The sequence below is a fragment of the Argiope bruennichi genome, chromosome X2 (genome assembly GCF_947563725.1).
Source record: "Argiope bruennichi chromosome X2, qqArgBrue1.1, whole genome shotgun sequence".
NCBI classification, from domain to species: domain Eukaryota; kingdom Metazoa; phylum Arthropoda; class Arachnida; order Araneae; family Araneidae; genus Argiope; species Argiope bruennichi.
The window spans coordinates 128650795-128939152 of record NC_079163.1 but is presented as its reverse complement, the minus strand read 5'-3'; the positions used below and the strand labels follow the sequence as shown (position 1 = coordinate 128939152).

Genomic DNA, 288358 nt, shown 5'->3' with positions numbered 1-288358 from the left:
TTTAAATATCCCTGCATTTTCTCTATATGCAATTGGAGATTGCAACTGCATCTTGAGGAAACACTAAGTTCCTTGTACATTGGTCTACAATTATTGTACATTGAAACATATTTGCATTTTCATTTCTTGAAATTAGAATAGAAACGATTCAGGGTAACATGATGCATGTCAATTGCACCTCACCATCTTAATTTTGGAAAATATTTATCATCTTTTTAAAAGGAATGTGGCATCATAGCATAGCTCAAGATAATGTGCAGTTCAACATTATCTAATACAGACAAGTATATGACACTATTTTAGATGGATTTCGAATATTAAAGAGTAAATAAGTGTCTGAAAATGCTGTAGATTAATAAAACTGAATGGAGGTTACAATATGGATTTGATCATGTTACACATGAATTATGAATATTCTACATAAAATCTCAGCCCATTTTTGCAGTTGTTTATTTTTTTCAAAAGCTACAAATGCGATTGTTGTCATTGCATTATATAAGCTCTTTTACATGGTTCTCATTTTCAGCAATAATTTTTTGAAGTTAGCCAATATTCATAATTTATTAAATTTCGAAAATGATGATACTAATAGTATTAAAGGATATAATTTTAAATAATGATGAATACTGAATTTATAAAAAACTCAATGTAAATAAATTTTCGATTTTATGAACAAAAAAAAATTAAATTCTTCAGGATAGAAAATATTATTTATTTAGTTCAAACCTCATATCTAATTTTGCATATAATCTCATTTTTCAAATTTAACTCTTCTCCTTCTCTGATCTAAAATTGTATCGTCTCTTTATCACGTATTCATATGATAATTTACCATACATAATAAGGTTAAAGCAAATATGGCAAATAAATTTATATAGTTGCTTCATCGCTTATGATGTCTTAATGCCAACAACTTACAATTGTTTCATTGTTTCGGCGTTGATTTTCTTCGATATGCCTTTGCCCAATCTTAGTATGATTACAAACATATAAAAGTTGTTGCATCGTCAACAGAATGGTTTTTTTCGTAAAAGTAAAATAATAATATTTAAATGAAGCACATTACCAACAATGGAGTTTGAACATATGTTCTCAAGCTTAAAAGACCAGTGCTAATTAAGAAGTTACCTTGGCTCATCGTGAGGTGAAGAAACGGAAAATTTCTGTTGAAAATTATGGAAATAAAAAAACAAATGGAAGTAGAATTTGTAAAAAACAAACAAACAATGAGGATAAAATTTTGGGCGGCTCTGTCATTTAAACGATGAGCGTTGTAACTCCTCCTTCCTCTTTCCTATGTAATGAGCAAAAACTACTCAACATTCATTTTCGTTATTACGGAAAAATTAACAGAAAGAGAGAGAGAAAGTGCAACCCACACAAAGAATATTTCTGTTATATTATTACTGAGACATATGAAAGGTAATCTAAACAGAATGCTCAACTAAACAGCGAAGACTGGATTCCCTGTCTCGGACTTATACATCCATACCATAACAGGAATGAAGTAACCATTTTTTTCCAACTCGCATGAAAATTAAGGGAATAAGAAATTGTGAGCGATACCACCAGGGAGGATTGAACTCACGACTCCTTGTTTATGAGACCAGTGCTCTACCCACTGGGCTATAGTGGCTGGAGGCGCGATTAACCTAAGGAATATTTCTATTATATTATTATTGAGACGTACAAAAAGTAATGGAAATAGCTGGTTGGTTGGAGTTTTATGGCGCAAGAGCCATATCTGGCCAGACTGCGCCAAGCAAAATGTAAAGTAGGCTTTATTAATCATTAAAAATACTTAAAGCACAAAACCATGATAAAAGTTTCATAAAACATGAAGATAAAACACAAATACATAACATTTATAAATGTTAAAAAAAAAAAAAAAAAACATCATTTTGAAAAATAAGTAAAAAGGAAACGAATGATGGAAAGTGGTAAAAATTTTTAAAGTGATAAGGCAAATGTAATTTGTGAAAACATTAAATGTGATTTAAAAAGTCTGTGGCTCTCAGAAAGTTAAAAATATTTGGGTGGTATTTCACACCCACCAAGTCCTTCAAAATTACTGATGATGTATGAAAATATTGGAGACGATGCGAATTAAAAGTAGGGCATTCAATCAAGATGTGTTTTACACTAAAATTGACATGGCATGTCGGGCAATTTGGTGCCCTTTCGCCAACAATAAGGTACCTGTGCGTGAAACGTGTATGTCCTATACGGAGGCGAGTCAACCTGACATCCACCCCACGTACAAGAAGGAAGGGCCACGGGCCAATGTTATTTTTCACTTCATGCAGTGTGTTATGGATCTGAAGATCCCATTTACTTTGCCAGGTAGAATAGATGTGATTATTGAAAGACCTCCTAATATCATTATAGGGAAGTCCTTGGTTCAAAAGCAGATTTTGCAGCAGAATCTGCCATTTCATTTTCATAAATGGCCGACACGATTCGGAACCCAACAAAAAATGATTTGGAAATCCACATTTTGAAAGAGGCGCAAAAGGGATAAAATTCGTATTGCTATTGGATGCATGCGGTCATAATAGTGGGAAAGTGTTTCCAACGCACTCATGCTATCGGTATAAATTATAAATTTTCGCTGTGGCAAACATGAGATTTTCTGTAGAGCGCAGAATATAGCAAGCAACACAGCAGTAAATATTGAGCAACAATTATGAACCCGATGGCTCACTGTATCAGATGGAAATATTATGCCATAATCAACATGACCATCTGATTTCGAGGCATCCGTGAAAATTGGATCAAAAGAGGAATACAGATGGCAATGATAGAAAAAAAGCTGTTTGAAGACAACAGGTGCAGTTGGGGATTTATCAAAGCCTTTGAATGGATTTACAAAAGAGAATTTCGGGGTATCCCAAGGTGAAAAAATAAAAGAGTCAACAGTTTTAACACTAACAGTATTGAGGTCCGAGTTACTTATAAGCTTTTTGACTCTCTCACAGAATGGTAGAATGTGAGAGGGACGTGCATTATACAGTCTACCGAGACTACTCGGGAATGTCATTTGTCTTAAGAGGTGTTTCAAAATAAATTCTGTTTTGAAATAATATAAAGCAGAAATTTTCTGGCGTCTTAAATAAAGGGGTAACTGGTGACAAATACATAAAGGCTTTCATTAGGAGAAATACGGAAATCACCGGAGCAGATCCTTAAAGCAGAATGGTGTACAGTATCCAGCCGTCGTAAAACAGATGATCGAGCTGAACCATATACCATACACCCGTAGTCAATAGTAGAAGCATAAGTAAACATAAAGGGAGTAAAAATCCATGGGTAACTCGGGATTGAGACACCCGTACTCACCTATAGTAGGTGAGCCCCTGAGGGGGTAGTGGAAATAGAATATTCAACTTATTAGCGTAGACTGAACTGATATGAAAGAATGACTATATGGATAGTCACTTCTTCTTTCATATCATAACAAGAATTTCCCTCAATATTATGAAAAGCAAGAGTAACAGAAACATAGTGCGCAGCCACTAGTGAGGATTAATCTGGTGACCCCCGGATTACGAGACTAATGCTCTAGCCACTGTTATTGAGGAAGAAAACTATTTTATTATTTTTCAAACAAATCAAAAGTAAACGAAGTAGAACTTCCTCTTACCTGCAAGGAGTATTTTTGAACTCTTTTTCAAATGAACAGTGCTCTAACTTCTAAACTATTGTGCTCGTGGTGGATAGAAGAAACTACAAAAACATTTGCCTCTGAACATCATGCAAATCTATAAAACATGATGTAAATATATTTTTGAACGTTAATCTATTATCACAAAATACTCGATGTTATTTCCACGTTGCTTGATATTCTGAATGTCGTTCAATCATATGAAGATGATTCAACAAAGTTTTGGGCCATTTTGAGCTCTTAAAATATGCAGTTACAGAAAAAGAAAGTTAATCTTTATCTTCTTTTAGGTTTTGACTGTGGTTTACTAAAGGAATGCCTTTTTGTAGGAATTAGCAAGTGAATATTTCGACTGAATGTTACGTAAATAATGACAGAATCTACAATCGAATAATAAACTGTAAATGAAATAACATTCAGGTTGATTATAAATGAATATCACAAATTTGCAGAAACAAAACAAAATACAGCCTTGCTGTTCATCGGAAATTAAAAAGCTTACATTCAATAAGTGTTTAATGGAGTCCCTTCAGAAAAAATGCATAGGATATCGAAGCCGGATTGTAACACCTCCAACATTTTTTTTTTTCTGCATGCTATGTGTAAAGTTTTGAAAGGATGCAAATATGCACGTAAGGCAATATTTGATTTTTTTTTTCAGTGGTTCACATCAAACAGCAGGTATTTGTTTCACCGTTGTGACATAGTTGCAGGTTTACTTATTACTGTAATTTGTAATTCCCGACTAACAACAAAGTTGTTTTGCTTTCTTTTAATTGCCTGGAACAGTAGGGATATACATTTATAAATTCTTTGTATAATTAAGTGAAAACATGCAAATGATACAATCGAATGATAAATTAAACCATTCTAAGCACAAAATGATTAAATTAGAAGTAATGATCGCTAAGCTCGTACAGTTCTTTTTCTAAATCAATAATTATAATATAAATTAATCATTATGGCTATGTATGTATATTCTACCTCTCCTCCTAAATGACTAAGTCGATTTCAAACGAACTTTGCTCACTTATTTATTAAGACAAGAGAAAAATATTTTCATTTTTTAAGTGAAAAATGTTAATTTAATATTCAGTTAAGTAGAAATTAACCGAAAATTTACCGTTTTTCTAAAGAAAACTCGAAACAAAAAATATTTTATTACCATCTAAAAAGTCAGAATTATTTTTCAATCAGAATATTCTTTCAATGATACCAGTTTCAATTTTTCACAATATTTGCTTCAATTTTTAAATAATTTTAAAAATAATTTAAACGTAAGAAATTTTTCCTTTTCAAAGATTCATTTATGTGCAATTTTTCTTAATTCTTTAGACAATTTAATTCAGATGATTTTGAAATAAGGGAATTTGTATGCAAGTATTCTTTTACAGTACAATGTTAAGGTCTTGAACTAAATCACTATCACTATTTCTACTACTATTTTTTAAACATTTCTTTTATTTATCACTATTTCCTTTTATTTAATCACTATCGCTATTTCTATCACTACTTTTTAAAAATTTCTTTTATTTCAATACATATGTCTTTAAAAAGTTTGTTATTACGCTTTATATAGAAGGATTTTAATTTCGAGTGATGCTGGGTAGGGATGTAAAAATCTTGTAAGGTTCTTTAACAGTGCTATTTTCAGTACATTCTACTTAGTTAAATGAAAAAAGGAAGATGTCGATTAGATAGATGCCAAAAGAAATATAAAATATGAAAGTTCTTTTCATTCAAATAAAAAAAAAATATGTTACTCTGTCAGCTAATGTTTAATCATGTAAGAGGTAGCGCTTAAATGTGAATACTTTTCCCAGTTAAAAACTTCTTCAATTAAATAGTGCGAAGCATATAAAGTGCTTTTTTTTTGTAGAATTTTACTGCTATTGTTTCAATTACGAAAACTGACAAGTAAAAAAATCAGTTGAATCTGAAAGAATTCCAAGATTCTTTTTCATGTAAAAACACTATCATATGGAAAATGACTTTTATTTAATTAAGGACTTTTATGCAACTTTAAGAATCAGTGCTTAGTTATGAAGAAAGAAAAAAAAATCTTCAAAGAAAGCTCACTAGAGTTTGAAAATTCTTAGTTTTGTTGAAAAATTTTCTTTTGCCATTCATTTTTGTTTTTTAAAGTCATTTTTTAAAGACTTAAATGCGAGTCAATTTTTCTAATCTTTTGTACAGTCATTCAAAAGATATACAAATAAACGGTATAGATTAAAAAATGTATTTAGATTTTCAAATGCATTTTGTCAGGAATTGCATAAGATTATTTTCTAAAACTGTCTAGTTTTGTTTAAAGATTAGCAATGATATGTCGTTTTTTAATATTTTGTAACATCAACTTGTCCACTTTGAATACGAGTATGAAAAGTCGAATGAATAAGAAGGTTCCCCAGTGGCCTATTGTGTGGTGTTAGAACTCACGAATATTCCAGCAGCCTTGAAGAGCCGGACCAATCAATGATGAATGAGTTCGTTGCATGGATTTATTTTGCAGGGGGTCTAAGTGTGTTCACGATGAATTGCGACAAGTCTTACCCGTATAAGAGTCGTTGACTCGTTGCTATGTACGTACGTTCCACATCCCGTACTAAGCAAATGAGCAGAATTCAACTAAGTTTTGCGCAGTTATTATTTAAGACAAGAGCAGGAATACCTCTAAGTGTTAATTGAATGAATTTGAAATCAATCGAGGTTTTGCCACTTTTTCGCCGTAACCTTGGAAGTAAATTATCACCAAGAAATATTTTCATATCATCATAATATGCAAAATTTTAGTGTTTTAACTATACCAATTTCATTTCCCTGCACATTTTTAGTTTTTATTAAGTTTTCACATTTTATAATTGAATAGATGCAGAGGCGATTTTGAAATAAGGCAATTTATACTTATTCCATTGCTATTACTGGTGAGATTTTGAATTCAACTACTGTTGTTTTGTGATATTTCATTTTATTCTTTGAGATATTTATTTGTTATATTATCAGTTTCTATAAAATATTTATTTTTTACCAGTTTCTAAAAAAAAAAATTGTGCAATACTTGTAACAAATTATTTTCATTATTGAAATTTGCGGCCTTGTTGAAAAATGAAAATACAATGAAATGAATGATACAATGAAAATACAAAGGAAGAAGTATAACCAGGAAAACTTCAGTAGAATTTAGAAGAGCCCCCCCCCCCAAATCATTTTTAAACAGGCAGTTAACCCTTATGTCGGTAAGAATTATTGAGCCGGTTTATTCATATGGAAAAAATTACCTATTGGCGGTTTTGAAATTGTCTGATGTAAAATTGATATTCCCATTTTATTAAAAAAGATTACAATTTTATGCATTATAATATTTTAAACAACAGTAGTTTTCAAAATAAAAATATTAGGTATAAAAGTAATTCAATTCTCAGCAATGTCCATATGTTTTTCAGTGAAAGTGAATGCAATAGCTGGCTTTATACCACAGGTAAGATATAAATATATGAGCTATATTGAAAAAACTTTGGTACATTATTTTTAATTGCTTGAAACATACATTATTTTTAATCCAAACTTTCCAAAATTTTATGTTTTAGGGTGAAATACGGAGTAAATTTCTATTATTTAATTAAATGCTCCTTATTTCATTAAATGTTACTATTTTGAATTGTTGATTCATAGCTGAACAGATTTTAATTACGTTCTTTCAATTTTACATATCTTTATTTCAGCAACTTCTAAAATAGAGACACTTTTAGAAACATAAAGTATTTTATTTGACATTTAAAGTAAATATAAATATTCATATTGGTGATTCTAAAACCATTTCTGTCTTATTAAACAAGAGATAAGCGACATTAAAAAATCCTTAGTAACAATTTCTTTCGAACTCATGAAAAATAATTTATTTCTAAGGCAAGCTTTTCGAAACCCTTGCTTTAAGTTAAGTACATGCAAATTCAGTCAGAAAAAAAAATATTGCTACTACTTATTATAAACTGACTGAAAATATTCACAAATCTTCGAAGAATTATTTTTTAATGTATTACTTAAATGAACTTTTATGCAACATCTTATCAGCGTAAGTTCTGATAAAAAGTTGCGTTATTTTGCGAATATTTTCAGCTGCTCTTTCATTTTGCGATCAATCAGCTTTTCTGCATAAATTGTACTGTTGAATCATCGCTCTGGGATCCTTAATGTTTTGTATAATAATTCGCTATAGAATTGAAGCAGAGAAGACTTTGAGCTGAATATAACTTTCGCTTTTTTTAGTTGTGTCATTTTTCTCCTGTTTAACATATTTATACTTATTGCTTACAGTGAGTGATGGATTTTGGAATCGATTAAGATTTTATGAATGTTAATAGGTGAAAAAAAAAAACAATTTTAAATTGAATTTCCATGCGCTTAATATTATTGTCGATCGGCTTTTGTAGTTATACCACTTTTACTGAAATTATTATTCAGCAATCAATATTGGTGCTTCAAATAACTCACTGTCGTTACATGAAAACATGCAGTTCATCAACTTTTCACTTTAAAAAATCGTAACTTCTCCAATAACTCTTGGAAATCCATAATACAAAAAGAAGATTTGGATGCTGTTATGAGGATTAATTAATGCAGTTGTTTTATTTTCAATTTAATTCAATTTCCTGCAAAACAAAATATAAAAGTATCAACAGATTTCATTATTTAATTTAAGTTTGTCTCTTGGTCAATTTTAAAAATTTATTTTTTTGAATTAACTGGATAGAATTATTAATTGTTCTTTTAAAGAAATGTTTCGTTATATGTTTGAAAGTAAGCTTTTCAATTTTAACGCTTTGCAACGCTCTTTGGGTTCAGGCCGTTCAAAATTGCAACATCAGTCCCAAAATAGCCCTAGTGTTGCTTTACAACGGGACGTTAGTTTAAGTAAACCAAACCAATCATCTTAGGCTTCCAATAACGGGCTTTTCTAGCTGGGAAAAATGAATTAATAGAGACAAACAACGAAGTGTATTATACTTAAATGAAGGGAAAAAATGTAAGATCAATATTTCACACTAACAAGCACCATAAATCGGGCAAATTCAATTTATCTTTTATCCAGATTGTATTTTCAGTTGATGAAAATGAAAAATGACTATTAACTATTTATACCATATCTGCTTTATGTAATTGAACCATAAATAACACCATATAAATAACTTTATCGGTGACTGTTTTGACTCATATATATGCTACAACCGAAGAAAAAATTCTGATTATTGTGATAGCAGCCGATTATTATTAATATTAACAAATGTTAATAATAATCAGATAATTGATTAATTGTATAGACCTGGCATCTTTGCATTTATTATAGCTCAGGTTTCATATACTTTGAGCCAGAAAAAGGAAATAATTTCTATTTTCAAAGATGTACAAATAACTTTTCCACAAATTCAATGGTATAAATAAAATTAAACGCATTTGATAAAAATGCATGCACATGCTCATTCAAGGCACAAAATCTGATCAAATGGAGAAATTATAAAATAAAATAAGAAATGTGAAAGAAATCAGCAATAGAAATATATGTCCCAATAAGATAAATATTTAAGATCACCCAAGAATGGGAAGAACGTATTGTACTTTTAATTAGCCACGTTTTTCATGGTTCATGCTTTGATTAAAATTTATACGAAAAGTGTGTTTTGCAGCGCATTTGAACTGCCACCTTTTTTCATACATTTTGTGTCTTTGTGAACATAGTAAAAATTTTACATTCCGTCTTAAATTGGAGGAAGGGTTACTTTTTGAAATCTTAAAATCTATATAAATCAACGAGTGATTACAAACCACTTAATGAAGGAAAATTTGGCGGGAAAAAAAGTAAATCTTAACTAATCTTCCAAATGGTAAAAAGCGAAGTGAAATCATTTACGATTTAACTCTATGAGTATATATGTTGCAATGTTTAATGGCTATCTATTACGAACATTACTTTAAATTGCTTCAATTTAAAAGTTAAAGATAAGATGGTTACATATAAATGACTTCTTTTAGTTGTGAATCAAAACCCAGATTTCCATAAGGAGATAAATGAAAGCAAACTCACCCAAAACCTTTTTAACTATCTTTCTATACGTTTGGGGCTATCTGTGTTCATTCAAGGGAATAAATTCCAAGAAGAATTTCTTCTACAATATAAGTTCTGTTTATGACAAGTTTTAAGCACGGTGGCTGCTATGGAACTAGTAAATTAATTAAATGCCTTTGGGAAGCGGCGCCACCAAATAAGAAGAATATTATTAAATTCTAATGCATCTGTTGTCACTTGTTGCTTCGGGGATATGAGCACTTTTGCTAAAAAAAGAAGTTCACTGAAATGAATTTAGAACTCAGTAGGGAACGGACGTAATTAAAAATAATTAATTATTTAAGCAGTCTCTTTTGATTGCTATTAAGAGGCGCTTTTTTTTTCCTTTTTTGATCAGTCTGAAATATATTTATTGTATGTGCATCATTTCTAAAAATAAGTATAAGCCGTTTTGTTTTATTTCTTCAATGAAGATAATTTTCAGATGATCTATGTCATCTAATTGCAAATGAACCGCAGCGATGTTAGTTCAGTCGGTAGTAAATGATATTTGCACGGATGAGAATATATTCATAGTGTGTGCTAGTTTGGAATTATTTATAATACGTAAACCAAGTTTTTTTTTTCTCACTTAATCTCTTTAGAACGTTTTATGCAAATGTAATGTCATTTAATCGCAGATGTCCAATTTAGGAAAACATTTTTGTTGCATAATAAATTGGTATGATGTTACATGTAGGCAGCAAAACATAAAACTGTTATTACTTAGTTGTCTATATTACATCTTATTTCTCCAATGGGTCTATTAAATATATTTTATGGAAATATATATCATCAATAAAATCAGATATGATGTATTTGGTGAACATATTCCATGAATAAAAATAGCATTTTTTGTGAAAATAAGAATTTTTAGAAAAAAGGAAAATCATAATAAAATGTTGCATATAATTCAGTAAAATTTTTTGTTTCCTCAGTTGCTTTGTCAAAAACGTTTCATAAGAATATGTGTTACATATAACCCCAGATGTAGTGCACCTGAACGAGCATCTCTGCTAATAATAAAGATGATAAATATGTGTGTGTGTTGGCACTCTTCAATCCAGCTCGTTTGACGTGTAGCTACCAAATTTGGCATGCCTTGGAAGGAGGAAATGTGCATCTCAAAACGATTTTCCTTTTTAAATTTTAATGAATTAAAATTTAAGTTGAAGTTTGGCTGTTTATTTCAATAACTTTTGAAAATATTATTGTACAAAAATGAGTTTATACCGTTTTAAAATTAAAAAAAAACCTTTTTAATGATACCAGTCGATAAAGTAGTCGTGCAATTTTTTTCTGAATTTGGCATTAAAATTGTTTTGGAAAATTTTCAATAATACATTGTTTCCCTGAAATTCAAACTGTTTTCATTGTTTCAAGAAATATTTAATCTCCTGGTTTTCGTACATTGTTGTAAACTGAGGAAGAAAGTTCCTGCTTAATATCTCTGTAATTTACAAAACGAATCAAAAAACGAAGTTATAATACCGTCAAATTTAGAAGAAAAATAAACACGATATTTTCTTTTTTATTAGTGCTACGATGTTATGGGCTGACTCCATTATAAAAGCTCATGTACACAACTTAAGCAAGACAATTCAAATAACACAGCTTTAATGAGTTCAGCGAAATCATTGGCATGAAGTTGTAACGATACGATTTATCAAAAATTAAATGCAAACCTATATTCTTGACTAGTCAACTGGTCACTAGAGGGGATTGTTATTCCTTAAAAAGAAACATTTAGTGCAAAGATAAAAAATTTCAATAAAAATAGAAAATTAATATTTTAATTTGCCTTTATTTCCCTTATATTTTATTCTTTTTCTCAGCTGATATCTTAAACATAGTTGAAGGAAATATACATCCCCTATCAAGTATATGAGGGTATATTTATCGAATATATTTAATGGATGAAAAGCTTTTTATGTTAAGAATAGAAAATTGCAGCAAGATGTAAAAATGCTATTATTTGGTTGCCTGAATTTCAACAAATTTTTTTACTTTCTGAACTTTCATTAAACAAGTTCAGTATGAATATTTTTTTTACATTTAAAAGCATATATAGGTCATTTGATGAACATATTCTGTTCTGTTCAAATTCTGTTTATTAAAGATTCATTTTCTCTAAAAACAAAATCAATAAAATCTCAATATTTTATTTCTTTACATTTCTTTCTAAAAATCAGAATGTGTGTTTTCTTTTAAAATATTTCTGTTGTCTTGAATTTTCAGATTATTTTAATCTCCAAACATCAATTGATGAAAAAATGCATTTACATTAAGATTCATTTATGTCCTCTTAACCGCTTAGTTGTATATGTCAAAGTAATCTCTTTTTCTCTTTGCCATTTAGCAAAAATAATTCGGGGTTGTAATATTATCTCTGGAAATCTCATCCTTTCATGAAATCCCAGAGATTTTCCCTGTAACGATAGTTTTGATTTTAAAAAGTGAAGAAGATCTTTTTGTACTCAGAAATTTCAGGAAACAAAGAGAGGTTGTTGAAATGGTTTTAGAAGCAGGTTTTACGCAAAAGTCTGTTATGTTGCTCTTAGCCTTTATTGCGATTATACTAGCTATATTTGATTTATTTCTGTTTCTTAAAATGCTTTGCTCTTTGAGAATAAGCTACCAAACGATTAGAAAGCATTAAAGAGCAAGAATTTCTTTCACGTACATTTCTTTAACTCTCTAAAATGTTCCTAATAATAGATTAAAATTTAAAGCTTCACATTATAAAGCCATTATCGCAATTTTGTGATGAAATTAATATTCACAAACAATAAATATTGCTAGGCAGGCATAGTTAATCTGTAAAAAAGATGCATGAATATATTTTACGACAAATAGCATTCAATTCTTTTCTCTTCGTTTGAAAATTTATACGATTTTCATAGTTTTTTCAGTTTTTGTATAAACCAATGAAAGGCTTAATATAATAAGTATTTTAGCTATTCCAAAATTGATATTTACTTCATTTATTCCTTATCTTATTGCAAATACTTGGTCTTGGTCTTGGTCTACCCCACAATGAGCCATCTATCCGAAAAGGTGTAAGACCTTGAAGGTCAATCACGGGGATAACTTATTAAAAGGCTCGCAGTCATCGCCAGAATAGGGTGGTAAATAAGGGTATACATTATAGTTCATTTGACTAAAATAAAATATTTAAATTAAATAGTTAGCAAATCAATTCTGGGTTCAGGAGATTAAGCTGAAAAGTACATATAAAAAGCAGTAACACGCATAAGCATAAAAAGGATATCACAATGTCCAAAGGATGGAAGATATAGTAGACATAGACATATAGCAATATCAAATAATGTACCAATATCTAAATTTATGCCATTATATAAAGTGAAAAATAGGTAAATGGCATTAATAAAGGGAAAATACAAAGCAGATCTAGAATGATAAACCCATAAAAAAATATTACTAGAAGGTAAATCAACGTACAGTTTTTAATAGCATAAAAAACAAACAACTCGAAGCTGTGCCAGAATAATTACATCAATAAAGAATCGATAAAAACACAAGACTGCATTGCAAATGCTGTACTAGAAAAAAATTTCTTTCACGTATATATATTGAAACTGTCAAAATTTCAAGCTGGATATTTGATCCAATCTCTTCGTTCTAGATCTCCTTGTGTTCTTAAAACATATTTTTGCCATTCAATATGTCTGTCTGTCTGAGATTTAGTAATTTAGTATCCATAAAATGTTGAACAACAAAGGAAGGCACAAGTGGACTAGATAATTACAAAATGTAAAAAACTGGATCAATAAAATTTGGCTCACAAGTTCAGCATTTAAAACATCCATTTTTTTATCAAATTTTGAACAAGTTTGAAAATTTATATGATTTTCATTATTTTTTTCATATAAACCGTTTAAATCTAACAAGATTTTTAGCTTTTTGAAAGCATCAGAGCCTTTAAAACCCCCGTCTTGGATTGTATTTTCGCATGCATGCAAGCGAAATAGTCAATGAAATTCATTATATGATAGTCCCGTGTCAAATTTTGATTTCAGTCGGTTGGGAAAAAGGGTTCAAAATGCATATTTAGGTGAGAGATTGATGAAAAGGAGAGAAAAACCTCTCTTTTGTAACTATTATTAACAATGCTATGCAGGACATTTGCAGCCTTACTCAAAATCCACGATTTCATCCTGATTGGAGAGAAGGCCAGTATGTAATCACCTCGGTAGACAGTCATTTGTCTTATTATACCTTTTCATTTGCCATGATTGGATATTTCTCACGAGGGAAAACAAGAACAGGCATCATCCTGTTTAGTCGAAATTGACTTGAAATCTCATAGTATAATAGTCATATTCAACTTTAAAATGAGAAACCCATTTTCCATTCTCATCATTCGGATTCCTGTTTTAAAAATGTGTTTGATATTTTTCCAATCCGAACTCGAAGAATTAGGATAATTTATAATCAATTACTAGTCATTAAAATAAGAGAATGTGGATTAAAATATCTGGTCTAGGGTTTAGTGGAAGGCTTTAAGAGGCATCATTTTTATCTGATTTTGAATTTTGCTATTATTGTTGCTAATAGTGAGAAATTCTTCAAGGTATTATATTAAACTTTGAATAGGAATGCGTCTATGTATATTAATAAAGAATCGAATGGATTACAAAATTAAAATTTAAATGAATTTATTTTTTTTACTCAAATAACCTTTTTTAGGTTTTCTCATTTTATTAAGAGAATAAAGATTCTTATATTTGTTTAAATAACCCATGTCACATTTTGTGTTTTCCTTTTGATTAATATAACATTTTTATAAGCATTAATATAGTAAAATTATTCCTTATTTTTATTTAATTTGTTGTTAAGAGATATAGTACATAACAATAGAACCTAACACTTTTCTGTAGCATAGTTATATTTTTTCGAGATTTCCAGAAGAAATATTTGCAGCTTAAACTGAGTAACAAATTCATTCTAATGATAATTGAACTGTTTATTTTGAAAGTGGGGCAAGTCCATTTTTGAAAAAAATGGGGATAATGGCAGTTATAGATAAAACTTGTTATGATCTTTTTATGCGTAAAAAATTTATAGTAAAAAAAAATTAGATTCTAGTATTTTTGAGATGGAAGTTTTAGCTCTTAACAATATTGAAAATTTGTTTATTTTGAATGTGGTGCAAGTCCATTTTAGATTGAAATTATATTTGACCGAATATATTACGGCAAAATTTAGCTCCGGTTGCTCTATGGTGAAGGAAATGTGGCCTGTTTGACCTCATGTCTGAAATCTAGGGTGTTTCTATTTATCTATTTTTGATATTGAAAATCGATGGTTGTACAATATTTCATAAATAATAAAAAGTATATCTTAATTTTGTGTGTTGATAATAATATGTTTACTTCGATCACCGATTATTCAGTCCAGTGACAATGAAATAAATATCATCGATCACAGATTTTTATTGTCAGGATATTCATTTCTACCGAATGATCGGGATTTTGGAGTGGAACTATGCAGTAATTATTCAATCCAGAAACCAGTTCCTTGCATATTCCCCAGGATTACTATAAAGTGATACAAAATTGCCAAAAACATAATAAATTTTTAGTACATGAAATTAAACGTGGAAATTTAATTTCAATCCAAGAAAAGAAAAGAGGTTTTGAAAAGAAAGAAAAATACCGATGGAGAAACCGTGAATTGATTAACTGTATGTTGGATCAGATTTATAAGAAGTGTACCATACAAAATGTTCAACAAAACTTCGATAGAAGGAGATTTTGAATTTAAAATTATCGATTTGTCAATACATCGAGGAAGGTAAATAATTCCAAGTAATTTCAGAAATATAAAATTCTTTTATGCATGAAAAACGGAGATTTATTACATCTGAAAAATACAAGGATATAATGGATTTATTACCATACCATCCCGTCCATCATAAACATTTTAAAATGTTAAATCCTGAATAAAATTCAATTTCATTATACCAGGGTATAAACTGAAAATGTATGATTTCATTGAAATTCTTAATAAAACTGAATTGTTTTTGTTATGTTATATTTTCTACAAAAGTTTTCTTTGTTTTGTTTCACTTTTTATCAAATGATTAAATATTTATAAAAATTTGAATAGTATTTTGTTTTTATTATTAAGAAAAGGCTAATGCAACTGAAATATTTCCCAATTAAATGTACGTTTACAATAATTTATTAATTTTGAAAGTGAAGCTAGTTATAATAAAACTCTCATTTTTTTAATCAGCATTTTAAACACTATTGGATTACAAACTAACATTCTCTGGTACCACAAAATATAAAAAAATATATTTATTAATACTTACCAATATTTTTAAATTTATTGAAGCACTAACCTTTAAGTATCTCGCAATAACAAAAAATAGATTTGCCGCATTTTCAAAATAAACGGCTGAATTAATATATGAACCACTTGAGGTGTTAAAGCTGATACATGTTGTTGTTACACACTTTTTGCATTTACAATTTGCAATGTATACATTTTTTGGGGGCCAGTTTGTTCGAGCAGTTACTTTTACCTTTATCTTTGCTTATAATAATGATAAAGGTGCGTTTCCGTTTGCATTTGTGTGTGTGTCTAAAGGCCAGAGCAACCAAACTTGGCACATGCATACTTTGGTGGAAGAGAATGTATACCTGGGAGAGAGTCTTTGAAATTTTAATTAATTAAAAATAAGTGAAAGTTTGAAGTTTTTTTAATAACTTCCGAAAATATTACAGAAGAAAAGTGATTTTTACATCTTCTTAAATTTTAAAAAATTATCTTTCCAATGATTCTAATGTTTTGATATGTATAACAAAATTTTATTTTTAATGAATTATAAAAATAAATTAACCATATTTTCTAAGAATTTATTTTGTACAAACTCAAAATAAATTCTAACCTGCACGAGCTCGTTACGTGTGCGTGGAAAACATTGTCTTTTATTAACATGCCATCACTGCTGACAAAAGTTCAAATTAAAAGTTTAAATTCTCATTGCAAACTATACCTAAAAGAATGTGATATAAAGCACGTTCTTGTATGAAGTGAGATAAATATTAAATGTGATATTTTCTAAAAAATAAATGCTAGAAACTGTGATTTTTCAAAATATCTATATTATTAATTAAATAATTCAGTCTTATTTAAGGCGCACATAGTTTAATGTATACAGGATTTTCACTCTAAGCAGGGTCCAATATATAATTCTGAAACTTTAGTAATAGACATGTACATCTAATAAAAATGGTCTAAATTAAACAATTAATTATTTTTATGTAATTCAAAGCAATAAATAAATTTATAAATTACGAATTTTAAATTTGTTTTAGAGATCTTCTGTTTTGTGAGCTATATTTAAACAAATTTTCTTGAGAACTAAAACTAATTCAGTTATATATATATATATATATATATTCAGTTCTATAAAAATGCCGATTTTTTTCCCACCTTTTCATCTACCGTCTTGCACGTCAATCAACGTTCGGAGTTTCCCCAAGGCTGATTAACCTAAAATAATGAAATTTTTTTATTGTTTTAAAATAATGATAATCAGGACCTTGCCATTTGGTCAGGTTTGATTGCGGAAGATTGCAAGGTTAGATTTTCTATATTATTTTACTGAATATGATTCAAGAGATCGAAGTATTATATATAATTTAGGTTTCATAATTGTTTTCAGAAGTACATTTATTGATTGAAATTTAATAAAATATTAGCTCATTTAAACCCTTTAGCGGGTAAAAATAACAAATAAATTTTATGATGAACCAGTGAAATTTTTATTGAATATTTCTTTCAAATATTGCATACCTTATAAAATTTATTATACAATGCACATAAGACTTCAATGCTAAAGGCTTCGATTTTCTGTATTCATATTTTTTTTTTAAATTAGTTTGATTTCAGCAAAAAGGTTTTGTATTTATTGAAATTAAATCACATTTCAGTTTAATATTCAAATTTTTCGACATCTGACAGGAGATTAGAGAGATACATAATACAATGAATGGAATATGTAAGGCTTCTGTAATAGTACGAGTTATATGACTATCAAAATTTGAAAGTTAAAAATATTTTTCTGAAATTGCTGTGAAAAGATATAAATATTTAATTGAAAATCTTAGTGAGCAATAATCCTTACTTACTGATATTATGAAAATATAATTAGATATTATATAGAGACTAGGCAAATATTCGAAGAATTAACATGTGTGCTCATGAAATTTTCAAAAGAAATTGCTGTAATTTAAACTAAGTAATAAATTAATTCTAACATTATTTAATATATGAAGAAACTTGAGTTAATAAAATTGATATATAGTATTTTTGCACATTTGTTGTGTATACATTGTTTTGAACACCATGTTAATTTGTTGTCATATAATATTAATTATAATAAGGTTAACAAATATTTGGAGAACTAACACTCCTCCTTAGCATAAGTAAATGCTCGCGAGATTTCCACAAGAAACAGGCGGAATTAATATTAATAAAAAATTATCTCTACAGTAATTAATGTATGAATAAAAATGGAATATTAAATTCATCTAACTTATCATTGTGCATTTTCGATATATATATTTTATAGCGAATGCATAAATTTTTGTTTATTTCTTCGTGTAATTATTTAAAAAATGAATATATTATATAAAGAATTTTAATCAGAGGAAAATGTTATAAAATAAAAGAAAATCGACGTTTTGAGGTTGAAAATTGAACTTACATTGAAATAAAATGAAAGAAAATGCATTAATAGAAAATAACGGAAAGTATTTAAAATGAATAATAGTTTCACAGAATCACCAATATTTACATTTCAAGACATTAGATTCAATCCATATGGGCAATTCTTTTACAAGTAATAATTGAAGTTTTTTTCATTAAGTTAACAAGTAGCTTCCTAAAGTTTATTCTGAGAGTTGAATAATAAATCCTTGCTCATTGGACTGATTAACATCGCAATCATTAATGGCAGCCGTGAATAATAATTCTGAGCAATGTAATGATGATGTGCACTTCTTCAATCTCACTTCCATTGCTTAGAAACATCGCCTTTATATGGGTACATTTTAATTTCTGACACGAAACCAGTTATTGCATGGATATGCACCAGCAAGGATATGCAATTTGCTGCATATTCATATAAATTCAGTACTTTTTACACCAGTGAAAAATTTTCACATATAATGCACATATTCTGAAAAATATGGACTAAAAGATATGCTTAACTTCGGAAGAAATAAAGATTATATGAAAACGTTCAACTAATTTTTTATAATGTATCAAAATGGATATGCATTTTTTTCCAGTATAAAAAATGTTTAGATAAATAGGAATTAAAGAAAAGGAAACAAGAATTTTTAAAACTAAACACAAGCCAAACGATAAAGGAGTTTCAATCGAGTTTAACTGAAAATGAGTGATTTGAATAATTATAATCTATCGATTTATCTGAAGAAGAGTATAAAATATTTCATTTAAGGTTTCGAAATTCCCAGTTCTCAAATTGATCGCATTACTCGAAAGTGTAGAGACGCAAAATATTCGAAAGTTGGAGTTTTAAGAAAATAACTGAAGGAAGGAAAACTTGAATGTTTGAATGAATCATTTGCGCTACAAACATTTTGAACCCAATGGCAATAGAAATGAACAATTTGATGAATTATAATTGATTTATTTAGCTGTTGAAGAGTAGAAAATATTTTAATTAGGGGCTACAAAATTTAGTTCCCGAAGGGATGGAATTTTTCAAAATTAGGAGACGCATGACTTTCAAAAGGCAGAGTTTCACCAATAGATCTCACAGAAATGAAGCTTGAATATTTGTTTTTCCGATGAGTCTATCGGAATATAAACATAATAAAAAGACCAGTTTATCCCTTTCAGTTTGTTGCTTTCAACTGTTAAACTAGCTGCACCGTGCTTTTTATCCATTGACATTCAACTTATTCTTTTCATATTTGTGAAGATGAAAATTAAGAATTGATTTTGCTATTGCTTAAAATGCTACAGTGTTAAAATCTTGTACGTATGTGTGTTCTTGATATCATTCATATTTTTAATATTTTTAGAAACCTAAGTATCGGGCAATAGAATTATTTAATAAAATTTAGAATCGGTAATATTGATATGAGAAAAATGAATTTAAGATTCCCTATTTTTTATAATAATGAATTAGAAATTATAGAAAGAGAAATGAGAAGTTAAAAGAGAAGTTATTAAAAGTAGAAAATGATTAAAATTATCTCCACTTTTCGCATACTAATAAGAGTGTGTTTTAAAAACTGATTTTGTTATATTTATTTCTTGTCCATAATGTACTAATAATTTCTTATGAATGATTTATCGAGTAAGAAGCTTCTACGCGCATAAATTGTAGCTATTTTTTCGTGATACGAATATATCCAACTTTTCTATTACATACTCTATGAGCTAAATGTCTCCGTGTGATACCACACAAATTTCTTACATACTTTACAACTTTATGCCGTTAGATTAAACTACGCCTTAAGCAGTGCGTTTCCTTTAAACAGAGCCTCAAAACTTCATTTCTATACGGAACTCAAGTCTCTAAACATCAGATATAGGTTTAGTTTTACTATACCTTGTCTATTCTGAAAGTTTTTCGGAATTTTTTCGAACCACCTGTATATATGGATTAACAATGACATTTTATGCTAAACTTCCGTTGTTGAACAATTCTCCTAAAAGCACTGATAACTGTTAGTCATTATTAAATTGCTACATTTGCATCAATGATGAAGAATATTTAGATTTGTCATCTAACTCATAAAATCATTTGCAGAGTAAAATAGAACGAAGAGGAAAAGAAGAAATCTTTTTCTAAATTTATTTTATTTCTCGGTAGCCATTTAATGTTTCAGATCATATTCTTTACGAAGCTTTTATCGTTTCAAAAACGTTCAAAGAAATAAAAAAGCAAAATTTAAATAAAGGGGAAAAAAGGGAGCATCTCTCGAAATTATATCTTGAAATTTCATATAAAAGAAAGAGTAACGTGTAATGATAGTCTTTTATTCTCTGGAACAACCTTTCTCCTTTAGTTGCAGCAATTCTAAATCTACAAAGAAAAGGTAGGGAGGGACCCTTTCAGTTTTTAATAGCTAAGGAGGAAATTCAAATATCTTTTAGAAATGAACTGTAATTCATTATTTGTTTCATTATATTTTTATTTGAGTATAAAATAAGTGAGATTTTTAAAAAAAATTTTTATTAAAGTATAAAATCATTGGTAATTCAGAAGAATAGTCGTTTATAATCAACGCAATAGGAATATTTTTTGTGATTTTTAATAATTTATTTTCACATTGAAATATAATTTATCAATGAACGAAAGTTAAGTTTGTCGTTAGAACTGATAGAATGATTAGTAAAAAAAAATCAAAAGCAACAAAATAATTCTTTTGAAATTGTTTTAATTCAAAATCAAGTATTTGTTCAAATTTAGTACAATAATTATTTGTACTCCTCTTATTGAGCAAGAATTTTAATTTTTTTTAAACATTGAGTTTTAAAGTCAAAGCATTTGAAATATGTTTTCGTGTTTTGTAATAAAGTATTTCTTTTATATAATAATAAACCAATAACCGCAGTTGACTTTGTCATCAGAAATTTTTTTTTGGATAAAAACTGAAAGATGCTAATTATTTTTTCAAGATTTTATAATCTCTATCAATTCAAAGTATTCGCTATAATTTGATCAATTATTGTGTTTATTCCTCTAACTGAGCATTATTTTTTTAATAACTGAGATAATTGAACAAATAAATTGTTTCGTATGAATTCGTTCAAAAATTGCATAATAAATAAATAAATAAAAGTAAAAATATGGTGTAATAAAATTCCCTTGTAGGCAATCTATAGACTTAAAACTGCATATTTTTCTCTCTAAAATGTTTATAAAATTAATGCGTAACTTTCATGTATAAATGAAAATAATATGAGACATATATATCTTCATATTAGCATTCAATTATGAATTTATTTTATGAAAACCACCAAATTTATTCAAACAAGGTTGCGTAAAAAGCATTTTTTGAAGCACACAAAAATTGTAATATTAATTTTAAAGTTAATATTTTTTATGTTAAGTAGCATGCTTATTATTTAAGTAGTTTCTGAGTCTTTTACGTATAAATAAAACAATGGTTTCATTTTTCGACAAATTCGCTTTTGATATTTCCTAATCAGAATGTATCATGTGATATATATTTCAATGAATAATAATTAGATAATGCATTCCATGCAAGGAAAAAAATCTCTACTATGTAGAGGTTTTAGTCCTTTAATAAGTATCTTCCTTTAAAACTTCTGATGAATATAAATTAAGTTTTTTTTTTTATTTTCAAATCAATTCTATACTACTTCGTCACATTCCAAGCACCTGCATGTATATAAAACGCTAACATGTGTGACACAGAAAGCATTCTTTTACCCACTGTAAATATCATGTAAACAAATCGAAATTCGAACGTTTCAGACTGCTTCGTTGAACATTTTTACACCTGATTCAACACGCTAATTAATGGGACTTCAAAATATTAGAAAGGCTCTGGAGAGGGCTTGCGGGGTCACCAGAAGCTCCATTGTAACAAAGGAAACATGATGTCAAAGAAATAAAAAAATAGTAGTCGAACAGAAGTTTTAATAACATCAATTTCAATTTTGTATAATGTTTCTTTATTTTTACTATTTTTTTAATTTAATTTAAAACACAATCTGTTACAATGTTTTCAATCTAAGGAGGAAATTCAAACTTCTTCATCAAACATTCAGTTACGAGTTTTCGTCAATTTAGAATTAAGTAAAGAAAAATTATTTTCATTCGATATTAATTCCGAAATATATTTTCATGTCCTCTTTTATTTAGTAGTAAATAAAATATTTAATTTCCATCCTTAAGAATTTTTAGCAGATTAATTCAATTAAATTCATATTTTTAACTGTATGAAACGAGAAATCGAAATTAAGAAAAAAAAATCCATCTGGCTGAACAATCTGATGATCGAAGATTGCTTGTAGACTTATATTTGCATTACGTGCATCCTTGTCTTTTGTGAAATAATTTGAATATTTCTATAATTAATTATAATCATAGCTTGCCAATAATTTTTCATCTTACAAAAGTTTTAATAAATAAATTTAAATATTAATAAATTAACAAAAAAATTATTTTTTTATTCCTATATTCCCTGCATTCACTTATACTGATTTATTTAATTGCAGCCTACAGTTGCAGAATAAAATAATAGAGAAACCCCGAGATACATTAATAACGATGCAACGGAGATAATTTAACTTCCATTTGAAGAAGTCTTAAAAGATATCTGCTTTAACATTTTAATAAAAATAATTCATATTTTCTCATTGCTGAAGTATAACTCCCGTATATTCTTCACATTTTTCTTTAGAATCTAATGAAGTTAGAAAACATTTCCTTATTTCGCTTGATTTTTTCATATGCAAAACGGAAACATTTTTTCATTAATAAGTTTTAAAAAGAAAATAATAACTTTTATATTTAAAGTAATTTTTAAACGTATAATAAATTACACAACATTTTTTTTAAAAAATGGAACTTGGCTCAAATGTTTTCAAATTAATTTTTTGTCTGCCGTTATTAATTTCTTAGAGTATTTCTTAAATGCCTTTTTAAATACTGGCATGGTTTCCTTTTTAATTTGGTAATTATTTTATTTGCTTTCATTGAAAACAAATAACTCTAAAGCAAAAAATAAGGTCATATTTAATTTACTTTTCATCTCAAAATCTTTCTTCTTCATCTTTTTTTTTAAATATTAAAATTTTAAAAAATTATTATATAATAAATATTCATAACTGATAGAATAACGGAAGAAATTGGTGAAACATTAAATCATAAAAAAAAAGTAACACTTAAGGAAAAGACAAATATCTTCAAAAGCATAACCGATACGATGAAGCCTTTACGTGTCAGAATGCAGTCGATACAAGTCAAGTCCCAATCTAGATATGAAGATTTGGTTTCCGACGAAGTACAATTTACCTGATTTTTAAATTAATTTCATTATCAATTACTTTTGCATACTGCCATTTTATTTATGAAACCAATATGACGCAAGATATCATATATGGTATAGATGATATATACTACATATGATATCTTGGTATGTTACGAGCGCCTTTGGCTAAAAACTGGTTTTAGCTTTAATCATACTAGAGCTATGACTTGCTTTTAGAACTCTAAAGTCAGAATTAATTGCGTGCAAAACCAATGTATGTTTTTGTATATGGCAACTATGCGAAGCAAGCAACTAACTATATATATATATATATATATATATATATATATATGGCATGCAAATAGAATTGTAGATTAGAGAGAAAATGGAGTCAAATTAACAACGAGTGTGGATTATTTCACATTATGAATCCCCATCTTTGGATCTTATTAGCGGAGAAACGACTGAATGAAATGAAATTCAAGTAGAGTCTCAACATTGTGGTGACCCGGACGTGAACGCTAAAAATACGGTACGTCTGTTTTTATTTGCAATAACAATTTAGTGAAATAAAAATGGAGATGTTCGTTAAGAAGCGAATACCTATTAGATCCAACTTTATGAAAACGTATAATGCTCTGATTGAAAGATTAAAGGTCTATGAACCTCAGGAAAAAGAAATTAAATCACTTTTCGGCTATTTGGAACGAATTTTTTCGGATTTGGCCAAATTAGAAAATGAAATATGTAGTTTTCTTCTGGAAAATCCGGATCCCGAAAAGTATGGGGATGAATATATGAAAATCGAGGAATGTAGCACAAAAATGATTGATGCGAAAATAAATGTGGACATATATTTGACTAAACTTTCTGACGCTGAAAGGAAAAGCGTTGGTTCTGTTTCTCCTAGAATTAAACGAAAACTTAAGTTACCTAAAATAGAACTCGTTAAATGTAACGGTGAAATTAAGAATTCGCTGGCTTTCTGTCAATTTAAACGTATTCATGATGATAATGAATTAGAAAATGAAGACAAATTTCAATATTTGATCCAATGTGTAAGTGAAGGATCTAGAGCACGTGGAATTATAGTTATCCTCCAACAAATGCGAATTATTGAAGGCAATAGAAAGTTTAAAATCTTGTTTTCTGAAAGGATGAGTTACTTATTGAGTACTTTTTTTTTGAGCTACTAAAATTAGTTATAATAAATGCTTCAGAAGCTAAAAGTAAATTAAGCACGTCGCAAATTTATGATAAATTAGAAACTTGCTTAAGAGCTCTAGAATCAATTGGATTAACATCAGACAAGTATTCAGCAAAGATTTTCCCCCCCTCGTGGAATCCTTCATATCTGAAGATATTTTCAGAGTATGGTTACGTAATTCTATTGTAATAGCAAATCATGACTCGGACAGCAGTGCTTTTACAGAAAAACTGAAAAACTTATTACTCTTTCGGAAAACGGAAATAGAAGGTGAAGAAAGAATTCGCTTAGTGAAAACAGGATTTGCACGGTGTATAATGAGCGAAGGTGTATAATGAGAGGAAAGAAAGAGTGTTAATACTGATTCTGTGGCTACAACTACAGATTTGTTTTCAGGTGGTATAGAAAAAAGAAAACATACTACCATCTGCGTTTTTTGTGAAAAACTCATGAAAGCAAAGAATGCTATTATGCTAAAAAATTTGATTTAGAAAAAAAAAAAAAAGATTTTGAAAAATAAAAAAAATGCTGCTTCACTTGTTTAAAGCCTGGCCATACATCAAGAATTTGCAAGTCAAATGTACAGTGCCTGCTTTGTAATAAGAGGCATTGGACTTTGATATGTCCAGAACTGCCAACAAACAAACCAAAAGTCAAAACACCTGAGGTGGAAAGAATCAACTTATCCAATCAGTGTGCTGCTGAAGGAATTCCCCTTCAAACATTGCAAGTTAATATTAAAGCAGAAAGCAAAACACGCAGAGTACGAGCTCTTATTGACAGTGGTTCGCAGCGATCATACTTATTAAAGAAAACAATTAAAGAAATAAATCTGAGACCCATTGAAGTTAAAAATATCATACATTCGGTATTTGGGTGGATTTACGTTAGAAAAACAAGATCATGGACTATATGAAATAACCCTTCAGAATTTGAATACAGGATTTACGTACGATATGCAAGTCCTAGATCAACAAATTATATGCGGAAAAATACGTCGGATCCAAAAAGTAAATTGGGAAAGGGAGTTAAAGAAAAAGAATATAATACTCTCTGATCAAGGCAAAGATTGTCCTGACATTGAATTGCTGATAGGGGCTGATTTTTGCGGACAGTTATTCTCAGGAAATATATATGCTCTGAAATGTGGATTAGTAGTATACGAAACCAAATTTGGCTGGCTGATCATGGGTAAAGTTTTTGGAGAAAAAGGAGAAAATACTTCCGCTCATCTGGTGACTTCAATGCTAATACAAAATAGCTCTATCGCTGATCTTTGGAAATTAGAAACTTTAGGTATTATGGATCCAGTTGAAACTAAATCTAGAAAAGAAGCGCAATGGATCATTTTATGAAAACAGTGGATAGGGATGAAAATGGCAGATACATAGTTAAGCTACCTTGGATAGAAGCAAAAGAAATTATACAAGACAATAGATCCACAGCTGAACAACGTTGTATCCGTACTTCACAAAAGTTAAAAGATGAAAAGAAATATGCAGAATATGAGGCTGTTTTTGAAGAATGGCTTGAAGAAAATATTATGGATAAAGTGCCCAAAATGGAGGAAGGAAATCCAAGTTATTATTTGCCGCACAGAAGTGTTTTTAAGAAAAACTCATCAACCAAAGTACGTCCAGTGTTTGACGCTTCTTGTCGAGTTAAGAAAGTTCCGTCCTTAAATGACTGTCTGGAAAAGGGACCAAATTTAATAGAGCAAATTCCACCCATTTTAAGAAAATTCAGACAAAATCACATTGGGGTAATTTCTGATATTAAAAAAGCCTTTTTCAAATCTCAATTGCAAAAGAGGATCAAGATGTTTTGCGATTTCTTTGGTGGGAAGATTACGAAACAAGAAAATTTGAGATACTTGGTCACCGCCGTCTTGTTTTTGGCTTCACTTGTAGTCCTTTCCTCTTGGCAGCGGTTTTACTTAATCATCTAAAGGAAACTAAAGAGTGCTTTCCTGAAACCTCCGAAATATTGAATTCCTTTTATGTAGATAACTGTGTGACATCCGTGCGCAATGCAGATGATCTTACCCGATTCCTCCAAGAAGCAAAGCTGTTGCTTTCCAAGGCTTGTTTTGATCTACGAGGTTGGGATTATACAAGGGACCCAAGTCGGGACGAGCCAACCGCTCCAACTTCAGTACTTGGACTGTTATGGAATAAAAATGAAGATTTCCTTTTCTGTGATATACAAAAGGCTGAATTTAATTTCGATGTTTGCAGTAAAAGAAATATTCTGTCAATGACTCAAAAGATTTTTATGTCCTGTGACAATATGTTTAAAACTCTTAGTGAAAAATATTTGGAAAAGAAACTTAGGATTAGATACAATTCTACCAGATGACATTCAGAAAAAATTCAAAACTTTGATTGTTGATTTGAAACTGCTGTCTCAAGTTAAGATCTCTAGATGTGTAAAGATCAATGGCTGCACAGAAGGACTAAGTCTTCATACCTTTTGTGATGCCAGCAAAGTTGCATACAGTACTGTCGTAATACCTTGGGAGAAGAAGTCAAAATATATTTTATAGAGGCAAAAAGTAGAGTAGCACCTTTAAAGGTTATTAAAATACCTCGTCTAGAATTATTGACATGCTGCATTGGAGCTAGGTTAACTTCAGACATTAAGAAATCTATGTCTTTGAGAGACGTACCTACTTTTTATTGGAAAGATTCTTCTGTTGCTCTTTATTGGATACAAAAAGATCATTGGGGTACGTTCGTGAATAACAGAGTAGAAGAAATAAGAAGTCTTTCTTCAAAGGATGCTTGGAAGCATCTCCCAGGGATTTTTAAAATCGAGATGGTGGGAGGGTCCACAGTGGTTGAAACTTCCAGAAGAAGAATGGCCAGCGACAAACTCTGAATACAATTTTAAAGAGGTTTTCCAAGAAAGGAAAAAGAGGGTCATAACATTGGTCAACTCTAAATACCTGAATAAATCCTGGTATTTGTACAAGTTCTCAAGATATTCAAAAATTGTGCGAATGATAATCATGGATGCTACGATTTGTGCAAAATTGCCGAAATCCAATTAACAAGATGAAAGATCTTTTAACTGTTGCAGAACTAGATGCCGCCGAAAGAAAGGTGATACAAATCGTGCAACAAGAAACCTTTAATAACGAAGATGCAAGATCAAAACTTAAATCGCTCTGTTTTTAGTGATTCTGATGGATTAATTAGATTGAAAACTAAAATTACTAGACGAGATGATGAAGAAAATTTTAGATACCTTCTAGTATTGCCTTGTGAGCACCCATTAGTGGAGAGATTGATTTTCGAACATCATTTGATCTCTTCCCATGCTGGAGTTCAAGTTGTCCTAACAGATATCTGTCAGAAATTTTGGATTCTGCGAGGCCGAAAAACTGTCCAGAAAGTGCTCTCAGGGTGTATAAGATGCAAAAGATATACGAGCAAGAAAATTGAACCAATTCCCGCGCCACTGCCGGAAGACCGTGTGCGGGAAGCCTTGATATTCGAAGTGATTGGAGTGGATTTAGCAGGGCCGCGTCTTACTTGCGCTGTATATAGGGCCATTCATTTGGAATTAATACAGAGTCTTTCAACTAATGGATTCCTTTTAGGTTTTAGAAGATTCGTCGCAAGACGAGGGTGAGGATTATTTTACATTACGAACCCACATCTTTGAAACTTATTAGCGGAGAAACGACTGACTGAAAAGAAATGAAATTCAGGTAGAGTCTGAACATGGTATATATATATATACTAAATATGGTATTAATAAATATATCAATTTTCAAACAAGAAATAACAAATAATCTGTTATTGTTCAAAACACATCTTATTCAAAATATTTGTAAATAAATATAATTTAAAATGTTTTTTAGTATTTACAATATATAAAAATACAAATACTCTTAGAAAAACTATAAATAATATGTATTTGAAATAGCGTCAGAAAATTCTGAAAAAAAATATTTGAATTTCTCTGAAAATTTCTTAGTCACAGACATGTATTTCATAAAGAGTTTACTTAAATAACAGACTAATGTAATGTTTATTTAACCAACTAAAAATTATTATCGAGGCAGGTTACATTTCCTAACTTCAATGTGATGGACAAACACACAAAAAGGAATATTTCACTAGATATGACTATAGTTACTGTAGCTTCTCAACACAGGTAATTAACCATTAACAGAGAGATTTAAAATTAAAGTTCACACTTCTAAAATATTGAATCAAAAGGAGTTCCAGAATAAGAATAAAATATTATGCAAATAAATATATAATTTATTCAAAGAATGAATTTAAAGAAATATGTATTTGTGTAACGGAGAAAAAATAAAATGAATAATGAATAATTATTGTGTATGTATATTAATAATTATAATTCAAGAACTACAAGAATAAAATGAAACCTTTTCAAGTGAATTTAATACTCAATTACGTTAGTCATCTAAAAAAATGTTGTCACTTCGTTTTTCCTTATTCCAAGTGTGCTGTAATTCCCAAAATTATATTGGCTTTCTACATGTGGTGCCTATTATGCAGGCCTGATAATGATAATGATTCCATTAAATATTTAAAAAAACCCATTTATGCATCGATATAGAACTTCATTCAATAATAACGGTTATGAAGTTTGAAAAGAAAGAAGCTGTAGTTTGAAGAGCTTATAGATATAAGATACAAGCTCATCAAGGTAAGATAGAATCGTGTTATATAAATACATGCTAAGGTAAATATGATTATGTAGGTGTTTCTGCATAATAACCGGAGATAATTAATAATCACTTGAAATGACATTTCCCGTAATATTCACACATATATATAATAGCCGATTAAATTATTACAATTGCAGTTAACGCCGCACACTAGCGCTCAGGAGTTTTGATAAAAGAAGCCTGAGATAATGAGACAAAAACCGAATTGCGTCGATATTAATAAATGAATCTGTGTAGTATACCCACAAATGCTTATGTAGCAAATCCTAAGATTATTTTTTAAATATTTCCGTTGCTCTCAGAATGATATTTTTCGAGTTTTATTTTTTTTTTGCACAGAAAGTCAAGATTGTTAGAATGTTCTTCTTTCTCGAAGAAAAATGACATATCTTAGCTTTGTTAGCGGAATAGAAAAAATATTTCGCATAAGTTTTACTTAATAATGATCAGAAATGATATTTGCATTTCAACTGAAAAATCAATAGGAATTACTGAATTTCGTATTTCTCCCCAAAGTTGTTTGAGTTGATATATGTCTGCATTTGTGATAAAAAAAAAACTCTCAGTTAGATGAAAAATGACACTTCAAATCCCTGTATTTTTTCACTTTTCAATTGTAAGGAATTTCAATTCATTTCTTGTAAATAAATATTATTTGAAAAAATAAACAAAATGGAAATGCTCATTTTGTATAAAATGAATAATATAAAAAGTGCCGACCCAATTTCTAATTCCTAAACCATTATTTAAGATTCCTAAATTTTTAAACAGCCTCCCAAGCTTTCTTGTCATCTTTGATAAATATTCTTGACACTCTAACAGTAAAAATTAAGGTTCGCGTTTATTTTAACGGCCCCCGAATTTATTTGGCAATTTTCAAATTACTCCAAGATCTCTATCCTCCACTATACATAAGATGCCAATAATTTGCTAAGATGGCTGCATCTTCTCTGAATGACATGGCAATTTTCAGATTGCCAAGATTACCAACACCCAGCTGCCTCTTGTCATTTGGTCATTTTCTCCTTCGATTACTTTTCGTGCATCTGAAAAATAATGTAAGAGAAATATTCTGTGTCTAATCACGCTCGTGGCGTGAGCCATCATAGCTCAGTGGTTAGACCGCTGGTCTCGTAAACCAGGGGTCGTGAATTCAATCCTCACTGGTGGCTGCAGATTGTAATTCGTTCTTTTTTCTTTTTCTGAATGTTGAAAAGAAATGTTTCGTTTGTTCTTGTTATGGCAAAAACGAAAAACTGAAGGTTTTGGGGATTCTATTTTAAAATCAGGGCCAGGAGTTCAGTCTTCGCTTCTAAGTTGAACGTTCTGTATCGATTGCTTTTCGTCTGTCTGAATAACAATATAATAGAAATATTCTGTGCCAAAGTAGCATCATAGCTCAATGATTAGTGTAGTTGTTTCGAAAACCAGGGGTCGTGCGCCCAATTTTCTATATTGGATATGCATTCTGTTTCGCTCTTTTTTAATGTTGAAAAGAAACTTTTACTCGTTTCCTGTCATGACAAGGAACAGAAAGCGAAATTTATAGAGTTCTTCATTTTAAACCATGCTCCAATATTTCAGTCCTCGTTATTATGTTGAACCTTCTGTTAAGTTTACTTTTCATCTTTCTGAATAATGATACAACAGAAACATTTACTTTTTTCTGCATATTCTTTACCCCTATGATTCAGTGGTAGAACATTGGTCTCGCAAACCAGGAGTCATGAGATCAATTATTGCTGGTGGCCATGTTTTACCTTTTGTTGTTTTTTTATCTTTAATATTGAAAAGAAATGTTCATTGTCTTCCTCTTATGACAAGGAAAAATATGTGAAGGTTTCGTCTGATTTCATTTTGACGAAGGTTTGCATTTTTTCCGATTTATTGACGTGACCGAAAATATATACAAATAACAAAATAAAAACAGTACTATACTTCTGCGATCAAAACTGACCAAATGACAAAGATTTGAATTTCATTATTGTAGGCCAATCAACGATTTTCCCTACGAAACGCGGTGAGATGATAAATTTTCTCGATGTGCCCTTTGAAGTGGTCTAAAATAAGGATATTCAAAACTGCATATTCATTTTAATCTCAAATGCGTAATCCTTTTTCTATTGAAAAAGTAATTTGTGACAATAATATTTTACTAAATATTACTTGGATAAGGAGACTGTTTAAACACCTATCAACTAATTGACTGAAACAACATAAAATATAATCCTGTACCACATTTAGAGCATTTTTCCAACAGCAAATATACGCCTACTCTCTAACGGCTATCAGCAACTAGGCTGCAGTTAAAATAGACCTATTGTATAGTACTGCATAGAATATGAAAATAATGAATCTAGATTGTAAGAAAACAACAACCAAAAAAAAAAAACATAGTAGTATTTTCTCAGAGAGTAACCAAATAAAATTATTCACTGAAAAACTGTGCATAATAATTCTTGCATCATTTTAACAGAATTTGAAAATGATAAATATGAGCATGCTATAAAAATAATGTCAAAGAAGACTATCTAATCAGTGTAGTCTTAGAATTTTTCCTTCTTGGTTTATTAATACCGTATTAATATGACAAGAAACTTCCATTATTTATAATCTTGGTTAATGGGGCAATAATCCGGTAAAATGCCGAAACCCATTCCGAAGTAAACCTTGTCTTGGCGCTTATCTTAGGAATAAGTCCTTTTACCGAATGCTATCTTCCCATCTATGATTGATTTACCTGATCTCTTAGCATTCTCATGAAAACCCATTAATACTGGTCTCTTTCCAGTAATCATTCTATTAGGCTCAGATGTGGAAGTATAATCAAAGAAAAAGAAACAGTCATTACAGGACCCTATCCTTTGTTTTATTAGCTAAAGAATTCTTGATGCGGATTTATTTTTCTCTGAATTAGCTCTCGAAGTGTCAGAGTTAGTGTTGCCAATAACTTCGGGTATCCAAAAAGAAAGTGATGAGTGTTTGCATTTATCTTATATCAAATATAGTAATACAGTTTTTCCCCGAAAAAAAAAAGGGGAAACACTTTATGCTTTTCAGGGCATTGCTGATAAACTAAGCTGATTTTTTGGCCAGGAAATAAAAACAATTATAGAGATATTTTACTTTCATCTATAGATTATCTCGAGGATACAAGGAGGGATTCTTTTTAATGATTATTAAATATAGACGGAAAGATTTATTTAACCCTATACTTCTCGATTTTTTTTTATTTTTCTATTTCAATAAAATGAATTTTTATAAATAAATGTAAAAAATATAGAAAAAAATTAAATAGAAATTTTCAATTAAAATTATGTTAATTGAAAATCCAGTATTAATATTCAAGATGTAAATATTTTAATCCATTATTTAGATACGATATCTGAAGATAGGTCCAAATACTTCTGAGGGAACGTGGTGGCCTAGTAGTAAGGTCTCACCTTCAGAGCCGGATTGTTTCAGTTTCCACCGTGTCAGGATTTGGTGCACGTTAGATCCATTGGGGCCAAATGACTTCTCGCCGGTGTGGTACGGCTCTGGTGTCGTCCTCGTCATCTAACCGTGGTTCCAAATGACGAGGGCCATCCTAAAATAGCTCTAGTGTTGCTTTAAAATGGGAAGTTAATATAACCAAACTGAACTGAACCAAACGCTTCTGAAACGAAGTGAAATGTTATTTGTATGTATTCTTATCATAATGTAACGTAGTGTCTGCACTAAAAACAAACTATTTTCATCCTGTATATTTCTCTGGGGACGCACTTGGAGAGGTAATTATTAAAACATGAATTAAAAGATAAAATGCTTATTCTAGAGTTTTCAAATAAAGAGTTACCCGTTCAAGGAAAAGACAGACGACGAATATCCAATAACTGAAAAGAAATCTTAAATCTTTCTTAAAGATGACAAGCAAAATACATTTAATAGAAACAGGATTCAGGAAAAAAATAATCTGATTAAAAAATAAAAGCCGTAGATAAAAAAATAACTCAAGATTAAATCAAAATTTAAGCTAATTAATCTTAAATTAAATATAATTTTAATAATAAGCATTAATGAAGCAATAAAGACTAAATTTAAGGAAAATTGGAAGTAAGTAGTTAATGAATGAGCTCATTTTGATGCATTAAAAATGTCGGAATTTTATGAAGAGTTATTTAAGCCTCAGTTATCCCTCTTCTCTTGGTATATCTCCCACTTTAATTAAACGAATATTACATTTTGCCCTCCTCCTCTGTAATTAAAATCACTCCAGCTAAAGTGTTATTGAATAAACCCCACAATGTGTATATTAATGATCTTTACTTAAATTAACAAAAGGCCATTGATATGACACTGTATCAGCTCTTCCCCATCAACCTGAACTCAGAGAATAACGTAAACTTCATTATTCTTTGCAAGTGAATTACTCCATATTTAAACTAAAAAGTATTTTAAGAAACAAATTGAAAGGAAATATTTCTTTAATCCATGCTTCAAGAAGTTTTTGTATTCAATTACTCATGCCGAAAGCTTGTTTGTGGAATGTAATAAAGATAATTCTTATAAGAGTGCCCTTTAACACCTGCTTACGGCCAAACTACACATGACGCATGCAAATTTATGCACCTTGCGTTTGAAAGCTGCTTGAAGTGAAGAATGCTGAAGAGGTACAGCAATATGAGCTTATAATTAAATTAGAGCAGGCGATCGTTTTCTCTGTTAGGTAGAATTAAAGCGTGTGGAGACTTACTGATTTAATAGCGGAATTTGCTATGTTGAGGCCTGTAGTTTCTTAGTTTCTGACTTTGTAAATGGATTAGGAAATGCGAGGTTCCATTACATAGTGGAAAATTCTGAAGTTTAATTTTGTGTATTGAGGCTATTATGAATTGCTTTCATTGTAGGGAGAATTATTATAAAGTAAATGAAACATTGTATCTGAAAACAAATACAATATAGACAGAAATGTTCAAATGAAGCTTCAGGATTGTAAAGGGCTTACTAGTAGTCCAAATGATACGAAACAATAATATTTTAAATAAAGTGTCATCATCATTAATTAAATGAGACAGAACAATATAAAAATTTAAAAATAAAAATAATATAATTAAAAAATAAGAGACCTATGGTTTTGCTGGTAAATCTGATCATTTAAGAAATCCCTTCAACTAGATATCACAAAGAATGAGACCAGGCTTGCAGAGAGTCTAAGTAGACATCAATGATGGGTATGAAATTATGTCTTATGAAATATGTGACGTAAAACTATTTTTAAGTATTTTCCAAGTCCTATCAGTTATATGTGTTAAAACTTATCAATAATAGAATATCACAACAGTAGGATTGGTGTTGCATAAAGTTAATTTTTTTTAGAATAAAAAACGATATATTATAAATACAAAGGACGTGTAATCATCTTAAAGAAGAAAAAAACAGTTGATATTTTATGGAAGTATTATTTTTCTAAAACACCTTTCGAAAGAACCTGACTTACATTTATTTTTAACGAAAAAAATACCCAGACTTATAATAGCTAAAAGATTCTGCTGAACATTTTTTTTATTACCAAATTTCTTTTTAAAAAACATCCTACTCAGACCCAAAATAAAATCTATCGTAACTCCCTTTCCTGCACCTAAGTTCTACAAATTGTCTGCTCTGTGTATTCGAGTTGAAATCGGAGATTGTAATTGCATTTAATCGTTCACTTTTGAAGATTTTAATGCTTCGATGAGTTACCATTCATTGCAAAAGTACAATTTATTTATTTAGAAATTTAAAGGAACTAATTTTTTTTTTCATTCTCATTCGACGTTCGTTTGTTCAAACATTCATTGTTAACTAAGTGAAGTAGAAAGGGTAAATAATAAATTTCACTTTGCAGAAGAATAAGTATTGAATTTTTTTTTCTTGAAATCTTAGAGATAGTTGACAGTGTAGGGTGATTTATCTTTGAGAAAAAAAATGTCTCGGAAGATAAACTATTTGTTTATGCTTGAGAGAAGAATTTCTCTCGATGCTTCTTGTAAAACACCGTAATAATAGTTTATTTCCTTAATAGTTTTTATTATGATTCTTCCGTCAGCTGTTATTGCGTTTGATATCTCGTTAAGCAGTTCACTGCTCCGTTAAATAAAAATATACATTCGTGATTTCAATGAATCTTTGCAATTGTCATTTTTTTTTGTCTCCTTTTCAGTTTCAAATTTTTCCTTAGTAACGAAGAATGGATTTGATACTGAAATTTTTTTTGTGTGATTTAGAGAAATGGTTTAGTTTTTTTTCCCTTCTAATGATCTTTGTCAGATGTAGGAAACATTAATAATCTGCATTGTGAATAACAATGAAGGAGATTCTGCAATCAGCGCAAAATCAAATGCATCTAATTTTGTAGCAAATTACAAAAAAAAAAATCATGCTGTATTCATTTCAATTCAGAATAATTATTGCTTTACAGATTTTCTGCTTTGTTTTATTAAGAAATTCAAGGTGTGCTTTAAATGTACATATACATTCCGGACTTCAATGAATCTCTTAGGAATCATTTCTGATTTTAGTTTCCATTTCAGTGCTCAATTTTTTCTGATCAATAAATATTGAATTTTTTTATATTTAATTTATAATTTTATAAATGATTTCGCGAAGAGATTTTAATTTTTTTGCTAATGACTGTTTGCGAAATGTATTGAATGGAGAAAATTCAGTCGCGTTACTGGTGATATCCAAATTCAATTTTTGGAAGCAAAACTTACAATGAAATGAAAATATTATCGAAATAACGCTTTAGTCAGTAGAAGATAATGAAATGTGATACGAAAATATGTTGGAAAAAAATATGCGGATAGCAAAGAGCAAAAATCTCCTTAAGATAAAAGGAAGTTGAGATAATGTTTTATGAATTCATTTTTATATCGGTAAAAGCAACTTAAGATATTTGCACAGAACAAGCAAATATATTCATATATTATAATTCAAAGGTGAAAAAGATTCATTTTCCCGAACAGCAGCTTTTAAAGTTTACCTGACTGATTAGCTGTCTAATGATTGAAAGTTAAACAATTTTCTGATGTAGATGAGAATCTTGTCTAGCTTTATAAATGATTGAAAAGACAAATGCAACTTACAATTAAAAAACATGAGATCCTTTCTTCCAGAGTAACTACTGTAGTTTCTATAAAGAGTCGATTAGCATGTGAGGATTAATTCCTGAGATACGATTAAGACTCAAGTACAAGGAAACCAAATATATTTTGGAAGTTTTTTTTTTTTTCAAATTTGACACAGAACTATCATTGGAGTTGCATAATCACACACATTTTCGCTTCCGAGTTATCGCATTTGCATGCTTGTGAAAAAAAAAAAAAAAAAAAAACCGGAATCGAGGGATATGGTTTGAAATTTGGCAGGGATCTGCACTTGAAATGTGTAACAGATCTCTTAATAGATTTCGCTCAAAAATCGATCAAAAAAACTTCTAATTTGAAACTCAAAGCGTGCTTGAGTTATCGTGATGCAAAAACATAGCTCCTCAAACTGTGTTTTTCGGACACAAGGAGTCTGAAACGTGGAAATTCATCAACATCTTAACGATTAAAATATTTTTCTCTAGAATATGTGTATGAGGACATAAAACTGTCACGTTTTAATGGAGCCAGCTCATATTAATGTTATAGTCACATGACAAGCTGGACTACACTTTTAAAATGTAAACAAGCTACAAATATATTCTTTTTCTGTAATGATGACCTTTCTTTCCTACTGCAAAAGATTCATATGAATTAGAACTCCATTAGTGATATAAAATGCACAAAAGATGCAAAGAGGTTTTCGTTCATTTTTTTATGTTGTATCTATATCTCTTTTTTGCTACCTTTTAGTCACAAAAGATGCCATAAAATACCCACAAGATCCGAAGAGAATTCCGTTGTTACTTTTTATGGCATATCAATTCTGCGGCTTGTGGTATATTATTTTATCCATGATTTAAAATCAATCGTCATTTTGAATTTATAATATTCAAAAATACTTAATTTTTTATCCTTGGGGGAAAATATGTGAATGTGAACATGAATGAAACAAGAAAAAAGCATTTATGAATCTCATTTTTAGAGATTAGCTTCGGGAAGTTCTTTTCTTTTGGTTATACATAATCAGTAGAATGAGTGGTTTTGGCTTATAAAAAGTAAGATCGAAAGTGTTAATTCGCCACTCTGTTTAGTTTAGTACCTTTTTGTAAATAAAACTAAATAAGTAATGAAAGAAATATATAAATGAAAAAGGAGTTTAAATTCATATAAATGACAATAAATTTCATTTGAATAGTAGGAAAAGTGCCTCTCCTTTACAGACAGTTGCTATTATTTTAAAAAATATTTTGCTCCAAATTGCACGACTTTCCAATTTTCATAAATGTTTTTTAAGAATGTAAAAATAAGTGAAAGAAATAAGGAAAGATATTAAAAAATTAAGCTTATTTTTTAAATTAATATTTGTAGACTAAAATTATAGGCAAATTATTTATTCAAAATTTCGTTTCTAGGTAAATAATTTTACGGAAAATTACGGATAATTTTACGGAAGCAAGTTAGTTCTTCAAGTCAAAAATTTGGCAAGTATAGAAATTTATTAGATGATTATTAACTTATTCCTGCTGAATTTAAGGATTAAAAATTAGAATGATGTAAACAAGAACTATTTCTTAGCGTAAGATTAAAAATGGATGTTAAGGAAAAGAAATTATCCAATTGTTTTGAATTCCGATAAAGTCCAAATGAGATACTTTTTTTCTGTCTCAAAGATAGAAATCATTTCGAACAAAATAAGGTAGTTTTATTAATCAATTGTTACATAAATTTTAAATAATTTTACAAGTAAAAATAGCAGTGTATTCGAATATAAATAGAAATTATTGGGGAATTTAAGGTATTGAAAACGGCCATATAAGCAAAAGAACCTGCCATTCATTTTATCCATATTATATTGAATCGGCGTAGACAATCGTCGAAATACTTTCTTCCCAATAAATGTAATCAATTTATAAACAGTTTATTTAATTTTATTATTAAATAATTAATTTAATAATTAAAAATTTATTAAATAATTCAAAATTTATTAATAATTAAAATTTTATTAATTGATATTAAATAATTCAAAATTTATTAATTAATATTAAATAATTCAAAATTTATTAATTAATATTAAATAATTCGAAATTTATTAATAATTAAAACTTATATTGGCAAACTATAACTTTTTGTAAGATGCGAAAATAAAATTGGATATTTAAGCAAAGGAAGTGAACTAATGCTTCTCCCATATTATTTTAAATTCAGATGAATGTTGGTAAAGGTATTTTTTGTTTCCAAGCAATACATTAATTAATTCTTTATAAGGCCATTTTATTAATAGAATAATTAATAAACCAAAATTAATTAATAAAGGAAATAGAAATAAACTAGGAATTATTGAGCGATAAAATATCAAAAAAGTGCATTTCAGCAAATGACTTTGCCAAATACTTTTATAGTACTATTTTAAATTCCAATAACATTGGATTTTTTCAAGCAATAGAAACGATAGTCTTTTTCATATTGAGAATTATTTTTTTTAAAAAAATGTTAGAAATGCAAATAAAAATCCTGAGTTACTTAGAATTATAAAAATCATGAATTATTTAAATGCTCGTTTTTAACCCTTTGGTTAAAAATGAACATTTAAGTAAAAAATGCTGCCAAATACGCAGCAGATATTATTTAAAGTTGGAATAAACACTCAACGACACACTATTCTTTCTCAACAAATAAAATCACAATCATGCAATTTTATTAAACAGTTACAGAATATTATGCGCTGAAGGGCTAAAACTGGACATTTCAGCAAAATAATTTACCAAGTACTTCTATTTACTTCTTTAAATTCGGATGAGTTTCCTTTCCGAGCAATAAAATTTAATTTGTTCTTATTTCAAGTGACTGAGATCTTTCGAAGCGTTACGATGCTTTGTTATTTTCTTACATTACCCCCCCCCCCGACAGGAAGCTCAATTCTCGTAAAAGGCAATATCTTTTATATTAGAAGTGATAGTCATTTCTTACTCAAAATTAATTTTAAAAGTATAACTGGCAGAAATGCAAATATAAATCTTGAGGTACTTAAATGTTCGTTTTTAACCCTTAAGTGAAAAACGAACATTTAAGTAAAATGATTTGCCAAATACTCAGCAGATATTATTTAAAGTTGGAATATACGCTCTACGAGACACTTTTCTTTCTTAAACAAATAAAATCAATTTGTTCACAATCATGTAATTTTATTAAACAGTTACAGAAATTATGCGCTAAAGGGCCAAAATTCGGCATCTAAGCAAAATAATTTACCTAGTACTTCCATCTACTTCTTTAAATTCGGATGAGCTTCCTTTCCGAGCAATAAAATTCAATTTGTTCTTATTTCAAGTGACTGAGATCTTTCGAAGCGTTACGATGCTTTGTTATTTTCTTTCATTACCCCCCCCCCGACAAGTATCTCAATTCTCGTAAAAGGCAATATATTTTATATTAGAATTGATAGTCATTTCTTATTCAAAAATAATTAAAAATGTATAACTGGCAGAAATGCAAATATAAATCTTGAAGCACTTAAATGTTTGCTAGGTTAAAAACGAACATTTAAGTAAAGGGAGCCGCCAAATATACTCAGCAAATATTATTTAAAGTTGCAATAAATGCTCTACTAGACACTATTCTTTCTTAAACAAATAAAATTAAATTGTTCACTATCACGTAATTTTATTTATTTGTTACGAAACATTATGCGGCGATAGGACAAAAGTGGGCACTTAAGCAAAAGAATTTACCAAATACTTCTATCTACTGCTTTAAATTCGGATGTTTCCTTTCCGAGCAATAAAATTCAATTTGATCTTGTTTCAAGTAACTGAGATCTTTCCAAGTGTTAAGATACATTGTTACTTCTTCACATTACTCCTCAACAAGAATCTCAATTCCCGTAATCGCCAATATCTTCTGCCTTAGAAGTGATAGTCCTGAAGTGGAAAGCTCTTGCGAAGCGAAATCAGCTGCTCTTTATTTATAAAGACTCAAAAATACAACGAAGCGCGAAAATAAGAGCCTTTGATTCGCATAAAAAACCCAAAGAAACTCCGAGACGCAATACGGCCTTTCGTTTGAGATTAGATCGCAAAGGAAACAATGCTTTCAGCTTGTTGGCTAATTGAATTGTATGTTTGGAGTAGTCCTTTGATTTCTGGGTGGAAAAGGAATCAACATTTATAATCCCCGGCTTTCAGATAAAAAATTCAAGAGGCGTAACCTTGCTTTTCTTCACTCTTTCCGTTAACTCAAACGGAGTTTCCGTACTTGGAACGTATAAAATATATATGCAGGATATAATTACAGAACTCTTTCTCGGTCTGCCTCGAGGTATTGTTACCCAACAAAAGGTGTCTTCGCTTTGGAAACACATACTTTTTCGGAAGTGGCGAGAATTTTTAAATCGGCCTGCAACTCTCTTTAAAGCTCCGTTTGAACTTAAATCCAATCTTAAGTTGCATTGCATTCCTTAATGTTGGAATTGTCGCCTATGAAGCCAATATTTTCATTAAAATTTCATTTATTCTTTAAGCAAGAAGGAGAGAAAGGGCGGGAAGTTAGGTTTAAGAGGAAGACGCTGTTTTGTATTCAATCTGCGTTCGAAGTTTTCTTTCAGAATATGTATAACAAAAAATTTGGAATTCAGATAAGGACTTTACATTCCTCATCCGCAGTAGGATTACAGATATTTCGCGTAAATTGGTTTGCCCATCCTTTGAATCACAGCCACGCTTTCTTTAGAAGCTCTGATTTTAAATTTGTTTATCAACTCTTATGGTAGATAAAAGCAAGGATTTTTTCAATGATATATAAAACGTAAATTAATGTAGAAAATAAGCACAATGTATTTTAAAATTTAATTTTAAGAATTATTTTATTCTTTATTTATTCATTCTAATTTACCATCTTGCAAAATGTGCATAATAAATGGAAAAAATAAAAGGCGCTAAATTATGTGCGATGCTTGAATAGTGTAGATATAGCACCATATTAAATGTCTTTTTTTCCATAAATGTTATGTAATGATAAGAAAAAGTATAGTAAATAAATTGTTTAATGGTTGTAAAAAGGTCTAGAAAATCTAATTTTATGCTTTGTACTTAAATTTCAATTTATAAACTAAAAACATCAATTGTTTGATTAGAATTTCTGTTTAAAAATTCTTTATTTCAAAAAAAATGGTAATGAAGTTTTTAAAATAAATTATTTATTTAATTAATAAAGAAAAAAATGGGAGTCATTCAAATATTTATTACTCATTAATGTAAATTTCTTAAGTGGAAGTTTTTAATAATTAACGATAATATTTCAATTATAAGTAAATTCATATACTTATAAGTTTTATAGAATATTCTAATATGTAGAATATTTCCTCCCACTTATTGTAACTTACTCGACAGTTTCAATTCAATTGAAACAGTTGCAGTATTTTGAGAACGGATGGCTATAAATAGTTAACCGAAAAGGCAATAATTATTACATTTTCATATCATTACTAACTTTAATTTAAAGTAAAATTCATTTGAGCTGTCGAAAAATATTTTATAAGCGTTCTATCAAAAAACTAGTGATTATTTTTAGAATGAAAATATTTGAATAGGCGGGGTCTGTCGAGTTGATGGTTAACCTTCGACCTCAGACAGATGAATACATTTGCTGGGAAGGAGAAAGTATGAACTGATGAGCAGGTGGCGGAGAAATAAATATAATTGCATTGAATTTGATGCGTTTTTTTCTCTCACATCTTCATATCGATAAACTTGGGTTGTTGGCAATTTAATATTCTGAAGAAGAAAAATTCAGTCAGATATGGATGCATAGACTGAAGCCCATCGTCTAAGTTATCAAAACATACTCTTCTGATATCACGCCATTCATACTCTACATCCAGCAGCTCATCTAAGCCGGGTTATGGGGATTAGAGTTTTAATTCATTAATCTCCGATTTTCCACTTGTTAAAATTGCGCTATTTTGACCTCATTTTACTATTCTGATTGGCTTACTTATCCAGACAGTATTAAAAATTTCTTATCCACATCAATCAGAATGCATAATTAATTTAAATATTTAGCTGCTTTATTTTCAGTTCTTAAAATATCTGTTTTAAAAACCATTATATTTATTTGAAATTGTATTTTTCTACAATGCAATTACAAATAAGTGTATTTAAATTATTACACTTATTATTTATTTATTTTTTATTTATTATTAATTAATGTAAATAAATATGTGTAATTCTTATAATTTTAATATATTTTTTCTTTAAAAAGAACAAAATACAATCTAGAAAATATTTAATTAAAATTAATTAACTACAAACATTAATTCCTTCCAAAAATTTCAAATCTAAAATGTAAGCAGTAAATAATTTTATAAAACAATTAAATTAATCAAACTTAATGAAAAAAAGAACCGTGACGTAAATTTGCATCAATCTTAAATACAAAATTAAAATACAGGTTCTTAAAAAGTATTAAATATTATATATCCATCAAATTCTTCATGGAATCTTTTTGCGTCTATAAAGACTGTAATATGAATAAAAGTTACTTTATATCGACAGAATTTAATTTTGAAGTTACAGGAGATTTTTCCCAAATAAAATCCCATTAAATATTTACAAATTCACATCTGCAGGTGTTTTGACAAAAACTTTCTTTTTTACACTGAATTGCAGAGGGAAGCAATGAAATTACTAAGAAATTCCCAAGGGATTCAGTCGAAAAAAAGATATGCGAATCATTTCTGCGGAAAGTAAAATTAGAATACGAAATAGATAGAAAAAAATGAATGAAATATCATATTTACCACGAAAGTGTTCCCTCCAGCTAATTGTATAGATTTTATTTATTTAGACTAGAAAAAATTACTTTGACTGTCAAAAGAAATGTTTACACAGAACAGATTTTTTTCTATATATTTTCTATCTATTTGTACGAGGTAAAAAAAAATCTTTGCAAAAGTAAAAAATGGATACTGCAAGCAAAAATTTCTTCTCGTGATTTTGCATCGAAGCAGCAACACACATTACGCTAAAGTTTGTCTGTTTTGATTAATTTCAGAGAAGCGAGTAAATAAATTTAAAAAAAAAAAAGATTTTAAATATTGAAAAAACAGAAATGTTAGATAAAGCTGTGGGTATCGACAAGAAACGTTATGCGAATTAACAGACTTCACTTCATAGATACTTTTGAATATTTATCAAATCTAAGAACACTATTTAAGAAAAGCAAAATTTATACAATATATAAAAAATTTATACAATATATACAAAATTTATACAATATTACAAAGGAGAAATATGCAATAAAGAAATAAACTATCACTTATTTCAATTAGATACAAAATATATGGCTTATAAATTAATATATGGGAAAATACCATTTGACTTTAAATTAAATTAATACCGAGAATTCTACTTTTACAAATTCTTCACATTTCTTAAATTATAGATTATAATTGTATAGAATATATAACATATAAAATTTTAAATATTTAGATACTTACTTAATTTCATGACAGTTTTATATTCACTCTTAAAAAGTTATAATATATTACAAAATTTTTAAGGTTATTACTTTGATATTTTAGTGATTATGATTTTTGAGACCATATATTATTCTCCTCTCTCATGTATAATTTTTAATTAATATGCGTTTCGTCTATGATTGAGACATTATAATAAGAGAAGTACATGATAGTCACTATTGACTTTCATTTTTGGAGTTCATTAGTATATGTTGTTGTTGTTGCTTCTTATGACACTTGTCATAGACAAGCTCGCTGACGAAGTCAGCGATTTTAAGCCGAGGGAGCATCTCTTATTTCAGTAGCGCCATCTAGAACCAAGAGTGCGCCTTAGCTACTCATGAGTTACACTGGCTTGCACAGCCCCTTTTCACAGGGGGAGGGGGCACATTCACGCATCCCACAGATAGAACACGGATGAAGATCAATCATGCCCGAACCTGGACACCCAGATCACGGGGAAGACGCGCTACCTCTATGCCAAGACGCCGGCTCATTAGTATATTATGCTTACTATTACCTTTCCTCACATTAAAAGGATTATATTATACTTACTATTGACTTTTATTTTTGTATTCAGGAGTATATTATACTTACTTCTACTTTTCATTTTTATAACCAATATGTATCCCGACTATGATTGAGGTATGTATAATGGAGCTTACTATGCATATGCCTGGAACTATTCAAGTATCTTTTATTTTTGTGAATAATATGCATCAGGATTATGATTGATGTACTACAAGAAGCACATTGCATTTATACCAAGGATTATTTACCTGCCTTCAATTTCTGCAACTGATCTGTGACTACATTATGAGAAGCTCATCTTATTGTCTTCATGGCTCTCTTTGGCTTTTGGGAGGCTTCTACATTCCCCTATATCATGTCCTTCAAATGACCGAGATTTGGCTTTCTTTTCCGTTTGTCGCACATAACTGAGGTTTCTAAGAGTAAATATTGGTAGCTAACTGTTTATTCTACTTTGCTTGGACACAAAATAAATAAATAATGTATAACGATGTGTATTTTTTCGGAATTTTTTGAAAAACCTTTTTCTAATAGATTATAAAAGGTAACAAAAATTATAGCTGGACTTATTATGCAATTTTTTTATTTATTGGCTTATTATAGCAAAATGCTAACTAAAATAATACAAAATTATGAAATAAAATTACTATAGAAAATGATGAGCTAATTATGATATTCTGCGAAGCAATTTTTTTTTTGTGAAGCAAAGATGAATGTTGTGCATCCTATTGACATTCCCTGCATACACTCTATTTTGATATTCTGTATAAAAAATGCAGATAAGGTTATAATAATAAAATGTTTTGTAATAATAATCAGGTTATAATGAAATACGACAATCCCCAATTTTAAAATGGAGGAAAATGTTTTCATTAGTCGTGAAATAGTTTAAAGGTATCCTGGATGAAAAATCACCCATTGAAAATTGTTTTTCTAGTATTATTAAAGATCCGAATAACTGGTAACACTGCGTTTTCCTGAAATCATTTATGCTATCAGTAAGAATACTGTTATCATAAAAAGTTTATTAAGAGCTTCTTAACTGTACGATAAAGAAAAACTATATCTGGAGTAATGTTTCGCCGCTTCACATCGTAAGGCTTTTATGAAAATTATTTCGTGAAGGTTTAATTTGTTGTTAAATACCGTAGTTGTAATTTTTGTTTCTAATAAAGCAATTATAAGCTGAGAAGTAAGGAAATTATTATTTTAGAACAATTTGTATTTATTTTATTACCATGAAGATAATTTATAGTGTACGGTCCCTCCCCCCCCCCAAAAAAAATGAAGATGAAATGGAAACAAATTATGCCGGAAACGGAGGTTTTTAACAATTATGAGGACAATATAAGCTATAATGCAAAAGGCGGTGCATAAGGCAATGATGTAGAGAATGATTGTGTAGATATAATTGATAATGACAGGGTAGGAAGCGCTGAAATTTTAAGTGAAGAAGAAATGTCCACTGAAATGACTACAGAATGCAGCGTGGATAAACTCGAGCATCAATCTTGGATTTTTCAATGTTGCAAACGGCATGGAAAACTTTACTACACAAGATTACCTGTTGAAATTAGAATTCTTCTTCGAACCATTTCTTGAAAAACGATTAAAAATTTTGAAATTATCAAATAATCTGAATAAACTTATAATAGAAATGCATGAAGAAAAGCTTGAGGAAACCATGTCAATACCATCCTCCACATTTAAGCAAGGACGAAACTATATATATATATTAGGGTGTCACAAAAGTTTCTTTTCTATTTCCAATATGAAATTAATACTCAATATTTACTGTTTAAGATATTATTCATTTTGTTATATAAGAACCTTTTTGCTCTATTACCTTCTTCCCTCTCTCAGGAAGCCTCGTTATGTCTTCTTTCCAAAATTGTTGTGTTTTGGACGAGAAATAATCCTCGAGGTGCGCTTTTATTTCGCTGATGGATTTAAAGCACTTATCGCGAAGAGAATTTTTTAGGGACAGAAAGAAGTAATAATCAGATGGAGTGAGATCTGGAGAGTATGCAGGATGTGTCAAAACATGCCAATCAAACTGTAACAGCTTCTTTCGTAAGACTAATGCAATATGTGGTCTGGAGTTATGATGAAAAACAACACCTCTTCAATTCATTAATTCTGGCTATTTTTTTTGGTCATGGCAGCTTTTAATTGATCCAGTTGATGACAATATTGCATAGAATTTATTATTTCAAACTGAGGAAGGAGCTCGTAGAAAATTATGCATTTCCTATCCCACCAAATAGACAAAAGAACTTTTTTGGGGTGTAGCCCCGGCTTTGCGACAGTTGAAGGCTTATTGTCCTTACACCAAGTGACATAGACGGCTAATAGATAAGCCTGCATGTTTGCACAATCAGAGTCAGATAAGCTCATTCGTAGAGCGATGAGAAAGAAACTTTTGGGACTCCCTAATACAAGGAAAGAAGGTAAGAAAATGCATTGTGAAATGTACAGTATGTGTCAACTTCATTTGTAAAAGCCACCGTAATATTATTTGCAATAACTATTAAAAATGAATTTCATTATTTTCATGAAATATGCAATTCTTATAATATATTGTAATATAATTCTTATAATATATTGTAATATAATTCTTATAATATATTGTAATATAATTCTTATAATATATTGTAATATAATTCTTATAATATCCTTATGTATAAATTTTATACATCACAAGTAAAAAAATTCTACAATGAATTTTGTGTTTCTCTTCTTTAGAATTTTTTAAAAATACAAATGTAATTAAACAGAAATGATTTTACTCTCTTTTACTTAACTCATGTTTGTAAAGATGAAAGCTTAAAATCGATTTTTTTTTACTTTATTCTTGATGTGTTAAATTCTAATAGTTGGACAGTTATATTCCTTATAACAATACAAAACTATTAAATTTTCAGAATTCGTCTATGAATTAATTCTTTAATAATTTTGACTTATTAATTTTCTTTAAGTCAATTTTGATTCCATGAGAGACGCCATCATTAATGAAATCCAAAAAAAAAATGATAACAAAATTCCATAGAAATTATAATTATGAACCATAATAATATGAAAGCATTTTTCTTGATAAAAGTTTTTTAAATCACACTTTTATTATTTATAGAGAGCTAAAAAGTAGAAATTAATTATTTTCATCAAAACTCTGGTAGTGAGTACAAAAATTCCAACAACATGAAGCGTGAAAATTGTACAATACTCACAAAAATTCTAAAAAGGAAGAAATTTTTTATAAAGTACAATGCATCAGAAATGTATTAGAAATTCTAATTCGTTATATTTTTTAATGGCTTATAAAAGGTTGTTTTTAAAATTTTTTACTTCGTTAGCAAGATTGTAATATCTTAAAATAGAATCTCTGAAAGGCAATCTGCTTTAATGCAAAATAACAACTTCTGCTTCTAAGAATGAATAAATATCTGTTTAGACAATGCGATGCAAAAATGAGATTTGTTAAATGGAAAATTTCCAGAGAAAAGTTCCTTAAAATGCGTACCTTATATAATCTATTTTATTTCTTTGGTAGAAACAGTATGCAAAATTAGAAAGAATATTTTCCCGTGAAAAAGAAATAAACTGCTATCTTTCATAAAATACTGAGTTTTGTGATGAGCGATTCTTGGTTTTGTTCCTTTATTGGATATTAAAATATGTCTGGCAGCATTATGATAGCTTCTCATTATTTTCAAATACGATCTGACAGAAGAAAAGCCGAATTTTGACAAGAAGAAAGGTTCTCTGATGCAGACTCGTTATTTCGTTACATTTGAATAAATTCTCGCGAAAGTACCTAGAGATGAAAAATATGATCGTTTGGCTTCAATAACGTATTTGTAACAGTATTCTTCTTTTTATTCTTTGTATTTTAGAAAAATCATCGGTATGAATATTTTTTAAAAAAAATTCGTTAAGAAGATATGTTACAAAGAAAAATACCATATCATATCGGGTATTCTTTCCAATGAAAGGTCAAAGATCAAGAAGGGAACGAACACTTATTTAGTCTAATAATTAAAATCAAAAGCAACTGCAACCAACTCAATAATAAAACTAATAACCAACCAACCTCAATTATAACACTAATCTTGATTAGAGGCCAAATAAACGGCTGTAGTTTTTATTCAACGGGTTAGTTTAAACTACTGCAATTATTTGCCAGTGAAACTTCAAAAGGATTCAGAACAAGAGAGGGAAAGTAATCTTAATGCTATCAGCAGATTCCTAGTATGGCTTTCATTCTCTCAAATGGTTTACATTTGAAAAGCTGTATGAGATTGCGAAAGGTTCAGAGAGTGAAAATTACCCTCGAACATAATCTATTCGATTAATGTATGGGAAAAATCGCATATCACCTTTGGGAAAGACTTGTTCTCTAAGCAGACAATATACGACTCCGTTTAAATAGCTCTATTCACTTTAAGCCTAAATAACATGGATCGTAGTTACTGTTGTTTTATATTTGATAACTCGCACTAGGCTCTTCTGGATTTATACGTCGTAGTTAGTGATTTGAAAGCTGCAAACACCATGCGTTATTCCTTCAAAACTTGAAATAAATGTGCTAAAAAACTGTCTGAAGTTAGTACATTAAATGCAAATAATAATAATAATAAATTCTTTAATATCTAGGGATGGATTTCAAAAGAGGAAATTTGTTGATTGGGAGGGCACCTGAACCGAACTCTACTTTCTAAACTTCTACGCTACATCAACATAAGAGAATTTGATACAGGAATTCATATTTAAGGTGTATCAAATCCATTCATACAAAAAATCTCAGAGGAGTTAAGTCTGAAATTTACGATCATACAGTCTAGAAATCATAACTCTACCGATACTTCCATTAATTATTTTTTAAATTTTTTTCCTTGTACTATTTAATATCATATAAAATAATTTTCGAAGAAACCCACTTATAACTCATTCTATGATCGTAATTTGTTTTACTTTGTAATCCTTGTTTTAGGTTATCATTTAATAGCTAGGAAGAACGTTTCGCTCTTAAAAGATTACATTCCAGATTGTAAAAATAGAAAGAAAAAAAATAGATCTGATTACGCATTATTCTTTCTCCATGTCATAAGAAGATTTAAATTTTCAAACAGCCTTGCCCTATAATTAAAATTATATTAATAATTTCACTTTCGAAAGTATGTATTTAAACTAAAAATACATCTTCAGAAAATGAAATAAACATGTAAACAAGCAGAGTATCTGTCTTTGCTCGAGAAATTCCGGGGAAAGAAAAATATGACAAGAAGAAGGATGATGAAGCGGAAAACCACTTATTGAAGAAAATCACACGGAAGAAATCTTACGAAAGATGCAAGCGTTCTTATTATTCACGAAGTAATTTTCATCCTTGTCAACGCGCAGTGCTAGAAAACTTTTGAGTGTGCACACGGAGTTGTAACAAATCTACCAACTATCTTTTAAGTAAGTAATATATGGAGCAATGCCATGTCGTGAATTCGTTGAACTTTTAAGTAGTAATGCATCTTAATCTTAAGGAAATCTTAAATCCATTCTCAGTTTTAACAACGTCAATTATTGAGTTTATTATCTTTAATAAGAACTTTTTTTTCTTGATTCTAGGACTTAACAATCAGAAATTGAATGCCGAATTACTTTACAATAAATTTCGGAAATGTCATTTGGAAGAAAATCTCATATCAGTACAGTAAGTAATTCTTTATGAACATATCCCTTCAAGAATGACGTTCTCTGCCTGAACTTTTCGTTAACTTGTTCGCAGACGTTAAGACAATATCATTCAGGTTAATTTTGGTGCAATATTATTGGAATGCTACAATATTAAAATTTAGAATACACATTTTCATGTACAAAATTCTACAGAGATGTATTGTTTGGGATTATGATGTCTTTGAAATAATAGCTAATTGGTTCATTCATTATTTGCTTTTGATTCCGCTATTACTTTCTACTGCTTTCTGCTTCAACTAATACTTTTTTGGTGAAACCAAATGTATTTTTTTAAAATTGTGAGTGCAGAAAATAAAATCGATTAGCATTGTATCATGTGTACTATAGGATATTTTTTTTTAATTTATGCAATTTCAGAAAATTAAATGATTACTGTAAGATGAGTCCTCTAAATCATTCAGACTTCGATTTTATTTCCAAAGGGATTTATGAGAAAGTTAATAATAATTTATTTTGTTTCTATCAATAATATATTTCTGAAAAAAGTATGAAGATTAATTTTCAAACGGTTTTATAAACCCCATTCAATGAGACATTCTTCAAACTCTAACTTTTAAATAAAAGAAACCCTTTCAATCTTCTGCGACCGAATCATGAGGAATATCATTGTTTCAAGACAATCAGACTTGGGAAACTCTGGGCATTGATCACCGGATCTTTATAAAGACGTTCATTAGAATGGTATAAAGTCACGCGTTTTTATAAAATAGGAATATTCAGGTTTTCTTAACTTAAGTTTTTGTCGCAATAGTGTGACACTTTTCTTATTAGAGTCTCAAGAATATTTTAATAAATATGATTCATAGGATCGGGAGTTGTATAAAAATTGAAATTCTGTCGTTCATCGGAAGATATATTGACTCAAATGACATAAAACGTAATGATTTTCTTCATTTAGATTGTTTTTCTTGTTAGATATGTATCCATATAACTAGTGATACAGAAAAAACTTTTGAACCCAGATGAACGTGGATACCATGTATATATTAAATAATGTCTGCCTTAAATAACACTAAATTTCTGAATTATAATACAGATATTTTAAAAACGCAGACATTTTTTTCAGGCATTTATTTTGTTATAAAATATTGCTATATATGTATTTTATTTCATACAGATGCGTGCTAAAAATGAAACATTTCTAGTTTTATTTGCAGTACGAATTAACTTCTTATTTTGGATTGGCAACAGGATTGTGAAAATTAATTTTGCTCTTGGAGGTTGAATTTCAGTTTTATTTTGTGTGATATATATTATTATGAATTGCGCTTAAATATTTTTAAAAAATAAAAAATTTAATTTAATACAAAATAACTATATATATATAACTCAAGTGATCCTCGCTTGATCTGTGCTCGGTAATTTCTTTTTCAGCATATTACAATTGTTCTTTTGTGTGAATGCACAGAATTTTTGCAAATCCTCCTCCGAAAAATATTTCATCAGGTATGAAAACTGTTTGTAATTAAGAATCATTCCGATTCAAATAGAATAACAATTTCAAAATTGTCTGCTAAATAAGGTTAAAATAGTGAAGGTCAGTTGTTCATTGAATCATATGCAAATGTTAATATTGCGAAAATGTATTATAATTCAGTGCATTTTGTTCCTTTGTGTTTATTTTTACTACTGAAGAAATATTTGCGTAAACAAAACATGGAAAGGTCTAGCAGTTTGTATTCATTTTCTATTTTATAATATTGTGAAAAATTTCTATTTTGAAAAAGTTTAGTTTGTGTGCAAATTTGATTAATTCAACTTTATATGAGTAAATTTTAGCTGGAATCTTGAACCTAATAACTTTCAATTGTATATTACAATCCCGAAAGCTGAAGCTTTCGTATTGAGGAATAAAAAGTGCTGCTCACGCAAAAATTGCTCGTTTTGTCTCGCATTCTGTCCTTGAAAGGAGTACTCTTGTGATTCCATACTCATGAAACCTTTCTTTCCCCCACACGAACAGGAAATGAAAAAGAATATTTGTTAATGGATTGTTCCCAGTATATATTAAAAATTAATTAATCTTTTCAGAATGTTGTGAAAGGTTTTTCGTATGTAGTTTTGAATTTATGATATATGTATATATATATACTTTCTCCTTTATAACTTCTCGTAAATTTATTACAACGAATTTTTTTTTTTTTTTTTTTTTTTTACTATTTCTTTTTGATAAATGTTGGTAAATATTATTTTATTGAAGAATGAAAATATAGTTTTAGGTATATCATTTTATAATAGCGTTTTTGAAATAAAAATAAATAACAAATACTTTCAACAACTACATGATATTGGTATTATTTTGTTGACTTATGTGCGTATCATTTAAAAGGAAAATAATCAAAAGTGCTATGTTATATAATTAAGTGATTTTCAGACAATGATCTATACGAAGTGATAAAATAATACGTGACTTGAAAATGAGTTTCCTGGGTGAAGGGCGTAAATGTAATCTCATCGTTTTAGCTCAAGAAATGGGTATAGAAATCCTAAAAGGTTGTCCCAAAGAACTATTGACACTATCCCAAAGAGTTATTGGCATTAAAGATTTAATTTTGAAATGTGAAGATTACGATGAAAGTTTTTATGGGGAATTTCTGGGCACTGTAATTGCAGAAAGATTAACTAGGGAAAAACAGGAAAAAATTGCAACAGAAGAAGAGAACATTTCTTGTGAAAATGCATTTCAACTAGTAAAACTTTGTCTGCAGATTGAAGCTCAAAAACTTGAACATTCGTCTAAAAATTCTAGTGTTGCTTCTACGAATAAACTCACTTTGCAAATTAAAAATTTAGTTTCCAATTTTGACCCAAAGGATATGATAGAAGATAATATGCCGTTGTTACTCAACTTGTTTCCAAGACAAATTAAATTTTTAAAAGTCGCCAAAGAAAATTGGGTAGCTTATTTGCTTGCCGTCTTACCTGATGAAGTTGTACGACTCATTGCAAGAGAATCTGATGACAGATCTCAAGACTTTGACCTCATCAAAGATATGCTTTTGTAAAAATTCAAATTAAGCGTTGAGAGATTGCGTTATCTTTTCGACACGCATAGAAAGCCCCCAAGTAAAACTTGTAAAGATTTTCACTTTAATTTAAGAAAATATTTTGAAGGCTAGTTGGAGGGATTAAGTATTACTTAATTCAAGAAATTTTATAAACTGAAAAATTTGATAATCTTCGATAAAATGAAGAAACGTGTCCGTTCAAGAGTAAAGGACTATTTTCAAGATGTATGGTGTGAATGGGTCACTTCCGATGACCTAATAAATAAATTGGACAGGAAAATTTATGACCAAACAAAAAAGAAACACCAATCTCAGGTTTGGAAAACCATAAGAAACAGTCAAATCCACAGAAGACAAATCATAAACGAAATTATTGATATGAGTCTTGCCGATTGACTGACGCAGAAAACGGAGATACACACAACTGTCATGAACATTAACGTTGAAGAGAAAAATATTCAAACAGAGTTAATTGTCTTGAAAAACGCCAGAGGAAACATTTCTCTTCTTGGTGTCGATTTTCTAAGAGCAGCGGGAATCGTCCTAGATCTCAAAAAGGGAAATTGGTATTTCTCTGAATATCCTCAAATAAGATACCACTTTATAAAATCACCACATGATATCAATACCTTGCACACTAAATCGCATCCTTGCCAACTTCGTGTAAATGAAGGAACAAATCTTTCTTCGGAACAAAAAGAAAGACTCAACTCCCTTCTAGAAGAATACGAGACATGCTTTCAACTAGAGGGAGAGCCTACACCTTTCATCGAACACAAAATCGACAGTAGCAATTATCTACCAGTTGCAATACCTTCGTATAGATTATCTCCTGCTAGACAAGAAATCTTAAAAAAAGAGGTTGATGCAGTTCTTGCAGCTGGAGTAATTCTCATTATGCCGCACCAGTAGTACTTGTACCAAAGCCTAATGACGAATTTCGTCTTTGCATGGATTACCGCAAACTCAATGAAGTAACAAGGCATGAACCATATCTACTACCAAGAATGGGCGACCTCTTGCAAAACGCGAAACAAACAGCTTTCATGTCTACCATTGATTTGAAAAGTGGATACCATCAAGTTCAAATATATCCTCCCGACAAAGACTAAACTGCATTTGTGTGTCAATTTGGAATCGATCGATTCACAAGAAAGCCTTTTGGATTAAAAACTGCTCCTGCAGCTTTCCAAATGCTGATGGACATTTTTGGAAATGGATTTAAAGTCAAAACTTTAACCTACTTAGATGATATAATTGATTTATCTTCGACATTTGAGGAGCATATTGAAGACTTGCGTCTAGTATTTAAACGTCTTCAGCAAACAGAAACAAATGTAATTTCGCCTGTCCAAAAATAAAATATACAAGGCATTATATCACTAAAGCTGGAATTAATTCTGAAAAAAACTGAAGCAATTACTAAAATTCCTCCTCTGAAAAACGTGAAATAAGTCCAAAGTTTATTACAAACTTGTAGTTGGTACGGTCGTTTTATTCCTCAGTTTGCTAAAATCTCTCGCCCATTAAGCAATCTCACCAAGAAGAAAACTTTATGGAAGTGGGGACAAGATGAGCAAACTGCATTTGCAACATTAAAAGAAAAGGTAGTCTCTCCGTCTATTCTCAAACAAGTCGATGAGACCAACCTTTTGTTCTACGAACAGGCGCTTCAAATTATGCATTGGGAGCAACCCTTATTCAAGGAAAAGGTTAAGAAGAGGATCCAATGGAATATGAGAGTCGTTTACTCACTCCGTCAGAAAGAAATTATTCCACTACGGAAAGAGAAGCATTAGAAGTTGTTTGGGCTCTCGAAAAGTTCCGCGGTTACGTAGAAGGTACCCGAGTAACAGTTGTGTCTGACCATCAACCATTAAAATGGCTGTTGATCACGAAGTCACCAGTAGGCCTATTAGCAAGATGGGCTTTACAGTTACAGTCATATAATCTAAGCTAATGTCATAGCTGACATGCTTTCCCGTTCTACATGTTCAAATGAGAATTTCCCTTTTGAAATATGCACCATCTCTATTGATTTGCCGTCAAGGAAGGCTAATGATATACGTGCAGAACAACTGAAAGAACGAAGATTTAAAGAAAATCATCAATTGCTTTGAAAACGATGCTAAAGATGAACATTTTGCTAACTGGATAAATCATGAGTACGTTATGAGTAATGGATTACTTTATCGTTACTCCCCAGACTCTGAATCTGAAGAAGCACAGATGGTACTTCCAAGGCACGTGAAACAGTTCTAAAGGAACACCATGATGCACCTACAGCAGGCTATTACGGTGCCGAAGGTACATATAATAAAATAGCATGTAGATATTATTTTCCTGAAATGAAATCATGTATTTCCGAATACGTAAAAAATTGTCTAGAATGTAATCGATACAAGGATAATAATCATAAACCTGCTGGTTTGTTGAGAACTCCTATTTATTCTCAAAGATTTGAAATTATCTCGATTGATTTATTTGGTCTATTACCACGAACGGCTACAGGCAAACAATGTATTTTTATTGTTGAAGATTGTGCCATGAATGGATCAAATTATTTCCTCTTGCCCAAGCCACTGCTCATGAATGTGCCACAACGTTAATAGAAGAAGTTTTTATGAGTTATGGTATATATACCAAGATGAATCATCAGTAACAACGGACCGCAGTTCATTAGCTCAGTACTTCAACAAGTTCAACAAATATGCTACACTCTCAATATCAATCAAAATTTAATTCCAGTTGACTTTGCGGAAGCGAATCCAGTCGAGAGGAAAAACAGAAATCTTAAACCTCGTCTTGTAATCCTTGTAGCAGACGAACATGATAACTGGCATTCAAAACTTCTAATGATTCGTTTAGCTATGAATACAACTATTTGTGATACCATAGGACAAACACATTCCTTCCTACAATTTGGAAGAGAATTGCGAATTGTTGACGATGTCGTGCGAAATTTCAAAGCTGATAACGATAATTTTCTACCAGAAATAACTCCCTACCTTAAGAGATTTGCAAAAAGTTACTAATGACATACGAAACCGAATTAAAATGAAACAAGATCAACGTAAAAAGTATTACGATAAAAATCGGAGAAAAGTACATTATTCTCCTGGTGACAAAGTTTGAATCACATTACATCCCATCAATAGTACAAAAAACAAAAAGACCTCAAAGTTCGTGCCAAAACATGAAGGCTCATATTTGATTCTCACTCACAAATCACCTACTTCTTATATTATTGCAAGTCTTGAAAAACCATCTAAATCTATAGAAACGTATCATGTCACCTTTCAGAGACACTGATATATCTCCTGGAGCCCCGCTCAGAAAGCGAGGTCAACCACCAAAAACCACTGTGCCATCCCCCCGTGCCATAAGGCAAGAACCTTCAAGGGCGCCAGAAGTTACTTCGAAGCATAAATCCCTTACCCAGAGAAATGAAAAGCCACGAACTGGAGCCCTGAATGTTACAAGAGCAGTCCTTATTATTTCAGTCCTGCCTCTTTGCCGGGACGTCTGTAGAGCCAGAAGAGAGTCTGTAGCATCTCTTGTAACACTAACCACAGAGACAGCATCCTCTGATGCCTGAAGGCGATGACTCAGTTCAGATCAGGTGATGGCATGTGCTGCGTGATTTGATCCATTCTCTTATTTGTATATCTTTAAATTATTCCACTTTTTATATGTATAATGTCTGTGTGTAACGAAACCTGACAATAAATCACTGTTACACTAATTCTTATTTTACTGAATCCCTTAATGACCCCACAAGTTGGATTTTCTTCCATTTTGTTTCAAATAGTACATTTATCATTATTATTATTATTATTATTGAATTTTTCGTTTTTGCTTCATTTAACTTTACAAGCATAAGTGATATTTATTATTTTCTTTTTTTAATCGCTTTTTTTTATAAAATGCACGTTTATAAAACCTAATATTTTGGGAGGAATTTAGTATTTTTTAATTGTAAAGGATATCTCAATATGTAATAGTGGTAACTTCATATGTCCTTAACTGCTGCCCAAGCAATTCAGATATTTTGCTTCTGAACCAGCGTCACTACCGAAAACGGGAGATCTCTTATTGAATTCTTAAAAAGCCCTGAACTTGCTTTCTGGTGATCTTTCTTAGCGTCGAAACTACACTCCATTTCTTTTCACTGATCATGTTTCTGACTCGTTGCCTATAATATTGAAATCCGCATAATAATCTCCCATTTAACAACTCAAGTTAACTATATGTATATAAAGGATTAAAAAAAATAAAACCTTATGAATATTTTTATGAATGGTAATTTACATAATAGGATTTTAATATTAGGAATGTGGCCCTTTATTATATCTAAATGCAATTTTTATTTAAGTTTAAATGATAATAAAACTAGAATGAGCATGTGAGCAAATTCTTGCCCAACAAAAAATCGAAGCTAATCCTAAAACTAAAAAATTAACATTAACTCAAAATAGGGGGAAAAAATCATAGTGAACTGTCATAAAACAGGAGGACGGTGTAAATTGTCATCCTGTTGCAGTACCCTCTTTCACCTCTACACTTTTTTTACTAACTTTCCTTGCTGTCAGCAAGATGATTGAGTGATCTAAAAAGATTTTGATATGTTTTTTGAAGAAAATGCCATTGATAGGATTTTCAGTCACAAAGGAAATGAAATCTCTTACAGAATAGAGGTAATTTATTGTATAAAAGTATCCAAAATATTTGACTTTGGTGAATAATGCGAGACAACTTTCCTTGTTCTATAAACTGGATTAGGTTTTGCAAGGTTGAAGTTGTTATTTTTCTGTGTGTATTTTTATATTTTTAACTTCTTGAATTAAAAGTCTTAAAGCTATTTTCGCTGACTATCTCTTTTTATATTCATTTTTTTTTTTTTTTAATCCTCCTGCTGAAGAATTTTTAAAAATTCGGTTTTGGTGTTTACACATCTGAGACGATAGAAATAGGAAACAAAGCATTGACCACAGATAAACCAAAAAGAAATTTAATTAAATGTAAGACTAATTTGAGTATAATACTAGCTGTTATATAGCCGTTGTTCGGGATTAAAAAACTTTTATGCCCAATATTTTTAATGTAAAAACTGCTCATGCATAAAATTCTTTTATCTTCCGACTCATGTTTTAATTAAAATGAGAATATAGATTGAACCAGACGATGTTTAAAACCCGGTGATGGCTGATGGTCTTCATATCAATTAACCAAATCAATGGTTGTTTCTGATGTAAATTGAGAATCGTCTGCTTTTTAACCTTTCTTTTTCAGTGTTCTTAAATAAATCTATTAATATGTTTCAATTAAAGTTTTCATATTCATTCTCATTCTTCAAAAATGAAATTATTGTTGTAAATATTGTACAAATCGTCTTTTGAAACCGACAAAGAACATCAAAAATAATATATATATATATACACACACAAGTAAATTATTTCAAAGTCTGACTGTTGTCTAGCAACGGAACATCTTTATATTTCTTCATTTCAAAATCGCCTGCGTCTATTCAATTGCTTATTTCATTTTGAAAATTTGAAGAAATATTGCACATAAATAAAATGAACTTCACTGAAAAGGTTATATTTTGAATTTTATAATGAAATAAAAATATTTCTTATGGGATAATTCGCTTCGAGGTTTCTAAGGAAAACGACACAAAATTGAATGAACTGAATATTTAATGAATGTTTTTAAAAGTCGACTGTATTCTTCCTCTTGTTTGAAATAATAAATGAGAAATGTTGGGGCGAGATTGCCTCGCCCCAACCTCGCGCGTTCTGTGGGGCGCCAATGATTGCCGACGATCGTTTGCTGCTTGGGATATTTCCTGACCCAATCCAAAAGTTTTTTCTTCATTGCAGGTGTTAATAACTGTTTTTCGATTGGTTTTCTTGCAAATCTCCCAGCTTCGATAAGCCTTCGCCGAACTGTCGATGAATCCACGCTCACACCAGTAGCTAATAATTCTCGCTGAAGATCTCTACTTGTTTTGTAAGGATGCATTGTACTATTTCGTACAAGAAATTTGTCTGTTCGAGGTGTGGTCTTGAATTTGCGTTCACGTTTACTCTTCCGTTTTGGAGACACTATCCCAAAATTCTTTTGCTGATTAATAATCCTAGAAACACTGGATTTTCCAACTCCAACTGCTGCAGCAATATCCCTCACAGTCATAGAATTATACTGACTAAGGGTAACAATTCTAGTCCTTTTCTTGCGAGTGATATCCATTTTTTAAATACACGTCAGAAGGAGATAATTCATACAAGCGACCACTGAAGCGCAATTGAAGGGAAAAATTTTCGACATATCATGATCACGTAATCAAACCGGATTAGACTAGTCAAGGGCAGTCGCGCGGTGTAAGAAAATGCTGTTGAAACCGGTTTGAGGCAGAAAATCCCCGAGAAAGGAACAATGTTCTTAAAAAATATGTTTGTCCCAATTCATTCGCACAGTACTGATTATTGTTTGTTATCAAAAATTCAAAGTTGCAAATGTAGTAAAAGTTGGTAAATTTAAAACAGATAGAAATTTATTGCAAATAAAACTTGAATTAAATTTAATAAAAACATCATCTAAAAATGCTCTTTTGTGAGTGAACTAAAAAGTAGAATATTTTTATTTTTTAAATTTTCTACTTTAATTTTGCTATTTATAATTCATTATTTTACATATTATGAAATTGTTGAATCCTTTCTTTTTTTCAAATTCACTATTAAGTAGTATTTAATCAAATGAATCGATGCACAGAATATTAAGCTCCCCAAATAATAAAATAAGGTATTGTCATAGAGAACACTTCTGTACAATACCTAACTTTTCCAGCAGAGAAGGAAGTGGAATGGATTACGAAATTTCACGCGAAGAAAATGTAAAATTGCATAAAATAGAATCGTTCTGATTAATATGGAATAAAGTTATTGCATCAATGGATGAAGTTGATTACAAACATTTTTTAATGCATTCGTAATTCGAAGTTCTTAATATTTTCGGAAAATAAATATGGAGCCAAAAATTTAAGGGATATTAAAAGGAAGAGTTTGTTTATCATTCGTTACAGTAAGCTTCATTTCTGAATGACTCCTATTTAGTCCAATATCAATAAAAGCGCTTTTGAAAACACAACAAAAAATTCATTTAGCCTGAAAAATATGTTAGATTCTATGCATTCTTTCATAAAAAGCCAATTGTAATTATATGCATTTTATTTTATATTTAAATTTGCAGAATGAATAGCAAAAATGGCAATTTTTATTAATACAAAAGCGCTTTTCAATCTTTAGAATCAGAAAATAAATTATTTGTTTGCTAAGAAAAAAGCTTGCAGAAAGTTCAATATTTTGAATGCATACTGAGAAAATAAATTAGAATTTTTCTTGCCGTACAATTTCCAACATGCGTAAAATGATTTTGCTGACAGACTTTTCATTCATTGAGTAAATTCTTCGTCTTCTAAAATAGTAGCATGGCACAAATACTTTTTGTTTTTAGATATTTTTTCGTGGTACAATACTCACATTAGCATTTTAATACGTTTTAAAGAACACAATAGGAAAAAAATGTTAATTTAAATCGTCATATGCTCCGAAAAATTTTCATTTTTCAGTGTTCGTATTCTTTTAACTCATAAATTGCAGACGGAGAAATATCTGTGTTTGCTTTAGCTTCGGGAAAAACTTGAAATTAAAAGCTTTTAAATAAGAGCCACACGATTTTTAAAATGAAAAAGGTAAAATGTTTTGAATTCCTTTTAAATCCATTTGATTCCTATGTAATCCTTTATGTTGTTGAATAAAAATATGATCCATTAAGGTTTGTTTAAATATGAGCCTTTTTGTTGGTTCGAAACGGCTTTGTTTCAGTTTCAATTTTGAAGTTAAAAACTTTATTAAGTAATCATTATTCTTGCGTTTTAATTATATTTTGTATTTTCAAAGTTATAATTTCCAAATAAAAATTATTTCCAAAGAATATTTAGAAGAATTTTCTTCTACAGAAAATATATCTAACGATTGCTAAATTATAAGTGAATTTAATTATTTTTTTGATAAGTTTTAAGAAATATATTTTTAGTAAGAGCATTCGACTCAATTTCATTTCATATATCCCGGTATATTATCAGTTTATTTTAAAATTTATATTTATATTTTGTAACTTAAAACTAAAAACAGTTCTTTATATTAGCTTAAAATTGTAATTAATTTGCATTTGTTACTTTAAACCAATTTTTGTTTTCAACTTTTGAATTTATGAAATGCAACTTTTTTTTTTTTTGTAACAATGTTTTTTGCATTTTTTAAACGAATCATAAAGACTACATCTCGCGGCTTAATTTATGTCCGTATTTGATTTAAAATACAAGACCTCTTAAAAATGTTTCACCTAAAAATTATTTGCGACGGCAACTCATGGAAAATTAAGATTTAAAAAAATTTATTTTATACATATTGCTTCATATTCATTTAAAAAATAAAATAATGCTTTTTTTAAAAATAGTGACAAAGCATTTTTTAAAGTCGCTTCATTTATTCGTTTCATTTAAGACCTTTGATAGTCCGTTTTAATTTAATATATATGTTGTAAGTAAAAAAACATTTTAATATTTTCTGAGTGTGTATGAATTCATTCAATTCAGATATTTTTTCTGAGATAATCAAATAAAATATGTATAAACATTGGAAATTAATTAAAAATTTTCTTCGCCGGTTTGGCTTTCCGATGAAATATAAAAGCTGTATTATTTACATTCTGTTTCGGTTACATAATTTGGAATAGCGACATACAATTAAATTTTATTTATCAGAATTTCCTGGCAAATATCACCAGGAGAAATTCTATCAGAAAGGGAAACATTCTTTTCTGGTATCAATTTTTTGCTTTACATTTATATGTATATTTTTTTTTCTGCTTTTTCTTTCATGTAATAGAAAAATGGGTATACGCTTATTGAAAGATCCCCTAGAGAAACATCATTTCTTTAAACATGGTTTATATCTCCAATGTAATTGTCAAAATTTTCTTCCAAATTAAATATATTGGATAGATAATATATAAAATACGTACCGTAGTACGTGACACTACGATAAAATTATATATTTAAATATTGACCAAACGAATGTTCTTACAAGAATCATTGTGAAGAATTTCGTCAAGAAGTACAAGTGTTCGAATTTTATTTATTAATTTGTTTTGTATTTTTTTTTTTTTTTTTTTTTGAAAAATTGGTAGAAATTGGATAATTTGCACTTTTTGGAGGTTTTTCTGCTTTTTCCTTCGGACTTTTCTAGTCTGGGTATATTTTCATTGAAAGATCTCTCAGAAAAACTTTTCTTAAATATAATCTAGATTTAGAGGACGCAGTTTCTTTCTAAGAATTGGAGTTTCGAGCCAAAATTATCTGGATTTGAAACTTGTTTTTACTAAGGATCGTTTATATATGTGTTTATGGTGCACATCAAATCTGTGAATTATAAATCCTCATGTTGGTATTTTGGGAAGCACGAAGAGAGGACGCTGGCTCCGGCATTATCTATGGAATCTAATATAAGCTCAGAATTTTGAGGAGTCCGGAACAGAATAATAATTTATTAAGTAAAATTAAAATTTTCTGGCCTTTTCTCAAAAGGATATATCATATCCCATATGACAAAATAAAATTAATTTTTTATTTGTCCATGTACTTAGAGACAGCAGGTTTGATATTTACAATCGGATACTTTTTTAAAAAAATAATAATTCTCTTGGTAGTTTTATTTATTTATTAAATAAAACTCTCGAAGGTCACCTCAAAAATGGGGATAAGACTTTTCCGGCTTGATAGTTAATTCTCGCCTCTCTAGTGGATACAGAAATGGTATGTGGTCGGCTATCCGTAACGATGATGGGACATGCTTCCTATGGCAGGGGTTGTACCGTGGCTGGTAGCGGTCCTTAAGACTCAACCATATTTCCCACCAATGCTATCGTGATGATCCGGTCATTAAGATTAATCCGAATATCTTGAGCGGGGCGGAGTGGTCTATTGTGGTTACTTATTAAATAAACAGAAATGACTCTTTAAATCTTTTGGATACGCTGGCTTATTGCTTGTAAAATCCGACATAGTAGCACAAACTTCTTCTTGACTGTGTATCGAAGAGGCCTAGAGCAGAAGATGTCAGACCTGATCCAGTTCCCGCCGTCTAGCCATGGCTTAAAATTACGAGATTCACCCCCAAAAGAGTCATGATGTTTCTTCAAAGCAAGATTCTAAACTAAACTATTAAATGTTTTCGAGACTTAGGAAAAGAACAATTATAAAATGTTATACGATTTGTTGAATGAAATCTTATTTATACTTTATAATCTTTGATAGCTAAGCCAAATATTCAAATTTATTATCTCAATATTTTTAAAAATCATTTAAATTCAGATTTGTTTCATGAAATCTGTGATTTCTTAAAAAATAATTAATATTTCAAGCGAATTTGAATTCACAGCTAAAGATTATGAGGGGAAAGTAAAAAGTTTTTTGATTAAGAGATAAATGAAATTCAATATAATTTAAATTTTATTAATATTATTGATTGTTCACTAACATCCATTGAACATATCATATTTAATAATGCATTTAATAGCAAATCTCAAGCAGTTAAAATTTAATACTATTCACTATCTAATTTATAATTATTTCGCTGTTTTAATGATTTAATTCTATGATAATTGGTGTGTAGAATGACACGAAAATAAGAAATAAATTTCTAGAAACATTTATTGAGTAATTGTTAACCATGGATACATTTTGTTTACACAAAAATGAAACATATAGAAAGATTCACAATGAGTATAACTATAATAAGCATGCTCAGAACAAAAATTAGAACAAGCAGGGAACTTCATTTTCCAAATCATATGTACTTGAATTACTATTTTTTCAAAAAATTTGCGAACATTATTTGTAATCTCAAGTACATAGATACACGTATATAGAAATGACATACATATATTACATAAAATTTCATAAAATAATTTTAATATATGAAATTTTACTTTAGAATTTTTACTCAAGATATTTCCTTATGAACTTGCATAACAATTATGTATTAAAGTAAAACAAATAATGAAAATTTTACAAGTACTTTGAAAGAACTACAAATAATAATTTTTCTTTTGATTTTGTTTAAAAACTTAATAAAAATAAAATATTTTTATATTCATATTTATTCCTTTAAGGATAATAAAATGATATTTTTAAATATTTTATGATGAATTGCCAGAATTTTTTGTTGGCTTCAAAAGAAATAAAAATAATGTCTAATCAATAGCATTGATTATCCGTAAATGTTTTTTTTTTCACTCCAAATTTCTTTAAATATTTTTCTTTTTCATCTAAAATTTCTGCTTCGCTCATTTAACTTTTTTGGAGTAGCTTTTTGAATCAAATTACTTAGCAATCATCTAATGAACTATCTGGACTTCAACCAACACAATGAAAACACATTAACATATCATGAGATAACTGAATTTAAAATAATAGTGACTTTAATAAAATAAATAAATTACACATTTTAGATAAATTTTGAAAAATTGCTGTTCCTGTTATTTTATTAAATTATGCAATCATCTGTTTAGTTTTATCTATATCTAATTCAATGTATAACTACTTGCACTGATTAATAAAAGATTATCACCAATTTATTGTTATTCATACCCTTTTTCCACAAACTTTTAAAAAAATTTTGAAATGAAGAATGAAGTCGAACTTATCTTCTTATTTTATTATAATTCTTTACAATCTTACGGGAATAGAAAATTTGCATCTAAAGTATAAATTATTAATATCATTTTTTTATTTGAGGAAGGTATTAACTAAGTAATAATTTCTACTAACGAATTTATTGTCATATGTAGTATAATAGTGCATAATTAATGGCCACTGTAAATTATACGCAATAAATCATATCTTCATGCATTTTCCTCGCATGCAATGAACATTTTACCTATTTCTTTTAGAATCCTTACAGAAAATAATAATTTTCTGAAATATTTCCAAATATTTTATCGCAATTCTTCTTCCAAATATTTCTTTTTGAGTGTGCGAAATGAATAATGGAAAGCATAGTATATATTTAAATGAATCTTACATTTTAGTAACAACCTTGCGAAATAGAGAATACAAATTTCCTTGCAATAAGTTGCGTCCTTATTTTATAATTTGACAAGAAATGTAATATATATTTAAGAGAAAAAGTTCTACTTAATTTCTTGCAGCTTTCAAAACATTTTGAAATCTGTGTATCTGTACCGCATTATATGAATGCTGATAAAAACGAAGCGAATGAAATGAGAAGGAATTACTATAATCAATTTCCATTCTCTACAGGGAAAAATAATGTTAACAGCAATATAATGCACACATACAACATATATAGCTGACATCACAATGACCAAAAACTCTTTGACAAAACATTCAGTCAGTGCAGTTAAAGGTTTAAAATTTCATTTTGAGTTACACATCGACTTCTTAAACTTAAGTGCAGTCTCAATTAAAAGCTTGATAATGGCTGAAATTGACTACAACAGTAGCATTTTTTGCAAAAAATAATAATTCAATATAATCCTTATTTTTTCAAATTCTAACTTTAAAGACCATTAAAATTTAATTATAATAGAAAAGATTTTCAGAAAAATAATAAAATTCGTAATGAAGAATTCAGATCTAACAGTTGATTAAAATTTAATACTGTTTACTTCCCTTTTTCGATATAAAGAAGTAGAGTGCCGTTAAAGCAAGATTCTTCTTGTAACTTTTAATAGTTTATACAATATTTACATTCAGTTATTCTTTACAGCATATTTCTCTACATTTTTACTACTCAATTATTACTGACTCCAGCAGCTTATATTTAGCTTCCAATAAATAAAGGTGTTTGATTGTGTCGTTAAAAAATAATAATTTATTCTTTATATGCCGAAAATAAATTGTGCAATTAAGATTGAAATTAAATTATTCCACTGAACGCAAACGAATTTTGAACTCATAAAATAGTTTTATTTTAAGTATAATAAAAAAAGCTCGTTTTGGGTTACGAAACGAGTTACTGGCATTTCAACAAAGGATCTACATTTAATGGGATTCGTGGATTGGAAATACACAGTGAACGACATAAATTTTACGGACATCTCTGAAATAATTAATATCTACTAATTACCACAACAACTCTTACATGCAAACATTTTATTGAAAAAGTTTCGGTTTCTTAAGTAGGGCAAGGAATTTTTGAATCTGGAAATAGCACAAAATTCTTTGAAATAAGATAATAAATCTTCGATGAGTTGATAACATTCTTAATTTAGTGCTTAAGGGGGAAAAAATTATTCTTCAGTTCTCAAGAAATGAACAAATATCTCAGCTTATTCCTTTCAGTCTGAAATTAGCATGTAGTTAGCACAGATGTAATATAAAAGTTCTTATTAAATGCGAGATTGAAACGTCGTATATTGATGAATTCAGATAACCTGATTAGATAGTGCATCAAATTTTTATGTGGTATTTCAATCCTATTTAAAATAATACCAGTCTTTCTGTAAGTTTCTATCTAGAATCCTTTAAGAAAACAAACCCATAAAATTTTGTACATGCTAATTTTTTGCATTGTGCACTCTTCTCTTTTCTACCCTTGTTCTTAAATTTTATTTTTTCAGTTTTACCAGTGGCGGGGAAATAAGTGATTGTGATTCAATTCCAGCTGACCCTTTAATGAGTTGTTTGCAGTTTTTGTTAGCGTACTCACTGAAGTCTATGTCTTCTGTTTGTGAAGCAACGTCCACCAAAGCTACTCCACAGTCTCCCAGTAGACCGCTGTCTCCTAGATGCCCCGAGCCCGTCGCAGTGGCTCGATGCCAAAAGTCTCCCAGCGGTGTCATTCGGGGATGCAGCTCTAACTGACCTTCAGAGAGAGGTCTTCGATCACTGGAAGATCTTTCACACTTTTTTCTGTTTTTCTTGGAATCTACGTGTTTCAGGGGCTCGTAACCATAGAAAGCGGCGTTAAGAGAAAACGTTGACCCTCTTAATTTGCAGAGTAGTCCTCGGGAATGTTTACGCATTCGAGGGACAACGTATGAATTACTAGTCCTCAACTCGCTGAGAGATTGACTAGTAGGGGAAATCGATTGCGATTCAGAACTAGTTTCTGGTGACAAAGGTGAAATGCCATCGGTTGATTTAGTGAAGGAATCCACGGGTGACAGTTTGGGTGGTAGGTTAAGATTAGAAGAAAGCAAACCTTTCGGAATCGTAGGGCTGATAGAATTTTCACGGGAAAGGTGAAGATCAAGATAAACTGCTGAGTCTGGAGTTATGTCTTCTGTTCCACAAGCAACATTGACGTGACCACTGGATTGATTGGCATCACCTGATGTGTGGAGGTTCAAGTTTAAGGAAAGTCTGCCAGAAGATGCTCGTTTGACAATCGGCGAAACGCTACGGAGCATTACTTCGTGACCTTCAACACTTGAAGTTTTGTCGTCTTCAGTTTCACTACGATAAGCGGAACAGATATTCAAAGATGCTGGTGTAGTGCTGGTTGGAGATGTCTGCATTTCAGGTGATGAATTACTGTTTAAGAAGAACGTCACATCGAAACTATTGGCTGCACTTTCAGAACTACAAGTGCTGCCATACTTTCGAGTGTGGAAGTCCAGAGCACTAGATGATAATCCGTTTCTCAGATTGACTACATTACTGAGTTGATCAGATGATACGTCTGCGCTATAATCTGTTGTTTCGATCGAAACTCTGCTCATTTTACGAAATCTCCTTTTGTAGCCAATTTGAAAGAAAGGCGATAAAGTATTCCGCACAACATCTCCTTCAAGCAAAGAGTGGAAACTGGAGCCTACATTAGCTTTTGTAGAATCTGCATCTTCTAGACTAGTGTCAGCTTCTTCTGGGGTATTGTCATCCTCATCACTCATTTCCATGGGTTGCTCTGGATCGTTTTCTCTTCGGAAGCGTATGAATCCGTTGTCCTTATACAGCATCGAAGCAGGGCGAAGTGTGTTACGTCCATCTGAAGATGAAACAGTTTGATTGCATAAAGTGCGTTCCAAATCTTCAAGACCTTCATTTGTTGACAAGCTCAAGGTTCTCTTTGATCTAAAAAAGAAAAGAAGAAAATATTGACTTAAAAAGGAATGGATAGAAATTGAGCCTTGTCTTAATAAGATAATTCATAAGAAATAATTTAAAAATAAATAGACGTTTCAATTAAAGAGTTTATAATTCCAATATACTTTAAAATTATTTAGATAAAACCAAATTTCAGATATATATGGATTGAAAAACATTTCAAGATAAATGTATTTTAGATAGGAAAAAATAAACACTATAAAAGTAAGTTAGTTATTATATAGGACAGTTGCACCCTAATAAATTCTGAAACGTCAAAAATATAATATTACAATTATTTTTGCTCAGCATGTAAAGCACTTCGTAAAATTTCCAACAGCGATAAAAGTCTTAGATAAGGTACCAAGATTTAAATGAAAATTCTAGAGCTGTTCAGGAATAATAATATTCATTTTTAATAGCAAACAAAATAATTTATTTTCACTTGAAAAAATTAATTTAAAAAATAAATGCTGTGACGCAGCTGCCTATAATGACGAGTGCCATTTATCCATTTATAACAGAATTTAGATGAAAATAAGATTCATGAAGAAGTATCACAAATGATTACGATAAATAAGTCTCATTTTCAATCTAGTTTACAAACTGAAATTAGTCTAAAATTACAGATCTATAATGCAAGAGGATTCAGAATTTATCAGTCTATTTCTAAAATAAAACCTAATACTTTCTGAAGTTTGTTTCTGCATATTCAATTTGCTTAGAAATACAGTTCAAGAACTGAAGAAGAAGAAAGAAGTATCAAATTAATTATTCATTTTTTTCTTTTTAACTATCGGTTTTAAAAGGTCTGATACATATCAAGACTTTCAGAACACACAGAATTGATATTTTACAAATATAACATATAACAGAAGGAAAAAAACCATTGAATGATGCTAAAAAGTTATTTTTGCGGTACGTTATTAGTTGAACAAATAAAATGTCAACAGACCAGAAACCAGTAACAAAAATTGTTATCATATAAGGCATTTAAATATTCTATACTAACAGGAAGCTCGTTTTCAGGAAAGTCATCTTTTCGGTATCGGAGATGATAGAAAGTAAAGAAAAAATGTTTAGAATCTATACGAAGAATACATTATTCGCATGAAATCGGATTTATCTTCCTTTCAACATCCACATCAACTAAGATTAAAATACCATTTTATTATTTTTGAAATTTCGCGCCAATTTTTTGCATTCATCAGAGCCATTTTAACTTCTTTTTTTAAAGTAGTTTTAATACATGATAATAGAAAATTTGAAGTAAAAAAACTATCTGAAACCATCCTTAATCTTATTCTTAATATATTAATTATATCAATTATGCACTTATATATAGAATGAGTTTGTTTATTTATTTTAATTTTAAATATAAACCCTATTATCTATTTCAAAGTCTTTAAGTTTTTACTATGTAATGAAACTCTCTTTGATTTTTTTAAAAATCGAATGTAACGAGAATTTAAAATCCCTTTGACATGTTTTAGAGCTATTTTGTATCATTTTGAAAATTTATCCACAATTTTGTGAAGGAATTTTTTTTCTGGAGACTATTCACGATACTTATTTTGAGCCAAATTCCTTTTGTTTAAGAGGGCTGGGTATTCTGAAATAGATTAAAAAGCCGATTTTTGAGTTTAAATTATTTCTGGATCTTTGATGAAATTCTCTGACTGTTTCAAAAGAATAGAATAAATATTTTTTGAGTCATTTTAACACACACATTCTCAAGGTTCATTTACTGCTTTACTTTATAATGAAAGTCAATAAATATCCTAAATATAATGTTTTATTATGAACTGAAATAAGTATGGGTCGTGTCAATTGAATTTTTTAAATAAAACAGTCTCAAAAATGATTTTGAAATCGAAATTATTGAACCTGTGGATGCTTAATACAACATTTTAAATCAATAAGACAAAATTTACAACTTCTTTCCATAATATAATTTTCTCGCATGAAACTTTGATTAAAAATGTTTGTCAAGACAGTTTTATTCAATTTATTGATAGAAAATTGACTTATTTCAAGAAGTTTTTTGGATTTCGCAGCAGTTCATTGTGCATTTATATTTATCATGCACTTGGCTCCATTGAAAAACATTCCAAAATTACTCAGTAGATGTAGTAGTGGGAAAGATTGCGATTTTTCATGTCCAGCCTTTAAAGCGGATCACAATCTCAAAACTTTAGTAAGAAGAGCCTCTTAACACATAAAATCTGCATTCATAGGTACCTATCACCAATTATAGGTAGATAATATTAATAGAAAATATTTAATGTATATAAAAAACACATTATTGGGAAAGAATTTTTTTACTTACTCCTAAACTTCTAAACTATATAAAAATTATAAAACAAAAAAATCTAAAGAGGCATAAAATTTTCTAATCAGAAAAATGCTTCATAAATGCGAAGAGATAATCAAAGGAAAAGAAAAAAAATCCATAAAATATATGATATTCAAAGGCTACATGTATGCAAATTTATTGTTTGGTTAATGCGCTAATCATGATCTACAGTATCCATTTCAAAATAGTATTTCTGTAACGGAATTTAAGTGTCGAAAGTGATAATGCACGAATGCATTCTTAAAATATATACCCAATTATAATACTCCATTTGCCGTTTTATCTAAATCAATATAAAATCCTTCATAGGCAATTTGGTGCAAAAAATAAGTGGGATATGCAAATACCTCGGGTGATCTAGAACAGAAACATCACCTCATTCACACTTAAGGACGCTTCGTCTAATTAGGTATTAGGGAAAACAGAACTGTCAAGGGAATAAACTAGTAAAAATAAGATGAGTCTGGATATTATTATTTGTTGGAACAATTGTAATTGCATTAGCAAATTCGTGAAGTAAGATAAAAAATGAGAACGTGTGAATAAATTACCCATACGTCATCCAATTAAGAGTACCTCTGCAATACAACCAACGCATTTTCTGTTCTGATGAAAATGTGAAACATATATAAAAATCTCACTGTAAGTATTTATTTCAATTGACATTTAGATGATGGTATCTTTAGGATTTACTTAAGAAATTAGGACTCTTTAGAAAGAGAAGGAAATTAATTGATAAAAAGAGGAAAATTGAAAGCAATTATCTTCGAAATAATTATTAAGTGATGAATAATTAGTCAACAATTTAATTTTTTTGACAAAAATCTTTGTTTTTAAAAGTGATAGAAAAAATTGAAAATGTGTTTACGAAATAAAATTTGTAATAAATGGCATAATAAAATAAATAAATCTGTTGAAATTATTCTATATTTAATCAAGATTAACTTAAATTTTTTCATGTAAGCAATCAACTGAAAAAAGATTATTTATTTCAATTTCCAAAAATCTTTTCACTTTATTTATATTCCTTAATTCCGAGAATATACACTTAATAATGCTTACATTAAAGTAATGAAAAACGCCTTTAAACAATACTTTATGCAATGCTAATAATTTTAAAAGAATGAAATAATAAAAAAATAAGTATCAGAAGGGCTTTTTTATTAGCCAAAAATAAGTTATCAGTTCAGAATTTTATAAAAATAAACAAAGAATTGAATGATTCTCTTGGAAATGAAAACATTAATAACAAAAACTAAGACGAAAAAAAAGTTTGATAAAAGAATATTTATTGAAAGCCACATTTTTCATTATATTTGGGAATTATTTTGATATATTTTCATATTTTGATTAAATTTATTTATATCTTTAAGATGATTTTTGAGGACTAAGTATCATCTTAAAAAATATATTTGGACAAAAAATTTGCAATAAAAGAAACATTTCTAAAAGTTAATACTATCCTTATAAATTCGTATAAAAAGTTTTTTGCTATTAAATTCCATTAAATAGTACAATATGTTAATTTTTTTGAAGAAAAAACCCTGACCTATAAATAATAAAGAAGGGTCTTTTATTGAAATTCTTATTAAAACTAATTTTGATTAAAAAATTTAATGACTAGAATATTAAATATTGCATTATGATATTATTTCATTTATTTCAGCGCATTGTGATGAGCATTTTTAATTTTACTAAGAGCGGTTCTTCTAATTTAGGGAAAAAAAATGAAAAATTTTAAATATTGAATCCTTTTCATGTTGTTGTTTCTTATGGCACTTGCCACGGACAAGCCCGCTGTTACGAAGATAGCGTTATTTTAGACTGAGGGGGAGCGTCTCTTGTTTTTATAAAAGCGCAAACTAGGGCCAAGAGTACGACTTTGCTACTCATGCCTCACTCATTCGTTTGCACAACGCCTTTTTACAGAAGGGCACATTCACACATCTCACAGAAGAACAACCACGCCCATAGCGGGACTCGAACCCGGGACGCCCAGATCACGGGAAAGCCGCGCTACCCATATGCCAGGACGCCGGCATCCTCTTCATTGATTGTTTGAAATCTCCTAACAAAATAATTGCATAAATTCTTGAGGATTCATTAAAAAATTCTTTAAATAAACCTTAAACGGCAAAGCTTCCTTTATAACATAATTTTTCTCGATATTCAAAGGACCGCGATGGCCTGTTGATGAGGTCAGGTTTCAGATTCGGGACTCGATTATACCAAAAAACCGTCGTGTAAGCGCTTCTGGTGCACGTTAAATCCATCGGGGTCATACTTCTTCCCGCTGATATGGCGTGGAAATTTAGAGAGGGAGTGCCAGCTCAGGTGTTATCCTCATCATTTGACCGTGGTTCAAAATTACGAGGTCCATCCCAAGATAGCCCTGGTGTTGCTTTAAAATAAGACTACTCTATATCGTAATCTATAAAGATTATCGTACTCTATAAAGAAATTCTGAAGCATTAAACTTGCTTTCGAATTTTTAATTTCATTTGTATTTCAGATATCAGAATTTTTATGCCTTGCCACTTTTCCATAAAAGTATTCCAAGCTTTGTTAAATTTTGAAATATTATAGAATGCCCTCGAATGGTATTTCAGGAACTTTCTTCGGAATCTGATTAAATACGATTATACATTTCCTTCCTCCCATTCTTTCCTCTTCCATCGTATAATGGAAATTCAGAAGTAAATTTCCAAAATTCCTTTTTATTTATTTTTAATACATAAACTACGATAAAAATGCATTTTTTACCCTTCCATTTTGCATAAAGAATAAGATATTGATTTCCTAAGAAAATGTTTAGCATAAACATACGAATGCGAAATCAGATTTAAAATCTGCATTTTATTATCCTTGAAAGTCGATTCGGTTGTATGAGTTAATAAAGTAAAAATTTAATCTCGGAAAACTTTGCATTTGTTTAAATTGGCATTCTTCTCTTGACTACACATTTCTTTTAAAATTAGTTTGAACACAGCTTTCATTTTAGTAATAATATGATATATTAATTAGTCTTAATTATGAACTAATTTAGCGAAATAGGAAAGATAAAGAATGGTTTAGTTTACGTTTCTATTACTCACCACCTTACGAATACTATTGGCATTCCACCCTGCTGGACACTAAAATTTCGCACAGTAAAGTCAATACCGCTGTTACGTTGTTTGTTAGGGGATGTTCATGTATTTTGTCTGATAAGTGGTAAAAGCACATAAGGTGCAACCAAAACAATTAATGTAATAAATTCAAGAGGTTCAGAAAGCAAAAAGAAGATTCGATAGTAAGAAATTAAAAAATTAATCTTATAAGAAAATAGACATTAGCTGGAACGTCCAAAGAAAATATAGCACAGTACAGTGCAGTTCCTGTAAACCTCCTTTAAACGATACATCAGTAAACTAGGACAGAACGTTGCATAAACTACACATGCTGGAGTGAAGTATGCTTAAGATTATAAATATATGGTAGGCTATAAGGAAGATTATTATAGGAGGTAATAAGGAAGGTTATTTATATTTAATTTTTGATAAAAGAAAAAAGACCGATTTTGAGTTGTATTAAATTAATTGTTAGAATTTTAAAGCAAAAAGAAAAGCAAGAAGAAAAGCAAAAAAAAAAAAAAAACTATATATAGGTGTATATATATATACACTCATGTCCAAAATTAAGGTCACAAACATAAAATCTGCGAAAAATGAAAAACTATTCGCTGTGCTGCCACGAAATTTGGCACAGAGGTACACTACAATGGAAGAAAGAACATATACACATAACAACATGGAAAAGATTTTAATTGGGAATTAAAAAACAGGTTATATCAAAAAGTGTTACATTATGAATTAGAGATAAAGCATTTATCTCGGGGAAAGCTTGTCTAATATGGAGTATGACCACCGTGCACTGCTATACAGGCTTCACAACGAGATTTCATACTATTTATGAGGGTGTCAATAAATGCTTGGGGCAACAAAGCCCATTCTTCCAAAAGCGCGGCTTTTAACTCTTGGAGGATATTAGGAGGGGGGTGTCACTGTGTAATGGCTCTTCCGAGACCATCAACATATTCATCAAACATATTCAACAGGATTGAGATCCGTAGACCTCAATTGCCAGTCCATACGTCGAATATCCTCTTCCTCAAGAAAATCATCAACGATCTCGGCTTTGTGTGGACACGCGTTATCGCATATAAACATAAAGTCTGGGCCAAAAGCATCTCGGAACAACCTCACATACGCTTCAAGGATCTCATCCCTATAGCGATGTGCATTGACAGTACCTGTATCGAAGACGTGCAGTGGTGTACGACTGCCCAACATTATGCCACGCCAGACACGGGTTCCTCTGCCATCAAATCTGTCGATTTCTTTTACGTAGGAGGGATGATTGCGAGCTCCTCGCTCTTTTCAGATGAAGATTCGACGAGTGTCTCTCTGTGTGGTAAATCTCGACTCATCACTGAAAAGAACACACCCCCATTCTTACTGTGCCCAAGACTGATGTGTTCGGCACCAGAACAACCGGGCTTTTCTGTTGGATGAAGTCAAAGGGACGGACTCAACTGGTCGCCGGGCATAAAGGGCCCTCTCTGCTAGACGTCTGTATACTATTTGTCTGGAAATTTTTATTCCAGACGTAGCAGCAAGGTCACGAGCAAGTTGAGGAGCCTAGCCATCGTGCGCTTAATACCAAATAGCGATCCTGTGCAGGCGTCGTTGCTCTGTGATAACCTTGGCCGGCCTTCCTGGTTACAGTACCACTTGTTTGGAATTGATTCCACAACCTGAATACCACTTTCGGTGCCACTTGTAACCATCGAGCCACCTCCGCCTGAGACTGTCCTGCTTCAAGCCTGCCAACGGCTCTCCATCTCAAGATATCGTCTAAACGATTATGAGAACTCATTCTCACTGGAAACAGGTTAAATGTTTTGTTTTAATGCAATATTTACAAAATTGCAGCAAAACTCCCAGATGCCTAAACGGTCTAATTTCAGTAGTTCCTCAAAAACTAAGGCTAAAAAACATTTTCTTCCCACAACAAAGGTTAATATCATGTTATCGGTCCTTCACAATATACAAAATATAATTTGTTTAAATTTTACTGGTAGCTATTTAGGATTACTTTGAAAAACATTTTTCTGACCTTAATTTTCGACATGAGTGTATATATAAATGGTAGTATATATATATATATATAGTAGTATATTTTTATAAAGTTGTATTTATGGTATGCAATACAAATGAACATTTAAATATAATATCATTTCATAAAATAATATTCAATCAGAAATACTTAATAAGGTTTTATTAAGTACTGTATTGTATTATACATATTATGAATAAAACTGTATTCGACTTTGACCAAGTTTTTATTCTTTTCTCTAGGTTAAAATCAAGTTGCAGAAAATACGAGGGCAAAAGGACATTTGTGCATGAACATTTTAAAATAGCAAACTGATAATAATAATATTAAAATAAAAATATACACAACAACAATACAACAAAAAATTATTCTTATAATATATGCAATGACAAGCAATTAATTTCAAAAATTTTATTTATTCAAAATTGTCAAATCATGAACTCAGTCCGATCTCCTCTATTCATATGCCATGCGCTTGATGTAATTAAATAATGTTATTTTAAATATAATTTCAATCTAATTAGTAATTTACCTGTTAACTTTTTTTTGTTTCACTTACCTATTAACCCACATAGTTTCAATCTAATTACTAATTTATCTGTTAACTTTTTTTTGTTTCACTCACCTGTTTACCCACATATATTATCGCTTTTAATATATAAAACCGCAAAGTTTTTATCCTTTTAAGAACTTAAGATACGAACTGAACTTAATTCAAAATGCAAAATAAATAAATAAACTGAATTACTGTAATATATTGAACTTATTTATATAATTAATATCCTGTAGGTAGATTTGTTTAAAACAATGAAATTTGTAACTTCCGAACTCTGAAATTTTGGTTGCAGAAGGAAGGATTTCTTTTCTTTAAAATTTTGGTGAATATTTTACTAATATGACTAATAAATCCAAGGGGCTGCATATAAGTTTAAATTTCATAATTTCTACTATTAACTCTACTAACAACATAAAACATAGTAATTTAGAGCATTTTTCTAAATGGAAATATATGCCCATCTCTATGCTGATGTTCAAATTAAGTGTTCGACCACTATTAGGGTGAATATATTGTATTCATTTCGGAGCAAATGAAAGTATACAGCATGCAAGCGAAATCTTGAAAAGGGATTGTTGTTTTTTCTGTATTTAAAATGAAAATGTTTTTAACATTTTAATATTCTATATCTTAATAAAAAAAATTCTGTTTGTGAACTATTGTTTTAAAAAAGTGTTCGTTCTGTCTATTTAACAATCATTACGTTAACAATCATTCTTAATACAAAAAAGTGTTTAAGAATTTCTTAATAATTCTTCAAAAAATATTTTACGTGGAAAGCAGTATCTCAGTAACTCTAAAAATTAGCAGATTTGGTCACAGAAAGAAACTTATTTAAAAATTCATCATAAATGTTTACCATTCAGTCTGAATTATCTTTCTTGTAGAAATATTACTTTCAATTTTTGAAAATATTGAATACATTTACCTGTAATAGGAAAGCAGGGAAAGAGCGCTTGCATGATTAGTGTGTCTTCCAGTGCATGGCAAAGTTCTCATTGGAAGATTTGCATCTACTTCAGTAAGAGGTGTGCGGAATGTTGGCAGGGAATTTGTTTGGAGACGTCTTGAACTTGCAACAGCATTGAAATCTGTTCTCCGAAGGCCTTGAGGATTAGCATAATTGTCTGAATGGGCTTCAAAGTCTACAACTTCTTCTTTTCGAAAGCATTCGGCGAAAGAACTGCATGGGAACCACATGAGGATGCTACAAAATCTGTTGTCACCAATTTCAAAGTGTTTCAAAGGTTGAGTTGCAACAAAAGACATGGTTGCGCAAAACAATAATTCAAGTATTCTGCAGGAAAGCTGATATCCCCACCAAAACCACGGATTAGGAACGTCCATCTTTGGAAAAAGTCCCCGAAGAAATATCATTGCATATGGCGACAAGAAAAACAATAAAATTTGGATAAAAGAGCTCACTAGAACTAACTTGACGGCAAGACCAAGTGTTGGTTTTGGAAGTTTCTTGGGAAGTTGAGCACCATCTATATGCAGTTTTGTGAAAGTGAGACGAATCATTTCTCCTTGCTTCCTTAAAGCTCTGTGATGCAACCTTTTGAATGTAAAAAAGTAGCAAATTGATGAAAGACTTGAACATGATATTATTATCAAATAGCACACTAAGAGGACCGTACTGGAGACATAAAAATTGCTAATGGCAATTTCAACTGTCACGAAAAGTGAGAAGATAAATATGATTAGCAGTGCTAAAACAGATGGCCTTTGAAATTTTTCTGTGAGGAATTGAGTGTTCGTAAAATTCAGCAGTGCTAGAAACAAAATGCAGAAACAGGATGTTAAGCATGGTAACGTTATCTTCTGCAATATTTGCGATACAAAAACAGGATACTTTCCTGTAAGATTGTAAGGATCATACAAGAGATATAAAGCTCTTAATAAGCATGTTACACATATCAGTAAGTTGGTAGTTGTATAATAACCAGTAGCTAATAATGTCACAAATGTTTTTATTCTTAGTAAACTAATGAAAGAATAAAAAGCAATGATGGCGAATGATATTCCAATTATGTAACAATGACAGTCCCATGCTATTCCCCAAATCTCTCTTGCATGGTTCCATTCTTCACCAGTATTTGCAGACTGAAATGATGGAGATTCCACTATCTCATTTGGACCTTGATAGTCGGATTTTGTCTCATCTTTATCTTTATTAAATTTCTCAATTTCTTTCGGTACATTAGGGCCTCGAAACGGTGGATCATTCATATGGGAATCCGGAGTAGTAACAACTGATGATACTGTTGTTGGAGATATAGTTTTTAATAATTCATCACTATGAGTTTTACTACCATCATTAAAAAGCTTGATACCATATCCTTCACTACTCTCTGGAAATGCATCACTAGTCGAAGTAATTTTCTCATAAGCTCCATCTTGTTGCATTGGGAAGTGGTTTGCAGCCAATTCTTTTATACTTTGAGAATGATTCGATAGAAAATTTGGAGATTCTGAAGAATTGGAAAATATATTATGATTTTCTTTACTACTAATAGTTTTGGGGTTTTGAGTGGTTGTCAAATTGTTTCGATTTATGGTGATGCTAGCAGAAGTTGTCAGTGTCTGAAGACTTTTAATGGAATTGGAACTGGTGCTTGCAACATTCATTTCATCTCTCGAGAAATTTGTGTTTAAAGGTTTATCTGTTCTATATCTGTCTTCATTCGACGCAATAATAACCTCATCTGATCTTTCTATAGGGAGTTTATCTGGTTTCTTTACTCTAGTCATATTACTACCTTTAATTGGTGTTTGCAAGTTTCTTTTGCTAGACTCTGTTATTTCAACATGAATATCACTTTTATTACTACCGAATTCTTTTTCAGGGACGAATACATTATCAGCGGATGGCGTCACATTGAAGGAAGGCGGCATTTCTAAATCACCTCCTTTTTCGCCATTCTGAATGTTTTCTTTCCCATTTTCTCCATTCAGCGATGATTCTTCAAAGTTTCGTATGTGTGAAAGCTCGGCAGTGTCATTTATGGTAAGATCAGTTTTCTCTTTCGGCGCTGCTGCAGCAGCTTTATGGAAATAATCATGATCATATACAAGTGTGCCATTTTCAACCCCATTTCCCGTTAGCTTCGTGTGCAGGTCTCTGTGGCCTCTAGAGTGAGACACGTGCGTCATCTTATCACCGTTTCCCCCATTACCATGGGGAGGGACATTCATATTTGTTGGTGCGGGGACATTTCTCCCTTTCAGTGTAGACGGGAAATTCATAACTCTTCGTCCGACAAAGGCTTTACTTTCCACATTACCACCTCCAGGACTTACCGATGATCGAACACCACCAAATACCCTCCCCAAATCTACTGCAGTCGTGATAGGGTGTCTCGATCGAGATTCAATCGATTTCTTGAAGTTGCGAAAAATTAGAGGACTTATCCTGAAACTCTCTCCGGAAGACTGGGTGGGAAGATCCCGGACTGGAATTTGCAGGTGGGCCTCTTTTTGTGGGAAAGGAGGAGAAGGGGCACCGATCGTTACAGTCACCCACGTAATCAATAACAAAGCGGGAAACAGCATTCTTCAGGAATTACACTTTCATTCTGAGGGGGCTGGTGACCGAGGTACTTAGTGAATCAATTAAACCATCCAGACAGCAGCATTCTTTTCCAACTTTACGCTCGTCCCCCTCCGAAAGCAATTTATTCAAATTCCTTTCTTGCCATTTCAACAGTTGATTCGATGCAAGAGCTTAGGAAAATACTTTTCGGACATTTTTCGAATCATATTCTAGAAACCTCTTCTTTGTTTCTTTTTAAGCTATTTGCATGATTTATAGTCTTTTCATAATGAAGAAACTCTAGTTTATTCATGGGAAGAATATTATCTTTTTTTGTTTCGTTTTATCTTTGCATTTCATTAAAGCTTACAGAATGATTTTTCCTTTTTTTGAATTACTTGCTTAGTGCATTACTTGATGACATCATTCGATCTTCTAATCTTCAATTCACGTTTCCACTAGGGTAAATAGTTTTTTTTAAAGTTTTCTAAAAAGTCATTTTCAAATTTTTATTTTGGAAATTCTATCATTCTTCGATGCATGTAATAAATAAGTAATTTATCCTGAAATTTATGACAGGGACCAGTTAACACGCATAAAATTAAAAACAAACATTTATAAACTGCTAATAATTCCCATAAAACTTTCGAATACTGTTCCCTTTGATATTTCTCTTACAACTTAGTATAACAAATACAGCATGCTTTCTTGAAATATCTGAATTTCTTTTTACGTTTGCATGTATTTCTGAAATATTCACAAATGCTCATCTCAATTTTTCACTTTCACAAGTAACTTTGACAAATGGAAATAATTTCTTTTTATGCAAACAAATTTTAAAAGTCTGACATTTTAGGGGATTTCTTAAAATATTCTTTGCTGTTATAAGTCTTTTAATTTTTATGGTGGATCACAATACTTAACTTACGACAGATACTCATGATAAATTGCAGAAGACATGAGCTTCATAACCATGTTCTTCATACTTTTCTCTACGTTGAGGCTTCATGGATCATTACCACCCGTAACATTTTTCTTCTTTAGTTATGATTTAGTTCTTTCCAAAAAAAATCAGAGCTTTCGAAAATTTCAGAAAAGAAAAGTACTTTTAAGCTGGATTTATTCAAACGTCGAGCAAGAGTATCTTGTGTTTGGTGTCCCAGCGGAAATTTTGTTCCTGTTTTATTTTACCTGTTAGGTCCTAATAAATAAAGAATGGAGTCTCCTATATTTTTTTAAGCTTTCATCTTCCCGCTTCAAAGCATTTTTACAGCAAATCAAAATTTGTGTTTTCGATACTGGAGAAACCTGAAAAAGAAAGAAAATGGAATATTTTCTTTGTAAGAGGTCTGACAAAATATTAACTTGGAATGTAAAAATAAATAACACTTTAATAAAAATAGATAATATTGGATTCATATTTAGATTAAACAATTAATAATAAATTAGTTTACCAGTTTATAATGCTTGATATTAATAATTAAAAGTGAAATGTAATAAAAGACCAAAAACATATCTCCTCCTTCCAGAGAGATAAAATATGTCTGGACTTTCCAGAGATATTTTTTTAGATTATTTCATGCAAAATTAATCTAATAACAGATACGTAACAAACTAAACTGACCAAACTACCTAAGGTTTCAATCTTCATTTTGTAATCACTAAAATTTGTGGCCCTTGAAAAATGAACGATACATTCGAAAAATAAATGGCTCAGAATATTTCATGTGTGTACTTGATTTAACGTGTGAATGTTAATTGACTCCATTGTCATAAATAGTGCTAGGAGATTTTTTTTTGTCTGAAGAAAGTATTAAAGCTTAAAAATTATTTATCTGAAAAAATATTATTTAAGAGAAGCCAATAAAATTAATAAAATATAATTAAATTAATAAAATACAAATTCTAAATTCCTGATTTTTTTTTCCTTTTTAATTATTAATCTTATTAACATGTATATTCTTTATCTCAAAAAGCACAATTAAAAGCACAAAATAATTATTTCTTTTGTAAATTTTATATTCATGATTTACTTTGTTCTTTAAATATTAATCTTAGTAATAATTTATTTTATTTTTTAGCAAAGCTGAAGGATTTTAAACATATCATTCAAACCTTTTGCTCTAATAATATTAATCACATCATTGAAAAGATGCAACTTTTGTAATATATTTCAGTTATCTTTTTTTCAAATACTTTCGAATTCGTTATTAAATTATTCGAGCATTAAATTAATACTCTGTTCTCTAAGAATGAATAGCTTTTAAATTACTATATTTACTATCTTTCAATTTTGTTACATATTTCTGAGAAAACTTTCATTTCTCCTAAGTTTAAGAGTATTCCAAAATTAAACCATTTAATAAAAAAATATGGCTTTATATCAATTTAAAGATCACTATCTGCTTTCATGTGTTACTTTTCTAAAATACTTGAGCTGTATTTTTTAAAGCAAAATAGGTTGATATTTAAAGAAGATATTTTCAAGATCTAAACGTTTATAGGTAATTCTTTTTGATAGTTTTTAGTATTTTATTCAATGTAAATTAAATGTTTATAGGTATTTGTTTTAGTATTTTTATTAAATGATCAAAAATTGTCTTGCAAAGCATTGATTAAAATTATTAACTCTTTATAACTGTAGATGATGAACGAACCTTTCAGATGAGTCACTTTTTATTCTCAATAGTGTTCATGTCTTATTTAGAGATCTGAACCTTAGAATTGTATTGTTCTTTTGTTTTTATTTGTTTTTCTGTTTACTCTTATATTTGACGTATTTTAAATGGTTAGAATTCAAATAATATTGGCTTCTTAATATTGCCCCATTGAAAAAAAAGCACTCGACTCTCCATGGCCGAATGATCATAGCACTGCTCTCATAATCAAGAGATCGTAAGTTTGAATCCCGCGAGAGACAATGCGATTCACATTTTGTGTAAATATTTAATTCCTTGATTTTATGTTTTCCTTTATTTCATGTTCCAGCAGATTCTGTACCTTTCTTTAGTTTACCATATAAGTGTTCTGGACTTTTCTTACTGTCTCCAGAAAAGTATTCTGGAACTTTCCCTGTTAGTATAAAAGCAGAAGATCTGTCAGTCACTGTGTTCTGAGTTCAGAGTTGAGTTAATAAATGGGTTTAGCTCTACTTCTTGTGTGTGTGTCATTGCGTTCCACACTAAAGTACTTACGTGACAATATAAAGAAAATAGTAATTTATTTGGAATGAAAGTTTCACTCTTATTCATATTTGTCACTTCTTAAGAAATCACAAAGTTTAAATATTTTAGAAATCAAAAAGATGAGGCGTTGGAACATTAATTGTTTTAGCTAAGTTAAAAACGATAATCACCTGAAATCTTATGGACCAGTGTAAAAAAAGAGATAGCACATCACAATCTATGATAACTTACATTTCTTACAGCCCTATATATACGTGTGTATCACTCTCAAGCTAAATAAAATAATGAGGTTATGTTGTGTATAAAGATTAATTAATTGAATTATTTAAAATCATGAGTTTGCTTTTAATTATTTGTCTACTTTATTATTTTTCAAAAATGACAAAATTTTCGCATATTTCACAGAAAAAAAAGATTTGCTTTGAGAGATTGGTTCAGCTGAAATAGTAATAAAAAAGGTTCTACATTCCGCAGAAAATAGTTTATGTCTGTTAAAAGAAGAAGGACAAATCAACTCTTTCTCAGTCTCTGGCTGACTCATTTGAAAAGTCATTATATATTTATACTTTGCATTTGCTTACATTAAATAAAATGATTCAAGTTGCGCAATGAGTCGACTCATTATTTTTTTTAAATAACGGTTTATTTTTTTCCTTCAATAAGTAAAGTAAAAAAGTTCTGAAAAAAGTAAATGCATTTTTAAACACTTCACTAGGGGGAAATATCTAATATTCTAACATTCATTTCTTCAAAGTAAAAAACGAAAAGAGTTTCAACGCTTCGAAGAACTGATGGGGATTAAATGGAATAATCGGTAAGTTATTTTTTTAATTATTTTAATTCTTATGCTCAGACATCTTCAATATTTATTTTTAAAAACTATACAGTTTTATCATTTTACAAAAGGAAAAGATCTAAATTTTTAAGACTTTTTAGCAACATTGTAAACAATAAAAAAATTTCGCAGAAAGTCTTAAAAATTGGACAGAGAAGAATGAAATTAAGTTACATGATCATTTCCTTCCTAAAGAGTATGAAAAATAACTATACATTTCTACTGACATATACCTACATAAATATGTCGGATATGTATAGTCATTCGTTTATACTCAATAAAAATATTAGGTTATGTTGTAGACATTGAATAATAGTTGAATCATTTAGATACAAGAGTTTACTTTTTATTTTCTATAATTTTCACTATTGTTTTTTTTTTTTAAAATAACGCAGTTTTGGCACATTTTAGAGGGTGATAAGACCTAGTTTTTTAAAATTCGTTTATTTAGAGGGCATTGTAAACAAAAAAGTTTAAAAAATAGTTTCTGCTTTCCACAGAAAATCTAGTGCGGGAAAGAAGAAAATAAGTCACATTCTCATTCCCTTGCTTACGGGTATGGGAAATAGCTATACATTTCCGCTATTAAGTATGACATGTATCATTTTCAGGAACGCTGATCTTAAGAAGTTTTCAGAGAGGATTTTTTTTCTTTTTCTTACGGAAACATTTCTTTTAGAAAAGAAATGCGTAAAAAGTGCTTTTCTTTCCTCCGAACACTTACAATAGCAATGGGCTAGATGGATGCATTTTCCACTTCTCAGAAATTGAAATTTTGCTGAGATGCATATTGAAAGCAGCAGTATTTGTGATTTCAGAGTCGGTAAGAAATGTTGAGAGCTCTAAAGTCAAAGCATCAAAGTCGGAATGAAAATCTATCAGCTATAAGTTTGTTTATGTGTCGTTCATTTCATAAGTGTCTAGCTTGACATAAAAAGTAATTTTTATTAATATTTATCAACTTCAGTAGAGGCTCTTTGTAGGAAAGAAATGGATATTTAGCATTTTCAAAAATAAAAAAGTAATTATATAATAGATTGTTATGTAGCATTGAATATTTTTTACTCTCTCTCACATATAAAGGGAAAATAGAAATCGTCGAAAATTTTAACTCGAGATTTTGACCAATCTCCACTTTTTAGTCCGCTGAGTCCGAAAAACATATTTTTGGAACTATGTCTGTATGTGAATATGATAATTCAATAAATGATTTTGAGCTATAGAGAAGAAACTTTGCATACGGTTTCCATTCCAAATTTGGAGATTTTTTTAAAAAATTTGAACGAAATTTATCGAAAGGAAATCTATCTGTCCTGTCACCTGTATATAATAGCAAATAACAGTAATATAACAGTTCGATAACAACATAAAATTTAAATAATAAAATAAAAATAAAATTTAAATAAATAAAATTTGGTATAATGATTTAACATCTAAAATATAGATGTTTGTCAAATTTGGAACAAAATCGATATTGACTATTTTTCTGTCTGTGCATTAAGAAGCGTATAAACGAGATAATTAAAAAACACAATGTTTTAATTCTATGAAATAACTATAAATTAGAACGTCTTCTATGAAGAACTATAAATTAGAAGATTTTGATAAAAATGCCGGACAGAATTGAAAATCTTCACATTTAAGTCTGGTTTCTACATCCGTGCTTTTAACGATCTATTATTGGCCCAATCAAGATTAGGATGAGAAAAGATTAAGAAACGAACTATTAAATTGTTATTTAGATTAACAAAAAATTTAAGAATGAAGGATTAATGGAAGGAAATTATTGACTAACATGGGAATTTTTAATGATTTCTATCTGGGTGAACTGTTCTCGAAGATTGATCTACTTGGGAACTTAAAGTTTAAAAGCATAAAAAGTGATTATGCAAAGTTCATTTTTCTTGTGGAATTCAGTGAAAAAATTTATTTAAAATATATACTCGTGAATAAAATAAAGACAGAGATAAATTAAATAGTGCTGCGTAATTACATTGAGGTAATCAAGATTGTGAGATAATTATAAACTAAAATGAAATGTAGATTATTAAAAAAAATCAGGCTAGGTAATACATCAAATCGCATTCATTTACATTTTAAAGCTAAATAAAGAAAATACATCAAATGTTAATAAATCTAAATGCAATCAAAAATTTGTTTCATACATTTTCATATATCTCGTTGATTTTTCATGCACCACATAAAATTTGATTCAGAAAAATTGTGATCTACCAACGCAACACCTTCATTTTACAAATATTTGATAAGAATAAAACAGGGAAGAAAACTGATGCACGAAAACCAAAATGAAAATTTTCCTTCTCACTGAGATATGAATAATTCTTTCAAGTCATCAATGTCACAACAGGATCTCGCTTAAAACTTCTACGAGGTGCTATTTAAACATTATATTTAATTCACAAGGTAAGCTCATTAAAAAATCATGACAACACGTATTATCATTTTACTACTCAATTATTAATATCAATACACGTTACTAAATGTATGACTATTTCTACCCCCCTCATCTCGGTGTCTTTTCTTTTCATTTTTAAATGTACATTTCCTTCATTTCACTTGTTTCGTGTTTATTAAGCTGAAAATTTAAATTTATTTATTGCTAGGTTTGGAACAGAAATTTTTAAGATTTTTGTTTGATAAATAAGAATTTATTAAGAATTTCGTATAGAACAATATTAATTAAACATTTTAAAAATCTAATACGCAAAAAATGCATAAATGGGCTTCAAGTTTTTTTATATTTCAAATTCCGTTGCGATTTTTTATTTGAATTTTCAAAAGTGATGCAGAATTGCTTATGTAAGTTGATTTTATTCCTTCAAAATCGTCTTCGATATTCTTTGCAATTTTTTTTATTTCTTAGCTTCAAACAACCTGAAAAACTACAAAAACTGTCACCTCATCTACAGAAAAAGTAAATACACCTATTTCTAAACTTGCGGTTATTTTACTTTTGTAGTTGAAATTAACGTTCTACAAAGTATTTTTATTTTTATCATGTATTTAACAAGGAAAAGAAATTTTAATTTTGATTCTTTTTAAAAATTTATTTAGAAATTCATTTGACATAATGACACAAACTTTTATATAAAACTAAGAGAATAACTCTGTTTATACATTTAATAATTAAATTAAAAATTTCTAGGCAACTTTCCTGGATAACGCATTTTATTCCTATAGATAATTTATTTCATAAATATTCCAATAATCAGTTTTTTATGATATTTTTCTATTTATCAAGGAGTTCTCTTATGGAGACTACTTTTAAACTCTAATTAGATTCAATTTTCAGAAATAAATATTTTTTTCCGAGGTTATTTTGGGGGGAGGGGGGTTAAAAAGACTCTTGAGTGGCCTCTGTGCTTTTTTGTCACTCAGTAGAATTTGAATTTTCGTAATATATTTTCTGACAAGTAATTTCAATTTAATCACAACTTATTCAAGATATTTATTTTCTCAAGGTAAATACAAAACATTTTTCAAATGCAAAATTTGCAAAATAATTGTTTTAATAAAACAATATTAATCAAATCAAATTAAGCAAATAAATGCTGAATTTCTTATTTTCCTATTACAGGAAAGTAATCTGGAATCTATTTTGTTGAACTAAAAATAACACAACTCCTTCCTTTTTTCAACTACACAACGAAGAAACTTCGCTTAAAAATAAAACTATCCAGCAAAATCTTCTTTTATAAAAGGGCTCTCTGATAGATATGCACACAAATTATTTCAAGTCATTCGAATCTGAATTGTCCGTAAACTGTATTATGCCATCGCCTGTAAGTTTGTTATATGTCGTTTTAGGAAGTTTACGACCTGGCCAGATAAGAAGACGAACATCCAACAACCCTACTTTGAAGACCGCCGGTGAGGTAAAACAGGAAAGTAAGTGTTTAAGTTATTCAAGAGCAAAGGAAGAGCCAACTCAGGCGTATTTATCTGTCTCTGACAGTGCCTTGAATTTAAAGGAATGTCCTGTCTTTGTGTGATTTCTTCGCTCGTCTGACTTTAATGCCCTGTTAGGGAAAGGCTTCGACAAAGGCAAGCCTTTTCCGTCAGTAAAATTCCGTGTTAACGCTACCAAGCGACGAACGAAATCCGGGCAAAATTTTAAAATTGGACTAGTTCCTGTTTGCCGAGCTGATGTTATTGCAGCCGTAATAGGGAAAGAGGGGGAAGTTAAAAAGGAGTGTCTTGAGTTTCTGTTGAAGAAATAGCTGGCGTAGTCGGTAGCATTGGACTTTGTCGATGTAATAAAAGAGGACAAAACTTTTGAGACTGCTCGACTCGCTGAAATTGGTTCTTTATAGAACAAAGAAGGCTTTCTAGTTTAAGGTCATTATTTTATGAGGTTTTGCATTGGATGCGATTTGGTTATAGAAGTGTAACTTGTTTGTTCTTTAAATATTTGAAAATCAGTCGTACGTTTGAAAATATTTGAGAATTGAATAAATAGCGCCTATATGGGCATTCCGACATCATTATTTTACATTTTCTTTGTTAATTCCAATTTAATCTAAAATGTTGGTTAATTTTGAGATGTGTATACCTCACGTAAAAAAGAAAGTGTAATGCATTTATTTTTCTAAAGATATCTCATGATAAAAGGAATGCATTTGGAATGGAGTTTAAAATTCTTTGAAAAATTAACGATAAACTCAAAAAGGTGTTTGAAGTATTTAATTTTAACTCAAATTATAGATTTTAATGGATTAAGTTAATTCTTTACGAAGAAAGTTACGAAAATATGTAAAGAATGCTACCCAATAAAAAAAATTCTACGTATTTTTCCCTTAGACTTTCATCTGTATATTGCATAAAAAGATTGAATTTTTAATGCACCTATCCTCTAATTTATGGATCATGTTTTTGGATTTTCGTGCATTAATGAAGATTTTATAATATTAATTTTTTAAAGATAAATGCATTGTTTTCTCAAATTAACTTGTCTCTTTGTTTTAATTCGCGTTTAAATTATACTGATTGTTGCCATTGACAGTTATTCAATTCACTGTTGCCTGCTTTTATAAACCAATACTGATTGTTGCCATTGACAGTTATTCAATTCACTGTTGCCTGCTTTTATAAACCAAATTTTAAAAACAAGCATTACCTAAACACAAATATTTAGAAACTCTACAGCTGATATAATAATATTATATAAGAAATATGAAACCAATTGCACACAAGTAATGTTGCTGTGTGATTTCGGACGAAGTAAAATTATATTTAAAATTGGCGTTTGAAGGAATGCAGCCGTAATGGTAAGTAATGGCTAAAATATTATTATTCATTAGGAATGCCGATGCTAAAATAAAAGAATCTTTTCTATATAATGAAATATAATTTTTATTTCTAAAAAAATAACTACTTAATAAAAGGTCACAAAACCTTCACTAAAACACGTCTTATAACTAATTCATACTATTTGTGGGCAAAATTTGACAGAAACTGTTTGAGTAGTTTGGGCTTTTTTGCAAAGACACAAATCTTGTTTCTCACTTTTATTTACATGAATTTTAGAGTTAAAGGCTGAAATATTTTCAAAGTCCGCAGAAATTTTTTATTATTTGTTAGTGTATTATTTATTTTTTTACTCAAATAATAGCTTTTTTTTTTTTTTTTTTTTTTTTTTTTTTTAATGAAACGAAATATATAAACACACCAAAATATATGAACTGTCTTGAATCAACCACAAAAATATTTTTGCATTGAAAAATATTTTTAAATTTTCTGAATTTTTTTATCATATTTTGTTATTTGGATCGATTTTTAGGTATTTTCAGGTGATGTGAAAAACCATTTTAAAGATAACAGTTGCTTTCTACAAGTATTTCCGAAACGGTAAATGTTATCTCTTTGTATGGAAAGGTCATTTCGCGTAGAATTATGTTAATTTCGGAATTTACTTGATAATTGTTTTCGAGATTTAATAGTATCACCTTTAAGACAAGCTTAAAAAGAAATAAGAAATCAATTTCCATTACAGCTATGAACCATCGCCTAAATTAACAACAGACTTCTATTACATCCGAAATATAAATACTTCTTTTAAAGCTTTGTTTGAAGAAATACATTTCAGAGATCGTTAATAGGTGTAAAGCTGAAACCACGTGCGCAGCATTAACAGTAAGCCTGATGCCTCACAATCGATTGCAAAAGAGCCTTTCATCTGAAATGATTCTAAAAAAGTAACGATAAAATGCTAAAACTGACTTTCCCTAGGTGCGACGAAACATGAGCTGGAACATCTAGGCTTTGACCATTAGAAGTAAGAGAATGTCATTAGTGGGCGAAAGGCATTTAGAGCAACCATGGAAATGGCAAGAAGAGTCGTTAGAGGACCCCTGCAATTCCAATGTCTCCGTCATTGTCACTTTCCTAACATAATAATAAAGTAAATGTTGGAGGAAAGAACTGGAAGGAGGGGGAAAGAAGGGGAACCTGCCTCTGCCTATCGCAGCTGAAGAGTGAAAAAAGAAAGAACTTAATCAAGCTGTTGCTAGAGGATTCTCCATTTTACTTCAATTGTAAAGTAATGTGAAGATTTCAAAAGAAGTGATATTTCCTACAGAGGCTTAATTGAACGTTAATTCTCGCATTCTTAACATCTGTCTCTTTTTGATCGTTGAAAACGAAGTGATGAAGAAATTATTTTCACTTTGGATCTGTCTTGAAAAACATACTTTACTTCTTCGTTTGTAGTTGTTATTAATTTTTTTTTTTTTGTTTGGAAATCTTTTTTTTTATTATTATTATTATTTTTTTTTTGCTGGAAATATTGTGTTAACTTGATGAGTACTAGTATTAATATGAACAAATAGTTCTGGACTGAAATAAATGAATATTAATTTATATTTATCAAAGTGAGATAATATAAAATGCGTCTCAAATATATTTAAATAAGTATTTAGATAATTTAAAAAAATAATAATAATAATCCAGACATGACTTAAAATGATTAATTTTAAATAATAAAGAACATTATAATTTAATTTTTTAATTTCGTGTAAAGTCCGCAAACAATTATATTTAATTGAGTTGAGACACGTTTTCACCTTTTTTAGTATATGGATCTAGCGGGTTTATTTGATGTTTGTTCGAGTGGAAATAAATTATTTCCAGTGCACACTATTTAAATAAGAAACTCTAAACAAGTAGGAACATTAAATTCCACTAAATTAGATTTATTCATGCTTAAATAATTCAGAATATTCTATACTGAAAGAAAATTACTTTTAAAGTAATTATTTACTTGTGGAATTTTATGCATCTCTTGATTGAAGTACCAAATGTTTTTTTTTAATCTAAGATGTTTACTAATGTTTTAAGATTTATCACTATTCTGTAATGATTTCGTTGTAACTCTTGCTGGTAAATAAGAGGAGCAATTGAGTGTTAGGAATTCAAAATCATTACGAAGAATTTTTAAAGACGATCTCTAATTATTCTTGGAGTTTATATGGCCTTTAAATTCGTTGAAACGGCTTTATCTCAATGCAATCATCGTCTTCTGTATGCTTCGAATTAGAGAGATATTACTGAATTGAGCAGCAATTATAGATCTCGTTTGTTAAATCTGAGTGGGTCTAGAATCAATAATTGCACTCGCTCAATTGAAGCCAATAACACGTGCTAGTGTAAATCCCCACTATGGCTTGTCAAAGTGATCGCAAGTGAAGTACACATGCTGCGTTTGAAACAAATGAACTACAACAATGTCTTTCCCAGCGCTTTACGTTTCACATAGAAATTTGCATTGCATTTTATCAAATAAATGTTTCGAGCACTAGAAAAGATGCCTGAAACCTCGGCAAACAGCTTACTATTCATAGGGGGGTAATAAATCTGATTACGGGATTCAAACGCAGGCCTTAATTCAGGAAGTAAGTTCGTTAATTTTAATTTTAATTGGGCTTTGAGAGTGCTTCTCTTGATAAATGACATTTACGGTAATTCATTTGAACAAGGAAAGGGGGACTGATTTCATGCCTTTCACTATTGATTTAAGCTCTCTTGCAATTAACTATAGAGTTGTATTTCATTTATTTCAGATGTTCTATCTTTGTTTTTATTCCCATTTTTGTTATTAAACAAACAAAAAGAGTATAGTTTCTATTATCCATTTTTCTTTTCAAAAATTGGTAAATTTTCTTTAATTTGAAAACAGGACTCCTGTTTTGAATTTTTTTTTAACTCAGATCGTATTAACGACAAATATACATCCCTATAAATCAAAGAAATAACAATCATAAGTTTGTACCTGCAAACTTATGATGTTACATATGATATTTTACCTTTGTAAAAAAGACATAACGATCGTTTGTACCTGCAGAATGAATCGGCGATTTTTACAAATTATCTTTTTTAATCAAGAAAATTAATTAATTTAATCAAAAATAAACTTGTTTTTAAACAGAACCCATTTTCCTTATTTCGTTTCCACCTTCAAAATCTGAATTTTGCGATCATTCTGTAGCTAATTCCAGTATTTGAAAAAGTGAAGTTTTACTTCTTGCAGACCAAAAGCTACAAATAACGAAGGAGAAATTAAAGTTTCTGAAACATTTCACACTTGACTTGAGTGCAATAAATCTAATTACCGAATTTAAATCCTTGCTTTAATAAAGTCCGTTAGCAAATTTCAAATGTATTTGACAAAGCTCACGTTAATAAATGACATTTACGGGGATTCATTGAAACATAGAAAGGGAACTGATTTCAGATATCCCTCACTAAAGACTGCAACTACAAGGTAAGAAAACGCAGAAGCTAGATTACAAAACTTTAGATAGGAAACAAACAGGGACTCGATACGAAATTAAAAACTAATATGCTGAGAAAAAAAGATGACAATCGAGAAAAAGGCGACTAGATTATGTGAAACACTTGAGTGCGCTAATGGATGTTAGAGATAATTTGATTTCTACTTTATTTCGAAGTCTTTTACCTTGGTTTGGAAAAACTAACCAAGAAATTCTGTCTTAATCAATTACCTATAAATAAATTGATGCGAAGTGGATTTTTAAGTGCTTTTAAGTGAATTACTGACTTTTAGGACAGCAAAGACTATGCAAAAATGTACAAAAAAGGCTATTCTAAAACAGTAACCCTTTCTAAGAGTTAAAAATTTCGATTAAGTTCTTCTCTCTTTTTGTGTGAAATCATTGCCTGTCTTATTTATGAAGAAATTCGCGAAATTAAATTGCTAATAAAAGGAGATGTAAAATATTTCAGGTTTTCTTCTAAACATTTTAAAGTTGCTTAAGCAGCAGTCCTTTATCAATCCTTCTTATCCATAGAAGAAGAGCCCACTAATACATGGATAAGGAATTGTCTAATTAGTAGCAAATTCTCGTTTTTCCTGATAAATCGAGCAATGTTGTACTGGGTACCTTCATTCCAATTAAGGAATGCTTCGTATATAGAAAAAGGTGTACCATTAACAATATGGGCCTTAGGACCTTCAGTTTCACGCAGTGCTTCTGCAGGGCGAGATTTATTCCATACTTGTGGTCATTAAACACCTACCATTCCTCCAAAGGGATTTCATAAATGGAACAAGAATTTTCCTAAATCAATAAGCAGATACTCGCTTCCTGAAAGATAAGTAATAATAGTGTTGACGGATTAATGCGCCTTATCGAAAACTAAGTATACCTCACCGGAGGAGATTGTATTGGTCTGGGCTTAATGGAGGTAGTTTTGTGTGGATCACATATCTCGTATTAATATTTGCGGCAAGTGATTATTCAATTTACTCACACTCTGAGGTGGACCAGTCGTATTGCATGGTATTTTATGCAAATATGAAACCTAATGCATTTAAGCGAACTCAGTTCGTTTGTATTCAGTCTTTTTTTGCAAAAATCTTGTTACTTAAATCAATAATTTAGCTAATTATCTAATAATAATAAATAATAGAAAAAATGAAATTGTTCTCAGATGTATGAGTTTTGAAGTTTAATTACGAGTAAAAGAAAGCTCGAATTCCCTTTTAACACATAGTTTTATAAATAAAAATAATTCCAGATCAATCATTATTTTATAAAATGCATCTGTAAATAGAAAACAACTATACAAAATTTGTAAGTATTCAAAACAAACTTTCTGAATGAAAAACCTTTCTGGCTTTTAAACTTTTACTATGATCGAAAATTTCGAAAAACGTTCGATATTTATTTTTGCCACAAAACAAAATATAGCTAACAAAATTGTTTTCAAAGAAAAAATATCCACCTTTGTAATCTTTGCGATCTTCCTTTTTATATTTTCGCATACGAAATATACAGTATTGAAATCGTCAAAAAATTCGAACTCGAGATTTTAACGAATCTCCGAATTTGAGACCTCCACAAGTCCGAAAAACACGTTTTTGGAAATGTGAACACGAAAACCTAAAACCACTTTGAGTTACGCGGATGAAATTGGCATGTGGTCTTTACACACATTTTTAATTTCTGTCAAATTTCGAAAGAGATCCATTCACAGGAAATTTTCCTGTCTGAGTACAAGTAAAAACAATAACTAGAAAACGTAAAACGCAAGATGTAGAAAATAATTTTAGTACCTAAAATGTACATTCGCATCCAATTTCAACCAAATCCGTCAATTGCTTGACAGTTTGCTGATTTGTATACTCTCCTGCATGCAAAAAAGCAAAAAAATTGCAAGGGTTTAGATAAATGAAATTTGGTATGAGACTGAAATTGAAGTTCTGTGTAAAATTTTGGCTTCAATCGGCCGCTTAAAAATCATTCAAAATGCATAGTTGATTTAATACATTGTGCTACAAAATACAAAATGCTCATGTTCTAAAAATAAAATTCTGCGCACTCCAGTTGCTTTGTCTAATTATTATGGGATAAAAGCACCTTTATTCGGGAACAAGCAAAAACGTTTCGCGAAGACCACTCCCGATAGCTCGATTTTGATTAAGTCAAGCCAAAAAGCAATTCATTTTTGGAAGTACAAAAATTTAATTTTTTAATTCTTGTCATTTCGCGCATCCATTAAACTAATAGGTTACTTATTATATAATAAATCGCATCTTTTTAAGCAGTTTTTCTCAGATTACGAAACCAAAGATAAATAGGTACTATTGCACTTCGGAAGTACAAAACGTCGCTCAAGAAATCAAAGAGTCAATTATTCTTTTGAAGAAATATTATCTTCCAATTATCTTTTCTTAAGAAAAATTTGAATATATGTATGTTTATTTATAGTACAATAAACGTACAACGATAGAAAATTTGGTTCACAAAATTGAAAAAAAAGCTATTCCCAGTACTTGAAGAAATGTTAAAAGCTTCAGTATATTTTGGAATGAAAAATTCGGAGGAAATTGTTTCAGAATATTTGCATGATCTAAAAATGTCTGCTCGCACTTTCTTCTTGCTAAAGAGATTGCACACCGGTTTTACTTGGAATTTACAAAGTTGACCTGTCATTTTTGAGGAACTCTTTTCAGTTTCTCCTCAGTGGCAGTCTCTGGATTTTGAATGAACAGATGTAGAAATGGCCGAATAGTAAACTGTCTTCTTAGAGCATGCTATACACGCTTTACTAGATTCAGGCCGGATGAACAATGGTCACTCCATCTACTCCAAAAGCAAATTTTAAGCAATACAATCTTTAAGACATTGAGTTCTATCCTCCATTAAAAGGAATATATCACCGGTGTCTCCAGCATATTATAAAAGAAAATGATAAAACAAAAAAAATATGATAAAACTAAATGATAAAAAAAACCCCGCTCTTTGAATACTTTACCCATCCAATTGCCATTCTGGATAGTATGCAGAGCTCACTGCATTGATTGTGTTATCTTCCGAGCGCCAAATTGTTATTACTTCTTACACTTCTCCATAGAGCAATTATCTGGCTACAAACAAAATCTTGACTTCTCTGAAGAGGAAGCTACTCTTTGCTATTCCATATGGAAGGTTTATTCTCATCCTCCTACACGTCTTGCAATTCAAAGGTTTATGTGCATAGAATCCATACTAACGATGGCGCGCAGTTTGTGTCGACACTTTCGTCCTGCCAACCAATAAAGGTCTCATTGCAGGGAAGTGGGTTTTCTTGTTTGGCTTTGGATGGCTGTTAAGGGCAGATAACGAGCACTTATTGCATGCATACGAATATGATTTAGACTTTTATGAGTACTTCCTGAAGCTTGAAATCAGTTTTAAATTCGACAATTTACACTTTCAGCACTTTTAAGAAGTTTCCGTGTCTTTGTAATGCATCCTGTTATCCTCCACAGCTGTCCAGTTGTACAAGAAATTGTAGATTCTGAAAAATCATATCGACGGGACCCTGCTCAAAATTCTTTTGCAAAACTCCTTTCAAGTAACCCCAAATAAAATAATCTGGAATCCCCATTCGACGGATGGTTTCCTTGAATTTTAAAAAATTCTTATTTCGAAGTCATTAATGCTGTTTTTTGTAAATAATCTTGTTACATTAAATCTGAAATATTGTATGAATATTTAGATTTTAATGAGAATAATGCATGTCGAATGAGAATAAAGATACGAAATCAAGGTTAGCCTTTGAGCAGTACTGAAGATAATGATAAACCTGACCCTAAAAAGACACACTCTATATAGAGACTAAGTTTGAGATGAATATTTTAGACAAAATGGATAGAAATGGCACGATCGTAAATGCAGAATCCCGTCGTTTGCATCTTCAAATATCGGATAGCTCTCAAAATTGCCGAAGGTATTGAATATACTTAGTAAAAACTTTCAGGTGGATAAAGAATTCAGCTGCATTATTGCAATGAACAAAGTTCTAATTTTAGTTGTTTGTCCAGTATAGGAAAACTTTATATACGAAGTTTCGCCAAATCGGATTAGGTAGAAAAATGGATTTCATGATACTCCTATTTAGTAGGTATGCGAAAATATACATTCAAAATGTAGTTGATATACAAAAATAAAATGTACAGAAAATTTGATAACAATACTTCACTCCAAAATAGAAATATTGCAGAAATCAGATTTCAACATGTTATCTGAAAAAAGATTTCAGAAAATATATTTAAATAGAATATAAGGTTGAATATATAAATAACCCACCGACAACAGAGCATTAAAACTGTTTCTTAAAATTTTATATATCATAAGATATCTAAAAGTTCAATATGAAATTATAAATATCTAGCAAGGAAATAGGATCCTTAAACAAAATACAAACTGCACGCTAAGGAAATAATTCTCTCAACTTGTTGGAATGAATGAGTCTTCCCCAGAAATTCCTTCTTGAAAAATCAATAATTCTGATTTTCGAAAGGTTGAAGACTGGATTTTCGAAGACACCCAAGAGATTTAAAGTATTACAGCAGAACGCTCGAAACCGATTTTAGAGTAGCCCGAAGTTACTCTGTATGATGATTGCCTAGGGGAAATTGAGTTTATCTTATTTCATTCAACACATGGTGCAAATGCAATCTTCTTGTACTTTGTTTAGGTTTCTGCGGTGGAATGAAATTATAATCTGACCGGTTTACATCGCTCTTGAGAAAAGTTATTTCAATTTGTTATAGCAAGTAAAGTCGCAGGAATATTTCTTAAAATAATTTTTCTGCAGTTTAAATGTTTTTGAAGTTTGATGCAAAATAAAGATTGTGTGAATGTATTTATTGATTAAAATTTCCCACTGACTGTAGTAAAAAAAAATGCAAATATTAATATGCGTAGTAAAGTATCGGAATAAAAATCTTTTTCTGAAACGCAGCATTTTTTGCTTTTGTCACATATTCACAATCTAAAACTCAATGACACATTTAAATTTAACATAAATATTGTGTAAAACATTAAACTGTGCCACGTTTGTTGCTTTTGGTTGGGTTAAAATCAATTTTTAACATTGGGGTTCATACTGTACTTAACTTGTTTGGATCTTTTCAACAATTTTTTCGGCTTCTAGATTCATCTGAAAATTCTAAGGTAAGGAATTACAACTAGGATAATTTGGTATCCGAAAGATATATTACCTTGCAATACAGAAGAATGCCATTTAAAATATAGTATTTACAATGGCCAAGCTCAAATAACAGCGTTAAAATATTCTGCCTTAAACTTCCAGAATAACTTACAAGTAGAATGTATTAAAATTTGAGAAATTTAAAATACTCTGCTAACTATAATATTTAACTCTTCACTGGTTGTACTAAGGGGACATTGGATTGAATGCATGCTTTAAGCTTAAAGAATAATTGATACAAAATGTTATTCAAACATTATAGATAGACCTTTATTGACATCGCAGTGACTCATTTTAGTTGACAATCAAAATAATAGTGCTTCTTTTTAAGGAATTAGATTAGTATTGTATTCATCTAATTATTTTTCGGATGGCGAAGGAGCATAAAATATTAAATACCATAAAAAGTTTAATTTGTGTTAATTAACTGTTTATTTTAAATTATAATTTTTTCATGAATTGTTGCTGTGGGTTAATTTAACTATATTTTTGCAACTGTAAACACTCGCAAATTCATTATGCGTGATACACTCTGCACATGCTACACCCATTTTAAATTGAATATTTAGATTATTTAATGTATTTTACTTCTTATATTTTTTTCATTCATTGGTTGCTTTATAAATGAAAAAAGAAATCCTTTGAAAGAAATTTGAATCAATTTAATATTCAATGTCAGTCTTTACTATTTATGTGTATCAATTCAATATTTCAAGCTAGCTGTATGCTTGAATTCATCATCTTAATAATTTATTTTTAATAATAATTTACTGTGATATGTCTCAGCATTAAATGCATGCAATGAAAATTATTTTCTATACAGTCCATATAATTTGGAATGCATTAAAACTCTGATTTAAAAATAACTTTAGATAGAAGGCTTCACAACCCTTTTGAAATATTTTCAAAGCAGTGAGTGATAGTAAAAAAAAAAAGTGATTTCAATTTCCTTTCGAAAGAATGTACTGAATAGATAAAGTTTAAAGGTCATTTTCCTGTCTCCTGTAAACGATAAGCATTTTCCATCTATGTCGCAGTATTTTTCTTGTGATTAACCCTTTTCCTATTGCTAACGTTTACTAGCTTCCCGTGAATACAGAAATAGATTGACTTGATCAAATAGAGTACATCTATATATGCATGCGGTATTTACGAGCTTCGATTTTTCTAAGGAGGTTGTTCTGCTGCCCATGAAGTCCAATGATGGGTAATCGGAAATGTTCTTATCTAGTCGTCTAGGAGATATTTCTTTTTCGGTAAAAAATAAATACTTAGGACTTTTTCAGCTAACAGCTGAAAGTTACTTGAAACTGAAATTTGAGTTCTTAAAAACATACACTTGACGCCTATAAATATCTTTGGGAATTTTACTTTAGAATTTTGCTTTAGGAAAAGGAATTCTATATCTTCTTCTACTATTGACCAAAGGGTCAAATGATGATGCAATCGAAAACATTATTTCTAGTCTTCTAATATGCATCCTTTTTAAACAAAAACAGATGTTCACGGTTGTTTAAATTATTGTTTAAAAGCTACTTGAAACTGAAGGTCGGATATTTTAAAGCATACATTTGACTTTCGTAAGTTTCTTTGGGAATTTTATTTGAAAATCTTGTTAAAATAAGTTCTAAATAAGTTTTCTTATCATGACCATAATACTAAACGATGATGAAATTGTAAACATCATTTCTAGTCGTCTAATATGCCTCTTTTTTAAACAAAAGTAGATTTTTACTGTTGTTTCAATTACTGTTTGAAAGTTACTTGAAATAACATTGAGAATGAAAAATATACAAACTGACTTCTATAATTTTTAATAACATTTAATTTGTATCTTTCCAAAAATCGAGAAAAAGTTTTTGCTGTTTATATCTCTCAGACAAGCAAATGAATAATACAAATTTAATACTTTCGTTGAGTTTTTAATAGAATCGGATCATACTCCAATGAGCTTCCCGACTAAATTTTGGGATTTTTTCAGGAAGTCTTTGATGGAAAAGTTTCATCATAATCTGTAGTTCCAACTTACATATGAATAAAAAACTTTCCTCATTAACTTGCAATAATTATCCGTTGAACAGAATTATTAGATCTTATAACAAAACTATTACAGAATTTAAAATTAATTCCAAAGACGTCTCATAAACTCTTTTACCGTCTTCCTGTGGGAAACGGAAGATAAATGCCATCCATTGTACATTTTTTACATTCTTAATAGATTTCATTAAATATTTAAATGTTTGTAAATTGTTCAAATAAGAGTAGAGATATTCATATAATTTACCTTAAATTAATTTCTCAGTAAATGTAAATTGTCTTAATATCTTCTTTTACTCTAATATTGTGTTGAAATTGATAAAAAGTGGAAAATAGATGTTGTTGTTTTTTCCCAAATAAGGGGTTTATCTTTTTTGTTATTATAATTAGTGAAATTACAGTCAAAAAGTAAAAGATAGCTTTTGAAATGCTGCAAAGCTCTCACGAAATATTTTTTTTTATAAAACTGGTCTCTATAAATGTTATTTTTTACAAATGTCTAGAAAAATGAATTTGAATTCTTATGAATTCATTAGACCATTGATTTTGAAAATTTAATGAAAAGAATAAGAATAAAGAAACTTATATTTAGAAATATAATTTATATTAATTTCATTAAAAACTTAGATTTTATTGTAATTTATATTTTTAAGAATTTCCATATGTTTTCCTTGTTTTTGAAATGATATTTGTCCTCAACATTAATAACTGGTTATCAATATTTCAGAAGTGATAAAAAATGCCTCAATTTACAGTTCTAATAAACATAATGCCTTCTAATGAATATGAAAGAACAAAATTTTATTTTTATCGTATATTTTGCCTGGTTTAGTGAGATTGTGAAATTGTTCCAAAGCCTGTGAAATCATTATGATTATTCATATATCAAGTAAAATAAAAACCAAATAGTTTTGATTTGAAAAATTGTAAATTAGTATAATTGGATGTAATTGAAAATTAGAAGATGAGTAGACGTAATTAGAAAATGAGATTTTAAAATTTGGAGACAGTCAACATTAGTGTTAAAAAAGTAACAACTAAGAAAAAATTCAAAATAAAATTTAAAAAAAAAATATTTGGTAGTATATAGATGAGTCAAAGAATATACTACAATTAATTAAAAGTATGTTTTTAAATTTAATTTTTAATTAAAGTACAATATATACTTGGCTACGTTTTCCCCTTTTTCCTTTTCTAGATAAAAATCTAGCAAATAATTTCATTAATCAATCCTTTATTCAAAATGAGATGACAAAAGAAAAGTTATGTTAAATACGCAACATAAATATAAATTATACCTCAAAAAGTACTTAATTGATAACTTGTTATATTTTTTAAACAAATATATCTTAAATGTAGATGAATGCAAAGAATAAATGAAAATTTTTAAGTGGATGTAATTTTTCATTAAAAATAATATATGTTTAACTAACTTTTCTAAAAGCATTTCTTCTTGAAATTAAAAATTCAGTTAGTAAATAAATTCATTAATCAATCGTGTATCTAAAATTAATTGGCAAAACCAAAAATGGCAACTCAGTTTAAATGCAGTAATTTAAATACATTGAAATACATATTTTAACGTTCCTGATTTTTTTATGAATACCTCTAGCTGTACCTGTCTTAGAAAAAAACAAAATGAATATTCCTTCCAACAAATTCTAATTATACGAGAAATGATTCACTTATTCAAGACTAATTCACAGAATGAATAAAAAAAAGCTGCAGTCTAGGGGGTTACAAAGCACATTTCTTTGTAAACACTTTTGAGTGAATGTCATTAATTAGATACTTTTGTTAGGAAATCAGAATTTATATTTAAGTCATTGAACATAAAAATGTTTTTAAAAAATTTATTTGGTGCACCATTCTTTCATAAAAGTGAGTACCAATTCTAATTAATCTTCCAAAGTGTATAAAATAACTTATTGGAAACCCCCTATTTACGATTCTCTTATCAGTTTTAGAGATTGCCCAGTTAACTTCTCATTTACCATGGGCATGGATTTCTCGATAAAGCATTTCAGCTCAGATGGCAGAATTCCATGTATAGATTTTCTGGCTGCTCATGACTTTAAAGAAAACTTTGGGAAGTGAAAGTCATTCTCTACTTGAGACACTGTTCCAAGAAATGCTATCGGTAATCAATATTTTGAAAGAAAGATCGTTCCGGGACCTCAACCTGAAGGTGGTCACGTAGTGCTTGCGGAAAAGAACATTCGCTTTCTGTTTGACGCTGCCAGGGATTATTTTCATGACGTGGATTTGCTTAATGGACCACTGTAACAGGAACTTTGGATCGTAACTTATTTTGCCTCTGAATATATGAAAGAGTTTTCTCGGTTCCTAAACGTGTGATTTATCTTTGCGTTGTTTCGTTGCTGCAAACTGGGAATTATGTTTAAACAAGAATTGGACAAGGATCTGGCTCCGGGCCTAAAACTCTTTACTTTTAAGGCAATTACTCGAATGCATACAAAGGGACAGAAATTAGGTGCTTTTATGATTTGCTTTCACGGTGCGTAGAAGTAAATTCGAGAAAACAGGTTTTTGAGCTAGAAAAATACTGGATGCGAATAGCATTAGATTTTATTATGGCTTTGAAGATATGTTAACGAATAAAAAATACCTTATGAGATTTTACCCTCTTAAATCATATAAATCTGGCTAAGAGATTAAAAATCCAATAAATCTTGAACCGGTAGATCTTAAAAACTGCTTTAGAGCGAGTGCTATTTTATTACATTAAATAAAAATTTTTGAAGCAATGTTTAAATAAAAATTTGACCACTACGAATAATACATTATTGAGCACTTATATCTAAATATTTCAGAATCGTTTTTTTTTTTTTTTTTTTTTTTTTCAATAGCTTATAATTTATGAAGAAAAAAAATTATCATTTTATTGACTGATAATTTTAATAAATTAGTTTTACTTGCTGCCTGAGTAATTAATGGTTTGGTTCATTAATTAAAGAATTTATCGTTTTCAGAATGAAACTTTATTTTTTTGACAGCCATTTTTTCCCCCTGCTACTACATTTTAAACAGAATGATGATTTAAACTATTTGTTTTCCTTCGAACTGAAAGGAAATGTTCATATCTTAATTACAAAAATTTGAGTCTACTCATTGAAATTTAGCATATTTGATGCAAGATTTTGAAAACAGATTTTTTATAATTGTTTGAGTAAAAAAAACGAATGACTAATAAAATAAATAAATATTAAATAATTTCTAAAAAAATTAATCTCTGAACATTTTAAACATTCAAAAATAATTATTTTAAATTTCCTCTTGAAGATTTCAGAGATCAAACCAACATTGGTATGCAATCTAACTTTACAATGACTTATTTACATTGCATCACATTCCGGCTACATTTCTACGCCCTATGTACTTTTACAAATGCAGCTGAAACTATCAATGTTTTATTTTATGCACATGTAAAAGGTAGAGATGTTCCCTAGTCGCTGGAAAGTGTGTCAATGAATGGGAAATAAAAAATCATGTTTGTGAAGGATTATAAAAGGTTTTAAGAAATGGAAGCTTCTTTTTTTGCTTTATACTTTGAACTACCTCTACATTTTGATTTACATGCTATGTTTTTCTTTTTTAATCTCTCAATTATGCCCTTTTAAGAAATAGTTATTGGTAATTTTTAGTTATTTACACAATTTTATTAAATTATTCACCATCAATTAACGTAAAACACATACAAATAAAGTTTACACACACATACACATATTACTATTATATATTTTTTAATTGTTTATATATATATAATTGTTTTTAAAGATGCTGGCATTTCGTTAGCGTTTGAATAAAATACAGTATTAAATATATATCAGAATTAAATAAACACTCAGTCGTCTTAATTATATTTATTTATGAAGAATATTTATTAGAATTTAAAACATGAGCTTGCGATATTGTTCTAATTCGAAACAAACCTACTTATTTGGACTAACTTAATTTCGCATCTAGTTCGAATATATGAATACGACATCCCTATAAAACAAATGCGAATATTCTAATGAAACCACCTGAAAACTTTGACAAAATAGAATTTTTAAACTGATTAATAAAAAGATTTAAATTTATTTCATACGTAATTACTGATGGAATCTAATTTATTTCAAAACAAGCTTACGTATGGATATTTCCAATACAATAATTTCCTTTTGTGATAAATTTCGGTTCGTCTTAGTTTGAAACAGTGAATAAAACATAAAATTATTAAATTTTATGTCCTATAATAAATTGTATTATTTTAATTTCATACAATGAATTATATTAATTTATTGCCGTTAATAAATTGTATATTTTTTAAATAATCTTCTTTGAAATAAACATTATATACATAAATCATCATAATTCAATGAAAGTCTCTTTTTGCAAATAAATGCTATTGATAATTGTTATGCAAATGTATCTTCTTTATTTTAATGAACATAAGTTTTTTTGTTCATAAATTATAGAACTTATTAAGTTTTGCAAAAATTATCGGAATTATAAATTAATTATAAAACTATGTCTATTGTAGGGAGATGTCATTTAATTTAATCATAAATTATGAATTTTCGAAAATTACAAGTTTATATTAACAGTTTTAACTAATTATTTTTTCTTGTTTCAACATCAAAGTAATAATATTGGTAATAAGATTTTATAATGCCGATATTTAAATTGTATAGTTATAATTATTATCTTTTTAAAAACTATGCACTTCTATATGCTATGCAGAGTAAAACTTTAAAAAAATGAATGAAAAATTATAATTCTTTATTAGACAATTAAGTGTAAAGTTGATAAAGCTGATGGAATTTCTCTTCAAATTAAATTCATCTTACACAAATATCATAAGTCAATTTATGGGAACATTACTGTTAAAAATATCCATCTAAATCGCCTTTATTAATACACAATGAGTAAAGGTATTATTTATGAGTAACGGTAGGTTAGTCCACTTCATGAAAACGATGCGAAATATATAACCAACCAGAATTCATTTCCATTAATTTTTAATATTTTTTTCTATTTTAGAGACATTTGTTTCAATTTTAATGTTAGAAAATGCAGTTCAAACAAAGATCAATAAAGTTTGTTTATATATATATATCTTAGAGGATTGTAAAAATTGGTCCAGTTTATGTTTTCAAATAGAACATAAAATAACTGAAGTATAAAGACGGAACTAAGCAATTCCCTGCGGTTTATTGAATAAAGGAATCAAAGGTCAATTTATCAGATTCCTATGAGACACTGAAATTATAGAAGAATTTTTTGTACTTTAAAAATAAAGTGGTACTCTGTAGCTAAAATCATACAGAGAAAAAATTTCCACATAAGCTTGAATTGATTTTTCGAAAGTCCTCTGAGGTTCGTTTAACAAAGTGCCGGGTTTGTTTCTTTTTTAAGTGATCATCTAAAGTTATGGCGATATCCTTTGGAGATAATTCTTAAATGTGATCTGATAAATCTTTGGCAAAGTTTGAAGGCTTAACTTTTCAAAAAGTATATCTTTTGCTATCGTTTTTGAAGATTACTCTAACTGTCAACTGTTGGAGAAATTTTGCGAATTCTTTTTTAGAAATAATAAGATTTTATCCTTTCTCGCATTGTATTTTAGACAATTAGTATCTTTCGGAAGTTTTAAAGAAAAATGCTATTAAATTTTTATTTGATATCACAAAATATAAAACCAATCTACCTATAGCAGGATATTCCATAAATTGGATACTGTACACCATGACGCTAAAACTGAATCAGCTGTTGAAAAAAGAATTAAATGCAAAACAAAAAAAATATGCAAACGTATATTCTTTTTTAGACGCTCATCATTAACCATAAGAAAAAGATTGAAAACTTCGAAGTAAATATTTTAGAAAAAAATAAGAAATTTCATAAAAATTTGGTTACAAAAAGATAAATAAGAAGAATTGGAAGTTATTTTTTCATTTCTCAGGTAAAACAATTTTTTATATATTTTTTTCTAAGAAAACATATTGAATAATTTCAGAGAATGCAGTTTTAGATTTATTCTCTTCCTCAAATTTCCCATTCCATTGTAACTACAATCTTCCAATTTAAATTTCTGACAACTAATTTTCCACTTAATATTATTTAAGATTTACTATATTATAGCAACAACTCGACAATATATAACCGTCGTCATCTGCATACTTTTCTATTGACACTCTTGCATCATGGTTTAGATATAATAGGCAATCTTTTAAAAATGATACAAGAGGGCTAATTGCGATTTACATTATTTAATCATCATAATAAACTGAATTATCCAAAATCAGCTACAAATATTTCTGAAGCCATTGAAATCATCATATAAATCAAAGGAAAGTACAAAAAATTAAACCAAAAAACAATTTATTCCTTTGAAAACGAATCCACAGATATATTTCTGTGCAGAGCTTAATTCTTGAACACTCGCAAACAGGGAACGTCGAATAAACAATATAGAATAAATAACAATCTATTGTTTTAGGAATAAACGATTACTTTGGAGAGTAAACAGCTCGATGATATATCATATTTTTAAATATCCTCATTAATAAAAAAAAAATTAAAATTGAGTAATTTTCGAAATAGAAGGATACAGTAATTTTCTTGTTTTGTTTTCTGGACTATGGAATAATTTTACACCGTTTTCCAGATTGCTGTTTTTATCGATAAGCAAGATTTTTTAAAGATCTGAATCATTTTATCGCAAACAAAAATGCCAGTAAATTTTTTGTTACAATAAAAAACTCAAAAAATTAATTAAAAAATTTATTTCCTAAAGTGTTATAAACCTTGTTTTTTTTTTTAAATGTTTTTAAACTATACAAATTTCCGTGTGAACATGATTATAACATGAGAAAAATTAAGACATAATAGTTTAATAAATCTTTAAAATCATCTAATGAAATTAACCCAGAAGATCGCAAATTGTTCAAAATTTATAACAATTAAATAGAGTATATTAATTAATTACATTTCTATTAGAAATTTCTTGTGGGCACGGAGTTCAAAGAATGTTAAAAATAAAAAGTATCTCTGATTTTTATATTAAAAATTAATTTAAAAAAATTGTTTTAAGTATTATAAAGTTATTTTTTTTATTTATAATTAAAATACAGATCTCGTTAAATTCAAATTATTGTATAATAATTTATTTTCCAGTTGAATTACTTACGATTTTCAAACGTTTTTGGTTTTGTTTGTTAGAAAAAAATATTACTGGAAAATTTAAATAAGAATGTTTGTAGTGCTCTGTGTTAATATTCTTTGTACTAAAAATGAATCATGAGTTTTTCCTATTTATTTTTAGGATTGTAATTATTTTAAAGCCAATAAATGGTCCTGCACTAAAAATCATGATGATGTCTTATAAAGGAAAATGGATATATGAGAGAGAGAAATCAGGCAGTCTTCTTTTAAAGACACATGATAAACTGAGATCAAATCAGGAAAAAATTGTGTTTACCTAGAGACTTGAATGAAATGCGTAGTACAGAATTTATGGATGGTTTTCTATGAGCAAGAGAGATTTTTTTCGTTTATACTAAACGAAAAAAATACATGAGGCACGTTCATTCCATGCCATGGCACTAGAAGAATACATAAAAGCTACCAAATATTTAAAATCCACTGGATGATTAAATAAAAAATGTAGAAAGTTAAAAAATGGGAATCCGAAATAATGAGACGGAAAGTCTTGATTGAATATCCATTCAGATTCTGGAGAGCCTTTTAAAATTACAAATAAAAAAAATATTGACATTTTTTTCTTTACAAATAGTGTTCTTTCTTATCAGAAATGGAACATGATGAATTAGAATCAGGAATTCCTCTTTGTGATTTTAATAGCCTCGAATTTAGGTTTTGATTTTTCGAAGGACAAACAGTGCAAGTTTTCATTTTATTTACAGATGTTTAATCATCTTGCTTTTGATCAATGCGTATTGTGCTGTCCTTAATGTAGTTGAAAGGGTTATTCCAATTGTGTTAATGTTATCCTCATCATATTTGCATCGTGAAAAAGGAGTTAATTCAGTTAATGCCATAGTCATATAAGTAAAAGTAATGCCATATTGATACTTTTTTATATCTTGGAAGAGGCTTAAAGATTCAAAAATAAAACTAGAGTTCCATGAGAACATGAATTGGTTTTATTAATTGACTCTTATAACCTAGCTGTAATTTTAAAATATCGGGTTCTTTCTAACAAATCAATATCGATGAAAATCCTGAAGAGGAGAATTAAAAATCAAGAACTTTCTGGGCATTATAAAAAACAACAACCAGATTTTGAAATAATATTCTAATAAGTCAACCCTTTTTTTTCATTTCTATTAAAACTGATACTGAAAAATAACGACTAATCAAGAATAATTATGCATCCAAATATTTTTTGGGAAAATGTTATATTCCTAAGTGCCCGAATTCAGTTGTAACTACATAAAGTGCAATTAAATGAATGTTTGTTCTTGATTTGAAGTTGTTTACTACTTTCATCGATGGCTCCTAAATAGCTTTTAACCAGTGAATGATTGCTGCAATTTTAGCGAAAGGCAAAAGTTCGGGCATAATTATAAATCAATACACAATATTGATTAAAGAATTAAGTATCTTCTTTCTGTCCAAAGATATTCTTTAATTTTTGTCCAGATTTATGGTAGGCATTTGAAATTTCAGTTAAATGGGTTCGGTTTATTTATGATGTCACGTTAGAAAATCAATAAATATTTTTGTGACCCTTAAAAAAATTTCTCTTGACATGAAATTTGTATTTTAAGGGTTATTTGTGAAGTCTCCTTTTAAGATTTGCAATATAACATGAAACCCATTAACAGTTACTTGCTTCTGTTTGTACTCTTTCATTGCATGCCAATTGCTTTAATCAAAATTTTTCTCTTTTACGAAGAATTGGTTTCTCTCTTTTTAATGCAAATGAACGTTCTTTTCTCTCTTTTTTAAATTTATAGCAACAGAATTTCAACCTAAAATAACTTCATTAACTGATAATACCTGCAATCCTGCTCTGTCATGTTTCCATTACTGCTTCGTAACGATTTTGAGTTTTCTCTACAAGGCAATACTTATTTCATCAAAGCGTTTTTGAGAAGAATTGTGGATTTTACTCTTTTCAATGCACAATAGACTTTCATTCCTGTTCATTAAAAATATTGAAAAACAGTAAAGTCTTTAACCAAATATAAGTTTCTGATATCTGCAATTTTCCAATGATTGCGCTGGTTGAAATCATTCATTCTTCGTTTAAATTATACAAAAAACGATTTCTTCCTTCACCAAACAAGAAAAATTCTAACTTCTGAAGACAAAGAGTATTAGTCGTTTTAAGAAAAACAGAATACCTTTCTTTACTCTGAATTTTTAGTGTACATTTATCTTCATCTTTGAATACGGTAACCTTTGATGTAATCTAACCTTTAAGTTTTAAATGACATTTTTTAATTTTAATCGTTTATTTAAAATATAATATATTTTTACTTGACAGAGAAAATATAATCTCGAATGTAAATTTATTAACAGTTATTAATTATTTGGAAGATTTATGGAACATTTTATCTGGAATGAACAAAATAACACCAAAATGTTTTAAGAATTTTCAAGGTAGTGAATAACAGTAAAATATCCTTGTACAGCATCCATTAATTTATATATTTACGAATAAATTCCAAAGAAAAATATTTGATTCAGTTATATTTTTAAGTGATCGCAGAAACAAGCCTAACCCATTCTTATTGGCCATAAGTTAAACATGAAACATAAATCAGAAATTAATTTCACAAAATAGACTTGAAGTATCTTCATTTCCAAATAATTCGAGTTAAGAAGACATGCTTAATACTCTTATTAACCGGTGAAAATTTTGCTTAATTTTGAACAGTATTCCTCATTCAATGAGTTATCACAGTGAATTATTCTAGAGCAAGCCTGCTTAGAAGCGCTATTCCTAGTTATTATCAGGGTAGAGTAGAGTTAGATTTAATGCCTCTTCATTAATGGAAAGCACAAATGCTTGCTCTACGTTACTGTAAGATCAGTGAAGCTTGAAAGTGAACAGTAGGCGGTGGTAATAGGGAGTAGGTATGCAAGTTCATTTAGGGGAGGAGTAGCGAATGACTTTAAAAGCAACTACGGGCTTCCGTCATTGCGGGAAAACTGGATTCTTATATTATTTCTAGACGAATACTCTTTGTGAAAACTGAATATCCGTGAATTTGCTGTTAATGATGTCAAATCTACAGAACATTTTATTATTATGCTTGGATAAAGCAAGGCTATTTTGTAGATTTTAATACTAGTTCAGGTAAACATGGAAGGTGTGGTGTAATTTTAATAATATAAATTTCATTTTAATAAGAAGCGGGATATAAGTGTCATAAATTAATTGAATATGTCTTTTTTTTCTTAAAATTTTAAAATGAAATCTCTGTTGAATTGTCGATTTTGAGATAAATTTGCATAACACGTCTGTCGACGCCAATGCTATAGAAGTCATTTTCGTTGTGATAAAAAATGACAAGAAAGCTGTGACATTCAGATTTGTAAACCATATTAAGATGCATTCAATTCTTTGTTGCCTTAATTGTTTAAAATTATTATACACTTTAAATGAAGATAAATGGCTCATTATGTATTTTTCGTTTTTTCTCTACTGTCCGCGAACGTGTTAACCTTTTGATGGCCGATTTTTTAAAATCGCTATTTCGATGCAACCTCTTGCAAATTGATCCAAACATTTTTGAAACAAACTAATTATTTATCTGTAATGATATAATAATATAATTTAAAATAAAGTAGGAAATAAATATCCTAGCTCTTGGAACTAGAATGCAACTGAAAAAAAAATTAACTGTCCAATCCTCAGGAATCACAGGATGAGCATCTCAAAAATAAAACAAACTAGAAGATGTATTCTCTTTTTGATAAATGTATTATGAAAATACCAATGTATTTCCGTTTTCCTTAAACTTTTCTTTGTAGGCTATATCATTCTTGAAATAGTTTAATTTTTTTCATTCTTTATATGTTATAACTTATACTGCGCCAGTATAAGTTATAGAGAGAGCTGCATTCTCCCACTCAGTACTTTGTCTATCCTCAAATCCCATTGAAATTAATTTTATTCCCTTTCTTTATATATTGTCGCCTGAAGATAGTGGGAGTTTATTACTAATCAAGAAAAACAAGATTAGATAACTTCATGACCTCTTGTAAGCAACCATAAACCTTCGAATCCCTAGAATAGTGGAGATAGTACCTTTAGTTTTTCTAAAAATATCATGTTTCTCATTTTTAATTTCCTTTATATGTAATGTAAAGCCTAACAAATACTTGTATTTTAAAAAGTGACAATTGTTACCAGAAGCGCAATTAAAATGTATAAAATTATTACAACATTCTTCAATATTCAGTAAGTAAATAAACTTAAAAAAATTTCTAAACAATTTCAGATTTTATAAAATTTTTCATATTCTGTTTTAAATTTCTTTTCAAATATTAAAACTTCAATAATTTATAAAAGATACTCGATTTCGAAAACAAAACTAATTTATTTCAAAATTGGTAATACTTTTTGAAATAAATAAAACTTATATTTAAAACGAAAAAAATTATTCTCGATGAATCTGCTTATAACTTTTAAAAAATCAATCGGTACCGCAGCTCAAAAGAAGAACTGAAATGTCAAAATGTCAAAAGAAGAAACTTCAGCAAAACAGTTTCTTGACCAATGCAGGAATTTTTTTCTATGCTATCGCCCAGAATAATAGAAAATTTTTTTAAAATCCTTAAGTTTCCTTAAATTTTTATGACATGAGTATATGGAATCTTATAAAAGGTTATAGCTATTCCAATAAATTTATATATATATTCAACTCAAAATGCTTGGCATGATTCTTTTTCTTAAGATGTTAATTAGCAATACATAACTATAGAAAGACCATTACTAAATTTGAATTCTTAATTTGCTGTTGGTATTTCTTAGTTATTCATTTCAACTTTTATTTCGATATTTTCTCATTTTATACCGATAAAAAGCACATACTTCAAATATGGAGTAAGAACAGAACAAAAAACATTTGACTTCATAGAAAAAAAAACCCAAGCTTCTCTGGGATTACATTCCAAGAAACGCAGCAAGGATTATGCCCTGGAGTAAACAAACAGTGGCATTGATTTTTCTTGTATTATTATTTTTACTATCTGTCTCCTGACAGAGGCACGGTAGCAAATGTGGCTTGCGTAATTTTATGACCATTTCAAGCACAGATGTATTGATGGAATTTTATTCTAGAAAGGCAAATAACACACATATAATACTACCTACAGATAGACAATAAAACAAAGATATATTCCTGGATCTAGAATGAAAAGAGGTTTCTAACCCATTTATAATACAAGCTATACTTCCACAAAAGTTACATGGAACGCCTGATGTGAAATGATGTGCAGCGAAAGAAATGATGCATGTATTGAATGTTGTAAAAAATAACCACAGTTATCCGAAGCTGTTTCTGCATTCAACAGATTATATTTAAATAAATCAGTAAATAGTTGTGTTTGTTTTGGAGAGTCTGCTCTAAACATTAATTCGATTGCTTGAATCGCATCTTTAGCAGGTGACAAATTTTATCATTTTTAAAGCTAATCTTTTTCCTGTTGAGTTATTGCAAAATATACTATACAGAAAAGGGATGCATCGTTAGTATGAACGTCATTCTGCTTTTGTTATGCTTACAACTTACAGGAAACAACTATTGATTTCTAGATAGAGTAATTAATCCTTGAGCTTATATGAAGAGCTAATACACATAGGTAGTAATAACAAGTAGAAGTCTTACGCTTGAGTTGCTCGGAATATCAGTGTTACCAAAATATATATTAGAATGTGCTTCACAATTTTAAAAATAAAGTAGTTAACATAAGAAATCCTCTTTTTGCTGTGAAAGTCTATCATAAGAGCTTTGAACCATTCAAAAGCTAATCTTACATATTCCTTTAAAAATAAAGAAATGAAGAAAATTGTATCCTCTATAAAACAATAATTATTTTCGATATTAGTATATATTCTTCTGTACCATTTTTCTAAAATAACCAAATGTTAACGAGTTATAATCAGCAATATATTATTGAAATACAAAAACTATTTCATTTTTAAAGTGTAATACTCCGAACAAACTGTTTCACAACAATTTCATTGAACAAGAATTCTTTAACAATGCAAAGTGAAATTAAACATCATAAAGGGAATTGTTGAAGACGATGCAAATGCATTTTAAGCTGTATGCCGCATATAATTCATTTGTTCTCCCTTCCCGACTATTAGAAGGTTTCAGTAACATTCTGGTATGATTTAATACTAACAATGATGTTATTATAGTCCTCTTAGTGACTTACTTGTATGTTTAGTGTTCTAATTATCTGCGTACCGTTTGATGTAATGGGATTCCTCGCTAAATACTCTTCCCCTTCTAAGCCTGAAATATTGGCGAGATAATGGAAGCCCGCAGAGGCATAACTATCGATTATGAAGTGGAAAGTAATTCATGTGCAGGCTTACTTACGATAAAAATTCCTTGTTGAAGTAATAAAAGTAATGATTTGATTCTAAACACACTGGTCTTTTGAGTCCATAAAGAAAATCTTTAAAGATAAGTTTCCAGTTTAATTAGTTAGTTTAAATAATACTAGTTTGTAAGTTAGATAATGGATGTCCGCATATAGAAGCTGTAAATTATGAAGCAGAAACTCATTCAAGCGCATTGAATTCACAAAATATAAATTTCATGGTGAAGCTAGAAAACAATAACTTTCTGCATTTTTTTTTCCCCCTAGCCTCAAATAAAATTTGCAAAGCATCTATTTGATATATACGCGTTCCTCGGGATTAAAATCCTTTCATGAATATTTTTAACGTAAAAATTACTTTTGTATAAAATGTTAAATATATATATCCCAAAATTGGTACCATCTTTTACTATACATTTTTAATTAAATTTAGTTTATTAATTTATCCAAACAATTTTTAAAACCACGCGTCATTAAATATCTGTATAAGTTGTTTATATTTTCTATATTCACACTAAAGATTTAAAGATGACTCAATGCAAGAAAGGTTGTCTTCGCTTGAGATAGTGATTGAAGATTAGTTTTAAGCATGATTAAATCATTACTTTAAGACCAATAAAAGCACTACAAAAATAAAAATACGTATTAATATAAAAGACAAAAAATATAATGGTAGAGTAACTGAAAGTGTAAAAAAGACAAAATGCTTGTTAATTTCAAGTTAATTAAAAATTTAATTAATTTTACACCTTCATTAATTTTATATTATATACATAATATTAAAGTAGTGACTTTTATTTATATTAAGATGATTCACAAATAAAAAATACACAAATCTAAAACGCACAAATAGCAAAATTCCCTATAAGTGCCTTTTAGGTGTTTATGTATTCTAAACTTTTAATCTGAGATAAAGAAATACGATTTATTCTCTTTTAATGGTCTGGGAATCTAACATTTAATATTTTGAAAATTTTTGTACAGTATTAGAATTTTATTTGATATTTAGTTCGGCAAAAGAAACGAAACAATTAAATTAATTGTGACGCTATTAAAATTAAAAAATGGTTTTTGTGAAAAGTTTAAGAAATATAAAGTAAATTAGCTTTTAAAATTTAATAAGAATGCAAAAAAATGCAAATCATGATTTCAACCAAGTTTATACAAAAATAAAGACCACGTTTTTAGATAAAAATTTGTTGAAATGAAAGCACCTTAAACAGAGTAACTGAAAAGATTTTATCAAGGAAGTTTTCTTTGATAAAAATAATTAAATTTTATTCATTGCTTTGATGTAAAATTCGGAAAGCAATTACGTCATTTAACATGTCAAAAGAATCTTTTTTTTTTCTTTTTTTTTACTGTTGTATTCTCTATTAGCGTTGCCTTGTTGTATGTTCTATCTGTTTGTTCTATCTACAATGCTTAGTTATATAACTTTGCATTCTTGAACAATCTCCTTGATTTATGCTGTTTTTTGTGTCTGTTGTTACATCACTATAAAATGAATTTTTCATTTTATCTTTATTTGTTATTACTGAACCTACTAGCAAAAGCAAAAGTACGATTTTGAAAAGAGAGACTTCAATCAAAAAAGAAACATTAACTGAAGCAAAATGTATCCTTTAGTGCACTATGTGCAAAAAAAAAAAAAAAATCTTAAGATATGATGGGAATAAGCACCTCTCTTTTATTATATTTATTCATCCGTTGTCAGCAACATATCACTCTGTAAATTTAAAAAGAAAAATTCATGTTTACTATTAAAAACACCATTAGGTAAACCTCTCTGCTAAGAAAGGATACGTTATCCTTTCTTAGCAGAGAAGATACGTTATCGTTTCTTATGGAAATAGAAAATGTGGAAATGCACCGCGTTTTCGAATGCTTTTTTATATTGAAATTAAATAAAGAAATGAAATTTTTTTTTTTTTAGATCCTTGTTAGATAAAATGTCCACTTTTGAAATGAATTACGAAGTAATAAGAAAACCCCTAACATAGTTAAATCATCATTTTCACATCAAATAACTTACTGAAACAAACAAAGTAATTTAATTGATAATTTTCAAACGAATGAAACTGATCTTGACCATTTTAGTTACAAAGTAAAATAAATGCTTTATCGAATCAACAATTCAATTCTTTGATAAAAATTACTTTCTGCTTGTTCCGTCCCAACGCAATGCTACTATATGCGTTCACTTCTATTGTTATCCAAATGTGTAAGAACATTGAGATCAATCCCTATCGCAATTATTTTAGTAGATGTTTCCACCGTACTCTCTAGAAGTTGGATCTTTCCCGAAGAGAAAATTTTCCTGAATAATGTGTGGATAGATTACCAGGATTATGTTCCTTGAAGTACTGAGAGCGTTCCTTCATCCCTAAATTGAACGAGCTGCCCTGGAATTACCGGAAAATAATAGCAAAGCAGCTCGACTCTTAGCCAGGCAAATAACTCTGAAGTAATTAGACAAACATATTTCAGCAACTCTCTCATTATATTAATTTCACCTGTTCATGTGCTTCATTTTTATGTTGTTTATAATAAAGGATTGTTTTGAAGGGATTTTGCTGTATTATGGTATTAATTTTCCATTTATATGTTAGTGTGGAATTACTTTAAATTAATATTATTGTTTAGTTGGATAGCTTTAATTGGAAAGTCTCGCTTTATACTTCTTAGTTTGAGCTGAAAATTGTTATGTAGCTGTTATTGAATTAAATTACAATTCAAAACAGAAACTTAATCTTTTATATTTTAATTGCAGCTCTCTCGTTTTGAATTCATTTAATCTACGAAATTAACTGTCATCATTAATTAGTTTTATAACAATTTTTATTTGTATTCATTGTTGATCAACTACAAATGAGAATATAAGATACATTTTGCTGGGAACTTCACGCATTGATTGTATAATCACATAAAATTAATTATTAATTAGTAAAACATGTCATTTTGAAAACTGAGATAGATAAAAGGAGAAGGAAACCATCTGATTTGCCAGCAACAATATGGTGAAGAATGCATCTGGCTAATTGTTTTACAAAAACAAAATTTTGATTATATTTATTGTTCTTGAAAATAAAATCAACTTTTTCTCAACAAAAAATCATCAAAAACTTGAAAAAAAAATCAACAAAACTCAACAACAAAATATAATCATTCTTCGGGCATATACTAAATGTACCAATTCATAAAATGCTTATTTTAATTAAGTTAATGCATGCGATTTCATTGTCACATAACAAATGTAACTGCAAGTACCATATGACATGTAACTATCATGGTAATTACATTAATTGATCTAGGAAATAATAATTATTGTAAATGACATTAAAAATTGTACACTCATTTTTAAAATTTAGTGAAGTATTTTTTTTAAATATTTCAGTTTTTAACTCTTATTGATTTCACATTTGCTGTTAAGTTTTTGAGAAACTAATTTTACAGTTTTTAATGCGGAAAATTATATGCCAAATTTTAAGACAAAACTAAACTTTTATTTTATAGAAATACTCCGGAATTCAGAAGTTGTAAAAAAAAAAAAGGAAGAACAATATTTCTTTTTAAACGAATCTGTTGAACTCAATTAATAAAACTTTCGTTTCTTTTTATTAAAGAAAAAAATAAAAGAAAGAAAGACATGTTAGGATTCTCATTTAAAAAAGTCATTATTACATAATTCACAGAATATTAAAACCTTTTAAAAGGAACAGATAAGGCTGCCATTAGTGAAATTCATTAAAAAAACATTAAAAAATTAGAAACATAAAAATATTAAAAAACATTAAAATGTATTAAAAGATGTTTATATATTCGGGAATTAATTAGATAGTTAATTAAATATTTATTGCTATATTTTTACAGAACATTAAATTTTTGGAATTTTTTTAAATTTTAGTGCCCTTAATAGAAAGAATTAAAAAGAAATCTATGTTAAAACTATGTGCAAAATTGTTATTATCAATTAAAGTCACATTATCATTGAGTATTTATTGTGCTTTTTAATGAGCTTGCTTATTCTAGTCACAGGAAATTTTGTTCCTTTCATTTCTTGAAATAATAATATTCATACGTAATTACCGTTCATCATATTTAAATATCTTGAAATTTTTTCAGTGCAAAAGAAAATGTGTGGATTTTATTGGAACTTAAAGTTGTTTATAGATTGTTTATAAAAAGAAGACTACTCGCAGAAGGAAATTATAATATTGGAATGTTTGAAGGAATTGTTTAAAAGTTAGAATGTATTTGAAAGTATTATTTTTAATTTTATACGGTTTGTATAAAAAAATCACATTACAAGAGCAGCAAATTTGCTTTATTTCTAACGAAAATTAAATTTTCATATTTTAAAATTTTTTATTATTTTTATATACAGTTTTTGTATTCATATTTGTAATACTATTTACAAATTTGTAATACATTTAGAAATGACTTCTATTGTAATTTTGATAAAATTTAAAGTATTAACTTGGAAATTTTGAAATTAAAATTAAATTGGAAGAGTTGGAAATAAATTTTCTCTGTTCATCTCAAAAAGTGATCGGCGGTAAAGTATCAGATTGTTATCGTTTACTTGTGTATATAATTATGCTAGTAATAAAAATATTTACATGGAAAATGAACATTTACACACATTGTAATTATATGAAAAAAATAACAAAACTTGAAATTAGATGGATGGAAAGAAACAAAATTTTTTTGGTGGAACTATCTTATGAATTTTTGTTAAAGCTTGTCTTTCGAAATATTATTCTAAAAATCGATTTTTTCAACATTTCAACTGCATTATTATGTTACTGCAAACAGTAGTAAACGCATCTAATAGTACAATGTTTTTCTCTTGTAAGATGTACAAAAACTTCAAAATTCAATTTAACAAACCTCATTTTGAGAATATGACGTGAATGAGAATAGATTGTACTAACATTAATTCAAATAATCTGCTTTATGAGAGAGGAAATAAAAAAAATGTTGTTTTATAAATATTATCAATAATTGTGTTGAAATATCTGTATAAGAAAATGTCTGATTAAATTTATCATATTTCTGGTACATTAAAATGTACAAACTTTGAATTAATAAATTCGAACATGTGTTAAACACATTTCTCAGGAAAATGTTTGCATCCCGAGAGATTTTAGGATTTTCCTTGAACTCGAAAAAGTTTTCCAATTTCAAGACATATTTGAATTCTATTTTGAATTAATTCCAACGAACTAATCGGTGAAATTTAATATCTAAATGACGGTGTTAATCACCAATAAGGACATTTGCGCCGCATCGTTGAAAGATTCCTAGCATTAATCAGTTTTCATTTCCTGCATCTTGACTCCGAGTTCATTCATTTGATCCGCGCTTTAGATTCTTCACCAACAGATTGAATTCAGTTTGTCATTTTTTCCCCGTAACATTAGAGCAGTTTCAGCATCAAATATTTTGACACCCTAATTTAAAATGTTTTGCTTGCATTTGTTTATTCCATTGATAGGAATTTTTTAAAAATTATTTTCGTCTCAAGAATAATTTTTAAAGTAAAAGCTGAAGATCATTATTCGGAATTTTGATGTATTCATAAATATACTTTATGTGCAGATATTCCATATTTTTTAATATTAAAATGACACTTTATTTCTTTGTCAAATTCATTTCAACATGAAAAAATTGAAGAATTACAAGATTCTAAGAAAAAAATATTTGCCTTATTAAAAATTAGAGAAATATATATCTGCAATTGAAACTAATGATGATGCTGTCGTGTCCGCATTACAACGGAAAAGAGATGCAGCAGCTTCTGAGGGTAAAGGCCCCTGAGCACCCGAGGACATAAGTATAATTTCTAGCTTATATGAAGATGACACTCACATATTCGCTTGCACAACCTCTTTTTACAGAAGGGGGGGGGGGGTGCTCTTTCACACACCTCACAGAGAGAACACAGGATGAACAACAACTGTCCCCGAACCAGGTCTCGAACCCGGGAAGCCTAGATCACGGAGAAGACACGCTACCCCTAGGCCAGGACACCGGCAATCGAAACTAATGTTACTCTTAATTTAAGCTGATATCAAAATCAAAGGATTCCCAATATAAAGATAAAAAGTATCAACAAACGTTTCGTTGTCAATAGTAATTTTAACAAAAAGATTAATTTAATAAAAATAGTTTATTTTTCAATTACGTATGGAATTTGATATAAAGTCGTTTGTGATAAATGGAAGATCGAATGGAATAAAAAAATACATTTTTATTTCTTTTCGATAAATGATTTTTCTTTATTCTCAGTTGGTAATTTATCTTTAAGCTCAATAGAAATTATAATTGATTATAAATTCAAAGTTTTTTTTTTATCTGTAAGAAAATGTTATATTTTTTTCTGCTGATATACTAACAATCGTAATGATATAGCAGCAAATAAATTGATTCACCATAAAAAAATCTCGATATAATAATTATTATTTTATATAAACCAATTATCTAAAATTTTACACAAAAAAGAGATTTCCGAATTGTATTCATAATATGCTTATAAAATTGTTTTAAAATAATCTGTCAAATTTTCCATTCAATGTATAATCCATTAAAAATATTCATTTCTCTTGAGAAATATATCGTATTGCCTTATTATATAAAGTCATTTCTTGAAAGAAATTGAGATTAATAAGTAATGCTTTCCATCTAAAGATGAATTTGACTAAATATCTTGAGGCATTCATTCCAATTCATATTCGTTATCAAAGTTTAATTTAAATAGTGTCTTCGAAACCATCTAAAAAATGTTTTCCGAATTAGAAAACAAACGAAAATAAATATTCGCAAAGCATTAGTTCCAATTTAAATATTAATTCTTTCACAACAAATTCGTACATCTCATAAAAAAATGATGCTGAAATGGGAGAATTTAAATATTTTATATTGCGGCATTTTTAAATATTAATTGTTTCTTAATTGAGATTCGAAATGAGTAGAAATTTGCAAATTTTATTTTTAAAAATTATCAGTTCCCTTATACAAAATATGTTACGATTTATTAACTTTAAGAAATCAAGTATAAACGAGTCTTTTTATAATAAGTTTTAATATATTACAGGTTCTTTTTTGTCAACCGTTAGGCAAATATAAATTAAATTCTTTCTATTCAATAATTTATCAAAGAATTATATTCTTAAGGACACAGTTTGTATTTCATCTTAAAATTATGTATTTCTCTTGAGTTCAGAAACGCTTCGAATATGATGAGTAATTTAAAAATGTTTAGATTTGAGTTGTTTAAAGCACATAATTTTATATTTAATAATTTAACTGCGTTCCCAATAACAAAATGTAAGGCTTAAAAGTCTTTTATGTTTATACAGCGTATTAAAATGGATTTAAAGTCGAAATAAATGAAAAGGATACATTTTCAACTGCTAAATAAAAACAGTTTGAAATGTTCTTTAATCTTATCATTATTATTATTAGTGTTTCGCTACTTTATAAATATAAATAGGTTATTTATAAATGAATGTTTCTTTCCTTAAAAGCAAGTAAATATTATTAATTATATATTTCGTTGCTTGTTACATTAAATAAACGAACGTGATTTCATTATTACTAAACTTCTTTAAAAAGAACTGTTTCTTTCTCGTAACTCATTATTGATGTTATAAAATAATTCTGCAACAAACTTTAAACATTTGTATCTCATTTAATTGTCTCATTTCAGTTTAGTTCTTCCATAAAATAATCTATTTTGCACAAGTAAACATTGGCGATAATTTTTTTTTCTTTTGAATAATTTACCATTACTTGTTTTAGATTTTGTAGATCCTATATTCACAATAATTTTAATTACTCCTAAGCAATTATTTGTTCCAAATAAATATTAGTTTTCATAACTTTCTCTTTACTTCTACCAATTCTGACTCTTATATGACATCTAGCAGAAATATTGACTTTTAACATTTTAAACCTTTCATCTCTCAGACATTTTAAATTAGCTTCCCATAACTCTGTACAGACAATCCAATTAATTCTCGCATGAAGTTGAGAAAAGTTTGATCCAATTTTTGCGACAAATATTCTGTAAGCCGATTTTCCAGAGCAAAGTTATCCTTTCAGTCTTTTATTAATGATCCCCCAAGTTCCGCTGTGATTGTGATGGAATTATTGTTTAGATTCCTTTGGTTTGTCAAAATAACAATCCCTCAATTTGAATGATGTATTAACTCTCTATCATCGCCGAGCGAAGCTTTGTGGTAAATGTCATCTGTGTTTATCACTATTGAGCCTTCTGATTTCTCTTCAAAGCCGTTTATCTGCTGCGTGATATCCTTTCAGCTAACGACTTCTGGTACATTGCAAAGGTCAGTCAAGGAATTACTTTTGGTCTGTTGGCACTATTTTTCAACATAATGTACCTTCGTCTATTTTTCGCCATAGAAAGAGACATATCTTTTTTATATTGCTCTATTCGTTAAGATGTTTATTGATGTTAACGCATCTGTATCAGTCGGAATGAGCCACTTTTGTTGGAGAAAATTAATAGAGGCATAAAATAAAATAGCACACGTAACATTTGTTGCTGACTCTTTTCGTTCAAAGGATCACCCAGTCATTTCGGGGAAAAGTGACATTTACTTAAATAGCAATTTTTTCAGGTATAGGGAGCTCCTAATTCAAGAAAACTGATGTTCTTGCAGAAAGACAGTATTTTAAAAAAAATATGATGCATTTGAATTAAAAATATAGTCATCCTTCTTGTATAAACGAACCCTATCAATTAAAATGTTCTTAGTTTTAATGGAGTTAAATCATGAAATGTCACTGTCACATAAGAAATTTAAATGCGAGTGCCATTTGATAATTAATTTGCTTTATTATTATATATTGTTTCGTCTTTTATGATGTACTCATTTTTGAAGTTCAGAGCATGATTTTGAAAAAAATACTTCAATTTTTCAACCCTGAGTTTACAACTTTTCGTCCATTGGATCGACCAGTCGAGGAATTACTTTTGGTATGTTCGTGCTGTTTTTTAACATAGTGCACCTCTGTCTATTTTTCACCACAGAAGAGATATTTTTTATATGGCTCTATTCGTCTAGATATTTATTGATAAGAATGCATCTGTTGAAGCTGGAACGAGACCCTTTTTGCAAAAGAGAATTTTTTAAAACATAAAATGATGCATGTAACATTTGTTGCGAGATCTATTCATTCGAGAGGTTCATCTATTTAGTTGGGAAAAAGGTACCATTTGCTTTGCTCTTGCATCATTAAAACTGATATTCCTGAAGATAAATAGTACTAATAAGACATATATAAGGGGTTAAATTTAAAAATCCGGTTATAATATGAATAAAAACTAGTTATTATTGACACGAACAGTGTTTAGTATCAATAATAACTGATTAATCGCATTGACATAGCATTTCCACACTTTATATCCAAATTTTAAGAATCTTTAAATAACTCAGAGCTATTGCTGCTATAAAATATAAATCTGTAGGTTCAGCCAGCTTGCTTTTATCATAGGATATCTTTTTTTTTTAAATAATTCTCATTTTATGCTAAAAGCATATTTGTTTTCTTGAGGTAATTTTAATTTATTGAAGCTTTAAAACTTCAGATTTTACAATAGAAATCTGTAAGGCATTTTCTACAGATTTCTATTGTAAAATTGTATTATTTTGTCTGAATTCCTCATAAACTGCTTGCAATATTGAATTATTTTCTTATTATTTCGTTACTGAAAAAAATATCTATTGTTTCTCTATTAACGCTCAGAAGAGTGAATACAAAAGCACACACACTAATACAAAATTTTTAGACATTATTTTTTAGCCTACATTAGATAATTAAATGAAAAAAGAAGGAAAGATTTTATATATTTTGGCCCCCATATATTTTTAAAAAAAATATTAAGTATTTCAATATACTCTATATGAAACAATATTCAATGAGCAAAGCTTTATGGAAAAATCGTTTGCGGTTATTGCAGTTTAGTTTTCTATCTTCAAAGTCTTTTCTCTGCAATGTTCTATCCTTTCAGCTAAAAACATTTAATATATTGAATAGGTCAGACAGGGAGTTAGTTTTGATGCGCTTGATCATTTTTCTTAATGTACTTTCGTCCATTTTTCGGAATAGAAGCAGGAGTATCTTTTTTATATTCGTTGATGTCTTTATGGATATTATATGACCTGTATTAGCCAGAATGAGCCACCTCTTTGTTGAAAAATATTAGTGGAAGAACAACAAAATCTGCTCGAGCAAGAGTTTTCTTCGAAAGACATTGCATTTAGTGTAAAATAAAAAGGGTTTCCTCGTCTTATTTTCTTTATTTTTTACTCATATGGTTTATATAATGGACAAATTGAAATGCTAGCAAAAATAAGAATTTTTAATGCATATAAAAATACTAAATCATATACTATAAGAATAAATTTCGAGTAATTAAAAATATCATGCTTACTTTCAAATATATGCTTATTGAAATTTGTACATATAATAGGAGGAAATGAAACATAAAATATTATTCCTTAATTTCATTTTTGATGTAGTATAATTCAAAATTTTGAAATTCAGCTGCAGATAAATGTAACATATAATCTTCCGTTTTTATTGATCGTTTCTTTAACTGTATATAAAACTGATCTATCTCTTTGAATACACTTAAAAAAGATTATTTTAAAGAAACACTAATTAATATTTACCCTCTAAAACTGTTTTTTGAAGCAAAATCCTATTTTCATTGTCACTTTATGCATATACGTCTAGGTCTGTGATCAATATGCATATTGAATCTTTTTTCTAATATAAAATCTGTTTTCTTTTGTATTGAGCAAATCAGCGATCTTTAAATATTTCGTCACAGAAATTAAGAAATTTTGTTAATAATCCAAAAAAAAAAGATTTTGATTTAAATTTTTAATAATTTTAGGTTACCATTCTTTTTGATGCGTAATATAAACATTGAAATCTTAATAATATTTTGAGCTGAAAATATTAGCAAATTATGTAGAAAAATAAGTTTGATCCTCCCTTGAATTCAACATATAAGACGGAAACTCTCATTTCGTTACTTACAGAGTTAAAAAGGGAAACTTACACTTTTTTTACAGTTTTAAATCAGAATATCAAATGAATCAATTATTAAATAACAAAATTGTCAACAAATTCTAGCATACTGCGATTTCTAATATTTACTGAAACTAAATGAATTCAAATTGAATATAAAAACTGGTTGAAAGAATTCAAAGCAATTTAAATTTCTTTGCTATAATTATAACAAATATGTAATCAAATATAAGCCATTAATTCCATTTTCATTATATTGTTGTTGTTTTATCTTTTCAAAGTTATTCTGCAATCTCTACTATTGTCATATTGTATATTGAATTAATTATTCAACAAATTCATAATTCAAATATTTATCAGTTAAAAATATTTTTGTTTCCTTCCCAAATAAGTTCATTTTTTGCACTGTAAATTAATGACAAACGCAGTAATTTAATACTAATTTATAATTTTAAGAATATTTATCATTGTAAAATAATTTAATTATTCCCAAAATGTCTTAATTCTATTATTTAAATATTTGTATCGGAAATTATTTTAACTATTTTGTATTAAATTTCTATTGTAAGATTTTAACAAAAACTTCTTCTTTCTCTTTACTTAAGAAATTGAATAGAAAATTAGAAATATTTAAATTATGTTTTTATTCAAATATTAGCTACAGAAATAACTATTTTATTTAATTTTCACTCTATAAGTAGCTAATGCATTTTTATTAATATGAAGCGACAAGTAGTAAACTGCATTTTTTATATAAAGAATTGGTTCAATAAATTTGTAGGAAATATGTCAAAATACCAAGAAATAGCTTGTAGTTCCTTCCCGGTTTTAATATTTATATATATTTCAATCTTAAAATGACATATGAGTCAATTTCCGGAATTTTTCTTCCGGCGATGGAAGTAATAAACCCTTAATTGCTTCCAAATGCTTAATTTATTTTCTTTACCTAGTATTTACTTTATTGATCAGAATGAAATATCTTTTTTATGAAAAACAACTTAGGCTCTTATATCTTTATGGCCAAATATATTTATTGAGCTTTTATTATCCTTCATATAATTTTGATTCATTAATATTTATAAAGACATTTTTAAATAAGCGTTAAAATATTACAATTATATACTCTATATGCATTTATATTATGCGTAGTGTTTGGAAACAATCAAGTTATTAAATGGGGATATGACGCACAGAGCCAGAAGCGATATTTTAACTTTACGCTAATTAGCCTACTAAAAATTCTTGTGAGAAATAACAGTGAATCGACTATAGTCTGTGTATTTTCTGTAGTCGGTTCAAGGTCACATTTTCTACCTCGTTATTGGTTGTCTGGTACCAGTAACGCGGTAGAAAATGTGACCTTGAACCGCCTACAGAAAATACAAACTATAGCTTACAGAAGAAAAGGTGTGTTGCGGGAAGACACTTGTTATGCACTTGATCTTAGTAAGTAAGTAAAGAAAGAAGTCGCTGGGAGGAATAACAGAAATTCTATTTCTTATATTAGGATGAATTATCTTTCTCCGATTCTCTAAGAATGCATTATTTCAGTGCATTAGTATTAATTTAGTCAAACTGGGTGATATTTCTCGCTATAGATTTGTATTATTATCATTATTAGACTTATAGGCAGAATTTGAGTTACTATCAAGTTATGTAAGTACGACAGATTTTCTGATACATGTTTACCTCTAATAAATCTGTATGACATCTGTTCGTTGTACTTTTATTGCAAACGTCCAGCATAATACAATACTTGTGCTGTAATCTAAAAATGTAATGATTTTTTTTTTCATTCTTCATCCTAGTTTAACATTTGGCAAACCCGTTTCGTTTAAAGTATAAAAACAGGTTTGTTTAAATTGAGTTTTTCTGCTATATGTTTCACAATGTTAAATTCACTGCCATGAATAAATCAAATAGAAATGTTAAAAATAATCTTTGCATAACTTACCTCGCAATAAGTCTAACAAAACTGTTCGCAGTGATCGAAACTATTCGAAGTCGTATAAAGGAATGCATAACCTTTCTGTAGGGGAGCTCCAAATATATATATATATATATATATATATATATATATATATATATATATATATAAGTAACCAATCTAAAGTAAGAAATAGTTTGAAAACGAAACTAAAATGAAAACGAAAACAAAACAGTTTCGAAATCGCAACAAAATTTATTACCTATTCAAACTAAAACCAAAAAAGAACTTCATAGTATTTAGAGAGCGCAACTGCAGCTACTTCTAAAACAGAGATGAATTGAAACAAAAGTATTAAAATAAAGTTAATAGGAAAATAAAAAAAAAATAAAAACAAATAAAAATTAAACCAAAAAAAATATAAAAAAGAATCCGGCCTGAAGACTTTTTCAAGGGTCACCCTCAGGCAGGGATTCAAAGAAAGGGATTTTTTTCTGTTAAGGAAATGCAGACATTTGTCTAATAATGATTCCTCGTGACCCGAAAATCCCCTGAAATTAGGCCCAAGAGATATACCATTTTAACAGGAAGGAAAATACAAAACAACAAATTAGAAGAAAATAACCACTACTAAGTAAAAATACAATAACAAAAATAACAATAAAAACAAAAAATACCATAAAATAGCACTAAAGAAAAAACGAAAAGTCAAGCCCATACCATCTGCAGTCAAGGAAATTTTAAGCTATCGATTGTTATTCCCGCTTTTCAAAACACTAAAGGGTAAAAAAGCTAATGGTAAATTAGGTAAAAGATTGTATGCTCTCAGCGCCATCTATTGAGTGATATAATATGCAAGGAAAGTTCTATTTTTATTTAAGCCAAAGGATTAATCCCAAACCATACCTTGTTTAGTGAAAAAAATTGACATTATAGTAATTTCTTGGAAATTCATTTTTAATTAAATTTTTAATGAGGTTGTTTGATGCTTCAATATAGGAATTTTTATTATTGCAAACCCTTTTGATTCTGTTAACTTGTGAGAAAATTAGATTTTTTGAAAATTTTAGAGTTTAGATTGGAATGGTAGTTACATAGTTTTGTTATTTTAAAGTTGAATTCATCCCTTTTATCATATATACCAACTATTGTTTTATCATTATCAATTTCGATTTTTAAATCCAGAAAGGTAGCCTCAAGTTGATTTTTATTTTTTTCTGTTAGAATTAAATCTTTTGGATAGCAATTAGTAACAATATTAGTATTGTTGAAGTTTATCAAAAGTTGGTCGTCAATCTTATTAAATTATATTTAAGTATTTTTTCTCATAGTAATGTAGGAAAATATTAGCTAAAGCACTTGAGAAAGCTGTTCCCATTGGAATGCCCTTGATTTGTTTATAAAAATTAATACCATTAAAAACGTAATTTTCAGTAATATTAAAATTACATAACTCAAGCCAGTTATTTTTAGTAATGATATTTTCATTTAAATATTCGTCATATATAAAAGTGCAGACCTTTATTAATTTTTCATGAGGTAGATTAGTGTATAAATTTTCGAAATCAAAAGTATTAAGTTTATTAATGTTGTTATCTTTAAGAAAATCCAGTACTTCTTTATTACTAGAAATAATAAAGTTGTCTTGATTTTTTATTTTGTCCAGGATAATTTTTAAGTATTTAAAGAAATGTTTACCCGTATAGTAATTATAACTTCCAGTGCTACAGTTCAAAAATATGAATTTTAATGGATTTTTATGAAATTTAACTGTTGGGAATAAATAAGGATAGTTAAGAGAGCAAGTCTTAGTTTTGGTTCTTTTGCGAAAGCTAGCATTCTTTTATCTAATTCCTTTTTCCCGGTGTTCTTTAACATAAAAGTTGCATTAGAGTTATATTCATTAATTAAAAGTTCTTTATAATAATATTTACAAATTAAACAGAAATTATTTGCTGATTTATCTATTACTGTAATAACAAATTTTTCTTTTAAATTTTTTATTTCGTTTTTTAATGTTTTACTAAAATAAATCCCACGTTCTTTAGATCTGTCAAAATCAGTATTCATTTTTATTTTAATTTCCTTTAAAATTCTCACTTTCCATTCCCCGAAACTTTCCGCAGGCCAATGGTATTTTCTAGATAATTTAGCAATAAAAACATCCAAATCATTACCAGTAGAAATCAAAATTTTGTTATGGTTTATTTTTTCTTTTAATCTAAATTTTGTTCCTCTTCCCATCAAATCTCTTAAAGAGTTGGATTCAATAATTTTTAAATTACCTGTAATAATATGACCTTTATCAACATCTATAAAATCTTTATAGTTTTCTTTGTTACAGTAATAATCTGTTTTATTTATTTTATCTAAATTTTTGCTATAGTAATTATAATTACAAATTTTTTTCTTTAAAGTTGAAATGTAACTAAACGCTATTGATATAGTTGTTTTATCTGAAAGAAAAAAAAATATATTATTATTATGTATAATTTTGGGTAATTTTAGATATTTGAAGTAAATATCCAAGAATTTAATAACACAGAATTCTTTGTAAACATTGTTTTTATTATTAAAAAGTAAATCGTTTTTTCCAATGTTAAGTTTACATTTAATAAGATCTAGAATAATACATTTTGTGTACGAATTTTTAAACTCTAATTCCTCGAATTTATCATTTAAAAACCATTTAATTTTATTATTTCTAAGACCAAAAATGTATTTCCTAATTTTGTGAATGTTTTCACTATTGTATTCCAGATTACAGTGATTTTGAAATTCCTCAAATATAATTTGAAAATTGCCACCTTTCCCTTTACATCTTTTAAATCTTTTAGAAAAGTTATCTTTATTTAGAAAATTTTTAAATATGTTAAATTTGTTATAAATGCAATTATTATTTAAATCTGCATAACCTTCCCCATTTAATTTACTATTGAGATCATAAGGAAATAAAGTTTTCAGGTTTCAAATATAAATGTTTTCCAGATCTAATCTTTTGTTAATTCGTTAATATTGCCTTCTAGAATGTAGATATTAATATTGTTAAAGTTCTGGTTTTGAAAATGCTCCAGTTCGAAGTCAGTGGTCCTATTTTTTATATCGGATCTGTGATTGTTAATTCTGAAATTAAGCTCAGTGCTAGTTTGGCCAATATATTTTAAATTACATTCTGAACAATTCAGGAGATAAATCAAGTTTTTGTTTTTACAGAATATTTGTAATTTTGAGTTTTCATTATTGATCTATTCCTTATCTGCTAATGCGCATGTCTTATACTTCCCGTTTCCACAAATTTTATATTTTTCTGTATTTTTAAGATTTTTTTAAACAAAACGATTGTGTCAGTAATTTTTTCTCCGTGAATGCTCCTGACACAAAGCAATCGACAGTGTCCCTTGGTAGAGCGCGCGACGGGCCATGCGCTATGATAAATTCGTTATTAACTTATATATCTATAATAATCAAAGAATCTGCAAATCTTAAAAATAAATTAATAAAAAAAGTTTAATTTTCTTCAAAATATTTAATGAAAGAATATGGTTATTAATAAAAAAGAGAAATCTACATCAACAAAAATTGATCAAATATCTGTTTTATAAAAAAACATCCTATCTGCTGCACAAATATCTCTTTTCACGTGGAATTCATCTTAAGAAATAGCAATTTTTCTGAATAAACAGATTTCTCATCAAAGTTTGAAATGCAATAATAATTTTACCTCGTCATTTAAAACATTGTTTACTTTTCCGATACCAAAACATTTACGTTTAAGTTCGAACATCCGAAAAATATGAAATATTAAAGTAAAAAAAAGTAATACAAGCTTAAAGTCGAGAAATTGATAATATTTTCCTTCATAAAATTAAATGTGTTTTCATCTAGACTAAAATTAATTTCAAACTGTGGAAATTTCAAATCTGCAACAAACTATCTTTTCTCTTGTACTTTAGATCTCATATTTCATAAAATGTATCAATGGTTGTTATTATAAGAATATTTAAGCTATATAAAAATCCAGAATCGTAAGAACTAATACATCATATAAAATAAAATCCTATATTTTATGTTGAATAAAACAGAGAAAGATAAGCAAAGGTAAAAATTAGTTTATAAAATGCAATTCTATTTCTATTTTGCTTTCGGTCTTGTAAAATGATTTAAATTTTAAATAAAGATTAATTAAAAATTAAATAATGATTTAAATTTAATTTTAAAAGTTCCTAAAATGCATCAAAATATTATTTATCCTAAAAAGAATTTCTTATCTACTAGCGTGGATTGGTATAAGCGAAAATCATAAAGAAATAATTCATATATGAGCTCAAAGAATTTCAGCTTTCCCAAACTTATATTTGTTCACCCGATTTCAGTTTAGTAAACGTGATTTCTTTTAGTTTTATGATAATTTGTTGTATTCTTTATAGCAAAACGACGTTTAGATATCGTTGAATTAAAAATAGGAATATTATTAATACTTTCAGTACCATCTTGAAATTAAATAAAATTCTTAAAATCTTCTATTTTGTAATACAACCTTCTATTATGTAATTTAATAATAATTAATTATTAAAGGTTTATCAAACATAACGGAATTATTCATTTTATATATTCCAAAGCAGATAAGTATTTTAAAAATTTTAGTTTGTCAGACATAATTTTGATCCTTCTTTATTATTTATGAATATTTATTTTTCGTTTGAAAATTCTATGCTTAGATAAGTTATATACATACCAAAACCTCATTTCTAGTTCTTCAAAAAAGCATTCCTTTTCAAAGGTAATTTTAGCGTGACCTTAACATCCATCAAAACCAAATTACTGTCCTAGAGCCACGAACTTGGAAGGAGGGGGGGGGGGCTAATTAGAAAAAAGCATTAATACTTTTTATGCAGAAAATTTTAATCTTCGCTAGCAATAGTATTGGCTTCCTTTTTTAGTCAAGATGTTATTAATTTAATTCGAAATAAGTTTTATTTTTAGTTAAATAAAAATTGTCAAATTAAACTGAAAAATTAATTTTGAAAAAATATTTAATAAGTTTGCTTCTTTAATAGAAACAGAGTTTTTTGTAATGTAAGCCCAAAAATAGAATATAACGAATAACTTGCTAATAAATACTTAATTTAAGTACGCTGCATATGTTTCATATTACGCTCTGCATTAGGTGAAAAAGTTTTTGTTATCCTAATCTTTTTGATATAATAGGATTAAGCAAAAAAAAAATCAGTTCATCAACGAGATATTTATCAAAAAATGTAATTCGATTAAAATTTATAAAATTACTTTAAATATTAAGGAAAGTATCGACCAACGGTGGAGAAAAAAGTAATTAAAGGTAGGGGGAAAAAATGAAGAAGAGGTACCAAGTTTATAGTTACAGCGCTGGCCTTTCGTTGCATGTCAAATTTTTTTTAAATGCTTCAAATATATGGAGATAATTATTTTATTATTTCAAAATATAAGAAATTTCTTCAACAGTCTCTAATGAATTAAATATGATTTTGTTTCGGCTTTGTAATCGTTTTTGATGTTCATTTATTATATAAGTAGGTATTACTGATGTAAAAAAAGCCAGAATTTCGATTTTTAATTTTATTAAATCTAGAATTTCTGCTTTTGTAAAATGCATAATCGCTATCATTTTCATTTTTCCTTTGAGGAGCAAATATATCATTCATATATAAATTGTACAAGCAAGCATGTAATATATGTTTTTTAACATCATTTCTTTCGATGCTCAGCAAGTAATTTCTTGCGACATATTATTATTTATTTTCTCCGAACAGAAAATCCCAGCAAGTTCCCTATCGGTAAAGATTTTATGGATTATTTGCTGAATATTTAGATATTTTTAGAATTTTTTTAAAATTTTATGAAGCCTTTTCTCTCTAGTTACAAGCCCTTTAATATGTATCCTTCTTTTATTAATTTGGTGCGTGAGATGTTAGGGGAAAAGCCATTGACTTCATCAAAGTGGCTTGAAGATCATGCTAAATAAACAATTTTGCTATCGAAGAAGGCATAAACACAATCATCATTTTAAAAGTATCTAAAAGCGTCAATTATTTATAACTTTGAGGCACTTTTTAAGCAATTTTGTGTAATGAATTAATTACACTTCATTTTTTACAAATTTGGCTACAGGAAAATGGGTTGATGATTATGCTGAAACTTCAGTTTTGATAGCGAGGGAAATATAAACACAACCACCTCCTTATAAATATTTAAACGTGCCAATTAATTTTCATATTAATAAACTTGACAACTAACTTCGCTTGGTAAATTAGAAATTAGTTTAATAAATTTAATTGCATCAAAACGGTTCGATAATTAGGCTGAATCTTTAGTTTTGTTAGCAAAGAAAACAGAAATACAAACTTCGTTTTAAGAAAACAATTTAAAGCTGAGAAACTTGGTATGTAATTTTTACAAATATTATTTATATTACAAATATTAAGTTATTTTAATATTTAAAAAAATCAAATTGATGTAATTAATGATACTATTTGAAAATATGTCTGCATGTAAGTGAAATATAGGTGTATATTTATATTTAAATTAATTAAAATTATTTCAATTTTTCATTTCACGAAGTGAATTCTCAGTAAAAATTTTAAAATGAGCAGCTGATTATTCATCTCAAAACTTCTCTAAATTCTTTCATTTCTACAACGTTAGCTTTTCGCATTCTTTTTAATACATCAAAAAAAAAAAAACTGAAAAAATATTTCTTCGTAGCCGTTGCTCTTAGAATTTCATTTTCTTTACTTCTAGCTTAAAATATGCTTCGAGTCCTGAAATTCAAGAAAGAAAATCTAAACAAGAACAGAGATTTTCAAGAAGCAGCTTTGTTACTTAAAAATACCAAGAAATACTCGTTTGCTCTTTTTGCAGTGAAGAACTGGGATTTGATTATCTAATTTGCATAGAGAATGATCACACAGAAAATCTTCTTGACTCATTTCACAAAAAAAGCGCGAAAAGTCCGAAACTTAAAGGAACGAGAATTAAAAATTGCGTTAAACTTCATAATGTCTAACAAAATTAATATTTGGTCTTGCAATGCGAATTTTTAAAAAAAATCTTATTTTTTGCTTTTTGTTTTATCACCGGCTTGTGATTTATCAAAGTTTTTGAAGTAATTACTTTCGGAGAGGAGTAAAAAGGAGCCCTGATCATTACTGATGGTAATTCTTTACAAATTTTTTCCTCATTTCCTTCATTAGCTATGCATACCGAGGTCTGAGTGTGATTGCGAACTCATTTTATTTAGGGAAATTAAATTATGCCCAGTTTTACAGATCAAGGAAAAACTATAATTTGCGCAGCATGAATTCCGACTTTTTTATCCCATTTTCTGTACTTCTCCTACTTTCTTTTTTGAGAGAATTAAACAAACTCTGTTCCTGCATTTGATGTAAAAGCAAATTAGCTATCTACTCATAAATTAATCATTAAGTACATCGTAATTTCGATTAGTATCCTCTGCTTTAAATGAATACATACGAGTAAGATATCAAGACAAATAAACCAACAGTAAACCAAATTTTTAATTGAATTTTTAATGATAAATTTCGATTATTAATTGATAATTAGAAACTACTCACACTAGCGCATGATTGCGTGTGAAAAATGGAAATGGAAAGACATTTAAGCAAAAGGGAGAATTGCGATTTACATATAGGCTGATCTAAATAGAAATGCCCTTATTTTATACATTGATATTAGTTCTTACATTAAAACCTTAATTAAATCAGTGGATTATTTCATACATCGATTTTATTTCTTACACTAAAATGTTAATTAAATAATTTAGGTTATTAATTACTTCCTTAATTTTGTCTTTTTGTCTGTATTTAATATCGCTTTCTGCTCACTTTTACTGCAATAATGTTTTAGCGTTATTAAAATTAATCTAATTTGCATTCATGTTTTTGGAATGTACATCATACTGAGTCATTTTTCTTAAGTTTATTACTTAATTACTTTTCAGTTTTTATAAGCTACATGATAAAAATGTACACAAATGCACTAGAAGAACATTAATGCATAATCGAATTACGCAGTATGGTATAAGGTGGAAACGAATTCATCGATTTTAAACATTTTTAAAATTTACTATTTACCTTATTATTGTAATTCAAAATTTAGCTAATACATTAACATGTGAAAAACGTTCAATTGTTTACATTGTGAAAGAAGAAAATTGAACACTCATTTCTTTTTTACTCATAAGTTAGTATCCAACTTGTAAATACGTAATGTACAGTCACATGGCTACTGTATTTTACAATTCTACATGTAGTCACATATTAGATCACATACATGTTATTTAACTGTGATGTTAAGTAAATTACCTCCACTGTATTTTTCTTGTCTAATCTTTACTATTAATAAAATCTCAAATGTTTATAAACTTTAAAGGATTTCAATAAAGTATTTTGATTATTTCAGGACAACCGAAATCTGTTAATATTTAATAATATATAAAGGTTAGTAGATGTTTGTTATTATAAAATTAAACTTTTAAACACTAAATCGATAATATGACCCAGAATCTTAAATAATATTTTTTCCCCAAAAAAATTTTCTATGTTGACAAATTTATTTATTTTGAAAAAGCGAAAGCTGATGCTTTTTTTTCATTTAGATCGATAAAATGATGAAATATTTTTCAATCTCAATTCTTAAAAATATCGATATAATTGACAGTATTGTATCAAAAGTAAAAAGTAAAGGAGGACAATCGGCAGACTATTAAAAACAAGGTTTTCTTTTCTTTTGTATAAAATGATTATTTTAGGGCATTTTCCCTATTTTTACTAAGAAGATAACATAGTATTTAAAAAAAGGAAATATTGAAATGAGTTTTCATCAATTAATTTTAAATGCAGTTAAGCCTTTTAGTGAAAGAGGTATTTTGTTTCTAGCTTATTTACAGTGTGACTTAAGCCTTGATAATGAAATTATTTAAATAATAGTTTCTTTTAGTAATAAAAAAGTTAAAACTTTTATAAGAAATTTTGTGTTTGAAAAAAATATGCATTTCTTCTCCTTTTTTTAAAAAAAAAAATACCGATTAAATGAGTTTCTATATGTGAAAGTTAGAGATCTTAAATGCAACACTTTTTATTTTACTAATAGGTTTGATATTAAATATCCATCTAGTAAAATATTTTTTAATTTACATTTTAAAACTAAAACTCATTAAAAATTAGATAAAACTTTAAAAGCATGTAAAAATAAAAATAAAAGTAATTTCAAATTTAGTAACGCTAAGTTTTTTATTATATTTTACATGTGCACTACTTTGGCTGCATTCTTAAAAACAGAAAGACAGTCTTCAAAAAATTTCTTCGATTCATCTTTTCTCCATAGGCATCTCTCTTCATACTATTCAGCATCACTTGATCTGATATATAAAATTATGAATTGAAAACCGGATGTTTGAATTAAGCAAATCAATAATATCAAAATTTGAAAGGTATTTTAAAATTTGAATTACAGGGGTAGAAAAAAATTGAAAAATGGTATCTTTAAAAAAAGCTTAAAATATGCAATTTAAAACCTCTCGCTTAAAATGGTATGTTTCAAAATTTGTGCTAGCCTATTATTCTAAAGATATTAGTTGGATCTAATAAATCAAATTGTTCATCAGAAACACAATATTTCACTTACACAAACCAAAAAGACAAAAATATGATTTATGCTTTGAAAAACCTTATATACCGATAAAAAAAAAGTGGTACAACATAGCTTGAAATGAGATAACACAAAGGTTAACCTTAGAGACATATTTCTAAAGTCATTACTTCTTAAGATCTCAGTAAACGAACGTATTGTTAATATTTTAAATGACTTTGCATTATTAATATCATCAAACGTTAAAATCACTTCTATATCCTAAGTTGGAATGATCTAGGTGCATTTTAAAGCAGATGAATCCTCTGTTTGCTACTATTTGAGACTGAATACATTACAACGATTACCTTTTAGGTAATTCATAAATCTCTTCGTGTATCTATGGCAATGAGGAGGGGAATCCTTATTATTGGATTCCGCGGAATTTACTGTATGTTAGCTCCCCTCTCATCGATTGCGAGGATTTAATTTGATAGATGATGGCATATAAAGGAAATGACCTCATATAGAAGCCTTGTTCCAGAATCCAAATACGTGAAAGGGACATCTGGATTTCTGTATCAAATTATGCTGCTTGTGAAGGTCATCAGCTTCGGAGGCTTATAATAAAAATTTACTTCACTTAGCAATTTTAACAACGATCACGCTTCGTTGAATTGTTCTCTGTCGGAATGAAAATGTGAAAATTTATTTCAATCATTTTGATACAATAAAACTTGATTGTTGGCCATATTGGTTGCTTGTATTTTCCCTCCCCCCCCCATAATATTTTGTGTTTCTTAGTAAAAACAGTGATGATGATGAGAATGATAGCCATATAAAGAAATGTTGACTATGCTACAGTATAATTGAAAAGAAATAAAAAAAAATATGAATGTTAAAGTTAAATGTTGAAAGAATTATGGATTTTTTTGGATTGACCATCTGACCAATAAAATATAATCAAATGAAATTTTAAATGCCAATTACAGACAGCAGCAATAGAGCTTGTATAGATGTGGTATAAAATAATTTTAAAATTCAATAAACTTTCGCATTCATAATGGAAACAAAAGAATTTTAGCTTATTTAGAATTTTAGTATAAAGAATTGATATGTGTTTTTACTGAAAATGGCATCTTACTCGACTGATGATTTGTTCCAAAGTATATTTCCACTTCACTATATTAAAAATAGGTCTACAAGAAAATAAAACTGTTATAAACTACTGAGAATTATTTCTATTGTAGGCACTTTTAAAGCTAACATTTTTTCACTCTTTTTGATGTATATAAATTTACAAATATACAAGATGAATTTAATTCTCATTAAAAGCAACAAGAATTTTCTTATCATTAATGCGTCTGAAGGAAAAGATTTTATTTCTCTGAAGTTTATAAAATATTGAAAAGTATTTTTAATTACTATGATTTATAAACTATTAATTCACAGATATAATGTCATGTAAATTTATGTTGAAAAAAATTGTTCCTGAAAAGATCAAGGTAAGGAAAGAACTTTTATTTTGTGGATGATTATATTTCTAAGTTTTAGCAAAAACTTTTTACTCAAAGAATATCTCCTGTATAAAATGAAAAATAGCTGGAAAATGTTTCTTTAAAAAGTAGGAACCGCCAAAAATATCAGTCCATTTCCTTCTAAAATCATTCTATATATTTCAATTAAAAAATTATTAAAATTATCTTTAAAACCAGTAACACATTGAGTGACATTATAGATTGCATAAATATTTTTTTAAAGTATTATCAAAAGAAATTATTGATCTCTCAACTACTCTCAAAGGAATAAAATTCAAATAATTAACTTTTAAGTGGGCCCCCATTAGCTAATAATTTCCGTGATATTTGGTATTTATGGATGTTCAGAAAAGAAAAATGGTTAAACAATATTTCCAGAACAAAGGAAGGAAAAAAATATGCTTTGAGTTACCATGAGCACTTAGCAATTTTTATTAGCATTTTATTCCGACGCCGGCACTGATTCAATTTTATTTTCCGTATTCTTCCGCCGTTCGTTAATTTCACCGCACTTTGCTGATAGGGTGACTCGAAAACTTAATTTTCTTTCTAAAGAACATTTTATTTTTAACCTCTTCTCTCTCCAATTGCTTTACTCACAGCCCCGTTATTTATCTTATTCTAAAGATATTTCGTAAGGGAGAAAATTTAAATTAGCTCCTGCGCTGAAGAATTCTATTTTGACCTAAGATTCTACATTTGTGATCGTAACAGCATTTTGAAGGGTCTAGTGTGAAATTTGGAAAGAAAAGACTTCATCGTTACTGAGAGGTAATTTCTTGAAACAATGTCAACGCGCAAGCTCTAATAGGGCTTCTTTCTTTTTTAGATAATCTTGATTCACTTGTGGACTCCATTTATTGACTTAGAAAATAGGGTATTCGAGAATTAATATTTGATTTCGAACAAGTAAAATAGTGTTAATTGATTATGATTATTATTAGTATGATTATTTAATTCTGACAATGATTATTTGAAAGAACTTTTGATTTTGGCTTGAAAGAAAAATAAATGAGTCAATTTTTTTAATGAAGAATAGGTTTATATTTCATGAAGCATTCTTCTTTATTATGGTCAGGCAGATGCTTTTCGACTATTTGCAATTTCTTAGTTGTCTAAATCATCTTATCACTGCATGAAATCAGAAAAAAAAAATTTATTGTGATTATTACCGTTGATTTCTTTTAGTGTAACATATGTGTAATAATGTGTAAAAATAATAACCTATAAAATGCGATCTGGAAAGGCATTCATTTTTATAGTGTATAAATATTTCGTTTTCCTTCCTAGAAACTTTAATCAATTTTTTTTAACCTTCTCCTACGTTTGGAAGTTGTAGTCGCTTTCATTGAGCACTAGTAACAAACAAATTGATTTATTCTGTATTTGGGTATGGCTAGAAGTATTCATGTGCTGTATTTTTTGATTGATGCACTAAAATCACTTGATCACACAATTTCGAATAAAGGTAACAACAAACAAAGCATGATCAATAATAATACATTTCAATATAATAGACGAATCGACTTTATATTTAATAAAACGACAGCCCTGATAATAAAACGCAATAAATCATAAAAACACTTAGTTGTCACTTTAGTCCTGAAAGCCTTTTTATACACACAGAGAGGAAGAAAGGGTAATACATGCACACACATTCTATTTCATGAGGCACTCGTTTAACCTAAAATAAGGGAGTTTTGTCTTACTCATTATTTTCCGAGCAAAATTGTAAATAAAATTTCGAAATCTTCCAGCAAGACTGGATTTTGATACGTAGTTAGAGATTTTTATAGAAAGATTTCATGGAAGAATAAAAAACTATTTATTATTTCTATTAAATAACTGTACGCTGTCGTGGGCTTATAGTATTTCCTTCGTACTCAATAATACGAAAAACCGGTAGGGAAAAGATTGTTGTCTGTTTCTATTTGCAGATGTGAAAAAATACCTTCGAGGTAAGGGATGATGGAATGCCATCATGAAGACTTCGCCTTATCGATTGTATTGCATTCCATTACTTTTATTGAATTTAGAAACACAGAGCTAGAAAATGCCACAAGGGTAGGAATATGAAATCATTGAAAGTAAAAAGTGACACTCAAAATGGATTTCTTTCTAACACTAAAATGGATTCACAGCTTCCGGAGATGTAAGTCAAAATGCGAACTTTACCGACGAGGACTTCCATAATCGATAAGATAAGAAATGACTTGATTTTTGTTGCATTTGTGCTGCTTTATTATAAATATTACGATAAGATATTGCTATATTTTATATCAGTTGTTTGAGATGGATGGTTTGTCATATTAATTTTTCAATTTAAAAATACTTGACACTTATTGAAAATTGTTCATCATTGTATATGAAAGGCTTTGTTTAATTAATTCGTTCAGGCTCAAATTAATTTAAAGCCCAGATTTCAGAAAAATTCCTTTGCTTCTAAAAAACAAAAGTGTGATAAATGTCCATTTCAAAAATTTCGTGTTCAATTTTTTTAAGAAAAACTAATAAAAAAAATCAGTAGAAAATCATTTAAAAATGATTTTCTTTATACTTAGATATTAAATTTTTTTAGCGTATAGTTGGACATAAAAAATTATTACTGTTGGTTTCCTTACATTATCGCAGAAATAAAACAAAGGGAAAGATAAAAATTTTTAAATTATAACACTTTCCATTCAAGTATTTAGGACACTTGTTTGTCTAATAAGTGGCTTACTTAGTAGACTTCGCCTAATCAGTACCTTATGTCAGTGAGAAACTACTTCGGAGGTTAAAAATACAAATTGACTTGTTAGGCAAAAAATAAGAAGAAAAGAAAAAGAAACAATGCTATGAGGAAATGAAATATGCATATTCCTGAAATGAGAATGCTGAACAGTCATAAGTGAAATTGACTTCTCATTTAGAAATTATGTGAGGGTTATTTTTGGACGTTGTTTTAAACTCTGTTCTTAAGACGAAAGAAATACAAGACCATAGCAAGAATAAAACATTAATAGATATCCCTTTGTCATTCTATCCGCAATGGCATTCATCAAGTTCATCCACACGTCAAAATTTGAGCGCGCTCGGATGTCAAAACGCGATTCTCGGATCAAAAAATAGAGACTTCGTAAACGATGTTGTAATGGCTGATGTTTTATATAAAACTGGAATATTTTGATGAATTTTAGGTTGAAATTATTACAAAAATAATAATGAGTTGAAAATCTTTATGATATAATTGTCATATTGACTAACAAAATTTCAGCAATGCTTTCAGACTGATAATCCTTTTCCAAACTTCTAAGAATATTAGCGACACGGTATTAAATCAAGGTTAGATGAAAACACTGTTAGGTTCTCAGATATCCTGACTTCCACACTTCAGTAGAAAGAAGATTCGATTTGGCTTAAGAATTTATTGAAAGTGCATTAAAGATTGTCGCTGAATAATCTTTCGAATTCAATTCGAATAATGCGACAAAGAAATTATAAAATTATGAAGTACTGTTTTCATTTTTATGATCAAATAATGATTTAAAAAATTTATTAATGGCAATTTTATAATTTTCGGACAGTATGAATTCAATTTCACATGATTTGCCTTGAAAAGACTTTGTATATCGGTTTTAAACCTAAGATGATTTTGAAGCATCTTAGTGATCTGTATTTAAATATTATATCAAACTTAGGTTTCTTTTGTTTTGCTGCCTTCCTCAAAATAATAAAAACAATGACTAATATTATGAGGAAGTTCGCATCTGAATGAGTATAATTTTAATATTATAGTGTTTTACGTGTATAGCCAAATCTATCTTTATCAGTAAGAATTTATTAAATTTTATTATTAAATTTTTACTTAAAAAAGATTTTCTATCTCTTTCAAATTTCTCAAGATAGCATATGCATTTCACTTATGTATTTTCATACCTAATAATGGTATCCAAAATATTGTTTTTGGAGTTGTATCCGCGAAATAATAGTAACGTGTTACGTCAAACTAAAAATGGAAAACCAAAACATTTTTAAGTAGGTTTTGAATTATTATTCGTGGATCAAACAATCACAATCTGAAGTACTTTTATTACGTATGACGAAGATTAACTTAAACTAAACTAAACAACTAAAACATAAAACTCAAATAAGAACATTACTTTGGATGGTTATACATACAGGAGTGTTTTATATATTTGTTTAGGAAATATTTTCTGCCACCTTCAAAGCAAAACTATAAATTATTTCAAAACAAAGTATGATTTTATTAAATATTACTCAATTCAACAAAATAAATAATATTATAAAACCTTCCAACCTACAATTTTTAAGCAAAGAATATATTTTTGCGATTTCAGCAAAAATAAGTGAATACAGCGTTGTGGGTTGGAAACGTCTAACACAATTCAATGCTCCCCTTTTTTTTCCTTTTCCCAAAATTCTTATTCTTTCACTTACCATTTTCTTCACCACCTACTTTTAAAAAATTGATTCTAAACCGTATAAACAGAAGAAAACATTACAAAAGAAGAAAGGGAACACTCTTCTTTCTTCCCAACCCAACTCACCTTTCTTCTTCTTCACATCTTTTTTTAGCATTTCAACTGGGTAGATAGACACCATTCCCAGTCTTTTTGCATTTCAAATTTTCAGTCAATTCATCCCTTATCTGCCTACCTTATTTTTTAGAGGTGTACAGTTTTGTACAATATGAAGAAGACATCACGTAAAAGGAAGGTTGTCGCAAACCGCAGGAAAAGTATAGGAAGGGACGAAACCAGAGTTTATTTTGTCTCCTCTACAATCTGTACGTTGGCAAAAGGAAGACATGCAAATGAAGGTGGACGTGATGTGAAAACAAGGAAGGTGATGAAAAGGAAACTAGATACTTGCCAGAACGAAGAATGCACTCGATAGCACTAAAAGCAAATGTAGCGTTTAGTTTCATGGAATAGCGTCTGAGGAGTTGCTCCTAAGAACCTGGATTCCCAAAGGAGTTTTCCCTTTCAACGCTGAAACCCTACTCATCGTTCTAGGAGGAGAATTTTATTTATGGCAAAGGCAAATTTAGGGAGAAAACTTTTCTTACCGTAAGAATTCACGTATAAAAAGTAGATGAAGATACTTTAAGAATTCACGTATAAAAAGTAGATGAAGATATCCGTAAATTTAATACGAATAGAGTTTTACACGAATAGAGTTCAAGTTTTAACTTTAGCGGAGAATTTTCTGGTAATTGCTGTTAATGTCGGGGAATTCGGAGGGTAAAAGGGATATTTTATCTTTTCTAGAATTTTTCAATGTTTATTAGTTTGATTCCCTCCCCCCCCCCCCACCCATTTGAAACTAAGTGAGAGCTCTTTTTGGAATCTGGATCTCTTTGACATTTATATTAGAATTCAGTTTTATAATTTCGCAATCTAGGGAAAGCTTTTTCATCGAAATTTCACGATTCAAAAAGTAATAAATACATATACCATTCAACACCAACATTTCATTCCATTTCATAGGAGGTGCTCTTTTAAATGAAACTGAAATGACAAATTTTCCTTTAAATTTGAATTTGGGTTTAATATTTTAAGGAATAATGCATACTTATGTTATATTTTAATATTTCATATAATAATTGTGCTCGGTCAGGATTTCTGATAAATTAACCTAAATTAGCAGATTTCAAAATGATTTTCATATCAAAAGCTGAAACCCTTACCATCAGTCCATAAGACAAAAATTGTAGTTATGGCAAGGGAAAAGACAAACCTAAAGATAAGACCAATAAGAAACTTTGAAAAATAATTGTGGAAATGAAACTCAAGTTTAAAGCTTGAGTTGGGAATATTTCAGAATTCTCAATTAGTGTTGTTACGTAATTACTATTGTGTTTGTTGTTGGTGGAAATAACATAGCTATTTCTAATTTTCGGGTGTTTTGAAAGGCTCGGAAGAATCCTTTAGGATAATAAAATATTCAGGTAAGAACTTTTCTCCAAATTATTATAGCAAAAGGATAGTATAAATGTATAAAATGCATGCAACACCCAACATTTCCGATGAAATGGATCGTTATATTTTGGAATATCACTAAAGTGATAAGCCTTTTCTTATTTCCTTTAATCATTGATTAGGTTTTGAAAAAGTAGTTTAATAAATATAGACGTAGTTGAATATTTTAGTTGCTAATACCACTCCATGCAATTGATCTGGGATAACAGTGGATTAGTAATAAAGTATTTGCTCAGTGGCAAATTCCTGATTTGAAAACATATTCCTCCGTAAGATAGCCTATAAGCGAGCCTGATGCGCGTTAAATCCTTGAAGATCAAATGTTCTTTCACTAGTGAAGGACATTGTGGATAGTTTAGATTCAGATGTCACCCTCGTCATCTGATTCTGGCTCAAGGTTTGTCCAAAATAGCTTTCATTTCTGAGTCAAAACAGGAATAAATATGATTAAACTACAAAAGTCTTTACTCCTACATTGAAAGTAGTTAGTTTTTTTTCACTCATGAGGAATAAATTACTCTAAGAATTTGGATTCATATAGAAGTTTTTCCATTCATCACTGGATCCCATCTCTAACTTTGGTGAGAGAATTTTATTGATGGTTACGTATATTTTAAGAAAAGCCTTCTTAGTTCAAGAATTATATGAAATGTTTATTAATACGAGGTTAATTAATAGGAGGAGCGATTTTTAAGCTGTTGTTAAAAAAATTCAAAAAGTGCTGCTAATTAAAATTGTATTAGTTAGTGGATTTCAAGAGGAAGATGGTTACTTTAACTTTTTTGAGTTTTATGAAACGCTAAAAGAGTCCATCGACATCATTAAGTATTCTTAAAAGGGCTCAAAGGGCCTTATTATTAAAAGGGGTCATAGAAAGCAAACAAAGTGGTAGATCATATTTTTAATACTGAAATTTATCGCTATTGAAGAAGAATCGGTGCTCAAGAATTCAGTAATCAGAAAACTTTCTTTCGAGAAACTATAATATTCATTTAAAGTTTCAAATACCAAATTAATAAATTCAAACTCGCTATTTTCTTTATTGATCTTATCATTGTCGCTGTTATAATTTTTAACCTGATATGCTATTTACATCCTTTACATTCGAGTGGAAGAAAAACTGATTGAAATGATTTATTTTAATATAATTGGTTTCTGAAAATTACTTCATACTTAAAGCGAAATATTTCATGCATTAAAAAGTTATAGTATAATTTAATTTTATATTTTTGAACTTTCCTCCCAATGCGGAATATTCAACATAAAAATTTTCAAGGATAAGAGCTTTACTAAGCAAAATGTCCCTTTTTAATTTGAATAACTGAGAAATATTTAATTAACGTATAACTTTTCCAAGGTTGAATTTTTTATGTATAAAACATATTAAATTATTTTATCCCTTCAAACAGCTTTATTAAATACACAGTATATTTAAATCTTCATCTTGGTTTGGAAGATACTAAGTAGATTATTTGAATCTTCCGTTCCTAGCTATTTCATTCCTTTATAACTAAGACCCCCCACCTCGCCTTTTAACTGTGGTAAGATTTAATTAACGTCTGATATCATCCAAAATAAATTTTATTTTATATAAAATTGTTTAAGTGGGCATTTTCTAAAACCTTTTTAAAATGGTCAATAATATATTATGAATAATTTCTTCCAAATAAAAATCACTTTGAGAGGGTACTGGCATTTAAAGTACTTTCAGAAAGAATAGAATATTGTATTTCTTGCTGCATAAACTTCATCAGATTAAAGTAGAAAATTTCTGTGAATAATTAAGCAGCCTCAAACACTGGAATTCTCAAAATCACTTTTTATAATTTTAAAAGGAGCTTTTTCGAATCCCTTTTAAAAATTGTTGTGTAAGGAAGGAATTACTTCACACAGAATATTTAAATCAAGGAGTTTAAATGTTTATTGAATGGAATCGGATACTTTAAATATTTATTCAAGAGATAAGTGAGACAAATATAATCTAATTCATAAAAGCGTTCAAGTTTTTGAAAAAATATGAAATAATTATATTGTGTTAAGAATGGTTATCCTAAAAAACTGTTGTATTTATTTTTAAAATCTTTCTATATGAATTTTTTGAAAGTGATGGGAAAGATATGTCTTACTTTTAAGTAAGAAATTTGTATTAAATGTATAAATATTTACAGTAAAAATTAGCAACTCCTATGGAATTGCATGAGGATTATTTGAAGACCTATCTCTTTATTTTAAACTCTGTTCGAATGACGAAAGAATATAGCATTATTTGACAGTAAATCCCCGTCAATTTACATGCAGCATTTTTATTTCAAGAAGTGTTCACAAGATTTATTCAAACTGGAAGTGATAAATGAGTCTAATAACCCAATGATGAAAGTGAAATGTATTCATGATTTGATATACTGCTATGAACAGAAGATTAGTGCATCAACTTTTTCCTCTCCCCTACTCGATCTCAAACCCATGCATTTCAGAACCATAAAATCTAAAATTTACAACTAGCTACTGCTAAAGGAGGAGTTTAGAAGCATCCATTTAACATGATAACCTGGTAATTAACTAACATTCAATTCGTTTTGAATTGAAATATTTCGTCATACCCATTTAGCAGGTTAAAGAGAATATTCCCTAATACCTCTTGGTTTAAGTAGCAGTGTTTGAAATATGATATACTGGCTCTATCAGCATCAGTTAGATGATAATAGTCAACAATTTTCGAGTGAATATGTATTTAATTTGTAATAATTAGTTTGAGAATTACTTATACGCTATTAATTAAGTAATGCTTATTCAAAAAGTGTAGATATTTTGGCTGTATTCTACTGTAGAATTTATCATAATGAAATTATGTTTTATTATATACTTCTAATGCGTAGAAAAGTTTCTTTCCATAAATATTAGGTTAAATGTTTTTAAAATTAGATTATGAAGAAAACAGAATAAATAAGATTTGAATATGCATCGAAACCCTGATTAATAATTAAATGAGCTTTAATATTTTTGTACGCTTTTCAGTCACTAAAATCGCATATTCTTTCAAAGTTCTGCAAATTATCAACGTATTTAAATTTATGCCATTAGGAATACTGAAAAAAAATTAAACACTGCTTTTGTAATAAGATGAACAAATCATAAGAGTATTTTATACAATTTTTGTTGTTCAATTTAATTTTTTTCTCACTTTGCAAAAGTTTTCATTGTATTTCTAATAAAATGCTATCATAAGCATGTTCCACAGACAAATTAAAGAAATAAAACTGAAAGAAAGAAGTAAAACTATTCATTTTCATTCGTAAATAAGACTGAACAAAACGAGTTTCTTGACATGTTTAAATATTTGCCGCTTTTCTTTTATAAAGCATCTTGCAAGTAAAGCAACAATGTAAGTCTAAGCGTATCTTTTACAACGAATCTTGATAAAGTAAGATAAAAAAAAAAGTAGCATTTAATAAATTCCATGATTATTACATCGTATTGCAATTTACTGCGACACTTATTACTTGGAATACTTATGAAACCATTAGTCAGAAAGGCACTAAAAAGTATAAATGCTTTCAGAGTTTGGTGAAATTGCGAATCGAGACCATCTTTTCTTTTTTTCGCTTTTGGCGATATGCCAGTGCGAAGTCGGCGATATAAAAAGGTAAAATATATGAATTTTCTCCAAAAGTAATCGAAACCAATGTAATAGATGTAGTCGCCGAAGGCATTCATAAACAAAAGAAACGATCGGACGATGACAATTCCTTTAAATGTCGAAATGACGTTATTAATTATGTTTTCAAATACAGATTGTTTTCATTAAAAGGATTGTTTTTCATTTATTTTGTGTTAGTATTATCTAAAAAAGGATTTTGTAAAGATTTGATTGTTGAAGATGAGTTTGAGGAAGAATTCCCATTTTTAATAAAGTAATTCAATAAGTATATACATTGTGTACCGAGAAAAAAATTCTTTGTTGCATTATATCAAGGATCTTGTTGCCTCTTTGGCAAAAGTTAATATGTAAAAAATGGTTGTTTTTAAATTACCGAAAATTGCATTGATTTTAATTAGTAACCGAAATTCCTCGTTTATTTTATAATTTGCTTGATGCGAAGAAATTTGGTTGTATGTTTCAGAAAAATTAATCTTCCTTTTATCAAAATTTGATACACAGTTTGATGTAACGATAAAAATCCATCTAATTCGTCAAATTTTCATGAATAACGACAGATAGAGGGACACACATAAGAATATTATCCAAAAATCGCTTCTTTTTTTTTTCAGATTCAGGAAGTTCCAAACAGTTAAAATTCTAGAAAAACTCAAAATTAAACATTTTGACTCTTGCAATTTATTTTTACATTTTTCTAAAAGAGGGTAAAATGCAGCAAAAGCGCAACCAAAAAATTGCCAACCTCGCAAGGCGCTAGGTGACTGTATATCATAGCTTAATAAATATTTCTGAATGTGTGCAATAAAAAATGGTTTTGTAGTTATTTTTGATTATTTCTAAATATATGTTTATGTTTGCTTGATGTTGCGTGACATGCCCATGTCATATTGGGTGGAGGTAGATTTAAGTTTAAAGTTAATTTTTCCTCTTGGGCGTTATGCCACGGGCAAAGCTGTGCGGGAGCACTAATTAATTTTTATTATAAGTTCAAAGTGAAAATGATTTTTATTATAAGTTATAAGTTCAAAAATATAGAACATTTTTCTATATTTTTTTAGTATCATTTAAATGGATCATGGTATAAAAACAGAAAATCATTCGGTGTAGGGTTAATTCATATTCACTCATTTCCTGTAGCGACAAATGTTATTCTGGTCATTACATTGCAGTGTAACATTGAGAAACGCATGTCAAAATCTATCGTACGGCTTCTGTTACTGAACTAAACCTGGCAAGAAGCTCTGTATAGGTTGCCATGTTTGATAATAGGTGAATGACTTCTAAGTCAGATAAATAATTAAATATATCTTTTTTGGATAACCTGTGCACAATGGGGTTTAAAATTTAAACTTATGTACTAATAAAATATTAAGACTAAATTAAGACGATAAAAGAAACTTCTTAAAAAAAATGTTAGTATAAACCATAATTTAATCAGATAAATTCTACATCATTAATTTATTAGTACTTAGGGTAAAGTTTTCATATAAAATATGGAATCAAAAATGTTCTACAACTAAATGCTTTGAAAATATATAATATACATGGATTTGGAAAAAAAATGAATTAAATTAAAAACAATTTGGCTTTATATTTTATTGAACAAAAATTCTGAAAGTCATAGCTTGCTTTAAGAATCTTTTTTTAATGAAAATACAATTCAACGTCTTTTAGAAATATCGAAAATTGGAAAATACCGTTGAAATCATGACAGAGAGTTCAAATCAAAATTTTTGTTACATAAACGATACTGCTTAATAGTCATACACTTTGAAATACATTTCATATTTATTAACCAGTGATCAGAAAATACTTCTTACGTATTAAATGAACATAAAAAATGGACTTAATATTTTTGAAACTATACTGTGCTTCTTTTTTTAAAATTTTTATATTATTCCCTATTTCTGTTTAATCATAAATATATTTTTCAAATTCCTCTCCTTTCGGAAAAGTTTGCTAAATGTTATTCAGCAGTAATATGCTTTGAGATAGCTCAAAACTGCACATTTTTTGATAAATTATAAAGTAATGGGAATTCTCAAGTAATTCAGATGATGTATTTGATAACAAGGAGTTGAAATTTATGGAGTTTTCTTATTAGCAATAAATTACAATTCCTAAAAATAATAAAATAAATTTAATACTTCTTTTTGAAGTAGGCTTTCCTTGCTCATTTTATTCTTTAAGCAGTAAATATTTTTTACTCACAGAATATGGGATTACGCATCAAGTTTTTGGTAAAAGTGATATTTCAGCTGCCTATCCTTAAACATGTTATTTCTAATTTCCTTATTGAAAAAACATCCCAATTTTTCATTATCATCATCATCTTGTTGTCTGTAATGATGAATCTTGCCTGGTTGATAACTCCGATTGCCAGTAAATAATCAGGCTCCATCCTCTTTTGTATGATTATGATGATATTTTGGAGTCTGTGCTGCTAGATTGAATGATTTTTTTTAATCTGAAGGGTGTTGGCTGTTTTTATCATGTTCTGAATTGTTTATCGATCTTAGAGTTAGAAATAATCATTATCTGGCCCTTAATTTGATTGAATCGTTTTGAAACTTGGGCAAGGGAAAAGGATAATTATATTGGAAGAGAAATATTACGAAAAAACTTTTTCATAAAAAAAACTCTCTCATTTCGCTAAAATTTGGTGATAAATTATTTTTTGGCGAAACTGACTGTACATAAAAGCTGTTCCAAAATATTTAGACTGCTAGAAAGGTAAAAATATGATATATTCATAGAGAAACAATACACTAAAAATATACAATAGAAAAGCTGTTTTAAAATTTAAAAATATACAGTAACTCATTGCACCCATTCTTCCACCCAAGTTTTATTCATCTTATTTAGTAAAATATTTTTAATACATGAACTTTTTAAACACCAAACGTTCACTTTTTCTGCGACTAAAACCGTCTGAGTTATGAAGTTATTTATCTAAACCACGAGTAAACGCTGTATGTTGATTCATGGTTGTTTCATCGGGTGGCCATTGAAATGGCTCAGAATAATAATATTCAAAATCTTCAATACTCTTTCAGTTTTGATAGTAGAAGAATGGAACTTTTTTGTTTAAAATGCTAATTTTTCAAAACTTTTTTACTTAATATGGCTAATAAGATCGAGAAATAATGACTAAGATACATCAAATAGGCAACAATAATATAAATAACACAGATAAAATAAATTTCATAATGACTACCCAACTTAAAATATAATTAGTTACAACATTTAAAACATTTTTCTAAATGGAATTATATACGTATGTCAAAAAGTGCAGAAATTAATCATTAAACCCCCGTTAGAGTACACACTCTATATAGATTCAAAATCAAAGGCACTTTAAGTTAGCCAAAGAAAAGAATTATAAAGCCAATTTTAACTCCGTTTATTGAGGATAGATCCCTCTTATAGCCTGCATAAGCATATCTGATTAACATGTCGATGTTTCAAAAATATTCTGCATATTTCATAAACAAACTTGAGACATAAATTTCTCCTTCTCTTTCACTACTTTATAATAAAGAAGAACACTGTATCGCACTCCAGTCATTTATTATCTTAATCTCACAGAGTCCTTCTCTTGTATGTTTACCACATTTATAATCATTTACATTCCAGCCAAACTTCTCTTCAAACTTGAAACTTCAAAAAGGAAATACATAGATGGCGAAAGTCCAAAATCCAAGATCCTTTCCAACATTCCAAACGCTCGATAATAATGATTTAATGCTTATACCGGAAATCCGATTAAGAGGCTCGAGCTGTTAGAAAAAGATCTGCAATGAAAATCTTCAACGAAAGAATTGCAGGCAATAAAGCATTACTGGCATTTATTGCGCTATAAGATCAATTTGGTCAACACTTCCACTCATATTGATTGCATATTCAGTCAATAAAAAGGAAGCGCGAATTAAAATAATTTTTTGCGCTGTTATATGGTAAAACATGATTATAATTTTATAAGTTAGAATATTATAATTTTATAAGTTCGTTCTATTACATGGTATAATTTTATAAGTTATAATATTATAATTTTATAAGTTCGTTCTATTACATGGTATAATTTTATAAGTTATAAGTTCGTAATCAGTTTGAAAATTATTTTTAAAAAGGAAAATAATCTCTTTGAAAATAAAAATTTTAAAAAATATCTAATGAGATTAACACAAATTCCCAAAATTCTTTTTCGTAGTAAAAATATAATATGTTTAACGACATATTCATACTCTTACCTTTATCAAAGTTCGTAATTTCTTAAATAATTAATTTAAAAAATGCAAAAACAATGCATTTTAAAAATGAAAAAAAAAATCTCATATGAGATTAACGAAAATACAAAAAATTCTTTTTCGGAACAGAAACATAATTATATGCTCAACGGATTATTTATACTTTTGCAACCTTTTTGCATCCCCCTCCTTTTTTTTTCTTAAAGAATTGTAATACCGATGATTCTCGTTTCGGAATTAGAAGGCCTCGGGTACGAAATTCTTTTAAATGCATATGATAATTCTTCGTATTCTGCCAAATGCATATTGTAGTAAATGTCTATATACATGTTGAACATTGAATTCATATGGTCAAATATTCTCCAATGATGTTACTGTGGTTTGAAAAGTTGGAAAATAGTGGTGCCGATTCATTTGGTCTTCCTCTTCATTTGATCATCGTTCAAGGTTTCAAGACATGTCCTCAAACAATTCTGATATCACTAATTAATTTATTCAAATTATGTAATAAATGATACAATCTTGAAGTAAGAAATGCCTATTGACCCAAAAGTAGAAGAAGACAGTTGCACAAAGCAGTTCTCACAGAAAAACAGGGATGTTTCTATTATTAGAGGGAAATTTTATTGCAGAGTGGTCACATTTTCCAAGAAAATGTAAGGCTTCAACAACATCAATCATCTAAAGTGTGACACAGCTAGGACACAAGTGTTTAAAGTGACAGACATGAGACTTGACAAAGCACTCTGTTTAGCATTGAAGAAAATTTGAACTGTAATTCTTGTCACATAATAATAAATAACTTTTATTTTTGCTTAGCCAATAACACTGGTAGGAATCGATAGACTTCAGACTTTAAGTAGACCAATAACCTAAATTTTATAGTGTGGAGTCTGGAGAGCCTGGTTGCCATTCGTGTGAGAAACAGCTAGTGAGGACATAAACGTCGCCATATACCGAAGGCAGCTTTTTTTTTTTTAGAAAGTCCATGGATCTGTGATACATTCTGAGTTTGTTAACATCGTGGAATTCTTTCGCAAAACACCGCCTTTCTACCTTTTCAAGAAATAAAAAGAAGGCTACAAGAAAATTCGAGAAAGAAAGACGCACCTCATTGGCTAGTACGTTTTATCCGGGGTGCTACATTTGGGATTACCATTTTCTCAGTCACCGTGTTCTCTCAAGAATGGCGATCTCTGATGTTGCACCGCACGATGTGACGCTAATTGGAGTCACAGGTGTATGGAGGTCGCAAACACGACCAAACATTTAAAAGAAACTCTTCGTCCTTAAATCGTACAAATTCTTTCTTTTATCGTCTATTTTTAAAAGAAAGTGTCTGAAAGTTAATAGAAAATAAAACGGTCCAAAATTTTTAACGTTGTTAAAAAAATGCGAAAGTATATGTAATTTTCAGCAAAGTGAAATCTTTTAATTTTGCATTCCATATTCATAACTAGAATAAAACAAACCACATGCCTGAGAATAAAGGTATTTTATTCTTATACAAATATGATTTAGTGAAGGCAAAAGTTAAAATTTATACAATAAGAAGTTTTAAAAAAATTCTGAGAAACAAATTAAGATCGTAATTCTCGCTATAAGAAATTTTGAAGTAACTCAAAAAACATTGAAGATGATGATATATTTATGGTGGAGCCGACACAAATTTTTATTCGATTCTATTCAAACTTCTTTAGAAACATTTTGCAAAAATCCATTTTTAAACCGTAGTCTCATTATTCTATAATGAAATCTACGTTGAATATTTTATAATGGGTCTGCATTCATTTACCAGAATTTTACCCCTCCGTATGGGTTAGCGTCGCTAAATTGCTGTTTTAACAAATAAAAAATGTAATCTTAAGAACTTAAGTAAAAATTTAAAAAAAAATAGAGAATAGCATAACGTGAAGGATAGATAGATTTTATGGAAACACGATCCAGTTTTCAGAAAAGTGATTCATTTACTTTTAATTTTTTTCCGCCATATGTTTGCTTACCATCTACTTGGAAGCCATGTTTCATTTATCATTAGTTTAAAACAAGTAAAACATTCAGGTTATGCATTTTTTTTTTAAATTTTAAACAACTTCTTTTTTTAGTGGTTTGCATTTGAATTCATTTTATGTTTTTCAAAATATCTGACTAAAAAAAAGCGGCTGTATGAAAGATTTCTTCTTTTTTATAGTAATTAATTATTATCTTATTAATGCAAATTAGTCTTATTATCTTATTAATGCAAATTAGTCAAAAAAGTAACAATTTTTTAATTATTTAAAAAATAACAAAGTTTTAATAAATTAAAATCTTCTTGTTATAATTTTTGAAAACACTTATATGTGCATTTTCTTTTACAGTTTAATAGGGTCTCAAGTGTTTAACTTTGACATTCATAAATAATTCTTCTTAGAAAGTAATTAATATTATGTATTTTCATTCTCAATTTTATTAGATTAAATGAATGGCCATTCAGATGAACTCAACTAATTATGTTTATTTTTTATGGAATATCAGATAAATGATTTTTAATTTATTTAAAAGCATATTAGTATAAACAAATTCAATCAGAAAATGATTCCGGTTTCAGAATCAATGAAAATCCGAAAGAAAAATAAAAATTTCTTTGGAGAAGTGAAAATGAATCTATGCTTGGTATACCCTTACATATGACTGATAAGTAAATACGAGTTAACGTTAGTTTTGTCATAAAAAGGATTTAACAACCAATCATTAGTAAGCATTAGTCATTAGTAATACATCATTTCTTGCGATAAATTAAATGGAAATGAATATTAAAAAATTTTTGTGATATTCCTTTTTTGTAAAATGTATTCATCTATTTATTAGGCATTAGCATTTTATATTCACAAAAGAACGATTTCTATATTAAATAAACTTTTGACAAAAAAGATAGCAGAGCTTCTTCGTAAAGTTTGCAAACTTCAGAAAAGGGCTACTCTTTCAAATACTTAGGTTGTTAAATTATTGCTTTGTTCAAGAGTCAACAATACCTTGATTAAAAATGTAACGAGTTGCTCCTCTTCGTAAAAAATGTAAGACCACAGCTACTAGAGTTTTTCTATTAATTTTTGAGCACTGTTTGAAAATTTACGAGATGTGTATCATTTTACGAACTAGAAAATTTTCTTTTATGGGGATTTCTTTCATTTTGGAGGGGAAAAAAACTTTCAGAATCGAAGCAACTTTAACCCGGTTTCAGAAATTTTGTTTTCGTGCATCTTTTGTATTTTCCACTTTCTTTTATCCACTATATCTTTTTTCGTCACAATACCTTTCTATTTGCGAAAAAACGTCGGGGTTTAAATTTTAGTCTAGGTAGAGAACTAGAGTTGCTACTATTGTCTTTGAGGAATTGCTTTCACTTCAGTTGTCTTTTCGTCAGCGCTTAGTGATAAAGAAGCGCTTTTTTTCAGCTAGAGAGCAATGGTTCGTGAAATCAAGACAAATGTTCCATTGGAGGATTGCTAGCCGAGAGCCAAAGATCTGTGCAATCTCTTGTTATTAATGTCGGATAGAGCGGTTTTTCATAACGTAGTAGTAATAGTAGTAACATATGATGTTCGCTGATTCTGTAGGCTTAATTAATAAATGCATTGTCTTTTCTTTTTATCAAGGACAAATAATTCGTTTAAATCTGAGTTTGCAAACATCTTGCTGTCAATAAAAAGGAATTACATTTTCACAACTTTAGGAATCTAACATTCCAGAAATGCTAATTTATCCTTGACCATCCTTCAACTCTTCCTTCAAGATGATGTTTCATTTCTCTGAATGAAAATGCTACTTAATGCAATAACAATTTTCATACAGAGAAATAAAACATAATTAATAACAATAGGATTTCATACAAAATAATAGGTAGTATTGTTCATCAGAGGATTTAAAATTATTCAAATGCTGTTTCGACATCATCCGAGGCCTACTATCAGTTTTGAGGAAATGAATGTCAAAAAACTCACCGAAACATTCAGTTCCTCTTTTATTCAAGATTTATTCGTCTTATAGAAATATCTCAAGAATTATCACAATTTCCACCGTGAAGAAAATAGCTATATATCTTAGAGAACTTTAAAAAGATATTTTGATCGAAATATTCAGTTGAGTGGTTAGATACATCTTAAAAGGAACTTTTGATGTAATTATGTTAGCAAGAGATAAAAATTAAATAATAACCCAAATCACTAATGGACCTATGAGTTCCGAACCAACTTGCCTATTTAATCCATGTAATGCTATCAAATTAGTAATCGGATGATTCTGTTAGACACCAAATGACTAACTCATACGACATAGTAGTGGAATACGATCACTTGCTGACAGTGATATGATGCTCGCAGTCATTTAGTAGCGTTAGGTATGCATGCAGGATATCCTACTACAAATCGATTTGATGGTTGAAATCGAGGTATGTGATTCCAATCAAGTTCGTTGATCAGTTTACACTTAAGCTAGTAAATGTTGTCTGAGATAGACACCTCAATTCAGTATGTATGATTGAAATTGTTTTTATCACAGTAAAAGATTCAATCGAAAGAATGTGATAAGGAATCATTGATGTTTGCGTTCTCGTATATGACAACAGATGTTGACAAATCTCCCCGTTTCAGAGTCCTAAAAACACATTTTTGTCTGCTTGTAAACAAACAACTCAAAATTGCTTTGAACGAGATGAAGATTGGTAGATTGAATTTTGATCAAATTCCTAGATTTCTATCAAATTTTGAATGAAATCCATTCATAAGAATTTTGTCTGGCTGGCTGTACGAATAAAAATGAATTTGATAACAACAAAAAGCAGATCTAGGTGCATAAAATTTGATGCACAACAACTGAAATATAGATATTTATCAAATTTTGAACTGAAGTCTAACAGTTGACCATCTGCCGGCTTGTATTTTCACATGCATATGAACTCAATAATTCCTAAACTCAATGAATTAATTCAATGGAATTCGGTATATTATCTTGTGACTAGAATTGTAAGTCCCTCTCAATTTTTTTTCCAGTCTGTTTCCAAAAAAAAACTCGAAATAGTTTTAGCCTGATAAATCCAATACAAACACTCGATTCAAGCCAAAGGTCTTTATTTCGTAACTATCTTTCACCAATGACATGCAAGGAATTCATGGCCTTACCGACAAGGTTCACAATTTTTTGCGGAGGAAGGGGTAGAGGAGGTAAGAATTTTATTGAAGAGTATGCAAGAAAGTTTCGAATAGACCACTCCCGTTGGTTTATTTATTTGAGTCGCTTAGGTAAATAGCAGGTATATCATAGATAATGTCTTTTTTATGATATTGATCTTTTCAGTCTTTCTTTCGCATAAATAAAGAATAAAAGAAAAATTATTAAAATACGATTTAAAAAAAGTATAACTTATGCTTATAAAATAATACAAGGGCTATTTTTTTAGCTGTACTAGAGTCATGACAACTTATATGACGCGCGAGTAAAAATATGCAGCATATCATTATCTTTATCTAAAATGCCTTGTGCACAATCATAATGCATTTGAAATAAAACGAAATATTTGAAGATAATTTAATTTTAAACATTTGTAATCAATATTCTGTGATGCAAAATTTTAGATATAACAAAATTTATATAATTTCAAGGAAGTTTTACATTCATGTAAAAAAAAATTCCAAAAAAGCGTGTGTTAAAGCAATCACAGTTGAAGAAATAGCTTATCGCTTTATCTATATAATCATATCTTTGAGTTCTTTCCGACTTTTTTTGATGGTGATTTTAAAAAATTTAGTTAAGGATTGTCGGAATTGTTTTTGACATTTTACATGGAATTTTTTAAGATCCTATATGTTACGATAAGACATTAAAATAGACCATTTAAAATTCTAATCTCAATAACCTTGCACTTTTTTTAGAGTTCAAAGCATTGAAATAAAATTTATTTGCACTAAACGAATATTTTATTTATATTAAAATATTTCATGTAAAAAAACTCACACCGGTTATTACATATTTTTTTTCAAATCCATTTGATTTCTATGTGATAGCAAATAAATAATTACTAAAGAAATGATATATTAAATTATCGAGTTGTATATCTTAAAAAACAGTCAACACATTTTACTCACGCTGTGAGGAAGTATAGAAAATACTATAAATAAATCAAAATAAGAAAACCATTCATAGAATAGATTAATTATTTACGAAAAGTAATATTTTAAAGTTTTATTTATTTATTTTGTTACAAGCGTTTTCAAAACAAAGTAGTTCTCTTTTATTTTATTTTTTTAACTCTTTCAAGTTGTATTTTTTATGTGTGCTTTAAAGAAAAAAAATTTTTTTTTTTTGTTTAATTCTTTATAAGAAAGTATTTTACAATAAATATTTGGTTTGCTTTCAAAAGTATGATGAATTCAAATTTACAAGAAGTAAACTCACTCTTTTTTAACTTTCTCTTCACCGAAGTATCCCACTCGGTTATTGCATTCTGAACAACGAAAATATATGATTGACTTAATTGTTCCAGTGAGGCAGAAATTTAGTTTTCATCCGCCTTATCTAAATCTTTATCGATATTTATTTAGAAATAAAATATATCTGCGGAATGCAATCAGGTAAATAATAATTTTGCACTAGCAAAAATTTATATAACTAAAAAAAATTCATATCTAAAATGTAATCAATTTAGCTGTAACAATCGAAGTTTCAAAGAGGATAAATACAAGTAATCTGGTAATCATACTATATATTAAACCGTAATTTGAATAAAAATTATACGAATTACAAAATCCAATTTCAACAAAAGGGAAACATTAGAACGGCTATTTTTTGTTCATTTATTTTGCAATTTTAATCATCGGACGTCCTTTCAGTAATATATATTACAGAGAAAAGTTAGTATTTGACATTAGATTTCTTTTGCATGAAAAAATAAATTAATATATTCGTTCATATAAAAAAAAATCAGATAAATCGACATGCAAAGAATTAAATAGTATTATTTTTTTAACTCTAATTACTTTATGTCCTTTAAATAATATATATGATGAATTCATTTTTACATAAAAGCTACTATTGTTTGGACGCTACTTAATGAATCAATGAATTAAATTTGTTCCAAATGCAAATAAATAAATCTGTATTCAAAAAAATCAAGCGATTATTTTAAGCTTAAAGAATAAATTTAGTAGAAGCATCATTAATGAAATCGATTTTCTAATATATAATAAAAAAAAACATAAGGCAATTGAAAGCGTAAAGTGGTAGAAACTCTAATAAATATAACAACCCTTTTTAGTTTATTTAGATAACTCTAACGTAACTAAAAATATTTTTTAACCCACACGATATTTTATTGATCGTAAATCTTAACTTAAAAATGTAAATACAGGAGCTGCTACCATGTCTAATGAACCGTCTCGAATATCTTTAACTAAAATTAGAATGACTTTAAATCGTTAAAGTATTCTTTTATCTAAACTCTTTAACTTCATTTCAAAAGACAGAAATAAAGTATTTTATCTCTTTTAAAATTTTCTTAATTTGTTCCATTACAAAAATTTAGAAATTAGAAGAATTCATCTCTAAGACATTAAAACAGAATAAAACGTGAGTGTTTAATATTCAAATCCATTTCGGGCCCTTTTATTTATTATCCTTGAGTCGTTCAATTCGAAAAGATAAATGGAACACAGAATAAAAGTTTTTTCTTCTCAACTTTTCTTAACTTCCGCTCAAAGAATAATTCCTCAAATACAAGTTTTATGCAGTTCTGATTCAAAAGCTTCTTTTGGAATTCATGATTTTTAATTTTGAATCACACTTCGACTAATTTTTTTTCCTTAAAGCACACTTTTCCTTTGTTTCTAAATCCTTTTCATTCAGTAAAATGCACCGAAAACAGAATTCCTGAATAGATGGAATAAGATTGTCATTTTTATTCTTAAAAGATTGATAAACAAATGCATTCCATTAACAAAATAATGGCAAAGTTAATTTTGAAGAGATTCAGATACCCAGGTATAAATGCGAATATACTGAAATAAAATTGTGGGAATCGCTAATTAGAAGTACGATTAAGGTGGTTGAAAACAGGAATTTGGATGAAAATTCGCATTTTTATTTTTATTTATTTATTTGCAGTTTTAAAAAATAGGTACGTTTCTGCCTTTAGTGATATCTTTATTTTGTGTCTATGCCAATTAGAAGCCAAGTTGTGGAAAACTATTGGCATGTAAGTGAGGCATATTTATAAGCATTTAAAAACTTTCAATGCCTTTTCTGAAGATCGAGTTTTTGCATAATTCTACTGTACGAATATCGTCATATCTTAAAAAAATAATCAACATGTCTTGGTGAAATTTATAATTAGTGCTCGTTATGTTCTACTGAATGTAATAAACTATGAATCTGATGTTTAATGCTCTAGAAGTGGATTTATGATTTCTTAATGTAAATATTGTTGAAAAAATTACGAAATTTCATAGATAATTTCATATATTAAGAACAAAAGTTTATTTTTAAATATAATTCTAGTTACATTCTAAGTTATGTTGCACATGTAATGTTACAAAAAAAAATGAAAAACTATGGCAATTTATTTCTCTAGAATAAACCTAGCTTTTGTAAATAAATGGTAAATTTTCTATCAAAATATAATTTTTCTTCAAACGCTACATATAAATTTGAATCATTTCACTTTTATCACCATTTTATCCTTATATTAATAAAGAAAACATCATATAAATATTAAAATATTTGTTTAAAATATTGGTTGTAAAGTATATTCAAAATATTTGCTTAAAATATTGTTTTTCGCTATTGAAAGACATGTGGAAGAATTGAATGATATTTACTTTGCAATTATTTCTTAAAAATCATTTCTTTTTATAATCATTCTTCCATATGTAATATTTCAGACTGCGAACAAGACAAAATCTCGAATATTCTGTGAAAACAAGAGAGAAACTGGAAACAAAGAAAATTGTACTCCCTTTCGGTCGCCCATGTTATTATTTCTTCCTATATGAACATCAAACACAACCCAGCTCACATGCAGTATGACAGTAGGTTAGGGACTATCAACAGAGTGATGCGATATGACATGACAGATAAGATACCTAAGAAAATCTAATGACTAAATAGAGAGTGTATTGTATCAGAGCATCAAAAGAGGGAAATAATTTGTTGAAAGTGCATCTGTGTTGTTTTTAAGGAAAATATTAATTGATATATTTTATCATTTATTATGACTTCATGCCCTCAATAGCAGCAATTCATAATTTAAAAAAACGATGATTACTTTTCTTTATAGTTAATTAACAGAGGTTCATTTTTAGGTTATTTAGAATACATCGTTGAATTGGTTTAGAAACTATTAAGGTCCATATTTTTATGAAAAGGGGATTTATTTGGATTCTAATAGAATAAAATGGAGAATCACTATTTTAAACCCTTTGTAAGTCAGGTCATCGAATTAGAACCCGTTTTAAAAACCTTAATTAATACTCTTAATGGACATTTTATACAGCTATTAGTGTATCCTAAAAAATTCCCGTCTTACATGGTTTTTAAATGAAGACGACGATATAGGGAATCAATTTGTATTTTGTTCAGTCTTTATTAAAATAAGACTCGGCAAATTTCGTTTAATAATCCTCTTAGTAAATTCATAATTATGCACTCTCTTTAATGAACATTTTTATAAATTACGTCTTGGAAAACTCTAATATTAAGCAGAGAACAGAAGAGCAAGAATAATTGAAATTAAAAGAGCCATTCAAGGAACTTCTGACTAAAAGAATGAATATATTTCGAAATATTTACAGTCCTTTTAGTGAATAAGTATTTATTTTAATATTTAAATTATATCACTGAAATGCTTGGCTGTTGAATATGAATTGAAAGTTATTCATAGTAAGATAGAAGAAAAAAGTATTGAAAATTTGCTGCACTGAATTCTAATTCAGATAAATTTTTAATATTCTTTAATGAGCTTTGAAAAACCATTATTTTGAAATTATGTCATTTAACTTGATATTATACAATAATGCGGGCAGAAAATTCTGCAATTATTATCCCAGGGTAAGTATCTTTGAGTATTCAAAAACGCAATGACATATATAATCATATGTGTGAAAAAAATTAAAATTCGTTAGCTTAAAATGCACACAATTTTTGTCATTAAATGGAATTTAAAAATGCATGCTATTTTTCTAATCAATTAACAATAAATAATTAATTATATAAAAACCCTTGTGTTTTTCTTTATGGATGATACAAGTGTTGTACTTGAAAATATTCTATTTGTGAGACAGTTTATAAAGATGACATACTACATCACATTACAATTCCTCGCGCAGCAAATCTTTAGAAAACTGAGATCATCTTGTTGATAACCATTTCCTAATTCTAATGCATCGCCATCTTTATAAAATGATATGTTTTTTCTCATAAGAAAAGACAAGAAGTAATTCCATGGGCAACTGAAAGACGTAGGAAATTTATCTTTCATTGACTTAAAAAGTAGAGAAATCACTTTCCACTGCCTTCACCAAAATACAACTTGTTTCTAGAGAATATTTCTATGTTTTTCCAACAGTAATTTAAATGCTAATGAATCCAGTAAAAATTGTTGTTTTTCAAATTATAATATCAAATCTAACTTACCTTATTAAAATAAACTAAGCAATAAGTTCTATTTAATAATAGACATGATAAAGCTCAAATAAGGATTTTTGTTTTCCTTAAGAAAGTGAATCCAAAAATATCATTTTATTGTGTATTTAATATCAAATTCCAACGTTAGCGTAAGCTAACATCAAAGTCTTCAACAAAATTATGCATGCACTAATATTGGAATCTAGGTGCAGCATTCAAAATGCAAATATGCCTTATGAATCCAATTTTATTTGAAATAGTATGCTCAAAACTTTTTAACTATTTTTATATCTAATGTAAGAAAATATTAAAATCATACATGTATTTACAACAGCAGCAGCATTCAAACTGCTAAAGCACTATATGGATACATTGTTATTATAAATTATATCCCTATATTCTGAAAACATTTTTAATTTTTATGTAAATTCAATATAAGAAAATATCAAAATCGCTACACAAATGATGTCATGTCCTTATTTAAATCGATATGTTAGAACTGAGTTCGATATCCTTAATTTCTATATGGATACATTGTTCTTTGAAATCGCGCTTCTGTATACTCAGAAAATTTTTGAAAGGAACTGAAAAATTCCGAACAACAAAGGAATTTAAAAACTAAACCTATACTAATTTTCTACACTTTTGCTCCCGTTCTTCAAATAAAATATTTATTGGGTCGTTCTTGGCCGGAAAGGATTTTGACTTATCAAATTGTACTACAGTGCAATTACAGTACAATCTAAATGTAGTATTACAGTATTACCTAAGCCAAAAGAGCAAAGTTTTTTGAACGAAAAAAACAAGTAGAAAATCATGTGCTTCTACAATCTAGTAAATTCTTTCTCCAATTATTAATACATATTTTTTTTAACTTCAAACGAAATATGTTTTTAAATATCGCTAAGATAAACATATATATATTTGTTGTTATGATGTAAACATTTGTTTGCTGGTGCACAGGTTTTATCAGCTGTGAATTTTTTTCTAAATTAACATATCAGATAAGACAAAAAAAATTGAAGTAAAGTAAATACAGACAGAGTTTAAACAATCACTTTACTTGCATACATATAAATTTGACTAGTCAATAAAGAGAGTAAGAATTTCCTTTCTGACTGTTCCGTTAAATTCTGGAAATTCCAATGCCAAGTTTCATTTTTTTTTTCTATTTCATAATGTGACGCCATTTAATTCCTTAGAATCCTTAAAAGCACAATCATTGATTTTAAATGAGCAATTTTGTATCAAAACTAAGTTTAATGGGAAAATGCTCCCATCTTTTAAAATAACAATGACTTCCCTAATGTTATTTTCTTCATCTAAAGGAAAACTAAATTGCATAACACGAACACTAATGATTGTTTTTATTAGTGAAATATTGAAGAAATATTCCTTCCGAAATGTTGAATTTAATAACGCATTACTGGATCATTCTTTTGTGTTCTGTTAAATATTGAAGCCATTTCAATTGCCAAACACTCGATTCGGAAGGGGAAGGGGCGGATCTATTCATTTTTTCCTGCTGTGTATTCTCATGTTAATCACTCAATATCGCTTGAGGGAGAAAGATTGTGATAAACTACTTAACGCTTATCCATTTTCATCTTGTGTGCTTAGCTCCTCTTTGTCAGCTATTTAATAATGTTTCTAGATGAGAATGATAAACGAGATGTTTCAAGAACACTGTTCGAAATGCACGGAAGAAGATATTATAGCATACTTTTAGGTATCATTCAGAAACGGGGAACTTTACCACGTACTGCTATGGTAGAGTAAAGCAATTTGTAATGCATCCATTTTTGTGTGTCAATTACTTTGACACGTCTTTGGGCCATAAAGGAAATCCAAAATGGAATGAGTCTAGGAGCTTTTGCATCAGTGTTTCTTTTTTATCCCAATAGAATTTTTTATCCGAGTTATTGAGCTTCGCGTTTAATACTGTTAACAATTAATGATGCTCTTATCAATGTTTTAAGGATAATTTTTTGAATATTTTAAGATTTATTATATAAAGATAATAGAATAAAATCAGATAAATATTTTTCATATCTTATATACATTACTTACGTACAAAATAAACGACATTTCTCTAGAATATTTTAAGAGATATTGCTGACACATTTAAGATTCCGAAAAATATTGTTATTCGCTATCAATAAAAATAATTTTTTCATTTGGTAGCCGATTGAATTTTTTTAACATAAATCAACTTTGGATTCAAGAGAAACATCAAAAAGATTATTGTGTTTCAAATGATTTCCAACTACAGACTTAATTACTGCAGCCAAGAAGTCGACTTTTGTCTGTAGCCATAGAAACAGAATTTATCCCATTTCCGGCAGGGATATTCCGGAGAAGTTCATTCAAGATCGGTACACATTCGTGCAGTGTTTTGGAGAAAATGAAAATTACACATCCGCTGTATAATGTCGTTTTCCATAATGAGCGCTACCATACAAACTTCAGTTCAAGAAGTTCTTGAAGCCAGCAGATTTTTCCTCAAAAATTTCAGAAAATAAATACTACTTCTTTTCAAATACAAAGTTTATTACATGCAATAGAATGCTTGAATAAGTATTAAAAAAATAATTCAATATACTCCCTAAAACTCCATTTATAGAAAATTTTGTACTTACTGCGCTTATAAATAAAGAATATGGACTTAGGCTAGACGCGCATATGTAGATTTGCTTTGTAATATGTTATGCTACGTCTCAAAAAATACTTGCAAATTCAAGGAAAATGAAGAAATAGACAAAGATAAAATATACGGCTAAAGAGGGAAAGAAAAGGTTTTGTCAAGCTGTCAAATGGCTGAATAATTTGGTGTTTAGTGATTCAGTCCTTTTGTATTCTTTCTTCTTCGAGTCCTACTTTTTCTCCAATCCCAACCATCCAATATTTCCTATAACTTAGTTTCAGTATTTCACTTTGGGGGACCCACAAATGTTGAATTACGAACACAAGGAAATGCTTCGCATCATTTATTCTCGGATACCAAGATATATCACAGATATAAAAGAAAAGAAATATCTGATTCGGTATTTCGCTGCCATTCGTCTATTGGGGATTGAATTGAATACGCAATAAAACTTCGATTGAAGTCCACTTTAAAAATTAAAAATCTAACTTTGCTATCAAATACTTTTTGCTCACCGCTCTATTAAATATCTATCATTTCTTTAAATCGTTTTTCCTTCCTTTATATTTTTTATATTAACCAACTTCAATAGCCTTAAACTTTTTCAAATTTTATGAATCGTTAGTTTCATAACTGAGAGGATATCAAGCAAAGGTATTTTTATTAATATTCTCCTTCGTAATTTCTAAATCGTAAAACTAAAGAAAATTAAAGCGATAGACTTTTAATCATTCAAAATAATTTAAATCTGAAATAAATAGCTGATTTTAGCATGACTATTATGTTCAAAAAGTTCCGAAACATTTTCTTTTGGAATGTTTTTACCACCTCTTTCAGTGGATTCATCACTCTACTTCTTCCAAACTTTAGAACCGTTTCTCTAAAAGCTAGTTTTTAATTCGTGGAAAAAATCACATGGAGTGAAATCAGGGGAATAAACAAGCAAAAGCACAAAAATGCAATATTTTGATAGGTAATTTGGCATCAAAAGGAACTGTGAACTGATGCCTCGACTTAATGGAATACACACGAATCGAGCTTCATCACGACAGTTGGTTTTGAACGCGAACTACCCAATGTGTTGAATGTATTTGAATTAAAGGAAATCTGATCTAATTAGTCGGGCACATGATGCTGTACACTTTTTCTGCAAGAAATGGTAAATTTCATTTACAATTGAAAAATAACAAAATATTTAAACTGTTCCGAGACATTTTGAGCATATTTTTTAACCTTTTCGTGAAGGGCAACTTTAAAAACATGTCTCAATGATTTTAAGCAAGTTTTAGAGTTAAGACATAATCAATTGATTAAATGAATTGTGTTATACTATTATTGCATTGAAATAAATTATTGAATAATATTATGCTATTGAAACGTTATTTATAAAGAATAATTCACAGTATTGCAAAAATCGTTTCGCAAGCATGAAAAAATTTATTCGGAAACATGGTATCTAAATAGCTTTTGGAGGGTTACCTTTTTTACGACAAACTCGAACCAATCGGTAGCACAAATTTTTCTATACTGACTTACCAGTATACCACATTTGTTGTATACTGGAAAGTCAGTACAGAATTACCATGTTTATTGTTTATTGTTTCAACAGAATTGCAGGATATAAAGCATTGACACCCTTGGTGATAACTCACTTGACACCTTGAATCTCTCGTTTGAAATGGAAACTTACCCTCCAGTATTTAATTAGCACGGCCGGTTGGGCAGTGTCAATATTGAAAGAGTTAAACATTATTTTGATTCTTAATGATGGGATAAAAGATGGTCCATTTCTTTACAACTGTCAAATCATGATTGTAAAATACGAATTAAAATTTTCGAAATCTCAATAAATACTTTAATTTAACATGCTTTTAGTATGATTTTGTAACGTTGGATAAAAATGTGCCGAATACTGCGGCAAAAGTTCTCACAAAGGCTTCAAATTTACAGTCTCCCAGAAATGTTACTTTTGTTTTCTACAAATTTTATTGTAAAATAAAAACTATTTCAATTATTGCAGAAATATTTTCTTGTATATTGCTTGAATCATTTAATACATTACCTTTTATGCATTAAATAATGCCTTGAAAAACTCGTGTAACTTTATGGCTGTTATTAACACATACGCATTAAATGAAACAAGTGTAAATGCGAATATAGTCAACTGTCTCAGGACACGGTATTCAAATAATACGGTACCAAAATTGAAACAAACTCCTAGAGTCCTGTATCCTTGCAATATGGGAGGAATTAATTGTATTATATGAGGGCGAAATGAATGAACACATTGTTATTATTTGCGGAAAAACCCATAAAAATAAATTTATTTTTATGGCGTTAGAAAATAATAGGAAAAATACTAGAAACAAATTTATATTAAAACCATCAAAGATAGTAGCATTATCTTCTCGTTACTTTTAGTCAGTTACTTTAAAAGTTTTATGTGATTACCTTGAAAAACAGCATCCTCTACATTCTTCTTATAGACGTGTTGTACAAAAATGAATCAGTTATTCTAAGCACCAGATTTTAGGTTTTCCTATTATTTTAACATATTTATACAAAAAGGAATTGAAAAATTATTTCCTTTAGATTATTTATAGTTTGAAAGACTATTCAGGAAAATTATTCAAACAAAGTAATAAATATAATAAAATAATCTTCACTTACATGTTCAACCAAGTCAAACTTTCTTCCCTTATGCCACTATTCTCGAAAAATTCTCCGAATCATTAAAACTGAATTTTTTTTAAATAAACTCTTTAACTGTTACCTTCTTTCTAAGTGTAAAATAATTCCTTTCAAAGGGTCACAGATGTTGCTACCTGTGACAAAGCAAACTTCCAAAGAAAATATGCTCACGTACAGCATTGAAGCCATACAATGTTTGGAAAATAACTTGATCGGAAGTAAACGAAGAAGATAATCAGCTCAGGCTTTTGAGTATCAAATAACTCAGCAAAATATCTTCTTTTTCTTCACTTGTTCTCAACGTCTTTTCTTTTCTAGGCATTGTGGTGTTTCCAAGATGAAGTTGGTGTGGTGGGTATCATGTTTCAGCAGATTTCTAAATAGCTCACTACGTGACTCCTCAAAAGACATTTTCTCTTAGTAGATCTAAAAAAATCATTTGGCTCTTCTCTTCTTGTATTTTTATCTAAAACTTTTATCTCTTACGGCTCTCTTACCATTCTTCCGGAATAAATAACCGGCGATTCTTTTTTTTTTAAGAGTGTCGTTGTTAAGTGCTTTTAAGATTGGAAAGCTTCGAAACAAAACAACTCCTTTCCGATGGAATTTGTTTTGTTTTTCGCTTGAATTCATTATTTTTTTTTAAATGCTTCTTTTGTTGGTTGTTTAATTTGCTTATCTGAGTATTTAGATAGTGAGGATCAAATGCCAGCCAAAACAATGAAGAAATAAGATTTTTAATTTGATGGAAAACTTCCCACAATCTTTAGAAGGAATTCTTATGAAACGCATTTATATTGCTTTACGGAAACTATTGTTTAGTAAAAATTGGTAGCTTGGGGCTTTCGTTAACAACTATCAGTGTTCTCATAGTTGTTATATGCTAATTTTCTGACAGTGCCTGATAGTGATTGCTTGACAGTGCCTGATTTTCTTTTTCTAGTGCCTGATAGTGTTATGTTAATTTTTGGAGTGTTCATTAAACATAGCAGAACTCGCCAAAATATCTTTTTTCTCATTTTTAGGCAAATGACTGTTTCCATGGAGAAATTGGTGTGAATGGTTCTGTATTTAAGAAGATCTCTAAATCATTCATTACGTAAATATTTGAAAGGATATTTTCTTTTAGGAGATTAAAAACACATTGAGATCTCATTTTTCCTACATTTCTGACTAAACTTTTTATCCCTTATTGCTCTTTTACAATTCTTCCAAAAAGATGTTGATAAATACTTTTAAGGTATAAAAATTTCGAAATAAAATGTTATCTCTCTAGAATTTGTTTTATTTTTTGCTTAAATGCACTATTTTTTTTAATTAATTACTCATTTGTTTAACTAATTATTTAGATATTCTGCATTAGATGAGAGTCAGAACAATGCAAAGAAAGAAGATAATTTTCTGAAAAATAGTGGAAATATTCGAATAAGATTCGTTCAGTTTTGATAGTAAAATGTTAAACACAGTGAAGTTAATAAAACATTTCAAATTTGTATCTGATTCCGTCATACGTAAAATACATATAATACACATTTTTAATGTTATATGTATTAAATTTTGTTTCAAAAAATCTAAAAATGAGACACATTATAAGTATTGATTTTATCGCTGATCGCCGTTCTATTTGTTTCTATTAGTGATCAGTCACAGAGCAACGAAATAGGAATCTATTATTGTGTCACTTCCACTGTAATAATAATAAAAAAAATAAACAATTTAAAAAATCTTTCAAAACAGACTAAAAGCAGGGAAAAAAGTTTTACTGATTTATAATTAAAAATCATGAGAAAATATACCTCTCGGAACTCATAACAACATCTTAAGCTATGTAATTTTGGGAAGCAAAGAAAAATTCTGCCTTTTGGAATCTCCTATTCAAATTTTGTTAGTGATTATTCAGACCATTACTTTCATTCAGTTCCAATTCGTCTTCAGACTTATAAATACTGTAGAGCTGAATAATAATTATAATCATAGATTACCTTTCATTTTATCAATCCTTTTTTTTATCTCTTTGCCATTTGTGTTCAATATCTAGCATTTTTGAAATTTAAATGTGACTTCACATTCCATTTTCTCTTTTGAAATTTAAAAACTCTCATGAATTCAATTAGACGCTTAATTCCGTGAATATACGTAAAAGAGGAACACCAAATGCATTATTTGAAGATGGGTTTCAAAATGAAACCAACCCTCCCTCCATCCCATATGTAACAGCTATATTATATTTTACAAAAAAAATATTTTAAGAGCAAAATCCAAAATGCACTACGAATCTTTCATGGTAAAAAAAAATAGATAGAAAAAATTCCCGGTGTTTATTTTTTTAATGCATACGAGTATTATAACAATTTTTGATGAAAAATCATAAATATCACTCTTATAACATCTTAAATTTATTTAACAGATTTTTTTTTCCAACAAGAATTAGGAACTGTTCGTTATTCTCAAAGCGACAGAATGCCCTCAAAATATTTAAAAGAATTCGTCAAAAGAATTGAACTGTCTGATTGTTACTGTCATTTTTCTCAAATATAGAGATGGAATCACATAAGACAATCTTATCATTCCTTACAAAATAACATTTCCTAAATAAAAGCTCTATCCTGTACATACTAAAAGAAACAAATATTTCTTTTCTCCGTAATTATTGGAATTTGGAATGTTATTTAAGCTTAGGATGTCAAAAACCAATTTCATTCCAGTAAAGTTCTCCACCTTTCATCACTTGTGTTGATAAGTCACACTGGAAAGGAAGGAAATAAAGGAGCTTCGAACAGAAGGTAACGGCAAGTAAGTGCTGTGAAAATAAAACGGAGGTATTATATAAATAAAATAAATTTATAAAAACACAGTTTCTTTGGTATATAAATTTTTAGCTACAAAAATGTCTGCTCTAGAGATCTTTGCTTTTTAACCACAATGACTCAGCATGTCGCCTAAATTTATGTCAAGTAGAATAAACATAAAATATTTGTTATTTTTTTTCCTTTTCTTATATGTGTATGAGTAGCATCCGTGTGTGCGTGCGTTATTGTGTGCGCGCAAGCGTGATTATGTGCGTGCATGCATGCGTGTGCGTCTCTATATTTTTTTCTTATGTTTACGTTAAGGCATACGAAAATTCCTGAAATGTTTTACAAACTTTTGTAATAGAATCACAACATTTCCTTGCAGAGCTGTGTTTCTTTAAGTGAATTTATCATTTTTATCTAATATTGTCATGCATAAAAGAATTCTTACAGATATTATATTTTTTCTTCAAACACATGCAAAAATATTATAATTTCTTTTCCAAACTGTGCAGTGGTACCCCATAAAATTCAATGTTATTTAATAATTAATGTTATCCCATCAAACATATTATTTGATTCTCTTAAATTAGCGTTCATTTCTTAGTGAGAAATGCTTTGGAAGTTGAATTTTTAACTTTTTGAAAACTTAATACTTAACATTTAAACAATAAAATCAAAAATCATTTATTTCTTTAACTGATGTTCGCAAAAGCTATAGCAATTTTTCACAAATTTTGTCGCAGTGTCATCTAAAAGGCAATTTATATATTCACAATATTTTGCTCACGAATAATTCTATTCTCTGAGCGCTTAAAGTGACAATTGTTTCTTTCTTCCCAAAGAACTTCATGTCATATGGAATTCTGAATATTATCTATATTTAAAGTCTCTAGGGTAACAATCAGAAGTAAGAAATTTCTGAAATTGTTGCATTCTATCAACTTTTCATAAATTTTGCCACAGAATTTATATTATGACATCGCGCAGCTCAAAGCTTTGCTTAGGAATAGTTCCATTCAGTGAACTTTTAGTAATAACGCCTTACTTACGAATACTTCTAGTCTTTGTACGCTATATGTGACAACTATTTCTCTCTCCCCAAAACATTTCATGTCAAATGGAATTCGGAATAATATCAATATTAAGAGTGAATATCATAATAATTAAAACTACTTATTTCTAATGGTCTTGCATTCCAAGATTTTATTAGCCTTATTGCTATAAAATCACACAAAATTTATTTTATACCATCGTACATTACAACTTCTTGCTTACGAATAGATAACTCGGTCTCTTAGTGCTTTCAATTATAGTTCATAACATCTTGCTTAGAAAGTTTTATTCTGTGTAAGCTTAAAGTAACAACTCATTCTTCTTCCAGAAGCATTGCATGGAAACTAAAATTCGTAATGTTATCTAAACTTATCATGTCAAACCAAATTGTCGGAAACCAATTTCATTCCAGTTAAGTTCACGTAGTCTCGTAATGCGCTCTGAAAGGAAGGGGGTAAACCCTGGGCGCGAGGTGAGGACAAATAAGTACTGTTGAAATAAAATTGCTATTTGAGTCCATCCATCAGAATTGGGCCAAAGGGGAGAAAAGAACTTTGCTGAAGAGGCAGCTAAATCCATCTTGCTAGTGGTCGAAAAAAAAGAGCAATACTTCTTCAATAAACGTCTTCCCTTTTGCCACCATCCCTCGCTATCTCGATCTCCATGGCAACCCGAAAACACCCCAGAGAAATTTCCATTCAACGAAAGAAGAGAAAAAAGTGTTACGGAAATGGTATGTGATGGTTATCTGCAAAATATTTCTAGTTAACATTTTTGTGTGTGCAGTGTCTTTTTTTACTGGTCGACAATTAAAGTGTTGAAATTCCTGATTTTTGAGATGGTGTATGTAGGTTGTCTAAAAAACAGATTTGCTTAGAATTTTTGTACTTTTTTTACTATTATTGCATCATAGATGTTTTAATTCTCATTTATACTTTGCTGAATTTGAAAGAGGAATGGAATTTTGGAATGCTATGTGTAAAGTATTAACATGATGATAAATGTTTCCAATTATTGATTTTATGTTATTTATCTTTACATGAGTTTTATGTTTTCTGATGTACGTAACTTATGTTATTCTAAATAATGTTAACGCACATGAGTATTCAATATTATTAGAATATTATCTCTGCTTCTTACATATAATGGATATTGTGATAATGGAATGTTGAAATATATTTGGTAATTGTGAGTGGTAATGCAATGAATGTAACGGATTTGTGTCTACAGTTATTGCTCTTTATAAAACTTTTCTGGGGCTTGTATTTAAATACTGAAGAATATATTTTGAATTCTTTCTGAAACATATATATTGAAATTTCTCTCCGAAGTCCTTACGTTATAATCTCACTTCCGACATGTAGCTCTTTGAAACTCTGATTTTGGCTTTCAAATCTTTCTAAACAGTTTTTCAAGGTAATCTTGCCAAGTCATTTTCGTAATCGTAAATATTTAATATTCCCATGTCTGAAATCGTATTTAAGACTTTCAGCTGTTAGATGCATTACTTTTCATCACAGTGCTTAAATCTTTCATTACCATGGCGGGAGTGAAGTATCTTTTGTAAAGAACGGTAGAACCCTAATATCATTTTGTTTTGTTCTCCAATGAGATTATCAGAATCCGTTAAGGATTTTGCCAGTTTATTTAAGACTCTCTAGTTCTCTTCCTCTATATATGGAATCATAATAATAAACACACAATTATTTTGACTAATAACAGCATATATAAGCATAAATAAGATTTTGTTATCAATTGCATTATTGATTAAAAGGTTGATTGCAATGATTGTTATCAATGCCAGTAGATTTCGACAATAGCAAAGCGGCGTTCTCAAGTATTTTATTTCTGGGATGTCACTCGTCAAGTCTGTTCAAAATAAGTTTTTAACAATAAATAGGATGTCATAGCATATCACAAGTAATACAGAGGAGGAAATGAGAAAGTATTTCTTATGATCCATTGGACTTACAAAAATTGTCATACTGGTTTTATTAGTCCTGCTGTATGAAAGGTATTAATAAATACTTTTCTATACTACTGATTCAGTTTCGTTCCTGAAATATCATATATATTCTATCAGCTGACAAGAATGAAATCAGATCATACTACAAAGGAATGAACTATGATGGACTTCTTGAATAACAAATTTAGTTTTACTTTGCTCCCTTATTAGGAGGGAGTAGACGATTGCACATGGATGATGCTGATAATATTTTTCCCCTCCGCTATTGGAGACGTGATCACACGTTCGTGATGCTGCTTATATGAATTTCCTACAGTGGGCTACTTGAAAGCCCTACAGCAAGTAAGCGTGATTACACGACAACACAGTCTTGTTGCAAACGTAATTACCCACATTTAATAACTCATTATGTTATGATGTGCTATTCATGTAAGTCCTTTTCACCCATGCAAAGTGCACAGTAACAGAGGTCACCAAATTTCCTGTTAGAGTTTTAGTTTGTTCAGTGCTTCATGAACAGTCTTAAAGTCAACATAATTAATACAAAATAAATAATGCAAAATATACAGACATATTTATTGGTAATTAGAAATTATTTAACGTAATAACAGTTTCATATACATATCTTACAATATACGCAATAAAATATATAAATAGAAAAGCTCTTAAAGAAAGATTTGGAAGAATAATTAATGTTCACTAATAATTCAATAAATTTACTTTTTCTGTGATTAAAAATAATATATAAAGTGAACATTTTTTATTATTAATTTTAATGTATAAAAAATGTTATGTAAAAAAATAATAAATTTCTAAAGAAATCTACTCTCGTCTACTGACAACATCGAAATAAAGAGTTCGAATTTGAAATACTCTTTTCTCTCTCTTTTAGTATTTATTTTTAAATATTTCCATTGCAAGCTTCAAAAAAATTATACTTCTTAATTAATGTTTATTAATTTATTAATATTTTTATGGAATGTAAGAACACATTCATTAAAATTTTGTTTCAAGTATTGCTTAAAAATACAGCTATAACTTTTTTTAAAAAATCAAATTAATTATTCTCCATTATTTTCATTACTTATTTTTATTGATTCATTTTTTACCTTAGTTAATTTTCATATTTTTTTATTTGAATATTACTTTTAGGATGACTAAGAGTGAAAAAAGTAGGAAGAAATAATACATTTATTTCTTCTTGCGTATATTTAATACAGCTACTGTTAAAAAATATTCTCTTTTTACATACAACTCCATTCCATACTTCGTAAATGACACGTTGTATATCATACAATTTACGCTGTATCTTATTTAATACTGCTGTTCAACGCCATAAAAACCACGAAAGAAATAAAACGTTTAGTTTTATGACTACTTAAGTTCAAATTCAGCTTTTTTTTTTTATGGTTGCACCTCCCTGAATCGAAAGAAAAAGAAGAGGCGCTGTTTTTCACCTCTAAAATACTTATTGAGAGTCGTGACTTCAAGTATTACATTTAACGATCGCTTAACTCACTCTTTTAGCAAGTCCGGAATCTCTAAGTGGGTAGTTGAGCACACCTAACGGCGACATAAAGAACTTAAACGCTGCCACCGCTTTTGTGAAATCTGTAAAACATCGACAGAACTCTTAGTTGCAGGTTATTGAGATTTCAGCGTCATTGGCTTGAAGGATTTTAAAAGCACTTTTCTCAAGGGTATTCTGATTTGTTCTGTATTGAAAAAATTGAAAAAACGAGTTTTAAAAAATGTTGAGTTTTGTGCAAAATTCATTAGAAGCTTTAATTGTATGCAAGATTAATTTAAGTGTCATCGATTGGAAGAGTTATAAAGAACGTTACAAGTGGATAGTTTAATGTTGAGAAAGCTAAAAAGAAAGAAAAAAAAATGTTGAATTTAAGGTTTCAAGCGAATTTTACTACAGGCCTTAACTGACAATTTAAAAAAAATTACAGCTTCATTGTTTTGAAGAATTTTAAAAGGACTTTTCTGAAGGATAGTTCGATTTATTGTATTGAGAACAAATAAAAAATTATAGCTTCAAAATAAATAAAGCAAAATTGCAAAGAGTACAATTTAAGTTCAATATTCATCTTATGAGCATTAGGTTTTGAAAAAATTTGAATCCCTAATTTTTTCTTCAAATATTAAATGGACAATCCATTTTCATTGATAAATTTTTGAAGAATGATAGCTTCCAATAAGCCAAAGTCTGTAAATATTCCAAAATTCTGTTGTAGTTATCAAATTTTTTATTCTTTTTAATGCTATGAAGCAAATGAAATTTTACAAAATCTTAGCTATTTTGCTCATAATTCCAAATTAACTCAGAAATAGTTCTTATATGGAAAAATGACTGTTATATTTTCTAATTACAAATATATTAGATAAAAGGCTGCAACACGGAGTGAAATAATAAAAAATAAATATTTTCCATTTCTCAGGAATTGGGCCTGAATTTCTTAGTTTTATTTTTAATATTTTTTAATTTATATTCTATAAATGAATATTAGCAACAATATATCTTTCTAGATTACGGCTATATTAAATAACTGAATAAAAAATTGCATATAATTATTTTTAAGTTTGATTGTTTTTAAAATTGTTTGGCATTAACCATACTTTCTATATATTTAGATTGTTAAAAATTCTAATCAATCAACATTGTTATTGAATAAATCAAATCTCTTTTCTTACTAAACAAATTTTACAAATATTTGGAAATCTTAAAATAGTTTGAGCCTACCGTAAACTATTTATTTCAACTGAAAATATGTAAATCTTTATAAATAAACGTAAAGGAAGCATAAAAAATAATTTTAAATTTGATTTTAATTGTGACTTATTACTTCAAATATTCAATTTTTAATTATTATTTCTCATCGCAAAGTCCTTCTTTGTATGGTCAAAAATGTTGTAGGTCAATAATGTTAACAGTTAAGTATAAAAATCATTCAGAATTTACTGAAAAAAATGATCGAGATGTAAACATGAATTTATGCGTTTCTAACGTTAAGACTCAACCGCTAAGTACTATTAAGTTCTAACTTTACTTTTCTGTAAGTGCTAACAAAATAAAGATTATTGAATGCTAAAAAAATTTATAAGAAAGCATTTAATTTCTTTTTCTAATAACAGGTATTTGACTTCGTTCAAGCTTTTTATTTTTGAACTCGTGCTTTCCTTGCACATTAGCAGCACATTTTAAATATTCTGATTTAGATCTGGAGTTAATAAATTTTTCAAGATGGATGGATATAAGATAATTTTTTAGAACAAATAGAAATTTCAATACATTTTTCCTTTTCGGTAGAAATCTTGCATTGTTTTGTGGCTGCCAATCACTTCTCATGCTCTAATTTGTCTGCCTCGCACATATAATTACAAAATTTTTATTTGAATCTGAAAATTAAATATAAGTCGGCTAGTTTAAGTATCTCATGGGCTTTTAATTTTCTAATATGGAGAGAAATAAAAACAAATACCCCAAATAAATGTGGCATCTAATTAGAAAGCTCAGTAAATTCGTAGATCAAGGACTTCTGCTTTCCAAATTATCTGTCATTATCACAATTTATTCACCAATAATAAGATGGTAACTTGTAATTTCGCAGTTTTAAAATTTTGCGCTTTTAAAATATCTCGCTGATTCTTAATGTGGCTAATTTTTAATGTTAATTATTGTTTACTACGATAGAATTAGTGTGCATTTAATGAATTAAAATTCTAGCAGATAATAAAATACAGCTCCTGGCAAAAAAGATACTCAAAAGGTTTTTACCACAAATGGAATTATTTTCAACATTTACATTTTTCAAAAAAAAAAATCAAATTTTTTACATTTTACCTACATAAATCGGGATTCTTTTTGTCACCAAATTTGTATGTTTTTACCTTTTTTTATTAAAGCTCCTTCAAGTATTCCGGAGAGTTGGCTCACACCTAAAATAAATACATCCCAATTTTTTTTTTTTTTTTCAACGTGGAGACACTTTCTTGTTCCGATCATCAATCATACGTTGAGCTGTCATGATTTGAATAGAATGTCTCATATTTTGTCTGATTTTGGAATAGTGCCGGTAAATAAGTGTTCTTTCAATATAAAAGACATTATGGAATATTTTTCGAACCTTAATTGCATACTAGTTGTGAAAATTATTTTTGTTGCCATGAATAAAACAGCAGATGGTTTTTGATGTGGGGAGGTTTTGTGTATAAATTTTTTATGTTACACTGAAAAAAAAAATGGAATATTGCATTTTTAAGGCAACAATAAATAATATTCTGACTTTTACAAAAAGTGAGTAAGGTCTAAAATCAATTCCATCTTTCTTTTTAACTTGTTTTAGTCATTTCTTTTGATTACAATGAAGTATTTGAGAATTTTGTACTCCATGAAAAATTATTTTTTTAAAGCACAGTATGCTTAAAATACTTAACATTTGCTTTAATAATTTGATTTAATTTCAGATTTTTTTATTTTAACTCTTTATGTTTTCAGGGCATAGTAGTTAGGACTTTTAATTATGTTAAATAATCATTCATCAAAAATTTTAATTCTTAAAGTCAAAATGATCTTTGAAAGAAGCTACATACGTTGAACTTTATACTTACCTGGTCACAAAATTAGCCACAAAAAATAAAGACGTTATTTTAAAAAAAAATGGAAATAATTTATGTACATTAAATAAATCTTTGAATTTATGGATGCAATTTAAAAATTATAGTCAATATCCAACAACGAGGTTCATTTCAAAAAGTGGAAAATCCGTTCTTTTCCAGCGTTCTGATGCCACTGAGTTTCAATGTCACATTTAAATTATCTTGCATTTGCCATATACAACATCAATTGTTACGCCACTCAATTTTAAGTGGGCTTTTGAGCATGTTAATTTCACATGTCATGCATGTAGATAAACTTTCTTAACACGATTTCGATACGGCACAAAACCAACTCCACCATGTTGTTGAAAGATTCAATGAATGGAATTAATAAGTACATGATGCACATCAAATATCTTCGCTAATCTCATTGTGTAATTCATAGGAGGAAAAAAGAGTGACGTCACAGCACAGGTTAAATTAACATCAGCTTGATAGCATGCATGGTTAAATTTGTCATGTGACGTTGATGATATATTATTCTATTGTTATTTTTATAGTTATAATTCAAAATAAATTCTTCTTCTTAAATTACAGTTCATGTAAAATAAAAGCATCATTGTTAAATTCAAGTAGTAAATTAATACACAATATTATGCCTGGTTTTTGCATAATATTGTGTATTAATTTGCAAAATTATACAAATATTATATTATGTAAAACTATGCAAATATTATATTATGTAAAACTATGCAAATATTATATTATGTAAAACTATGCAAATATTATATTATGTAAAACTATGCAAATATTATATTATGCAAAATTGTGCATAATGTTGGGTATTAATGCTCTATATTTCACAATATTATGCGATATTGTATAATATTATATACAATATTTCACGACATGTATGTATATTGTGAATACTATTGGATAATATCTAGTGCTGTATAATATACGTGTGCTACTAAGAATCTTTTCATTTCTTGGCACTGCAAAACAAATGCAGCAAAGCAGAAAAAACCACACTCATAAACATCGATCGAAGCAAGAGTCAAAGTTGTTTACTCCTCTCTGTGCAAGAATTCGCTCAAGTACTAAGCACGAAGCTAACCATTCCTGTCTAAGAATGCAGTGCATTTCTCTCCTTCGATGAGACGCTAGATCATTCTGGATGAATGTGAGGTCGTGACCGTGACCTAATTCTTTTCCATTCCCTGAGCAAGTGATCGAAGTGACGACTGCCCCCTCATGTATCGACCCTACCAAATAAATCCACCTCTCTCGAGAAAGAAATCGGAAATCCATTCCTGCCCACCAACATCGGGAATATTCAGGCTGAATTTCATGTCAGTTGCACCCAATAATTTTTCTTAATTCTGCCATCCATAATATACTTTTTTTTTCCTTATTCATTCAATCCGAGAGAAATGAAGTGAAATAAATATTGAGGGAACAAAATACAAGAACTATGGAACAATTATACAAAGAAAATGCAATTTTATTGTAAAAATGTCCAAATATAATAATATTATACTGATTTAATTTTAATATAGTCATTCATATGAGTGCGATGAAGTTAAGTTAGAATTGCATAAATTATATAAGTAGTAAATAGAGAAAAAAAATTAAATATAATTATCAGAGAATATTTAATATAGAAATAAATTATTTTTAAATGGGCTTGGTATTCTTTAATTCAATAATTCCTAGAAATAAATTATTATTTTAAAATATCTCCCTAACTCTGATAGATTTCATAACAGAAATTTATCATCATAACAATATCATGTAATCGCAGGAGCCAGAACATTATAGGTGATATCCATTTATCCAAATTAAAATTAATGAACCTTTAGAAATAAAATCGAGATATACAGTAGAGTCTTTATTTCAAGAAATATCATCTTTCTACTTCAAAACTTCGATGTAAAGAACATTCATAATAAAGAAATTTGTAAATTATTTGATAGAAAGAGTAAAATCCTGAATCGCATTTATGATTACTGGAATTTCTCATTCCACTTATATATTTAGTTTAGAATGCACAGTTTTAAATTTGTATTGATGACACCAGAAATTAACTCATATTCGAAACTATGAAAAGGCCTGTAATCCTGTTTTGATAAGTTAAAGAAGAAGAACTTATACTACCTGAATATCTTAAATACATCATCTGTATCATTTTCTTCAGTCTATAGTCCCCTTCATATTGTCAAAATGGATATTAATATTTCTTCTTGAGAAGGTTTTTTACTAACCTTATATTATCATTTATTGTGTTATCTTCTTTATTGTTTCTAACACTCCGCAATATATCATGCCGCACAGGATAATCATAAATCACGACTTCTTCATAAACGCGGAGAATAATAGATAACTGTAACCTTCTGTAACTGAGCAAAGGAGCAAGACATCGTGATTGCCAATTTGCCAAATAATAGATAAAAAAAACATTTCAAAAAGAGGAAAAAATAAAATTTGTAAAAATTAGTAAGAAAACTTCGTTAAATAGAAGCCATCTTTTACAATATAGAGAGAAAATAACATGTAAATATCTCTCAGTGTCAAAGCTTAACAGAAAATACCTTAATATTGGAAACTTCATTAAATGTAAGCTCACTAAACAAAGACTCTATGGTATTTGAAACTATATTCAATAGAAGGAGAGTAATATAACAAATAAGCTGACTATGCAAATCAATATTTCGAGTCTGTTTGAAGATGAGGGAAGCTTAGAGCAGAAAGCTGGAATAAAGATTCTGCAAGAATTCTACGTCTAATGAAACGACGATGTTAGCCCACTCAATTGGAAAACGGCCTGAAAACTCATTGACCAAGAATTCGCGTGTGTTTATTCGTAATCAAAGTTGATACCAATTGGAATGGTTAACACTCCCATACATGAAAGTTAGGTTGCTTGCTTCAGTATTATTAGCAACCTTTTCCTTTCCAATCCATAGTAGCTTCACAGCACAAATCTCGAAGAATCTTATTCTGGAAGCAATCAAAATCCAATTGGCATGCGGGGAAGATTCATGAAAATCACATTCATTTGTGTCGGAGGAAAGATTTTATTCTTTGGAAGACATTCCTTCCACGGAGCTTAATTCTTTCTGCGATTAATGTTGCAAAACATTAATCGTTTTTGGATCATTTATTAAATGTCTTTTTATAAATTATTAATCAAAGAAGCTCATTATGCCATCGAAGAAAGAAAGTGAGAAAGTGCTTGTAAGAGTAACTAACCGTATCAAAACGAAAAACAACTTTTTGAATCTGTATACGATCGAAGATGCTATCAGATATAATCAAACAGCATGTTTTCATCTTTTATTCTTCCATATAATGAATGCGTAGAAATCTTATACGTATTAATACAAAAATTAGGGATACAGTTATCCCCAAAGTAGGAAAACATAGAAATAAATTATTGACTATACAAAACGAAATGTATTCCATTTCAAACGCTACGTTTTAATATTTCGTAATACTTCTTACATATCTCGCCTTCTAAGGTGATTTTATTTTGGAATAGAAAATAGCTGTAAGGCTTTACAAATCTAATTTAATTGGAATAAATATAATTCATTTATTAAAGAACTATGCACGTAGTGTTTAGATAGAATCCTCTGATCATTTGCTTTTAAAATTGGCAATTAACTTTTAACAGGTATTTTTAATACAAAAACAAAAAATAGCAAATTTTTTCGGTTAATTTGCTTTTGCTCAGCTTTCTCAAATCCTTAAATAAAATGGCAGATTATTTACTATGCAATAATCTTTTGAATAAAAAGATCAAAATAATAATTGCAATTTATTATTTAAAAAACTAAGTCATTTCTCTCTTATAATAATAATATAGTAAATGATGATATATTCATACATTAGAACAAACAATTTATTTTTTAGACAATTATAAATATTTTTAATTGTTTTTTGCAATGTCTTGGAGCCTATTTCAATTTGATCAATAATAACCAAATAATTAAATAAAAAATTTATTGTCTTACAGTTATTGAACTTAAAGGTAAAAGCATCAGAGCTACTTTTCTTTTCTGGAAGAAAATTATTTTTCAAAGAAGTGAATTTAATAGAAACACATGAAAAAATGAGTTGACAAGACTATTAGCTAAAATCTCGACTACTCGGAATTTATAAAGGGATGGAACAGGCCTCTCTATCCATTTTTTCTTTCTACAAAAGAATTGCGTCCAATGTCAACATAGGAAATCGCAATTTTATCAACGATAACAAATGTTGAAGCAACGATTAAGTTTTATTACGAGAAATCGATCTTAGTCGAAATGTGACTGTACTAATGTTTTTTGGAACTCCAATAAAAAATTTTCGGTTTCTACAGTCACTACGATTCTTAGTGACCCAGTTGGCAGCATTTCACAAGTTTTAACTTCAATAAAATAAAAAAAATATATGAACAATTCATTTGGTTTAGGAGAGATTTTCTGGAATTTACTTAAGATGGATTTGGCTTCAGCAGAATTGTGTATAAAGTTTGAGCTTGAGTAAATATTGGATATTAATTATTATTTTTTCTTAGTTTTTCTGTGTCTTATCAAATATAACTGATTTTAGCACTTTGTATTGTGCTTTATTTATTTCAGGGAAAACTGTAATCAAAACTATTTGTTTGAAATGTACTCAGATTTCATTTCATGTCTATTGAATTTGAATTATAATGTTGATTAAATATCATTAATGTTTTATTACTTATTCTAAATGTTATTAATTATTTTACTTATAATTAATAATATTTATATTACTTACCTTGAATGATTTATTACTTACTAGCCGCCTTTGGCGACCAGCCGGTTCGCCAATCTTAATGTTCGTTAAAATTTTAATAATTAAATATTTTATGCAATTCCAACTTTAATAGATTCTTCAGCAAAATATTTTAAAACTTCAAATTTTGATAGTCATATAATTCACTCATAATATTATAAAGGCCTTCAGTCATAACGTGATATGTATCTCTCTAATTTTCTGTTACCCCTCGTAGAATTTATGCTTTAAATTAAAGTGTAAATGATTCATCTGCAATTAATATAATAATATTTTTTACTGAAACAAAGCATTTTTTTTAATAATATGATTACTGATAATAGAGTCACTGAGCGTTTAAACTTTATGGGCACTAAAGAATATCTTTCTTAATTTATGTAATATCTCAAGAATTTATCAACAAAATTTTCTCAGATTCATCATGAACAGATCGATTAATGAACAATGTTTCATTTTAAATGCATTAAACACTAAGAAAATAAAATGAATCGTTTAAAATAATCGGTCTAAAACAGGTTTAAAAAAACTACTTAAAAAATGATGTACTTAAAACTATAAGCATATACAAAAAAATATATAACTAACATAAATACAATTTAATTACAAAAGCATGCAACTAACCTAAAAATAATTTAAATCATTGAAAACAGGTTTTAAAAAAACTACTTAAAAAACGATGTACTTAAAACTATAAGCATATACAAAAAATATATAACTAACATAAATACAATTTACTTACAAAAGCATGCAACTAACCTAAAAATAATTTAAATCATCTGTTGAAAGTGGTTGTCATGACAACAATCAGAACAATGCGCATGCGTGAATTTTCTTCGGAAACTTCTTTTCCCCTTTCCAGCTGTGTTGCCATAGAAACCGGCGCACAGCTGTTTACACGTTTATGTTTATCTATTCAGATTTTATAACATCTAATCAGAGTAACGGTGAATATCAGTGTGTTCGTGTTCGTCAGTAAATGTTAATTTTTTTAATAACATGATTAACGAAAACAGAGTCACTGAGCATTTAAACCTTATGGGAACTAAAAAATATCTTTCTTAATTTATGTAATATCTCAAGAATTTGTCGACCAACCGGTTCGCCAATCTTAATGTTCGTTAAAATTTTTATATTTAAATATTTTATGCAATTCCTACTTTAATAGCTTCTTCATCAAAATATTTTAAAACTTCAAATTTTGATAGTCATATAATTCACTCATAATATTATAAAGAACTTCAGTCATAACGTAATATGTATCTCTCTAATTTTCTGTTAGCACCCGTAGAATTTATGTTTTAAATTAAAGTGGAAAGAATTAATCTGCAATTAATATAATAATATTTTTTACTGAAACAAAGCATTTTTTTATAATCTGATTAATGAAAATAGAGTCACTCAGCGTTTAAACTTTATGGGCACTAAAGAATATCTTTTTCAATTTACGTATTATCTCAAGAATTTGTCAACAAAATTTTCTTAGATTCATCATGAGCAGATCGATTAATTAACAATGTTTAATTTTAAATGCATCAAACACTAAGAAAATGAAACGAATCGTTTAAAATAGACGGTTTAAAACAGGTTTTAAAAAAACTACTTAAAAAACGATGCACTTAAAACTATAAGCATATACAAAAAATATATAACTAACATAAATACATTTTAATTACAAAAACATGCAACGAACCTAAAAAAAATTTAAATCCAGTCCGCATCCGTTGATAGTAATTCGTCAACACAATGCGGAATTCAGAACACAAAGCGCATGCGTGAATTTTCAACGCCAGTTACGTAACGCAAATACGTAATTTTTTTTCTACGCCAGTTGGGGTAACGCTATGCGGATTAGAAATTTTTAATTTCCTTTATTCTGTTTTATTTTCATTCAAAAGTACTTCAGAATGAATCTGAACGATCGATTCATTAACAATGTTTAATTTTAAATGCATCAAACATTAAGAAAATAAACAGAATCGTTTGAAATAATCCGCCGAAAAATACTAACCCTAGCCTCATTACTGTTGGGAGAAAAAAACCCGGAACAATGGCGGATTTGGCGGTGGCGAAAATGGAAGATTTTTTTGGCGGAAAAGTTGGCGGTGGGGAAAATGGAAGATTTTTTTGGCGGGAAAGTTAGTTTTTAATTAATAATTAAAATTTCAAAAAAAGGGACCCCAGGTGCACATTCCCGACCTCTAAGGTATACATGTACCAAATTTGATAGCTGTATGTCAAATGACCTGGCCTGTAGAGCGCCAACACACACACACACACACACACACACACACATTGAGCTTTATTATAAGTATAGATTTCATCATATCAATGTTGTTTCAAATTATTTCCTTTTCCTGTTACATATTTTTAGTTATTTTACATTTATTATTTTTATATGTAGGCGTACTATATTATTTCAAAATTTATTTTACCCACTTACTGTACTGATGATTTTGATTAAGTATTGCTAAAGTTTATTACTTATGTCAAATGCTATAAGTTATTTTAGTTATAAACAATAACACTTATTGTATTACTTATCCTAAAGTCTTTATTATTTATTAATTCAAGTATGTTGAAATTATTTTTAAAACTGTTTAAACAAAGATGCACAGAAATATAGCTAATTCAAACATACAAAAATTATCCTTATATTAATTTTGATTTTACCCATAAACAATAATAAATTTCAAATTTCACCTATTTTTATAGGGATTCAATTCATTTATTTTATTGAGTTTCTTTATTGCCATCTTTAAATGCATAAAACTGATACCGTGAATTAAAGAACATTATTTTTTTTCTAATTTAAATTATTTACTAACTTATCAAATCTTTTATATTTTATGAATGATTTCGCTTTTCTGATTAAAAATCTGTGCGTACCTTTAGGAGAGGTAGCAAAAATATAGCTTAGTTCCCTCCTCATAGTTATTGCATTCTCTTCAACAGATTCAGTATTTCCAATCCCTTGATTGCGGAACAGATACGAAACAAATATAGATATGTCCATTCCAAAGTGTTTTTTGTAACAATTGAGTCTGGGCTATTGCCAAACCCCATTGTACGAAGGTTAATCCTACATAATCCAACCTATTCTTCGTGAATTATTAGGAAAAAAACACATGAAGATGGAAGTAAGATGAATTTCTATTAATGAGAAAATTGAATGAGAATTACCATTTTTAAGAAATTTTCGGAAATATCTAATTTTATTTATACTTAACTTTTAATATGCGATTTTAAATTTCAATGAGACGAATTATAAAGTGGTTCTGATTGCAAAACCATCTATTTACTGATTTTCAAAATAATATAACACTTTTTATAAAGAGAAGCCTTAACATCATCCAGGAAAAGATGGTGGTCCCATGAAAAACAAAAGTGAAGACGATTTCAAAGCACTACATTGAGTTGAGTGTTTTGGTTACAGTTGAGAATTTTTTCGCCAAATTTGTTAAAAAGATCATATTTTCAGAAGCCAAAAACTATCACGATAGCTTAAATTTTCGAAGTTCACGGTATTTTTCTATAACTGGTTATTTAACTTTATTGGGAATCTTGTGTCTATTACTATATCTCTGCAAGTTATAAAAGCTTCTTTTATTTTTAAAGTTAATGGTTTTTAAATGCTTTATCAGTTATTTCATTAATTTAGATAAATAAGTGCAATCAGTTTTATTTTATTTTACAATAAAAATTTTTACAACTGCTTCTAAGTTAAAATAAGCTGAAATTTTTTTTCGAGCAAATATATCCATTTAGATAGGATACAGAACACAGAATATTACAAGATGCTTACAATGTATCTGGTGCAACAAATGGCAGATTATTTTTTAAAAAAACAAGTAATGAACATGTTGCTTAATCTATTTGAAATGAAATAAATTAAGTGAAGTGAAATCTTGAATAAAATCGAAATTATGTCCAATTGAGTCCATATCAATAAAAATTCTTTCATATAATAATAATTAAAAGATTTTTATTCATGGGAAATCTAAAGAAATTTGAATGAATGAATAAAATTTAAGCAGTTTGTTGTAGATTATATATATTTTCATATGTAGATTTGTTTAGAAATTGAATACTTACTTTAAAAGCAACTTGCTCAGAAAATAATAATAATTTTTTGCGTTAATGATTATTAATTTTCAGTTCAATATGAAATGTTACGAATTAATATAGAAGGTTATTCTCTTTTGGGCCTTAACAAAGAAGTCGACTTAAATTAACTAATTGTTGTTATTTATCACAATTGCGAAATTTTAATATGGAGACTACAACTCTTATTAAATAATTGTAATCCTGAAGCAAACTAATAATACATCAAATTCAGAATTAAGATTTATCTCCTAAAATTCAATAAATATTCTTTGAAAGACAGTTCCCCTTTCCTAAGACATTATTTGCAATTACATAAACATAAACTGAGAGAGTAGAATCACAATGATCTTGAAGCTTGACATTCCCTCCTTCTAATTCGATAAGGGAGAAGTTAAGAGTTTAAGAAAATCGATAACCAATACGCTTTATCGCAGCTCTGGTTTCTAATCAGCTAATTTCCCTTCGGTGCGGCAAATTTTAAGTTCTTGACATCTATAGATGTTATATTTATTTCTTCGTATATAAAATGAGTATCTGTAAGGAATTAATTCAAGGAAAGGTTATAATCAAGTGTAGAGCTGGGCAAAAAGACCCAAACTCAAATGTTGGAAACCCTGTAGTACCTGGATATGACCTGTGGCAGAACTTTGACTTCCTATATATAAGCCTACGTTGCCTTCTAGATACAAATTTTTAGAGAAACTGGCCTACATCTACAAAGAGGAAAACTTCTAAAAACCATTTAGATCAGAACGAACAGTTGTTGCTAAAAATAGAATGCAATTTAATTAGTCTACCAATTTTTGATTAATACTGGTTAAGAGCACAATCAGAGGGTTAAGATCACATAACATTCAACAAATTCATGCTCTCTCTTAATCAACGATGTCATTCATGAAATTCATTTGGTGAAAGTGCAAACCAAATTTATAAAATAATTCATATGTGATTTTACAATAGCTTAAAGAAATGATAATAGAATTTACTCAATTTTCTAAATTTTTATCTCTCGTTGAAAAACTGATTCGCAAAAAAAATTAAGTGCTTAAATTGCCCAAATATTATTCAAATTATAACTTAATTTTACTGTTGAAGATCCTGATCAAAATTTCTTGGAAAAACTTAATTCATTTTAGAAAATATAAAAGAGAAGCAAAAGAAATGAACCGCCAGTATTTCCCAAAATTCACTGAAAATAGCAATTTAATGCTGTGCAGTTAAGGAATAATTTCTGTTCATCAATCGTTTTATGTGTAAAAAGATTAATATGACTTCCACTTGAGATACATAAAATATAACATATCTTTTCTAATTCTTTTTCCGAAACTTTCAAAATTTTTATTTTCCATTTCTGAATTAAAAATCAAAGATAGAGTGCTTTGTATTTGGTTTATATGAAAGAACAAATGTTGAAAACACTTGATTACTGGTAATGAAGATGCAATGCTACATTTCTTTTGTAAAAAAAAAACTATTTACTTTTTTCGCCTCACGTAACAAGTACGCTTTGTAAATGACAAAATATGCTATAAGCTTTTGTTTAAATAATTTCAGATTTATTGGGGGAGGGGGATTTATCTAAATATCAGAAAGAGTTCTCATTTTTTTCCAAACTATTTATGTCTTTTTAAGTAAAAAAGAGAGATTTTCTCAAAGATATTCATGAAAAAGCCCTTTCTTTACTCTTCATAAATCTGTCGTCCCAAAAACAGTTATATTTTATAGTGTGAAATTGTTGCTACTTGAAGCTGTTGCGATAGGCAAAATAATTTCGTTTCAAGAGATAATCTTTTGAATTACTGATTTCAAGTTCTATCAGACAAATTCGCAAGCATTATCTTTTATAGCATTTATCTTATAATATTTCTGTTTGATATTTTTATAAATGGCTAATAAATAGTGAGAAAATAGCTCACTATTAAAGAGATAAAAAAATAAATTTTTAATTTCATTTCTCGATTTTCCATGCTTAAAATACAAATATTAAGTTCAAGATACATTTGAATTCTGTCATTTAAAAATTTGTGACGGTTTATATTGAATTATAAATCTATTCTCACATTTAGGAGAACAAAAGTCGTTACTTTTCCCTTAAAAACTGAAGTCACTTCACATGATTTATAATTATATGACAAACATAATAGTATATGTTATATAATGTCTTACTACACATTGTCTCAAGACAATGTGTAGTAATGTCATTGTCTACACATGATGAGCTGTGACGTTAGGCCTTTTTTCCTCCTGCAAAATATGTAAAGAATTTCAAAATTAAATTTGGGGTGGTGTGCTTGAGCTATATCACGTGATATCAGTTGACTCCTGTGAAAAGTTACTTAAAAATTTACTTCATCTTTTAGCTCTGAAAGGAAGAAGCAAAGACTCTATCAGAATGTAGCATTCTGTTAGAAAAATGAAAAGATGGGGTCTTATAATAAGTTTATTTTTTGATCTTGATATCGTAGTCAACACTTCTTCTCCGTTCATAATTCTGTAAACGAATGTGAAAAGTTGAATTTTCTTTTTTATTCATATTATCGAAAAATCCATACCACCATCGATATTTTATTTAGACCCTTGAATGTTGGCATTCATTCCTTCAAGCCTATTTAATTAATCTCATTTTGAAATCAAATTGCTTTTTAAAAATAAAAATTAAATAAAATCTTTTTTAAACATTCATTTGATGTTATATATATTTAAATTTTCTTCTGATATTGCTTGAATGTTACTTTTTAATTTTGGGCTCTGAATTTTTATGGATGAATTTTAATAACTTTCTCAAAATATAAAAGGTAAAGCTTTCATTTATTAAAAGCTTATGTAACAAAATCACACTTACCTTTTATTTTCCTGTTCTGTCTGACACAAAATGTCCACCAAAACCGTAGATAAATTACCTAAAAATCGATACGAAAAAAGTCCCAAATCACCATTTGCTAAATAATGGAAATAACCATCAATATTTTATGAGAATTTCCGACCTTAAGAATTGAGCCTTTAAACAAAAATAGTTAAGTAAAATTAATTAAGGTAAAAATGATAAAAATTATAAATATCTTTTTCAATTTTGTTCAAATCTTAAAAGACGATTCAAATTCAAATTATTTACTGCACAATTTATTGAAGTGTAACTTATTCGAAACACATCGATTACCGACTAATCCAATTTCAAAAGAAAATAAAGTTTTTGAATCCTAAATTTTGAATAAAATATTAAGAATCTGTAGGTCATTTGAAACACCAATAAATTAGTTTTCCTTACGGGACAAAAAATTCATCCTGAATGACTGCGAAAGGAAAGATGTGTCGAAATGTGTCGCATTTCAGTTTTTAATGCTCGTTTAAACGTATTTCATTTCGGAGTTCAGTCAATAAATATTTAATCAATTTTCAAATTGTTCTTTCCGTTTTATAATTTTTCTATCGAACCCTTATACATAAATTTTGTTGAAAACGAAATATTTTTTAAAAGTTTGTATCATGACGTTTTAACAATAAAGCCCTAATTGTTTAGAAAAATCGTTATAAAAAATTAAGATTTTGCCGATTTTATATACAATATGAATTTATTGAGAAAATGAGATACGTATCTCCAACAAATATATAAGAAAATAAGTATTTTTAAAACTTTTAATCGAATTTGACTTGTTTCATGGTTGCATGGATTGCAGTGTAATCTATTTTTCACTGTTGTGGTAAAGGATTTAAATTTTATACAATTAGAGATTATTTTAATGATTTCAGACATTGATTTTCAAGTAATTAAATTAAATTTTGATTCCGTATTAGTAATGATATTCGGTAATGAATTCAATAATATTTATAATAATTGATTTTAAATAAAAGGCAAAAAAGTAAAAAATAATGAAAATAAAAATGGTTTACCAACTAAAATGTGTCTTTAAAATTTTTTAAATTCAATTTATTAACCTTGCGTAATTATATGAACTTTAAATGTAAATCATTTGAAGACATTTAAAGCACAGTTAATAGCCAACAAAAAAATTGTAGTCTAATGCAAATGTGTGACAAATAAAAAAAAATTTACTCTAATTTTCCTGCAACCAGCACCACGACCCTAAGCCCACCAGCCGAATACCCAAACAAAAAGTTTATCTAATAAGAACCCGTACATACTAATAGAGGTAATTTCGGTATTTTTGTTCTATTACAGTTTTAATGAATAATACAAGCGATGCATTTCTTTCAGATGTAATTAACGAATAAATTTATATTGTTAAAAGTTAATATTTTAATTCTTGTAGTCTCCTGTAGATAAACTTAACAGCATCATAAAAATTCAGGAGCAAAGCAAATAAGATATTAGTAACACGGAAATTCCTTTGAAAATCTAATTCTTCAAACCTTTCTGATCTTATAATGGATTGATTCTATTGATCTAATCCTATAATTTATGCAATAATATGTATTACTACATTAATTAATAATTAATATTATTATATAATAAAACTAATCATATATATCTTGCTTTAAATAAAAACACTAGGTTGATGTTTACAAGGTGAAATAAAAAAATTCATGGAGGTAAAAAAAAACTCACATTTTTTTTTTTTTTTCATTTACATATAAATAAAAAGCAGAACAATTAATTCTGAAAAGTTTCATTTGTCACTTGCAAACCGGTTTGATTTTGTAATCAATGTAATTTTCTTGTGATAAACAAGAAAGTAAAGTCACAACGTGTACGTCAATGTTAGAAGGCATATCCAAGTGTCAAATAACTATAGCGTCATTTTGTATGTTTCATAACTCGCGAATTGCAAATGTATTTGTGAAATCTGCACGTCTTTCATCTTTTCGGATTTGAGCAAGATAATCCTGAATTGAATAGACTGATTTTCTTTATATCAAACATTTTCGTACCGTTAGTAGATTCTTTGAGCAAAATTCATTAATTCAAACAATTTAAGATTCAGATCTATCGGGAAGAAACTTTTCCTTACCACCTGACTCGAACTTTCTTGTCGGATCTCTCATTCTACTTTGAAGCAAAGTTGCAAAATTTCTTCATTTTAATAAAAGAAAGGGCAGGGGTCTCCTATAAAGTATGCAAAGATATTTTAGGTGCCTTTCTCGTTTAATCAAAAAACATAAAAACTCTTTTACTGAAGTTTATAGAAACATCTAAAAACGTTCCTTCTTTCCAAACCTTCATTCATAACAATAGAACAAAAACACTATTTTGTTTGATGTATTATGTACAAAAAATTGAATTTTTTATTTCAATTATTTTCTATTTTTGGACTTTAATTATTTATTATGAATATTAGGGTCTCTGAAATTATTTTTTCAAATCTCGGTATCAAATGACGGAATTCAAATGCAATTATAATTTTATCAAATTAGACTATTAGCAAATAATTTAACTTTGAAAATACAGTAGACTCCCGATTATCCGCGGGCGGGTTATCCGCGCCTGCCGCACTAAGTTTTTTTTAATTTTTTTTTTTTTTTTTTTTTTGCTTCCAAGCCAAGAGAAAATGCTTCCAAAGCAAGAAGCAAACACAAATGATTGATTTCTTCAAAAAGGTGTAGTTTTACAGTCATGCTTTTGTAATTACATAATACATTACAGTATTAAAACAGTACATATGTATTCATTTTTCTGTGTATCCTTGACGCCTCTCGTAAGTACAAAGCACTTTTCTGTTTTCATTAACGTAATGCATTTTAGGCTAGTTTTGAGTGATATACTAAAATATTAAGCGTTAGTTAAACATTTCCTGCTGTTTATTTTACGTTTTATTGTACATAAAACGATTTTTCAAAGTTGGAATGACTGTTTTCTCTTTTGCTATACCCGTTTTTAGCTTTTTTCGGATTATCCGCGATTTTTGTTATCCGCGGATAATCGGGAGTGTACTGTATTGCAATATTATATTCTAATGAAAACTACACGAGATTTCAAAGCTCTAACACATTAGAAATGAATAAAAACAATCGACTGCAAAATTCCACCTTTAAAATATAAGACATGCGAAATAAAATAAAAGAATATAAAAATAATCAGTCTTTCAAATTCCTGTTGGAAAGTAATTAAACTTGTTGTTTGCTTTCATTATTTTTTAAGTTCATCACTCATTATTGAAATTTTATCCATTCTTGATTGTTAAATGTGTTGCTTTTTTGTTACAAATATATATTTACATACATTTTATAAACCTTTAATAATTCTTGCAGATTTTTATAAAAAAGCACACATTTTGAACAGGTTGATTTTCAAAATTTAGTCGACGTAAACAAGTCTAATTTGCTGGGCTATAGCATATAGGAAAAAGTCGCTCTCTTTCACATTCTGGCTGGAACCAAATCGATCTGTTTCCATCTGCTTTGTCGCAAAATTCTAAGTTCTTCATTTTAATGAAGGGGGGAGGAGGGAGGGCATCCTCCTGGAACGTATGCAAAGCATTTCCAAACGCCTTGAGTCCCCTTTTATTAGAATAAGAGCTTAAAAGATCCTCCATTGATGTCTGCTGAAGCATCTAAGTTCCTTTTTTTCTGTTAGGCCTATCTTTCCAAACCTTCATTTCATTCCTGACCGTCCTTCTGTGCTCTTTTGAACATCCGAACCCTTCTGACAGACTCCCTGTGGAATATTTTGCATTCATTTATGAGAGTTGAGAAGAATTGTATCAGGTTTAACTTTAAAAGTTTTTTTTCTACCTGCTCCTGCTTTGTTTGAATTCTTGATTCTCTTTACTGAGTTTGTGTAAGCTGAATCACCATTCTATTTTCCTCTTCAGATTATTTTCTGTTTCATATTCAACGTTTGATCAATCTGGATGGAACTCAAACTCAGGAATCCAAAGTCCCCTCTTTTTTTCCCCTCACTTTGATTTGGCTTTCTAAGTTTAACAACCTTTCAGAAAAATTTTATCTCATTTCCATATGAATAGGATACGTTCAAACACCGAAAAGCAAGGTTCAAAAAAGACTAAATTAAATAGCTGTCACTATTGTTTGGCAAGAAAGCTATGCAAATACTCATACAACCTTGGGTTTTATTTTATAATTGTTGGTTTTCCTACAACACAAAGAGAAAACTCATCAAAATAAATTCAGGTTGAATGAATTGTCGTCATTGAAAACAACTCAATTGCATTTGAATTCTCTGTAAGCTTGAGTATTTTCTGCGTTTTCATTTATATATTTTCATTACTTTAATTCTAATTTAAATATTTTTTCGGAAAAAAATCAATTCATTTAGCTATGACTGGGGTTGATACTATCTTACCTAGTAAAATCTGTATGCTATCTACTTAAAAAAATATTGCGTAATATAAGAACTCTTCATTTCTTTATATCTTGATGTAAAGATATCATTTGAATGAAATCAAATAGTATATTTTTGCTGATCTAATACTCGCTAAACCTGGTCCAAACATATTCAATGAAATGTATTCAAATATATTGTTATAATATTTCTACGGTAATGTATTGGTATGTTTGCTTTTATCCCTGTGTGTTGATAAAATTTTTTATTAGATTGACAAATTCAGTAATTCGGAACCAAATAAGCTCTCTAATATACTCATAATCTAGAGGAATTGCGTGTGATTGAAGAATACATCATATTTTTAAAAATAATTCTAGGATTTAAGTCATATCATTCTTTAAACATATTTAGTAACTCTCTGTCACTGGATAGCCTTGTATACATTTGAAATAATGAACATTCCAATCCATATACAATATACAGTAGCTCCTTTAACTCCAGTCATTTAGAATCATTTTGACTACACTCTATTGGGATAATCAATTATCCGGATGATTGAGTAATTGACAAAAAGATATTTAAAAATTATACTAATCATAAGCTATTTAAAAAATAATACAATAGATTATATTATATTAAGTTAATACAATAGATTATATTATAGTAAGTGAATGGCAACAAAAATAAGATACTTTTCATTTTGTATTGTTACAAATTGTATTAACATATTACTAATTGAATATATCAAACAAAGTCAATTGCTTCATTATCTTAACTTTTTCGTACTTCAGAAGATGTTACTTGAGAAATTATTTATTTCTCCTAGAAGCAATTAAATTGCGAATAATTGAAGTTTTACAGCATCAAATCTTGAAACTATCATGACAAGGTAGTTTCAGCAACTAACGTATAATTAAAGCTCAATGTATTGTTTCTGGAAAAAAATGAGCAACATAAAATATATCCTAAAATTTTAAATTCATATAATACGTGAGATTATGGCATATCTGATATAGTTTGAAAAAGAATTCTAAAAATTTTAGTTGAAACTAATCTTGAAAATACATTCAGTATTAGAATAATATGTAGTAAATTCAATAGTTAACCTTAGAAATGTATCTCATTTTTACATCTATATCTTATTGTTAGAGCTATAAAAACTTTGTTGTTGAAGTGAATATTGTATTCTAAAAAATACTTTCCTATGAAATTCCAGAAGTATTTATAATAATATCTATTCGTATAAAATAGGTATTCAGACATTTATTTAAAGATAATATAGAATAGTTTTCCAGTATTGTTTCTTTAGTTACATGAGCAGTATTAATCAAAGGAGAACGTAGGATTTATTACGAACAGAAATATCCTTGAATTCCTAGTGACCAAATTTTTCAGAAGTTGCATATATAACAGCAACATCTGTGGAATCATTTTTAAAATGTTCTTCTTACTGGAGATCAAAACGCCAGAATCGAGTTAAAACTCTTGGAGGATTTCCAAAATCAATAAAAATATTTCAAGGAAGAAAAAAGAAAAAAAAAAATATTATGGAGTAAATATATTTGAGCATCACACATCTTTACACTCACATAAATATTCAAGAAACGGAAGTTTAGCGAGTTGAGTTAATAACATTCTAAATTCTAAACACGTTAGTTTTGGATAGTTTTAGAACGAGCGTGAAAAATGGTGTGCCATCAAAGATCTAATTTACCCTTAACTTATTCCCAACAAAAACCTACAAACCGCCAGTTCTTCATTATTGACATAAAAATTTCACAGACCTGCAAAACTAATCGGTAATGAAGTTTCATTTACGGATGGAAATAATCTTAACAAGAACAATTTAGTGTATCAACTTTTGAATTCTAATATTCAGAAGAAGAAAAAGTTAGAAAGTCGTTAGAAATCTGTCAATTTTTAATTATTCCCTTGAAAATATTATGAGCCTTCAAAATTAATGAAATGTCATCTTCGAATGGAAATATCCTTTACAAAATCGAATTAATGCATCGTCTTTCGAACACAAACATGCAATACTAATGGAATATCATTTATGAGCAGAAATAACCTTAATAGGATTAAATTAATGCATCTGTTTTTGAATTCTAATATTCAGAAGAAGAAAAAGTTAGAAAGCCTCAATTCTAAATTATTTGCGTAAATATTTTATAAACTTCCAAAACCAATGAAATGCCGTCTACGACTGGAAATATTCTTAACAAAATTAAATTAATGCATCGGCGTTTGAATTCATATATTCCGAAAAAAAAGAATGAAAAGAAGAAAGGGTGCATCACTTGTTTAGATCTCGTCGAAGATAAACGATTCCACAACATATCACATTTGCATGTCAGATAAATTGCCATGAGAGGAAAAAACGTAGTTGCCCTTAGGGAAATAAAGTTCATTCTTCAAGTAACGCAAAACAGTTTCCTTATATGTGCCACTAGTAGTCCTTTCCTCATGATCAATAGCATTTTCGGAATAAAGAGTTGAGACTCTTTCCCGAAAATATCCAATTAACTCGACTTCTTTCTTTGGTCTTCCGGATTGCCCGATTTCAATTTATTACCCCCCACCAATCGTCCTAATCCCATTGATTGAATGCTAAATTACAGTCAATGGGGGAACTTGTTCTATATCCAGAAAATTAAATCAAAGCTAACCATTAGTTAAATGGAAAGTTTGGGGTTTCAGCTTTGACATTTGATAGATTCGATTTTTAAGGTAACACCTTGATGGTATGTCGTAATATACGAAGGATAATTTAATTGACATTGAAGAAGCGTGAGTTAAGAATCGAAATGAAATGTTCACTGTTGAGAACAAACGTTGTGAAAAGAAAAAAAGGAATAATCTTCTTTTTTTCGGGGTTTAAAACTCGATAGGTCTTTTTTTAAAATATAATAGTTATCCGGAAATTGCTCGGCGACTGAGTGAGTTAATATAACGGGCATAAACTTTTCTATGTAGTTAACAAATCCGATGAAACAGATATTAGAAAAATTTAAAGTTTTTGCTCCGATACTGATAAAGAATTTTTTACATTGGAGAATAATTTTGGAAATTGTCTCGATCTCATTGATTCATTGCTAAATTACAATCAGATGTGAGCTAGCTCTATGAAATGAAATCACTACTAACCTTTAGTTAAATTGTAATAACTGCTTTAGGTTTCATATCGAAATGGAGTGCATTCAGTTTTTAGAAACGGTATGCCTTGATACCGGAGAGGTAAATACGTTGAATGGATTGTCGCGGCGAGAGTGCAATGGAGACATAACTCAAAATATGTGTGGTTCTTTTTCTTTGCTAGGTAGATGTAAAGAAAAAGAAAAGTTTTCCTGCTTTTAATTTGGATGTCGAAACTTTCTCATTTTTATACTGAGAATCTGAAAAGATTTCTTCTCAAAAAAGTTAATTCAATGAATTTAAAAAAATCTTCGATGAGTTATAAAATGATAATGGTAAATTTGTACTGTGGTATGCTAATATGAATCTGGATACTTTGAGTTTTATCCTTGACGTAAGATAGATTAGATTTTCAAATGAATATTGTTTCTTGACCTAAAAGAGATGGCTTTGGGACTTTATTTATTCTTATTCATTGAATGCTAAATTATAATCTGCGGAGGGATTTCAAGAAATAAAAATGTTGCTGAACCAGTAAGTTTAGGAAATATGTTATATATTCCATAAACATTTTGATGTCATGGCAATATGCGAAAAGTAATTTTGCTGACTTTCAATATTGATAAAATATATTAATAAAGAGGATAATCGAATGGATTTTCTCTCCTAATCCTCACCTTGTTAAAAAGAAAAGTAAAATGTTTTCGATTTTAATTTTGACATTTAATTATTCATTTTTTTAATTTAATAATTGATAATATTTTCTTACGAGTAAATAGTGTGCTGTCTCTGATAACACACAACAGCTGTGAAAGTTAAAAATTAAAATAAAGGTGAAGACGAACGATGATTTTATTTATCAAAGAGCAGAAAAATTACCAAATAATATTGCACATAATTCAACAGACTGAGTCCTTGCGCATTTAGACAATGTACTAAAATGCATTAATCATTCAACAATAATAAGAGGAAATTACAAAATGCACATTGAAAGATCGATAGACCTTCAGCGAGAACATGACTGTTTATTTCATAATCTCATCATTTCTCATCGCGATTTATCATCTTGTTGGGCAATATTTTATAGAGTATTAAAAATAAGATTATCTAATCCATACGTTGTCGGGTTTTTTTTTTTTTTTTTTTTTTTTTTTTTTTGAAGATATTGAAAGAAAAATGATAAATAAAATTCGTTTCAGAACATTTTCAAATAGGTTTCGTATACCTTTTAAACAAAATTAATATGTATTCTTTTCCGAATTTAGGTCAGCATGTTGTTTTATGTTTTGGTTTGATGATTGAAATTTAAATGGTTTTAACTTTAATTCCTAAGATTATACCAATATAAATAATTTTGCTACAAAATTGGAGACAATATTATTATTGTTCCAGATAAAAAAAAAAAGAAAGAAATGGACTAGTGAAGTATAGATTTTAAATAGATTTTGATTTTTAATGTAATGTTTAATAAATTTTATATTTTTTATCACAGAAATTTTGAAAATCCAATATTAAACCTATTTCAGATTTTTGTCAATCATATCCTCAAATGAGATTTTGCGATGTAAAATCAATCCATGGTTTTTTTTTTAACTTTGGAAATATCTCTTTAAACCATAAATGAAATATTTTGGATTGTAATATAAATGAAATTTTTGATTTTTGTTTGTTAAGATGTTAAATACCTAATGTTTTTCGTTGCTTAATCCATTGTTATTGAAATTCTGAAATAAACCCCAATGAATATTAAGTAATAATTATCACGAGATTATAAATATTTTATGTCTTTTTGCCATATCTGTTCATAAATTTTTCCTACTGTTTACAGTTAAGTAAAACAGTTTTATATTTAGTAAAACAGTTCAGTGGTCATGTCATATTTTAGTAATACATTTCAAGAAAAGAAATTTTTACACATGCTTTGTATTTGTATGTTAAATGTCTCATCCTAAAAGTAAGGTAAAAACTATCATTTTTTTTCTTTTCTACTACTGTCTCATTATTTTCCCCCTGCTATTTTCAAAAATCAACAAAAAGAAATCGTTCTTTTTTCTTTAATTCAACTTTTTATCTTATATCTAGACTTGTCAATTTCTAAACGTTATTACTTTTTTAAGGATAGGGGACTTGGTATATTATGTTTCATTTTCTGGTGACACTTTCACAAGAAACAAAAGTAACCAAATTATATTTTACTCTTTTTAGATCTAACTACTCATTGATCCGTTATGATTTCATTCTTATCTTCAAAAAGATATTAAAAGCTTAGTTTGAAATATTATACACGATAATCATCTGCAAATCTGGTATAGTTTATCAGCTAACAAGGGCTGAAAATTTCCTTCGCTTTGCCTTGCTCCTAATGAAATCTACTTCCAAAGATTGCCAAGTTTGTCAGATTACACTTTCTCACCCAATATCATTCCAACGGTTAGGATCATCTGTGCTTTCCTTTGATCTCCTAATTAGAAATGCGTACCTAACTCGCTCGGTAGTCAAATACAAATATTTTCAAAGCGCAGCGTAGGGTGACAACGAAACAGCATTCAAATCAAATTAATGACAATAGGATTGTCGCAGATTGAGATAACGTCTCTAAATTAGTGCTTATTGCATTTCGAGAAGACTCACCCATACTTCATTAAGACGTGAACAAAGAGTGGCTTCGCATACGTAATCCCACAATTTAACTTCAATGGTACGCGTGTAGCTTCCTTTTACTAATTAGCAGCCAGCAGATGTTTCGAGCGATAAGTGCACTGGCAGATGTTTCGTTCCATACAAAATGTAGAACCATACTTATACTTTATCACTGATAACTTGATACAGATCTTGAGATGCTAATCCTGTAAATTGTTGAGAACTTCTTCTTCTAAAGTTTACGAGAGTGAAAAATTCAAAAATGTTGTTTTTCGCTGTTTCAAGAAGGATATGGTTTTCATCCTTTGTAATCTTCACGGTTTAGTTTTGGAAGCTTTTAATGAGAGCCCTTTTTATAACCAGAATGTGAAAAGAAATTCGTTAGGTTAATAAATGTAGTAGTTTTCTTGGATTTCCGGTAAATAATTTATAAATGATAACATTTACTTGTAGGATAAAGTAAACTATCAAATCTCTATCAAATATGCTACAGAAACTTTAAAATCAACTTTAAAAAGAGAATCAATCGTAAAAAGCTAAAAAAATATATATAATGGTAATTTTTCTTATTACAAAATATTTCAAATATTGTTATAATTTACGAAATGATGTTATTATAACTGCTTTCACTTTTTTACTAAAATCTTTTATTTCTGTCATTTATATATAATTTGAAAGAAGTGATTTGTAGGAGTAAAAATGCATATGATTTATATCTTTTCTGTTTAAATCGTATGGCATTATAAGATGTAGATTGAAAGAGTATTACATTACATTTTTAACCAAATTTAAGTACTGCGATTTTGAATTAAATTATAAATTATTATTTATTACATTTTCCAAACGTATTTTATTACAAAAAACTGAAATTTCTTTATACTTTATGCGCAATGCTGTAGTATTTATCCCCCAAAGCAATATAGTTTTAAGCAGTTTCTAGCAAGAAGGCGATATAGTTTGATGATAGTTACTTCGGTATGTAACAGGAAGTGGTTTAAAAAAATAAATTGGTATTGATTTTCCATTTCTAAAGTGAAGGCCATCTGACCACCTCATAGTCAGGGATTGTCCTTCGATTGATGTTTCTATGTCACAATACCGGAGAGCCAGAGAAAAAATTTTTTATTTTACAAGTACTCTTTTTTAGCGCTGTAAATAATAAATTTTACACAAGAATAAACTCACTGAAGATTTCTGATTCAAGTTAACTTCAAATCAATCAATTACAAATTAATGATTTATTTTTCTTTATTGAGAAAGCATTTAATAAATGTCTTACAATCATTTTTCAATAAAACTTGGAGTCCCATCAAGAGACGATTTTTATTTGTAAGCTATATTTAACAGCAAAAAATCATGGAGACTGATTAATTACTCTTGCTGTCAAATCAAGAATGTTTTTTAAAAATCTTCAAAATTTAATACTTTAGTTTTTCGTTCCCAAGTTTTATTGATGTTAATAAAACTATTAAAAAACCTAACTTCACTGACAGCCTATTTTTACCAATAAATAAAAGAGATTTATAATATATATACGCTGAAGACAGGTTTGGTTGGTTTATCAAATGTGATGAAACAAGAGCCGGATATGGCTATACTGCGGCAGACATATAGTAAATAGATAAGAAACAAATATCTTAAAGAGTACTAAAATGATTCAATTAAATCAGAAATCGTCTAAAAATGCCTTGGTAAAATTATAAAACAATATTTTGTTGCATTTTATCAAAACACCAATTAAAGGTTAAATAAGAACTGTGAAAAAAATGGTAGAAACCAATAAATTTTAAAAAAGTTTAAAAGGATAGGGATATTCCCCCACCATCGGTCACATATCTAGTAATGAGAAATTAAACTTCATTTCAAGCTTGACTAATCCATAATAATTCATGAATAGCTCGTTGATTACACTTAAGAATAATTAAAAACGTTTTTTTTTTTTTAATTTATACTATGTGTCAAAATTTCATATCACATAAAAGTGCAGTTCGAGGAAAGATTTTCTTAGCTATTCTAATGATTGAAGAAAATCCATACCCTTTTTAACATTCCACCAGTTCTTTCTGAAGACATGCAAGGAATTATGAGCATTACTCTTTCAATCTTACTTACGCATATGACGCTTCTGATATTATTAATACTGTGCAAATTATTCTTGGTCATAATCTTTAACCTTCTCCATAAAAGTCTCATAATATGCTTGAACTAAAGATTACGAGAAAGTTTATTCAACATTTCCGAGAAAAACAGTGAATCTCTTTCTCTGTAAAATATTTCTTGAGGAAATACCCCACAAAATGTAAAAATCAGCATGTTGCGATTAGAGGGAAATCTTTTCAATCCAATGAAACTGTGTCTACAGAAAAACTCTTTGGAGCGGAAGGAATAAATAAAAAAAACCATCGTTTGCAAAGCGCCTCATCCAAATGCATTTTCCTTCTTTCGTTTAGTTTTTTTCTTGCATTAGATTGCTTCCTGCCTGATTTAAGCAAGTTGATACAAGTGAGGCAAAGGTTATAAGATCATTTGTTTCTTTCCGGTCGGTTATTTTCTTTGGGGGAACAATAAGTTCTGTCTTTCTTTGGCTCACAAAAGGAAATTAACAGAAGAAATACTTTTCAAAATAAAAGAACTGATGGTGTCTTTAGAAGAAGCAGAGAGGAAATTTTAATTAAGTAATTGGAACATCAAAGCTCTTTTAGGCTAAGTTTTATGACTTGTTGAAAATGTCTGTAGAAAAATCTTTCTAAGCCTCAGAATGTTTTTCTTTCGCTATAGTCAAACATTTAATTTTGAAAACGGCAAGCTTATAATCAAATTTCGGCTACGCATAATTTGTCATCATAATTAAGGTCTTCTTTAAAAAAGTTCTTAAATTACAGTTTGTTAAAACTAGAGAAGATATCGACGGTTTTCTTCCAGAAAATATTTTATAGCTTATTCTATATCGTTAAAATAATAATAATATTTCTGTTCTAATTATAACATCTTTAAGGATATAAAAGAAATGATGAAGTCCCTGGAAGAAGCATAGAAAGAGTTTTAATATTTAAATGTTATTCAAACCAGTTACAAATCATTAGTATTTATTGTTTGTGACATTTTAAACAAACGATTAAATATTTCTTCTTTGCAAGTATTTTCATTTGTTTTCAATTCGAATGAAAATAATTCCCTTTTAAAATAAAAGTGACATAGTAAATCAATTAACCAAATAATGATTTGCTTACATTGCTTATGACTGTTATCTATTGAAACGATAACGATAAGTAAGGAAGAATTTTTATATTTCATGAATTAAAACAACACTTTAATAACTTAATAATTAAATTAACATTTAAATTTGAATTTGCCTTACTTTGGAAAAAAGAAATTTAAATCGCAGCAAATTCAAATCCTCAAACATAATAAAATAAACAATAATAATTTAATATCTTTATTGTTAAAAATTGTGTTGAAAATGACTAATTGATAAGATATAACATTAAACTATCAAATAAAAATATCCAAATATAAAGTGTTATTGAATAAATAAAAATATGTTCACCTTTTTATGTGGATGAAATTTAGTAAGCTTATTACTCTAATATAAGTCTTAGCATTTAGAATTTTTTTTTTCAGAAAACATCAGAATGTTTATCAAGAATTATTATTTTTCAAGAAATCTTTTTAAATAATTTTTCATAAGTTTTTTATAAAAGAATTTTTCGTTTGTATCATAGTGGTATTTGTTTCATATAACAAGCTAGTCATATCTACAATAATAAAATAACAAAAAAAGATGCAAAAATATTTTTTCATTATAATTTTCTCCTCTAATTTTCCCCTTTGAGCTGAGATAATAGTACCAAATGCTCATTTCGAAGAGGACAGTTTATGTTTAATCGCATGGGAGTCTAGTAGCATCACAGTGCTAGAAAACTGCATCAGCTCTAAATGAGATGGGACAATTTGATTACACAGTACGTTATGAGTACAGTAAAAGACCTTCTAGAATTTATTATTAAAAACATATATAGTAACCAATTTAACATCTATAAGCTCATACATTAACAATTTTTCCTTTTTAACTTGCACAATTTCTTTACCTTAATGATAAACTTCGAATAAATCTCCTGCCACTGTCTTCAGCTTAAAAGGTCTTCTAATTAAAAGCCTTTTCTGTCTGCAATGAGAGGAGGTGAGACATTGAATCTTCGACCCCCCACCCCACCCTTCGCATCTAAATACGTATTATGATTCAAAATGCATTCTATTCATTAAACCAATTTGATAGACAAGGGAATTAAAAATATTCTATTTAAAACGCACTACATTAGAAAACGAGGTATTGAAAGCATGATTCAAAAGCCATTACAGAATTAACATTTCCCTTTAAATGCCGCTAAAAGTAATGAATTCAAACTGAATTAGCTTGAGATTTCTTTCATGTTTATTTTTTTCAAAGTTTCGTCTGAAATTATATTAGAAATTCTTTGATCTTAAATGATTCAGTCTTCGATTTGATCAATTTTTTTATTTTATCTTTTATTATTATTATTTGATGTCAATCAGTCTGTGTCTAATGTTTAATCATATTTCATGTAAAACAAAACTATAGAGCAAATCTCAATAACCTAAATAATGTTTGTAGAACTAAGACATCAAAATATTCTGTACATTTTTAAAACAAAAAAGAAGCCACTAGTTTTTTACTCGTATTGTCATTTTTACAATGAAGAGTAAAAATATCGTACTTAATCGAAGTTTTAAAATCGCACAATATCTCGACAGATTTTGATGCTGTTACATTCTATTCTGAACTGTTGCTTCATAAATATCTTTATACAGCTTGTGGTTGTACAGAAATTTTATTTCTGACTTGCAAGTTTCTATTTACAAAGATTTAGCCTCAGTTTTCACTTACTAATGAAATCTGCCAATTTTCAAATCCTGTTGAATATTCGTTATGTAGTTATGTTTCAATTGAAGATTGTTTTGAAATAGATATCTACAAGAAAATGTTTCATCACCTTAAAAAATCATAAAAAGAGTTTGTAAAGGCATTCAATTAACAAATATTACTCTTCAGTACAAGATTCATATTGTTTAATAGTACTAATACTCCTAAGCCTCTTCACATCCCATTTCTGGAGCTCAGAAACAAGACGATGAAACTTTAAATTTGATAGTTCTTCAAATTTGATAAATCTATTGCCTTTTAACAGCATTCTTTTTAAACGAAAGGAAAAAATGTGATATTTATAAAAGGAAAAAGTTCTCAGAATTGTTCATTTTCCTTTTCTTCATACATAATCTGTCAAGCAGAATCTTAGCACCTATGTTATACAAAGTTAAAATAAATGATCATTTTCTAAGATATAAATGGCATCTATTCAGTATCAAAAAATAATTTGTTTTTTTCTTGTAATAAACTTACTTCATCTCAATTCTAATAAATCAATCAAAATCAATAAAAGCATTATCGTCTAGTTTAAAATATTTTTGACATTCCAAAGAACATTTTCAAAATTTAATAGTGTTTTGTTGTAAAAAAGAAGAAAAAAAAAACGGTATGGCTTTAAACCATGGACTTACTTTCCTTTAAACTCATTCTTTAATATTTTACTCCAAAATATTGCAAGAGCATTTTGAATATATTTACAGCTAAGAGGAAACAATTTGTCAAACGCAACTAAAAGGTAAAGCAATCTCTTTGTCAGTCATTCAGACTTGCGGTAAAAATTCAACTCAAACAGCTGCACATATCGCAGCAGATGTTGATGCTGTTGCATTCCTGCCAGAATAGCTGCTTCGAAAATATTTGTCGAACAGAAAGTTTCTTCGAAAGAAATTCAATTTCGGGCTTGGAATTCTGGAAGAAACCAGCATCTATTGCCAATGGTTATTTCCACACGTGACCATTTGACAATTTTTAGCGCATTTCAAAAGTGATAAAGTTAATCAATGGTGTTAAGAAAAAGAATGTTTGATAAATAATGTGCTTTCCGATTTTGACGACTTTTATCCTGGATCCAAAAGTATTTATGATTCAAATTGTAGAATCGGAAGCCACATAAAAGAGCGAAGAGATAGGGAGGCATTTTATTAATATTTTATTTCCAGAGGGTTGAGTTGTAAGATAACAAAATACAAGAAATGATCGTGAAATAATTTTTTCAAAAATAATTTCATTTTCATAATTTTTTTTTTATTTTCAATCTTATAAAATAAAAATTATTTCCCTGGGAATTTTTTTTGACGAACAAACTATAGCTATTTATTTATTTATTATTTTGATTTTAAGAATATGATTAATTAAAGTGAAATCCAACGTTTCATGTATAGTTGGACATTATGAAATTTTTCGTACAGTACTGACAACAATGTCTTCATTTAATAATTGAAAGCGATTTGATAATGCAGTTTTGATTAAAATGGTTAAAATAATCTAAAGTTACCTGAAACATTCGAATTTCTAAAGATTTCATCTGATAAGTTATCTGTAAAAAAGGAATAGATAACTTAAATGGATTCTGACTTTGTTCATAACCTTCATCATATTAATCAGATTTTTGCATGTCTACATGACATGTTTAGAAATTTTTTTGAGCAATGTTTTTAAGAAATAAGCAGATCTACCATTTGACAAATATGACATTTGCCATTCATTTTTTTTATTTTACGTCATTTAACACAACTAATTTGTTGCAATAAAATGTCATCTTTAAAATCTTTAAATTTTAGATAGGAAGAATATTTAATTTTTTAACAATTCAGTAAATAAATATTTTAATTTTTATTCATAAAATTTCAATGTTTCAACGTTTTTTCAACTTTTTATATCTTAAATAAAGATAAATTATTTCATCCACAAGAAATATTCTCTAAACAAATAAAAGACTTTAAATAACCCAAATAAATGAGTTTAATTGGAATTAAAAAGGAATAAAATTGTAATTTTACTAACTTTAATAATCCTTCTTTTCATTCGTACGTTTTATTATCACAAATAATTTATGCTTTCATTAATCTTGAATACCTGATATAAAATCTAAAGCTCTAAATAAGACTTTTGTATGTTACATAAATATGCACATACCTTTCACTTTTTATTTTTTACTAAAATAAATCCCAAAACACAAATTTTACCCAAAAAATGAACTGACATCTGAAATTAAAAATGATCCATCCAATCCTCTGAATTTTTAATTCATCAATAACATAACTCATTACTTTTAGCCACCGTTCAACTAAAGGAAGGCACGCGACTCCAAGGGTGATGCATCATAATAAATACCGCATCGTGAGAAATAATTTATGATGGGGAGTAGCTTTTGATTAAAATTTTGTGAAACATTAGCATTTGAATCCCCTCGAGGTAGCGAATTAGTGGGATTTGCCTGTAGACGTATCATGGAGTAATTTGCTTACTGTTCAACACCTACGACTTCAGTGACTAATGTTACGTGCAGCACTTCTATTGATCGCTGAAGTGTGGCGAAATACCAGTTTCGTTCGTTCAGCATTGAAGTTATTAATCTGTAATGTTAAATCATATCATCCGCAAACGGTAGATGGTGCATACTCGGCATTAATACTCTCATAAACGTTGCCGGGAAATAATGGGCAATTTCCTATGGGTGATTCGAATAATCCACGAATCGGAGATTTTAATATCTTTAACAGCAATTTTCTGCAGATTGAATACCTTGATGCGCTTCGAATTTGTTCAGAATAAAATCGTTCCTTAAGGTCTCAGATATGCTATTTGCTGTTAACCTACTTGAATTATTCCTCAGATGGATCATCCTTATTACCATAAGCGACATTTATCGTAAACGTAAGGAATAGAAAGAGAGAGATATAAAGTGAAGAAATTGAAAGTTTTTACTGAGCCTTATTTCAGAGAAATGCATACAAAAGCCATGAAAGCAGTTTAAAATGTATGAGTAAGAAATGAGTGAGAATTTCCAGTATAGATATCATGATGAAATTTACTCACTCTTCAATACCTCGGTGACTAATGTTCAGCACTTCTGTTGATCGGTGAATTGCGGCTAATTGCCAATTTCGTTCATTCAGCATCGAAGTGATTAATCTGTAATGCTTAATCATATCATCAGCAATGGGGAAATGGAGCATACTCGGCTTTAATGTTCTCATAAATGTTCCCAGGAAGTAATGAGCCATTTCCTCGGGGTGAATTCACGAATCAGAGACTTTCGTATCTTGAATAGCAATATTCTATGAACTCAATTCTTTCATGTGCTTCTCAACTAGGTAAGAATAAAATTATTCCCTTTGATTTGAAATGTGTTGACCTGTGTGCCATTAACCTGCTTGCATTAGATCTTAAATTATGAAAAGAAACAGATATAAATGAAGAAATCAGCCATTCTTGGTAGAGGATGATGCATACATTTTTACAAAGGTGCATAATAAATGAATGAAAATGCTTAGAAAGGTCTGGCACAAATAGTTTTCATTCTTTTTTGCAAGTATAAAGTCGGAGGGATATATGCTACTCAGTTCCCAAACTTTGTTATTATTTTCTAAACTTAAATGAATGTTGCCTTTTCCCTCTGAACAAATGAAGATTATCATTTGACTGGTCAAAAACTCAAAAACAATGATTACGAATATTAAAAACTTCCCTCCTCGGAGAAAATATGTCGAGATAACCTGCATTGCTGAAATGCTGTGCACAGGAAATTTTTTCATCACTGCCGTATAATCACAAAAGAAGAATATTTCAAAGTGCTTCAATTTCTTCCTGATTCGATGAGACGCCAGTGCAAGATTCTTAGAAGCTGGATCTTAAATGCTCAATTATGATCCTGGGACAGCCCATAGATCCCTTCTTGTGTCAAATGACATGTCAAAGCATCACATTCCTGAAGTTTCACATTCTTCTCATCTTCACATATGTCAATTTTTCTTTGAATGAAGAAAGGTGTAGAGGCAAAGATTCTCAAAATCCGAAGAAGTGCTCATACAGCGTTGGAATAAGCAGCGAAAGAAATTTTGCTATATACATTTCTATCTTTATACGAAAGATGACAAGAATTCATCTAATTACTTCGAACAAAACACCAAATAAGCTCATTCTATCCATACTCACTCTTCCTCGTTAAAAACTTTCCAAAAATTTCCGGGTGTAAAATTATTTTTTTAAAATAAAGTTCAGTCGGCAACAAACTAAAATAAGATATGACTTAAGAAATAGAAGAAAACAGATAAACGTAATAATGAACGGTGAAAGTAACTGCACTTGTTAAAAAACAAAGCATACATTTCTGCAAAATGCATTCAAAAGAGCGAAAAATGGATGAAAGTGATAAAAATAAAATAAATTTTATAATTTTTTGCAAGTTATACTGACATTATATATATATATATATATATATATATATATATATATATATATATATATATATATATATATATATATATATATATATATATATATAGTTTATTTTAATAGAATTACATATTATATAGTTATATATAATATAGTTTATTTCAGGAAAAAATAGAAAAGGTATTTCTCAATCAGTTTTCAAAGTAATAATGTCGCATTATGTTGTTTAGGTCTCATTACTAATATATATATTTATAATTATGCTGAACTTCAAAAGTATAGTAAGCCGAAAAAATACATTTGTCATCTTTGTCTCTGATTTTAGATTTTGTCTCTGATTATTCTACAACAATGCAAAATTTGTAAAGGATTGAAAAGCATAAAAAATTTACTTTTTGATGCACATATACTCTAAAATATTAAATGAGTTCAAACCTTTACATCCAATGCTAACTCAATATGAGCCGAAAAACGTGGTTTATATACCCAAATACTTTATATTTACTAAAGTTAAATTATTAATACATTTAAAAATGTTTCCATTTTTTTATAAATAGAGAATATTAAGGTGTCAAAATAAAGCAGAACTATTTCCTAGGGAAAAAATTTTATGTTCTGCAACTTTTTTATGGACGTATGTTCTTCTGGAAAATTCTGAAAACAAAAAGTCATTATTATTGATTCCACTATTTTATCCGGAAACAATTAGTAACGCTTTGAAATTTTAAAAATGAAAAAAACTTCTTTAGACTAAGAAATAGAACAAACAATTTCTGTTTTCTTTTCGCTTGAACAGAAATTTCTCTAAATGACTCTATAACGGTGATATAAATAATATCTCGGTAAGAAAAGTTGACATTTTATTCGCACACTTCTTCAGCTTTGCTTTCTACATGTTATCCCCTTTTCTTCAAAAACAATTTTCATGCTCCAAGGTCATATTATAGTGACGTTTCATGTCAAATCCTAAATCCACATCTTTTATGCCCAATGCTTTGATACAAATTTCAACTGACGTTTACGCAGACGATGAATTTTCGCACGAGAGTAATTTTTTGTCAAACATAATATCTTGAAATATCATACTAATGTTTGAGACATAAATAAGGAAATTCTTTCTGCTTTAAAAGTTTTCTTTTCAAAATTATTTATATGCAAATCGGATATGCGGTTGCTTTATTATCATTATTTCTTTTCCTCAAATGATTCATCAGCTATTAAGGCATAAGGATAAGCAGATAACTTACTGATGAATAAACATTTCCTTTTCCTTGACATATTTGTTTTACTTAATTATCTACTTATTTATCATCGTATATAATTGCTCATTTCATTAATTCTTATTTGAAAATACATCTGTATCATTCTTCATATTTCAAAGTAAAATCGAAAATTCGTTTGTTTGTTTTTTTCATATAAACCAAACTTATCAATTTGGTATATTTATGTTGGTTAGAACATAATGTGATTTACCAGTATCTAAAACATCATGGATTATAAAATATAAACCACATTAAGGTAACATACTTAAATGAATCGTATTAAATTTCAAACAAAAAGTTTCATTCATAAGTAACTGTGACCGTAGAATTAAAATATGTTAACATTATTCCTTCTTCTGTCATTGCAAATTTTAGTTAAAAGGATACTTAAGTGACGGAGAAATTATATGAAAAACATAATTTGCTCTTTACTTAAACTTTGGTAAATAAGAAATTATCGGGTTCTTTTTAAATCCATACATTTCATCATTTAGATGCAATGTGAGACAATGGTTTTATTTAAATTAATGAGAATAATATTGAATGGTACTTTGATAATTATAAATTTATTTATCTTAAATTTTATACATAATTTAAATATATATTGCTGAAAGTAAAATCTGAAAGGGGAAGTTTTTTTAGCATACCCCCTTGAAAATGAGATACCTATATCATAGGTATCAGATTTAGTATAAATGATATAAAACTAGAAAGACTTTTTATTATATTCATACAATTTTATTTAATGCTCACTTGCATAAAATAGACGTAGAAATTAAACTCGTTATTAAATATTTCATTTCAAATTTTCATATGAAGTATATTAATAATAAAGATAACATTGATTCATTTAGTGTGACGTAATTATTCTAAACTTAGTTAAAACCATTTATAAGTACGATTATTTTTTCTCTATTAAATTTTTTTTGTCCAGCATTGTGCAGTTTTCATGCAAATGTATAAAGTTTCTCCAAAATGAATAGTCCTTCATATATTATCCTTCCATAAGGCATTTCAAACTCATTACATACTTATTCACTGTAAGGAACATACTGCATTAGGGCAAGTTTTAAGCTACTTGGTCTACTATATGAGTTGTAAGAATTTCCCATTTTCTAAAGAAATTCTGAAAAATTTTATTATTAAAGGCATATCTTCTATGTTTTACTTTTCAAAAGCAGCTTTGTATATATCAGATTTAATAAAATTGGTTAAATTATAAAACTTCTTGTATTTAAAAATGACATGCTTCTAGACACTCTTCTCTGTTATAATAGAAATATTGTTTTCATTAAATGTAATTAAGAAAATACTTATTTTTACTGCATATCTTTTAGATGTATAAAGTTTGTTGAAATCTGAAAATGTCTCATAGGTAATTCTTGTAATAGATAATTCATTGATTTCGTGTTTTTTCGATTAAATTAAATAATTTTTTTCAGATTATCTGAATAATTAGTAAATCTAAAAAGCTTAAATGCTTTTCGATAAATGATATACATTCTAATAATTTAAAATATAATATATTCATATGTCACAAAATTATAATTTAATTCTTCCGAAACTATTCATTTTCTGAGCAAAATAATTTGATCTCAAGGTTGTAGGACCTAAATAGATCCTCGCAGCTCTGAGATTCACAATTTTTCCTACATTACCACGTAGAAAATCTTTTCCAAGACTTACATTCCAAATATTCTGAAACTTTAAAAAAAAACTCACCTGCTCCTAAGAAAGTCAGAGTTGCAAGCAATGAGAATGGTTATTTATCTGCGTTGTTTTCAGTTGTATGTCCTGTCAGAAAAAATTTTCCAAGGCTGTTTCAATGTTAGCAAAAGTTTCTAACTTTGAGAACTTTCTCAAGTGTTTCAGTGGAGTCCTTTCTCCTACAATATTTAACACTCAAAAAGTTTCTTGGACAAATTCTACAACTAATTATTTAACTACATGCAATCCCATTGGTGCAAGAAAGAACATTGTGGTTAAACCGCAAAGTATCAGTTTAATCAGTTGACGACTGTTACACGGAGGCTCGGGCCTCTTACATTGTCCTCTCAACGCAGAATGTGACCAAGAGCTTCAAGAGAAACGATCTGCTTCGTCGGATGCCGGAGAGAGTTAGTGAACAGATGCGGAAAGATGAAGAAGAGCAAAGGGATGCTCTCGCACATCCCCACGTGATCCTAGCTACGGCAGCGCCCTCTGTCCGCCAGTGGACTGTAGGAAGCAGATTATTCCTATCTTTCCCGCTCTCCCCCTTTCTACTCATCGAAAAATCAGTTGGATGAGTCACCAAAACTTCTATATTGGAAGTGGAATTGCCTTCATTTATTTTTCAATTTTTAATGCTCAAAATCTCCATAAATTGATCAATATTTTAAAATTCAGGTAGAGATGAGATTTAAACCTTAGATACGCAAATGTCATTTTGTGTGTCCCTGTCTTTGAAAGCACATTTTGGTAAGAAAACAGTAAAATATTATTTAAAATGGAGTGAGTTTTTTCTTAAATGAGCTTAGCATTTCATTTTATGACTCAGACACATTTTCATTCAAAGAACTGTAATCCGACAGAATGAAGTCCTTTTTTTTCGATTTCCTCTGGGAAAAAGAATAATAAATTAAAAGGGAATTCGGATTTTTTTGTTATAATTTCATATTTTTCAAAATAAACTAAATAAGAATTATTAGTATTTCACTTTATCACTCGGATACATTTTCATTAAAAGAAATATTATCCTAGAGACAAAGTGATCTTCTTGATTTCCTCTGAAAGAAAGAATAATAAATTAAAAATATATTCGTTCTTTTTTTTAATAAAGTTATATTTTTGGAGCTTAACTATAAAAGAACTAATCGGAAACAAACTTGCTTAGATTTCTTTTGTACTATCTATATAGTATTTTGTCAATTGAGATCATGTTCCATATTTTTCATTTATAATTTATAATGATGACATTATTTTTTTCTTTCTTTTAAAGTTTAAATGAGGCAAAAATATAATGCTGTCTCTTAAAGTCTGTCATTGATAATTTTTTCAATTGCATTACAAGAAATTTTTCGCACTTTCAATTCAAGCAATGATTAACGGTCAAACTTAGTGGAAATATTTGCAGTTGAGCCTTTATTTGAAATAAGAATTTTGTATTATGTAATTATATTCAGATATTTTTTTTTCTTCTTCTATATTCTATTATTTCTATCTATCTTGCATTTAAAAGCTCAATAAATTTATTTAAATGCAAGATTCTATAAATTTTAAACATTGTTTTTCGCTAGCTAATTTTTCATTATGCTCATCCAAGTTAAGTGTTAACTAGAGAAACGAATTACTTCTATACACGCTTAAACTTGTAATTTATTATTAGCAAATTTTCTATAAAAATATTAACGAATTGGGAATTGTTTTATGATTATTGAAATCAAGGTATTGATCCTAAGAAATTTATTAGAATAATAACCAGTATTCAAAAGAAGAATATCTCAATTGACTTATACACACTCATTTCCACATATCTCAATGCTTCCTATTCGCACATGAATAAACTATCGAGCTGCGATTCTCCAAGTGTTTCTGGCTGTAATACACTTTTGTCACTAAGAACCCAGTTTCTTAGTGACAAAAGTCATGAAAAAAATTGTATTTATTTTAATTTATTTATAAAATTCGCATATACGCAGTCACAAGTTTAAGTTTCATGGAAATCCTTTTCTTGATGTTTAACTTGAATATGTATAAAATCAACTGTGAGAGATAGCTTATGAGCATTGAACTATTAATGATACTGATTGAAAGAACTTTAGCATTATATACCACTAAAAAACTTCAAGGTTTTTAATGAGACTATTAAACAATATTATTTAAGGAGACAAGGAAACTAGTAATGGCTGATTCCCCTCTCAAGAAATATCAGAATCTTTATAAAATTCATGAGTACTTTAGTTTTCAGAAGTATAAACTAAAACAATCATTGATTTCTTCGTTCTTATTTTTGAATTCGCAACAAATTACATTCTACTAAGCCTTCCATTGGTTTATAACTAACTCTTTCTATGCTAGAGTTTAATGTCGATTTGACAACCCTCTCCATATGGCACTCTCTGCTCACTTAAACCGTTTTATTCTTGCTGATTTATCTCACATATCATTCTAATTTTAATTTTTTTCACACTTTTTGGCGAATATAGCTTTTAATAATCGTTTTTAACTCTAAAATACTTTATAAGCGTGAAAACCTTGAAAATTTAGTATTTTTGTAAAACCCTTCCTCGTTTTTTTACTGAAATTTCATTTAATCAACCTTGATTACTCCTTGCTTTGATTTTTTTTTTTTTTTGTATATTGCTCTCATCCATTTATATTTTTTTTTATTTGTTTCACTCATTATGTTTCCATTATTTTACATATGTCATTTCTCCCATGTGAATTGTCACATTTAGTTATTTGAATCATTCATTATTTTATTTGTTTTTTAAATGCGTGTAGTTTAGAACGACTAAAATAAACTTTTACGACAAGAAAAAAAAATCCCAACAAATAAAGAAATCGCATTATATTTATTCTATAATTCTACATTATTATCTTATTTTCAAAGATACCATGATAAATCTTTAAGCGTTTTCCGACTACAACAGTTCAAGATCTTATACGCCTATCATTTCTAGATTTCCTCTTAATAGTAAAGAGATTTTATAATTTAATCATGAACGTTGTGCAAAATGATTAAAGTACACATTTTTGGCAAGAAAACTCAATAAAACAGACAAATTCATTGCATTATAATAAAAAAACAGAAGGATGGAATTTTAAATATTTTCGCAATACATTTCATTCAAGAAGAAACAGATTTATACTATACACCAGTTATCTGTAGATTCCTTCACAACAGCTCGGAAACCCACTAAGATATTTCATTAAAACTGATTCGTTTCTCTTGATTTCATTTCCCAAATGTCCAAGCATTGTAGCTAAATACATTTTCAGTTCAATATTCATTCTAAATGTACAACTGATATTCTTTTTCGAATCTTGTAAACGATTTTTAAAATGCATACCTCCGATGGCTTCAATAATAATTCTTTTTCGATAAAACCCGAATAATCTCTTAATACCTTAGAAAATTTGATTTGCGAATCTCTAATGAAAATCGCTTATTACGGGAAAAGTTTATAGCAATTATTTTCAAACTCAACTTGGAATTTCGATTTTCGGGGGGGGGGGCTGTGCTTAGTCTTCAGTTAATAACCATTTTATAATTGTTACTCTTCATATATATTTCTGAAGAATAAATTGTGGTACATTAGATTCATTTGCTTTACAACGCATTTTTAAAATCAAAACTTTTCGATTTAAGATTTGGATAGATTTTGATGATTAAATAAGATAGGAATACGATTGAAAAGGATACTTTTCTTCTAAATTTAAAAGTAACTAATTATAATTTTTTATCTACAATTAATAAGTAATCTTTTTCCATTAATTAGGTTATATTGAGTCGAAATCGAATTGGAACTAAAATATTCATTGTCGGAAAAGAATCAGGCAAAAAAAGTACAGAGTTCAATGCAAAGCAAAAAAATCGTATTTCGCGATAGAGTCAAGTCCTTGGATATATTAAATATTTTAAAATTCATAAGTCAAGTCAAAAGCCATAGAATAAAAGTGTTCATGGTGAAATTCGATTACTGTTTCAGCTAGAAATTAGGTCTGCGTTATAAAGTACCACATATTTTACCTCTCCAGTTATTTATTGTTTATCCCTTATTAAAGATCAACATGAAGTCAAATAGTACAAATATTTCACATATCTCATCTCTCTCCATACCACTATTCACTAAGAAAACTTATCAAAATTATTAAGTTCAGGGGAAAATTTGGTTTCACGTAAATAAGATCTAAAAGATTGATTGGTCTTCATAATACGTCCTGCTCATCATGTTGTACGTCAGGTGCTGTATTATGGTGTTTTTATGATGGTTGCTTTCTAGTCACAAGGCCAGATTAATGTACAGTAAATTTATTTTCAATATTGAAACATAACAAACTTACGGCCTTCAAGTTGTACCTCGGCTGAGTACGTATACGCGTACTGGTTCAGAGCGAAAATGAAAAAGAGTGTGAAAAAGTACATAAGGAGTCTAAAATACCCAGAAAGGATGACAGCGCATCCTGATTGCGTCACCTTCAGTCGAGGCGCAATGTGCAGTTAATAATTTCTTATTTGCATTTGATGATTCACTTGCATTCACTGCAGTCTCATTCACAATATTTTTGCAATGATAATCCATTAAAAATGTTAAAAATAACTAAGCGTTCATTCAACAGAAATCGATGTGCAGGGGGATTCAAAACTCATGATAAATTCATTAAAGGATTATGCAGTATATTAGAATTTCTTTTATGAAAAATGCATGGAGGTTAGTGACCTTTTGAAGCACAAATTCAAGAAAAGGACATGATACTGAAATGTTCCCTTTCAATACCATTGACAAATATTTTTCCAGAGCAATGATTATAATATTTACACAAAATTCTGTCCACTACTTTATGTTCCCTTTTACCTTCTTTGCATTGCTATTGCTTAGAGGACATGAACAGGATATGAAGTTATGTCCAACAAGGGTGATACATTCATGGTATCGTTAATACAGTGCTTGGTGCACATTCTTAGACAAGCATCAATTAGGATCTCATTTCTCGAAATATTTCATGATTAAAAAAATCTTTGTAACTGTAGGCTAATTAGTCCATTAGTGCTAACAATCGTATTATTGATGGGAAAGGGAATTCTGAACGCTTATTACAAAAATTACTTTTAAAAATGGCTGTCGTACAATATTGTTATCATGTAATTTATATTTCGATCTGCGTTTGTTTCTGAGTTTATACTTAAACACATCATGGGATCTTTTTGAAGATGTTTGATAAATTTTATAAAGAAGAAATAAATAGCTCTTCATTTAAAATTTGATTGAAACAATTTCTCTTCATTTTTTTCTGGAATCATTTTCTAGACCGTTTTATTTTTTATTGATACATTCTTGAATAATGAATCGAAACTATTTGTAACTAATCATATAACTGCAGATTCTTTTAGAATCGAAATTATTTGAATAGCATAGCGTTTCTTTGAATATTTTCTAGATGGAGAAATTTTCTGGGCCAAAATTTTCTAATTAATTAGAGAAAAGAATTTCAGTTCATCGACTGTCTGTAACATCCATTAACCATGCCTTCTTTGCTGCATAGTGACATCAAATATGCACTTTTTATGTATCTATTACAGTCCTTGAATTTCCTTTAAAGAGCTGTTTTCCAAGGTCTGATTAAGATCATTCCAGTGAAAAAGACAAATAATCAATTGAGTCCCTTTTAGTCCCTTTAGTCACAATGAATCGAAAGGTAGGGAAAAACAGAAATCAATGAAGCCATTACACTGGAATATATTTTGAATTTTTAGGGCACATATGGGAAATATACAATTGGTTTGAAAAAGCAATGGCTTGTGAAGATGAAACTTATAGATTCTTTTAACAATGGTCAATAAATGAAATCAAGTATGTGTGAGTGTCCAATTTTTTTTTTTTAAATTAAAAATTCCCATTTTTTAAAAATTTTTAATTGGAATTCGAATGTCATTGGAATTTTTCGAAGCTTGATTCTACCGAATAGATTTGGAATAAAAAAGAAAAAATTGAAACATATCAAAATTCGGTTTAGTAAGTATAGTGTCGTTATATTAACGCTTGCCTTTGGAAGCCAAACAAGCGCTATTTTAGGAAGGACCTCGTCATTTTGAACTCCAATCAGATGACGAGGACAACACCTAAGCTAGCATCCTATCTCCAAGCTTCCGCATCAAACATTTCTCCCATGACTAACATTTCATGAACATAAAGCCCTCATACGTTTTAAAAGAATCGGGTTGTGGACAGAAGGACGGCAGCCTTCCTTCTCCAAACCCGAACCTCAAAATTTGGTAAATAATAGGAACAATGTGAGGAGAGGAGACAGTCAGTGACCTTCCCTAAACGTAAGGGGGGGGGGGCAAAACATTTAAATAGACGAAACGTTTTGTATCGTTCTTTTGTAATTTTAATCCCAATATGAGGACAAGAAATTCGCGATATGATAGTTGGTTCTCGCTTCCCGGAGGGTGTGAAGGAGTGTCATTTTTACTTTCATGATTATGCGTATCTTCTATGGCAGGGTTGGTGCCGAGGTTGTTGATAGCCATTAGGACTCAAACTTCGTCCGTGCTGCTGTCGCGATGATGGTCATTCAACTACCTTGAATTCTTCTTGCGAGACGAGAATAACTTCAATTTCTTTATGCAATTTTAATTGACATATTTGTACAAAATGATCCCTCGTATAGAATCTATTTTATGGTTTCCTTTTTTATGTCAATCACTACGAAATTTCTACTGCTAATGTCTCTTTTTATTTAATTTTATTGATCAAGTGTTATGTGCCTGACATTGCTTATTTAATTTCTAAGATTTATATATTTATTCGAATTTCTGTTTACCCTAATAGATGAATTGAAATAAATAAGTACTACTATATCTAAATTGAAAATTTTTAATGAAAATATATTGTATGAATATTTCATATCACTCCGTACATCTGATCATTTCAAATATTTCCTACATTAGTGATATCTGTAGATTCGAAGACAATTTTTAGGCAATTAATAAGTAAGTAATTCATTGTGTACGTGCTTATGAACTAGAACTTAATTTGAGGCATTTCAATGAATTATCTATACCTATAAAAAAGCCGCTTTGTCAAAGACCGAAAATTAAATATATCGTTTTGTCACCACATTTTCCTGGAAAGAAAAGAAAATTCTAGACCTTTTTTCAAATTCTAATACTACTGAAAACCAAATACCATGCTTAGAATGTGACTGTTCCAAACATTTGTCTGCATCTCACTTTTGGTTCCTAAATAACTTGTTTTTACTCTTACGTAACCTTATTTTCCCAACAAAAGTAAATTTATCCCCAGAAATATTGACTACGAAGTTATTCAGAAAGACGCTCAGTTGAAAGACAAGAAAAAGGGAAGTTTATTTCATTCCGCCCCAAACAGAGTGGCATCTCTGGCTTATTTCAAAATTCCATTTTGTGCAGGGAATTGTGAAAAGCTCTTGTTTTCACTGAATGATTTTTCGGTTTCTTCCAAGTCAGCGCTGAAAGAGCTCTTTGTCAGAATTTAATTTTAAAATACATTAGGTGTTTGAAGACAGCCCAAATATAGATTTCGTTCCATTCTTGAAGAAGTTTTATAATCTTTATCATAATAAAAATCACGCATTTCTATTTTATAATTTACTTTTAGTAGAATAATTTATTTAAATTTTTTTTAATTTCCTTAAGCATTAATGGCAAATTATGCGTATTAAGTATATAGGGTGTTCAGCGTTTGCTTGTGGCAAAAATAAATTTATAAATCTTTAGTAACAGGCATATTGTTTCAATTAGAAAAATGATTTGGAAAATGAATGTACTGCTGAAAGTTGAAAATCTAAATCTTTATACAAGTATATGTTCTGTTGTACATATTTAACAAAATAATCTTAACATGCCACTTTTTAAACTCTTCTGACACTTGAATTATAAAGTTTTGAAACGATTTTAGAACTTATCAATGGCTGATTGGTGGATGATCTTTTAATAAGCTCATGGTTTATCCACAAGGCGGCAGTCAATTTGTCTAAAATAGTGAAATCCAAAGCTTCATAACTTGGTCAGATTTAGCCGCAGAAGAGTAGAACTTTTTTTATTTAAAATATCAGTTTCTCAAACTATTTTACTAAACACGTTTAAAAAGAATAAAAAGAATTGTGTGAATATTTAGACTTTGTATTTTTTCAGAATTAGATTTATTGATTGAAAGAGCATAATATGTAATTCTTTATGACATTTAGTTTTTCTGTTGTGAATATATGTCTTTTTCTAACAGTTTAAAAATTAAGTGTTGCGCCATAATTGAAATGAATATCCATCATATTAGAATGATATTCCTTTTCTTTGAAGAATTCAGAAAAGCAAGTATTTGAAATCTCATGAATTGAAAATCATCATGTAATTTATAGCTTTTTCTGGATTATAGATGCACACATATTAACATTAATATTAATAATGGACATTCTGTATAAAAACATTCAATAATATTTTTTAATTTAAATATTCCGTGAATTAATATGCTAAGTGCAGTCTATCTCAAAAACTTTTTTGCGGCAGCTTGCCGAATATATCTTTATGTAATATATCGCATCTAGTCGTGGATCAAACTCCAATCCAATGTAGTTGTGCTCAAGCTTGAAAACATTAATCCGTTTCTACTTAAGAGATACATTTATGGAATAATATTGGGAACTTGATGGCTGAATGGTTGAGTCTCGGCTTCCGTCATAACTCTTTGCTTGTTGTGCATTAGATATGATGCCGTGAGTCAACCGTCATCACACTGATATAAGTCGGAATCTCAAAAAATGTAGACCATCTGAGGAATTTACCTTATTTGATCACCATAGAAAATGAGCACGTATGTTTCTGAATGTTTGATATTTTTATTTGAACAATACTGACAAGTTGATGGCTGAATGGTAGGTACTTTTATTTGACCAATATCGGGAACTTGAGGGCCTAATCGTTGAGTCTCGGCTTCCGTCATGACTCTTTACTTGTTATGCATCAAATATGCTATCGAGAGCCAACTATCATCACATTGATATGAGTCGGAAGCATGGGAAAGGAAGATCACTGTTGGAGTTTCCCTCATTTGATCACCGTAGAAAGTGACCACGTATACGCTCCAAAAGTATCTACGAGTAGTTTCAAAATAGGGGATTAATATTATGTTAATCTCGTCATATTTCTCCTATTTAAAATAAACTAAATTTACCGTATTTCAAAATTATGAAATTCTTGATCAGTAACTCCTCTCTTCTCTTCAAATCAAGATATGAAGCAAAGCATTAAGATGATATAACATAATAATTCCAATAGAGCATAAAATTATTACGTGAACAATGCGTTTTCTAATATTGCAATGACTAAGTTAAGCTGACAGTTTTTCATATTTATAAATTACTTCATCAGTACTCTTCTCTTCCCCATGAAAAACAGAAAAATAAAAAAATGTGGCACGATAATGCTGATAGAACATAAAAACATTATGCGAACATTGCGTTTTCTATCCATCATTTCAATCCCTCAACTTAACTGACCCTATTTCAAAATTGATCAAATTCTTCAGAAATGGCTCTTCGAAACAGGAAATTGAACTGAAAAATAAAATGATATAACATAATAATACAATAGAGCATGGTTTCAATACCTAAACTATGTGTTTTCTAGAATGACATTGATCTATATGTAGCTAAAAAATCAATTTAACACTACTTTAAATATCAAATATTATCCAATTTTTAATGTTAAGAAATCTTATGTGAGGCAGGAAATTTCGCATTATTTACTCAAGTACTGATTTAAATTACGATATTTAAATTTTCCGATTTTTTTTATCCAATCAATTTTTAAACTTTATTTGTATAAAATTCAATCAAGAAAAACGAGAAAATTTAGAAACAGTTTCCTATTCGATCATTTTTACTTTGCATTTCATCCTATTTTTATTTTAGCAATAAAACGAAACTGTAAACCTTTTCTAGCCTCTCATTGCATGTTTAAACAGTTTTAAAAAAACATTTTCATTATGATAAATGGCATTAATTTATTAAATATCTGCGTGAAAGCGATTATGCATAACAAAGGATTGTACAAAAATTATATCTGAATGCTTAAAACATTAATCTTTAAATTAGTGTAACTAATAAGTTTCGATTCTTATTTGAAAAGCTATTAATTAATGAGTTATATCTTAAGCCCCGACAATGAAAATCTTACTAATGAATCTCCCAATTAATTGTATTCCAGAAAAAATGAAAATGAACTGTATTTTAATGACTCTTTAAATCCAACTCATAAATCGAAATGCATAATGGTGCCAAAAATCATTTCTTTCCGAACAATCCTAAATTATGCATGAAGTGTATTGAAAGGACGCATCATTAAAATATTGTTATGCGCTCTCTTTAAAAGAGGAGGAATCATATTGAGATAAGGCCTTAAAAAGATAATGACTGCTTACTGATTTGAATTGAGATTTAAAGGGGAATCTTTAATCATTTGCTTGTATGCAAGCGTATTACTTTATTGTATGTATTAGGGGGAATTATCTTTAGAGATTACTTACTAATTCGATGAAATAATTCTTTGTAGAAACATTGAAACACCAAATATTTTAATGCCTTCTATTGTGAATCTGTTAGAATTGCGCTTCAGTTTTCTTCTCAATCTCAATTTGATTCTTCATCAACCAATATTTCAAATCCAAATAAAATAGATTGATTAAAAATTGTAAATTTAAGAATTTCATAATCACAAGTCTTTTCAAAAGTAACAGTTCAGAATGAAATTGCTCCCAGTTATACAATAGAGAACTAACTCTAAAATGCATATTTTTAAGCAAAACTTTTTTCATAAAACATTGAGGAAAATTTTTTTATCTTAAACTCTTTCAAAATCGATTATCGCATTATAAGCAATCAGTCAATGCACTAAATAATTTTAATTATTACACTTTATTATTTCCAAGATTGTATTGGCTCTAATTCGCATAATAATGAATTAAATAAGTTATTCATGAAATTAAATACAATTTTTAACTGTAAATTTAAAATTTATTATTGTTACTTATAATACTATACTATACTGTTATATATACTGTTATTAGTGCTAACTGCATAATTAGATTCTGTTATCTTATCAATAAAAATATATAAAGAGTTCATAATTGGAACTGGATTATTCTTATCATAACTTAATGCTTATTTTTATAATTTTAATTTTGAGTATTTCAATCAACAACCATTAATTATATCTTCAAGCAACATACATTTGTCGATCTCATCAAATGAGTTAAGATTTACATATTTTATAATTTGCGTCGAATTTTAAATATCTATATCTTCATGCAACATAAACTGGTCGAATTTATTACGATTTGCATCAAACCTGAACTAATTGCATTTTCACGAAACATAAATTTGTCGAATTCATTAAGCGGAAAAGACATTGGTCATTTACTTATTCCCTAATCCGCTTAGAAATTGAACTAATATTCTTTTCTTCAACATCGCATTTATTTTAATTCAATTTAATGCCTGACACAAACTTATACTCCTACATTTATTTCGGTAGATGTCACATCTTTTGTCGTTCTATTATACACACAAGACCAACATTAAAGTAATTTTATATGCAATTCATGGTTCTACATTTTTTAGTTCAAAAGATATAGAATAACCAATTCTATTTCTACTACCATAATTATTTTATATAATTTATTACCGAATATGGAGGAAGACAAATATCAGCAGTTATTTCAAAAGAATATGCATTCTTATATCAGTTTTTACTTTTAAGAACGACAAAGAGATAGTACCTATATAATGGCAATGGGCAAAGAGAGTGTACCTATATAAATAGTTAAAAGCATTCTACCTCGAGATTTTGATAAATCTCCAAATTTTAGACACTTAAATATTTTTTTATATACCTTTATTAAGAAAATATTTAAATGTCCTATATTTGATTACCTATAAATCCTTTTTGATTTTGGAATTCTGTCAGTCTGGTCAGCTGACTGCATGTGAATAAAATGGACTTGTCTCTTCAAATGGAGAGTAGGCGAAATAAGCGAAATTTGATATATGGTCTCTACATTAAAATTGAAGGTCTATATAGAATTTTGGATTAATTCATCAGAGAAAAGACGGTAAGTCTGTCCATCCATGTCTATTCGGACAAAAATATTTCAAGCTTAATTGATGAAATTCGATGTACTATTTATATATTTATATCAAAATTTGGATTAAATCCTTCAAACGCTTCACTGCTTATAGATTTTCCTATCCGAGAGATGTAATTAAAAATGCAGTAAGTTTAATCGAAGAATTTCAGTTTTTGGTATTTACACTAAAATTGTTCAATTTTGAATTAAATCCGTCAGAAGGTAGACTTCCTATGCATTTATTTCTTTTGCAGTATATCAGCTTAATGATTTAAAAATGTAAAGAAAAAGATAGACGAGAATTTGATAGATGATCGTGACAACATTAATTTGTAAATCTTTATTAAATTTTGGATCTAATTGAGCAAAGAGAAGAGATCCAAAATGTATATTCGATTCTTACGAAGTTAAAACATAAAACACAGATTATCGTATATGTGCATGAAAACTCGAAGAATGAGCACTGCTCATAGTGTTAATAATTAAATCGATATTCAAGAAGTCCAGTGATTAAGGGTAGCCAGTGAATCCGCTTTGATTGACTCTCGTGAATGGCTCCATTTCAGTATTGTAATCCATTAAGCATGTTATGAGAGGGAAAAGGTCACTTGATAACACAACGTTAAGACATCTTACTGTTAAATGCTAGATGATATAAACATTTTTCACTTGACTGTGATTGCTATTTTATCCTGCAAAGGAGATAACAGTCAATATTGTGTCAATACACAGAAAATTGAAGAATGAGCACTGCTGATAGTGTTAACAATTAAAGTAATTTTCATGAAGTCCCGTGATTAAGCGTTGCCAGTGAATCCAGTTTGATTGACGCTCGTAAATGGCGTTGTACCAATATTTAATCCATTAAGCATGTTATGAGATGAAAAAACCGGTCAGCTGATAACACAACGATAAAATATCTTGCAGTTAACTATAAGACGATATAAATTTTTTCATGTGCCTGTGATTGCGACTTTATCTTTAAAGATAAATAACAGCTGAGATTCGATCTACATAAATTCTATACTCTTGGAGGAAAAATTCTATAAAACTCCTGAAATTCTCAGCCGATTCAAAATAAATCCATTCATTTTTATACTTTCATGTCCTTTAATTCTTTCCTCAAGTAACAGATTTTGGAAGTCGACTTATTTTTCTAATCTTTTATCTAGAAGCGGTATGAATTTAATCACAGAACAATTATTCTTCTAATCCATTAAGAGAATTTAATTCGCCAATCATTTCCGTTCAAAATGAGACTGCAAACCATCTAGGATATGGTCATTAAAGATATCGCTTGGAAATATTTTGTACCGGAATGGATCATATCCTTCGAATTTTGTGTAATCTTCAAAATCATTTAATTTTTCTTGTTTCTTCAAATCTTCAAACAAGTTTTCACATTATATCTTGATTAATTAAATAAGCGCAAACAAATTTAATGATATTTGTGAAAACATCATTAATGATGGCATAGCTTCATTTAACGGGGCGGATTTAAATCCCCATTTGAAGAAACAAAAGAACTATTTTGAAATGGATAACGCAATATAGTAGAATGAGTTGAATGATTCCTAAGATGGTGCCCTCTCTTCAAACTCCGATGCCACACTAACATGTTGACATTTTAGCTGAGATGATTTTCACGTGATCAGGCACATATGCATCGTAAGGAGAAGGAGATAATGGTCGAATTAAGATAAAGAGGTATATTACCTATGTTTTTGTTTTGTTTTTTACTGTTTAGGGTTATCTGAATGACAGCATCACCACAGAAATTAAAATGGGTATGTGGTGAAAGCATTACAACCCTTCTTACCGCTCGGCTCATGCGTTCAATACTCACAAAAAGATACAGCCTATTGTCGGTTTGTGATAGCAAACCCAACACCCTTATTGTATTTGTTAATGAAAAGAGAACCAGAAGATTCTCACCCTTATATCGCCGTGGATCACGTACATGGCAGATCTTTAAGAAATTCGCTTTCAAATCCACTAAATAAAAAAAATCAGAATAAATCATTCAAATAAAAATAAAATTAATAATAAAAAATTCCTAAAAATCTAATAAAATGAAGATTTAAAATTGTTAAATTCCCCCTTTCTTCTTTTTTTTCAAATACAGCGAAATTCAAAATTCCTGGTATTAAAGTAATGAAAATGTTTTATTGTAAATACGGAAGAAAAGGAATCTCGATTTATTTTCATTGCAAAAATTAATATTTATATGATATTTTGAAAGCAAGAATCCTAAAATCATTTGAATATTAAATTCTTCCGTCTTATTTAAATATCTTTTTTTTTTTTAATTTTAGTGAAGATTAAGTCTCTCTTTGAGTTGTTTCTTATAGACTGACGTTTCATGTTTCATATCTCCCTTCTATTGTTTAATCAGTCAATTTGATATGCAAAATATTTCATAGTCTGATTTTAATTTCAAAACATCGAGTATATTTCTTTGTATGCAAAATAAAAACAAAATCCTTCATATATTTTCATTTATTTTTTATCCCGAATAGAAATATTGAATATACAAAGTGTAAATTCCACCATTAAATGTTTTTACAAATCACCGAGTCGGACATTGCCCAATTTACATTTGATTTCCAATCCTTTTTAGAAATATATATCGAAAATAATTTTAAAATGAGAAAATATATACATGTCTTTTTATTATTGTTTATTTTCTTGCTCATTCGCATTATTTCGTAATAAATAAAAGAGCATCAAAATATAACCTGCAAAGACTTCTTCCAAAATTGTTTTAATAATTAAGTAAACATGAAGCATGACGGCTGTTTAAAATACATTAATATAAAATAATTTCATTCAATCTAGAACTGCTTTCCTTTTGCAGGAATTAATTCGTTGTATTCTAACAAAGGATGAATTTCATAATTCTTTAAAAATTAATCGAAATTCGGCAGATGCTAATTTCTTCTATCCTACTGATTATATATCCGATATTTTTCATATGCTTCTTTTAAATGAGAATATTACGTGGCCCAAAGACTTTAGTCAATTCATGTGACTTAAAATTTCCCCAACGTGCACATGTCACCTCACATCTACCTGCATGTTATTTCCAGTTGCGCCATATAAATAACTCAGAAATTCTAACAAATAAACATTTAACGTTGGAAAGAAAGATCTCAATCCACGTGATGTAAAAGTAACGCAGCATACATGTGTCACTTAATTCCTAACTGCCTGTTATATCCAACTGAGTCGTACCAGTGACTCAGAAATTCTAACGAATAAAACAATAAACGAGTTGTAAAAAATGGGCTCAATTCACGTGACGTCAAAGTAACACAAAATGTGCCTGTCACCTAACGTCTCACTACATTGTTGTTTTACGCTGCATTTTTGAAGTAACTCGAAAATTCCAACAAACATTCAACACGTTGGAAAAACTATTTGTTAGCACATTGTTCTAAATATCTGAAATGTTTAAATAATATTTCTATAAGCATCGTGTATATAAGGCAAATGTATACACATGTCATTCAAATACACTTTTTTTATTTTGTACTGACATATTCATAACTTTTTCTCTGGTCAGCTCATTTGAAGTGTTACATTTAATCCTTAATTAACTTCAAAGTAAGAATGTAAAGGATAGTCCTATCTGGCATCTTACCAATTTTTTCAAGTTCTACAGCTAATCTTTAAACTTTATGCACCTAAAGTAATAGCAACGATTCCAAATCAATTCTCAAAAGCTGTTGAGGTTCACCATCGCAAATAAGCAAAACTATTTTTTTTAAACTTTAGATTTATTGAGCATAGTTTAATTTTATTACTTTTTTAGAAACATAAAATAAATTTAACTTCAATTCAAAATAAATTTATTGATTGGAATCACGCATTGCATTTACAACAGCTATTGAACGATTTTCAGATATATTTTCAACTGCAATCACATGAAATGGATGGCCATCAAATCTTTTTCAAACTTCTACACCACATTGAATTTATATATCTGATTCCAATATATTTAACTATACCAAGTAGACTAACGTTCTTTGATGCATTAGGATCTAGAAATTCTGCTCTTTCAATCTTGAAACACTCAAATTTCTATCGTAATTAATGCATATTTCATGCTTAGTTTCATTTTAATCAAGGTTTCAGGGTTTCAAAATATAAGGTGTTGCAATGAAAAATATTCCCACACTTTAAGTAACTGAATCTTATTTTTGTTGCAGAGTTAATGGTTGAGAAATAATGACCAAATTCGGATTAAATTTTGAAGAAGGAATGTTTGTATCAAAGTTCGTTGGAAACGACAGAATTCTGCAGATAGGCAAGGTGGTTTCGGTGACATTTCCGCATTAATCCGTTGAGCAGACTCACCATAACACGAATTAGAGATAACTTTGAAGCATATAAAACAGTTTAGAATGCTCAGAGAGACATATCATTCACACAAGAGACGATGTTGGAAAATGCATCATCTACAGCCAAGACCATCACTTAGCCAGGCTGCTCATAAAGTAAAAACTCCAAGTAGTTGCATTTATGTATTTTGAAGCCATTTCAATGAAAATGTTACAAACCGAAATGAATACAGGCTTTAAATGAGAATTTTTTCGGTAGGAGAATTGCGTATCTCATGTGTTATTTGATAAATTCGAGAGATGAAGCTCATATCACTGAATTTTTTGGTATGTATAGGGGGAGGGGGTTCAGAATAAAGAATTTGGAACAAAATATACACCCATGGATGTATTAAAGTTACCCAACGAAAGGGAATGTGCTCAAATTTCGAATAGAATGTTTGAAACATAAACAATGTAATAACTTCATGATGGCAGTGGCATATAAATCGTAATCGCATCAATTTCAAAATATGAAGTAAAAGAAAATAATTTCGTTAATGAATAATACAGGCTTTAAATGAGAATTTTTTCGGTAGGAGAATTGCGTATCTCATGTGTTATTTGATAAATTCGAGAGATGAAGCTCATATCACTGAATTTTTTGGTATGTATAGGGGGAGGGGGTTCAGAATAAAGAATTTGGAACAAAATATACACCCATGGATGTATTAAAGTTACCCAACGAAAGGGAATGTGCTCAAATTTCGAATAGAATGTTTGAAACATAAACAATGTAATAACTTCATGATGGCAGTGGCATATAAATCGTAATCGCATCAATTTCAAAATATGAAGTAAAAGAAAATAATTTCGTTAATGAATAATCCTTTATAAATAATCAAAAAATATATTAAACAACCTGCCTTAAGAATGAAAAGCGAAAATTGGTGCCAGAACTCTCTTCATCTTTAATTTTTCTTAGTCAATTATTATTTTGACTCTTTTGCTTGTGGATCCAAATTGGTCTATCGAGTCTCGAAACCGCAGGATTGTGAATTCTAGATTTGATTTCAATAAAGATACACCCTGAAAGGGTACCCAGTGCACATTAAATTTGTGGGGATTAAATGTCTCCCCGCTGGTGTGGTGAGGAAGTATGGAAAGAGTAGTCCTGATTCAGGGGTCGTCCTTCTCATTTGCCAAATATTCAAAATTATCAATTTTTTTAATAAACAATACTCGAGTATCTTCAAATTGCACCTTATTATGGTTAAAATAAATTAATTCTTACAGTTAAAACAGTTATTGTAAACAAAGGAGGAAGACAATTATCTTTAAAAGGAAAATAGCAGAAGGAAAACATAGAAGAAAGCGGCTTTTTCCTGAAATAGTTGTTTTCAGAAAAAACTGGGCTACATTTCTACAGTAGCAAAGAATGTTTTTCAAGCTACTTCATATACATCAGAACAAAAATTTAACTAGAAAAAATATCTTATAAGTTATTTTTTATTCGAAACAAAATGAGAATGCAGTTAGATCCCAAAACTTCAGTTTAGTAATACACTGTCCATTGCTGTAGTATGATGAATTGTATAGGGTCGCCGACTCATGTGTCGCTCTTGTCATCTGATCATAATTCCAAATTCCGTTTCCAACAACTTTCCAGTAGCTTCAAAATGAAAAGTTATTATAACGAACCAAGAAACTCTTAAAAGCTTTTGAAATTTTTATTCGTAGCTTGATTGAAAATGAACACACTAAAAATGTGGTAGAATTTCTTTGTACGAATATATTTCATCCTCCAATGCAAATACAATCAATTTAAATTAAAATCTGAAATTAATATGAAGCTAAAAGAACAAATACAAAAATAAAGAAATGAAAAAAAATCATAAATGAAAAACGAAGTAAGTAATTTGAATAAGCACAGCATTAAAAAAAAGAGAAATCACTGTAAAAAAACTCAGATTATAGGAATATTTTGGTGCAGTGCTTAAAATAAAGTGAAATTAATGTAAACAAGTTCAGTGTAAATTCAATTCTAAGTTTGGAAAATAAATATAATAATAAAGAAAAGAAATCCTATTTGTATAAACAATAAAATTAAAAGGCTTTATAAATATTTAAGCAAGTCTCTATCTCTAAACGTTTCTTTTGGAGCTATTTTATAATTTGTATCTGTTATAACCAAATATTTTCATCAACCTAAGTGACAAAATTCATAACATTAGTGAAAGAGATTCCAAGCGTGAATCATTTTGACCTCGTAAAAAATGGGCTGAAATATTGATACTCTCATTTATTTAATACTGCTTGTCTAGAGATGGAATTGGTATTGTCAAATGAAGCTGATCCCATTGACTTTTATGAAAGATAGGAGAACTGCTAATAACTTATTTCTTTATTCAAAAATAATGGCTGACCAATCAACATGAATCATTTCGTCTAAAGAGCTCTGTTTTCTCTAGTGAAAAATGACATAGACTTTATTTTTGGAGCATGTTGCCATTTTTATTCATATAAAAATCTGTAGAACACTTGAAATGTTTACTGGTATATTCCAAACTGTATCGTACATGCCCCCCTGGCAAATAATTAAATACTATACTAATATAAAACTAAATATTATTATATTATTACACTAATTATATAACTACTTAATACCAATATATTACTATACAAATTATAAAATATCAATATATTACTATAAAAATTATAAAACTACTTAATAGTATTATATTAATATACTAATTATAAAACTATTTAATAGAATTATATTTATATACTAATTATAAAACTATTTAAGTTTTAGAAGTGTTTAATAACTGCTATAACTTAATACTGTTAATAACTTAATAACTATAACTTTTGAATATTGTTAGCTGATTTTAAAGGATCTTAATTCTAGAGTTTTGTATTTTTTTATTTCATTTGTAAACCAATTTTATCATTTATCACAGAACAAGCGAAGACCAGCCAGGTTTTCATTCAGTTCGAATAGGTATAATGTATAAGCATAATTACCATCATTAAACTTTCCCCTTCACAGGAAAGGTCTAGTTGTGAGTACTCCACAAAGAAAAGACGAAGATTCACGGATCCCCCATGGAGTCAAAATATCATCTTTTGGCATTCCTACAATCAACTTATTGTCCTAATATCGTTCCTTGTTACTTTTTTTCTGTGATTTTGCTTCCAACGATTTCTATGAGCCAACCAACGACGATCCAAATATCCACTCATTTTACAACCATCCAATGATGAAGTTTCCAACGATTCTCAAGTTGTCAAAGGCACTGAAAGAGATAATTTGTAATTCCCATTCACATCTTTTTATGAATAATGGCACAAATGCATAGTTACACAAGGTAATTATTTCGATGAAAACACCAAATAAACAGGTTCAGTCTACATTCATTCTTCCGTAATAAAATAAGATCCGTGAGTTTTTTAATGTATTAGTATGTTTAAGATAATACGTTAAAAATTGTTCGTGATTTATTTACTAATTGAGGGTTGTAATTTACTTATTGCTTTCTGCTAAGTCATTCATTTATGAAGATACTTATTTTTCAAACATGAAGTGTAGAATAGTAGCAGTGCTTATATAATTGCAACGCCTTCCACTGGGGTCCGTGCAATTTGTGGAATTTTAAATGTCCGGCCACTATATAAATATGCCACTGATTCTAGATGATTCTTATATCAAATTAAAATGTCTGGAGATAGTTTTGTTTTAAGTTCAATGACTCACTGCCAGAGTGACTTTCAATATCTTCATTAAGAGCTTATAGAAGCAATGTATTTAATAATACTGTCAAATAGGTGAGGTAATATTAAAGGGGGGAAAGGAATAATCAGCACGTCCAAAAATTAAATTAGTTTATAAAAATCATCTGCATCTACAAATAATACTAAAATAAGTTTAATCGTATCGAAAAATTTTGGAAATGTTTTCTTAGAAGCATGATTTCATGAGTAAGTATTGAAGTAAAGCATTTCAAGATAAAATTTATTTATTTATGATTATACATTAAGTATAATGTAAATCTGCCATAATAGTATAATTTTTTTCAAAAAAAATTCAGCTAAAACAAGGAAATAAATTAAATTTTGAAAAATTCATCACCTATTTCAAAATAATCAATACCATAGATCTTTTATTTATACGAATTTCACTCAAACAATCACGAGTAATGAAAATCCAAATTTTCATGAATGGGTCAAAAAAATTTATATTGATATCTGGGATACAAATGCACAATATTTACAATACATTAAAGAATTTAAAATTTAAAAATTTAAATTACATTTAAAAAGGAAAATTTAAAACACAGTTTCAGGACAATCCTTTCAAGTGATATTCAATTTATTGTAGGTAGCTCTACATATGCATATATCCAAAAATTTAATTTATTCTTTTGAACAGTTATTCTTTTATCTTCAATGTTTCTAATTTTAATTGACGACCACACCTTTTTATGCATGAGGCGGGGTTTATACTAATAATGCTTAACAGATCCCAGAATTTAATATTATGCAGCAAAATGTTTAACATTACACAACAAATCGGAAAAGTTTTATAATTGTATATAACGGATGTAAGTTTTAAATGAAAAATAATTGATAAGATTAAATTTGAGCTTAATTTTTCGAACAAAAATATTTAATCTCTAGATAAAAATGTGTTTTCTAAAATATTCCCTTCTTTATATCAAAAACGTACCAAGTAAATATTATTATCAATAGGTAAAGAATCAAGATAAAATGAATTCAAAACTAATTTTTTAAAATGCAAAAAGTTTTCGAGGTACAAATATGAATCACAGAGATATTTAGGTTCATTTTATTTTTATTACAAAGTTTTATTTCATTTGTCTCATTTCATGTATCGAAGACGAAAGTTTTGAATCGAATTTTCTCTCACTTTCAAATCTTTTGAGCTTGTATTTTCCCGACGCTGATGCGCTATTTTAATATTTTTAGAATTTCACTGTCAATTAATAGAATTATTTAATTAAATATTGATTCCATACGGGTGGCAACCTCTAGTAGTGAATTTCAATAAAAGTGATTTCAAGACTTCGTAATATTTGCAATAATTAATTTTAAAAAATAGAAAGTTATTACAACAAAAAAAAAATAATCTACTTTGGTAGCACATCAAGAAAAATATATTTTTAAATACTGCTTTTATTCTAATTTACTAATTTATTGTCTGCTAAGTTTCAATGCCTTTGCAGTAGCATTGAAGCACTTTTGTATCATTATTTGATAATATCTATGAGTGTCAACATTTTCATTATTAATTTGTGAATAGAACCCCGAAAAAAAATGAAACAAATACAATGAATTTTTTTATGCATTATTTGTTCAGTATTATGTTAAAAAAAATTGAAATATTTGAATTTTGATAGAGGTAGAAAATGGAAAGAAACACTTCATACGTATTTGTCGTACTGTTTTCTCACTCTTTTGTTCTATTGTCTTAACATAGATCCGCAACCGAGATTAGAATTTGGAACAGACAATAGAAGTTCATTTTAAAACACATTTTAACACAATAAAATTTATGCAGTGTATATATTTATTGGGTGCAAAAAAACAAAGGGAAAAAGTTATAGGTGTGGAAGTTCGTGTGTTTATTTGTCTGCATTAGTTATTATTTTATTTTTTAACCTCTTTCAGGCGACTGGAATAAGCAGCTCGCATCGGAATAAAATCTTTTTTCTTAGAAACAATAGACCAATGTAAAATATCAATTCCATGATGAACTGAAAATAAAAACGGCTGCTAAATGTTGATACAATGCTCAATAATATATTATATACGAGAAAATATTTTATTGGATAAGCAAGAAAAAAAATGTTAATAATTGTAAGTTAATGATTGAAATATTAAAAAATTCAACTTAATGCCCCTTCATTATCAAGGATTTTGTGACTGAGATACAACCGGATTATCAGTACATGTAGATTATTCCGCTAAATACTGCAACTCTCGAGAAGATTGAATTCGTCTGGACCAAATTTTCTCGAGGGACCTACCAAAATCAAAATGTTACTTGTTTAGCTCCAAAATGAAAGATTCATCTAAAAACATAATAGTTCATCCATTAGAATACTTATCTTTTAATATGTTGTATTTAATAAAATCTTACCTAAAAAAATCTGAAACACAATTTCTTAAAGATATACTTCTACTAGAGAACCAAAAAGTAATTTTTTTTAATTTTATTTAAATTAATTTGCAATTAGTTATTATATTATTTTTATGAAATAATGAAATAATTTTTAACAGTAAATCCTGTGACTCCATGCACGTGCAATCGAAATTTCGTTAAGCTAATCAATAAATTGATAATCAAGCTCTAAAAATATTAATAAAGTATATTATCTTCTCGAATACACAAATTTACAAATATTAGTGTATGAGGAAATGAATAAAAATCGATTATAAAATTTCATCTTTATGTTAATGAAACAAATAAACTCAGATAAAAGTGTTTAATACCCATCATTTAACATTTTAATCTAATATTCGGATATATTAAACATCTTGCATACATACAATTTTGACAAACGAAACAATTATGTTTCGAAATAAATAATCTATTGTTATAATTCAGTCCGTATTGAATTTAGGATTTCAAATCTTTTATGATCTTTAAGGCTGGTTTCCATATTTTAAACTCTTAACAAATTTTTGTAATTACCTGGTGATAATATAGTTCCACTGAATCAAACTTTCTAAGAAATCTTCTAGTATTTTAGGAATTATTGGAGTACTATTTTTTATTTTTTTTAAATTTTTTTGAACTGAAAAATTTATTGATCCCTTATATAATTAATTCGTTAAAAAGAAGCATATTAACTACATAGTTAAGTATTTTAACATAATTGTTAAACCACATTTATCGAATAGACAATTTAGGTCTGTTTGATAAAGAACGGTCAAATTATCATTAAAATTAGGGAGGGGGATTTTTATATATCAGAAATGTTATGTAACCAAATTATTTATACCTAAATCTATTCCAACCATTTCAATATACTTTTGAAAACACTCACTCAACGAACTTAAGTCTTTTGAAAGATTTTAGCCATGCATATAGATTTATAAAAAAGCAGAAAAAAGCAAAGAATAATTTTTTGAAGTCTTTTTAACAAGAAAGTAAGGTGGGGTATTCGTATGATACTGTTCGCATTTGTTCATTAGACACTACTGACTGAAAACTGAAAACTGTGTTGCAATTTTGTCCACTAGATTGACTAAAAATGACGTTGAAATAGAGCATCCGAAATCTGATAAACATAAAATATGATTTTTTACAGCGAAAAATCTTTGAATAGTGACGACTCATCTCTTCATGTGTAATGTTTATGAACCATCAGTCTTGTTTGAAGATGCAATACAAAAATAGCATCACATATTTAAAGATGTAAAATCCTGGATGAGACATAAGGCTTTTGAAGTGCGTGCGTCATTTCACAATAACTGAAATTTCTTTCAAAGTTCCAAAACATTCTTCGTCTTTTTTGTAAAATGGTGTGGCAATGTGATGTGTTCTAGGATTCTGATACAAGATGGCTTAATTCGCTAGCTTAAATTTTTTGATGAAGAAATTACAAACCTTATAAATATTTTCGACAAATATTGAATTATATCGAAAAGTAACGTGACATTGTAGCTTTCTACTGTATATAATAAAGGTGATGAATACAGACATTCGTATATAAATCTACGAATGTTTGTCATTGATTCCAAAATGGAATATATTTCACCATTTGCCCACGCATTAATAACTCGAATTGAGTAATGATATTCTTCACATAATTTCGGTTTCGGTTTCAAGTATGATTAATTATGAAACAAGAATATCCAGTGAAAATCTAACCTCTAAGGAGTTCACATCATTGCGATAATCTTGTAAAGTTTATCTAATACTCTAACTTATATAATTATTTGAAAGAGAATATTTTTAGTGTACATAGATCAAATATCTGATTTTATCTAGATTAATTCAGGCTGAAATCATTATTACAAAAACTAATATTTTATAAATTATGTAATATTTAGTTACTAACTAAAATGTATTAATATCCCCCAAAATTTCAAGCTTTAGTAGTAAATATTAATTGTTTATTAAATTGTAATTAAAATTGTATTAATATATAAACTGTTAATTTGTTTAGATTTTTTAACATTTATTTCTCAAAATTTTATGTTTTCTCCATACGCAATATATTTTGAACTTTAAACAAATTGAGTCTTTAACTAAATTGAATATTTTCTAAGTCAAGACATTTTTTCCTAACAACAAAACTACATTGACTTTATATTAAGTTTGTAAACAATTTAAGCATTTTTTGTCTCTTAAATTCTGGATCAATAACAGGAAATGAGAAGCATTTCCATTTTTTTGCTAGAATATGGGCAGGAAATTTGAAACCAAAAAAGAATCAAAAAGAATCACTATTTATGTGAATTTAATGCCATTAAATTTGTGGCCGTGAATAAAATATCTTCACACTGACGTAGCTTAAAAATTGAACTGTTGTGTGCCGGTTCAGTCATTTCCCCATTGCTCAGAATTATAATGTTCCTTTTAAATTATTTTCGAAAAGTTTCAGAAGGCGTTGATCCAGCAAATTAAAATAATTATTTAATTCTCAAAAAAAATTAATTTCAAATCCCTCGTTTGCTATCTATTTAAAAATCTCATATCTTAAAACCTAGTCCTTTGTTTAGTAGAAATAAAAAAATTAAAGACTATGGTAGAGGCATATATTAAAAAAAAACTGCCCTCTACTTAAGAAAACCGTCTTTCGTGAAAAGGGAAATAAGATAAATAGAATCAATAGTAACTGATTAGTTTTTTTTTTTTTTTTTTTTACTTTAAAGCGTAGGAACAATACTTTATATCAGAAAGAAAAGATGAAGAATGGATTTGATGGTAAACTATCAACTTTCAAAATTTCAGGCTTAAAAATTCCTCCCATATATGACAGTAAAAGAAAGGAATGGAGGGTATTGTAAGTAATCGCCAGGCAGGTAAAAATAATTTTATGTACAAAGAAAAGGTAAAAAGGGAACCAAGGGTAACCAATCCATTTTCTTTTAAACTTGTAGTTTTAGCAGCTTTCTTTATGTATATACAAAATATTAACAAAATAATCGGAATCCTTGGCAATCTATTCTTGTGCAAAATTCAGGCACAAACAATCTTATACAAATACAGAAAAAATGAGAGGGAGAAAGGGGTAGTATGTTATTATTTCAAAAATGCCATATAGATAAAAGAAGGGATTTACAAACAATAAAATACGAGAAATGGAATCATTGGCAAGGTATCATTTGCAAAACTTTCAAGCATAAAAAAAATCCTTTCCCTCAATAAAAAATATAATGGAATCAATTGCAAACAATAGTTTTTGGAAATTCTCAAACTTAAAAAATTCTAGTTATATATGAAATTGAAGAGAATCACTAATTAGTAGCTTTTCTTTTCATGCTTAGAAAACGCTTCTCTTACATAAAACAATATGATGAAGTAATGGTTTTTAAAAGTTCAAGATTAAAAGACAATTCACATTAATAAAAGAGTGCAATGGAATAGATGGGAAACAACTGTGAACAACAGTTTTTTAAAACTGTAGACATAAAAAAAAATCGTTTCTCGTGAAAGAAAGAAGGGAATTGAATTAATGGTACGTAATCCGTTTTTTAACTTAACCCTTAAAAAAAGCTTTCTGTATAAAGATCTATCATAAGCAATCGTTTTTAAAAATTATAAGCGTAAAAAACGCTCCCTATACATGAAAGAAAGGAATGGAATTGATCGAAAACAGGTGCAGCAATTTAAAAGGCACGAAAGTGCACAGTCAAGCTAATAGCATCCGGCCACGGAGGATCCGAGATATCACTTCAGGATGAGTAATACTTATTTAATGCCAACCCATGCAAAGTTTACTCTCCCAATATCGCGTAAGGAGCCGCTGGTAGAGAGAAGTGGAACGTATTCATACATAGATTCTCGTTTCTCCCTATATAAACATTTAGCACATGAATAAGCCTCGCGACGCTGAGTTTAAAGACGGCGATGGAGGCATCAAAATATTACGGCAAGAAGATTTCAATTAAAGCATATGTTAATACAGAACATTGTGCTTCCAATTTGAAATAATATTCGAGAAAATGTTTTAGATTTAAATATATTATGTCTGTTATTTAAGTATATATATTACATCCCTTCCGGGAAATAATTTAAGAATTTTTCCTAATTTCCAGAAATGTCGAGGTAGATGATCATCTTTAATCAAGACTACATCGTTAACTTTAAATGGCGAAATGTTTTTAACAAACCTTGAATGGGCCGATCTCAAATTCAGCAACTACTAATTTATGCACCTAAACCAAAATGATCTCATAAATTTTTCACGGTAATGAAATGTTTTTACTATGCATTTTCGGAAGAAAGATTCGAATCAAGATGAAGTCTTACAGAGGGCAAATAGGTAACACATTTCCCTAAAAGAAAATGTGCTGGAGTCAAAGCAATCGGTTCTTCAGTGTCACTACCAACATATGCGATTGGCCGAGAGTTAATCATGCCTTCAATCTCGGTAAGGACAGTTAGTAACTGCTCAACTAGTGAGACATGATTTTCTAAGTGTTTTTCGCAGAGCAGTTTTCACATACATACCATTCATTCATAAAACCCACCCCACCAGACGACTCTTTCAACAATATATTTCCACTTAATTCCTTTGGTAGAGTAAAAGTTTTTTACATCTGCATAATTCAGAACAGTCCAGATGAGCTTGATCTCTAATTCTGCAAGTTTAAGGGTACGAGCATTTTCAGAGACCACCACAGAACACAAGCCACGTCGAGAAATGAAGCGTCGGAAAGCAAGAAGAAATGTATCGGTTGTCCAATCAATGACCAATTCTAGATGAACACTTCTTGTCACTGCGCAGGTTATCAACAAGATATATTGCTTGTTAACACAATCTTCAACGAATAGAGGACCAGCAAAATTAACTCCGATTATCGAAAATGGAGCTGACTGTTCTACTCGAATGTCTGGAAGTGGAGCGATCACTTGCTTTTCCGGGTGAAGAGTTGAATTTTTTACATATTGTATACCTTCTAAGAAGAGATTTGATAGTTTGTCTGGCCTTTAAAATCCAGAACTTTTCTCTTATCTGCACCAACATATGGGATACACCAGAATGAAAGACTCTTTTATGAGATTCCCATGTTAATAATTCTGTTAATTTAGACTTGGGAGGGAGTATAATAGGATTTTTTTCATAGTTCGATAAATGGGTTGTTTTCCCTAGTCTTCCTGTTACTCTAAGGACACCAATGTTATTAAGAAAAGGGTATAAACATAATAAATTAGAGCCACTTGGGAGATTTTTGTTATTTTCCAAGCACGCAATTTAGCTAGAGTAAAATTCGTTTCGCACCATTCTCACCAAAACATTTCTGCGTTGGAGAGTTCTTCTGAAGTGAGAGGACCCTTTTCAACGTTTTTCTTTTTAAGGGTGTTTACAAAACGCAATATCCAAGAAGTCACTCTTAGCAATTTAAGCAAGTTTTTCTGGATCTGTGATTTTTTTTTTCTTGAACAATAGCTGTGCTAATTATAACGCCGGATTTAAATTCAGATGCTATTTCTTGCTCTATAGAATCAAGTTGAAATCCCTTTGCCTTGGGCCAAATATCTTCCACTTTCCTCAACCATTTAGGACCCTGCCACGAGCTTTCAGAGGTGATTAAATCCTTACTAGTAATCCCTTTAGTTAACAAGTCGGCTGGGTTTTGTTTACCACTACAGTGCCTCCAATTACTGGGATCTGTAATTTCTTGAATTTCTATGACTTGATTTGAAACAAATGGTTTATATTTAGATGCTGAACCCTTTATCCAGTGGAGTTTTTACAATCGTTGAGTCACTCCACAAAACAACTCTTTCAAGATCTTGGAAAATTCCCTTAATATGTTTTGCTATTCTTGAAGCGATTATAGCACCCATTACTCAAGCCGAGGAAGAGTCAATTTTTTAATTGGTGCTACCCTACATTTTGAAATTACAAAACTAAAAGAGTCTTTGGAAGTTTTATACCTTAAGTAAGCCACAGCTTCAAAATATTTTAAGGAAGCATCGGAAAATACGTGTAACTGTATATCTTCCCTATTTATTGAGTTTGTGTCGGGAAAATAGGGCCGTGAGATTTTTAAATTTTGCAAATCTTTAATTTCTTTACACCATACATACCAACTTTCTTTTAATTGTTCGGAAAACATTTCATTCCATCCAACACCAACTTGCCATAATTCTTGCAAGAGGCATTTTATTCGAATTAGGGATGGAGACATAAGTCCGGAAGTATCAAACAATTTTGCAGCAGGATGAAGCAAATTTCTTTTTGTGCATTCGTTGTCATTCAATTTTGACAACAAATATCTGAAATCTAGTCCCAAAGTATCATCGATATTGTTCCAAACAAATACTAACACTTTTAGATGCGAATCAGTATGTTCATTAATTTCAATCATGGAATTAGAGTTTCGCCACAAATTTTTTTTAATTCTTCAGAGTTAGCGTCGAATTTTCTCATGTTCATGTTCGGGTCTTTCAAGATACAGCATGGGAAAACAATTTTAATGCATCTTGTACAGTGGAACTTCCACAAAAGTGATCGAAAAGTGATTCATTTAACATTTGATATGCAGAAGGATATTTATCTTTGCATTCTTTGATATGTGTTTTAATAATTGCAGCCAAAACGAAAGGTGATCAAGTTACACCAAAACAATATCTATTAAAATGATACATTGTTACTGGTTGAGATTTATCACAGTTTTATAATACAAGAAACATTAAGTTCCTATCTAATTCCACAACTTCTATTTGTAAAAGAACCCTAGAGTTCTTTTACAAATAGAAGTTGAACCTACAATAGAATAGAAAAGAACCCTAGGGTTCTTTTGTCTCCACAAAATCCAATTTTATGTTCTCTAAATTTTAATATTACATCAATAAGGCTAGGATTTAAATTTTCTCCTGAAAGAAGGCATTCATTTAGATTAATATTATTTATTACCTTGCTTACTGCTGACATCATAAACTATTTTAGTTTTTGTACTGGAAAAAGTTTCCCTGAAAACCTCTGTATGCGTCATTACATATCCAGTGAAACACTCGTCATGACTCATTTGAATTATACCTTCATTCATTTGTTCTTGCATAACTGCATTATATCTTTCAAACAACGCTTGGTCTTTATTAAATCTTTTTTCTAAAGCAATAAATGTCTTTACCGCAACGTCAAAATTACATCCAAAATTACATAAACATTCTCATCGAGCAGGAAAGAATCTACACTACAGAACTAATTTTCCACTACAGAGCAAGATACAGTAAACACAGAAGAATGTTTCCTTTTTTGTAAGTCTGGCGATTGACCTATCAACGTTTTACCGAAAAGTGTCGGCTGCACAAATAAGTTTTTGTTTATTTTTCTTACTTCTCCCCTTAGAATATTACACAGGAAGTCAGCACCGAGTAAGATCTGGATAGGGTTGAAATTTTCGAGGGAATCAGACAACACGCAGGTGGTTGGAATTATTTTGTTTACAAGTTAGGGGGCAACATTTGAATATATGTCTGCACCAGTTATTTCGTCTGACGCCAAAGCCTCAATGTTTATGGATTGAAAAGGGGGAAATCTGCTCCTTATTATTAGAAGTACAACGTCAAATATTTTCTCGATGGGTTTGCACTTCGAGAAAGTATATATTAAAAGTTTCTCTTGAAGTATTGATTTCAAATTTAAAGCTTGTTTCAGATCACTTCGCAAAAAAGACTTTTGTGACCCTGAATCAAATAAAAGTCTAGCCATGGCCTTATTCGAACCATTTTCTGCTTGGACGTTAGCTGTTTAAAGCATAGTCGCGTAACTGTCAGGGTTATCTTCTGTTTTAAAATGGCATGTTGCAAGATAGTTAAATCCTACATTAGAACCATTTGCAGCAAGTAGTGCGATAGGTTGTTGATCAATTTCAAACTTATCGATCTTACTCTTGATTTGGAGCTTAGCTTCGTTTATTTGATGCTCATATTCATGAGAGCTTTGAATTTCTGTTTCAAACAATGCACTATTAGAAATTGAATCCTCAATTTCAATGTTAAGGCTTTTGAGATATAATTGGTTTGCTTCTAAACTTAATAAATGCTCCGAAAGCTGTTCTTGATCACTTTCCTTCTTAATATCACAACTTTCTAAGAACAAATAAACCTTGTCAATTAATTTTATACAAGCAGAACTGGATATCTTCCTTTTTGTCTTTAAATTATCAAGAGTTCCCATTTTCATGCATAAAATAAAGTTTACAGAACCTTTTTAAATGTCAAAGACGAGTTATAATCTTAGATAAATGCGAAATTTCAAGAGCACCATGATGATTCACAAATTCAAGAGCATAGACACAATTTTCACCTAGTATAATAATTCCCGGGTTTTATCACCATGAAAATTATTGCATTTCTTGATTAGCAATAATTTATTTGATAGTGAAGATTGTTGCCTGGGTCAAATGACTTGATGACACAGATTGTCTTTTATATGGTTTATTGGTTAATATCAAAAACAAAAGGCCTATGATTACGTCATAGTGTAGGAGGCTTGGAGAACTAACTACATATAAAATTTCTCGGGAAAGAACTGAGATCACACTCCCCATAGTAAATGCGTCAAGTACGCTTCTGCTGGAAAAGAAAATATACTAACATCAACAGTGAGACCATGTAGTGTTTACATGATTGGCAGCTAGCTCCGTCCAAGAAGACCACGTGGTTAACTGAATTCTTAACAGTTACCATTTTTAGCCATCTCTAAACTGTAATAGAGAAGAGGTCATCTAATCAGAAAGTAAATGTGAATTATAGGCAATTTCTGTGGCAACCAACATGCGAGGTCTAAATACAATAAACATACCTCATTCTTCATATAATTTATTCTTGTCTTGGATCAGTAATAGGTAATTCAATTATTTTTATCAAGAATAAACGAAAGATGTCACATAATTTATAATGGCAAAACTGGGAAATTCTTTTGATACATTTCTATTTTACCTAATATTTAGGGGCAAGGCGCGTCAAATTCTATTCATCAAACACATATTTGAAAATATATATGTTAAGCATAGTATTATATAATATATTTGTTACACATATATATTATATGTGTAACAAATATATATGTGTACACATATTACACATATCAAACACAGTATTGTATAATATATTTGTTCAGTTATGCTCATTTGAGCTTTAAGCCTCTTCTTATGCAATATACAGTGGGTAAAAAAAGTTACCGTACGGAAGTCTAAAATAAAAATGAACTAGCATAATTTCTAATCTTTGCTTTTTATCCTTATAAACTACTTATATATTGTTAATATGAGTCTTTAAAAGGAAGTTTCATAATAAATTTCCCTTTTTTATAAAACTCAGCAAGTCCGTTTGCAATTTTTAAGATAAATGACGAAGTATCATGCAAAAAATGTTTCCGTACGCAATATGCAAATTCCTCCTGACATGCTCTACAACTAATACACAGTAAATATTTGAAGTTTGATGGTTTGTCAGAGTGAAGAATACGACATAACAACAATTGTTTGATTTCAATGTTTCGCTGATCGTCTTAAAATGGAAATTCAGAAATCCTATTTCGAGATTTAGTGATTCGGTTGCGAAAAAATGGATTATTCATGTAAAAATATTCAGTGAAATGACTTACAAACCAAATTCTATAGTGCAGTATATTATTGAAAGATACCGTGATGTGTAAACATTTGAGGATAGAGATCGATCCGGAAAAACTCCGAAGTTAAATCGCTTGCATAAAAGAAAAATCATGTGTAAGGTGCAACATAATCCCTCGGATTAGTGCACCTCAACTTGCAACTGATTTAATGGTTAATTACAACATTAAATTTGCATCTTAAATTGTAAGAAATGTCATTTTTTTTTTAAATGTTATAAGGGATGTGGGCCCGTAAGAAGCCTGTTATAAGTCTCTGCTACAGAAAAAGTGTCTCGAGTTAACAAAGAAGCATATAAACAAGCCTTTATCTTTTTGGGAATCGGTCCATACATCGGTCCATCAAAATTTAATATCCGTGGGTCAGATGGTCGAGTTATGATCTGGAGGGAATCAAAACAACATATGTCATTTAAGAATTTATGTGGAACTGTGAAGTACGGTGATGGTTGGAATATGGTATGGGGATGTATAAGTCCTGCTGGTGTAGGATATTTATGTTTTTAACTGGAAATATGGATAGGTACATACATCTTGACATTCTAAAACAAAACGTTTTAACCAATGCAGATAAACTGTCCCTTGGAATGGACTTTACTTTTCAACAGGACACCGATCCTAAGCACACATCCGAGATTTGTCAAGAGTAATGTCTCTATAATGTTAAAAAAACAGCTTCATAGCCTTCCCCAGTCACCCGATTTAATCCTTATAGGACATTTATTGGAAGAAATCGGTCGTGAACTAAAAAAATATGACACGAAGAACAAGGTTGAACTCAAAAGGGTCATTCAAGACATTTGGAGTAGATTTCTCCAGAAACAACAAAAAAAACTGATGGGGGTTATGCCAGAACATTTGAGAGAAGTGATAAAGGCCAAAGGAAGGCCTACCGATCATTAAATGCAAGTTGTTCAGCATGAAAAAGGTTTTTCATGTACTATATAAATACCGTACGTAAACTTTTTTGTTCCTTATTAGTGGCATTTTTTGATTCTTTCAATTTAAGTATTCATAGTTTTTCCTTTATAATATTCATAAATAATAAATGAAATTGTGTTAAACTAATTTTAAAATTTTTATTTTCATAACAAAATATTTTGGGCCAAAAATTAAACTTTTATAAACAGTCATAGCTGTGTACGGAAACTTTTTTTACCCACTGTAAGTCTACTGCTAATAGAAGAAAACAAATACTGTTCAATATTTTTCAAGACTCTTGGCAATACACAATGATATGTAATAAAGAGCGTTCCAAAATGAACACAAGATTTGAATTTTTCACCATTCGTGCAATAAAGTGTTGGCAACCCTATTAAAAATCATTTGACAGCTGATAGTTTAGAGTTAATAAAAAGGCAGCATTACACGATAGAACAACGTGTTTTCATTGATGAACAACTTTTCAAAAATAATGACATTCTGGTGGCCCCAGTTCGAAAATTTGCGAATGGGTCCCCTAAACCGTGTGATTTAACACCTTTGAATTTATGGGGTTATTTGAAGTCAGAGGTCTATGCCAGCAAGCCTATAAGTAGGAGTGCATTGAAGGAGGAAATTCAACGCTGCATCAAAATTCAGCCACATTTATTCAAAATAATTTCGACAAAAGAGAGCTTATGTGCAAGCAAAGCCGTGAAGGCCATTTGCCCTATGTATTATTCCATACATAACCCTAATCTGTGTACTTTACAATTCAATAAAAATATAACAATTGAAAGAAAAAAACTATGTTTTTTATTTAATTCAAATCTTTAGTTAACACTTTGTTCTATCGTATAACACTCCATTTTTACTCACCCTAAACTATCAGCTGTCAAATGGTTTTATTAATAAGGTTGCCAACACTTTATTGCACGAATGGTGGCTAATTCAAATCTTGCGTTCATTTTGGGACACTCTTTAATATATAATATCGTACGATATTACTCCATATCGCACAGCATAATGTAATAATATTCCTCAATTACATTTTTAAAAACAAAAATTTCCTGATTATATAGAGCTGACTGTTGCCGCCTTAAAATCCCTCTATTTCTCAATTTTTCCCAAAAATTTATCTCTCTCAGCCACACTAAATGGAAAATAAAACTATCAAATCAATCCATTCCGAAATTCTATAACCATCTATAAAAAAACTAAATTAAGGAAATAAAGACATTCTTTCAATTCAATTATTTCTAGAAGTCTCAATCCTCGCTAACTCCCAACATTTTAACGTGCCCAGTGGTCTCTAGTGTCGAATAGGTATCATTCATCTAAAGACACATCCTCCACCCAGTGGCCCTTAAATTCACTTTAAAATTGACACTCTCTTTCTCATGAGAATAACATGAAAAAAAAAAGAAAGAAATCTCATCGACCCTATCTTTTTCGATTCCCTTTTTCCATCGCCCTACTCCTTCTACATTTAGAAACAATCCCCATGTTTCATAATCCTTCTACGCGGTATCTTGATGTTGTTTCTTATCATTTCGATGCCATTCAAATTTGTCAGGCGTTGAAAATGAACCTTATTGCTTTTTGTGAATAATTCATCATTTCGAGGAGCTCGCTTTGCTCAGTAATGAGACATTTTTTCTGGGTGGATAAATCACTTCAGATACATTTTTGCTCACACATATTTTTTTGAGTTTTTAGGATTATTTATTCTCTCATAAATCATATGAGAAAATATTCTATTTAATAATAAAAGGTAATAAATACGAAACGTAAAATTTTAGATAATTTACAGTTTTCATACAGTTGTGAGCATATCTCAAAATGGATGCTACCACTAGGTAATTACAAACTGGAGATGTATGTATAAATAAGCACAAAAGAAAAAATTCGCTTTTATAACAATTAACATAACTTTTATTCTTTAGATTTATTTATTTTCTCTTTAAAGATCTATCGAGAAATCAGATATCATACATACGAAGCGTGAAATTTAGGATAATTTAAAGTTCTCCATATCGCTGTGAGCATATCTTGAGATGATTAGTATAATTAATAACTTCAAACTTCAGAAACACAAGTCACTTCTTAGAAAAGTACCATTAGACTTTGTACTTAAAGAATTATGGTATCAACTTGTAAACGATACTTAAGCGTTACTTAATGATATTCAAAAATAAATAATTGTCATTCTTTGAAACTGAAAAAAATGAAACATTCGTTTACTCTTTTTTCCTGAAGCAAAAAATTTTAATAACCTAGTTATAGCACTCAGCCTACAGTATGATTTTATACTAATTTTAGTATTTGCAACGTCTTTGTAATCATCATTTAAAGGAACAACTCAGCATTTAAAGGAAAAATCATCAGTTAAATTTATGGGGACATACATTCCCTTTTTCTATTTTGGAATCGAAGTGGGTTAATAAGAATAAGAATTGAATTTAAAAACTTTACCAATCACCCTGTATAGAAAATAAATCTAAAAAATAAAATCATAAACTTTTAGAAGAAATTTTTTACACTGTAATATGAAATTGCAAATAATATTGCATTGATAAAAAATTAATAATAAATGAGACTGGCGCTTGAGAAACTTGGTTTCATATTTTATGTTTAAGTAACGTCTATTTTAAACATTATCATTCCTGCATTTGTGATTTCTGCTTGATGCAAACCATTTAGTTGCAAATGAAATGACCTGTTACTTCGATATCAATTTTTTTTAGTTTGTCCATTTTTGATAACTGTCCCATTTTAAAATTGCACGACTTTTTGGGAACGAACCTCACATTTTTAACTTGATTGATTATTTGGCGTTTATTTTGACCGCATTCTGCGCCAGCATCTTTCTCCACGCCAATCAGAGAAGAATACCTCATTATGCACTAGATTCTTGAAAGCAGTGGGTCTTCAGTGCAGAAAAATTCAGAATCCAAGACGTTGTCACAAAGCCGCCCGCCAGGACTCCGGATATTGGTCTTAAAAGATTATTATTTATATTATTTGCTAACTAAAATAAATGTTTATGGGAAGAATAAAAAGCAAAATCCCCTAAAATTCATCCAACAGAAGTTTTTCCTGATTTCGTTATTAAAAAGCTATCAAATTAACAAACATTAAAATCTTTAGTGGAAAAGAATATTTAAATGGTAATTGAATTTATAATCAAAGGAAATATCTAGGCAGTTATTTGAACAAATATGTAATAACCTAAAATATTTCAAAACACGTTTGCGAAATTTTGTTGCAGCAAAGTTTATTATTTTTTGACATTATCACAATGATGTCCACTCTTGCTGATGAGAAACTCATCAAATACGCGACATTTATTTAATTTAAACATGAGTAGATTTATTCGCTCTAATATACTCAATAATTTTATGTAGGGATACACTTTAGTATGGAATATATGCAGAAACCTAGATATGTGGCATTAAACTTTGTGGTCAAATGAGTCATAATTAGCATTAGGCATAGCTCCATTCTGCCATGCAGTTCATGCAGGTTAGATCTCGGTCAATTCGATTTTCGTTCATTTTTTTTTTCTTTTGTTCTTTTTATTATAACATTTAGAGGAACGCCTTTTTCCCATTATTTTCACGTAATGGTATTTTTAAAAGGCATAGATAAAAAAGACAGTCACAGAGCAGCATAGGACAACCGGCAGTTGGTTGAAATGCTCTGTTCCTTCTTTTTCAATTATTATAAAGTCGCTTAGCCAATATGAATATCTAATGCATCAAATTCATTATTTTCAAAAAAAATTTCTTGTAAATAGAAGTTTTTGTGAATAATTCCTCAAATAATTTATTCTGCAATCAAGTTTGTTGATTTTTCTGAATCAATAAAAATATTTACCCTCTCCCTCCCGATCTTCTCGAATGCTTACTCATAACCATATCACAATTTTGTGCTTATCATTTTAGTTTAGAGAAGTGAATCAAGTATGTATTTTGGGGCACTACCTCTTGGTGGATTAAATTCAAATTTGAGATCTCATACCAAATTCATATACTTAGTGTATTTGAACTTTTGAATTATCTTATTCGTTTACACATAAATGCTGTTGTTACTAATCCTTAGTTGGTATGACAATGTCAAACCAACTCCATAAGTCCAAAAACTTCCAGAAAAATCTGAAAACGATAGAGATTTGGAGAACACCTCGCCCAATTTAAAATTGATGCAAATTAAAATATGCGCAAGCGACGCCTGGTCACACTTACACTTAGTGCAAGTCTTAAAAACTTTCTGTTCCTGCTCAAAGGAGAGAGACCTCAAGTACCCACTGACAAAACGACAGACACAAGTCTGCTGAGATCTGTTACCCCTGAAAAGAGCATCACCAGGGCTGTTCCTAGAATACCAATGGTGATCCAGAGAGAGTTTCCACAAATCCCTATTCAATTTCTTTTGTTCCGAGAAAACCTCACTGAAGGTGTAACACTTATCTGGATGAGGAGCATCAAGAGCAGCAGCCCTCGCCAGGGTATCAGCCATCTCGTTACCATAAATACCGACGTGGGATGGGACCATTGGAAATGAACTTCAAAATTACCAGAAAGTCTATTGATAACAGTTAAGATGGACAACCCAGCTCTGTCACCAGCCTCCTTCCAATTACTAAGGTGTTGAATTGAGGATCTATTGTCAGTGAGTATCCATATAGTTGTAAAATCAGGGTCAGTAATACCCTCAACAAAATTAAGGCTATTCTCAATTGCGATTAGCTCAGACCTGAACACAGAGCAGTAGTCAGAATTTCTGTATTTGAAGCAATATTTAGAAGTGGGAGTACTGATGAAGACACCGCTACCAGATTGGCCCTGTTCACTCCTGCTACCATCAGTGTACATTTGAAGGGTGTCTTTGAATGTAACTGATCGTTTCCAAAGCCATTTGTCTCATAAACTCAGGGTTATCTGCGGTTTTGTTGGTAGGGTTCAATAGTTCAGCATGAAAGTATACTCCTTTGAATTCGTTGACACGGCTGAAATACGGCCTTGGTGAGTGATGTTCAATCCGACAGGAAGGTGGCAAACTAAATATATTGTGCAGAAGTGCTTGGGAGAAGGGACTATTTCTTTTCGGTGTTTAGTTGATGTTCCAGTTCCTAAGACAGAAAGCGGTTCTATTCTGGTCCCCATAGCTGATAAGTTTATTATAGTATTTCACAAGAGAGGCCTCTGTCCTCAGGCGTAGAGGCTGGAGGTCACACTCATAAAGGACTACATTGTCGAGGCAGCTACGTATCAAGCCCGTGGTGGTTTTTTTCTGCACTAGTATGAACCTTTTCTAGCCTATTTAAATTAGAATCTCACGCGCAAAAGTAAATGGGAAACCCGTATTCCAAAATTGATCTAATGAGGGAGGTATAAGTCGTTTTTAAAGTAGAAGCGTCTGCTCCCCAGTCACTCCCAGATATATATTTTAAAATACATATATATTTAAAATACATATATATTAGATATATATTTAAAATAGGCTTCAACATGCCTATTACTAGGAAACTTTTGATCTGTTATAAATCCCAAGTACTTAGCATTTTTTTATAGTCTGTCCATTCAGAATAAGTAGGGGTTGGTAGTTATAAAGATGTCTGTAAGTAGTGAAAAAACTAGTAACCGATTTAGTAGCATTAAATATCAATTTGTGCTCTTTGGCAAAGTCACTCACATCCCCGAGTGTGAGATTAATGCCATCTTCAATTGTCTTGATATTGGTTCCAGACTACCAGAGGACAACATCATCGGCTAATATTTCAACTTTGCATCATTTAGACATCACTTTTTCAATACCGAAAAAAAATAATGAAAAAAGCATTGGCTCTAAAACTGAACCTTGAGTGACTCCCTGTCTAAGTCTAAAATCTCTTAAAAGGGTCTTGTTAAATAAGACCCTAATAACTCTGACTTTTAAGAAATCCGCGATCCAAAGCAGCGCTATTCCCTTCACATCGAATAGTTTGACAACAAGTTTATTGTGCCAAACCCTATCAAAAGCCTAGGTCCAAAAAGGCAGCGAAAGTGTGTTTAGTAGGTCGCAAGTTCTGGGCATCTCTAACAATGGCAAAAATATAAGATTTGATCAATGGTTTATGACCTTTTCTAAAACCGTATTGGTTCCTCGGTAGCAAATCATTAGCATTTAGATAAAAGGTAAGTCTATTTAGCAACATTTTCTCCATTAATTTAGAAGATATACATATCAAGGAGATGGGATGGTAATTCTCTGGAGAGCTAACTGCCTTGTCGGCCTTCCGAATGGGAATGACTATGGCCTTTCTCAGTCCTTTGGTATGCGGCCTCTATTCCACGAGTAATTAAATACATCGAAAAGCCCTTTTATTAACTCTAGGTCCTAAATGCAAATGCATTTGACCATGAATATTATCAGGCAATGGGGATTTCTTGGGATTAACTTCCTTCAAGACAGAGATCTACTCATACATTGTAAAGTCAGATATGAAATAGGGTCACCAAGGTCTGAGCTACGGGAACTATGAATCGAGTGTCTCGCAGAAGTTTCAATCAATTTGTCACCGCTATCAAAATTTAATTTGCTCACTTGTCTGTAGTGATCACCTATTAAGTCAGCGGCTGCTTTGTCATTGTCAAGATTGAACCCATTTGGGTCCAAAATTGTATTACACTTTTCCCCTTGAGGTTTAAGTTTATCTAGAGCCTTCACCAGATTCCACAACTTAGTGTTTGAGGTTCTGGGGTCGATATTCCCACACATATCCCTCCAGGATTTTCCCTTGTTAACAGTGCAGGAACGTTTAATTTCAGCATTAGTTTTGTTAAGTTCTATTCTTTTGTCTTCACTGTATGAACCTTTGAGATCCTGAAACAACAGTTCCCTTTTTGGGATGACATCTGAGATCTCCGATATATTAAATGAAAATAATTTTTTAGGCTTTTTGAAGTTTCTTCTAGGAACGATTTAGCAGACGAGATAATAGTGTCTGTGAAATACTTCCAGTTAATCTCAAGGACGCTACCTGAATTCGCATTACTAAAGATTCGCTCAGTCATACACACAAATACAGACGAATAGGTAGTCAAAACACTAATCAAAGCAATTTATTCCAAAATTTAACAGAGATATATAAGTCTAGTGATAAAACAATACACGAATCTTATATGCCTAGATGGTTATGTTTTTGTTACTTATCGGGTCCACATGAATAGGGACAGACAGATTTCTTGATTATTCGATATTTGTGTACATCAGTAATTTTAGTGTAAAACCACCTACCAAATTTCATTTCTCTAACTCATTCTGTTTTTACATTTTCGTCTTTTCAGATAGAAATGAATAATTCAAAATTTGATCAGGAGTTTTTTTTTTTTTTTTTTTTTCAGATCAGACATATTAAAAATGTGAAGATTTGTCAAAATCTCGAAGTAGAATTATTCTTTTTTTCTGGCAAGTATTATATTTTCTCTTTATATATATGTATGCAAGATCTTTCTCTTGTATGCAAGATCATAAATAAATAAATAAAAATTTCTAAAAATACGCTTTCCTTACTGTTCGAAAAATTAGAATGTTTTTATATTCACTATTTTACAATTCTCATTCTACATTTTCTATTTCATTATTACAAATTAAATGCAATCTAATATCATTATTTCCAAATTATTAACAGGATTGAATTACTCTTATGGAACCAAAATTTAATTGAATAAATAGATTAACTAATAATGAAGTCCCAATAATGCTGAAATAATCGAAAATAAAAAACTGAACAAGGCTTTTAAAATTCAGACATGTCTGAATGCAAGTGAAAACTCGATAACGAAATTCCACCTCTATACAAATGAAACAAATCAATTCATGACAAACAGTTTCTTATAATGTAATTTTGTAATAAAATCTCTTCATTTCTGAACCTAATGTTTTTGTAGGGATGCAAGCAGTGAAGCCTAGTTGCATAAAAAATTAATTAATCCTGAAAAAAATATTACTTTTTCTTACTGTTTAATTTAAATTTTAATATCCTTTGTTTTGAAATCTTATCATTTTTACTGAAAATATGTGCACAGAAACTGATAGCACAGATTTTAATCCCGAATTTGCTGAAAGTCCAAACTTATACACGTAGAATACGCTTAATTTTTAACAAAAATAATGATTTTTTTTATTAAATAATAATAAAAAATAATAAATTGCTTAATTTATCTTTGAAAAAGGTTTTCATCTTCACTTCATAAAAGGACAAAAATTAAAAAATAAGCAGCTTAATACTTTGATTCTAATTTATCCAAACTGAAAATAATATTCTTAAAAATTAGGTGTTTATATGACATTTAAATTGCTCGCATTTTATATTGTTTTGGAAGAAAAAGACATTTCTTAACTATAAAAGATAATTACTCTTTCACAAATTCTAATCCGTCGTTCGCGTTTCGTAAGACATATTCCAGACACCAGCAGAATTCATTTTGAGCATTAATTGTATCATTTAAAAAGTGCCAATTTTTCAATTCTTAATTCTTCAGTTTAGTTTAACTTTCTTTTTTTTAAAGATATAACAATCTTCAGAATTTTGACAGAATTCGTGGAATTCTTCATATTACTCTTAGTTAAATTTTATGGTTATTATTTAGAATTTGTTTTCTAGTTAAGGAAATTTAAATTTTTATTCAAGTTGTTTTGAATAAGAAATTCCATCACAGACGAAAATAACACTTTATAGAAGATTAAAGCCTCCATTTTCAATTTAAATATCATTTTAAGTTTTCTCAAAATATAATGATGTATCCTATACTTAATATAGAAGTTTTAAAACTAATTCTTCCCCATAAAAATTTATTTTTAAACTATAAAATTATACAATTTAATTACTTTTATAATATTTATAGTCTAATTATAAAAAATTTCTAATATTTGTAGCTAATGCTGTTAGTTTTTTCAAATAAAATAATCTTTTTTTTTCTTAAATTAACTTGAAATAGTGTGATAAGATTTCCCGATATATCCAAGTGAATTTTTGCAAAAGTTAACAGTTTCATTTCAATTGTGATTATCATTTTTAATTCGACTTAACTTGTTGTTATTATAATTATTTACAATCCCCGTTAGTTCTTTTTATGATAGTTAATATTTACCCACATAGTGTGTGTGATATTATAGTTACTTTTATAATCGGCCTTAATTCGTTTAGTTAAAATTATTCACCTCTAAATTCTATTTATATATTAATCAAAGACAATTACAAAATTTTTATACAAAAGACGAAGGGTCATTTTTATAAAACAGTTCTATTTGTAATACTTATTTTTACTTCTTAATGCAAAAATAAATTATTGAAAGCAGAAAAAACTTTTAAAAGCAGATTTCTCTGAAATTGAGTTATTTTCAATGGGATCAATAGCATTGCATTTTTTTTTTTTTTTCATTTTCATAATTTTTTTTTTGTTATGAAATTATGCTTGGATATCTTAGACAGCTTATGTTTTACAATGTTATTTATGTTAACTGCAGTTCACAAAATTAAAATGTATAGTCCTAATTCGTTAAAAAAGAAAAATAAAGGATAAGAATCAATCAAACTTTAAAAAACAATCATGAACCATAGTTATAAAATAAACAAATGTCTTTTGCTATTCTTTAATAGAAAAATAAAAAAGTTCTTAATTTTTAATCCAAAAGTAAGAAAAATAGGGTTCTTTGAAAAACAAAAAGTAATTAAATGAAGCGTAATTTTAAATGTAAGATTATTCTTTCCATTAAAATATAACTAGCCAGGAACATAAGCTAACCTTTTTTGCATTAAGATTATTAATTATAAATCCTGCAAATTTTTTTTTTTTTTACGAAGCATTAAATAATCTCAGAAGAATAGCTCCATCTGTTTGTTTCCTTATATCTAAAAGTCATTTTTGTTCGCGTATATTCAACAGAAAATAAAAATAATTTCGTATTCATTCTCCTGAGGAGACGAGAGTCTTCGTTGTTCTGTGAAGTTAATCAACTTTAGTTGAATGATAAGAAATGATTTCGAAAAAAATTTGTTCGCGGGATTATCTTTTGGATGTGCATTACTTAAGTAACTTCTGAAATCTGCATTTTTCCCTTTTAGTTTATAAAATATGGTGCAAATTAATCTTTAACGTGCATTTGTCCCAGAATAAATAAGATGTTAAATTTCATTTCTTCGACATATTCTCCAGAGTTTAGACGCGCGGGATTAAATTATCTTATTAAGAAGGAAAATTTCGAAAACAACACTCTCTTGAAAGTTATTTTAAGCTAACAAAGCTGTTTGAAATATATAATAAATGTTCTTTAAAAAAATTTAGCTATTTGTTAGAAAGCATAATGGGTTTTTTTTTTGCATTTACAAGAATAATTTTTAAAATTTGTCATGTTTACTTTCTAGTGTAAGAAGTACAGAGAGGATATTATTGTGATCTCCAAAAAATTCGAGATTTTGACGAGTTTCCGATCTTCCTGAGTTCGAAACAAACATTTTTGTTACTATATATATCTTTCTGTCTTCTATGAACTCGATAACTCAAAATCTTTTGAGCTAGATGGATGAAATTTGGTATAAGGACAATCGACCATGTTAGTGGATTTCTGTCAAATTTTGAACGAAGTCCATTTGCAGGAAGTATGTCTGGCTGGTTGGGCAATTATAAATGAATTATGTAACTCCAAAATTCTTCTTCAAAGAGCTAAGCAAATAAAATTAAATTTACAGGTTCAGCATCTAAAATATAGATTCTTATCAAATTTTATGTTCGTAGATCTATACTTTCACATGCATGAAAACACAATGACGTCAAATCATTGAAATTCGCTATGTTAATTTGTGACTCCAACTACAGCTTTCTATCAAATTTTGGTTTTATTCGGTAGGCAATCAGGAGTTCAAATTTGCAAAACAGGTTCAGCAAAAAATATCACGCCAAGATCTATCTTTTGTTCTATAACTGTTGTTCGTTAATATCATGAAAGGTATACCTCATTTTCATATTTTTGTGCGGCTCAGGAGATAAGACCTTCATTGAATAGTATTTGAGAAAGTTCTGTGACCGTTCCCACTGATTTTCCTTTAAATTAATATCAAATATCATTGTTGAAAATAACGAGGAAAGGTATGAGCACTGAATGAAGTTTTTTATTTTAAAAAATAAAGATAAAATTTCTAATAATAATTTAAATCGTAGAATGAATTATCAAAGGATTGAATCTTGGTTACTATTTACAGTAACATTCATGGAAATTTTCCTGTATTTTCTTTCTTTTACAAATTGCAAAATAATTATTTTTTGACACTAATGAGCTAGGTATGATCACTGAATGCAACTCTTTATTTATAAAAAAAATAATGAGAGCTAATTGAAAGATTTAGTGATTGCTGACATACGTTATAAAAAGATTTGCTGTTTTGTATTTATACTCAATTTAATTCACTGAGTGATTTATCAAGTGACGGAATCTTTATTTTTAAGCAACATTCTTCTATATTTACCGTTTTTCTTTGTTTTAATGAATGTTTCAACAAATGAGAAACAATTCATATTTTATGTAACTTGTTTTTTTTTTTTTTAAATTGAATCGAATTTAGGAATCTGTGTTACTTCTTAACAGAAGGACAATGCTTTTTGCCTAAAGTTTACAACTTGCGGACTAAATTCTTGCTGCAGTTAGTTTGTTCGCTGCTTGTGCGTGTTTATCTTATCTCATCAACATTTAATTATTCTCTAGTAATCTTTTCTGAAGTGGTATTTTCTTTGTTTTAAATGGTCTTTAATTCGCAAAAATAGTTTTAAAATATTACTTTCTTTAAATTTCTCTTTTCTTAATATCAGCCGTTATTTAATATCTCTATTTAACATTTAAAAATTGTTATCTTCTTGGTGAATCTAAAATAATACTTATATATGTCTTATCATCAAATGTATCAATTATCTATCCATTTATTGCTTCTTTCAACATTTTAGATGCAAAGAATTGTTAATAATTTATAAAATAGTATCAACAATGAAAGCTAACTGTAGATGAACATAACATTTTAACCGCCACGTGACTCACATGTGATTCACACCTACTATCTAATTATATGATCTCCTTCTCTAATGATTAAGATTTACAAAGAAAGAACCATCCAGTTAGATAAATTTTATAAATCGCAGGCGTAAACCCTGGTATTAACCTGGTAGTGAACGTATTAAAATGAAAGGAGTTTTAAACAAGTACTTGTTTATTTTTTTAACAAAACACTATTTTTCTGTAAAAACAATATTCAAACAGTATATTTCGATTGGCATATGATAAATTCTTGAAAAACTATATTTCTAATTATTACTGAACAATCTATAATATCAAAATTTATTCTGGTTATGAAAATTAGATCGCCCTCTAATTACTATCAATTAGACAGTTCAGAAAAGAGAGAACAAATCCATGTATCATAACGCAAAATTCTTAATGAGAAACAAGAACCTTTCTAATTTTGAAAAATAGTACTTTTCATTAAGAGCAAGAGAAAATATTCATTACCCAACTTGAGAAACATATCGGTGCTGAAGATGCTTTATTTCGCGAGTTTGTGTAGAATTTTCTTTTTCAAGACTCATTAAGTAAAGATGAACAAAAAAAATCCTTTTAAATCTAAATATCTCAAATTCTGTGAACTAATCCTGGTTTAGGTAGTTACGACTCCAGCGGACCAATATTTAAAAAAAAATGAAATTTTAAAAATGAAGACGCAGAAGTCATCGAAAATACAGGAAAACCAAATCACATTCTTTCAGTCTACGAGGTTCATTTAATCATAGTTACACAAAACCAAACGATTTTACGTCTGTTATATATTTTATTTAAAATTTATATGAGTATAAATATTTTTTAAATAAATTCCTATTTTCAACTTTCTATATTATTTATCCCGGATATCGATGAATTCCACAAGTTATTTCATTTGTAATGATGCATTAAAAGCATCGTATTCAAGCATCAAATCATATTTAGCACGGAGAGGAAATATAACTATAAATAGTTTTCTTCACATGCCTTTCTCTTACGAAAAAGCTCCTCAGGAGATACGCAATTCTTTTTGTGAATTTACTAGCAAATTAAAAAAATCACCACAGATATAAAGGCTAATAAAAATAATATTTACAAAACATTTGAATCAGACGAGTTTGTTGTGATAGCTGGCAAATCCAATAAAATCTAATAGATCCAAATATCAAAATATAAAGTAATATTACGCATGAGCTTGAAATCTTCATATTTTATGACAAAATTAAGTTGATGGTAGGCATTGTCAAACAAAGCTGTAATCATCTTCATACATGGTGGAAATGTAACCACAAGCCGTTATTTCACAGGCCTTTCCCTTACAAGAAAGTTTTTCATAAAATAGACATCTTCTTCATAAATTACGAGCAAATAAAAAAAAGTCATCAGAGGTACAAAAGGCTAATATTGATAACGTACTCCGCTTTTTCGTAACACTATTTAAATAAGACTAGTACGTTCTGATAACTTGTAAATCCAATTAAAAAAATATACTATTTCTTAGCTCTATACGCAACACTTTAAAAACAAAAACAATATTAAATGTATGCCTGAAACCATAATATTTTAAGATAAAACTAAGTTAATGACGGATATCGTAAATCAAATACCTATAAAATATAATATGAACGTAGATTCTATTTGATGGCGTCTTTAACACTTTTTATACCATCATTGCCAACTATAAATTGCATAAATTGGTCAACGGGTCGAAATTATCTTGAAAGAATTAAATTTTTTTTAAAAAATTAACCGGTAATTAATTAAATTAATTAATTAATTTTAGACAGTATCTAGCAAGGCAATCAAAATATTAATTTCATTTCAATGGCTAATATATGTAATCCTAAGTACAAAAGTTGGACCCAAACAGATTATTTGGGAAGAACAGATTTAATATCATTTATATTAAATGAAACAATTATGTATGAGAGAATTTGAATTCAAAGTGGTATTTATATTTAGAAATTGTTCTAGAAAAAAAGCTATTTAAGGAAATTTATTCATTTAACATAAAAAAAATTAAGGGTGAACCTTAATTTACCTAATAAAAAAGCGTAACAGTTGTTGCACGCAGATCTAATGTTAATGACCAAATTATTTCCAATGCAATCCATAAAAATTCCATCAATTGTTCTCATCTCCTTTATAAATATCAGATTATCTTACTATATAAGTAACATCCACAGTTTGACCATAGAAAACTGCAAAGTCCTTTCTGACACAGAAGGATCTATCTTTTTGTGTTAAAGCTCTTTTCATTAAGAGTACAAGAGACTGTTCGTCCACATTCATTAGAACTCATTACCAAACTTGAGAAACTTTTTGTTGCTGGGGCTCTTTTATTTCGCACATCTGGATAGAATGTTCATTTTAGAGCCCTCCCCAAAAAGGAGATATAAAAAAAAAATCCCAAGTTCCTCTTTAATCTCAATCTCCCAAATTCTTCCTTCTAATTCTGATGCAATGCAGTTGCGACTCCTACAGAATGATAAGGAGAAAAATGAAAGCATAGGAATAGTCCAAGAACTGTTGTACGTTAGGGTCCTAGAGTCGATTATTACTTTCGTACTAGTCTCTTTAATTGGGAACTAGGAAGTGCGTATTACTTTGAAGAGAATGACTAAGCACCACAGAGGACCTGCGTCACTTCTCGAGCGGATCGATTCTCCGCTCCACAACAATTACCGACTTCCCTCTTCGAACAAAGCTTTTATGAAAAGAAGAAAAAAATCAAATAAAATGAAAATAAAACTTTCGCTCTCTTCTGGACTGAGGGGAGGAAAGGAGAGTTTGACTCGGACAATTTTGCTGCCGGATGTATGCCATTAATTATTTGTAAATACACAATTATGTACTGTAAACACCTCGTAAAACACGATATGGGGTTATTAGTTAGGCTTTATGTCTTTATTTGGCTTCTGCGAAAGGGGTTGATTTGTTGGGGGAAATGCTTTATGGTTCAGTGAGGTCGAGAAGTGATGGACAGGGTTTTAAAAGGCTCGTAAATTTCAAAAAAATGCATAAAGTTCCATTCATCAGGCTGTAATGACGAATAAAAAATCGTGTTTACATATGAATTCACGAAATGAAAATTTCATCTAAAAACTGATATTTTCACGGAAGGATAATAAGATGAATACTAGTTATTCTTTATTTTTTATTCGGATGCTGGGGAAAGGATTGCGAAAAGAATTGATTCCGAATGGGAAATGCTTTATGGTTTAATGAGGTCGGAAAGTGATGGACAGAATTTTAAAAGGCTCCTAAATTTCGGACAAACTCGTTATAATTTTCTTTCTTTAGGCAGTAACAAAGACTAAAAAATTGTGTTTAAAGCATGAACTGAATCGAAATTCAAATTGAATCTAAAACTGCTATTTTATTATGAAGATGTTGAAATGCATATTAAAGCCTTAAGCAAAGTCATAATTTCTTTATAAATACCTCTTCAAAAAAGTTCTTAAATTTCAGCATAACATATAAAGGATTTATTTATTATTCGGTATAAAATAAATCGAAATCAAAATTTAATCTAATAATTGCTGTTTTCACAGGAAGATGTTAAGACGAAACTTAAAAGTCTTGCCGAAGTAGAAAATTTTTAATAAATGTTTCTTGGAAAAAGTAAATTTCATTAAAATACCAAAATCAATAAATAGAGTTTCTGGTATTTTACTGATTGTTATTATTAATTGCTATTAAACAATTTTTTATTCAATTCGAAAATACAATACATTAATGAAATTGGCAATTGATATTTATGAAATTTCTCCATTTCTTTATTTTTTATTTCGCTCAATAAAAATTTCTCGTCTAACAAATCTGTTATGAAAGGAAAAAATAAAAATAAAACTTCACTCCTCTTTTTACCATAAGTGGGAAGTGAGATTTCGATTCAAAATTTTGCTGTAAAGGCCATTAATTATTTGCAAATACACAGTTACGTACTCTTGTGGTAAAGATTCTGCAAAGAAAGTTGGTTTGTCGTTGAAAGTGTCAGATGCTTTTAATAATAAAATAGGGGCAGAATTGTGAAAGGTTCTTAGTAAAATAAAGGAATATCATAACATTTCTACAGCACTAAGCTATAATAAGGGTTTTTGAGATAGCACTCAAAACACTCAAAGTCTAAATGAAGTAACTATTGGAAGATATGGTATAAATCATTAAGAAGTTAATAAATTAAAAATTCAGAATAATATATATATATATATATATATATATATATATATATATATATATATATATATATATATATATATATATATATATATATATATATATATATATATATATATATATATATATTTATATATATATATATATATCTTGAATGTGAGATATTCAAAAAACATTCATTCAGATTTTTTTCATATAAAATAAAACTGTGAAAAAAAATCAAAAGAAAATTCTGGAATTGATTTGTATTAATAGAAATGTTAATGTAAACTTTTAAAGGATGTTTTCTGTAGTCAATATTTCCTTGAATTCTTTCCTATATTTACAATCATATTTTTAATTAAATTTACTGGATCAAAGTGAATTTTATGAAAAATAACTTCAAAGAAAGATAAGAGACTATCTACTTTTACATGTAAGTCATTTTGTGAGTATCATAAGAATTATTTTATAAGACTTTTTCTTTAGATAACTTTTATATCTTTCAGATAAATCTTTTATATCGCAATAATTCTCGAGAGTTCTAGATCTTTATTCAAAGATTTTTTCCTCTTAATAAGATAATTTTGATCCCCTGTATCTAATCTCGTGGGAATACGTTAAAGAAGCGAAATTCAATATCTTATTAATTCTAAGACAAATCCTTACACCAGATAAATTTTCCCCATACTTTACAAACCAATGAAAAATGCGGATTTTAGAAGTTATGAAGTAATGATCACGAAAGCGAGCATATTTTTCCTTCAAACTCGATCCCTATCATGAGGTCAGCTTGATTAAGTTCATAGAACAACAACGAAAAATTCCATCTCCTCAAGAGAATGAATACAAAAGTATTATTATTTTTCGTTGAGTAATAATGTACAAAAATAACTTTTTGATAAAAGGAAACAAATAAATGGGTACAATCTTTTAAGATTATTTAATGTTTCATAAGGAATCATTTTCTGAGAGTTTCGTAATTAATTCGCTTGTTCTAAAAAAGAAATTTTAATTCCTCATTATTTCTGCTCTGACGAAAAGAGTTACCTGACAAATTAAATTCCAAATGAACAAGTGATATTTGCACTAATACTTCTTTGATTTATTGCTAACTTTCAAATTTTTGTTTTTCTTTGTTCTGTAAAGCGATGGTATCCAACAATTTCTTTGAACAGAATTCAGACAAATACAACAAGAGTTTATTAGAGAAAGTTGAGAGATTGAATTACTCCTAATTTCGAATTACAGTTTCATATAAAACATTTATTAAAAGTAAAGAAATTCTTTATATGTTTAAAGATTAGGTAACAAATTAATGAACCCTGCCCCAAAAATTATACTTTAAAACTTTATTTAATCCTTTTTTCTCTTTCAACTATTATTTAAGTTTTAAAAAGGTAATATCTTATACTAGAAATACACTAATTAACAAACCATCAGTCTACAATAAAAAAAATGAATTGCATAGTAAATAGAAATGGAATTCAGAAGCGAACAGTTTTAAATTTAACTTAAACAATGCTCAAGTAACATGTTTTCGCATAAGAATAATTATATTCTTAAATAAAAAATTTTTAAAGATCATTTTGATTTTGAAGTATATTCTAATGCAGAAGAAAGATCTTAAATTTTCGGAGAACTTTATTTAAATTAACATTATTCTGTGAAATTTATTATTCTGTTGTGTGATTACACGAGGAAGAAAGTATTTGAGCCGGAATCTCTCTTCCCATTCCAAGTTTCTATTTTATACAAATAGAAGAATACCGACGTAAGACAGGCTTACACATCCGTTTTTTATGGAACTGAAGTTCGAATCAGCGTAATCTGGTGCCGAAATCGAATCCCAGTCATCAGAACCGGCCCCGAAAGCTTTCAAAAATTCATTATCTATTTTTTTTAAAAATATGGATATATTTTTTCATTTTAGAAATAGCATTGGTCTGATATTCCAAAAAATGATTCCCTAATTCTTCTAAAACATTTCATAAACTGCAGGAAAGTATTTAAAAGAGTGAATTCGTACAAAACTATTTAGAATTTAAAATATCGAGTTGTAACATTTTTCTGTTTAGTACTCATAATATGTCATCAATTGAAAATTTGGCAATTTTTTTTTCCTGCGCAACTTTATTTTGCACAACAAACTTATGTGGCATAATTCTACTTACTAAATTTCCTTTTTCTGGAATTTATGTAAACATTTCTAGGAAAAAATACTTTATAATGAGTGGGTATATTTTAAATATCATTCATAACTTAATTTTTCATCGATAACCTTGAATTATTTTTTTTTAATTGCAGGCGAAGAATATCTAATGCTGAATTTTGTCTAAAACAGATTTTATTTCTTTCAAAAATGTATACAACCAATAAAAAAAATCAAGTAATTTGCCATTTTTTATTATTTCATTAGCTAATTGATTGACATCATTTACTGAATGTCTCAGGAGCTACTTCATCAGAACACCTCTCCTTTGAAAATTAATTAAAAATGATGCCATAAAAAGGAATTTTTAATTACGCTTTAATTGTGCTATATTTGAATCCCAATTGAAAAACATTAAAAACTTCATTACTCAAATTCGACAAATTAAAAACAAATATTATTTGAAAAGAAGTAATATTTTTTGTCTTATTCTTTTATTAAAAACAAAGGTTCCTTGCAAAAATTCTAAATTCTGGTTCGTTAATATGTATTCTAATTTTCGTATCTGTGTATGAATTAATTATTTTATTGCCCAATTATTTTAAATTGCTTAATTTTGTTACTTGCTTGTTTAATTACCTAAAACATAAAAACATATTGTAACAAAGAGGAACTAATTATGATTTCCAAATATATAATTTATTGATGAAATAAGCCAAATCTACGTAGAATTGCGATGTTTCTTAAGAAATAAGAAACAGCTTTATTTATTTAAAAATAAAAGAACGATACAGAAAAAAGAAACTTCTTAGGGGAAGAAAGCAATCCCAAAGAGAAGACGTTAATAGAATCTTCTTTTATCTAAAAATAACAACGGAAAAATACGATATCCTTGATTAATACGTTAGGGCATTAGAGGAAACTGAGTATCTGAGTAAGGTTTCAATGGAAATAGTGTCAAATATATTAGAACGGAAAAGAATTTTCTGCACCAGGTAAAAAGATGAATTTTAGTAAGAGAGATTAATGGTAGTCGTATCCTCAAAAATTATATGTTTAAGATGTTTTATCCTAATGAAATGCAGGTTTTATCTAATCAAAACGAAATGATAAGCCGATATTATTTTATTTAATAGATTCCAGTAGAATACATTACAGCCTTTGCTCAAGAAGCTGGTAACTTGCCATCACTGAATAAATTTAAAAATAAAAAACCATCAGAACTACCATCTACGAACATGTCTCTGTGTGTATACGCGCGCGTGCGTATGAGAGAGAAATAGAGAGGTTGGTTGGTTGGTTGATTTTTATGGCGCAAGAGCCAGATATGGCCATATTACGCCAAGCGTATGGTAGATGTAAAAGTAATTAAAAGCCTAAATTTTTAATAAAACCGTTTTCATTGTGACAGGGAAAGCATGGATAAAAAAGAGAAAAGTAATTTCGACGAAGTTAAAAAAGATGAATACCAAATTAAAATTCTAATTCTCAAAATTGATAAAATTCATAAGCACAAAAACATTGAAAATCAAAACAAGAATTCTTTTTTCCAAAAAACAACAAAGAGGGAAAAGTCATTGTAAACGCTTAACAGCATGCCGTTTAACGTATTTGCCATTAGCAGGAGTACTTAATGTACTGTCATAAAAAGTTTTAAAATCCACCCATCGAAAGGCACTTTTTTTAAGTCTTTGCTTAAGAGTTGTCTTATCCAGATTGGTAGAATTACCATAAATTTGTGATAACTGGTCAACACCAGAAGGCATTTCCTCGATGGTTTCATATGGATCATAATGAAAAATATCTTCAGTTTCAGGTGATACATCTTCAGTTTCAGGTTTCTCAGTACCATTAGTAGACATAGGGTCAATGGGCATATCTTAAGGATTTGCAAGAGATGGTAATATAGTAGATTTTTCTGAGATTGTGTCATCATCAACTTTTCGTATAGGAAGATGGATTCCTCAACTTGCATTGAATACGACGAACTTGAAACTTGTAATGGTGAGGTTTTCCAAAATTTAGATGGTGCCTTTACATATCTGTCTTCTGTCTTTGCATTAAATTCTTTTTTATGCTTCTTCTTCTTTTTCCCCACTGTTGAAAAACCATTAAGGTCCTGAGCTTCCTGTGAATTAAGAATTGTGGAAGCAGTGGCAGCCACTTCATTAATAAGTTCACTAGAGTTGGCGGAATTGTCGAGACGAGTTAGTGGCAAAGATGATCGAGTAGTAATGTTGTTGGACTGTTTCGAAATAGAAACAGAATTACTTATATTTGCTTGTGTGGGTGGCATAGCGGATGATTTTTTAACCACAGAAACATAACTATTTCCGGGAATAGGAATTCGGGATTTTATGAGATTTTTGCTTCGAAATAAGAAATTTTATTTTTAATTTTTATGGAAAGCATTTCCTTTTTTTGTTTCCATGCAAAACATTCTCGAAAAAATGATGTGTGGTTCCCTTTGCAGTTTACACACTTTTCTTTACCAGAGCAAGCAGTACTTTCATGACCGACTTCTGCAGAATGGGTGCAAGTCACTGTCCCGCGGCAAGAAGTTTTCGCATGTCCGAAGCGTTGGCATTTGAAACACCGTAGGGGATTTGGTATATACTCTCTGACAGGAAGACGCATATAACCAGCTTTTATGTATTCTGGTAGATTTGAAATCTGGCAGATTTGAAAGTTAATATCAAATGTTTCGTATTTAGGAGCTGACCATCTCTCCGAATAAAAATTCGCTGCACATGGGTCACTCCCTGATTACTTACCTCTGAAGTTATTGTTACAATAGTTTCGTTTAATAATTATCCGCAGGTGATAACTCCTTTGCAAGAATTCAAAGTGGTGTATGGACTAACAGTAACTGATATTTTTGATAGAGATTGATATTTCAAATTCGTGTGGTCTGTTTTCGGGAGGTGAATTTAACCAGCAGATCGCCAGATCGAAGTTTTTTGATGGATTTGACTTCGCCGAGAGAACCAGAAATTGCTTTTTCCACTAGGAATGGTAACACACTATGGACAGTTTCTGAGCTTGTTGAATCTCTGTAAATAATGTAAAATGCAGCAAAATTGTTTGATTTCGAGGACTCAATGTTTAGGGAATTATTTGATTCAATTTGTTACCGACTTAAGGGAGCCCGTTTGGTTTTACCCATATGACATTGTTAATAATTCAGGCCCGACGGCACTGCCTACCACAGAGCCCAGCAAGGGAAGGCAGCACCGGCTCTAGCCATTCCTAGCCTCGGCGCTTAGCTTAGTGCTAGCTAGAACCTATACGCTCAGAGTTACCCCCAGGGACAGTGACCACTCTTAACGCCTAGCCCAAGGAGTAACCCTTTCGCTTGATCTCTAGCAGACTAGCCATTCGGGTGACTATTTACCAGCTGATTGATACACCGGGGACCACAATGCGCAGCCTGTCTAATGGGTTGCCACGCACGACCAACACATGGGGTTTTGGCTGTCCATGAGAAGCAGGAAGCAAACAGAGGGGCGACAGCTTCTCATGGAGAGCTCCCTCACTTGCCGTCGAGGGATGGAAGGATCAAGCAAACAGTAAAAGGCTTAGGCGAGAGAAAACATGAAGGCAGTAAAGATCCCTGGGTTCCTAGGGGTTGGGAAGCCCGTACTCACCTAAAGCAGATGAGCCCCTGAAGGGGGAGAGATAGAGAGAGAGGTAATTTCTAATGAATCTACTTTCTAAAAATAATTTCCTAATCACTTCAACTAAGGCTTCACTGTAAATTTAAATTATAGATTGCGCTGACTACTATTTTCCCATAGAACCAAAATAATATGTCGCAAATCCCTATCTAAAATTATAAAAGCTGAAGTTACTTTCTCACTGCCTTTGTCACTTGCTTTCTACCTTCCTACTCGGTCTCTATGTTGCATTCATCATGGCTTTTAAAAAGAAATTTTGATAATAGATATAATAAAATGGAGTACTAGATATGTCGGATAATACATCTTAAATTCTACGATTGAGGATTCTGGAATTAAGAATTGGTTCACAGTCTAACTGTTATGTCAGTTTGTTGCTGGATAGTATCTATCAAAACACCCCTGATATGCAATCGATTTAGAATTTGCGTGATATTGTATATGTGAGATAAACATGTCTAGTTTCAAATAAAATAAAAAGCATGAGAGACACAAACTGGTTTTTGTTGTTGTTGTTGTTGTTGTTGTTCACTTAAAAGAAAAACACCAGTACAAGACTTCGTATCTTTGTGGAATTTACAATAGAAATGCCCGAATGCACTTCCATCAAAAGCACAACGAGTGTGATCTCCCAGAAACAATCTGATAAAGGTCTTATCCCCAAGATAAAATAATAGAGCTTGGGTGAAGCTGCAAATTCCACTGTAGCATTCGCGAACAATAGATATGAAAAATAGACCTTTGCTGTGAATCTAGAATTTTTATTGAATTTTGAGAGCGAATATGTGTTTTTACCCACTCATTGATACCAAAATTTGGCCTGGAACTCTAGTGGTAGTCACCAGATCATAGATCGAATTTCATCTATCTATCATTGAGTTGACATGCATACGAAAATACAGACCAGCAGGCGTTCAACGCTTTAACAGATTTCGTTCGAAATTCGATAAGAATTGATATATGTTAAATCTCGTTAAAAAATTTTCTTTATCTGTCTCTTTAAGTTTTGTAGTTATTGATATCACTTGTATATTAACAGCCAAATAGGCTTCTTGTTAATGGATTTCGTTTAAAATTTGTAATCTCTGTCTGTAAATTTGATCTGTAAATTTCTCTAATAGCCATAAATCTGTAAATTTGATCTAATAGCCATAAATAAATTTCATCCATCTAGCTTTATTCGTTTTTGATTTACCTTGTTCACGTACAGATAGACGGATAGACATAATGTCAAAACTGTGTTTTTCAAACTCAGGGAAGAGTGAAACGTAGGGATTCCTCACAAGTTCGAATGATTGCAAGGCTTTATTTATTGGAGTAAGTAAAAATAATAATACCCCTTCTGCCTTCTCCACATACATTTTCGGAATTATATCTGTCTGTCTTTGAACACAATAACTGAAAAACGCTTTTAGCTAGACGGATGAAATTTGGTACATGGAATTAAGACAAAATGAGTAGATTTCTATCAAATTTTGAAAGAAATTCATTCAGAAGTTGTTTTTCTGTTCGAATGCAAATGAGCTTGATAACTATTAAAGAGTTATATTTCAAAAGCTAGACAGATAAAATTTGATGCACAGGTTATCATCAAAATTCAATTCTGATCTAATTTGGAAAAGTGAATAATCCCTTTTTTGAGAATTTGAATTCTCTGTCGGTCTACACTTCCCCATTCATGTAAACGCAATGACAACTGTTCAGGTAGATATTTGGCATCGATCTGATCTTTTTACTGAATCTTTCGTCTCTTTTCCGGCCAACTGAGCAGAGATAGAGTTGGAGTCAAAAGAACACATACCTAATTTCATTGCATGCATTCATTGAAGACATATCGAATGTATCCTGCGAATATACGTTTGAAAAAAAAATGCATATTCTCATGATAGATATAGTATAAACTCCAGATTCCCGCCAGATATCTCTGTTTTGCAGCTGTTGTTCACCATATCCTGGCAGCCATTTGCGGCCACAATTATCAAGAGGGGGGAAGGATTACGAAATGATGAGATTAAGTGTCGAGAACACCACTCTCGCTGAATCGGTACAAATTTCAACTTACACTGAAAACACTTATTGGTCATTTGAGTAGTACTAAGTGTATTACTCCCAAATACCTTACTCCATTCCTTCTTCCTTTAGCTACTTGTTTAGTCCCAGAACAGATACACTCACACTCAAATAATAATAATCAGAAATATAAAAATACATTTACTTAAAAATTACAATGAATGGGAGAATCTTTTACATTAATCACCTTTAGCGACCAGCCTGTTCGCCCAAATTATTATATTACTAAGGTGCTAAACTATTAATACGGAATGCAATTTTTTATTTACCCTTGCATTTGATAAGGCTGAAAAATTAGAATATAATTGAATCAGTGTACTATAAATTATTGGGCGTGCAAATTAAAAAGGGCTTTACTACCAAATAAAGGCGGAAATAAAAATCGTACTTGAGTTGAATTAATATCCGAAGAGAACAATTCTTTGCTATCTTAATCTTGATTCTGACACAATTGAACGCTTTGGTGGTTGATTTTGAATTTCATCATAATAATAATAAAAACATCATTGTTACGGATTGTGTCTGAAATTAAATTTTTAAAAAGTTATTGAATGCGAAGAAATATTGTTTCGAAATTAAACTAATATCATTAAAAAGATTTTAAAAAATTAAGTTTTAAGATAATGCCAAAATAATATTCATGAGATAGTGTAGGATGATATTAAGAAAAATATTTCGTAAGATATGAACATCAATTTCCAATAGCAAATCATAGCGATTACTTGTCTGGCGACGATTAATACGTTCGTCTGATATTCAAACCATCAACCTAATTAGATTACTCATTCTATGCTATTTCTTAACTAAAATAGAGAAGGTATTATCTAATTAGATAGCAGATGTGAATTATAGGTGAGTCAAGCGGCAATTAACATTCTCAGCATGTTTTCGAGCTCGATTAAACCTTCTGTTTGACGCCTATCATCTAGATTTCTTTTATATATTCTTTTCTTTGATGGAAGTTTCGTCGAGCTCTCTTCCGAGCATTTCTAATAGTCATCACTTTTTAGTTCACCAATTATCTAAGCGAAGCGTTGAATTAAGTGCAATCGTACGAAAGTTCGATAAAGCAACGTTCGTCTGGCGTATTTTATGCCACGCAAGTTAGCATTTTAAGCAGAGAGAATATTTCAGAATTTTAAAAAAAAAGAAAATCTTATTTTTTTATTCATTGAGTGAGATAGAATATCCGAAGATATGAAGAAACACCAAAACATTTTTACCTGAATGAATAAAATAATTATACTTTCTAAAGGAATTACCAGCTTGTTTTTCTAGATTTTTATAAAACATGACAAAAGAATTTCACAGCTGCATTCGAGAACAAAAAGTAAAAATGAAGCAGTTTTTTTTATTATTATTACTTCATTAGAATTTTGCAATTTTTTAATATATAAAAACATTGTCAGTTAAAATTACGGTGTGAATCAGAAGTCCTGATCAACATAAAAATTTAATAATGTTCAAATAGAAGATATATAAATACAGATAGAAAATGCAATTTTCACAGAAAGGATTAAAATGAAACCTTTTTTTTTTTAATACTTCATCACAATTTATTGGTAGAAAACCATATAATTCTGCAGTTGGTGGAACGATCATTGTATAAGACATTGAGTTGAGTAACAGTTTACGGATGTTCACTTTGTCGTCTCAAACGGGAAACTACCTTTTAGTATCAAGTTTTAGTTCAAGTATCATTTTTTATAATATCAAAACACGAGCAACAAAACCTGAATTCCTAAATAAATGGACGATAACTGAACATTTGTAAATCATAATCATAACTATTGTCCATGTTTTGAAACGCAAAGCTCTGACATCTGTAATGGTTTAATTTATAAAATTTGCTGCTAATAAATTTTGGTTTCAAAACTAAAAGTCTGGTTTCCCGTCCTTTCTCTGCAAACTGCTTTTGTCTGTCTATTCTTTGGTTTCTAAAGTTGTTTTGAACTTCTGATTCCCCTTATATATATTTATAGTCTAGAGGGATTTTAAAATTGTTGCGAAGAACTGGTTTAGTAATTTCCTCTCAAAATTTTTTCCCAGGATGTATTCGAAATTCTAATTACTTACACAGTGTAACCTGGAGAGGAAACGGAAGAAATCCGCAAACAAAATCTTTCCACGTGAAAACGAAAAATGTCAGAGGTTAATGGATTGAGTTTCATTGATATATTCAAGCAATCATATATTAGCACAGCATGAAAGGATACAAAATATAAATTTTTTTAATTATTTTTAGGGTCATTAAGTAAATATTTTATAAGTAAATTTCATTTTTTGCTGATAAATAGTTTTTTATCATCAGTTAATTATCAAGATCTTGTTTGGTAATGCTTCATCTGGATAACTGTAACTACACATCTAAATTTACATCTAAGTTATTCTCTGGCAGCATAAATTGTTGATGTAAGAAACAGTCAAAAGGAGAGCTTGAAAATCACTTTTCAGCCCCTAACTTCTAGGATATCGCAGCTATCGAAAAACTTATATATTATTAACTTATATAATCATTGCAATAGGTAGTCTTCCTATAGGAATCTGAGGACTGTTTCAGTAGTTAGTTTACTTATATTAGCATCCTGTTTTAAAATAACACGGGGTTGGATTGATTTGGACTTGTAGTTATTTGAAGATTTACCTCATGATTTTAAAGCCCTGTCAGACAGTTCAGCAAATAAGAATAACAGCCAAATCCCTTTCATCAAAAACGAGATATTCTGGGAAAAAATGTTGTTTCACCGAGCAAATAGAATCCTAAATCTCTTTTGAACTATACAGAAAACTCCTTGCAAATATTTGTTATGAGAATAACATTCATTCTAAAATATTCTTGCGTGACATTCATTTGAAAGCCATGTTTATGACTGTCGAATGATTTTTAAAATGTTAGGAGGAACGAGTTTGCGTTTTATCTTTTAAAAGTTTGCAGAAGTCTGATCTATCCGAACCCTCTAATGATCCTAATTGAAACCTGAGGATCAGTTTAGCAAATAGGAATGGCAGTTCCCTCTAATGAAGTATTCAGAGGAAAATGTTCTTTAATCGAGCAAATAGAACCATCGATCGCTTCTCGACTGCACAATCAATTCCAAGTAAATGTTTGGTATAAAAATAAAATTCATCCCGGAAGTAGAGGATCCGAACAATAATTATTTCAGAGAAATTGACTCATTTCGACATGCTTATTCAAACAACTCTAATTCGCGGAAGCTAGATTCTTTTTTATCCGTCTGCTTCAAAACGCGCGTTCGGTAATTGCGAAAATTTTCTGCGTGGAAATATTAGTCATCGTTTAATTGTGCAGTCAGAGATAAATTGCACCAGTCCTTATTAATTTACATTCATTCTCTATGAAGCTTACATTCAAATTCATCGAAACGATGCTTTGTTCTGCAGAAGAAAAAAAACGGAAATTTCATGAGTTGAGTTCTCAATGAATGGAAACTGCGTTCGTTGTTGTCGATTTTTATGTCATTTAATCTTTGATTCATAGAACGAGGAATTGCGGGCTATGAATAACTTAAGAGATAAAATTTAAGTGAACGTTCGAAGATTAAATTCAATTTTCGGTTAAATTTAAACACAGAAAAATTATTTCTATTTGAATTTAATTTCCATCTTGAGATGACAGTCCCTTAAAGGGCATTAACTGGTTATAAAATAAATATTTTAATTTCTTTTGCACCAAGACTTATTTTATACGAAATGCCATAAAACCAAGTTTATTTAAGAGATATTGAATAAATTATGTTATTTAAAATGGATGAAGAATTGGCTCCTTTGAAATAAACGAAGCAAAATATTCTTCAACATTAAAAACTCAATTTCAATTTATAATATTTGAATTATTTCGAATTTCTTAGTTCGAAAATTTTAATAATTTTAGAATAGCTAATAATATATATATATATATATATATATATATATATATATATATATATATATATATATATATATATATATATATATATATATATATATATATATATATATATATATATATATATATATATATATATATATATATATTGTTCATAAGATTATTCGTATTATAATGCAGTTTTTAATATACGTATATGTATTCTTCGTGTTTATACTGAATAAATATTTTTATGTATTTTTCGATAAATACATGTTATTGTATATTTTCCTTTTTAGCTTACTTGAAGGATTTTGATTTAATTTAATTGTGGTTAAGGGCTCAGTTACATATGTTTAATATTGCCCCGTTAGCCATAAACACAGAACCTCCCCTCCCTAAAGAAACTTCGTCTTCGGAGGAGTGTTCTTACTGATATTTAGCTCATGTTTATCACTTCACCATTTTATTTTGTTACTTAATCATTTCATATTTCGGTTATTTTTTGCTAATTTTCTAGATTTTCAGTTGAATTTTATTATAAGACATCTCAGTCCCCAATATCAATAAATATAGAATTTTGTAATAGATTTTTCATTCGTATCCTAGTGCACTGGAGTTTTGAAATTTTGTAGATGTTCTGGATGACAAAGCGATATTTTTTCAATACTTTCAGAGCTTAATTATCCATTCATCAATTAATTTTAGTAAAACTTTGATTGCATATCAGAAGTCCTGTCTAATAGCAAATTTGAGAAAGAATTCATTGTATATTCCTGTAATATTCATAATAATTCTTATAAAATATAATGCAGCCTGAAATACGGAAAATAATAAAAAATAAATAAGTTTTTCACACCAACTTTTATTAGTGTATAAAAAGCACTTAAAATTTTGATTTTATATATGGAGACCAAAGCAAAATCTGAAAAGAGCGAGACGCTGAATATAACACTGTAAGGAAATTGTCACAAGGAATGTCAGAAGAAAAATATTGGGAAATATTCACTAATAACTAATAGATGTTATGAATTGGGGAAAAAATCAAATTTATGTAGAGGGTTTCAATCAGTACCTCCCACTTTTACGATTTTGTGTTGATATTTTAGAAGAAATAATCATTTCCCATTTTTAGAGCATTAATAAAAGTGGGTTTTTTTTAAAAATTATCATTTAAAATTCTCAGCAAAAATAAATAAACAAAGGTTTTAAATCTAAAATTTCAGTAATTCAAAATTAGTGCATTAGATTTCTGAATAAACATAAAAAAATAAATTGTGTTTTAAAAAACCAAATAGGCAATTTCATCATAGAATAATCTGAATTAAAAAAGTCCAATTGATATAAAAATTTTATACGTATATCTTTGTTTCAAGTGTTTACGACTTTATTTTAACCTCAATATTTTTATAGATGGTTGAATAGTGCAGGAATTATTTTCCTCTATTTAATAGAGTAATAAAAGATTATTTATAATTTTTTTTCCTTTTTATTATTTTTATTACAGATACATTGCCTTTTCTTCACTGTGGCGATTTCTTTTCTCTTTTGACCTACAAAAGTTTGCAAAAATGTGAGAGTATTGTATTTACTTTTGACTTTCATAGAAATGCTGCAGCTCGGAATTCTTTTTCCGAGAAACACTCTGAAAGTGCTCTTTCCATCCTCTATCTTCTTTTTTTCAATCTCTGTTCTTACTAATTCCAATTCTTCGCTGCCTCCTGCTTTCCTTCATTCGTATTTTATGGAATCGGAACGCTCACCAGATTAGGCCTATTTTCTTTCCAACAAATCCCCGTCGACTCACGCCCCTCACTAGCACAAGCAGCTGTGGTGCGATTTTATGGCAAAACGACTTTCCCGCCTGATCTGACCTCGTTTTCTTTTCTTTCATATTTTTTTGGTCCTCTTTTTATATTCGAATTCTTGATTCCTTCACCACCACCTCTCCCGCCCTCAAACCTCCATTGAATCTGTATGAGATAGAAAGTCGAGACAAAAACTGAAGGATATTTTATTTTGAGGTGCGTATAGGAAGATATACAGAGCTTACCTGGATTGTTGGAAAACTTATGCATCTGATAGAAGAGAGAAAAAAAAGATATTAAAACTTGAAAACTTTTTATAATTTTTTGTTCTTATTTAGTTTTCATCTTATTTAGAAAATACTTCTGAGGAGTAAAGAAAATACATTAGATATCTGTTCATTTTTTCCACAATTTTATCCACTCTATATGTAAATAAATGGAAGAATATGTAAAGTCACTTTGATATGGAAGAAATACATAAACCATAATTAATTATTTCTCATCCAAGCATTCTACCTTGTATTTATGAATCCCCCCCCACCTTTATCCAATCTCAATTGAATCTATGTAAGGTTAAAAATCAAGATAAAAACTGTTGAATATTTTATTTTGATGTGCGCATCGACAAAGTATAGAGCTCCACAGGATTGTTGGAATCCTATGCATCTGGCTGAAGAGAGAAAAAGGATATATTAAAACTTTTTTGCATCTTTCGTTTGTGATTTACTTAAAAAAATACTTCGGAAAAATGAATAAAATATATTCGATATCTGTTTCTTTTTCAGAAATCTTTCAGCTGCAGTCGGAATTACGTGATTTAGATAGAAAATGTTCATAAAGTAAAGCCATCATAAATAATTTTTAACTAAGGGCAGGCTTGGATTTGTGATCTATTCATATCGTGTCTTTGAACCATTTCTATTGAAACTGATATTTGTCATAAAAAAACCAAAAATAATAAAAACAAATATTTTGAAATGTTTAAAAGATAATTTTATACTATTTTTATACACTATAATCTTCAGATATTTTCTTTCCTTGTAATAAATTATATTTACGCATTCTCCACACTCAGTTATTTTATCATAAATTAAGAAAGTATCTTTTCTGAATTCAAAACTCTACTATTACTGCTGATGTATTCGCGTTTATTTCTCTTTCTCTTTCTGACAATCACGACGTGGCTAAGTATATATATGTTTATAAAATCTGCATGTCAATTCATGCTTAAAGTTAGATTGCAATTTTAATGATAAAGTTCTTAAAAGAATCTAGATAAAAAAAAAATTTTAAGGAAAACCTAAATAGAATTGGAAATTCCATTTGTTATTGCTATAATTTGTTTTATAAAACAAATAATTATATATAAATATTTGTTTTATAATGCTACATATTTTATTTGTTTGCTTTATAATAAGTATATTTTGATGCCGAATTTTCAAAGTAAAATATAATAGAAACTCCATTCAGCAAAGTTTCTGTATAAATTTTTTTGAGAAATTTCTGCTAAATCCTGCCTTTGAAGGGTATTTGCTCTTTATTTACACTCCATTTTATGAACGAGAATTTATATTTAACGAAGATTTTCTGACTATTACACATTTTTTTTTTCAATTTTTCACGATTTCTCAAATGTTGAGGTTAAAAAAAATTTATCAAAACGACTATCGTGATTTTATAAGCTTTTGCTTATAAGTATATTAAATGTATAAAAGTATAAAGCAGTTTAATTTTCTCCACGGTGTTGAAATGTGAAATTTATTCTCGTGTTACGACTGAAATCTTCGAGAAAAATTCATTGAAATTTATATTTAACTGTAAAAGCTAAACATCACTTTAAAAAAAAAAGTGATTATAATGATACATTAAAACTCGTTATAGCTTTTACCTCTAAAGATCAAATTTCAAATAGAAAACGAAGCAGATATGAAATGCTTCCACATTCATAAATATTCCGAGAGAAGTATCAATGTTAGATAACTATTAATGCACAAAAACATGAAGAAAACGTTGATAACGATTACAACAAAATTGATAAGATAAATAGGATATAGAGAATTGCTCTAGCATAGAAATAGTTTCCTATTTGTATTTTCATAAAATAAATAGGAAAGCGATATTTAGAGAACGTTTATTGACAATGCAAGAAAAAACTATAGTGAGGTGTTATGGTAAAGTTAACTATTCGTTCTTGGTTGAATTACCGGGTTGGTTATTAGTTATTGGATAATTAACGGATGTTATTGCAATTGTGAAAATCGATGTAAAATTATGTATAGTTAGTGCTTATCGACTTTCAGAAGAATAAATTGAAAGAACGAAACCAATTAGTACTGTGTTTGGAATCTAAAGATAATATGGTTAGAACTGGTAATTTCACTATTTGGTGATTTAAGCGGCAATTTAAAGTTTTGTTATCATCAAACGAAGTCTTAGAATCCCTATAGCCTCGCATTAACCTGAATGAGTCCATTAATCTTTCCTATGGATAAAGAAATCTGCTTTTTTCTCTTCCAAAATATTCTTTTATTTGGATATCGTAAGTTAACGCATTTTTTTCATGAAATTATACAATTAAGAAATTGGAATGCTCTGTTCAATCTGATTGGATTTGTGATGCTCTTCATTAAATTATGATAAATATTCTCAAAACAATTACGACTCAGAGAATCTTTTGTGATTTATGATATAAATCACAAAAGATTTCATGAATTTAATTGTAAAAAAATAAAATAATGGTATTTGCAATACGTACATGCTATTATTCTTTCACAATTCATTTTCGTTTAAAATCCGATTCGGCCCTATATCATACGTGTTTTGAAAATGGTTTCAAACTACTCGACCCTTTGAATTTTTGGCAATATTTTGTTAAGTTTTTGATTTTATAATTCTTTTTACATTCATATCAATTCAAATAAAAATAAATGAACTATCTTCATAAAAATCATGAAATAGTCTCTTTTTTCCATTGCTTTTTTTGTTTAAAATAGAAAAAAACTATGTAAAAGTGGGTTTATAAAGAAAAATAAGAAGTCGAATTGCCTTCCGTACCTTATTACCTTAAAAAAAATGTTGTTCCACGAAATTGTAAATCTGAACGTCAAAGTCAAAAGTGAAAAAAAATTCCTTTAAGAACTTATAAATGAACAGCTAGCATTAGTAATTGAGTGTTATATTAATTTTTTTTCAATATTACCAAAATCATCTGTGTTTTCATTTGAAATAAGAGTGGTCGTATTACTCTCAAGTACTTTATTCAAATTACCATGTAACCCAACACCAGAGTAGATAATTAAGATTAGTGGGTTGTTTATCTTATAGAAAATACACCTGAAAAAGATTTAGAAAAATTCAAGCCACTTGAATAGAAGGGAATAAATAAGCTTAAAAGAAATGCAAATGTCGTTTGTGATGCTTGAAAACATGCTTCCCTCCTTGGGGTGATAAATGCCTTTCCTAACTATGTCAGCAAAATAGAAACTCCTTGGAACGAAAAAGTAAAAGAATCGAAACCCAATTTCAATAAAGATCCATCATTCTTGCCTGAGGGCCTGATGCACGTTAAATATATTGGGGTCAAATATCTTTCAGCTGATGAGGTGTGTATGTTTGAGAAGGGAGAGCTATCTTAGGCGTTGCTCTCATAATATATCCAACATTCTATATTAAAAAATAAGATCCAACATAATCATGATGTAGCTTCAAATCTGAGCTCCATCTTAATTAATTACACCACTTCAATAACTGTTTAGTAGCAATTTTAAAAAAAAGTTGCGTCAGTTTTAATTTGTACTTAAACAATTGAAGTCTTTTGAAATGACAATAATGCAATCTATGTTATGGTTTTGTTTATTAAATCTATCTAAAAACATACTGAAATACAAATATAAATTTATTTCATAAGCTTTTCATCTTTATTAATAATATAAGAAAGTGTGTCGGTGGAGGGGGGGTCGCTGTGTGCGTTGGCGCTTCAAAGCATAGATCATTTAATCCAGAGCTACCAAAGGTGACAAAGATATACTTTTGTGGGGTGGATGGAAATGTGTACCTCAGAATGATTTTTTAGTTTTAATTAAAATTTTAACTAATTAAAAATTGCGGGAGATTTTGATGTTTTTAATTAATAAGTTCTGAAATTATTGTTGCAAAATATTGAATTTTACACAGTTTTCAAATCTTAAAATTTGTTTTTTGAGTGATATTCATTTAATTGTAGTTTTTATTGTGTGATATTCATTGTGTTGCTTTTATTCTTAAATTTTAAGAAATACTTTAAAATATTTTTATATAATTTTCAACAATAGTTTTCATTCAGACAATGAAATTCTAACCATTTTCATTGTTTCATCAATTATATAATCTCTTAATTTTCTTCCAGAACTTTCAGAATGTATAAATAATTAGAAAAAACTTATTTTAACTTACTTATTTTTGAAAACTTCCACCACCGGAAAATGTTTCCGGTCCATATCTCCGTCCCAACCTCGCGAAGTTTTATTTCTACGCTATTTCTAGGGAGAAAATGGCATCAAAATGAAAAAGTTTGCAGGATTACTTCTTCTCTTCCTTTTTTTCCTTTTACCTCTGATGAGTGAAAGGTTTCATAAAGAAAACTGTGAATTCTAAAAATTTGCAAATCAGTGGAAGCTGCTCAGGAGAAAAAAACGCTTATACTTTTGCTTCAATTTGTGCAAGTGCAAGGAGGACGAGAAATTCTCCCAAATTGCGCTGGGAATAAAAACCTTTTCTCACTTCATTACTCTGGAAGGGTTCGGTAGAAGGGAAACAAAAGGAATCTTTGAACGGGGCCCCACGTGGAATGGGAACTCTGCATTTTTCTCCTTTTTTTCTAATTTATAATTCAAGTTGAACAAAAAGGCATTCTAGTCTAGATGCGGACTCTCCAAATCGGGAAATTTTGCTGAACTACACTCTATTATGTATATTTGGAACATCCGCGTTTTAGAAGGATTGCCTCCTTTCTACTTTCTACTCAATAACAGAGATATATTATCTTTATTCTTATCTTAATTTTGATTCTAAGAATTATAATAAAAATGTTTAAATATGAAGAAAAAATACAAGACAGAACTTCTGTGTAATTACTTATTTAACTTTTGTTTTAAATATAAAAGTTATGCGTTAAAATATTCGATACTGGATAAATATACAGCATTTTTACTTCTTAGAGAAACTTCTGCATTCTCAGGAATAGCATCAAAATGATGAAAATATTGCTTCATTTAAGATGCAAGTAGAGACAGAGACTCCTTGAAATCTTTTTGTGCTTTGTGACTTTTTTAGTTTGTTCTTGATCACCTCTGACTTAAAACGAGTTTGATGAATAAGTTAAGCAATATAACAGTTGAAATGGCGTGTTTGAAAGGTACACTCGTTTTAGAAAAGATATACCCTAATTCAATTTTAAATTAAAATATTCCTAAGAAATAATAAGCAAACATAATGGACATTAAAAGATATGTCTATTAAAAGGATTTGACAACAGTATTCAAAACAAACATCAAAATTTATCTAAGCAGAGGCACTCAAATTCCATATTTTCGCCAGTTTATTCAAACAATTCTAAGGCTCTCCGTCAGTGGCGTTTTAATTTTCATACTAGCAGCTACGATTAGTCTAGTAATTTCTAAAATATAGACACAATTTTGCCATTTTTTTAATGTTTTGCCATTTTTTAATGATAGTAACATTTTTTAAATCCTTCCTCTATTATCAAATATAGCCGAATGTAGCAAATTTCAACTTTTGAAAATTGTCTCAACTTTTAATGTGAATCTTTCCATCAGTTGCTATCGAACTTGGCTAAAGGACATCTACATAAACATTGTAATGCCAACATAACTAAATATGTAGCAACGCATAATCAATCATTTATGTTCAGCATGAAAACAATTTTTAGTTTACCAAGAACAAATAATGATTCATTAGCATAAAAACATAAATAAAATTTCATTGCAATCCAAGCAGATCTTCACAAAATTTTTTAACAATGTAAGGAGCGACAACAAATGAACAAAGCTGCCCGCAACTTGAATTTTTCTTTTGAGTTCTCCATCACTTTAGTTTAGATAAGAAAACGCTTATTATTTTTTTATTCAAAAAAAAAAAAAAACTTCTTTCAAAACATAAAACCAGAACATTCTTACTACCCATACTATAGCATTTAATTGGTACTTTTATAAAGAAAATGATACCAGACATACACGTGATGAGATAATAGCAAAATCAACAATTGTCATCGTCAAAATCTAGAGATCAAATTTTTTGGCTGTTACAATTGTTCCTCTTTGTAATTTCATAATCGAAGAAATAAAAATGATCTGCTTTTATCCTGTATTGTACAGTTCAAAAGTAATGATTTTTACTTTTAAATTGTTTGACATTAGAATAGCAAACATTATTGTTAACTGATTATTCAAGTTTAATTGGAATGCTATAATTTTATCATTAATGTTAATTATAAAATAAATAATCATTAAAAAAATAAAAATATTAAAATTCTTGTTTCATAAAGGTACTGCATCTCTCCAAATGCCGTATATTTCTGTCGTTTCTTCATTAAATAATTCATTCTCGAGTAAGTTGTTTAAGGCATTTTGAATTTTTTGAAATGTTTATATTTTTAACAATTTTAAATTAATGAACAATTCTTGATTAATCCTTTTGATCTCGTTTTTAATGCATTATGAAGTGTAATCAATTTTCCTAAATATTACACAGAAAAGAACCATTTCCTAGAGATATTTATTTGCAAGTTGCTCAAGGTGTTTACTGAGATAACACGACATTCTTCTGTTTACCGATGGAGATACAAAGTATCTCAAAACTTTATAACGAGCTCAGCAGTTTATCAGCATTCTAATCTGCTTTAAGCCTCTTTTAATACTTCGATATTTCAACAGCAATTTCGATGCAGTCAGCGTTAAGTTCAAGAGAACTCTCTTTTAGTAATCACTACTCTTCTGAATTACTCCTTGTAATTAATAAATAAAAGCGTCAATGCAAGCTTTAAAATTCTGATTAGACACGTTGTTTTACAAATATATTACTTTGTAAATGGGACCTTCAAGATAAATGTGGATAAAGAATTCAAAGAAACACGTGCTATCAAAAACGGTTTTAAACAATGAAACTTTTCTCTTCTGGAAATCACAAATATTCTGAATTACTCTTTAGTAATTAGTGCAGTAAAACATCTATGTAAACAAAATATTCATTTCATCCAAATTGTTTTACATAGACTCTATTTATAGAAAAATCAAAATAGCATTAATGAAGAATTCAAAGTAATATTTCAGTACCACAATTGATCCAAAAAATGCTTTTGCAAGAAAAGTCATCTAGGTGCATTTGTTATAATAAATTTTCAGAACATCATTCACTACCAATCGAATCATATCACAAGGCATCAAAATCCTGCGTCAAACGAAACTAGGCATCGTAGAATGCCTAATTGCACGTTGTCTTACTCTGTGCTGTCGCATTAATCCCTTTTCCTCCTGAGAAATGAGCTATGTATATCAAAATTAAACAGGAGCAAAGCACTTGTCATGTTATCAGAAACAATGTTGTAATACATAATCCTTAAGAAATGACGGATTAAATGTCTGTACCCTTTTTGTAAGTTTGATTTATTTCCAGTATTGGAAACCTGCCAATCTGTTGAATTTCAAAAATATTGCTCAAAAAGAAGGATCTCTGGCACGAGTTATGAGCATTATAAAGTTTCTGCATGAAAAAAAAACTTATGATATCATTATTGACTAATGAAACCTTCAATCGCGTCTATTGTCCAATAACACTTTCGTTGTGGATTGCTGTCTTTTTCCGGAAACGGAAATTCTCAGCGCTTTCGCGAATTGTCTTTTTGCATTGATTTTAACAAAATGGGGGCAAGATGAAAGAAAAGGAAAGAGAAAATTACGCAAGTTCAGAATTTTAAAAAATGATACGATTCATAACAGAAGCTGAGTAACTAAAAATAATAATACCTAAAAGCTTAAAAAAAAAAAACCCTCCGAAAAATCGCTTTTTTTATTTACTGTATATCACCTCTCATTGTACAAAAGTGATAGACGCAGATTTTCAATCCAATTTTTTGCTGTATACATTGCGTCAAAAATTTTATTCTGGCCCTTTTATATCTGATTCTTATTCACTTGAGTTTTCCTTAAAACTTCTCAGGTTGGCTTCCTCATAGTAGATTAACAGTAATTAATAAGTTTGTTCCTACATTAGTGAGCTAAAATGGAAACTATTTCGATCCTTTCGACAAATTAATGGTATTGTGGCTAGTTAATGGCTCCACTGTCAAAAATGTTCTTACCTCGTGAAACCTACCGGAAGGTGGGGAGGTAAGGCAATCAAGTATGGGGATCAGAAACTTTCGGTTCAATCGTTGTTCTGTACTTATGTTGTGAGGGTTACATTATCTCCACTCCAATTACGGTACGTGCCTTCTACGATAGAATTTGTACTGCGGTCGTAGATGGCTAATAGGATACAACTTTGCACTACCTCACGATGAAGAGTGTATTCATTCTAAGTTCTCACCTTCAAGCGATCAAACAACAATCACTTCTGAAGGAACGGGGGGGGGGGTAATTCTTTCTTAATTAACTCCTGTCAGGACTTCGTATACTCTTAACGATGAGTCCAATTTTGCTTGAATCTCAACACACGTATTGCCATTCATTGAGGTGCAATCGTTCAGCTCTACTTATCATCTAATTTATTATCCCTATGATAAATTAGGTCCTTGGAACTATACGTAATTTGAATGCATTCAGAATTTTAGACTCAGAATGCACATTTCAGTTAATTAGAAATGCAGCATTGTAATTGTGAAATCTAATTAATCTAATTAACCATATTCTTTCAAACTCTCAATTAAAGAATAAAAGTTGTATCTTTTGTTTTTCTTATTTTGCAGTTTAAAATTTTGAATCATCTCAAACAATAAATTAAATAAGTGAATTGATGACATGAATTCCTTCGTGACTTTTAATTATTCTTCACTTATACCCTCTGGATATGTAACATAAAACATATTTCGTATATGCATAAATACCCCTCTTTTAATTTTTCTTCGCAGTCACATGTATAATAATAAGCCCGTTTATTGTGCCCGCAAAACACTGTGCAGAAAAGAAACTTCTATTGAAGAACAAAGAAAAGAAGATTCAATTTAAATGTATCACTCCCAGTGGACATTGATTTCCTTGTTAATTTACATAATAATTCATACAAGCGTCGAAACTTAATTAAAAAGCAGCATTTTCAATGATCTCAAATTACCATAAAAAATTAAGAAAATTACAAAAGATTTTTTTTTCAACGAGATACTACAAAAAGCGCATTTTCATTTTCACAGAACTCTAAGTAATACAACTTTTTTTTTTCAGTGCCTATTGAGGAAATGGAACATTGCAGGCTCTGGAATCTTTGCTTCAATGTTATTTTTTCTTGGAGTTGTAACAGGTTAGGCATTAGAAATCAATATTTCTTACATTTTAAATGATGCATTTGATATTAAAATCTTCTGAATAAATTACCGGTTTAAGGTCATGTTTTGTAAAACGTTAAATTAATTTTTTTTTCAAATTCTTGTGAAACAAGTATTAGTAAAACATTGTTTGTTGAATAAATGTCGTAAGAAAAAGATTATTCAAGAAAAAGCAATTAGTAATCTGTATGATTTTCAGTTTGAAATTTTTTATGCCAAAGATAGAAAAATAAATATCAAAATCTGTTTTACAATTATTCATAGTTAAGATTCAATTAGTATTTGTTGGTTAACATACGTTGATAGAATCTTGATGTTTAGTAGTTACCTAAAAAGAAACTAGTTAGAGACAAAATATAAAAGAGCCAGAATTATTCTGAACTAAAAAGGGAAAATTAAACTCAAAAATACATTTTCAAATATTCCGAATTCTTTTGGAGTTTTTATTTACGATCAAAACTGAATCCATCTTCCTATTTCTGAAACCGATTGGAACATATTTAACGCATTTTAATGGTTTTTTTTTTTTTTTTTTTTTTTTTTATGTAAAGGATTCTTATTTCAGAAATTCTAAATTTAATTAGCTTGAATGGTTTGGTTTGGTTTCGTTTAGTTAACGTCCCGTTTTAAAGCTACAGTAGGGCTATTTTAATTAGCTTGAAATAATTCTCTTTTTCAATGATAACATATATGATCTAATATAGAGAAGTTGAGTACTCTTTATTTTATTTCAAATTTTAGAATTATTCAATTAACTCTAACAATACAATATGATAGAAGCCCGAACATAGAGGAGAAAATTTACCCTAATCCCCAGATTGACTGCATGTCATTCGCTTTCGAAGTATACATTAACACAAAGTAATATTATAATCAGATCGTTGGATGTCTCCATTTTCCCACTTTATGACTTTAATAATAATTTTGTATACCTGGGGGAAGGTAGTAATCTCTTTATACCCCATCTAGCATTCGCAGTTCTTAGAAAAACTCCCCACCCCCCTCGCCCTGTCTCTACTGGGACAGACACATATCCTCTCAGATGAAAGAAACCAGATAATTGCGATCACCTTGAACCCCGGTGGCTCATTAGCAAGGCCTCTGTTGCTGAACCGGAGAGTTCGAAACCCGATTACCCCCAATATTTCTTCGGATACGGATCCAAGTGCATATTGCGTATGACGTCAGCATGATGTATCTTCCTGGGAAATTTGGAGAGGAAGATATCATCCTCTTGATACCGTACTGGCTCACATTTCCGTGAATAATTTTTCACTAAAGGGACGTAAATCAAACTAAACTAACGTTTAGCATGTATTAATAGAATTTGCGTCTGCAGTTGCCTTATTATTTGCCGTCTGTTTTTAGTTTCAGTCTAAAATAAAATAAATAAGAGCATTTTAAAAGAACTACGTTTTAGGTCTGCTCTTAAAAATCTTTTATAAAAATCTATAAAACCTAAACACGAAAAGACATATCTTTTCCAATGTTTTCAATCCGAAAGGCATTATCTTTTATTTGGACTCTTTTTTTTTATGTGTCTTCGTAGAAAGAAAAAAGCGTCTGTAACTTGAAACGAGGCGGCATTTTCTTTTAAACAGCTAAAGAAAAAAGTTTATGTTCCTATTAAACTTCAAAAGAAAAAGAGACATGGATCCGAACGATTCTCTTGTAACAAAACAGTAAAATGTTGCCAGTGAATCCACAGGTGTTACTGCGAGTGTTTCGGAACGAAGACTAACACCTTAACGGTTTCAATTTGACATTAGAAAAATTATAGCTGTCTCTCCTAGTCATAAACACACAAGCGATAAAACAATGTATAAAGTGGTAACTGCTCGTTGCTAAGGAAACTAAATCTTCTGCCATTTATTTCCAAAAATACTCGCGAAAATCTGTCAATACCTTTTAAATTGTTTTCATCTTCTGGGGGGGGGGAGTATGTCACATACTGCATCTTATTTGGAAGGGAAGTTTTTATATGAATTGCTCCTCGTTCCTGACGACGAGCTTTGTATAAAGATAAAAATAAAACTGCTTCCAGCAAGAAATGGTTTCGTGGATATAAAATTGTTTTACCGTATAAAAACGAGAGAGAGAAATTTGATCGAGATTCAATCAGTCTTTCTATCTGTTTATTGACTCTTTCGCAGATGTGCCAGAAATGGTTTCCGATGTGCAATTGATGGACTACTTCCGGAAAGTAATAATCTGAATCTTAAAAAGAAAAAAAAAAGACGACTTGTACACAAGATATCTTTTTTATGAATTCGGACTAGATTTCAGATAATAGTATTAAGCAGTAATATCAACCAGCTACATTTCATTCTTTTCGTAATATGATCATAAGTAGAAATACCAAGCATGTCTTGTAATTAATTCTTTGTTACAGGGCGGATTAAATTCTGTTTGCTTCTAAAGAAGGCATTGATTATGAGTTAACATTAAAAGATTTATTAACAGTTATAAGCTGCGATATCAAAAATAATAAAATTCGTTCTTTTCAAAACTTAATTTATAATAGTTAGAGAACTTAAGAATATCTTTCTTGGATAAATATTTTTCAAGAAGGTCGATCGAATTCTGTTTTTCTTTATTATTACTTGTTAGGATTAATATTTAGCAAATAAGCCCCATTACAATCTAATAAAATTACACATTTTCATTGTAATTTAAAACAGTGCTAGAATGATAATTTTTTTTGGTAAAAGCTGAATTATTAATTTTTTTTAAAAAAAATCTATTCATCTGTTTGATGACACTATACTAAGACATTATAGCGTTAGAATATACGAGTGATAAAACCTTTTTAAAAGAATACAACGAATAAAATGTTTGCAGCATTTTTAACATTGATGCCTCCATTGATTGCAAAATCATTTTCCCTTTTCAAGAGTTCTGTGAATCCATAAAACTGCTGTTTAAGTACATATTTCTATTTATTAGTTACTAGATTAAGTATTTCCATTTAATCACCAAGAATATGTAACGAACAAAATGTTCTTAACATTTTTTTTAAATTA

At 29.1% G+C, this 288358-nt stretch overlaps 1 protein-coding gene and 1 non-coding gene across 4 annotated transcripts; one reads left to right on the top strand and one right to left on the bottom strand.

Annotated features, from left to right (window-relative positions):
- Nucleotides 1-30799: 30799 nt before the first annotated feature.
- Nucleotides 30800-30872, top strand: Trnat-cgu (transfer RNA threonine (anticodon CGU)). The gene has a single exon. It is a non-coding gene; the product is annotated as a tRNA-Thr (tRNA).
- A 34020-nt stretch (nt 30873-64892) lies between these two features.
- On the bottom strand, nt 64893-213155 carry LOC129960791 (uncharacterized). Of its 3 annotated transcripts, none has more exons than XM_056074436.1 (3): nt 212780-213155; nt 77785-81699; nt 64893-68775 (listed from the first exon to the last, which is right to left on the bottom strand). In XM_056074436.1, the coding sequence occupies exons 2-3, from the start codon at nt 80409-80411 to the stop codon at nt 67308-67310; spliced, it is 4095 nt and encodes a 1364-aa protein (XP_055930411.1). In that variant the 5' UTR covers nt 80412-81699; nt 212780-213155; the 3' UTR covers nt 64893-67307. The 3 variants fall into 3 exon arrangements, with proteins under 3 accessions (XP_055930411.1, XP_055930414.1, XP_055930412.1); XM_056074439.1 differs by lacking the exon at nt 212780-213155 and adding an exon at nt 168085-168124; XM_056074437.1 differs by lacking the exon at nt 212780-213155 and adding an exon at nt 96208-96514.
- Nucleotides 213156-288358: the final 75203 nt, after the last annotated feature.

What these genes read in the sequence shown, in the direction of transcription:
- LOC129960791 (XM_056074436.1), bottom strand. Translation starts at nt 80,411, where the DNA reads ATGCTGTTTCCCGCTTTGTTATTGATTACGTGGGTGACTGTAACGATC. An exon ending in TCCCTGCTTTCCTATTACAG is followed by an intron (nt 68,776 to 77,784) that starts GTAAATGTATTC and finishes TTTCTTTTTTAG; the next exon opens with ATCAAAGAGAACCTTGAGCT.